Source organism: Furipterus horrens, unplaced genomic scaffold (assembly GCF_987537825.1).
Source record: "Furipterus horrens unplaced genomic scaffold, mFurHor1.1.pri manual_scaffold_1, whole genome shotgun sequence".
NCBI classification, from domain to species: Eukaryota; Metazoa; Chordata; class Mammalia; order Chiroptera; family Furipteridae; genus Furipterus; species Furipterus horrens.
The window spans coordinates 172,895,178-173,183,535 of NW_028327171.1; the positions used below are offsets into that span (position 1 = coordinate 172,895,178).

General features: G+C 37.0%; 2 protein-coding genes across 5 annotated transcripts in view; both read right to left on the bottom strand.

Annotated features, from left to right (window-relative positions):
- Positions 1 to 2,292: 2,292 nt before the first annotated feature.
- CCDC141 (coiled-coil domain containing 141) lies at positions 2,293 to 167,344 on the bottom strand. 3 transcript variants are annotated; one of them, XM_090281222.1, is made up of 24 exons: positions 167,059 to 167,344; positions 164,571 to 164,693; positions 136,901 to 137,092; positions 131,920 to 132,028; positions 121,267 to 121,520; positions 106,829 to 106,945; positions 79,803 to 79,997; positions 68,755 to 68,927; positions 55,098 to 55,239; positions 53,305 to 53,424; positions 51,198 to 51,389; positions 44,849 to 45,028; positions 40,376 to 40,555; positions 39,640 to 39,738; positions 37,644 to 37,832; positions 36,631 to 36,810; positions 34,089 to 34,238; positions 26,005 to 26,145; positions 25,516 to 25,710; positions 23,140 to 23,323; positions 19,148 to 19,260; positions 16,287 to 16,403; positions 7,592 to 8,445; positions 2,293 to 5,493 (listed from the first exon to the last, which is right to left on the bottom strand). In XM_090281222.1, exons 1-24 carry the CDS (start codon positions 167,158 to 167,160, stop codon positions 5,226 to 5,228), a joined length of 4,569 nt encoding a protein of 1,522 aa, XP_090137348.1. In that variant the 5' UTR covers positions 167,161 to 167,344; the 3' UTR covers positions 2,293 to 5,225. The 3 variants fall into 3 exon arrangements, with proteins under 3 accessions (XP_090137348.1, XP_090137339.1, XP_090137332.1); XM_090281213.1 differs by having other exon boundaries at positions 16,287 to 16,400; positions 39,640 to 39,765; XM_090281206.1 differs by having other exon boundaries at positions 39,640 to 39,765.
- Positions 167,345 to 192,550: 25,206 nt separating this feature from the next.
- Positions 192,551 to 288,358, bottom strand: part of SESTD1 (SEC14 and spectrin domain containing 1) — a 99,953-nt gene continuing 4,145 nt past the window's right edge. The window contains exons 1-18 of one of the 2 annotated variants that reach the window (XM_090268123.1): positions 287,370 to 287,639; positions 250,500 to 250,579; positions 247,390 to 247,498; positions 242,724 to 242,814; positions 238,932 to 239,045; positions 226,621 to 226,734; positions 225,414 to 225,508; positions 221,328 to 221,383; positions 218,724 to 218,935; positions 210,342 to 210,464; positions 205,202 to 205,396; positions 204,570 to 204,684; positions 203,012 to 203,171; positions 199,205 to 199,286; positions 198,367 to 198,489; positions 197,429 to 197,620; positions 195,088 to 195,209; positions 192,551 to 192,820 (exon numbers count right to left, since the gene is read on the bottom strand). In XM_090268123.1, coding sequence (XP_090124249.1) covers positions 192,691 to 192,820; positions 195,088 to 195,209; positions 197,429 to 197,620; positions 198,367 to 198,489; positions 199,205 to 199,286; positions 203,012 to 203,171; positions 204,570 to 204,684; positions 205,202 to 205,396; positions 210,342 to 210,464; positions 218,724 to 218,935; positions 221,328 to 221,383; positions 225,414 to 225,508; positions 226,621 to 226,734; positions 238,932 to 239,045; positions 242,724 to 242,814; positions 247,390 to 247,498; positions 250,500 to 250,554 — 2,088 coding nt within the window. In that variant the 5' untranslated portion in view covers positions 250,555 to 250,579; positions 287,370 to 287,639 and the 3' untranslated portion in view covers positions 192,551 to 192,690. Of the gene's footprint in view, positions 192,821 to 195,087; positions 195,210 to 197,428; positions 197,621 to 198,366; positions 198,490 to 199,204; positions 199,287 to 203,011; positions 203,172 to 204,569; positions 204,685 to 205,201; positions 205,397 to 210,341; positions 210,465 to 218,723; positions 218,936 to 221,327; positions 221,384 to 225,413; positions 225,509 to 226,620; positions 226,735 to 238,931; positions 239,046 to 242,723; positions 242,815 to 247,389; positions 247,499 to 250,499; positions 250,580 to 287,369; positions 287,640 to 288,358 lie in introns of those variants that run through there. The other variant, XM_090268127.1, reaches the window with a different exon arrangement.

Consider the following 288,358-nt stretch of genomic DNA (forward strand, 5'->3'; position numbering starts at 1 on the left):
TGAATTGTTGCTTTAAGCAGGACATTTCCATCTCGTGGATGGAAACCTTTTGGCTCTCTGATGCAGCTCAAGATTCTGCTTATTATAAATGGAAAACAGCCTGTCATGCTTTGGCATTTGCATTGACAAGCACAACATCAGAGCCTGCTAAGAGGAAATATTTTATTTTGTTTCAACAAAATAAAAGTGGATACACTTAAAATACTGTAGGTACACAGAAATGTTGAGAAGCTTCAAATAGCAATTTCTAGGAAGGAATAGTCATGAATAAAAACAAAGTGGAATAAGATGATGCATTATTCTCTTCCTTTGTTTGGAATTCAAATAATCTAAGTTCTTGGAGCTAGCCTTTTAAAAAAATAATTCCACATATGAATAAAATGCTGGTTTCAAATCAGGGGTGTTCACAACCAGAGTACTGAGCCCCAGCTACAATAAAACATTGATAGTTTGTGTAGTGTTCCAAAGAGGTACCTAAATTCTGGTTTGGACAGTTAGGACGTAGCCACTGAGAGTGGAGACACCACTTCTGTGCTGACATCTGAAGAGACTGATGCCTGATTTCATTTACTCTACACTGTTGGAACAATGACCCTGGATTTTGCCTATTCTCTCCTCAGTATTATTTTGACCACTAGAACCAGCATCTACCTTTAAGTTTAAATTTTCAATCACGGTCTAGCCCAGGGGATCTGGAGGGTTCTCACTTAAGTTTTGTAGGTTAGCTAAGTGTTTTATACATAGTTCATGGCTAGAAGCTGATTTTGACTGGCTATTCATAATAAGGAAGAATAATCAGGTAACAAACACATCTTTCTCTTTTTACATTCCCCCACCCCTCTCTTCAAAAACAAAAACAACAAACAAAAAAAGAAAATACAAGCTAAGTTATTTACCTCTGACAACAATTCAAGAAATATAATATTAAGTGTGACTATGTCTTAGGTGCTGGAAATATAATGATGAACAGGGTTGTGAAGATCCTGCTGATTAAGACTAGCTGGAGGTGACAGATGGTCTAACATGCAATTCCCATGCTGTGACATGAGATGGATAGCTGTGGTGTTGACTGTACACATTGCAGGAACATCTACACTCCCCTTAATGGGTCAGAGGGTTTCCAGGGCGAGTAGTGTCTCAGTGGAACTGGAAAAATCAGCAGGAGTTAAGCTACGTGTAGACAGGGTAGAATGTAGTAAGGGAGTTCTGGGGAGAAAGGACTAGAGAGAAGACGGAGCATGATATGGTAAAAACCTGAAGTTCAGTACAGTTCTGGAGGGGAGGTCAGAAAGGATAGAATAGAGGCTGGCAAGGGGAGGCCAGGTATGAAAGGATCTTGTATACTACTTGAAAGAATTTAAACTTAAGTGAAGCAGCAGTCAGAAAGCTCTTGCAGTAATCTGTTTTATGTCTGTGCCTTGACTCTATGTGATGGTTAACATTATTGCATGAAATAGCTAAATTTTGATCCTGTTTCTTTTCCCAAGTATTTTAGATATTATAAAATATTCAGAGATTCAAATGTAAGGATTTACACAATAAATTTCTCCTGGAATTCAGTGTGAGAAAAACTTTACCACCAACTATTTCTACATCCTTTTATTAGAAAATTGGAACTGGAAAACTCAGCGATCTTGCTTTATAAGAAGCTCAACACACATTTTGCATTGTAGTCCTTTAGGGTGTCAGGTACATACTCTTTTTCCTCTTTCCTTTCATTTTCTTGTTGAAGAAGTGTTTTGATATTAATGTCCAGAATTTTTTCTAGAAGTTAATGGGTAAAAATCATAATTATATCTTAAAATAGAATCATTTGAAGTTACTAGGCTTTCCATTTCAACCAAGAATTTAAGTTCATACTTTAATAATGAGAATTCTTTGATCAAGACAGAAATCCTAGCAAAAAGGAAAATCACAGTTAAGTCCTTAATATTTAAATGTAACCCAGAGCTAATTATTCTTTACTGCTGTGGGAATTACTAGCTAGTTAATTGATAGCCCAGAAAAATAGAGAGGGTAGGTAGATAGGTAGGTAGGTAGGCAGATAGATAAATATACACCAGAAGGTACAAAGAAAACTATCTGAAATATATCTTGAATATCTGCGTAATGCTTTTTTCCTGATACTTGAACTCTATGTGTGTGTGTGTGTGTGTGTGTGTGTGTGTATAATCATATATATATGATCTTATATTTGACATATACTTCAAATATAGTAGGGGCTTTATACGTCTTATTTGTTCATGCACCATGAATATATGAGTTTTTTCCAGAAAGTATTCAGCCATGTAATATGAAAAATAAAGACATTTATTAAAGAAGATACAAGAAACACTGTACATAGGACAATGATGCCTCAGTCCCCTTCAAAATAGTCACCTTGGGACCTCATACAGTTCTCCTAGAGCAGTGGTTCTCAGCCTGTGGGTCGCGACCCCTTTGGGGGTCGAACGGCCCTTTCAGAGGGGTCGCCTAAGACCATCAGAAAACACATATATAATTACATATTGTTTTTGTGATTAATCACTATGCCTTAATTATGTCCAATTTGTAAAAATGAAAATACATCCTGCATATCAGATATTTACATTACGATTCATAACAGTAGCAAAATTACAGTTATGAAGTAGCAACAAAAATAATTTTATGGTTGAGGGTCACCACAACATGAGGAACTGTATTAAAGGGTCGCAGCACTAGGAAGGTTGAGAACCACTGTCCTAGAGTCTCTTCCACTGTTCAAAACATTCTGCAAAATCCTTTGTTGGAATTACCAATCATGTTTTTCTGAGTCTCATCTATGGTCTGAAATCTCTTCCCTTTCAAAGGTGACTTTAGTTTTTGGAAAAGCCAGAAATTGCAGGGTGCCAAATCTGGGCTGTGGTGGGGCTGAGTCACCTGTGTGATTTGATATTCTGCTAAAAAACTCTGCACAGGATGTGATGCATGAGCAGGCACATTGTCATGATGAAGCTGCCAATCACCAGTTACCTATAGCTGCGGCCTTCTAAATCATCCAAATAGAGTCCTTGGAGGAATGTTCAAGCTTAATGCAAAATTTGATGCAGATTTGTTGCTTTACATGCCCATTTTGACCGTGATGGTCACACAGTATACACGCTCACTAAATGGCGTCTACTGCCCCAACTGTACAGTGAAGTTGTCATTGTTCACATGTGCACATTCCAGTCCACTCTCCCTGGCTGCCAGCTTAAATTGATGTTGCACAACTATTCTCATTATATTAGCAATGGCTGGACGTTTTCCGGACAGTCCTCATATATGTATATACCACTCTGCTCCCCAAAGGATTAACTGGCATGTAACAGGTGAAGCAAATGAGCAAGTCCTCATGCCCTAACAATCTGAAACCACAAATTCAACCAAGCTGACAAAAATGTAAAAGGAGATTCCACTAAATTAACAAGAAAGAGAGAGAGGGTGGGACAAGAATTTGTTACCTGGTCCCGCCTGTCCTCTTTGGACATGAATAAATTTCACTCTTTAGCTTCAACATGGGAATAGCAAATAGGTGAGATACGCAAAAGACTTGAATCTGGACCAAATGGGTAGGAGGGTTAACAGACTATGTATTCCCTGGGATGCTGTATAATTTGGAAGAAAATTAAGAGATTTAATATTTTAATTAAACTAACTATGCAGCACAAAAAATGCAACTTTTTACTCAACCACACATTTCACATCTTCAGATAACATTCAATAACTTTTTAATATCAACTTGAATATATTACAATTAAATATTTTATTATTTGTAGACAGTCTTACAGCAACATAATTAATTCCTTCCCTTCATCAAAAAACTATAATGAATTATTCTTTCAATTCAAGATTTTACCCTAGCATGACCAGACTATTTTTAAAATCTAAAAACAAATGCATGTCTTATTCATGTTTATTTTTAAAAGAAGCTAAAAAGATAATCCTCTTTCTGAATAATATATTTCAGGAAGGCATAGAACATTCTTCAAAATTGCAGTGATTATTATAATCATATCATGCCATTTTAGTATACATGTTTTCCCCCTAGATCATACTAAATGCATTCTCCTGAGTTCAATTTCAAGTCTCTGAAAAGGATGTAGCCTTAAGAATTTAGAGAGAAATTTAAGCTCCATTTCATAAAACATCATTTTCTCACATAGGAATAATTAGAGATCACATACTACATCAATCTTTTAATTCAATACGCTGAAAAAAGAACACCTGAAAGAGAAACAGTGGGCAGGAGGCAGTGTAACAACAAATTAGATTAAACAATATAATTACCCTTAGCCTTCATTGCATGCTTTTCATTTTCCAGATCTTTATAAGACATGAAATAAAAACTCTCAATTGTCCAGGAGGTAGATGATGGATCCATTTTCCAAATAGGAAACTGAGGCATTAATATGCCTCACCACAGGCTGCAAAAATGGTCAGCAGCAGAAGCAAGATTAGAAGCAGGAGGAATGGGGTTGCAATTGTATACATGGCTACCAAAGAAAACATGCCAATAGAATGACGGGAATAATGGTGGTCCATTCCCACTGTGTTCCATGTTGCTCTATGACATGCATAGCTGATGGAAGTTTGAAACTCTGTTTAAAGTTGACGGCACATCTGTTCTCCAATGTCAAACCCATGAGATCAACAAGAGGAGTGGTTATTTACAGTGTCATCCTCAGACTCAGGAATGTAGGCTACATTAAAGCCACATAGAATATATTTCAGTAAATGAGATCAAGCCAAGAAAAACAACATTACAGGATACCTAATGCATGAATGAAAATTAGAACTTTAGTTCAATATTTCTACTGTTATTCTACAAAGAGATATTTATGAGTACAATTAAAATCAATTTTCAAACATTTGGATTTGAAATTTGACTCACATGTCTATGCTGTGAGCCTTGATCTGCACGCTCCTAAAATAGGAGGGAATAAACACAGCATACTTTTACTTTGTTTTACATTGAGCACATCTCTTTGTAGAGCACAAAACATGTATCCTTATCCATGGCAAAAATTTACCAAGCTCCTCAAATATATTAAAACACTGAAGAAAACTGGATTATTTTGCCAAAAAGTGGTATTAGCCAAACAAGCGATATGATCAAAATGGAGGGACACTAGATGGGGGATGTTCTGGGGGAGACGCAGGAAAATAAACAGCTGTATTGTCCTTTAGGCTCATGAGAGTGACATCTGTGGGTGCCAAGCCTACAGTTACTGCAGGAGTAGCCAGTACATTAGCGACACACTAACATAGATGACACACAGCGTTATCCAGTTTATTCTTGTGATTGGCGGCCTGCGGTTACCTGTCACATGGAGGATGACATTGGAAGAGAGACTGCCACTAGAGTTTTGGGCCCGAGCCACATAGAGGCCTGCATCTGCCCCGCATACCTTCGGAATGAACACCGAATGTCTTGTCTCCTTGTGTAAAACCTGTAAGTGTCCATCTGCAGACAATTGCTGGCCCTTCTTGTACCTGAAGCAGAGAGTCAGTTTTTAAAGTCAGGATCACTGTTTATTCACATCATATCCAATTTCTAAAAACCATTTGCAAATAGGCCCATTACCACTGCAATATTCTCTAATATAAGCAGGAACTTCGCAGCTACCACAAATTCCAATGGGGCTGTTTATCTTTCAAGCAGAGGTTGGCAGCTGGTGGGCAGAGAAATGCCTGATGGGCTCAGACTGTGTTTTTTAAAAATCAATTTTCTAACACCATTTAACAATTGGAATGTTGCATATGAAAATTCAGATATCCAACTACTCTCACAAAACCAGACCATCTGGTCACACTGGGGCACCATTTGCTGATGACAATTATCTAGAATGGGATATGGTCCCCTCCTATTTGGCCTCCCTCACTCTTTTAGCTGCTATGGACCAGCAGCTTGTGATGTCTGGGATCTGTATTGGAGTGACATTCATCTGCCCCATTACATTCATCCCATTAGATCTACATGAGAATAGCAATGTGCTGTTTTAGAGGAGGGTACTTATACAGTATTTCCTAGAGAAATGAGCTCATTTAATGAATGAATTAATTGTATTAGAAGAAACTATTTCTACATATAAAAGGCATTTATGCATTTGGATTATTACTGTTAATAACATGTTTCTAAAAGTCTTCTAAGAACATGAGCATTCACTGCATCTTTTTGTAAAGGAAATAATTTGTTTTTTTTGTTTATTCTAGATTCTCGTTTATTTATTTATATTCATGTTCTTCTACACAAGAAGTGTGACAAACCTGAATTGTTTTCCGTTCCCATTACCTAAGCGATAATTTTGCATTTTACTGAGTGTCCTAAGAATGTCTGACATCTTGCCAGTTGTTAATGGAGCAAAATTGCAAATCTGAGGACAAGATTTTTTTTCACAATAGTTCTTCAGTATTATAGTTGCAATAGTTCCTTAATAATATATACTAACCAAGTTGTTATGTGGACAAAAACAAGAAACACTTCAGACAACATTTTTCTTTAGGGTAAGTTGATATTTAATGATGAATTAAATATCTTCTAAATTCATAAATATTAAATTCCTGATCTGTAAAAAACATGCAATTGTAAAAACAAAATAAATCAAAAGGCATATAAACGGCCTCACTGTAGCACAAGTGCAGTTACTTTTAAGCGGAGAAATCAAAGTTTCCTCATAAGTTCTTTAGATAACCAGTTCACACTTGAGGTATCATCAATGCACACACACAATTTAATATCTATTACATCATGATGATAAAGAAATGCTATTTTACTTAGTTCAGAAATATAAATGTGTGCCCACAAATTTGTAACTTTGTCCTCAAATAAATCCACTTAAGGATGAAAAATGTCTAAATGTTTAAAATTAATCCAAATATTGAGAAACTTAAACTGCCTTCATAACAACAGTATGTGAATCAAAACTTATATTATGCGGTTTACTTTTATTAAAACAAATAGGCTAAAAAATAATGTCTCCTTAGTGAAATCACATTGTTCACAGCTCAGTTATTACATCTTTCAAAAATGGGTTTATTACCTGTCACTGGGAGTAACTGTGAAAGAAATATTTTTATTCCACCTCTCACACGGAAGAAACATATAAAAAAGAAATCTTAGTGAAACAAATTTTGAAAAAGTATCATAAGTGACTATTGGGAAGAGAAAAAAAAATGAGATGGGTAAATGAAAGAAAAGGGAAAACCCAAATTCTTATGTTTTTTGATTGAATAAGAGGTGTTAAACCAAGAGAATTTCATGCTTATGTAAAAATGAACAATAGGCAAAGTTTCACCCTATCATCTTTAGAAATGTGGAATGTTAAACTGATACAAAAACAGCACAACTAAGTCGCAGTGCTTTTGGAGTTTGTTAAATTATCATTTTAATGGTTACTTTTACCCTCAGGTTATTAGCCATGCTGCTATGAAAATGCGAGTTGGGGCTTTGATGTGAGGTTGAGTCATGCAGAGTTGCAGTGTTGCAGGGTATTAATCAGCTATCTCTAAACCTTTCAGTTAGTGCACATGAATGACTTGCTCAGTGAGTCAACTTGTTTCTGTTTATGGCTTGTCATTATAGGCTACCCACCATGTCAGTGTAGGCTCTGGAAATCCTGTTACTTCAACTTCCAAAGTCACTGGAGAACCTTCCACGACAGTTACGTTAGACAGAAGCCTGGAGAAATTAGGCGCCTGGCTAGCTAGGCTGACCACGCTGTTCTTTGCTGACGTACTTTTAATCTCTTCTCGGGGAACCATTTGCCTCTCATAGGCCCGGCTGGGGCCTAATTGAAACTCCAGGCCCGAGAATGCATCCTGGGGAGCATGCAGCCTATCTCGGGTTTTAGTGACATTATTATCAGCATGCATTTTCTCCCGTGTTCCTAGTGCACTTCCCTGAGCCTGCGGGTGCTGCTGTAAAGCTCTCTCATGCACTTCACTCGGCATGCTCTCCGGAGGTTTAGCATAGATTTTGCTGATGGCGGTACTTTTTCCCAGAAGTCCTCTGGAGGTTAATGGGGGCTCAGCTTTGAACCAGGAGTGAGGCTTCTCCAAATGACTCGAAAATGTTTCTCTCATATCATCACAAGTATCAGCGAAAGCAGCAGGTGGCGGAAGGCCAGATTCCTGGGCCTCCCCTGGACCACTGACCCCCGTCTGCATCTGATAGCTGCTTATGTGAAGGCCGAGGGATGGGCTGTCATGTTCCTCTACCTCCATGTCAGATGGGGCGAGGGGGGAATTGGGGCTCCCGGGTAGTGGAGGCAAGGAGATGTCGTCAGGTGAGATGCATTCACGTTCTTCTCCTGAAAGCATGCCCGCAGGCAGGAGCAGGCCTTGGACACCCCCCTCCTTGCCAGAGGAGGGCTGCTTCAGGTCCCCAGGAATCTGACCCTCTCCTGTTCCACTGACGGCCAAATCATCTGCTACCAGCACCTGCTCCTTCAAAACAGAAAAGCCAGAGCTTTGTGTTAGTCTGAGTTGTCTTTTTCCAGACCTCAGGCTCTATGTCAGACACAACTTGAGAAAACGACAGTGAGTTAGAGCCTGGGGCCCTGGCTCAAGCATTACAGAACTTGAAACCATTTGTCTATTTAACCTTGGTACTCTTCCATCCCAGGACGAAGGAATTGATCAACTGCCCTCCAGTCTCTGAGTGAAATGTGATAGACCTTGTGAAATAGAAGCAAGAAAGGCCTAGTTATCTCTAGTGGAGAGGTTGGACTCGATAAATGGCTCTTCACATTATAATCTGAGGAGTTGCCTTTTGTCACTAAATTCTGCTTTGGTTTATTTGTCTGTACTCTGGGTGAACAGTTCCTAAACATCAGAGGCTCCCTTGTTAGGTAATTTCTTGGATTCTACTAGAATGATCCCTCTTGCTTCTTAGGAAAGCTATTTTTTTAAAAAAATTATTTTTTTTGTCCCACTTTTTCCCCCATTGCCTACCCCCCCACACCCAGACCACCCCTTCTCCCACAGTCAATCCCCACCCCATTGTCCATGTCCATGGGTCATTTATGTTAGTTCCTTTACTAAATCCTTCCCCTACTTACCCCCTTCTCTCCCTCCCCCTCCTTCCCCTGCTGTTACTCTGTTCCTTGTTTTCCTGCCTCTGGTTCAATTTTGCTCATTTGTTTGTGTTGTTCATTAGTTTCCTGTAATAGGTGATATCATATGGTATTTTCCTTTTGTTTCGCTATGCATAATTCTCTCTAGTTCCATCCATGTTATCGCAAATCACAGGAGTTCCTTTTTTCTCTCTGCTACATAGTATTCCATTGTGTAAATGTACCACAGTTTTTCAATCCACTCATCCACTGATGGGCACTTAGGCTGTTTCCAGCACTTGGATATTGTAAATAGTGCTGCTATGAACATGGGGGTGCATAGGTTCTTTTGGACTGGGGTTTCAGGATTCTTCGGGTATAATCCTAGCAGTGGAATCGCTGGTTCAAAAGGCAGTTTCATTTTTAGTTTTCTGAGGAAATTCCATACTGTTTTCCATAGTGGCTGCACCAGTCTGCATTCCCACCAGGAAAGCCATTCTTTTTATTTTTATTTTATTTTATTTTATTATGGTAAAATAGATATAACATTTACCACTTTAACTATTTTTAAGAGTACAATTAAGTGGCAATAAATACATTTCTATTATTGTACAATCATAACCACCGATCAACTCCTGAACTTTTCCATCTTTCTGAAGTGACTCTGTACCCTTTAAACTTTAATTCTCCATTCTCCCTCCCCCCAGCCCCTTCTACATCCTGTCTCTATTTGACAACTCTAGGTATTTCATATAGAGAAAGTCATTTTTCATGACTGGTTTTATTTTCTTAAAGCCCCTTAGTTTTATTCTCACACTGACAAATACCTACTGAGAGCCCACGAGATACTCAGCACTGTGCTGGGCATGCGAGAAAGAGAACAGTGAGTAAAGTTAATACAGTCTCTGCCTTCATGGAGATGCTAGTCTAGTGGGGGATGTAGATATTAATGGAGCAATCACACATTGTGAGCTTTCACAACAAAACACACCCAGATACAACAGAGGAATGCCTGCCACTTATCTTTCTGTCCCATGTGGAGTGCACGTCACGCTAAGAGAGCGTAAATAGCAGTACATCATCTACTGCTCTCACTGTTCTGTTATTTCTCCTCGCAATCCACATCCATCTCCAGTTTAAGCAGAGGCTCAAGTATACCCTCTGGCACAGATTCAAAAGCACATTGAAGCTGAAAAGGATCTAGCTCATCGATCCCAATGTGCTTGTTTTACATGTACTTCTTTCTTTTCTTTTCCTTGGCATTTTCATTGCATTTTCACTTAACTAATGATTACTGGTTTTGGTCCCATTGCTATGCTTGCACATAAGAAAGTTATGTCTTGCCTTGACATTGAGTTCTTCGTTTTAGCATATAGTCCTGCCCCTGACATACTTTATAAGTGATTTTTGAGAAATAAATGTGTTTTAAGTTTGAAGATTAGAAATAAAAATAAAACAGTGCTTTTTCTATGATCCTACAGACATGACTAGTTTTCAGAGAAATCATAAACCCAGCTTAGAGAAAGTGGGTTCTTTCAACCATTTAATAGAAGTTTAAATTCTGGGTCTAAAAGCCAGAGGTTCTTAACAGTCCCTCTCATTGAAAACAAACAAACAAACATATATCCAGTAGGGAATGCCTCTCCTTTTGATTTTTCTACTATAGCTTAGATCTGCCTCTCTTTTTATTTCTTTCTGAAAGTAGAATATTTATTTTCCTTTTCACAGGGACATTGACCCAACTTCCTATTCAGTCTAAAAACTCCTCTATGACATCTGGCAGCCTCTGTTGGAACACTTTTCTTGAAGGGTGCTTTCTTTGAAAATAACTTCATGCTTTACTTGTGTGAAGAATATCTTTCTATATTTAGCAAAGATCTGCCTTGCTGCAAAATCCACCAATGGATCTGAATTGGCCTCCTGGAGTAACAGAGATGTCTGCCTGCTCTCCTGTTAAAACAGCCCTTTGACTATTGAGAAAACTGGTCCCACAACTCCTCAGTCTCTTTCTTTGTACTAAAAATCTCCAAGTCTTCTGCCTTGGCTCCTGGAACTTCCATCACCCCGATCACCTTCTGGGCAGTTCTACTCCTACTGGGCTATACGCTGCTTCATAGGACATTTGCTGATCTAAGGATCATCCAGGGGCAGGCAACACCTTAATGACATCTTTAGGTAACCTGTGCCTCTCCAGAGAAGAATAATCCTTTTAAAATGTATGAAATTTTTCAAAAAGCTTAGAAGAAAACTTGAATAAAAGTCCAGGCTCGCCTCCCCATTCTTCACTCCCTTCCTGGAGAGGAATTGACTTACTTACTTACGTGTTTAGGAGAAGAGACTGAACAACCTCAGCTCTGTCTCTGATGTTCTCTCTTCTGGATCTGCCTTCCACCAAATCGGTACATTCACATTGTATATAAGGCATGAGAAACTGCTGTACAGGAAACCTGTGGTTGTCTAGCTATGCACCCATGTGGCTGGGTAGACAAATCTATCCAAAATCAGAAATGACGTTTTGGGAGACCCTCTTGATAAGTCCGAGTCATGTCCTCCACTCCAGCTTTTACTGGGTACTGATTGCTGACTGCTGTGTCTCACTTTCAGATGGTGCCAAACTAAAGAAGGCAACCCAAGAATATTAATTTTCACTCCCTACAATTCCTAAAGTATAAAAATACTTCTTGCAGAAAATAACACTACCAAATTATGTTTATTGACAATAATAAGAAGAAAGTTTTCTAAAATCTTTTTTAGAAGTTTCCCTACTTAACATTCCCCATAAATATGTTTACTTCCATTATTTGTTTACTTTCCAGAATGCAAAGCAATCAGTAGAATCATCATCTCCTTAATATATATATGCGTTTATTAAAGTGACAGTATTGGTTCTTTTTTATTTTTTATAAGAACCACATAGGACTATTGATTCATATTGAGTTTTTAATTAACTAAAATCTCCTGCTTTCTCTGTCAATTAAATCATTAATAAAAATGTTGAACATGGCACAAGTTAGAACAAGGCCAGATATCTCCCCAAGGTAAGACAAACTGTCTCCAGGTTGACACTGATGAACGTCTTGACACTCTTGGGTACAATTATAACCCTACCAAACTCTCATTCAGTCCACATTTTTCCATTTACCTTAAGAGAGATACCATGAGTTTAGTTATCAAATGACTTTCTGACACCATAATAAATTTTGCCTATGGCACAAACCTAGAACGGCTCAGTAAACATCTCAGGAACCAAAATAAGGTTAGTTTAATACAAGTTTTTCTGAGTTAATCATGTTGGTTTTTGGCATTTCTGCCTTTAATTTCAAATAAAAATAAGCTTTTAGTTTTAAAATCATTTTGGAATTTTCTAAAAATTCCTTTTAAATCCCACAGAATTATACTTTCCCGGGTCCCAAACATTCACAAATACCAACTAATTTTTCACTTTTCCCCACCATTAAACCATATTTGCTGTCAGTAGGAAGTGTGTACGTGTGGGGGAGTGTGTTTCTAGAAAAAGGCAGTTTAATCTAGTATCTCAGCACAGATAGATCATATTTACATCAATCTTATACATTCTGGCAAAAAGGGTGGGAAACTGATCCAATTCACCAAAACATGGCTCGCTCTCAACGTGCTTCTCTGATAGTTGTGGTGGTTTTTGTTGATTCCTTTTTCCTTTTCCCTTCTAATTATATAGTGAAGATTAAGTCCTCAAATCTCTATATACTTTCCCCTCAAAATTCTTACCCACTTTCACAATTAATGACCAGTTAACACTTAAAAATATTATTATTAATTTTGATCCTCACCTGAGGACATGCTTATTAATTTCAGAGATAAGGGAAGGGAGGGGGAGAGAAACATCGATGGGTCGTCTCTTCTATGAGCTCAATGGGGACCAAACCTGCAAGCTAGGAATGTGCCCTGACTGGGGATGAATCAAACCCACCACCTTTTGGCTTTGGGAATGAAGCTCCAACCTACTGAGGCACACCGGCCAGGGCATGGCCAGTTAAGTTTTAATTAATCCTAAATCTGTAGCCTCAGATATTATCTCTGTCAGGATTTCTGAACTTTCAGTTCCATTTATGAACATAATCACTTGGATTTATAATCAGTGCCATGTAGGCAAACAAAATGAGTATCTGGAAGACAGAATATAATGATATCCTGTAGCCATCAAACTGAGTGTATATAGCACCTGTTCTTAAAGTATATAGAGCATGAAGCCATCCACCTATGTGATAAATTTAAGAAAACACCATAAGACTTTACCTTTCCAAATATCTCAATAGGCAGTCTTATTTTGAGCTAAATAAAATTAAATGAAGCTAAGTAGGCAGTGAAAAAAGAAAGACATTGAACACAGGGCTTGGTCTATGAAAGGCATTTCTGGCATTTGGAAGGGGCTCTGAACAGCCAAGGAGTGAGTGGGCACCTTTGGGCACTTGGGGTGGGCAAGATAAAAGAGAGCAAAAAGGTGGTGAACAACGCTCTTCCTTCTCAACTTTTTTCAAAGTGTCTCAAGAACACCTTCCCCTGCCTACCAAGTGATCAGAATTAGAGGAGGAGGGTCCAAGGACTGCCCTCACCCAGTCTGGTAAGAGCACTCCACTGAATTGTTGGGTATAAAAGTAATTCTATGCTATTGCTTTATTAATCATAGGTAGTAGATGAATGCAAAGAGAAGGAAGGTCTGGCTGGGAACCTACGGCATCCTTACAAAGTAGCTTATTTACATGCTTTGTTCCTGTGGAAAGAGTCACATGGCTGAAATTCAGAGTAACTAGGCTGCCCGACCAGTTCTGACACTATTTCTCTGTGATTTGGGGAAGGCAAAATATTTAATCTTTTTTGGCCTCAGTCTCCTAAACTGTAAAATGAGATTTGATCAGATGATTCTTAAAACCCTTCCAGCACTAGAATTCTCTAACTCTTAATTGCTGGAATCACAAGCCTTCATCTTCTCCTGAACAGTTCTGTGACTTCAGGTGAGTCCCAATACTCTGTGCCTCTGTCTAACCTGAGGAGTTTTCACGTATTATTGTGGATTTAGCTTCGGTCCTCACCTTGGGGATAAAACACCATTACTAATCTGTTAGCAGCGCAAAGACCATTGCATTGACTGAAATGTTGCATTTTTAGGTCAGAAAAATAAGAGGTACATTACTATTTCCAGGAGAAAATATTGTGATTAATACATTCTTGTAAGAGTTTGGTGGAACTGATCTTTCTGAGTTATATCATTTTTCTAAGGAATATCAACACAATTTAAGGGTGCCAGAATTGAACTCAGTGATACCTCAACAAGCTTTTTACCTGTTGTTTCTTGTTACCTGCCCATATGGTATTTGGAGGAATCATTATATCTGACCTATAATATAAATGACAGAGATCGTCAGAGGTAAGTGTGATTGAGATGTTTAAAAGTGAAGATTACTGCTGCCCTTTCCTTTTGCTTTCTGTGCCAACTGTGCCAGAATGCATACGTGAAATTATGCCAGTGAGGGTACTTGACAGCTACAGTTGTGGGCCTTCACCTTTATCCTATATAACTGATGACTTAGCATACCTTTTAATTTATATTAAAATAAAATGACTTTTCAGTGAGAGTAAATCATGCATTTTTTTACTGAAAGAAATTTGTTCCTTTAACTTTTCTTCTAAGAAAAATAAATAAAAGCAAGAAAAACTATTTTGAGTAAATATGATTGTTTTCTTATATGCAATAAATTTTGTTTTTAATCTTAGTATATATGTGGTTGATAATGTAGAGAAATGTGCAGAATCTTAGAAAATATGATGTTGGATTTAATGTCTTTTAGAAACTTATTTAAGAAAATGTGATACATTTAATGTTATTCTTTATTATTTTCTAGTAGTTTTTAATCAACGATGAGTTTTGCTCCCCTGGAGACATTTGAAAATTTCTATAGACATTTTTGGTTGTCACAGTAGGTGGGGTTGGGGGGTGGTTACTATGAGAATCTAGTGAATAGAGGCCAGGATGCTGCTAAACATCCTACAATGCACGAGACAGCCCAAACAATAAATTCTCTGGGCCAAAATATAAATATATAAATAGTACTGAGGTTGAAAAACCCTGATTGAGACAATCAGAATAACCAAAGACTAAGTTATAAGACTAGGGTCCCACAAGGTTTGGCAGCTTTCCTTTGCCTCTGAGAAGAACCAGGGTTTAAATAGTTCAAGGTCACCCCACAATAAAAGGCTGTTTGCTTAATGGTTCTTGCTGTCTGGTGGTTATATAATTGAACTAGATCTTTACATACATTTAACCAGTGGAAAAGGACCTATAAACAAGCTCTAAGACTGTACTGACTTCAAGGAAAGATAACTATTTCTCCAAGAGACAGGTGCACAACAGGTGAAGAGATTTTTCTTTTTTTAAGCTTCAGGTCAAAAGAAATATACTTTATTAATTTGGGGCAGTTGAGAATGGCGTTGATTCTGCTTGTTCCTTCAGTTCCTTGGGCGAGGGAGAAACAGGGAGCAGGAAGCTTGGCAAAAAATCCAGAGGTACTGTAATTATAGTCCAGCAGCTATAAATAGGGAGTGAGCAACTTGTGCCAAAAATCCAAAATGATGTGATTTAAGTAACGTGTTTGATGTCATGATGCATATGCATTTTGTGGGTATTTGCCTCATGCTTAATTTATCTGTAATGCATGGGTTTTAAATGAATTAAACATTTCTCCAAATAGTTTAGTTCTTTTTTTTCAGCTGGATACTTTATTTTTGTGCCTGGAAATATCTTAGATGTAGATTCTATGAGAACAAAATACAATCTCATTTCATGTATTAAGCTTTTCTAAATAGTACTGTAAACAACAAAATCATAGCTTGGTGGTATAACAAAGAGGGAAAAGTAAAATCTGAAGTTGGGATTGACTAGAGAAGGACAGTAGGAATGGCAGGTGAAGATGGGACAAATAGGAGAGGTTTGAGGTGACAGTATGGTGTTTGAATGGCTGTCCCAATGTCACTGTACGATGCTGTGGTTCCTGTATTCATTCGGGGGCTCCGAAGGAAATGGCATAGAGCAAAAGGGATAGAAAGGCAGTAAGGGATGAGGACACTTACATTGTATTTACATTGGGAGATTCAATTCAGATAGATAAGAATGCTTCAATTCACTTTTTTTGCAATGCACAGTGACTTGGACCCTAAAACAGAAGTAATCAGTAGCTGAGGCTACATAGTTTTCTCTACCTTATTGAATTCTTCATTGAATATCATCTGCTTATTTCTTACTGGTTCTTTCAGTAGGTCAATGCAATCATCATGGAAGTCTTCTGAATTCAGATTCATCTTTAAAACGTCTCCCTGCTGTACAAAGCGATAGTTAGTGAGAGCCTGGGACAGAAAAGTTGGAGAAACAGTGCCACATAATCACTTTGAAGAAAACAGACCACTTGCGACCTTTTAGTGAATGTTTTCCACCAGAGACTGATGTACTTCCACCATGGGATTTATAAAATTATCCCTCCAAGTTCACAGTTCCCTTCCAGAAGACCTGAAGGTGTACAACATAAATGGAAGGGATGTTGTAGACAACAGAGAGCAAAGCATCAAAGGAAGTAGCAATTTTCAGGCTGTGTATCAGGAGTCAGGAGAAGAAACAGATCCTCAGGAGGTGGGGTGGAGATAAATGTTGAAAAGTGAAGATATACGGCACACGCATACATTACTGGTGGCATGGTAATTATAAAACATTTATGGAATGCAATATAAATATATATATATATTAGAAATGCAAACAATTGATATTGTTTCATATATATATGAAACATTAATAATTATATACCCATTTAGTCAAATCTGGAGAAATTATGCATAGGTAATAACACAAAAGAAAGAAAAGTTAAATGCGTGAAAAAGCTTATTGTAGTGATATTTAAAATGGTAAAGAAGTTAAAAAAAATCTAGATTCCTAACCAAAGTAAAAACATAATTAGGTTGAATGAAAAGGTTGGCAAACTAGTTTGAATGTAACTGGTATTCAAATTTATGAATGGAAATTCATACAGAAAAAAATGGTTGCTAGACATTCTGCTCTGAACTGTAAGAGAGCCACTTTGTCTCAATAAGAACAACAACCAGAACAGTAAGCATGGATGTCGTCACATTCAATCCTAAAACTTGGGGTTAGGTTCCTCTATTTCCTCCATTTTACAGATCAGGAAACTGAGACTCAGGAAGATTAAGTAATTTAGCCAATATCGAGAATCCAATCATCTGAAAAGCTGGTATTTCTAGGCTGCTTTGTTCTACTTTATAGCCTGTGCTCTTAATCATCTCACCATTCTCTCCATCTTAAATAACCAGTTCTTTCAGGAAAAGAAAAAAATATCTATATCTATATCTATATCTATATATATCTCTCTCTATATATATCTCCTCTCTTTTAAGTGGATTTTTCCCAGACATAGACAAATATATTTTTTCTACAGTTTTCAACACTGATTTTCTTTAAAAATTTTTTAATTGAATTTATCAGGGTGACACTGCTTAATAAAATTATATAGGTTTCAGGTGTACAGTACTATAATACATTTTCTGTACATTGTATTGTGTGTTCACCATCCCAAGTCTAGTCTCTTTTCATCACCACTTATCCTCCCTTTATCCTCTTCTACCTCCTCTCACCCACCTTTCTCTCTGGTAATCACCATACTGTTCTCTGTGCATATGAGTTTTTTTTTCTTTGCTTAATCCCTTCACTTTTACATTGGCTTCCTAACTGTGCTCTGCTCTGAAAACTGTCAGTCTACTCTATAGCTATGAGTCTGTTTCTACTGTGTTTGTTAGTTTATTTTGCTTATTAGATTCTACATATCAGTGAAATCCTGTGGTATTTTTCTTTCTCTGACTGGCTTATTTCACTTAGCATAATGTTTTTCAGGTCCATCCATGCTGTTGCAAAAGGTAAGATTTCCTTCTTTTTTATGACCGAGTAGTATTTCATTGTGAAAGTGCACCACTGCTTTTTTGTCCACTCATCTACTGATGGGCACTTGGGCTGCCTCCAAATCTTGGCTATTATATCAATAAATAACACTGCAATGAACAGAGGGATGCATATATTCTTTTGAATCAGTGTTTTGGATATATTCCCATAAGTGGAATCACTAGATCATAAGGCAGTTCCACAGGGGATGCAATAATATGCATTGTCTGTAGTATTTTTATTCACCAATAATGAATTGTCATGAAAGGAAACTATGAAAACAATCCCATTTACAATTGCATCAAAAAAACTTCCTAGGAGTAAATTTAACCCAGGATATAAGACTTGTACTAGGGAAATTATAAGACACTAAAGAAAGAAATTGAAGAAGATGCAAATAAGTAGAAGTATATAGAGTGTTCATGGATAGAAAGAATTAATATAATTAAAATGTCTATACTATCCAAAGCAGTCTATAGATTCAATGTAATTCCTATCAAGGTATCAATAGTGTATTTCACAGAACCAGAATAAATATTCCAAAAATTTATATGGAACCACAAAGACCCCAAATAGCCACAGCAATCTTGAAAAAGAAATTTGGAAGAATCACACTACCTGACATCAAACTACACTACAGACCATAGTAATCAAAACAGTATTGATTTTCTATTTCATGAATGATGCTAATGTATAGTTTAATATTTTCATAAAGTTAAATGGTTAATGAACATTGTATCTTAAGATTAGTTCTATTTTCTCTGGGGCCACATTTTGGAGGGGAGAAAAACTTACATCCATCATTTATGAGCAAAAACATAAGGCTACTTAATACAAACTTTAGTCTGATTTTAATGACACACATTTATCCTTTAGGACATGATCCATGAAAATGTAAATGAGACACCTTAATTGTGTTTAGCCCTCATTCTCTGCAATGTTTTTTCTCTGCAGTGATGGAAAAGAAACAGAACTAATTATCAGAAATACCTAGATAATTATGTCAGAAAGGTGTGAAATAAATGTGCACATTATGTCCCCTGAGAATTTCCTTTAGAACATCTTTGCACCAGAAGACATTTATTTATATCACTTGAAAACACATATTCGGAGAAGACACTACCTTCAGCTTTTCTTCGAGCTCTGTGAGAGAACCACATAATTCAGTAACAGATTCAAGAACTTCTTTGTGTTTTGCCACTATTTTTTCAGCATATTTCTGTCCTTCTTCAACACCTGGGAAGGAGAATGAACTAAATTATTTTTAAAGGTCAAACTCGTGGCAGAAAAAGAGAAAAAACACTAATTCATCTCCCTAGTGTCTGGTGTAAGGGCTGGTAGATAGTCGTCGTCGTCGTCGGCAGCCGTCCGTCTCGAGAGACGATGGTGTAGCTTCTCAAGAGTCTATCTGCACCGCCGAGGATGGCTGTGCAGTCCGACTCGGGAGTGACATGGTATCTGTCTCCTCCCGTGTTGAATCAACATCTTGCGATGACGCTGAAGCTACAGAGCCTGGGCAGGGTAATATGGAGGGTCTGCTGTTGCCCATGCAGCAGACCCCCCCTCTCTTCGCAGCTGAAGGGTCCAAGGGAAAGACGGAGTCGATACAGCTTGGGTTCAGGTGCGCCGCAGGAGTTGCCGGTGTTGACTACAACGTCAAACCGCCTTAGGGACTCCGGCTCCGGATTTTCTGTCGGGGTTTACTCCCTTAGCCTTTCCCCTGAAGAGGTATGCCGCAAGGCAGCGGAGGTTTTTTGGAGTCAGAGTTTTCCTTCTCTGATGTGCCCTGACTGGAAGATCGAACCAGCGACACTTAGCTCGCAGGCCGACGCTCAATCCACTGAGCTAAACCAGCCAGGGGTAGCTGGTAGATAGTAAGCGCTTAATAAATACATGCTGAACAGATAAATAAAGAAGGCATTTTTTGAGAATCAGGTATTCTAGAAAAATGGTTACATTTACTGTAACATGTCTCTTTTAAGTAACCTAAATAATGTTCTGTAACTGTATTAATATTCTTAAAGCTCTGGCCCTGGCTGGTTTGGCTCAGTGGATTGAGCGTCGGCCTGCGAGCTAAGTGTCCCTGGTTCGATCTTCCAGTCAGGGCACATCAGAGAAGGAAAACTCTGACTCCAAAAAACCTCCGCTGCCTTGCGGCATACCTCTTCAGGGGGAAGGCTAAGGGAGTAAACCCCGACAGAAAATCCGGAGCCGGAGTCCCTAAGGCGGTTTGATGTTGTAGTCAACACCGGCAACTCCTGCGGCGCACCTGAACCCAAGCTGTATCGACTCCGTCTTTCCCTTGGACCCTTCAGCCGCGAAGAGAGGGGTGGTCTGCTGCATGGGCAACAGCAGACCCTCCATATCACCCTGCCCAGGCTCTGTAGCTTCAGCTTCACTGGAGAGGACACTCCAGCGTCATCGCAAGATGTCGATTCAACACGGGAGGAGACAGATACCGTGTCACTCCCGAGTCGGACTGCACAGCCATTCTCGGCGGTGCAGATAGACTTTTAAGAAGCTACACCATCGTCTCTCGAGACGGACGGCTGCCAACGGAATTCTTAAAGCTCAATTCTAATCAGTTTTCTCCTGTTCAGAACATTCAGGGGTTCTCGGCTACCTAGAATAGTATACATTCAAGGCCTTCTATAATTGGTTTTCATTTGCCTCTATCAAATGGATATTACCCTAATTCTCCCACATATTTAATCTCTGGCCAGCCTCAACAAGCCACTCTTGCCTCTAAAGACTGACCACTGGGCAGTGTTTCCCATACTGGGAATGCCCTCCCTCAATTCCCTATTTTTGCTGTCAAAATCCTACTTACTTTCCAAGCTTTACCTTAAATGCCAACATCTTTGTGAAAATGTGTTTAGTCTTTTCCTACTGTGTTTTCTCTCTCCCTATTGGAATAATAGGAAAAAAGTGTCTATAATGTGCATAGACATTTTATATGCATTATCTAATGTAATCTTCCTCAAGTAGATTCTTTTGCATTTAAAAAATGAGGAATCTGAGGTTCAAAGAACCTGTTCAGGTAACCCAGACAATCACTGGAGGAACAGGGTTTTGGACCTGGGCTATTGTAATCCAAAGTTTAGGTTAAACTGTATGTATTGCACAGTGTTAAGGGCTGAATTGTGTACCTCCCAGAACTCATATGCTAAAGTCCCAATCCTCAGTATCTTAGAATGTAACCATTTTTGTAGATAAGGTTTTCAAAGTGGTAATTAAGTTAAAAAGAGGCCATTAAGGTGGAGCCCTAATCCAATATGACTGATGTCCTTATAAGAACAGGGAGAGACAACAGAGGTGTGTCCAGAGGGGTGTCCATTTGAAGAGGCAGCAGGAGGTGACCATCTGCAAGTCAAGGAGAGAAGCTTCAGGAGAAGCCAACCCTGACAGGGCCTTAATCTTGAACTTCCAGCCTCCAGATCTGGAGGAAATAAATTTCTGTTCATTAAGCCACCCAGTCTGTAGCATTTTGTTATGGCAGCTGGAGCAAACTAATATACACATTTTATACCTTTCTCGCTGCATTGACCATATCATGATTTCTAAGCCTAGACCATACATTCCTGAATGAACTAGTTTTATTTGTCTTTATATCAGTTAGAGCTCCTAGTACTTAAGAGTTACTCAAAAAAATCTTTGAGATAAATTTACTTGCGTTAAAATTCTGTGTAGCCTGCAAGAGTTGGTATAATATTTATAAACTATCTTATTTGATGCAAATTTTTAAGAACCTATAACTTCCATACTAAACAGAAAAAGACTCATGCTGTTTATTTATTCAATAACTCATTTATTCATCAAATATTTGTTAGAGACTTAGTATGTATCATGAAGCAGTGAACTAACAGGTAAAATTCCTTTTCTAATAGAGTTTACAGTTTGGTAAGGAGAGGCAGAAAACAGACAAATAACTATAATACTCTTGTTGGTACTAAGGATCAGGAATACAAAACAAAGCCGGATACAGCATCATGCATGATGGGAGGGGAGTGGGTCTTTGTGAGTACTTACCATGTACTAAAATTGAATAGGCACTGAAATATAGTGAAAAAATATACTTCCCCTGCCCTCAATGAGCTTATGGTGAGTAGGACAGACACTAATAAACAGGCAATTATGCTACAGTATGAAAAATAAAATAATAGAAGAAAATATATACAATGCTATGAGAACAGAGTGCCTCCAAAATTTTGTGGTGCGACTTATTCAGTAACAATAGTAAGAATGCAACATTGCGTTAGTTTTCATTAATTTTTCAATCTATATTTTATTATTTTATATTTCTACTCTTTTTAGGGAGAAATCATTAATAATTCATACTCAATAATTTAATATTAGTACAGTACATATTGTTATACAAATTTTTAGAGAAAACAACCATCTGGCAGCAGCTGTGGCAGCGAAAGGAAGCATTTTACCACCTGTTGCTACCTTCTTCTGGGGCTGAATTTGCCTGGTCACTGTGAGGACCCAGGGGGCTTCTTAAATGGGGGCTTCCTTTAGCTAGAAGGACTTATCAGATAATACAGCTAACAACTTACCTTTCCTAGTCATGGAAAAGAGGAAGGAGCACCATGAGATGGTACTTTCAGTTTTTCTATTTATTCCACAAGTTAGAGGAAGGCAAGAGAAAATCTTCCTGCTTTTCCTTATATCCACAAACCATAACCCTCATACAAATGAGAAGGCTGCAGACTTCAGTCTTAGCTTGATACTTACAGTATTATGGGAATTTCATGTCTTTCAAGGAATCACGCTAGTGAAAATTAGATTTATTATTATTTTTTCTCTACATAAGCTGAGTATTATCCTAGTTTTATTATCCTGGAGGTGGTCAACAAGAATGGTGGAGACATAAACACAGAGAACAAGAGTTTATATAAGATAATTAAAACTCTGCAGGCTTCATCTGCAGACATAAGTTCCTTCCTCTATTCCCTAGCGTTTGCTGGTTGTGGGCTCTTATCTTGACCCTTTTCCCTGAGTAGGTTGGTGTAGAAAGGACTCCGAGGACTTGCTATGCCCTGTTTTCTGCTGGATTAGGTTCAGAACAAATCTGTTTCTTGGGGAATCACTGCATATTTTAAGAGACCTCACCATATAATCGCTGAGCGAGGCTGCTGATCCCCTGAATCCTTTCTTCTTGCTGAGGCACTGAAGGCATGATAAACTTATTGAACTGCTGGCGGAGAACTTGCACAGCCTCTTTCGTCTGGCATTCTGTGGAATATCTTCCGACTCTTACAACTGTGGCACTGGCATCTTCACACCAAAAGTGACACTAAATTAAAATGGAACAAGGCACAGATTAAAAAAACACCATCATTCTAATGTTTTTCATTTTGGCCACTGAACTATCAAATTTAAATTTCCTCAAACTTTATATTCACATTAGTTTGAACTCTCTAAGTCTTAACATGATATCAAAACATGATCATATACTTTTCACTTGGATATCAGAGTAAGAAAGTAGAAGTATGCAAATTCATTTGATTTTTCTGCCTGCTTAGATTTGCCTGAAACATAACTTACAAGGAAGGATGTTGCATACTTGCAAGAACAGGCAGTATAAAAAAGTGTATGGGATCTCCCATTTGGGTCAGAGTTAGCCAGGTTGATGGAGTCTCAGATATGGCCCAACTTGCTGGCTCTGTGGGGGAGGGTTTGGAAAGGGATAATGGCCTCTGCTGGCCTTGATACCAGACAGTTCAGTGTCTCCCTGTACACCACTGGTGCCTTTCAAGCTGCGCCCCTGGTGCTGGAGCTCAGAGGGAGCAAGTCTGAGCACGGAGATGATAAGAAGGTAGAAAAGAAGGAGAAAGAGGAAGAAGAGGAAGTAGAGAAGAACCAACAAGTTGATGAACAAGAGGAGGAGGGCGGACAAGGAGTACAAACCTAAAAGACATCCCTCTTTTAAGGTGCCTCATCTCTAAGAAGTTAGAACAACTGAACTTCATTACAATTTCTCAAAAATGCTTCAAGCAGTGTTGCAGAAACAATGTCAACAGGAGTCTGTCCAGAGAAGCTCCTAGACCCTGCTTTTCCTTACTCAAGTTTGTCATGACAACCACAGTTTTCAGTGACCAATGATATTTGTTTTGAACAAAAGGAGGAACTGATTATGCTGAATATTACCTGAAATCTATTTCTGTAGAAATTGTTCCACCAACCTGTTTCCAAAAAAAATGGCTAATGGAAAGGATGATCCTTTGCCCATATTCCAAGACGAGTTCTACTTGCACCTTCCCAAGTTCCTAGTTTACTTGCCTCTTTAAAACTCCAGTCTCCCTTCCTTTACTTTGTGATGTTCCCCAATAATGAATGTTTTTCTTACTGTAATAGCCTGAATAAAGTCATATTTTTAATTCACCAGTAAAAAAAAAAAGTGTATGGCACTGAAAGAATCCAAATATAAGCTAAAAGGAAATAAAAAAGACCAAGTATACAAAATCCAGCCTAATTAGTTGAAATCATTAACAATAAATAGATACTGTAGTGCCTGAATAACACTCAAATGACTTCTCTTTTTAAGAATGAGATTTAGTCTAGATTGAGGAAATATCATTTAAGGATAGCATTTGACCTTTTTTAAAAATAGAAGACACTCAGTCATATTTTCAAAGCACAGTGGAGAACTGCGAGTCTCCTCACTGAAAATAAATGACCATGATGGAAGCAACATGTCTCACCAAGGCCACAAGCCCTTACACTGAGTGAGAAATGGAAACACATGACTCTGTTAGGAGCTAGCTTTAAATAAGTGCTGCAAAGCTACAACAAACCTATGTATTAGATACAGAAGAATGATCCTGATCCTTCTTAATATGGTGTTAAATCTAAAAACTCTCTGCATCAGGGGTACAGAGAGGTTTTTTTTTTTAAACTGCAGAATAATGGGCTACAAAGAACATTCCAGAACTTCAAGTGTAGTGTCTTCAATACAAAGTCTGCAACTACACTAATAACTTTAACTTGTCAAATTTCATATATTTTATAAATACTCTTCTATTTATCCTCTTGACAAAAACAAAAATAACACCAATAATGATTTTAGTACTTGAAAAATCCCACTATTACCTTTTCTTTCTAAACACTTTCATATTCTATGAAGTAGATAAGTCATTTGAGTATTTTAAACAGATATCCAGCTGTGAACATAATTCCATGATGGGTTAAACACCTTGAGTTGACAAGGTTATGGAGAAATGAGAAACTCTCATATGTTTCTAGCAAGAGAAAGTCAGTCAAATCTTTCTTAAGACCATTTGGACAATACATTCAAAACCTTGTAACATCCATCCCCTTTGGTTTAGCAATTCTACTTTAGGAAATTGTCCTAAGGAAATAATCATAAAAATGAGCACGATACATGGATTTAATGACAATAATAGCTAATGCAGCATTGCTTTAAAGAATCAGGGTTATTGTTTAAGACAACATTATAATAAGGACACCACTACAAGAAGAGGATACCTCTTCGATCATCTCTTGGAGATGCTCAGTCAGGTCCAAATTCTTCTTGTAATCTGTTACAACTTTAGCAAACTCATCCACATGCTGTTGCAAATCCTTCATGGCCTCCAAGAGGATAGTAACTTTATTATTTGGATAATTTGAGAAAGAATCAGAAGTCTTATTCTCAACTTTTTCCATTTTCCTTTTTAAAGCCTGTGCCAAAAAAAGTAAAGTTTTTAAAATAAAATTCAATTTTTATTTAAGAGACTAGCTAGTAGTTAAATATTGGAGAAAAACTTGGAAAAATTATTGTAGCCTCCTCCATTATAATATGCTAAAATCATAATCATTACAAATGTATTTTGGAAAAAACAAGTTAACAAAGTGGAGACAGACTCACAGATACAGAGAACAGACAGCTGTCAGAAGGGCATCTAGAATTGAAATGCAAAATGACTTTGCATAATTGTAGTAGTACATGCAAACACATACACACTTTTTCATTACCTGTATTTTTTCAGCATACATATCAACTTGTTGGATTTGATATTTCAGAGCCTTCAGATTCTTGGCTTTTTCATTTTTCTTAGAGTAATTAAACTTCAAATTGTTAAACTTCTTTTTGATATCTTTGAATGACTCTCTGAGCTGCAGGTCAATAAAAAAAAGATAATTTGCTTAAAATGAGAACAGTAATATCCACTTGTAATAAATGAAAATATCTAAACACATCAAAATATTCATAATTGTCAAAATGTATTCAGAGTGATTTTTCAATAGAAAACAAGTCTGCTAAATGAACATATGATGTGAATGCAAACATATCCCCAAAATATAAGAATTATGAATTTGTCTCAGTAATTTGTAATTAGCATTACATTTATAGTACATCCTTTGGCCTCTAACCAATAAAGTTTTTTAACATATGATGAACTTTCAACAACTCTAATTTTCTTATTTATACTTATTTGATATCATTTTTCCTATTCATTCCATTCTCTGTGTGCTAATATTTGTCTCAGCTCTTTCCATCTCTTAATGCTCCTTACAAAGGAGCTGTTCAGGTCACAGAGGTCAATAAAGTTTTGACATTGGGACTGTCTAGGATATTAGTAAGGTTAAAGAGGAGACCCACTATAAGATACGGTATAAAGAGGACTCATTTGCCCAAATTATTTTTCATGAACAGTTTCCAGTATAGTCTTAATTCTTAGATATAGACCATTAACTTCAGAGGTCCCTCAAAAATGAAAAAAGTAAAGTGAGAAGTGTCACCAATTGTAACAATGCTAACTTGTATATAAACAAAGTATATGGCTAAACATTGAGAGGAGGGATAGATTATGAGTTTTAAGAACAAACAGTTCAACTTGACCAGTGTACCAAAAATTTAAGCAGTCAAGTTCCACTGAATACACTACTTTCTGTGCCCCTCTCTAAATTCAAGAAGAATAAACATATTGACAGACTACTCTCTCTTTATATTATCAGCAAAGGAAAGTACAGAGAAAATGCAAACCTTCTCAGATTATATGGAAGCATTTTGACACCAAAAATGAACAATGTTATCTTTGATAAATTTGACTATGATAAGGAAAGTCAGAAAAACATTAAAATTCTCGTCAATGGCAGCAAATAAGTTATTTGGGAGGGAAAAAAGGCTGTGTACTTGCTATATTTTGAACTTTAACACAGAAAAACATATCTGCTTTATAAGAGGCTTTCTCAAAATGTTTATTTCGAGGTGTGCATGTTATAAAAACAAAACCTTGACGCCACATTTAATACTTCTTGCAGACAATTATCTATAAAACCCTAGCAAACCTTCATATGTGCAAATGAGTATACTGATGTAAGTTTGCATCTGACACACCTGTACTTAATCAGCATTGTTTATTTTATTTGGTAAATTAAAGTGTTGAACATTAGTTTTAAGGTATAAACTAAACGAAGCACAAAGATCACATTAAACATTTAAGTTGGTAAATCAGTAATCTTCTAAAGAAGCAAAAAAGAACTATTGCTTTAAAATTTGAAAATTGTTTCTCCATTAGAAAATGTTAAAAAGATCATATTCGTTGTTATATTTATAAAGTAACCAATTCATATTTGAATTCTTTGACATTTGATGTTTTAAAATGCATGTGTTTAATTTTAGTGGGAAAGGACAAATGAGGTCAATTGTACGGGACTGAGATACAAAGAGACTGTACCCTGAATTATTCACATAAACTTTGAAAGAAATTTTCTTCTGTGAAGTCAGAATCTGCAAGTACCATTATAATAACTACAACATCTAAGTAAATCAGAGACCCTTGTATCTTTAAGAAAACATGTTCTCAATTGGGAGTTAATGTTTAATGAGTACAGATTTTCCTTTTCAAGATGATGAAAAGTTCTGGAGGCGGATAATGGTGATGGTTACACAACAATGTGAATATACGCAACATCACTGATCTGTACCCTTAAAATGGTTAAGATGGTACAACTTTATATCATGTGTATTTTACCACAATCAAAAGTAAAATTTTTGTTTTTAATAAAATAAAATTAAAATTAAAAATAAAGCAAAGGCTAAAACTAGCATTTCCTATTATTATTTTCCACTAAAAGATGTAACATATTGTTTTTTCCCCCTTACTGGAACATGACATATACAGGGTAAGACAAAAGTAGGTTTATGTTCTGAGTATGAAAAAGTTTATTCTCATATTGTTACCTATTAATTATTGTATTCTTTTTCCATATGAACAACTGTAAATCTACTTTTGCTGCACCCTGTATTATACACTTCAGTACAGGAGAAGGAGAAGGGGCCCTGTCTGCAACCTGATAATCACTGGGTTACATCTGCTTGTTTAAACAGGAAAGATCATCTATTTGAAAACTACATGATAAACGCAGAAAGGCTGGCCTTAACCCTTTAATCCTAAACCATGAAATTTTAAGTCTATTTTGGATGAAGACATTTAAGACTGAGAAATGATGAGTGCAATTTTATTACTGCTTGTTTCAGAATGCATGCACTTCCACTGAACATGATTTATAAGGCCGAAGAATGTCCATGGCACTATGGGTATGTGAAATGGGATCAGCTTCTTTCTGACACATGAACTCCTCTGACAAAGTTGCCGGCACTTTTCCCTTTTGGTCCCACTGAAGTCCATCATAAACCTGTGCCTTTCCCAGCTCAATTCAGGACCACTGCAGCAGATACAAGAGGAAGGCAGCATACATGAACTGCCTTTAGCAAAAAAAAAAAAAAAAAAAAATTCTAGTCATGCTTAATTTTTTACCTGCACATTTCAATATAAAAACTTGGCTTCCCATTTAATCTCCATGTAACTTGTGATCATATTTTTAAAAGAACTGAGTGCCATGTTGCTTGACCATGGTATCGTTGTTCATGCAGCTGTTTCTAACTTTAGTTAGCTTGTCAGCCACGGGGAATGGTGGCAATGGCTAAGACAACTGGACAACCAGAGCACGTAAGCCAGAAAAAACACCCAAAGCTTAGGGCAAGATAAAGTTTACCCAATCAGAAATATTTAAATGTTGTTATAACTCATATTCATAACATTTAGGGAAGTCTTAAGAAAATCAGGAGGGAATATTTTTTTCCTAGTGAAGAGTGTGTTTTCCTATCTTCCCACTGGCTCAGCTCCTCTGTATTTGCTATGGAATGAACCGACTATAGTAATGTAGCCTTAATTAGGGGAAAAATATTAAGACTTTAAAACTGCATTTCTTTTGACCCTAGCAGAATGAGCATCTTCACCAAATGTCCCAGGGAGCAGTAAGTCTCTCTCAGGCTTAGGGATGAACAAAGCTTCTTTGAGAAGAAGCAGAAGAAAAAGAGGCTGATGACTACGAGAGTGGCTTGCTATTCTTAGTTCTGGTTGAGGCAGCTTTGGCACTAGAACGTTTTATTAGTGAGCCTATTGCTGACAAAGCCAGTTTATGTGAGGGTCATGGGACATTTTAAAACTAAGAAAATACATTTCAAACAAAAGCCTTTCATTAGAACTATGGCACATGTTTGGTCAGGAGCAAAAACACAGGACAAGTAGTCCATTTCTCTTAATGCCCATTCCATGAGCATCATTTCTTGCCCACTGTTGTGCCCATTCCAGAAGAAAGCTTTCTGACTGATGCTCATTTTTAGTAAGAGAAAGCTGCAATGTTATCATCTTCCAGGGATGTTCGCATTTGAAATAAAGGGATCCGAAGACCCATAATTTAACTGGAATGATTTGTTATACAATACTAACAGTAGACTCTTAAGCTTTAGTGCTGGAGAGATTAGAGACAAGACCTCCTTGCCTGTCCTTCCATAAATCGACTGTACCGCTTCTTGCTGTGCTTAAGGCCAGTCCTGGAAGCAGCAGAAAGTGGGGCAGCTTGGAAAGAGAAGACCTTTTAAATTGTAGGTGGCAGCATGTCTCAGTAATGCCTATTTTATCCACTCTGCAAAGTTTTGAGTGTCCATAACATATTTAAATTTTATTTTCTGGACTTGATAACTGAAATTTTACACTTTGGCTCTCCCTATTCTTTAGGAAGAAGAGTCATTTTGCAGATTTTAATGCTATGAGATGGACATTTTCAGAACAAATTATAATAGTTCCTATTCTCTTACAAATACCATCACATGGACCCATGGTGGGGCCTGATAAGGAGTCACTGGGATGAAGTCCCATGAGCTTTAATTTGCTCTGGACTCTGTTTCCTTTGCATTCTGATGACCCATTTGGCACACAGTAGCCAGGCTGATAGTTGATGAGGGACAATAATTAATTTTTTTCTTCAAATCATGAACTAGGGTTATCTCTCTGGAAAAAATAATAATTATCCGTGCTTCCCTCATCAGGTGTTTTGCCCATCTACGCACTCATTTTCTGCTTCTTTTCCTGCTAGTGAGTGACCATCCATGGTCCATTTGTCAATGTCAGATCACCACACAATGTCAGAAGGTTTAATAGTTGTGTATGTGTCTATAGCTGCACCTTTTCCCCATGCCAATTTATTGCTTCTATTCTCCCTTGGATCCCTCGAACTCAGAAGAATTATTTATCCAAATTGACAAAAGAATTTGTGTGATTAGAACATAGACATTGTAGAAAAACAGATATAGATAGATAAATGATAGATTGTCCTTTTGTATTTCCTTCCTGATGGGTTAGATGTTGCTACAGTGTAAAACATTCAAGCTAAAGTAATATAATTATATGAAAACTTCCGAATGCAAAATTAATTTGAGAAAATGGATACCAACCAAATTCTGCCATTACTATTCTTTTCAGCAAAGTAATTGTTGGTGGTCCATAATGAAACTCTAGCTACAAATTTCCATTAGCATCATGTAAATGTAAAGGTAATTTTTTTTTGGCCAGACTGCAAGAAGAAAGCATGCTCAATCCCAACTTATTACATTTCTAAATGAAGACATGTAAAGAATGAGTAATGTTCTGTCATGTAATATGGCAGAGAATGTCTATAATGTTTTGTGTATTAACAACTTATTTATATTGCCAGGCAAGAAAATGCATAATGTAATTCAACATTCATGCATACAAACATATCTTTGTGTGAAATGGGTGAGAAAAAAAATCACAAAGTATGTCAAGCTATGCTTTCTAGTAGGTAGACATGGAGAAAATGAAGTTTTACAATTTCCCACGTTATGCAGTGCATGAAATTAGAAAATAATATTTTACCCAAGGCACAAATCCATGGTTCTTTGTCTTCAAGGAATTACCACACCACATTTTTAAAAATCACATTTAGAACAGCTCACTTTATTTTGCCTGAGGTATCATGTCCTTTTCTCAGTGCCATTCGTGTAGTTAAAACCATGTAAGTTAATTATGGCAATATCAAAAAAGAGTAATTTTGGTTGAAATTACCAAATTAATTGTGTTATTATATCAGGTCATACAAACAGCTTATGGTATATATGACACAGAATAAAGAGAGAAGAGGCAAGTATAGAAAAAAGATACATTTAACATCAGATCATGCAGTGCTTGAATGGACTACAACATTAAGTGAATGGTGAACTCTGAGTTTAGCAAATGACAAGTGTGTTAGTGGCCAGTAAACAAGCTGATGGCCCAAAGCTGACTCCCTGAAACTCTGCAGTCCTGTTGCACAATGCCAAATGAAAATCATATACACTTCAGTCTTCTCATCTAAAAATGAAGATATTAAACTAGATATCCTCAAAATTCATTTCAACCCCAAGTCTGTGAACTTGCAAGAAGTCCTTTAAGCACATTAGAAGAAAAACAAGGTGTTTTCAAATCAACTTAAAAAACCAAATGCTATGCATGGCCTAGTTCCCTGGTAAGGTATCTGACTTTTACTTTTATACAGAAAAAAAAAGTAGTGGAACATACTGCTTTTAATTTTACATAATGTTTGAAGTACCTGCACCAAAATTCATGATGATAATAATAAAAATGTCTAGGTGTCAAATACTGTTACCACTTGGAATCTGGCCAGCTGTTTGCACTTTGATATTCATAATACAAACTACAACACATGGCATCTTTATTTTACTAAAGGGTACTGAAAATATCCCTTCTAATTAGTTTCCCATTTAGGCTCATGGTTAGAAAGTCCAGAGTGCAGATACTATGCTGTGACATTCCTAAGATATCTATACAAGAAAGGAAAGGGGGAAATCAGAGTAAAGATTTTCAAAGATCCTTTAAATATCAAACTATAACCTCCTTCAAAGATTAGTTGGATCTGAAGTAGAAGCAAATAGAAAGAATGGCTGTGTTAATATTTAAGATCATGTTAGAGTGATATCTGATTCCTAAATCAAACCTACACATATCTGGTTGCTCATTCCTGTGAGGGTACAGACAATCCCGGGGCATCCCTACTATGACTGGCAGAGTGATCTGCTGTCCCTGCCAGCTGGCTCCTAGCACAGGTCATCACGAGGAGCCCCTGTAAACAGAACCAACTGGGCAAGGGCCCGGACAGGGAGCCCCAGCCCCATAAATGCCACAGTGCTTCAGGGAAATGGAAACTGAGCCATAGGGAACTGGAAATAAGCCTCAGAGAGCTGAACCTCACAGCAGGGAGAGTGATTTTCAGCAAGACACCAAGTTTCCCATGAAGATGAAGAAGACAAAGAAGAACAGGAGGAGGAGGATGGTGGACAAGAAAGATGGGCAGAAGAACGAAGAAGAAGAAAGAGGATTACTTTGGGGAACGATAATAAACAAATTGTTTCCATGGCTGTAAATCTAAAATGTATAGTTTTGGGGAAAAATAACGCTCTCTTTAAGACTGCTTTCCTTACCAAGGCCTGACTGAAGTGCTATTAGCTGCAGTACAGGAACCCGAAGAAACTATTCTACTACCTAGAGCGCAGGATACGCTACAGGTTTAATCCCCAATGAATCTTGAGCCCACAATGACTGCCTCGAACGCAGACTCCGAGCAGCACCCCTACAGTCCTGCAGCACATTGCTAAAATGAACATTGCTTTTGATGTTAGTTTCTGCCTGCCTCCTGCTTAATGGGATCCAAGTGGCCTCTCCTGCTCTCTCCTCCTCTTCCCTTCCTTCCTTTCCTTCTAGCCTGGCTTGCCTCCTGCCCTTGCTTGTGGTCTATAAAAGGGTGTCCTGCAGGAAAGGGCACTTCAGAGCTAGACCACTGTCCCAGTTTAGTTACAAACTCTTTAGTCCATGCTCTAGTGTTGTTTGATAATGCTTGATAAGTGTTGGGCCTAGATTGTGTAAACTGATCACAAACAGAATGTTCAAGAAGGTTTACCACTTCCTTCTTCCCCCACCCTCTTTTCCTAATTATATTTGTGACTAATGGATTTGAAATTACGGTACCTTGTGTTCTGTCAGTTCTCCATCAAGAATCGGGACCCTTGCTATCCTGAACAAGTAAGGCTCTAAATGGAAATTTAACTAGGGGAGGATGGCCGTTGTGGTCCAGTTTGTATCCAGGGCCTGGGGTCAAGTAGAATTGAAGGAGAGGAAGTGGAATTATGTGATACGGGGTGCACTGATGCAGAAGACAATTTTTGTCTATTATTTCTTTTTCTCTAGGAGCTGTTTTGCCTGAAAACCCACTCTAACTAAATATAAACCAGCTACTTGACTTTGGTGATAATACTTTGTAGCCACTGAGTCAAAGAGCCTGCTCCCCTGGTCCTTAGCACCCGCGTCACCATGAATCACTGGCACTTAAATAGAATCTCAGCAGGCTGGGGATGGCTGCAAAGGGACAATGTCACCGTTTCTACCCTGGCAGGCTGTGTTCACTCAACCAAGTGAGTGCTATAAGGATTTGAGTCGGGGACAAAGAAAGTATACTGTAAACCGTAATACTGAATTCTAGGTTTTTCTACACATTGGCAATGTACTAATTTCAACAAGTTGGGGAGACTGAAGTTTACTCACACTTTGAGTTCCAAGGCCATCGCTCCATGGGTTAAAGGTCAAAGGTGAAAAGAAAGTCTGATTCTGTGTGTGTGTGTGTGCACAGATGCTGAAGCGCATGCTTTAGGCTCAGACACATGCTTCAGTAGGGTATCGTTTCTGACCCCTGCCACTCACCTCATTGATCTCGTCCCTTGTGGTGCAGCAGTGCAAGCTGTGGGCCAGCGTCCGCTCAGACTCCTCAGCTTTGGCACACCAGTTCACTCTCTCCCCGTCAAGGATGTCCAGCTGCTGCTGGAGGTTCTTTGCAGACACATTTGAGCAGTTCTAAAAAGTGGAAGAGAAGTGGCAGTAACAAAGGGAATAGGCAAAACAGCAATGACACAAATATGCTACTTACAAGCGTTATAAAACTCAAATGACACTTAAAAAATAGGCTCCTAATTTCTCTTCCCTTAAGCATATTTGAATATCCTGATTTGAGAAAGTAGCCAGACACCCAATATGATGGGAAAGCCCAACCGTTAGACTTTAGGTCTTGAAACTTCAGTTTTGAAGTTTGCTCATCACACTCAGCTCCTCAGAGACACCATTCATTATAAGGTATAATTTTTACCTCAAATGGCATAAAATATGCATTAGGAATATTCGGCTTCTGCACTGTAATTTTCCTGTCAACTTGAGCTCAACCTCAGGTTCATTATGCAAGCGCTCCGATCTCCTCTCAGCAAAGGACTGCTGAGGCCAGGGCCGGACATGAACTGGAGAGCAATTTACATTATTTGTGCAAAGTGAGATGTTTTACTATTTAAAAAAAAATTACTAATAAAATAAAACTCTTTAAAAAGTAAGCTCCTTCTTGGTAAAAAGAGAGTCTATTAACAGTGACAGATATTTTATATTCCTATAACTTTTAGTTAAAAAAAGACTTTAGGTTTAGTATATTCCATGTAGTTTAGTGGATATCTAAAATAAACTTTAAAATAAAATTGACCATTATTATTCTGTTAACATTATACATACTGGATAGAATAAATGTAATATTTTCTCCTTAAATTAGAAATTTGAAGAAGGATATATATATATATATGGTCTGTCTGTAGAAAGTCCAATAATTGTTAACATAATGGGAATGGTTTACGTGGCAACAATGTAACTGGCAGCCAAGGAGAGGGGACTGGATTGCATATGTGTGAACAATGATGAGTTTACTATACTGGTTAGCGGGGGTGGTAGATACTGTTGAGTGTGTACATGACTACTGTGTGGCTGTTGCATTCAAAATGACTGAGTGAGTAGAGCAATGAATCTGCATCACATTTTATGTTAAGCTTGAACATTCTTCTGTGGAAACTATTTGGATGACTCAGAAGGCCGCAGCTATGGGCAACTGGTGACTGGGAGCTTCATCACGACAATGTGCCCACTCATGTATCACATATCGATCAGAGGTTTTTAGTGAAACATCAAATCACCCAGGGGACTCAGCCCCTCTACAGCCCAGATCTGATGCCCTGTGACTTCTGGCTTTCCCCCAAACTAAAATCACCTCTGAAAGGAAAGTGATTTCAGACTGTTGACAAGATTCAGGAAAACACAACTGGAAAGCTGATGGCGATTGGGAAAACTGTGTGAGGCCCCAAGGTGCCTACTGTGAAGGGGACTGAGGCATCACTGTTTTATGTACAATGTTTCTTGTATCTTGTATCTTCTTCAAAAAATGTCTTTTTCATATTACATGGTTAGATACCTTCTGGACTGACGTCATATATATTAAATTAGAGCCCAATGTGTTATTTATAAAAATTTGGCCTGGAATTATTTCCTTGTCTTTTAGACATGTCTGTAACACCTGTCCAGTGGAGTCAAGCAGATCCAATGTCTAGTGTCCAGAGCCTTTGATCTCCACTAGGAGGCTCTTTCATTCTGGGCTTTTATGGAAAAAGTAACTTCTCTAGGCCTCAGATTCTTCATCTATAAAATGAGGGTCTGGGGCTAGATGATCTATCTCTAGGATACCTTGCAGATTTGAAGTGCTAAAGCAGCATTGTCCAAGGAACATAACATTAGCCACACAAATAATTTTAAGTTATCTCATAGTCATATTAGAGTAAAAAGAAACAGGTGATATTTATTTTCATAATACAGTTTAATCAAAATATCACCATTGTACCACATGACCAAATATAAAAATATTAGTAAGTTTTTGAAATCTGGTATGCATTTCATACTCAGAGCACATCTCAATTTTTGCTAAATTTCTATCAGAAACCCTTGATCTATATTTAAATTTCATAGAGTTTATAGTTTAAAATCTAGATTCCCACACCTGAATTGTTCTGAACATAATTAAAAGTTTTCCAATAACTCCAAGTGTCAATTTTTTAATTAAAATTAATTAAAAGTTTATTTTCCTAGATGCATTAGGCACACTTCAAATGCAAACAAAACCTGACTGCTGTATTAGACAACACATCTCTATAATTTTTTAATCAGCATGAGATTATATGTATTAAACAAGACTTTTATAATCCAATTTTTTTCCTTGAGATGTTTTTCCTTTGTTATAGGTGGTAGAAACTCAGTACAAATAACTACCCAATGTTGTAATGTATTTTTAAATTTAACATCTGCTAGGCAGTCTGCCTGGTTTCTCCCTCGTGGCAGCCCATCTCCCAGCTGCATTTAGGTATGAGTGATGGTGTTCTAAGTGGCTTACAGGCCGCTGTGCAGATGAGATGATGTCCACTCCCAGGCAAAGGGCCAGTTTGTAGAGATGGTCTACGTGTGCCCGCTTTTCCCGAGAGCGACTGAGCTGAATCTGGGCATCCTGAGCATTATCCAGGTGGTTCAGCTGTTCTAGAAACTCCAATTCTCTTGATTTGATCAGATGGTCCAGCTGGAATAAAGGGCATTAACAATTAAAATGAGTTTCAATTTAATGAAGAGAGGTTTTTAAAGCCTCTTTCTTATAACATACGTTACTAAGTGGTCAAGTGCTGCCACACCCATCTACAACTGTTAGTTGTTATAACCAGAGAAGAGTTACAAGGCTGCAAATCAATAGGGTAAAAACTGGGGAATTAATGTTGTCATTTCTATTAAAGAAGAAAACACTCTCTTTGGTCATTGCCTAAAATCGTAAGAAGATCTAGGTCTTTGATCTGAATAAATTTAGAGGCTATTTTAAAGGGATATCAACACATCTCCCCTTGCTGTTAATAGAGACTTACAATAAGAATTTTTACTGCGCATTCTATGATGTCAGATACTTGCGATAAAAAAACATTTGAATTTGTTTTCTTCCCTCAAAGAGCTTACACTTGAGTTGGGGGTAAAAATAATTAAAAACCAAGATGATAAAATGACAAATGGGAGGAATAATCAATGAGAGTTCTAGAAATTTAGAAGGGAAGAAAGTTATTCCAAGTGAAGTAGGATCACTGGCAGCAACGTAGGATCACTGGCAGCAGGGTCTGGCTAACTGAGAAGAGAGAACGGGACCTGTCAGACAACAGCAGCTTAAGGGCCAACGAGTCAGACATGTGTGTGCTACCGCTGAGGGAGAGGGCAGGGCTGTTCGGCTGGAATGTAAGGGAGCACGGAGGTGTGGTGAGAGAAAAGTTAGAGGCCAGATTGTGGAAAGCTTCTAATACCATAATGAGCAATTTGGCTTCTAGTTATTGTACAATAATTATATTTAATTTTATAGTTTAAAACTGAGGGTCTCACCTCTTCCTTGACTTGGTGGAACTGGACTGTCTTGTACAGGATGTCCTCATAGTCTCGGATTCTCTCTTGCTGTTGTTGATGAAGGTGAATGAGATCCTTCAGCTGTTGGGACTTCTCTTTCACAGGGGCTCCTCTGCCATTTAATGCTTCTGATTCTTTTATAATGTATTGAACTTCATCATTGAGTTGCTACAATGTTGACAGCAATAAAGGAAACTCAGCTTTCAGAGCCCTTGCTTTTTACTTTACAATTCACTATACTGAGATCTGAACAACCAATCCTGCTCTCCTTTGTTAACAGAAACATTGTGAGCCTCACCACAAGCCCTGCAAGCCCAGGCATTGTGTTTGATGCCAGGGGTATATTATTCCATCTCTATCTTCTCAGAAAAAAATGTTTAGGTGATGAACAATGAAAAAAAAGCATTTTAAAGTTACATGGTGAAATGGAAAGTCATATATTTCTTTAGCTCACCAAATATTCTAGTCATCTGCTAAGTAAATATATTTCAGACATTTTATAAAGCCATGATCATCTTGAATATTTAATACAGACTAGAATCAGGTGGTATGGTAAGAACACCAAAAGAAGAGAAGTACATAAATATATTAGGGAATTACTTGTCCTCTGTGATAAAAGAAAGGTCAGAATGAACCACAGCTGAGTAGCACAGCAGATACGCTACTTTAAAAGTGGTCATCCCAGAATCCACAAATAGCCACTGCACACAGGGAGGGATAAACTGCCTTCCCTTTTACCCAGCACTATTTCAGTATCCCTCATAGAAGTCCAGATCCTGGGGTAGACTGTGCAAAGAGTTGACAGGTCAAAGAGGAAGACGCTCTAATAACCTCAGGACTAGGCCTTGCAGCAAAGACAAGACTTATGGAAATGTTTAGGATAAGGAGATAATTTGCAGAAGAGTGACCTAATAAAAATCTTCAGGTTTAAATCAAGCATGTGGGTATCAAATATATATGCACATCACAGAGACAGAGCTAAAGAAGCTCTACAGTCCCTAATTTAGAGGACTTTACACACGCACACACTCCTGCCTGTGCAGGGCACTGCATGTGAGCACACATAAAATGCCAGTCAGCGTACAACCCGGCACATCAATAAGCCTAACATGAAGCCTAACTGAACTTTCTAAGCTTCACTGTGGGCTACAATGTTGTGCATTTTGTGTGTATGTGGAGGATTATACGTTATATCGGTTTGTCTGAAAGGAACATAAATTAGATATTCCCTACAGAAAGTTTCAACCTTCTCATTTCAGGATTCTTTAAAGCCGACATGTACGAAGTAGTGACAAACAGAAACACAGGTATCGTAACTTTGCAGCAAAGGACAAGAATCCAGGCAGGAGGATTACATGACTGAGGGCCATTTTTGGCAATTGTGTCACTGTGTCCCGTTCAGGAGTCGGGAGGTTGGGTATGGAATGCATTAGCAGTCAGGGCCTGGGGACATGACTCATGGTTTTATCTCTCACATCCTGAGGGCCCCGGGAGAGGGAAAAGAGGAGAGCACAGCAAAATTCCTGGGGGAGCAGGGGGAGAGACAGTGACATCACAGGGTCATTTCAGGGGCAGAGGGCAGCATCACCTCTGTGTCAGGAATTGCTCACCCTTGTTCTGAGACAACTTGATTTAAAACATGTCTATACTCCTTAGACAATAACTACAGTAAATATATATTATGAAAACATTAATAAGAAAATAATTTAATGTAAATTAAAACAATCTAAGGTAAGACTACTCTTAGGACATTTTGTAGCCAAATGTTTGTATATCATCAAACCCATAATACTGCAGAAACACAGTAAGAAAAATGTGTTTGTAAGTGGATTTTATTGGACGAGCAATGCTTTTTAAATTAAAAAAACAAAACAAAACAGTAATTCACCAGTCTATTAAAATTAATTAGGTAAACTGCAAGTGAACAGTGAAAAAAATTTTCTATTCACCCAAGTCCATCAGTTTGTTTCTTTACCTGAAACTGAGGCTTCATTACATTCCATTTTCTCCTTAGGCCTACAATGGTCTGCAGGCTCCCTCCAAGGTCAAGTGTAGACACAGGCATAAGTGCTTCCTGAAGAAGTTTTAAGTTGTGAGTAGTCTGAAATAAACATTGGATAGTTACGCATGCTTTCTCTGCCACCACCAGCAAAAACGTTATGATCGTTCCCATGATGACATGGTGTGTCATCCGCCTCTCCAGTTCCCATGAAAACACTCACCACCTGGAGTGAGTCCCTGGTTCTAAACCACATCGATGAAGAAAAGCATAGGCCCTCAGTTTTTTTTTTTTTTTTTTTTTTTTTACCTTTTGATTTCATTGTGGTAAAATATACAGAACAGATTTTGGCATTTTAAGCATTTTTTCAGTGTGCAGTTCAGTGGCATTAGTACATTCACACTGGTGTGCAACCAACACCACCATCATCCCCAGAACTTCTGCATCACCCCTAACTGTAACTTTGTACCCATGAAACATTAACTCCTATTCCTGCCCTCAGTTCAGCCCCTCATAATCTCTATTCTGCTTTCCTTCTCTGTAAATTTGACCATCCTGGGTACTTCATATAAGTGGAATTGTATAATATCTATCCTTTTGTATCTGACTTATTCCACTTAGTGTAATGTTTTCAAGGCTCCTGCATGTTGTACCATAAGCCAGAACTTCCTCCGATTTGAAGGCCGAATGGCACCCCGGCGCGTTCCCTCACCTTTCTCAGTTGCTCTTTGAATGCTCCCCATCGCTGTCTCACAGGCTTGCTCGCAGCGGCTTTAAGTTGCCATGCGGTCCGCAGGCGGCTGAGTTCTTCTCTTTCTGCCTTCTGGCTTTTTATAGTGTTCTCCAAAAGGTGCACTTTATTTTTCGCCGTTAGTATTTCATTCTCTTTTGCCTGTTAAATTAATAATTCATATAATGGCTTATCACATCTTTGCATATAAGAACTCTAGATGGCAAACACTGGATCACAACCAAAGGAGAGTGCAGCAGTTCTGATATCCAGACAAGTCAGAAATGCCTGTGCAGAGGCTCCCAGGACCCATGGTCCATGCCGGGACCCCAGGGCCCGAGTTCTCCAAGGCCTCTGAGGCGTCTGAGTCACCTGCTAGTGTCTGAGTATTCCCTGGGGCTTGAGAGGGTGCTTAAATGAGCTCCTGGACACAGGAGTACTATATTAAAGTCAAGATTATTTTAATGCTTAGTTTTAAAGTGCATTCTACCTTTCATTTTAACACAATAACAGATGCCAAAATCTCATGGAGTATGAGGGGGCAGATTTTTCTGGTCTGTTTTTTTCTTTAAACTATCTCATTGCATATATTACACGTATTTTAAGTTTCTCTTACGAGCAGTTACTCAAGTTACTCCCTTTTGTGAGAACAGAAATGTGCATCTATATATCTCTATACTTGAATCTCCATTGTGCACCAGAAGTACAATATCAAGACTTCTCTTCCCTACTTGAGGTTCTAGCTGACTGGTTAGAAATTCAGCTGGAGGCAGGAAAGTGAGAAGTAAACAGTAAGAAGACAATGTACTATTTTATGTGCCAACATCAAAAACTGCAGAAGAATATTTGTTTGGCAAAATAATGATTTTTACTTTGATGGTCAGCCTTTCTCAATAAATTCTTGAATTTCTAAGAAGTAAATGCATGTGGATTTCTATAATGACAATGACAACTAAATATATATAAGTCAATGGACCTTTTAGAATGTATTAAGAAAACAATGTCATAAAAATGTAACAGAATACTTAAAATAATAGGTTACCTTATGTTTAAATTATTTCAAACATTAATATTGCATATTTACATTATTATATTAATTTAGACATTATAAAGTGCCAATTAATTGCAAAAAATATACTTGCAGGTCCTCAATGAGATTTTTCTCATGGATTTGTAAAACTAGGAATAAAATGATATATTTTGTAATTATGGTTAACAAGATGATTTTATGAAAGATATTAAACAATTCAGCAGGATGCACCCCAAATCATAGTTTTTACCTCTGCTATAAATAAAATTGGGGTGTCTTTCATGTATTACATATTAAGAAACTAATAAGCAAAATGTAATATAATATATAAATTAATGTACACTTGGAAGTCGCAGCTTGCCAATGACAACTACAATCAGCAGGGCATGGCAGTGCAGGTGAGGTCTAGAAAAGGGAGAGCAATGGTAGGATTTGTTGATGTCTAGATGGCAGGATCCAAAAGGAGTGATTATTTGGCAGACTTAAGTATTCTGACCTCTCAGAAGATTAAATAATCTACCTCAGGTGTAGTTAGTAAACACAGTACTCATTCTGCTTCGGTGTAAGGACACTAACTTGTCTATTTTCCACTTAGTTTCAGGCACACTAAATGGTCTTCTGATAGCTGGCTTTCTAGATACCTTGGTAACAAGAAGGCATCCCAGATAGAATTCTTGGTGTTCACCACAATAAATTTGTAAATTGGCACTTTCATCAAGATGGCTGCCAGGTTTCTTCACTTAAATCGGCTTCTCTGACCTTGATGATTTTTAGATGAACTGAAAAAATTTCAGTTTCCAGCTTGGAAATATGAGTCACAGCACCCTAATCAAGAGAAGAACACTCAGCAGATAATGCCAGTTGGCATTGTCCCTTCTTAACAGCCAACCTGGTTACCACATTTCAACAGGGATGTTTGTTTAAAAGCCTAACAACCCAGAAGATATGAAGAGAAGTAAAAATGTGTTTCACTTGTTTTACCAACAATTTCCTGTCTCAGAATGTTGCTGAACTAATATAGTTAACTATTATGTAAGCCATAATTCTCATCTATAGGAAGGAATTTATCATATGACAGTAGTAAAGTATGCATTTTTAAAATATAATTCCTGACATTTGATAAATTTTTACTAGCCCTGCCAAGATAGGACCACAGAACTGGAAAGCAAGAGAAAAACAGACAATAGAAACAACTCCAGATCCAGATACAGGAATTGGCTGACACACACTTTAAAATGCCCATGACTAATATGGTTAAAAAAGTGTAGCAAAGGTGGAGAAAGAGATAACAAGAAAGAGAATTTCATCAGCAATTGATATCTGATAAAAAGACCCAATGGAAACTTCACACCCATAAAATAAAATTCCTGAAATGAAGTTAGTAATAGGTAAAAAAATGCAGTTTGCAAATATTTAAATTCTCTTATGAGTGCAAATTAGAGAAATACACAATCAAGAGATGGAAAAAGGTATACCGAACAAAGTAAAAATATGAAAGATAGATGATAGCTAGATAGGTAGATGGATAGATAATACATGTTCTAAATGTTCCAAATTAAAAATAACTTATTATTTCTTACAATAAGCACCCATATAGCATAAGAGCATGGGCAAACTGCTTAGCAAGTTTCCTGTGACACTTACAGATAGTATAAGGTTTATTAATACTGTTTAATGTATATTTTGTTTCCACATAAATTGAACATGAATGGCCTTTTAAACAACAAAGGTTGAAACAAAGAAGATAATGTCATTCTCATTATATTTATTAAATTAAGGAACTCAAGCCCTAGGTCTTGAGCTAAAAAACAAAGATAAAGAGAAAATTGCATCTGAAAGTAGAGTAGGATAGTTAGACAGAACCTAACTCTTCCAAATGAATTCAGGCTCCAGACTGAGATTAATCACATCCCAGAGTACTAAGAAAATTGTAGATGCCAGTTATCTTTGCATAGCTACAAAAAATAGATGAAGGGCCAGAAAATCAGAGAAAGAAAAATGCTTTGACTTTCAAAGACGGGAAAAGACTGGGCTACACGGTTTATTGATTGGAAAGCTTTACAATGAAAACCAATGCAATAACTTCATTGTTGATCAAGTAGTTGGTAGGCACTTTGGAAAGAATCCCTTGATCACTATGAGTCAGCCTTAAGTCAATCTGATTTCTGCCCGGTTATTTTTATATAAATCATAGGATGTTAGATAGATTGAGGTAGAATTAAACCCAGGAGAAACAGCTAATGTAATAGACAGCAGATCTAAACCTAATTTGAGGAGATGGAATCACGGGTGAAAATAAACAAAATAACATTAAATAGGCTTAAATATAAAGACCCACATTTTTATGTAGAAGATAAATAGCTGACACAAATATAAAATGTGAGAGACCTAGCATGGTGGGAATTGTAATAAAAATGCATGGGGATTTTGTTCAATTGGAAGTTTAATATGAACCAGCAATGTGAAATCATGGCTAAAAATGAATGTATAATCTTAGGTCTCATTAGTAAAGAATGATGTCCCTTTGTACTCTATGTCATAATTGTACCTCACTTTTTGGTTGCATTTTATCAATGATTTTGACAAACCATAGATATTTCTGGGAGGAAGAATCCGAATGGAGAAAGAAAAGAGGCTCCTCATAAATTATAGAAAGAATTTTCATGCATTTTGCTGCAGAAAAGACTCAGATTAGGTATAGCAATTATTTTCAATGTATAAAGGACTTTCATGTATAAAAGAAATCACATATGAACACTTTCCCTCCTGCTTTGTTTAGCTACAGCAGGTAGAACCAGATATGAAGTCAGATTTGACTTAGCATTTAAAAAAATGTTTTCCAGCAGCTGGTGTTTTCTAACATTGGCATGAGCAGTTTCATTAGGAAGATACTTGAGGTATTGAAGGAAAAGTGAATTAGCTATCTTTAAAGAATTCTGCAGAGAACTTTATATGGGTTAGAAGTCGATATAAGGATTCTAGAGTATTTTACAGATGTAAGTGGCCAACTAAAGTTTAGGGTACATTTCTAAATACAATGGAGCTTCACTATTAAAAGATGTACTATAGTAAGAAATTCTTCTAGATGAAAACTCATCCTAGACATTGACTTGAGCCACTGGGAACCTTGGAAGGACCTTGCTGCATGCTCTCAACATAACTTAGAACTTCTGGGTGAACTTCTATGTAATAATAAAAAAGATGCATTTGGATCATAGTCACGCTTTCTTATAAACTTATGAGAAGTCTCGGACTAAAAAAAAAGAAATGCTGGGCTTCAGCACTGCTTGAGGTTGAATGAAACTAAAAAAGAACTTTCTAAACCCACATTGCTGATTAAGTGATAGCTGAACTTTTTAATTTATAACTTTGATTTTGACAAGCAATCCTTGCAGATGGTGTGACTCGCAGAATATCATTCTCACCATATTCATTAAAATAAGGAACTCAAGCCCTAGGTCTTGAGCTAAAAAACTCCTCTTCAAAAAGAGCTGCCATTGCCTCTCAACTGAGTCAGACCGACGCTTGGCTTCTGCAGTATCCTCTTCCTGCCACGGGTCTTTGGCTCGGTAAAACTCCTTCAGGCGCTGACACTGCTCCTCTACCTGACAGGGGGAGAGGAGAGAGAGAGAGAAAGAGATAGAGAGAGAGGGAAAGTGAGAGAGAGACAGAGAGACAGAGAGAGACAGAGAGAGACAGAGAGAGACAGAGACAAGAAAGAGGGAGAGAATAAATGCAAGATAAGAACATTTAAAAACATCTTTAAAGAAAAATGACACTAGATTCCAATAAAAGCCTATATAAAAATGAAAAGGAAACTACATTTCAGAATGCTTTAAATCCTTATTAAATATTGCCAATTTACCGAAAAGATGTGAAAATCTATCTAGGTTGTTTATTGACAAGACTACCACTGGGTAGTAAATTGAGCAACGAGTTTATTACCTATAAGACCTACTTACTGTAACCCAAATCATGTTTATGTATTTTATATATGTGCATGTTTTACAACTGGGGACAATTTATGTCAAATACTGGCATGATTCCATTTAAAGCTGAGTTTTATAATTCAGAGGAAAATCATATACATACATATATACACATATATGTATGTAATGAAGAAAATAAGAAAAAATGTAAATCAGTAAAAAATTTTCAGTAAATCACAATTGCTTTGAATCAGTGATAAATCAGAATTTGAGTACAAATAATTACTAATTTTCTGTACAAATATTAATATTAAACAGCTTTCATGAGCTAATCTTATTAAGTTATATTGCTTTACCTCCTTAAAATTATATTTTTTCATTTGCTAACCAATGTAAGCAGTACTAGATTATTTTCAATCACCCTCTTTGTAAAGAGCTTAAATAAAATCAAATGTGCCTACAGAACTAAAGATGAATGTGTAATTGACTGATGTAGAAATAGAAGAAAACTTTGACATGGTTTTTACACATTTTGAAGAATACTTAATGGCCAATAAGACAAGACCCAAAGAGTTCATAACTACCAAAATCAATCTAACCAGGATGAGAAACCTCAGGCAATGGTTAGTGACTGTATTTTAAAGACTTTAACAACATTCTTAAATTAAGTGAAGTTAATAAGATAGCCTGCAAATGGCAATCAGAAACAGAAGTGCTCTTCTCATTTCCCATTTCCATATTTATTCATGGCCCCATTTTGCTGATATTTGTTTCCTCAGCCCAGAATGATCTTTCCTCAATTTTGTGCTCCTACTCTTCCCTCATAAGCTAGTTAAAATGCTACCTCCTCCATGGAGTCTTCTAAGATTTCCTAGTGAGAATTAATAATTTATTTCCTTGGGTCCCTTAACACAGTTCTGGAAGAAAGACAACAAAAGCAAGTTTCTACAACACAAGGACAACATACACACTGGGCACACTCACACTGAGGAGGGACCACCGATTACACTGAGTGAAGAGAGAAGGACTTCCCATAACAGGTGACATTTGATTCATGTCTTTCAGAATTGTCCAGAGTAAAAGGGAGGAGCAGAAAGGGATCCCAGGTGGAAGGAATAACATGTGTGAGGCACAAGTGTGAAAGTACTGACTGGTTCAGAGCCTGATAACTGATCTTAGTGTGGGCTAAGTTCAGGTTGCGGAAGCTGAGTGGTAAGGAGGAAGCTGGAGGGATAATCGAGTTGCGGAAAACCCCACTGCAGGTTTCAATTCATTGTCTACTGTAACCAACATGATGTGACACATTCTCATTAACTATCACAGTGACTCAGAATCAGCGTGAGAACCATCATTACTTCAACAGGACTGTGCACTACAGACTGGGGAGTCAATTTGATCGGCTGTCGGTTATGTGCAATTATCAAAACACAAATTTTAATTCATCCGCCTTTTCCAACTGTTCCAAAATCCTCCTTGAAGGCAAGTAGGAATGTTACAGAAACAAGGGTGTCCAAAAACAAACCCTGGAGTTTGCGGCTGGGGGATGGGGAAAAGGAAGCAGCTCTTAAGACACCTTTGAATGCCTGGGGCTAGTTGCTAGTGTCTTTGTTATGCAAAATGGCTTTGATACTTCCAAGGCCCAAGAAGATGGGAGGAGTCCTGAACTGTGGGATGGTATGGAAGGAGCCTACAGAGCCAGCGTAGGGTTCTGTGAATGGTCAGAACTGGTTGCAACACCCACTGCCTCAGAGGACACAGTCAGGGATATATAAGCAGCTGTGGACATTTTAGTGGGGTTTCTCGCTCTCTCGCTTGCTCTCACGCTCTTCCTCCATGTGGTTTGGAGGAGGGGGCTTTCCAGGTTGTTCTCTCTCGCGTGCTCCCTCCATACAGCTTGGTGAAGGGGCCTTCTCCATGCAGTTTTGAGAAGCTAGGTTCTCCATGCAGATTAAAGAAGCTGAGTTCTCCATGCGGTTTTGAGAGGGCTCTCCAGGCCGCTTTAAGAGGCTCTCGCCATGCAGTTTTGAGAAGGAGGGGAGATCCATGCGGTTTGCAAGAAGAAGGCAGTTTACAAGGAGGCTGAGAATCCAGGCGGTTCTGCATTGAGAGCTGGAGGGCACCACGGCGCAGAAAGGACCTCCCCAATCAGATCTGAGTGATTGGCAGCTACTGGTAAAGCTGAACTGTGCCTAGGAAGTAGGGAAACGGTGTTTCTGACCTTCCTAAGGCTGGCCTGGTTTGGTAGTGGGGAGGCAGAACTACGTGTTTGTGGGCATTTTAAAGAACATAAGACTCAACAGCAGAAATCCGTAAATAATCTAAATCTATTTAACTGTTAAATAAACAATTCTTTTTCTTTTCACTAAACTCTAGTACTGAGAGTTGTAATTCTGGCGGCGGGCAATCGGGCCCCTAACTAAAGAGCCCATGGGTTCTGTTTCACTCGGAGCAGCCCAGAGGTTCTCTTACAGGAGTGCTGTCATTATAGGAATTCCCTTGAATCTGTACTAGTTTATTTTTTGAGTGAATTAATGATAAACTTTAATACTTTATTCATTTTTGATAAATTTATTTACAGCTTGCTTCACAAATTACATTTGTCAAATTGGCTGAATTTCAGGAGGTAACATGATCAAATGTGCTTTAAAACGATCATTTTTGAAAAAAGGAATGAAAGGGGAGAATTATAGGAGGGAGAGAGAAGAGGCAGAGGTGACTTCTTTAAGCTGGGCAAGAGGCAACGAGGACCTGAGCTGAGGAAGGGATGGTGCAAATGGAAAGGAGGGGGACTTAAGAAATCTTTTAGGTCATGTCTATAGACAGGCCTGAGGTAGCATGGGTTTTGAAATAGGGAAAAACAAAAGAGAGGAGACTGGGGATTAAACTTAAGTTTTAATGTTCACTAGCTGTTTGATCTCATATACCTGACATCTCAGAGCCTCCATTTCTGTCACTTGTAAAATAGAATATTAGTAAGTAAACACAGAGGTGGTGTAAAGCTTAAATAAAATCAGGAATGAGAAACGTAGGGCCTGGTGCAAAATAAGTGTACATTGAGAGACTTTGAAGCTTCTGCAAAGGACTTCTGAAAGATGATGGGGTCGTTAACCCAATGCCAAAGTACAGAAGAAAACACGTTTGACGAACAGATAACCAGTTGTGTTTTGTTGAGTTTCAGGCACCCATAGGATATATACGTAATCAGTATGATTGGAAGTTGAAAGCATTGGTCTGGAGCTCGGAAGTATTGGAGCTGAGGAACCATTTTTCAGTCACTGGTGAACTGAAACCATAGGTGGTGGTAGTGTGTAAATTTTATAGGGAAAGTGTACAATGGGCAAAAGAGAGAGCGTAGGCAAGATCTCTGGGACCCACCACACCTCCGGAACAGAGAACTGAATTAGGAAAAAGGAGAGGCAACATATAAAGAAGGAGATGGAGTGATTCCACTTAATGATGTGAAATATCCAAATAAGGCAAATCTATAGAGACAGAAAGTAGACCAGTGCTGGCAGGAAGCTGGGAGTGGGAACCGAGATGAACTGAAAAAGTGCACTTCAAGGCACTGCAGCTATCAATACTGGAGCACAGAGATGGTCACTTACCTCAATAAACATAATAACAATCACTGTACTACAGAACAGATGAATTTTATGATATGTAAATTACACCTAAAAAATCTGTTTGTTTTTTTTAAGCCAAAGGTGGTAAGAATAAAAGGATTAAATACATGTGGCAGAGAGATTAAGCAGGATGAAGACTGAAAATAGACCATTCAATTGTCAATCAGTATGTAGCTTTAAAAGACATTTTCAGTGGAATGAAGAGGTGGCAGATGGCAGGATTAAAAAGGAAGTAAGCTACACTGCCATGGGATGAAGGCTGGAGGATGAGCTAGCAGAGACAAGAATGCTGTCTTCCTATTGCCAAAGTCCAACTGTGAAGGGAAGGAAAATATACAGTGGCTGCCTTCATGAGACCAAGACCATTTGGACATAACTGTGGAGCAAAGGGAAGGAAGCAATGGAAAAAGCAAATTGGAAACATTAGAAGAGGCTGGTAGAGCTAGATTCTGAAGGATGGGGAAGTGTTACAGAGTGGTGGTCTCCAAAAATCCCCAGAGCCTGTGGGTTGGGGGATGGGGAAAGGGGAACAGCTTTTCTTCCAAGGCCCCAAGAAGATGGGAGGGGTTTGACCATGGAATGGTACACAAAGGGCACACAGCGCCTGCTCAAGGTCCTGTGAATGGCCAAAACTGGTTACTACACCCACTGCATCAGAGGAACCATGAGCTGCTGAGGGAAGAAGGCAAACCTGAGGGGAAGGAGAGGACTGAGCAAGAGCACTGCCCAGATTAGAAGGACAGAAGGCTTGGTCAGAGAGGACAATAGATTAAGTGAAAGCTGGGAAGATGAAAGGAGCCAAGGTTCTTCTGAGAAAGTGCTGTTTGTAATGCTAAACTTTCAAGCCTAAACCCAAGACTCCAGAGGCCAGCATGGGTCATGGAAGTAGATTCTGAACCAGAAGCCAAAAAGTATATTTTTGCCAGTGAAGATGCAGAAAATGAACGCTTCTGTGTACCTTTCCCACCATTTCAAATTCTGAATAAAAATGTTCATCAACAGGATAACGCTTTCAGTTGTAATACCTCTGCTGAACCATGAAATTTGGGGCTAAATGACAGAAATGACCGGAGGTGGAGTGCAGATGTGGGAAGGAGATACTGGCAACCTGAGATTTCCAGGGACTTGGCATGCCGTCCTCCAGAGGGACAAGAATTCCGAATGTTACATACAGACTGAGAGCTGACAGAGGAAATGTGGGAAGGCCGGGTGGTGGGGGCTGGAAGTAGGGTGGGAGTGCTGGGAGGGTGGGAGTAAGAAGATGGAACTCCAGCATGCTACCTAACTTTTGTTGGCTTTATCCCTGAGTGGCCTTGCTGGCTCTACCTCCCACTAAACCAGTGCCTGCCACCTGGAAAGGAGGGTGATCTGCATGCACCTGGATGCACTGGGACCCTAGCACTTTTCCAGTAACATCATCTTCAAGGAACTGGGAACTTTGAGAGTTAGAATCCTAGTCTACTAGAAGGAATTTACAGATTGTCTAGTACCACCCTGTCAAAGCAGTGCCTCAGAAGAAGCTCTCTGATGCAACTTATTAAAAAGTATCAAACAAGACAGACCTGTCCTGGCCAGGTGGCTCAGTTGGTTGGAGCATGGTCCTGTACACCAAAAGGTCGCAGGTTCAATCCCTGGCCAGTGCACAAACCTAGGTTGCAGGTTTGATCCCTGGTTGGGGTGTGTACGGGAAGCAACTGCTTGATGTTTCTCTTTCACATCGTTTTCTCTTTCTCTCTCTCTCTCCTTTCCTCTCTATAGAATCAATAAAATCATATCCTCAGATGAGGGTTAAAAAAAACAACAAAAAACCAAGAGAGATCTAAGAATGGACCCAAAAGCATCATTTCCAACTCTGTGTATTTTAAATGAGCCATGTGACTTGCTTAGGTCTTCAAAGAGATCCATGGTTTAGAAGATGACTCATTTTAAAATAATTTTGTTCTATGTTTAGATCAGTGTTAATATTTATGAGCCATATAAAAAGTGTCCCAACACAACCACTTTGCTTATTTGCGTGTATATCTACATATATATACTTGCATTATGTGTCAGTAAAACCACTTCTATTTTAGTGTTTGTATGGTGCCTTGGTGCATCAAGGGCCTATAAGTGAGCACATGCTCTGGGGTGGAGGATATAGAACAACCCACCAGGGCTTCCATCCCCACAGAACGTAGGAAGATGGGCAGAGGCCACCTTGCTGATAAAGGCCAGTACTGTACCTCCTCCGATGACTTTAGAAATGCCACACAGGTTTGCAGGACTTGTGACCTGGAGCCGATGCTTTGGCCAAATATGTTTAATTCTTCCTCTAACCATTTAGCTTTAGAAGAAAGTGATGCCACTTCATCAGGTTCAAGTTCATTTTTCTCTGTCATAAGTTTTGCAGCTGCTTCTAATTCATGGGATGCTTCCTATGAAAGCAAAGCACAGAGGGCCAGAAGCTGACAGGGGAATCATGAACATTTACATTTCATTACCTTCTGCACATCCATCTATTAGGATTATTAATTGAACTTGTACCAAGACTCTCCTCAATAAAAGGAAGGCACAACTTTCAAAAAACATTTTTTAATGGTGTCTTAAAATGAAAACCATCTCAAATTATTCTTTCACTTTATCAGCTACACTTATTTAGAGTATTCTAAATTTTGTGTTACAAATAGAAGAAAAATTGTTTGGTATGAAACATGGTAAAACAAATGGCAGAAACATTTTAAATAATTTAAAAAATAATTATATACCAGAATTATTTTTGAAATTAACAATAGCTCTAGCAAATTCTTAAACTAATTTTTATATACAATATGGCAAATTCATATAAATTGTCTGCCCATTTTTTAATTTATAAAAATGACATTGAAAATGCAATCTTATTTGAATTGCTATCTAGAAGAATTTTTAAACAAGTGAAGGGGAAGTGTTACATATGAGGTCTAAATAGCGTAAAGGGGCAGTGAATTTGACTTGCTTAGGGTTGCTCTCCTATGTCTTATTTTGATTGCAATTTCTGGCATGTGAAATCTAATCATTGATTAAATAATTAAGTTTTGTAAGCGTTACATATACGATTGTCACAGAAAAAGTCATATGAAATTTCATGTGATATCAAGTCAGGAATTAAGCAAATATGAAAGAAAAAAAGCTTCATTCCCATTTGCTTCCCTACTTGTATTTAATATGCTTCCCCAGTATTCCGCTGAATGGCTGTAATTTTAATTTACAAGTGCTGCTTCCAGATGACACTTGGGGAAAGAGGATGAGGGGAGTTTCTCCCATGTAATTTCTTCCTTAATTCTAAAAACTTTGGAATAAAAAAAGAATGAATTCAGACATGCGTTTCATTGTAAACATTTTATGTTTTTTTTCATCTGGGTCTAACTTTATTTGATAATATTACAGTCTATAAGGTTTAGGCTATTGGTTTTATTATTTTTTAATTAAATTTTTTGGGATGACATTGGTTAATGGGATCATATAGGTTCCAGGTGTATATTTTTATGATACAAAATCGATTAAGTTATACTGTGTTCCCACCACCCAAAATCAAACCATCTTATGTCACCATATACACAAATATAATATATAATACATGTGAACATTTTAAATAATGAATTAAAAACACCCCAGTTAAAAATGGGTTTATGTGTGAGTTTTGGCTATGGGTGCTTCTGCAAAGGAGTCTTTTCTGCTGAGAACTGATGGGAACACACAGTCATTTCCTGCTGACCTTGGAGAACCAGGCAAGACACTTTACTCAAGTTTCCTAAACACCTGCTGGGTCAGGCTGGGACTCAGTGCAGGTCTGGAGCTGCTAGCAGGAATATTTGAACCCAAGTACCATGTGAAAGGGGTGAAAGGGAGTTAGAGAAGGTGCTAGGGAGAGGAGGCAATTTCTGTCCCTGAAGGTTTAGTGGAAAAACAAAATTTACCTCCTGAGATCTTGTATTAACACATGTTGCTTTTGGTAATTTTATTTTTTAACTTACTCTAGCAGAAAATCACAGTCTTATAAAAGCACTCTTCTTCCTCTGGCACCCCAAAGGGACTTGCTAACATCTTTCAGGCCAGGAAAAGGGGCCAAATTAGTGTTTAATACCAAGCTAGAATGCTGAGTTACAGTGAGCTCAACCCCCCTAGTAAGTGCACATATAAATATAAATTATTCAGACACACAGAAGAGTAGGAGTTTTTGAGTAATTATCTGCCATAATATTAATTTAGAATTTCAACCCTCAAGTAAACTAGGATTAAGTTTTAGAACTACCGAGTATAAAGAAATTATCTTTGAAAAATCATAACCACAATAATAATTCTTATTGTACTTACCTTAGCTTGGATATCTAGTTGCAAATATTTACTCAAAATCTTCTCTGACTCAGAAAGGTTGGAACCGACATCCATTGTGTTGGAAAGTACTGCACTGATTTCCTGAATTGATATTTCCACCTTTAGGAAAAAAAGAATATATTGCAGCCTTAGTAATATATATTTGCATATGTATATTTGCATATGCATAGAAAAGACTAATACTACTCTCCATATTCCCATTATACTCTAATATATCAATGTTAATCTAAAAATAGTTTTAACTATTTTAGAATTTCATATTTAAATTAATAATGCTGCTCATCATATGAGGTAATAGTACTGACCCACCAATAGAGGGTATATGTTTAAAAATATTTCTTTTATTAACAGCAATGAGATAAAAGCAATCATCCATGCCCTCTAAGAATTTATTTTCTGTATTATCCAGAAAGGATAATGCACTTGCCAACACATCAGCAGAGATAAATTTATCTGGTTAATTAACTCACAGTCATCCACTGTATGTTGAATAGGGCCCAATTTTGAGGCACATTTTGAAGTAGAGGTCTAGAGCCTGGGTATTAGATCACTTTATGGGTTTCTATTTTTAAGGCTGGGGGACCCTGGGCAGCACCAAACCCTATACATGTGATAATAAAACACAGGAACACACTTAGGTGATTTAAGTGATTAATATAAAAGGCTATATTTGATCCTCAGTATACATAAATCAATAAATAAAGTGACCTTTAAAGGTTCTATTTCATTCAAGGTACTGCCTTTGTCCTGGGGTCTAACTAGAGTCCAGACTTCCCAGAGTCAAACTGGTTCTAAGTTGGCAATGAGACAAAAGTAACAGCTGTTTGAGTTCCTACTATGTTTCCACCGCCACCAAATTAGCTTGACTCTCAAGCTCCAGGGAATGTGGCTGCACAGCTGCCACCATATTTGGAATCTCCCTGGACCCAGGCATCAGAACAAGGCTCAGATTCACAACTTTTTGGACCAATAACAGGTGGGGAGGCAATTTAAATAGAGACATGGTTATCTAATAACCTCTCCTGTGAAGTCTACTAATTCTGCTTGTTTTAAGTCAGCCATATAAATCCATTTTATCAAATGTAAATATCATTAAAAAGTTGAGACCTAACCTATGCAATAAGACTCATTAGCATTAATGTCATTGAGATATCACTAGTTTTTGCTATGTATCCCACCTACAGATAAATAAGATTTTTTATTTAGTCCACATCAAGCCATTCTATTTTCTCTGTAGAGAGGATTTCCACATGTGTGCTCAAATTCAGAATGACTGTGTCCATTGCACTGGTCTGGTTCAATGAAATATGGTAATAGTGATTTACTCTTGGAACCCCTGAAACGCATAATTTTTGGTATCTATCCAGTGTCCTCATGCTGTATGGTACCATGTTAACTAAAACCTGTGCATATTAGAACCATGCAGAGAATCATGTAAATCAAGGACACCATCAAAGTATGCACATGGTTCAGCTAACACATTGTGCACAAAGTGAGGACTGCCTTTGTCCATATGTGTTCAGGGCTCAGTGGCAAACTGTACTATATATACAGTTCGGCAACCTGGAGCAGGGATGGTTGATGAGCAACAGTAAATTGCAACTCTATTCTGTTCAATTATAGAACCTAATGTGGAACATGAGCGAAGTCCAAGGAGACACACACCCTTATTCTCCCCCTAGGCCCATATGTTGCAATTGCCACACCATCTATTATCACCAAATAAGCAGTTCATCTAAATAGTAGCTTAAGGAGACATTTTATGAAACTACCTTTCTTAGGTAGCTGTCCACTGAGGCTACCAATTGTTGTTTCTTAAGAGCAAATTCCTTGTGCGCTGAACACTGTTCAGTCAGGTGATCCACTCGTCTCTGAATACATCTCATCAGCTCATGGACGCCGGTCACCTGAGAGCTGGACAGGACAAGCCAGCTGTTAGTTCATTCCACCCCCAAAGAGAAGCCCCAGGAACAGCGAACATTTGAAAGCATATTTGCTCTTTCATGAGAGGTATGAGTTGACAAAAGTTATCAAGTTTCAGGTTGTAGGATAACAGAAGTTAAGCAGCTATCATCCTGGTAAAGCAAAGAGCAAAACCAAATTATATTCCTTTGTTTAAGCCAGTCAGTCCTGAGGGAAAAGATGAGTTATGGGTTTTACAACCAGGTCTGATCTTCTCTAAAGGTTTGCTTTTTAATAGTTCTCTAAGCTATTTTCAGACCCTTATGGCAAAAAGCACTGTTTGTTTACCAAGAGTTTTCCTGGGGGTGTTATTTAAAAGCTTCATTTATCTAAAGCAGCTCTTTGAATAGAAATGTGGATTAGCCCATTAACAAAACATTTCCTAATCCAACTGGGTAAAATATTGTTGTAACACTAAGGACCTTGTTCTTGATGATTATGAATGCTCAAGGCTGCATTCATTAGAAGAAAATCAAGTTATCATCAATAATTAGGAATCTAATGTACTTGTTCATAAAAAAGAAATGAAGCCTCAAATTGTCATTTTTCAACTGTGTTGGTCTCTTGAGAAATAGGAAAGTGACATGAGAGCTCATAAAATAAAAGTGCCTTTAAAACAACAAATGAACTTAGAGTTGGACCCCATTTTCTCTAGTCTAGAGACAGATCAGCAAGTTTCCTGGTCATTTCCAACTTAGGCCTGCAGGACAATGAAAGAACATTGCTTTTGGAATGAACCCTCTTAACTTTTTAACCTATGCTTAAGACACAGACTGACCTAGTATGTAAGAAGTTGAAGTCTTTATTTCCCATCAGCAACTTCCTTCAAATACTAATAAAGATTAACATGATAACTCTTAAATTTAATTACCCAGAGTCTAAAAAGATCTTGGAATGAGGTCCATATTTCAGTAGTTTTACCTCAAATAATTAATTTATGACTCTGTAAAAATGAATTTAATTAGTAATGAAATGAGGGCAAGGTCCCAGAGGACTGACAGGGAAAGTAACATCATGGGAATGACGTTGAGGCTGCTGAAGAGGTGAGAGGTCATCAGACAGCTTGAGAATCTAGCTGCATGAGCACAGGACTCAAGTGTATACTGTGGGTACCATTCAAGTCCCACAGAAGTTTAATTGGGGGTATCTTATTACTGACACATATTGTTCCACAGACATTACACTTAAAACAATGAGTTTTGTATATTAATAATGCAATGACAGTAAAGAATATAATCAAGAAATCAGGAGAGTTTTAGAAATAATTCTTGTAAGTCCACGAGTTCTTTAAAAGCAGTGTATTGGTAATGTTAATCATATTTTAACTAGATTTTAGATTTTGAGACATTATAGGCTAAAAAGGCATATAAAAGCTCAATTGTCCTGTATTTTATAGGTTCCAAGTTTCTTACAGTATATGCAAATCTGGAATGAGAAAAATAAATAAAAAGAAAAAGTGAATAAGTACTATAGAAAGATGGTATAAGAAAGTTTGTGAAATAAATGGATATACATTTTCTAAACACAATTATTGAGTAGAGTGGAACCTTGGTTCTCAAACTTAATTCATTCTGGGAAACTGTTCAAGAAGCAATTTAAAAGCTGAACCTCCTTTGTCACCTGAGAGATGTGTTACTGATCATACAGATATCAGCACGAAAAGGTTGTCAGATAAAGAATTGAGACCCAAAGTTTTGTTTGACAACCAAGACAGTTTTTTCTGTGAACAACTTGGTTGTAAACCAAATTGTTCAAGAACCAAGACAATCAAGAAGCAAGGTCTGACTGTACTTACTGTGACAAGTCACCATTTTTAATGTTTTAAGTAATCTCTTTTCTATTCTCATAATTGGGTATAATTGTTATCTCATTTTGCAGATGAGCAAACTGAGGAACAGAAAAGCTCGGTAATTTGCCCAGGTCCCAGTTAAGTGGCCGAGTTGGAATTTGAACCTGTTCATCTGATCTCAGAGTTCTCTCACTCTTTACTTCATAGTACTTTTTCTGGGTCTATAACACATGGTAGAGGGGTGGGGGTATCCTTCCTTTAAGATGTCACTGTTCCTGGAGTTGAGTGTTGATGGAAGCAGCGTTAGCCTGGCCGGCATGTTCTTTGGAAATTGGTTGGCTTCTCTAGGTAATGAAATCTTTGTCTGCAGTTTTCAAAGTGGCCGCTAGAGGGACATTGTACCAGCACAGAGAAAGGCAATGGAAACAAAACAAACAAATCAAGCGCATTCCTTCTGTAAAAATAATGGTCTTTAGATGAATCACCACCAACTAAGTAGGGCCTCTCTCTTTCTGTCTTTGGAAGGACCACTCATTTTTCATTTTTCAATGACCTAGGAGATTTGGTCTCATTCTGTGGTGATTTGTGCTTTATCATGTATATCAATTACGTTGTAAATTCTTTCAAGGAAAGGACATTTGTTTTATTCATATATCTCTGCAGCCCTGAGCACATAGCCTTGTAAGTAGTAGATTAATGAATGTTTCCAAGTTAAATAAAATACACTTTGACAGATATTTAAGGGAAGAGAAGACAAATTTAAGGAACAAGAAAACATGCACAGATAATTACTGTATAAAAATGTCACACTAGTAACAGTTTCCAACAATGACAGCCTTGCCCTTTGCCCACTTACAGAAGTTTTAGGCTATCAGAAGACGGCGTGGTTTCTTTCTGATGGCTTAGCATTTATAGTTAGGTGGACTGGAACTTCCCTCCTCTATTTAAAGCCTCAGAGAGGCAGACTGATTTGCCTTGATTCCCTGTGCACCGCGCGCTCTACTCTGATTCAGGGCTTACCCCCCTTCCTCAGAGTGAGAAATTCTCCATTATCTTGCTTACCTTCACCAGCTCCTATTTCCCCCTCTCTTAAGACCTCAGCTAGATCATCTCTGTCTGTTCTGGTTCTGATCTCCCTCCTGATTCCCAGCTGGAATGTATGTCACCTCCTAACCCCAGTGCCACTTCCTCTCTGTTCCTTCTTCATGAAAACCAAATCTGCAGGTTAGAACCCACCCTGAGTCCATCGTTTTTAGTTAGAAACTTTATACGCTGATTCCACACTCTTCCTTTGCACATTCCAAACGTTTTAAAACATGTAGAGCATGCACACTGGCAATTTTCTCAGAGCCTGTAAAGCAGATGGTTTGATCAAAGGAAAAATATTACCTCACTCTCTGCCAGCAATTCTTACATGAACTGAAAATAAATGAATACATTTCCATAAGTCACCCAGGAGTGAATCCCATTATTTCATGATCACAGTAAATAAATGATGGGGTAAGAACTAAGAATGAATAACAGAAACTTGTCAAAACAAGTGTCACCATTTTCTGATTCTGAAGCCAAACTGCTCATGCGCTGTCTGATCGTGTGGGAGAGAGGCTAACATGGGCTGGATGTCTAGGTCTAAGAATCTGTGGCTCTGTAATTTCATTGGAAATACTGATTGATCTTTGAGGTTTCTCTATAAGACTTGATTAGATGGCACTTGACCGTAGTGTGAGTGTGAGGTTCATCGGATTATTCCTGATATTGACTTTGACTTTTTCAAGCATCACAGATACTCAGAAATAACAGACTGTGAAGGTTTCTTCAGACATTTGTTAGAAACTCCATCGTGGGAGCATTTTCTCCCTTGTTCAGTGAGCCAGTAGAGGAAAGAGAAGGGGGAAGAAAAATGATGGATTTTTTTCCCCCCAAAGAGCAGAGACATATTGACTTCTTGCTTAAAAATAGGCTGTTCTCTTTGCTGTACGGAAACAGTTGTCCTATCTTTGCATCTGTCACAGATAGGGGCTGAGTAAGGGGAGCAAGTCCCAATGTTAATGTGTCCTAATGATTCTTTCCTGAGAACGGCAAGTTGCTTTCAAACCTTTCATAAATTACTATTGGCAGCCCATCTGGATTAGGAGCTGAACCAGATGGTAAGCACTTGACAGCTTACTCTATTTCATCAGAAGGAATCAGCTGATCATGTTTTTCTGTTCGTCCATGGACAAATTATACTTTGAAAATGGAAAAAAATATATATATTCCTTATCTTTAGCTCGCTGCTTCCTCTGACAGGGACCCAAACAGTATCCCTTCATATTTATAATCTTTATTTTTGGGGAAACAAGAGCCGTTCTCTAGTTTTCATATCTATTTTGAAAAGGTGCCATTGGTACTGTAGATGTGAAATGTATGTTTTAAATTATTTTTTCTGACTTCGGTTATACACATCAAGAACCCCTCCCTACCAAATAAATCTCTCTCACACACACCTTTAATACATATAACAATGCAGAAACAGAAAATAGTAAGTAGGGCTGAAGCTACCGAGCTCCTGGACTTTGGTATAGATGCAGGCAGAGATGGCCACAAGTTCCACTCCTGTGAGGCCAGAGAGACCTACGTGAAGGGTGTTATAACCAGGATTCTAACTGAAATAAGTAACAGGGATGGGAGTTGTAGCTAAGTACTATTGGGGCAAAGAAATTACATACAGTTGGGCAGTCAGAAAACCACCTCTCTGCCCTCACTTGATTTTCTGAAAGCATTTCTGAGAGCCATTGTATCTCATTGGGGGCTAATGTGACCCTGATCAAACATCAGGAGACTGATTCTGGACTGGAGACTCTGTGAGTTCAGGTGCAAAGCTGTTAAGGGTGAAAGAACAAAGAGAAAGAACAAAACAAGAAAAATAAAGCCAAAAAACAAACACTTCCCACTCCAGATGAGAGCAATCTAAAAAAATTTCAAAAGAAAGGAGGAAGATACACCCTAAGGAAAGACACTAAACAATCAAGAGATAAATGTACTCTACCTGAAATGAAAATAAATAGAAAAACCTGAAAATGACTTTAACCTAACTTCACCTGAGATCATACAAGAGATAAAGAAAAATTCAACACCTGAAGTAAATGAACAAGAAACTCTGAAACAAAAACAGTTAGAAATAAAAACAAAATTGGATATAAAACAAATGAGTTAGAAATGTAAAAATATAGTTATGAAAACTAAAAAAAATCAGTGAATGAAAACAGAAAAAATTAACACAAGAATGTATTAGTCTGAGGGATTCACTGAGAATTCAACATGAAGAGCTAAAGGAATAAAAAATATGAGCATTCAGAGACCTGAAAGGCAGATGGAAGGGCTCCAATATTCTACTAGGAGTTCTAGGAGAAGAGAAGAGAAGAGACCACAGCAGAAAATCTGTATTTAAAGTGATAAGTGCTAAAAATTTTCCATGCTTAATGACATAAATCTAGATAAAAAGGGCACAGGAAGAACTAAACAGGCAAATATTCTCATTTGAGATAATTTGGAAAATATAAAAAAATTTTAAATTATTTCCTTTCAAAAAGTTTTTCTCCTTGCAGTTCTCTCCTCCTTCTCCCTTCCAAAGTTAGTGTGATCCCTTTTATACAATTGGATGTGACTTTTGCTCACTTAACATTATATTGTGAGGATTCTCTCTGTGTTTAAACAGTCCTCAAAAACCACTATTTTGATATGGGCTTATAATATTTCATGATGTTCTTGCCCTTAAAATATTAAAACATTTCCTTGTTTTCTGAGAATATTTAGCTAGTTTTCAGATTCACACTATTAGAAACAGAATTGTGATAAGTATTATATTAATAAATATGTCCACTCACATCTCTCTCTTTTCTGTGTTCTTTTTTTTGTATTTAAATATCTTTATAGACAAAATCTTTATTCATGTCCTTTGAATATTTTTAATTTTTAACTTTATTTCTCATTCATTCTTTTTTAAAAATTATTTTATTTTATTGTTGTTCAATTACACTTGTCCCAATTTCTTCTCTCATTGTTCTCCCCTCCCCTTTCAAAGAGGTTGTTATTTATTTTTCAGAGAGAGGGGGAGGGAGGGAGAAAGAGAGGGAGAGAAACTCAATTGGTTGCCTCTTGCAGGCCCCCAGTTGAGGACGTGGCTTGCAATCCAGTCATGTACCCTGACTGGGAATCAAACCTACAATCTTTTGGTTTTCAGGCCAGTGCTCAATCCACTGAGCCACACCAGCCAGGGCTTTCTTTTGTGTATTCTTTCCTTCCTGAATCCTCTAGTCTGAGACAATTCCTCCTCAGCCTCCCAAGGCAGAAATTTCTGTTCTGTACCTTTAGTCAGCCTTCCTCTGTATACTCTAGAGTTCCAAACCCTCTTATTCTGGGATTCTTGCTACTTCACATCACATCATAAACAAGTAAGTTCATATTGTAATGCAGGTCTCCTAGATATTTTACAAAAGCCTAATCTAGTTACTCCTAGATGTAATGGGAAGTGTGAACTTTGAGTGCCTTTCATACTAAGAGTTTCTGAATTATAAAAGCCTCGGCAATGTTAAGAGGCCCAGAGTGCAGTTATGACATTTACTCAACCTCTGAAAAGAGCAAAGTAACATAGACATGAAAATATTTGGAAAGTGGTTGAGTTAACACTGTCATAAAAGCTCAACTTGGTAATTTCCTAAATTTCAGTATCTGACATTTACCATCTAAATGCATCATCAAATTTTTTTAAAGCAGCTATTTTAAGTTCTTAAATGCTCAGAAGAATTCCTATAAAACCCAACCATAAATGACACTCTTAGGCAAAGGAAATTTCTATTTTTGTTTTTTTGTTTTATTTTGTTAGTGGATGAGATTGTTTTTGTCTGTTTTCCACTTAAGATATTTAAAAACATTTTTACTACAATAGAGGCTTTGCCTTGATGCCATACCAAGTCCCTTGACATTTCAAATCAAGTCACCTAATATGTAAATACAAAGGTGAGGGACCTAAAACAGGTTTTCCATATGGTTTCGGTCCTACAAAGTGATTTCATGGATAAGGAAATGATACCATCACAAGTCAAACAATTAAGTAATGATCAGAAGAATGAAAAGTGAAGCCATGAGACACAGATGACCAATACAAAGGAATTCAAAAAGTATCATGTGGTACGTACTGATTCTATTCATCTTGGCTAGAGGACGTAGACCCTTCTTTGCCCATCTCAGATTGCGAAATTCAACAATAGCCCTCTCCACTCTAACTCTTTCACTTGTCCTGTTCTGATCAGGAACTTGGAAACATGTCTCCCTTTTCTGAAAAAGGTGGCCCCAGCACCTACTGTCCCCATGACTTCCTCATGCCTGAGTGTGCTCCCTCAATGTATCATTCCTTCACTGGCTGTAAGGTTGTGGAGACTGGACACCAGGCACGCGCGCGCACACACACACACACACACACACACACACACACACACACACACAACAATTACTGCCCTTGAAGCCTGGTGTGGGTATGTCATAGTAGGTGCTGATATGCACATTCAAACAAATTTTAAATAAACTGAAAGAAAGAAAAATTTTCAGGGAAGGTGGGACTTGACTTGAAACTAGAAGATGGATGGAGTACATTTTAAGCACACTAGAATAAGAATCCATGTTCACTAAGTGGTGAGGCTCCTTGTTACTGATTAAACTTGAATGAAAGGAGTAAACAGATAGAGAGCGAGCAACCTAACATAGCAGTTCAGACCCACATTCAAGTGTTCTGCCTCTTACCACAATGTGACAGGTAGTAGGGCAAGTTACTGACCTCTCTGTGCCCTAGTGTCCTCATTAGCAAAACAGGGACTATAATAACCGTAGTATTGATGCCACAGGGTGGTTTTGAGAATTAAACTTGCTAATGTCTAGAAAGTACACAAGGGTTTGCCATTCTTACCAATGACATTCTGAACAGTCTAACTTTGATGCTGCCTTATGCCCTAGTGACCTCATCACCCACTTCTCCAGCCACACTGTCCTTTCTGTTACACCTTTGCTGTTGCTCTGCCGGGTCCACTCGTTGCCCCACTAGCTGCACGGCAGGTCCTTCTCCTAAAGAATCCTTCCCTGGCTCCAACATCTGAAATGGTCACCTCCCCGCAGTCACTCTATCCCACTGCACTGTTAAATTTTTCATAGTACTCGTTGCTGTGTGACAGCGTCTTATTTATTGATTTATTGCTTAGATGATTTCTTCTTCCTACCACAACGGAAGCAGCATGAGGGCCGACACTTTGCCTATCATAACATTATGCTTTGGAGCACCTGATTTACAAAAGATGCTCAATAATATTTTTTTTGGAATAAACAAATAAAAATAAGCCATGTTGTGTCTAAGTACATAATCATCCACAATACAACCAAGGGAAAGTAGTGGTAGCCAACATAAATGAAAACCCCAATTAACTCTTGTTTTTATTTCTCTGTAAAATATGAAAGTATGAAGAATTAATATTAAAAGAGTAATAATGTGTTAGTTCAAAACAGACAACACTTAAAGTTAAACCAAAGCAAAATAGTCAATCCAGATGAGGTAATTTATAGGCTGTGTGGACAAAAATGGGATTCTATGGACAGTAACCTCACTGGTGATCTGATCATAAATTCCTAATTTGGCAGGTCATGGTGGGCAGTCATGTCTAGCCATATAACTTTTTAAGTAAAAGGTTTATCTTTACCTTAAGAAAGCCCTGTTCACTGTTTCTATGCTTCTAGGTTAACACACCTTTAAGATGCTTCTTTTCAGATCCCCTTTCTAATATGTGAACCACCCTTTCAGATCCCTTGTTCTAAGGCATAACCACCCTCAAGAGTGCACATAATCTTAACTATTCTGTAATCCAATTTCCGCCTTGCTTTCTCTGACATTCATGTGATCTTCTTCATGTTCCTTCCTTAATTCCAAGAGCACAAAAGAAACTGCAAACTGTTATTCCCCAGGGCACTTGAGATCTTGCTCCCCAGCATACAGTGTCATCAGTTTGGCTCAAATAAACTCTTACAAAAATTCTCTACAGGTTTGGACATTTCTTATGTTGACAGCTTACAGTCACCTCAACAGGTAGGATGAAAAATGATACAGTCTTCCCTGGCTGGTGTGGCTCAGGTGGTTGGCTATCATCCTGAGGACCAAAAGGTCTCAGATTAGATTCCCAATTGGGGCACATGCCTGGGTTGTTGGTTCGGTTCCCAGGCGGGGCACGTGCAAGAGGCAACTGATAGGTGTTTCTCTCACACATCGATGTTTCTTCCCCCTCTTTCTCCCTCTTCTCCACTCTCTCTAGACTCAATTAAAACAAAAGAAAATAAAAAACGATGCAATCTTTTCTGCAGGGATAGAAATTGAATCAATATTGAAGCAAATTTACTTGTAAATCTTAAATTAATTTTAATAAACAGAAAACAGCAAATGAATACTTCATAAGGTGGCCTGGTTTTACTGGGTTTTTACATATCTTTGAGCTCTGAAGTGGTAGCTACACTGATCAACAAGAAGGCCTCTCATTTTTGTCCAATTATGGAAAATTTCACTCTCACACAAGGTCTCTGAAGCAGCGCTTCCTACCACTACAGTTTCCTGTGGCTTAATAAATGTAGGATTCTGCTTGGTAGCAGGCTGCCTATGGTCTATCTTTAGATTCAATGCTCAAAGGTGCTGCCAAGAGAGGCCTAGGAAGACGTGAGGAGGGCCAGAAGCCAGGAGCTTTCCACTTCACTGTATGTCTAAGTTTGACCATTATCACATACTATTATAGGTAACTGATATCTAACTAAGTGCAAATGAATGCATAAAGATGACAGATATACTCTGCAAAGATAATAAACTATTTAATAAGGACTAGGAATTATCACTGGATTATAGGAAGGAAATAGAAGTTGCAAGGAGACATTTAAATAACCATTATTCATTTTGTGAGGCTGCTCCAACTTCAAAGGTGTTTGATTCCAGGAGAGGAAAACAGTCTGGACCTGTTCCCAATAAGGCAGTGATTACAGAACAATAATGACGAAGGTCTCAGATTTACTATGAAGCTTATTCTCAGATAAATGTGAACTTCTGAAGTCTTATTTCTTTGATTAACAGAAAAAAAAAATCAGATCTAAGGGTATCTGAAATTCCTACCTGCTCCAATACTAAATTCTGCCTTTTATTACTTTAAGATAAATGTTTATCTGTCCTATTTCACATATAACCTTCCCAGTTAGTGAAAATAAATATGGCTTTGTGTAGCTAACTCTATTGCAATCATTTGAACCAATCATTATCTCAGTATTTATTAGCTTTTAAAGCTCTTTATATAGATGGTAAAAAATATAAGTAAACCAATTGTTTATTGGACACTCTATATATCTTAGAGTGCTGTTCTCTCATCTAATTTAAAACAAACAAAAAAAAAACCTCTATGAAATGTATATCTCCATTTTACAGATGAAGAAACTGAGGTTCACAGAAGTTAAGTTTAAAAGTCATGGAATTGTTTTGGCCCTCAAAATGCATGAAATAAAACTCCTTTGACACTAAGTCTTATGTTATATTCACACTGGTTTTTAAATGTCGGGTACTAGGAACCTCTGAATTTTCTATCCTAGTACTGTGGCTGTCACTCAGAAGTCTAGGGAGCCAACATGATGCTCAGGAATGTGGACTTCGTGCTGTTGACACTGACATTTATTTCTATTGCCACCAATCTAAACTCCACTCCAGCAGTGGCTGCAACCTGAAAACTCCTCTTTAGGTTCTGCTTCTTTCCTGGGATGGTGACTCAGGTCATTGAGCAAATAAACCTTTAGGTGAGGAAGAAAATCTAGTCCCAAACAGAATGCATGGGATTGAGGTCAGTAGCTACATTTGTCTCTAGTTTGCAACTGAGATTCTAATGCATTTCAATTCAGTTTTTAATCAATTTCTATTCCACATCTACCTTCTGAATCAAAAATATTCTTTGCCAAGTAACAATTATACTTTAGTTTCAGTTCCTCCCGCACAAGTGGAAATAGTACTTATTTATAAAATACTGTGAAATCTCAGGCAACCAAACACCTTGGAACTGCTACAGAAGCTCATATATCTAGGACATTGACAGAAACCATACTATGGATTATTTTTATTAATCTAGTTATCTAACTATTAATTAAAGTTTTTTGAAATGGTCCCTATTACCTTTTTTATTAAGGCTCATTCTGAAGCCTGAATAATGAAATGATAGAGCCTCTTTGAAAACAATATAAATATATAAATTAAGACTAGACAGAGCAAAGGAGAACAGCTAAGTAAATAAATATGGTCAAAAACAGTCACTAACACCCTGAGGAGAGAATGCAATATAAAATTAAAGTACTTCTTTTACATTTAAGTACTGAAAATACAGCATTACTGATCAGAGCCAACAGGATAAAATTTAGCAGTAATGAATTATGGCCAGCTTTCCAACTCCAGGAGTTAAGCATCAAACAGAATAGGGAACTTTGGTTTCTGGCCAAGAAGTAGGGGCTGGATTTACCTCAGGCCTTAAAAGACTAGAAAATAACAAACTATGTGAAACAATGGTTCTCTGACATTGAACAACAGATAACACAGGCCAGTGATACCTGAGATAAGGGAAACAAATGAGGTGAGCTTGCAAATGTGTCAGTTTATTGCCTGGAAGGTACTTTCCAAATCAAAGCTCAGGGAGGTGGAACTCAAACAGAGCCCAGAGGTCTTGCTGAGCTGAGGGGGCATCTTCCTAGAGACCGATCTCCAGAACCCACATGTGAAAGGCCACTGCCCAAGACCAGGGAAAACACTATAAGCAAAGAGTAGTCTAAACAGAAATAACATTTGTCTGTGGGTGGAGACCCACTTGCTAAACTGACATGGAATTGTTTCCAAATTACACCTGGAGACCTCACTATGTAATTCAGTCATCACATGACTCATGACTCAGATCAGTGTCCAATATGTACCCTGAATCCTGGAACAAGTGGACACTTTACTTGATGCATATGGTGGGGAGAAACTTTACTGCAGTAAAACTATTGCAGTAGCTATGATTGTTATTGTTAGCTTCCCAAAGGGGAGAATAATTTTCCTTTCTCATAGCCTCAGCTTTCTGGCTACTGCTGTAAGTCCTTGGATCATTTCTCACCTTAGCTTTGTAGGGTCCCATGGCCACAATCACAAATCCTGGGTAAATATCTTTGTCTGGATTCACACTGTCTTATGAAAAGAAAATTCCCTGAACCCAAACTTACAGAATCAACTCTTTCATTTATTTATGTATTAAAATATTTTATTTATTTATTTTTAGAGAGAGGGGAAGGGAGGGAGAAAGAAAGGGAGAGAAACATCAACATGTGGCTGCCTTTCGCAAACCTCCAACTGAGGACCTGGCCTGCAACCCAGGCATGTGCCCTGACTGGGATTCAAACTGGTGACCCTTTGATTCACAGGCCAGCACTCAGTCCACTGAACCACACCAGCCAGGGCAGAATCAACACTTTTAAACACATCGAACAGAGCATAACAAAAACAAAAATAGAGTAATTTTATCACATTCCACCTATTTCATTTCTTCTCAAATAGAATTTTTAAATTATATTTTACTAATTATACTATTAGAGTTGTCCCAACTAAATAAAATGTTTTTGAGTTTCAGGGATATTGTCGATATGGAAGATAAAAAAAACTAGACTTAAGCTATTGGCACAAATCTTTTTGTGTCTCTGTCAAAATGTAAGCCCTGTCTTCATTTCTTACTAGCTAATATTTATATCACCATCTATTGTACCATCTCTCTTGTCTTCCAGTCCCTGTTCTTTCTCATAATTCCCATTTCATTCTCTTTGTTTCTCAAATTCTTTCTCTTTCCTCATTCTACTCAACTCTAGACTCACATTGATCCACTCACCAAATGTGCTCATAAAAACAACCAGCCCTAGCACACTGGTAAGGAGTATGGTGTCTACTGTCCACCGACTTGGATTCAAATTCTGGATCTGCCACTAACTGGCTGTGTGACCTTTTGTGAGTTACTTAACCTCTCTGTGTCTCAGTTACTTATAAAAGTGGAACATCAAAAGCATGTGCCTTGTAGAGTTGCTATGAGGATTAATGAGATAATGTTCCTAAAACTCTTGGCACAGTGCCTGGCAAATGGTGGGCTCTCAATAAATGTGAGCCATTATTATTATTACAATGCCACCTTTAATCTGGGTTTTTGCCTGGTGAATCACCAAATCATTGATGGAAGGGAATTCTGATACTTTATTTTTTTTCCAGAAATGAAAAGAGAAACAGGGTAGATTACAGGCTCATGAATAAAAAGGGAAGAAATCCCATGGAGGATATGAAAAGCACTAAGAACTAAAGCTCTGCTTCTTCTGTTGTCCTTTCCCTCTCCCCTCCTCAGAAACTCATAGAAGGAAAGCTTTAGCATCTTCAGGTCCTCAGGCTCAGAATATAGCCTCACTTCTGGCTGAGCAATGCTGTGTTCAGAATCACTGTTGACCAAAAGTCAATAGATCATTTTAAACCATGTCATAATGTAGCAAAGCATCAGAAGCAGAAAAAGAATCACGCAACTTATTTTTTAACAAGTTGTAGAAATTGTGAAAAAGCTTGTTACACTGAGGAAGAAACAGATTTTACTCACCTGCAGGAGTCTGCTTGGCTGATTAAGGCTTGTCCCTTTTGCAAAGCATCAGCTGTGCAGTCTTTAATTTCTCTGTGTAATTCCTGATGCCTCGCTGCCAAGACAGGCAGACTTAAACCCTCTGATTTAAGGAGCTTAAGGTAAGCTTCAACTCTTCCAAGTACATCAAATGCCTGCCAAAGAAAACATGCTTTCATTTTCTGCTTTTCTAGTTTAAAATCTACATCCATGTGTACATGTAATACTAGAGATTAAGCCAGCCTGTTTAATTTATTAGTTTAATCAAAACCAAAGACAACAAGTTTAGTCTTGGAAAAGAGCTGTATAGTTTTAAGGCTCTGTTTAAAGAAACTGGTCACAGCTTAGTTCAACATAGAAAAGTGTCAACACCTTAAAATTACCAAAATAGTTTACATTGAGAACCTATCTATACAACACAGATATTCCAGTATAGAATTTGGAGGGCCAGGTTTATTCTTTGCACATTCAGAACTGCATACAAATAATGGATGAGCTATTTTTAAAATATTATGCAGACGTTCATAACTTGAATGTCTCTGTAATATTTTTAAAAGGAAATTCCCCAATAAATTGCACTTTGAACCTGAAACATGGTAGGGAAATAGGGAAAAAATTACTAATATGCTTTGCCCTTCTCTTTCCAAGTAGAAGACCTTCTGCCTGCTCCATTCAAGGCATCCATCCCTCTACAGAGAAGATTAGAATTTGGATGGAAAGCAGTACAAAGATTAAGACCAAGGTAATATTTAGCTTCCAACATGAAAGTAGATTATGCAGAAAAAAACCTAGTTTTGAAAACCAAGATATTGTCTTGAGAGAAGATTTCTGAATTCTTTTATTTTTTCCCTTTATTAGCAGATTAACAACCAAGCATAGGGGATTAAGTTTATAGAATTAGCATAGGCTAATCCTTTTGGTCACCAAGGCTTAGTTGGCATTAAGCAGGAATATATGATAAAAAGCCAGTAAAAGAGGATTGTAGTAATATGAAGAAGAAAAGAGAAAGAGAGCAGAGTGCAATGGTCTGCCTAGGTCTCCTGCTGTCTCATCTCTGACCTTGAGCCTGGAGAGCAGGAGGTGAGTTAGATACATTGAAGAAAACCTGAATAGCAAGGGAGCTCTTACCATGTTGCCCTTTGGCACATTGGAAGAAGCCACCATAGAGGATGCTCTACATTGGTCTGGAGAACAGTCCTTTCCCAGTAAGCTTGACAGTGCTGCTGTCAGCGGGGGCCCTGGGGTCCACCCTCCCCGACTGCTGAGTTGGAAGCCAGTGAGTGGCAGGGGCCTGCCTACCAGGTGGAGCAATGAGAGCAGGTGGTCTTGTGAGTCTAGTACCACTGAGACCTGAGACCAGAGGAGCAAGGCTGAGTTGATGTTGAGGGAACACAGTTAAAGCCAAATGTAGCAGATACAGCTGTGGAGCTGTGTCAAGGCACCCCTGTCCCTGCCCTGGCCTCCACCTTAGGGAATGAATTTTAGTGGCAGAATTGGAACTGGGAAAAAAATTGAATTTACAAATGAAATTTATCAGGTACTGTCATGTTATATATACGTTCATATTCTGTTATTTCACCAATGGCCTCATGTCTCCTAAATCTGCTCTTTGTGTTACTTAGAACGTTTCAAACAAAATCATTCTCACTGTGGTTAGTAGCTGACAGGAAGTAATAATAATAATTACATTTTAATGTGAACTATATGCTCCTCCTATACTATTTGTTTCATGATTACTTTTCATCACTCAATAAATATTTCTGAATGTGTGCTGAGTTTCAAGAACATTGTCCTGAACAGCCCTGGCAGGGAGTGGAAAATTATTCCCATTATATGACTGGGAACACTCAGTCCAGAGAGGTTAAATAAATGGCACAAAGTGATACTTCTACTAAGTGGCAGATTGGTATTGTGCCCCATTTGTCTGGCCCTGAGGCCCTGCTCTTGAACCAGGGGCTATGGCACCACATGGCAAAGAATTCCTATGAGAGGCTAAGAAAGAAGGGCATTCCTGCAAAGCCTGTTCTTCTTAGGTGTAAAAGATGGGATTTTAAAACTTACTTCTTATAAATAAGTGCCTGCCTTTCCTTTTTACAGGTGAGAAAAGATGCAGAGAAAAGTTAAGTGATTTCTCTTATGCTACACAGGACTCTGAAAGAAAGGTAGCTTTATTAAAGAAACTTTGAACCTAAAGAATTCTTCTTTACCTAATCCATTTCCCCCTGCAGCTGGCAACAGAGCGAAGATGCTTTACTAGAAAAGATGATTTGAATTACTCTCTTGATTTTTCTATAACAAATTGAAACACCACTTGGCAATAACCACTGTTCTGGAATTTTGTGCTATATTTTAAGTTTTTATTGCTTCGTTTGAATAAAACGGAGTCTTTTGTTAATACGGGTTAGCTTTAAAGTTTGTGCCTAAAGCAAAAATCTATTGTATTCAAAAATTATCATGAACTTCCTTACATCACACTTAAAGTTTAATATATATGAACTAATGCTTAGTAATACACATTCACATTTGGGACTGAGAGCTGCTGAGCTAGACGAAAGGGAGAAATAAAGGCAAAGTCCACATGCAGACATCAGGGCATTCATTCTTTCTTCCTTTAAAATAATCCTCTAGTTCCTAGTGTAAATGGGAAAGAATAGAGAATTCCAAAGAGCTTTGTCTTGCCTGCAAGTTTAACTCCACTTGGTTTTAATATTAAGCCATTATAGCCTTAATACATATCATGTTTGTTGCTGTTTTGAGAATTAAAGAAGAAAAAAATGAAAGTAACTAGGACACGGTGGTGCATATGTAGTAAGTACTTAGCAGATATTTGCTGGCTATTCCTCTGAATCTTGAGCGCTGGTTCACATCCCTGAAAAATCCCTGAGAAGAGCAGGGCCATCCGCTGCCTGTCACTCAACCCGCATGGGTTTCTCTCGGTGGCCCCATGAACAGCTGCTCCTCTCATGTTTTTGGGTTGAACATTAGTCTCGCCGTCACAGGAGTTAGAGTCTAAGGCCATGTGTACACTAACTGCATGTGTGAAGTGACTCCACGCCATTCCTGAATGTTATCATAAAAGTATTATTTCCTAATAGCATGGAAATAATTTGAAGGTCTATACGTTCACTGGAAGGAGAAGGTACAATATCAAGGGCCAAGGAAACCCACAACTTAAAAACAAAATAGCCAAATTTTCTTCCAGGGTTTTTTTCTCAAAAAGATCAAAGTGCTAGGTAAGCGCTTACTTATGATCTGCTCTATGTATCACACAATGAAACAATGGCAGTTGGAAGGGGGTGAGTGATTTTGTTCCTTCTTTAGCTCAACAAAAATGTTTGCAAAATACCTACTATAGGTAAAGTAGGCTAGATGCTATAAAAGTGCTTACTCCTTATCCTTAATCCTAACCTAACCCTAATGGGGATGATCTATAAACACAGAAGTCAAATTTCTTAATTTTAAGAGGGGGCCTATTTTAAGAAGGTTATACTGTCTGTGACGGTCATATACAAAGCTCATTTCTCTTGCTCCCATGTAGAATTTCATGAGGAATCCGTGCGCTGCTTCCAGAAATGACCTAAGTATCATTGCTCTCACTTAATCTACCCCAAAATAGAACTAGTGATTTTCTGTTTATCATATCCATAAGGAACCTGATACACTGGGTCCAGACTGGAAAAGAATCTCTTTGTTGCACATACAGTACAGAACAGCTCATTTCTAGTAAGAACACCATGACCCCCACATAAACTCCCTTGAAATTAATATTTCCTTTTGGTTTTTCTCTTCACATTCCCCTCTTTCTTCAAACCTTATATGGCTGGTTTAGAAAAGAAAGGATATAAGCACAAGTATGATATTTTCTCCCTGTAGGGATTAGCTCTTCTTGACTATTTTATATGGTATCACTCAGCTCTTTGGTAAATAAAGAGGAGATGAACAAGCTCTTTTTGGCCCTGGTTTGAAAAAGACTAGGATTTGCTTGGTTACTGTTTTGTAAGATGCTAATAAAGGTCTTCCTTTTTTCCCTTGTTAAGTATAAGATCCAAAGCAGGCTGCACAAAACAACATAGAGATGGTATCAGGACATGGCACATTTTGTTCTTTTGAAAATATTATGAGTTTAATAAATTAAGCAAGAACCACAAGCCATTCAGCATAATTCTTATACCATACTGTTTCACAAAGATGTTTAATAAGTAATATTCTTTGCTTCTTGACTAATTTGAAGAGAAACAATATAAACACACACACACACACACACACAGACACACAAACCCAAAACACTGCAGAATCTTGAAAATTTCTTTCCATGAGTCCAAAGGCCAGAGAATGGGTTTGGTTGAAACTTTTATAATTACCAAGGATACAAACTCAACTCAGCTTTTAATTAGAGCACTGTGTTCCACTGTCTGCAGAGATTCAAATTTCCTCTGGGGTCAGGTTTTATAAAGACAAAAAGGTTCAGTGTTTTTCCTAAACATCACCTGGGGCAACTTCTGATGGCTCCCAACTTGGCAAGTGGATTCTTAATTCAGGTTTCATCCAAATCTATCCAGGCCTGTAAATGTCATGATGGTCAAGGGCAAAAGAGGGATATGACCTTCAGCTCCCCATTTTTTCTGCCCCCTACAGGTAGGCACTCATGCTCATTCCTTGCCTCTCCAAGGCTGTTACTGCTGGGCCCAAGAATTCCTTTTGTGTTATCAGTGTAAGAGGGCAGATTAGTAGTAGTAATGAGAGGTGTTTAAAATCATGAGTACCTAAAGCAAATTTTGGCCTCACAATCCGAAAAGCTGAATAAACATTGGAAGAGGGAATCTGAAGCACTTTATCAACAAGGAATGAAGGAAGTTTATGTATTGACCACCTCTTACTTTCTCTAAGTCTATCTTAGAAATGGATAAATTAGAACCATAAGTAGAACTTTAGACAGCCAATCACTATTTATAATTTCTGAATTATATAAATTGACCTAAATGGTTTTAGGACAATCTTGGGAGTATTAACATGGAAAAATGTTCATTTACAATGTGTAAGGCATTTATTTTTTTCATTTACTCAAAATATTTATTGAAATCTATGGGGTATATACTACTCTGCTATGTGCTAAGGATATGAAAATGAACAAAAGCACTTAAGTCATATTAGAGTAGCTAGTGCAGTATTAAATGCATACATAATGACAAAATAATGGCTGGCTCTTAGTGAACGCTTAGCTGTTCTATCCACTTGTCCTGTATTAACTCATTTAGACAGTGCAATGACTCTATGAGGTACATATAATTATAACTTCTATTTAACAGGGAAGTTAAGTAACTGCCCAAGGTCATAGAGCTAATAAATGTCTGAGACCAGATTCATGCCCATGCAGCCTGCCTCCAAAATCCACTATATTATTTCAGAAGAGGGTCATACTAGCAAACCTTTCTGGGTTTTCACTTAAAACTCCACAATTCCATTTATTGTTACTCCAGCTATACCCTGAAAAGATTGTCAATTTATCACCAGTTATAAGAACTTTTATTCTGAATGATATCCCCTGAAGTAGATAAGGATCGTTAGACCTATTTTAGGAAAAAGACAACTCAAGCTCAAAATGTAAATTGATTTGTCACATGGTCATGCATTCAACAAAATTTTGAACACTAGGTGGCATATAAAGATGATAAACACATAATCTCTTTGTAAAGAGCACAGAGCAATACTAAAGAGATAGTAAGAGATAGGCAATTAATGCTGCACGGAGACTTCTCAGAGGAAGTGATTTTTATGATGACAAGTCCCTTCACATAGCCCTACTCTCCTCAGACATGACACAGAGACTGAGCCTGAAATCTGCATTTCTTGCATATTAAGGCAATTAAGCTCTCCTTTTTCAAAATGATCTCATCCCAATTACCTTGGATCGATATAATCTCTTAGGATCAATGGAACGTATTTGGCCTTGAAACTCCACAGTCTCTAATATTTCATTGTCCTCAATCATTCAAATAATTATTGATCATCTACTATGTGTAAGGCACTGCTTTATGTGTTCTGGTGAAAACAAAGTGAAATGGACATGTATCTGAGCCTTGAGGAATTTTAATTTAGCAAAGGAAAATAAATCTACCTAAAATACCTATAATACAAGGAAGAATGTTGTGCATGGAAGGGAAACCAATTAATACACTCAAGACTAGAAGTGAACTGAAAGCTTTGAAAGATACCCATGAGTAAGTGATAATAAAATTGAGTGTCTTGATTATGACTATTAAATATGGATTGAGTTGTGGGCTGTCATGAGAAATGTAAGATGTTAAAGTATTCCTTGATTTTGATAGTTGTTTCTGTTACATATATTTGAATAATTTTATGCTAACACTTCACCTATATTTATCAAATATTTGATATAGTTTAAAAAACTTGTCCCTGAGTTCTAAAACCAAAGGTTTCTAAACCATTCTCTCAAAAGGAGTATAGGAGGGAGAGTAAATTAAGACATCACCTGCTTCTACATGAGATGGTTTGCCTGATCACAACTTCTTCAAAGCTTTCCTCTCTCTGTTTACTTAAGGACATGTTCAGCATAAGACAGAAACTTCTTAGCATGCTATTCAAGACCCTTCCCAACAGACTCCTGCCTGCTTCTACCACTTTGGTCTCCCGCCATTCTGGGCTTACGCCCTATGCTCTTGGCAAAATGAATTATGTACCTGAGGTTCCCCGACATGGCATGACTCGTACCATCCAACCCTCTCCCAATCCCTTCTTGCCCCAGCTTTCCAAATCTAACTCAGTGTCACCTCCTCCAGAGAAGCCTTCCTTGACCTTGCCCGGGGCCAGGTTCAGGCTCTCATCTCCGGGTTCCCTAATGCTGTGGGCTGACTCCATCATGGCTTTTCCCACAGTGCAGAGCACTTCTGCTTCCTTGCCTTTCCTCTAACCTAGACTCAGAGGGTCTTGAAGGCAAAAGATTGTATCTTTTGTTGCTTTGGCTCAAGACCCATATGAAGCATGACAACAGCAGATACACAACATATGAGCTGAATGCAAATGTGGAAGAAGGGAGAGAGTGAAAGCAAGTTGCTTTATCTTTTTCTAAGAGAGGGAAGTTGTTCTGGAAATGAGAAGTCTGAGACAAGCTGCTTAAGGATTAGAAACTGAACGGATTTATGCCTTCCTTGATGTCTAGTGACAATTAGCTTACTTTCTTGAATTCATTTATATTGCTCCAAATTCCTTCTAGATAACATTTTTTAGGTCCACTATTTGGAAGGGTTTCTTCTTTCAATCCACACAGCAACTGGAATATTTTAACTAATACTGTCTAATATATAGGCTAAAATGTATCTATTTTGAAAAAGTAAAATAGTGTATATATAAATGAAAAGACTGTCCCAAGCTTCACGTTTAATTATTTTGCTTTCATCTGTAACATTACTGTTGCTACAGGCATTACTGTTTTGCATCACTGTAACTATGGTAAAAAGGCAACATCATCTTTTAAAAAAGACATTAGCTTCTCAGCAGTGACTGCAGAAGCAGTAGAAGCCATGACAGTCATTACATTTCAAACTGTGCTCTCCTGGTTGCCACAACTTCCGTTTCACCGCTGCTTTTAGGCCGACCACCCAAGAACCAGACCATGCAGATTTGGCCTCTCCCCTCTGCTTGGTTTTCCCAGTGAAATCATGTGCCTGGCAATGGAAAGCATGGGATATACGACTTTATGACTAATCAGCCATGTTTGATAGCTGCAGGTTCGATCATCACTGTTGTATAAATATGGACTCACACTGCTCTGCTCTTGAAACATGTTATGTATATTTATCTATTTGATTCAAAACACCTTCCCTAAACAATGATAAATACATTTGGGTAATCAACACATATTACAGTAAATAGGGCTTCCTTTATGTGAACATGCTAGAAATATAATAAATAATATATAATCATGAAAGATGAAAACATGGGGGGGTCAAGATGAGTTACGACCATTGGTATTATGTCTATATTTCATGCCAGGTCCTCATAGCTCTTAGTCGTCGGCAGCCGTCCGTCTCGAGAGACGATGGTGTAGCTTCTTAAGTGTCTATCTGCACCGCTGAGAATGGCTGTGCAGTCCAACTCGGGAGTGACACGGCATCTGTCTCCTCCCGTGTTGAATTGACATCTTGCGATGACGCTGGAGTGTCCTCTCCAGTGGAGCTGAAGCTACAGAGCCTGGGCAGGGTGATATGGAGGGTCTGCTGTTGCCCATGCAGCAGACCCCCCCTCTCTTCGCAGCTGAAGGGTCCAAGGGAAAGACGGAGTCGATACAGCTTGGCTTCAGGTGCGCCGCAGGAGTTGCCGGTGTTGACTACAACGTCAAACCGCCTTAGGGACTCCGGCTCCGGATTTTCTGTCGGGGTTTACTCCCTTAGCCTTTCCCCAGAAGAGGTATGCCGCAAGGCAGCGGAGGTTTTTTGGAGTCAGAGTTTTCCTTCTCTGATGTACCCTGACTGGAAGATCGAACCAGCGACACTTAGCTCGCAGGCCGACGCTCAATCCACTGAGCTAAACCAGCCAGGGTGAGTAGCTCTTAGTAACACCTAGTAATTAGAGAAACTCCTCTCCAATGAGCTATCATCCAGTGTTGACAACCAAGCCCTGCTTTTATTTGTTACTAAGTGATTTAGCAAAGAGGTTCAGCAAACACAGTAGATAACTAAAATGGTAAGGAAGTAATCTCAGGTTCTTGAGTTATAGGGCCCAATCTCCACTTGAGTCCAGTGACTGGCTTATGAAAAACAGGAGTGGCGATACTCCCATGATCCTGTGTGCTAACATCACCACCTACTTCTCCCTCCAGGTACACCTCAAGCTGAAGGCTGCAGATTACTGGGTAAGAAACAGACTTAATTTTGAGCTTTGGGTACTTATCAACCCTAGCAGGATTAAGAAGTAGTCAAAGGCAGTGAGTGGGCACTGTTATCAATGTGGACAAGTAGTGATAATTATATTTTGTTGAATTTTATAAATTGGAACTATATTGGCTTATAGATTTTTAAAATATGAGCATTATACCAAAAATTAGATAAAGTAGGGAGACTTAGTAAAATATGGAGATTCTACAATATAAATAAAAAATAAAAATACCATTTACAAATTTTAAAAAGAATTTCCTTCTTTAATTTAAATGGATTTACCCACTACATTATTTCATCATTTATTGCTTCTTAATAAATAGTAAATAATTAATTTCAAGAATCATACTTAAACATTTCCTTTCCAAATCACAGCTTCTATTTTTGCTGAGGTATAAGTATCCATTATCTTTCACATTGAATTCTTATATTTGGATCTGGAAACTATTTCCTTGAAACTTAGGAATGGGAGAAAGAATGCTATACCTTCTTAAGTGCACTTGACTATAGAGAATGGTAACTCCCAGCTGAACTTAGTGCAATTTGAATGCCATGGCACACAAGTGATAAAACAGGGGATCTAAAATCAAATCTTTAGGGTTAAGAAACATGAGTTTTCAGGATCTGACCTGAATTACTATATGAGTTTAAGAAAATAAGCACTTTGTTCTTCATTTTAAAAAGTTACTATTGCAAAAGACACCATTCTTTGTCTCTCAAGCCTAGGAATAATATTACGGAAAAAATTCTCCCTGGCTAGGTGCCAAATAATTAAGGCAGGGAAAGCAAGATCCAGACTGTGAAAAAGAGAGAAAGAGAGAGAGATTTAAAAAACTCTGCATTCTGCAAGGTAATAGACTATAGGTGTGTGCTACAAGCACTGTTCTACTATTGCAAGAGGTTCTTGAACTATTTTCCTTAGAAATAGCATTAACTGATTGGCAGATGATCCACTCATTTTGTGGGATGAGGGTGTCATGTAAGTTAAGAAGTCTCTTCTTCAGAAACAGGACTGCTGAAAAGAAACAACTACCCCGTGCCCTCTGCTCAGCTCAGTGGTTCCAGTGATATGCTGTCTGTTTCTTCTCTTAACACAAATAAATTCCAAGCCACAAATAATTTGGCAAAAATATACCTTTAACGCTTTGATACTGTAATTCTTGTACCTCTATTTTGGAATTTTATTATTCATCCTTTTATAAATGTTTTCTATTCATAAAACAGTTCAAAATTAAGTAATTATTTTGATATATATCAGGATATTGTATTCAGAGTATTGATTTTGTAATTTAAAATCACACTATACTTAGCTTCTAGGGGCTCCCCATTCATTTTCTGCCACATTATCCAGTTTTTAAAACGTCAGTGAAATTTAAGGTATTAAAAACTTCCAATGAGGCAGTTTAAAGGGGTATAATTGATTGGGACAGGTAGAAAATTTTTCAAATAAGGTCACCAGCCTCAGATACCGAGCTCTATTCAACGATGTGAACAAGTGAACATGACCATATAGCAGGAGCCACCTATTAGAATCAATATTAAATGAATCAACCAGGAGCAGCAGAGCCCTTCTCCGACTCAAGAAGACCTGGAGACGGCCTGACGTAAGATTTCTCTTTGGCTGACATAGAGCGGCAAGTCCCAGGCAGGGGAGTCAGGTCAAGTTTCTGTTTCTAGCCTTATGGTTTGCAAGCAAAAGGCATGCAATATTCATATATTTTTACCTGACAAATAAAAGATACTTTTTTTTTTTTAAAGAAAGACTTTTTGGTAAAAATTTCAAGTTTTTTTAAAACTTGGTATATTTTATGATAATTCTCTGCCTCGATGAGAAACACCAGTGCTGACATGATGATTCCCTCCTACCCTCAAAGAGACCCATGACGGCTCTAAGATAAAGTCCTCATGGGGGGTTTTAAAGTGACTCTTAACCTATCAAAGCATTGAGTCTCTTAGTTCTGAGAACCACATAATGGCCATGATGAGAATATATTTTAAAAGCTCTGCTCTGTTGCCATCAATTTTGAAACCTCTTCATGAAATTGCAATTTCTGTGATGTGCTCCAGCCTGTTGAAGTAATGGGTCTCTTACTGGCCTACCCCATTTACCTAAAATTACCATCTTGATCTCACACTGACCTTGTTGGCGCTGTTAAAAAAATCATTTGCCTTTTTTAACCAGCTTTTCCTTTCTGTGATGAGCTGGCCAAATTCTTCTTGAAGCTGATTCAGTTTCTGGTGAGACAGCTGTAGATGTTCTTTCTCCACGTGGTCCTTGGATAGCAGGATATTAAGTGCCTCACTCTTCAGTTTCTCAACCGCAGAGTTCCACTCCTGCAAGAGATCACACTCCTCAGTTGATTTCACACACCTCCCCTTGTTACACTCTCTGCGAAGTCACAGAACATTTGGATGTGTTGAACATGTACATCTGTCATTGTATTTTCAAATCATGAAGGAGTAAATGCTATATTCGGGGAATGAGTACCAAAATGTAGATTTTAAAAAAGCGATAACCCAGAAAAGAGGCTAAAAAGGGACAGGAGATGATAGTAGGAAGGGGAAGGTAGGTTGGGATGTGATTGATGGAGTGTCTGGTTGTTCACTTCCATTCCCATCAATACTACTTGAAAACATACCAAGATAAAATCAACAGTATTTTTCAATTTCTAACTCTTTTTGACCTACTTTTACTCATTTGTGCATAAAAGAAGTCTCTCTCCCACATTCAGTTTCATTGTCAATGTGGGAAAATCTGTACAAGAGAGAACGGGAAACCTCATATTTTATGGCTGTTGTTATTGCATTTGCCTACACTTAGAACTGAAATTAATAGCTGTTGTTCTCCACAAAATTAATAGCTGTGATTATGCAGTAGTCCCTCCTTCCTGACCCATTTTGCCTTTCAATGCTTCACTCTTAATGATATATAAACATTTCGGAAAAAAAAAAAGAGGTAGCTTTTTACTTTCTATTGCATGAGGATGAAAAGCAGTAGAAAGAGAAGAAAGAAAATAAGAGTTGTAAACCAAACATATTAACATTCAAGTTATTTGAAGGGAAATTCAAGTTTCTTGCAGAAAAAAACTGAATCCAGATCCAGCCTCATTAGTGAAATGTCTGGCTTCCAACTTAGCTGAGATGGAGTGCTAAACATAGGTTGTTTATAAAGCATTGGAAATTTAGGACCAAATTTCAGAAATTACAATCTGACTCCATCATGGCTTGTTCCCCAGTGCAAAATGTCCTGTTATTAAGTTACATTTGTTATATTATATTAGTTAAAATAAGCATAATTTTACTGCAATTTACCACTGCTATTTCCATTCATTTATTTCACAGGACATACTAAATACCATGTACCTAGCACTAGGCTAGAATAGATGTCTTGGGGAATATAAACAAAAGGAAATGTAGCTCTTTCTTTTAATAATAAATACATAAACTGTTACTTTATATAATTTTCATATATATATTTACATTATTAAATATATACCGGTCCTACACACACACACAGATAATCGGGTAATATTTAAATAATAATTGATGGATGTTGAAGGTAAAAAAATATACAGATTATTTTATGGACTCCATAGAACCTGTTCTAGTATTCGTGCAAGAGAACGATATTTTGATCAGTGGATGCAAGAGGAAGGACAGTAGATTAAGAGATTGGCATTTTTAACACCCATTTTAAACCTGTGGCTTGTAAATTTAAACCTCACAAACTTAGGTTAGATATTATTATTATTATTTTAAAAATATTTTATTGCTTATGTTGTTACAATAATTCTAATTTCTTTTCCCCCTTTGCTCCCCTGCACCCAGTACTCCCCTTACCCCAGCAATCCCACCACCCTTAGTTCATGTCCATGGGTTGTGCATTCAAGTTCTTTAGCTTCACCCTTTCCTATATTCTTCTTTAAAAAGAAAGATATTTAATTAATTTTTTATTATAATAAAAAATTACAATTCCCCCCTCTCAGACTTAAGACCCTTTATAATCTTATAAAGGACAATGGTCGAAGGTCTCGTATTCCTCTAGCTGCTTCAAGCTGGACATGGTCATTGTCCTACCTACCCTTGAGTCCAGAAATTCCTAACAAAAGTGGGGGTATGGAGGGGAGGGTGGCTTTCCCACATGGGGAAGGATCTTGCAGACTCCAGGTCAGTCGGCTGTCCCTGGACCATGGCGTGCCTGGTTTAACAGGCTGGCATCCTTATTGTATTCTGGGGACAACAGATTTGGCAACAGGGTTAAGAGGCATCATTCAATCCATAACCACTTGATGACAAAAGGCAGAGATTAATTTTTCAATGTCCCATATTAGTGGGGGGGGGGCGGTCTTTGGAGGAAGGTGTAAATTCAACCTCACAACCTTAGGTTAGATATTATTATTTTTCTAATATTTACATAGGCTCAGAGGCGTATGTTATTCAAGGTTACATATACAAGCAGCAGGATCAGGACCAGTTCACAAGTGTGTATATAAATCTACATTCCAGGGAATTGAGGGTAAAGAGACTCCAAGATCTCCAAACTTCTCAGTGAGTGAAAAACAATACTCTCAGACATGAATAGGGCTGAGTTCTCAAGATCCTTCCTTATTTAAAGAGTGATTTTGTTCCCACTTAAGGACAGCTTGTATGTGGCATGACGTTCTTCCATAAAGCACTGCAAATATCCCGTCCACTTAAAAACCACTACCTTAACTTTACTGGGAAAAAGCAAATATTTTTCAAGCAGTTAGCACACTTCCGGCACACATAATAGGTGCTCATTAAATGCTAGTCTCACTTTTCTTCCCATCAATATTATCATGGTTCATTAGTACCCTAATGCTGGTTCTTTATTTGTGGGTATTCTTGTTTCCCAGTTGTAAAATAACAACAGTGGGAAGATTTGCCAAATGGCAGTGATCAGCGTTATGTATTGATCAGTATTAAGGAATAAACAAAATAAAGCAGGTTACTTTACTGCAGTGCTTCTCAAAATCTTTAATATGTTCATATGCATTGAAACTCGTGGAGGGCAACGTGGTGTGAAATATTTTGAACACGCTGTTTTGGCCAAGGAGCCATTTATTTGCTGAGCATCTCCGGCGACCAGTGCACCAGCTGAAACAATGTTGGAGACACTGCTGTTGTGGCGAAGAGCAGGCGAATCACCCACAAGTTCACCTGCTTTCACAAGTTTCTCCGTTTCTTTTGTTTTGTTCCTATTCTTCCAGCTCCTCAATCAGTCCATGTTCTCTCTTTTGTGTCCCTCCTCTCCTTTTCTGTCCAGATTTGTGGGACATTAACCTTCAGTGAACTCAGGTGAAGAAGTGCTTCATGTGTGATGATGGAATAAAGCAGGTAATACTTTAAAAATTCAACATTGACCAGAACCTTCTGTGTTCATTACGGGAATCCCCTGAAAGAAATACAGGGAACCTGGGGAAGACCTGGAAAGCTGGGGGGAGGAGAGTGGAGAAGAATTTAGGATGTGCAGAACTATGTTACAGCCACAGTGTGCTCAGTCCAGACAACACGAAGCTCTAGGGCAGCGGTTTTCAACCTTTTTCATCTCATGGCACACATAATCTAATTACTAAAATTTTGTGGCACACCAAAAAATGCTGTATTTTTTGTTGATCTGACAAAACAAAACAAAACAAAACAAAACAAAAAAACCCCAAAACAAACCATAGGTATAATTTTGATTCATTCACACTGGACAGCTATTGTCGTGTTGACTGTTGTCATTTTTTTATTCAACAGTCTAAGCGAAAAGAGGTCAGTGCCCCTGACTAAACAGTCAGGTATTGCATGTTTTAGGAAATCTTGCATTAATCCAGTTGAAAATTGCTGTTCTAGGTTGTTAACTGTCCGCAGAACAGTAGGGTTGATTTTTCTTTCTACATGCCAGCACTGTGTTAAATGTTACACATATGTATATTATCTCATTTAGTCTTCACCACACACCACTACAAGATTGGATCTATTATTATCTTCATTTTACAGATAGGGTGGGTACCTGAGGTTCAGGGGAACCTTCCCAAGGCCGCACTAAGTGAAAGAGTCACAATTCAAACTCAGGTAGTTCTACGCTCTAGAATCCGCCCTCTTAGTCTGTATCCTAATCTTAGCTCCTTATGGAGGTTACATACAGTGTTCTTTGAATCACACAAAGATTAAACATATTAGCTTAGACTTATAAAGGTGGAACTTCCATAAGGCCTGGATAAGGCCATGAAAATGATAAAAGTTTTACATGACCCTCAGATTTTCTGACTGAAATCAGAAATCTCATTGTTACTATATAAACACAACGCTAGTACAGATATAATTGAGAATTTACAGCCCAAATTCAGGCTTAATTTTGCTTAGCAACTATACCAAAATAAAAAAGCTCTTTTCTATGAATAAGAAGAGAAATACCTGTTCTCTAACAGTGTTCATAAATCTGTCTTTAGTATAAATTTTGCAAACGACATTAAAGGGAGACTTCTGGAGCAGAGCCAAGTCTTTGAAAACCACTCTAACCGTGTGCTTTCACATTGTTATATAAAAAGTAGGCTGTGACCTCCCAGGGCAACTGTAAAGGACAATTTTGTGCTTCTTATCTTTTCTTATTCTCCATCCCCAGTCTTCTTAATTACATTTTCACATGAACTCTGTGGGTATTGAATGAGGCTGGGTCTATTCCATATTTCTATTCAATCTTCTAAGAAAAATTGGTTCTGTTTTCTTTGGGCAATCTATAGGCAGTTTCTGATGCATTTCTATACCATTTTGATGATGTATTTCTCCAGTCATTTTTTTTAGGGAACGCTTTCACTATTTTATGTTTAAGATAAAACTTTCCAGAGTCATCTGAATCCGTCAAACTATTTAAACATTTTCATTGCCATTGTCGTCAAGGCTGGAGGAACCCAACAGTGATAATCTAAGCCATTGCTGCCTGCCAGCTAAGTGTTAAACTTCTGACTGAGTTTCAGTCCCTTTGCAATAAAATATTTCCAGTACTTGTCCCCACCAGCAGAAAGCCAAAGACACAGCTTGACAGGGAGATATGCATATCTCTAACCCAGCAAGGACAAGTGGCGCTGTACGTTCCTGGGCTTGGGGTGCCTCCACAGGCCACTTGATTATTTCCCTTTCTCACTCAGAGTAGTAATGCTTTTAAACTGTACATTTCAGTGTTCCATTTGCTGAGGAAATTGAGCTTCTCTTGGATCCCTTGATTGAAAGGGTACTTTTAAGAGGATTAGTGCTGATAGATAAGAAAGTGAAAATAATTACTTCTTTCCTTTTTTTTAACAGATCCAAGTTAGCTCTTCACATGAAGTTATGGATTTATGGATTGGCATAAAAATACCCAGCAAACAGATTCAAAAATAAAAATACTAGCTACACCATTAGGAAAAAAAAAAAAAAGAATCACAATATGTTTAGTAAACTTTTTTTCATGTGAGAACTTCTCTGTACCTAAGGAGATTTAATGATTCAATACCATGTGGTAAATCATTTCCATTATAAACTTGACTACAGAATGTAATTTCTAAGTGGGAGAAGAGAGACAAAAAGCAATAGCAAACATATTTGTAAACTATTAAGAAAATACCAGTTGTGGAGAACACTGGCAGAAAATCACATCTGGCAGAAGCACATGTGGAGCTCATGTGTAGTTGCTGTAACAAGGCTGTTTCCTAGGACATCCCATTAGACACCACCCATTTCTTGTTCATTCTCTAAGTCTTCAGTCCCACTTGGTTCAGCACCCAGGAGAATGAGCTCATTGACACAAAATCCTAGAGTTTTATATGAGTGCCATAACAGATGGCACAAACAAAATAAACCTGGCAATTTTCATCAGAGAACATTTAAAAGTGAGTTTTGAGTAGGATTTTTTTTAGAACAAATGTGTATGCTTTTGAAGAATGGCAGTGAGTCCTTGAAAAGCTGAAACTGATTATGTTGAGTTGGATTGCAAACTGGACCATGGTTTCCTCCCACACTCCTTTTCCTGGCTCTTTCTGTCTGGGCTTATACAAAACAAGGGCCATACAGGAGGGATGGGTCTCATTCCACTCTTGCATGAGGGCAGAGTGCAGTGCCCACAGGCCGTCTGAACTCTGCCCTCACTGTGATGCAGTTCAGCAAAGACTCAGATGGCAAACAAGAAGAACTGATGCTGTGTGTCATCTAGAGATGAAAGAAGCGTGGTATCTCACCTCCTGGCCATAAGACAAAATCATATCATAGCTACCGAATCGAGGAGAGCTTGTGGGTAAGAGGAGAGGCTGGAGCTAGAAGTACACCTATTACTGGAAACTTCGTAAGTGTTCTCCAGCAGGGCATTTTGCTTTTCTGAGCTTTTTCTGAGGCTTTTCTGGCAGCCACCAGCACTTTTCAGAGGCTTTTGCTTGTCTGGTGAATCATCAGCAAATTCAGGGATGAACTGGTTGTTCTTCAAATTCTTCGACTTTAGGCCCTACCAAACTTTGGGTTTTTAGCTGTATTTCCATAAATTAACCCTATCAGGTTTGGGACTGACAGTCTGTAATAGAAATGACAGTAATTTTTGAGTAATAGTGTAATAGTTGTTGTTTTTTTGTTTTTTTTTTTTTCTCAGTCATACAACTATTCCTAAAGTTTCAGGAAAGAAAAAAGAAAAAAAGAACCCAGCTTGGAAGTTTCTTGTTGCCCTGATTCTGTTTAGTGCTTGGCCATTTCAGCTGCACAGGGCAGGGCGCTCGCTGCTAATACTGAAGCAAATGGATGTGCGGCAGAATAAATTTTTGAAATAAAAAAATATCATAAGAAATTGCACTCAGGAGCAAATCTTCAAAATGATTGAAGCATCAATACATTTACTTCTTCCTTCCAAAGGTAGTTCAATATGGTTTTTAGATAAAAATGTACTCCATGGGAGAAATTTTCTAAAGATCTGTGTTTTCCAAGAATCCTTATTTTCTCTTTAGTGTCTTGTCCTTATTGTTTTTCTTAGATTTCTTATTTCTCTTAATCACATTTCCTTCAAGTTGATTAAGTATGAAGCAAAGCCATATTTGGGGGTTTTGTGATTCTATTTTTAATCAAAATTAATAAAAGTCTAATTGACCAAATTATTTTCATCTAACACAGTTTGTCTATAATCAGATTGTGCCACTGGCTGACTACATGGTCCCAGTTTATACTGATGCTCTCAAAGGACTTACTTTTTAATTTTCTAAGTAATCTACTGAAGTTATCTTTAAGAGCTCAATATATAATAATACAACTGTGGGGAGATTATTAAGCTTTGATGCTCTATTTCCCTAAATAAAATAGATTAAGTAGAAAAGGTGGGTAGAATCCATATATATGAGGTCTGTCCAAAAAAAGTCCAGCCATTATTAACAGAACGAGAATGGTTTGTGCAACATTAATGTAACCTCTCAGCCAAGGAGAGTGGACAGGGATGAGCATGTGTGAACAATGACGACTTCACTGTACTAGTCAGTGGGGGTGGTAGATGCTGTTGAGTGAGCATGTGTACTGTGTTGCTGTCACATTCAAAATGACTGAGTGAGTAGAGCAACAAATCTGCATTGAATTTTGTGTTAAGGTTGCCCATTCCTCTACAAAAACTATTTGGGTGATTCAGAAGGCTGCAGCTACGGGCAAATGGTGATTGGCAGCTTCATCACAACAACGCACCCACTCATGCATCATATATCATGCAGAGTTTTTTGTGAAATATCAAATCACCCAGGTGACTCAGCCCCCCTACAGCCCAGTTTTGGTGCCCTTTGACTTCTGGCTTTTCTCAAAACTAAAATCACCTTTGAAAGGGAAGAGATTACAGACCATTGATGAGATGAAGGAAAACAGGATAGGGCAGCTAATGGTGACTGGGAAAACTGTGTGAGGTCCCAAGGTGCCTACTTTGAAGGGGACTGAGGCATCATTATCCTATGTACAATGTTTCTTATATCATGAATATTCTTCAGTAAGTGCTTCTAGTTTGCATAGTACATGGCTAGATACCTTCTGGACAGACCTTGTATTTCACCCACAATGAACATCAGATACAGACTAGAACAATAATTCTTAAATCAGTATCTCCTGCGAAATTTTTAAAAACACATATTTTCACACCTACCTCATAATACACTGAATTACAATTATTATTGATAGGGTAGAGAATATGTATTTTTAAAAATATGAGGCATTTTATTTGAAATCAGGAAAAAACAATTTTATAATCAATCAAATTTTGTAACCATTGGACCAAAATATTCAGTGAATAAGTAACAATAGACCTAGAATAGTTACTGTGTGATCATATCAATAAATGGAGGGGAGTGGATTAGATGAGGGGAGACCCTCCCCCAAAAATGGAATTATCTTCTGAAGGGCGGGCCCCTGGTAGTACAGGCAAATGATAGTGGGAGGGGCACTTTATAACTCCCCTACACTGAATGTGATACAATCTAAAAAGCATTATTTAGCATCTCTTAAGAACACATAAGTAATATAATACAAAAGAGAATTGTAAATTCAAATATAAAACAAAACAAGTATTGACTGGAAAGAGAAGTCTGATATGGGGAATCTGGGAAGTCTTCTTATAGGATTTTAAGTATGGGCAAGAGTTTCTTTCTTTTTTTTATTAAGTTGGAGATAGATCTTTTTAAAAAAATTATTTATTTGTTTATTTATTTATTTTTAGAGAAAGAGAGGAAAGGAGAAAGAGAGGGAGAGAAACATCACTGTGTGGTTGCCTCTCACTCACGCCTGCAACTGGGGACCTGACGTGCGACCTAGTCATGTGCCCTGACTGGGAATCGAACCAGCGACACTTGGTTTACAGGCCGACACTAAATTCACTGAGCCACAACAGGCAGGGTTAAGTATGGCAAGAGTTTAAACTGGTGAGTGTACAGTGGGCCTGGGGAGAGGGCAAAGTAGAAATAGAGGTGAAAAAGAAACTTTTTATTATAGGGCTAATGCACTTTTAATTTTTTTAAACTATAGGAATATATAGTCAAAGTAAGTTAAACATATTAAAAAACAAAGAAATGCAATTCATCAAATAAACAAAATAAAAGAGAAAAAAAAGTATTTATTGGGCAGGCCTATTCTATGCCAAACATTCTTCTAAACAGGTAATCTAGGCCAGGAATACAGTAGCAGAGTGAGGGGGAGCTCCAAAGTTTGTGATGGTGGCATACCATGTATTTTATTTTGTTTATAACCAATAGACATGATAAAACAGTTCATAACCTGGTTTGTTAGAAGGTGATAAAGCTGTAGAATAAAGACAAGTAGAACAGGTTAGGAGACTTAAGAGTTCCAAGCAGAGCAGAATTCCAAGTGCAGTATTAAACGTGGTGGTCTGCAAGTGAGGGGATGAGCCTCGTGGGTCTCTGGAGAAGTAGTTTACCAGGCAGAGAACACATCTAGAGTGAAAGCCCCTAAGTGGGAGCTTGCTTGCCTGAGGGCTAGGAGACCAGCACTGTGGAACTGAGCAAGGCAGGAGGAAGCATGAGGAGCAGTGGTGAGAGAGGGGGCAGAGCAGGAGGGCCATGCCAGCAGAGGCTTGTAAACATTGAAGTCTTTTATTCCGAGAGAAGTGGGAAGCTGCTGGCGTGACATGATTGGGTTTAATTTCAAATATAAAAATAAAGTAAAACCACTGGCCATCATTTGAGAACACAGGGCGGGGGGTGGGGTGCAGGGATACAAGCACCGTGACTCATGAAGAACCTGTAGCAGTTAGCCAGGCAAAGATGGAGGTGGCTCATTCCCCAGGAGAGCAGTGAGGTCATGAGAATAGGATTCTGGATTTATGTAGAAGGTACAGCCCAGGTGACCTCCTGGAAGAGGAAGAGGAGCCAGGACTCTTTGACCTCAGTAATTGGGAAGACTGACTTGCCCTTAACTGAGATGATAAAAACTAGGTGCTTTTTAGTGGGAATATGTGGAATTCAGTTCATGACATTCTGTTGACCCTGTCTGTCTGGAAAAACTGTGATTAAGCTCCTGAAGTCAATATCACCGGCCTTCACACACACACACACACACACACACACACACACACACACACACACACACACACACACACAAACTCCATTAGCAAATGCTCCCATGATTCCTCCCAAACACTCCCTAAGCCTCTTCAATGAGAACAGCCTGTTCAAAAGGACTATGAAGAACAGAGGTTGCAAGTTGCCTACAAGAAAAATAAGATCGCAAATCTAAAATAGTGAAAACAAACAAAATACCCAGCAGTTTTCAGATACATTTTAAAATGTGTAGACATGTGTGTAATAAAAACAGCCAGTGGTTTGCCTTGTTCCTGGAATGGAATACAGAAATCAAATGACTGCAAAAGCCAGCTGCCACATAGGGTGAGGTGACACTGCACATGAATCTCAGATGGCAGGAATGCCTCAAGGACATGTTTTGAAGTCCTTAACATGTTTAACCCACTCAATTTTCAAAAGTACTACATATCCTTGGTAAGATGTGACAGTACTTCTCAAGATGGGAGGGTTTGGGTAGAACATACATGTATACCAGTGGTATCAGATATGGTGATCATGTTAACATCATTTTGCATTACTGTTTCTTGTGACAATTCAATCAAAGGGACACATGTTTAATTTTTTCTAATTACTCCCTAAAAGCCTCCTATGAGTAAGTTGTTCCTTTACATTTTTTGCCGTTTGCATTCCTGTATATGTAAATTAAAAACTTTAAGTGTCTTTATTACACATATGAGGAGTCTGAAAAAAAGTCGAACTCATAGAAACAGAGTATAAAAATGGATGCCAGGGACTGAGAGTGGGGGAATTAGGGAGTGGTAAAAGAGTTGGCAGACTTTCAGCTATAAGATAAATAAGGTCTAATCATCTAATGTACAACACATTGATTATAGTTGATAATACTGTATTGTTTAATTGAAATTTGCTAATAAAGTAGGATTTAAAAGTTCTCTCACATGCACACAAAGATAAATATGTGAGGTGATGGATGTGTTAATTAACTGATGGGGGAATCCTTTCACAGTGTATACAAATATCCAATCATCGAGATGTACACTTTAATCATCTTACAAATTTACCTCAATAAAGGCAAAAAAGAATAGAAAATGTGAACCTCTGGATTAACAGTGCAGTGAATCCCATACTACAAACACGAGGTTTACAAAGAATCCAAACAGCCTGTACCACCCTCCCAGTGACCCAGGCCACTTTCCTGCTCACCTGTGAGCTGCATCACTGCATCCATCTTTCATGAAGTTTTGTCCATCATCTTTCTGTTCCCTCAGAACCAAGATCTTCCCAGAGAATTTTATTTAATCTGTGGTCCTGAGAGTGACGCATGACTTTCCAGCCAAACTGAAAGTTACTTATAAACAACAGCAATTTACAAGTCCAGCAAGGGCCAAACAGGGTAGCATTCTGCTGCCAGCTTCCTTTTTAAGGGAGTCATCCATTGACTCACCAAACGCAGATACTGATAGCAAACCTGTCCTGACCACTAGAAGCAGGCAGAGGGTGGGGAACAAAAGGGGCCACTGGGGATGGGGGGAATGGTGCGCCACCTGGGGCCATGGCTAGGCAGCACCAGGACCTGCAGGTGGGACTTCATTGCCCAGGGAACTGAGCACAGGCTCCCCGCCCCAGGCAAGATGGCAGCAGGAGGACGTTCTTGCACTGAGCATGTGCAAGGTAACTGGATAAGAGGGGAAAAGCTCTCTTACCCACTTTGGGTACCAGATTGGGGGTGGGACCAGGGGAAGGCAGGCACATGCACAATAGAAGTTAAAATGGTGGCAAGGGAGGTGCTGGACCAAAGAGGCCTGTCCGTCTAGCCACAGGAAAGAAGGGATTGAGTGGGAGGAGTAACCATCCGAAGTCCATGGAAGTTTAGGAAGTTAATTGGTCATTCTGAGAAAAGCACCTGCTCCATCCCACACCTGAAACTAATTATCTACTCAGGGGAACAAAGAAATACCTCTCTTGCTCATCACTGGCTGCTCAGAACCTGCATTTGGACAGTGCACTGGCCTGTCCTCTCCATGGGCTACATGACTGTAGCAGCCACGTGGCCCAGGGCCTCCAGGAGGGATTCAGTCTCAGTCTCTCTCTCTCTCTCTCTCTCTCTCTCTCTCTCTCTCTCTCTCTCTCTCTCTCTCTCTCTCTCTCTCTCTCAGACTTGGTGGAGCATTTGTAGTGTGTTCACATGCTCTCTAGCGCAGGAGTATGGGACCTTGTGGCCCTAGAAGCCACAGTCTCTGGGGGCAGCAGGGAGGGGAACAAACCTGAAGCTGGACAGCAGCTGGGAACAGGCCAAGCTCCCCAGGTGGCAGCTTAGCAGTGCCGCAGATTCCAAAGGACAGTACTTTAAAATGGAGCAGGAATTCTGGGCACTGCCTTTGGTTTGGGTCTTGCTGAAGACAGCTAGGCTTCGTCTGGGTTTTGCAGAGGAGATAAGCTCTGAGACAAGGGGTCCCTCATTCTCCCAGATCATTCAGCATCCAAATAAAAACATTTTTCCTTTCTTACCAGTCTCTACCTCTGGAGTTTGCCTTTTGGTGATGGTGAGCGACTGAACCCCATTTTTGTTTGGTAATAATACTAGCTGTGTTAAAATTCCACTACCACAGACCCCATACTGGGTGCTACAGGAAATCCAAAAATGATTATGCCATGGCCCATTTTTGAGAAATTCACAGCTGTGGGGGAAATCAGTCATGTAGATAAATCAGACATTTGAATAACTAAAATGCCAGGAATGATGGGAAAAATTCTTTAAATGAGCAATAGCAACTCACTACAAGAAAAGGAGAAAAAGATAAGCACTAAAGGGATCAAAAGCTTCCTAGGGAAGTAATCTGCAAGGATGCTGACACTCCAGGTTGTCAACAAAGATCTGAAAACGTTCATCCTCTAGGCTAGAATGGGGACACAGAGCTTTGGACAGACGCTCTCTGCCCAATGCACTGCCGTCTTCTTAAAACAAGAAAACAGGCCCAAAGAGTTACCTATGCTAAGTCCCATGTCACCAAACTAAAACTAACTACAGTTTCAAACTTTCCTAGAAATGAAATCTTAAATCAGTCAATCAGGAAGCACTTGGTCAACACTAGTAAGGTAATCTGCCTGATAGACCCCTGCCATCCCCTAAAAGACAGTGGCCATGCCATGACCAATCTGCTTTTGCTACTCTGACTCCCTTGTCTCCACTCCCTTCTGCCTATATTAGTCTTACATTTTGAACAGATTATAGGAGCTCCTTTTTATCTGCTAGATGGGATGCTGCCTGATTCATGAATTGTTGAATAAAGCCAATAAGATCTTTAAAATATACTCAGTTGAATTTTGTTTTTTAACACTCAAAATGTTATCCAAACATCATGAATGTGGGTGCTTTGTCTTGCTTCTTAGCCAATTTGGGCCCAGTCTTGAATTACATACCAAACTCTGTTTACAACTTCTGTTTCTGCTTAGCTTTTCTGACTCAGTTGCTAATACTTTGCCACTGATTTCACCTTGATAGCATATTCTATTTTCATTCAACTTCTCCTCTTCTTTGGTGACCAAATTGTGACTTCAGGCTATACAGTAGTCCCTCTCTATATTGTGGTTCACTTATTGTGGCCTCACTGTATCGTGGGAATTTTTAAAATATTATATTTAATTATTTATTGCAGATTTTTCACTATATTGCAGGATTTTGCAGTATGGTATACATATGTTGTTAAAGTTACGTAGGTTTAAGAGTGTAGAATATGTTTAAGAACATAAGTAGTGTTTATAAATGTGAAAAAGGTTAATAAGGGACTGGGAACAGTTTATAAGTGTGTGGGAAGGGTTTATAAAGCCTTAAAATATATATAAATACTAAAATAAATGTAAGGTTCCTACTTCGTGGATTTTCACCTATCGCAGGGTGGTCTAGAATGTAATACCTGCGATAAGTGAGGGAATACTGTACCTGTCTTTGGCTTTACTATTCCCATGTAAACTCTAAAACAAAAATTTGTGATTAACTTTGAACAAGAAGGAAAAGGAAATAAGGAAAAAGAAATTTTATGCTTAGGGTTCAGACTAAATGAAGACTTAGTAGTAAGAACTATGTGGCAGGCATGGGAATGATAACAGTTCAAGCCTGGAATTGGGGTGACTTACAGGTTGGGGAGCAGGTAAAGGACAGGAGGGATTTAAATTCCATGAAAGTTTGTACTTGGAGATGCTTGAGAGAAAAATGGCCTAGTTTCAGCTTGCCCAAATGAACTTTGATGACAGCATAAAGAATGATTGCAAAATGGAAAGACTGAAAGGTCAGGTGCCAGTTAGGCATGTGGCTGAATAATTTATTGTGTTCTTTCTATATCATATTATCTGACCCTGTTTCAAGGAGACAGTCAATGTATATTTTTTTGCCTTAGTGAAGTTTATATCAAGACCAAAAGCATAAATTACCTGCATGTCATTCCCCCTCCTATCTTTTATAAAAAGACTGAGCCAGTTGAAGACACTATGATAGATTGTGATAAAGGAAAAGAGAGGGTGAGGGACACAGAAAGACAGGGCTAGCATGGAGAGCAGGCTATGTGTGAGATGGGGTGTGTAGAAATCCATGGTCTTCTCAGAGCAGTGCCATGAGGCTTCTGTGGGGCTGGCTGTGAGTTTCCTTCAGGGACTGGCACTTGAGCCAGCCTGGGACCCCAAACGGGCACAGAAGCAGTGGAGCTGCAGAAACTGCAGTCTCCACCCAGGCTGACACAATGATTGTGTCAGAGGGAACCAGAGTGGACTGATGCCTATGGTGCTGTCATGCTGTGTGGGCCCAGGAACACTAGCAGACCCTTGGGAAATGGGTACTTCAATAATGATGGATATCGACTATCCCACCAGTCGGAGGAAGGGAGGTCAGACTCAAGCTTATGTTGAATAAAAAGAAATTTTTTAAACAAACAAGCAATATTTCATGCAAATATTGTAGTTTGTAGGATCAGAATAATATTACTACACAACATAATTGTAAGAATCCCAGGTAAGGATTCGGAGAACCCAAAGTAAAGTGTTAGTCCCGGGATCAGCAGATGAGAAGAAGATCAGGAGGTAAGAATTGACTAAAACTGAGAGATGAGCAAAGTTAGGGCAAAAAGAGAATGAGCATTCTAATTTGACCCTAAAGTCTCTCTAACCTGGGTGGCTGAAGGACTGCAACATATTTAGCCATGAAAGAAAACAGGAAAAGGATTGATTTTAGTTGAGTTAGAAGCACTAGTAAGAAATTAACAGGTACATCTTCAACAGGGAATTTCTGAAAAGAAGACTAGAGTTGAGAAAAGATATTTGAGTTGGAGATTTTTTTAAATGCTTGACATCAGCAAGATAAAAGTGACATTGTCATCATGAGATTAAACAACTCCAAGTGGAGAACACAGGAAATGAGAACAGCACCGAAGATTAGGCATCATATGCAAAGCACGGATGGAGAAAGGTGGCACAGGAAGATGTTGAAGGGGCCGTCCCAAAGAGAGGAGGATGAGAGAAAGTCGGGCCTCAGAGGACAAAGGCGTAGAGAGCGTCAAGTCACCAGGTACTTGAGAAAGAACAGCTTCTCACAATGCAGTCAAGGGTGTGGGGGTGGGGGTAGCCAGAGGGAGGCCAAGGAGGCTGAAAATGACATAGCTGTAGTAGTTATGGGCTATGGTAACAAAGTACCACACACTCAGTGACCTGGACAACGGAAATTCTTCCTCTCGCTGTTCTGGAAGCTAGACTGTCCCTTCCCCACAACCCCGTTTTTTTTATTGTTGCTCTATTATAGTTGTCCCATCTTTCCCCCATTGCTGTCCCCTGTCCTGCCCACCTCCCCTCTGTCCCACAGTCATGGAAGCTAGATGTTTGAAATCAAGGTGCGTACAGGATTGGTTCCTTTTGAGGGCTGTGAGAGAAGGACCCATTCCAGGCCTCTGTCCTGGCCTTGCGGATGGCCAGCTTCTTCCTGTGTCTCCCGTTATATGTGTCTTCCTCTAGGTTCAAATTTTCCCTTTTTACAGTCATGTTTAATTAGGATCCACCCTAATGACCACATCTTAACTAATTACTCTGTAAAACTCTATTCCCAAATATAGGTCACATTCTGAGACATTGGGGGTTAGGGTTTCAACATATGGCTGTTGGGAGGGGGCGCAATTCAACTTATTACTATAATAGTCAAAAATAAAATGTGGATTAGCATCTTAAAGGGTGAGCAGCCATATTTTTGTTTTCAATTTTGGGAGAGATTAAAATATAATAGAAGGAAGAAGACAGGGTAACTGAAAAGTGAGATGTTAAAAATGAGATAAAACACAGAGATGGGAAAGATGGAATTTGGAAAAGTGGATGAAGGCTTAAATTTGGAAAAAGAGGAAATTGAAAGTAAACAGAAGAAGATGAATGGGAAAAAGAAACAGGGCAGAGGGGAGAGAAAGTCAAGCAGTTTTATTTGGTATGACTAAATGACTCTGAGGCTAAGTAAAGCCTGAGAATTTTTTAAAAGCACGAAAGTTTTGAACTGGTTGTTATGGAGAATGGAGCAAAGAATTAACATATGATAAAGAAAAGAGTTTGTAAGGCTTACAGATAATAACCCATTTACTTTTAAAATAGAGTTAATCAGACAAATTATTCTAATTGTTTCATCTGTTTTCAGATGTAGGAAGGAACAGAATACGGGTGGTTGCGTTTTCTCCCACACAGCCTTGGCCCATGCGGAACAGGACAGGGAGGGAAACCAGGAGAAGATGAAAGGAAAGGGTGTGTGACGAGAGCCTTTGGTGTGATGCATGGAACTGAGTATGGCCACATGAGTGGAAGCTGAAGTGAAGGCCTTTGGAGTCAGGAATATCAAGGAACTCTAAGGCCACAGCATTGAACACAACCAGATAGACACTGAAGCAGTGCAGGAAGGTTGAAGGGATCTTGCCCTATGACTACATTAAGCCGTAAGAAAATGCCTTCACAGGTGCCCACTTCAAGTAGATTCAATTTCACTAGCACTAGTATGACAGCAAGGTCATCTTGAGTTGTAATAACAGTAACTATAAAAAGTCAGGCTTTGTGGGAATTTTTATTTAAGGGCTCGTAAATAATAGGAGGGGGAGGAAGAGAAAGAGAAGAAAAAATATATATGAAGAATATTTGTAAAACTTACAACTGAAAGAACTAACAACAACAACAAAATCTAAGCATTTAAATTTAGCGAACTAGTGAAGATTCCCAAGCAGGCAGTTTTAAACTTAGTGATCATAAAGTACAATATTCTTTATTTGCTTTCTTAACTCTTCCCCTTCTTAGATGGGTATAAGTATTTCCAAAGGACTCTCTAAATCAAGTGAAAGCATATGGTTCACTAAGCTTTAAATTAACCCAAAAGTTAAGGCTATAGTAAGGTTACCAATGTAAAAATCCCACTATTTTGCAGATTTTCCCAATGTTTGCAGGCAAATCCAATACTAGATATACATGTTTGTCTGTTCACAATGAAACTGTTTCTAATTCATATTCTGTGGGAAAAAGTGACATCTGTTTTTAATTGGAAAGTTCATTAAAAAATCAGACAAGTAAAACAATTTAGTCACTAAAATAAAGACAGAAGAACTGAAATGCACTAATGCAGGTGTCTTTACTGTTTGGAGATTCATTAAATTTCTGCCTTGAGACATTTCAGATTCAGACCCCACTTTATTTTTTAAATTACATAAAACATAAAAGAAACAAACTGTGCTTCATTTTATGGGCCTTCTTTATGATCATCAGAGATGTGAGATGGATTTACTGAAGCAATATGTTTTAAAATGGTTTTACCATTCACATACATTCAGTGAAGAAATTTGGAGATGTAATGGAAATTAAAATAGCAGAATAGTCCACTTCTTTATACATGGTACTATGTGCCGCAATGAGAAATAAATAGCTCAGCAATGTTTGTAAAGCACTTGGAAAATATTTGGATAACCCAGAAAGTATTGTAAGAACTCTAGATTTTGCTATGCACTCCCTAAACCCCTCAAGAAATCTATAAGTAGCTCCTTTTATACTAAATAGGTCATGTAAGTGCTGTTTCTGAGGAAATATTTCTATTCTTAAAAAGGAGCAATCCCAAAATTTAAATACTTGGTTTTTGATATTCAATTACCTGAGTAATGGGTCCAGGCATCAATGTAAACAATGAAAAGAAACCGAGTACTAGGTTCAGACAATCATGTCCGTACCTTAAGAGACTCAAAGCTTTCTTTAGCCTTAAATCTTCCCAGTTCTTACAATGACCCAATATTTCTTTTACTCTGTCACTTAGCTTGTTTGCATTCATCCGCAGTCCATAGCCTGTGTCCCACAAGTGCAGGTCCACAGGTCAACAGCATCAATATGGCACCGTCGTTTGTGAGACGTGCAGACACTCAGGCCCCACCCCAGAGCTGATGAAGCAGGGCCTGCATTTTAAGATCCCCAGGGAATTCATGAGTGCACTAGAGTTTGAAAAGCACTGGTCTGGAATACATTCAAAGAATGTTTTTTACAAGTAGACAGATGAGCCAGAGACAAATGAATATGGATGGGGAAACTGCAGATGATATGATATTATATAGAGAAAATACTAAGGGATGTTATGTTTGTTTAACCGCCACTTAAAAGAAAAAACCCATATTATGTTGTGGTTGTGCTGTGCAAGGCATTGTACCAAGTACTATCATGTGAGAACATAATTAATCCTCACAACAACTGTATGAATTAGATAGTTATTACCCTCTTTCAGGAACGTGAAAGCCCAGGTTCAGATACACAAGAAACTTATGCACAGTGCATCAGAAATAAGCAGAGAGGCAGGGATTTAACTCCAGGTCCTAGGAGGGTATCATTCACTCCATTGCCATATTCTGAGATACTAGGATGCTGTCTCAAATAATGTATGATATAGCTATCTGGTTTAATATTATGCAATCGTTAAAAAAAATTTAAAATATGCATTTGAATGGAGAAATGCTTATGATATAATGATAACTAGAAAAATCACACTGCAAAACAATACGTACACAATTCTGTGTATAAATACACACATATGGTATATACATACAGATACACACACAGTTTTGGAATACTCAGTATTTTGTATGTCTTACATTTCCTTTTCATTTTCATACATACCCACACACTATAATTTTCTTCAGTTTTATGTATTTTCTTAAATTTTTAAAAAATTAATTAGAGAGAGAGAGAGAGAGAGGGACTGATTTTGTTGTTCCATCATCCATGCACCCATCAGTTGACTCCTGCATGTGTCCTGACTGGGGATCAAATTCACAATCCTGGCAAATGGGGGCACGTTCCAACCAACAGAGCTACCCGGCCAGTTCAAGAATTTTCTAATTCTTCTAAAATTGGGATATATAATGCAATCAGAAAACCAGAACAATAAACATATTTTTAAAGAGCCACTTTATTGTAGTGGTTCTATGCTGACCATTATGCATTAAAATTATTCAAATAATTTAAATGCAAGAGATTCTGTTTTACTTCTTTATCTCATAGACATAAATATTTTGTAACTTTAAACTTGACTTTTTCCTCTGGATAAAGATTCCATGGGACCTAAGCTTTGGAATTTTTTTTGAAGATCTCTAACTATTATTATTTGAAGAAACTTGAGGCCAAGATCACAAATCCAATTTATGAAATCACTCAGCAACAACTGGAAAATATTTTCAATGACTTGGAAAATCAGATTACATGGTGAATCATGGAAGATGGTTTTAATCTTGAATCTGAGTATGTGAACTCTACTATATTAAAACATTGGAGATGATGTTTCTATACGCCATTTTTAGTTTGCCTCTCTCCCAGAACTTCAAAGATTATTATTAATCAAGGACTTTATAAACAATATATATTCATCTATGAAAATTAAGGAGAATACACACATTCATGAAATATATGGGAAAAACCTCTACATCAATACCTCCTAAACTATAGAGTCAATTTAAATTCTCTGCATTCAAACACACTTTCTAACCCAAAAGGTTTGGTGGGTGGAGTCTGAGGTTCAGCATTTCTAAGACTTTCAGATGTTGCTAATGTTGTTCCTGGGGGCCACACTTTGAATAACAAGGCTCTAAGTCTCCTTAAAGTCTTAAAATGGGGATTAATTACCTCCATTTAAAAAAGACATCCTGCCCCACCTAAAGCCACTCTCCTTTAAACTATAATAGTTCTCCAAGAGACTTCCCTGACTTCAATATCACTCCCTTCCATTCTTATCATTCATATGATTTCCAAAGTAATCCTCTAAAATAAAAACCAGTTGAAGTTACTACTCCATTTGGGTGGTACCTTATTGCCCATCACATCTCAAATCCAAATGCTTATGGGGTCAGGTAAACAATGTGAATAAGTAAAGCAAAGGTAGGTAAAGAGAAACGGTGAAGCCTGTGGCAAACTGGAGTATACAAAACTTTTCTAAATGAAATAGCTATACTAGGATCCAGCCAAGGGCTGCTATATCTTTATGGAAAGGTGCACTGATATTGCCAGGTATTCCAGATTTTTTTAGAAGTGGGAAATCTGGAATTCTTTTTGACCAAAACTTCAATAGTTTAAAATTGGCAATGAATTTAAAAAACAAAAAAATTTCTAATGCCCCAAACAAACTACACAGAATCTCTGACTGTGAGATCCAGACTTTGGTATATTTTTTCAAAGCCCCCAAGTGATTCTATGTGCATCAGTTACAAAGAGCCTGATCTGAACCAAGGACTGAACCTATAGAAGTGAGGGGGCTCAGCACTCATAACAGTGGTATGAAAATTACTTTAAACTGAAAATGTCTGAACAATCAGCAGCCTCAGAAAAAATATTACTTTAATGTAAGCAGTCTCCTGAAAATACAGGCACCATAGACCCCTTCCCAGGAAGTTTCCTGATTGAAAGAAGACTCACTTTTAGTACCAAGAAGTGCAGATTCAGCTGCCATAAACTCTCACCCGGAAACTTCCAGCCATGAAGAAGACAGAATGCCTGCAGACTGCCTGCATCATTAGCATCAAAAAGCCCAATAGAACCCTCCTTACTCACCCACTGAGGCACTAAAAATCCCCCTTTCCTTAACTTTATACATATATAAACCTTTATTTTGTGCTATTACACAAGTTTTCCATTACTGGGAGCACCCATGTGCATGTATGAAAATAAATCTGTCTGTACTTCTGTTAATCTACCTATTGTCAATTCATTTGCAGGCCCTCAGTCACTGGACCCAAATTGGCAGAGGAAAAGTTTCTCTCCCAACAGAAGTACAGGTCGGTTGCTGAAGGCTGTTTTATATGAATATTATTTCTGATGTGTGGAAAAAGGAATGACTATGCTTCTTCAAAGGAGATAATAGGAAAGTATTTGTTTACATATTATTTTAATACATCCTACAACTAACTCTGAGCTCCAAAAGTTGAACTCAAGCCGTAAGGCATCAAATTGATACATGATACAATTTAAGAGTATTGAAGGTTCTTAACCAAGGGGTGATTTATAATCATCCATCTTATCTATTTCTTTATTTGTTAAACATATATAAAATGAAAATATTTTTCATATTTAGTAAAGAAAGTATAATTTAATACAATTACTCATAGTTAAGGTTGTATTAAAAATCCTTTAATTATTTCAGCACATTCTGAATAAGGTAGAGAGATGTATTAAGAGATATGAAAGTTGCCATATTTTTTATTTGAATGCATTCCAGCAAGAAATGATAGAGGAAATTTCAAAGTTTTTTTTCTTTTTTTTTTTACAAAGAACTTAAGAAGTAGACTAATAAGCAATGCACAACAGTTCCCGCTGCATTTGATTTAGCTGCGGAAAGCAGGAACACCTATTTTCCCTGTGTTACCAGATTATTTACATCAGTTCCACTAATGAATCCCCAGCTCCTTTGAAAGGAACAGTCCCCCTTCTTCTCACACTCACACCCAAATAAATGTCCAAAATATAATACGCTGTTTCCTGTCTGACACATAAAATTGGAATCCTTCTCTAAGAACAAGGAACGAGATTGTTGAAAAACCGCAGATGAAAACTATTGGAACATTTACATCATGGCTGGGCAAGAAAGTAACATTTTTGGTGCCACTACTAAAATGTGGATGTTTTCACAAATATTTTCCAATTGAGTTTTCATAGCCAAGCTCCTTACTCAGTGAGGTCAAGTGTACCCAAGCTTGAATAGTGAGTGAAATAGCAGGAATCTCAACCTGTTTTTTCCTTGGAGATGCAACCCGTTACAGCATTAGAATCTCTAGTTTTAGAAAACTTACTCGTTCAGGTGGGAAGAGGTTAGTAAAATAGCTAAGGAAAATGTTTAACCATCAAAGGTTACTAGGTCTTTCGAGAATTCTTAACACTGTAAACAGGACAGCTTCGTTGTCCAGTGACCTGCACCATCACACGGGGCCCTGCACTCAGAAGGGCCCCCTGCTTGGGTTACTGTGCTGCTGTTGCTGCATTGAAATCCCAATAATTAAAAAAAAAAAAACCTCTATATTTTCATTGTGTTGAGCCTATAAATTATGTAGCTGGTCCTTCCTGTAAAAGTTTATAGAGAAGAGAACTTCCCCTGTGGAGCCAGAAGGTGGCTGGGTCTCAGTGTCTGGGTCACTGGCCATCTGGACTAGAAGAAGGTTGGATGCCACAAACAGCAGATAAAGGCAGGTGAGCGCCTTCTGAAAAGATGCTTTCTCTCTCCGCCTGCCTCATCCCTGTTTGTCAATGTGCCTTTTCAGGATAGAAAGTAGCAGTCCATCCCAGAAATAGCCAGGATAGCACGGGAATCTGACCTATTACCTGAGAAATAAGCAACTTGACCTGTTTCTTAGTGTGACCTCTTCCACTCCACCATGTGAGCCCGATAGGACATAACCCAGGAAAATGGTCTTGGAACAAAGCAGGGCCCAAGTACATCAGTGGGAAGTCCTCCAAGGGGTCCCCTTCTCCGTGTGTGCTGGGGTAGAAGGGCAAACTGGGAATGGTTGAACCCTAACTGCAACAACAGAAACCTCTGCACTCAGGGGCGGCACGCCCCCAGCAACTCATCCAGAAAGGGACACGTTAGAGCAGCAGTTTTCTCACCTCCCAGGCTTTACTTGTCAAAGTTGCTGACGTACCAAGGGAATATGAACTCACAGGGGAAAATGATGTCTGATGAGCACAAGCAACGCTGAAATACCTCGGTCAGAGGAAACAGAACTAATGCACCAGAGAGACGCAACATTTAATACATAAATAAAATATAATTTAAGGTATAAGGAAGGGCATTAGACAGATGAAGCAGAAAAATAACAGTTACGAAAAAGAATCACTATGAGGGATTGGGCATGAAAAATATAACTGCCAAAGTGAAGAATTTAGAAGGAGGGCTGAAGGGCAGGAGTTCAGTAGAACAACCAGTGAACTAAAAGAAAAAGTATTAGGAAGGAAGGGAAAAAGAAATGGGAGGCAGTTAAAATTATGAAGGATAGAACATCTATATCTATGTAATAGAACTTTCCAAAATTATACTGCATCTAGGTATGACCACAGCGAAAACACAAGGACCTATGTGAACTAGACATGAGCAGTGCTGTGGGAAGAGACATGGTGAGATCTATGTCTTAGCATCACTTAGAAAATTGAAAACATATAACTGTACATTTATTGTAGGAACGGGTATATGTCTAAAAACACATATTGGACCCATTAGAGCGGGTGCCTGTGGAAACAGGAATGTGAAAGGCATAGATATTAGGGGGAGAAATATTTTTAAAAAGCAAGAGAATGGCCAAGCCAGAGATTTATGAGGAGTTAGAGTTTGTGTAATCCATGCTGGGGAGCCAATGTTTTTAAAGGTAAATAAATAAAGATAATGACTGAATAGACAGGTAAAAGGAGTCTAAGTAGATTATCTAAAGTCACCAAAGAATCATAGAAAGAGACTAAAGGAATGTTTTTTTCTTCTTCAACAGTTAAAATGGCTTAGTAGACATGAATCAAACATCCTTTTTATACGGCCTTCACTTTTCAGAAATGTTGCTATTTCCCCAGTCGAGTTCCGCTCCTTTTGGCCAGCTCTGAAAAGGTGTTTTTTATACTCGTGTTGCTTTAAATATAACAAGAACAACTGATATTGTCATCTGAACCCTCTCTCTACCGAATCGGAAACACTGAGATTTGTAGGTCAGTTAGGCCCACCCTCCACAGCTTCAGGAATCTCTTCCATTTCTCAGCCTATGGAAGTTTCCTTCCCTGTATTGATCAGGCATGGTTAGCATTTCTTTCCTGTGGAATCGCTGTGGATAACTATTACCTCTGAGACAACTTCCCTTATTCTCTCTTCTCTGGGTTCAACATTGTTAGGACTTGTCATAGACACACTGGCTTAATCATTATTTTGCCTTATTCTGAAACAAACACCCTCTCCTAACCAACTGCTCATCTCCCATCCATCCACTCAAATCCCATTCTTCCAGAAAGCCACCCTGGATCACCCCAAAACACAGGGCCACGCCATCCTCTGCATTTACCTTGACAGGGTCCCTCTCAACTCATATGATTCAGGGTCCCCTGCTGCCTTGAATGACCAGATATTTTGCCATCGGATTACCTAGTGTCCCAAATGATGGCAAGTGTCTTAAAACATTTTTTAATCAATAAGTTGTGTTTGGGTATTCCTCTCTATTGGGTTGATCTAGTTTAAATAACTATTCAACATTTTGGTAATTTTTAAAGATGGTATTGAGATTGGGGGCTCCATTGGCTAGAACCACAGTTTGGATGGAAAATCTTATCTTATCCCTTCAAGGTAAGTAATAAAACAGGAACTTCCAGTAAAACAAATTAATAGGTTTTTTTTTTTTTTTTTTTTTTTTAGAAAATACATTTGAATAGACCTTAACAGTTAACTTCCCCATAAGTTTTGTAACTGTATATTTATTGTAGGTTTCTGAGTGGTTTGGGACCCTGAAATAAGCAGTTGATTTGTCTGGAACATAATGGTGTTTATCAGGAATTTGTACCTTCTTGAAAAATAATATTTGCTTGGATATTCATATGGTTTAGCTTCTACACATAATCAAAATGTGTAACCCTGCAATATGAATACATCTATATAATGAAGTATTTTGCAGCTAATGGTTATTTGTTTACACAAAAATAATATGATAAAGTTATAAATAAAAACAGCATAACTCTGATGCTATGTGTTTCTAGGTTTGTATATGAAAAGACTGAAAGGGAATGCACAAAAATATTAAGAATGGTTATCTTAAGAATAATTATCTTTGGTCTGAATGATTCACTTTTATTTTCCTTATAGGTTAGAAATTTCCTATGGGGCCCTTTCTATAATAAAATATTTATGTGTAAAAGCAAACTTCTTAAACCCCTTATGTTTGCAACATTGGGATAATGGTGGAAAGAATATCTATGTTTTTCTATTTATGGCTATCAGGGCTACAAATGTGGACTGTAAACTATGATAAAAATTGTGTCCTACTAGAATTGAAGTTATATATAAACAAATATTCTACTCTGACTGTCCTCAGGGCTGTGAAAAACCATAAATCCACAGTATGTATAAATTATGTGAACATTCCATTTTTGTCTGTTTGTTTTAAAGGAAGCAACTACCCTGTGCAATTCAGGTTGTTTCTTGTGCTTACTACTTAGGGATTTTGATAGAATTTTCAATGATAAAACTTGTTTAACACACAGAATAAATTGTTACATAGTTTTTAAAAATTCATAAGTAGATAAACCAATTGCTAAAATTTTTTAAAGAACTTAAAAAAACTATCAGTCATAATGGTCTTTGTAACTGCATTTTTTATCAGTCTGGCAGATATTCAAACCAAACACTTTGAATACTTATGTACACTCCAGTGTTCAAAGAGAAGCAAAAACAAAGGCATCATGATCCTTATGAGAAGATTTCAGTCTAGATAAATGCCACCTACTGCCTTTCCTGTCCTCACCCAAACCTCATCTTCCCAAACACACAATATTTATTTGGTTTATCTTCCTTATTCTCATCCAATGTCTAGTAGTGTTGGCCCATTGTTTTCCAGAGCTTCTTGATGTAGCTGTGCCTACAACTATCAGTTATCCAAGTTATTAGCAATAGAAAGTCCCCCAAGCCTTGATATTGATTATTCACTGTTTCCACTCAATCTACTGTAAATAGACTTTTGCTTTCTTGCAGACCAAAGTGGAGGGTGTGTAAAGAACTTTGGGAAGTATTTACAAACCCCACATGTACAACTGAGTCCGTTTCCAAACAACCAGATGTGATGCAGAGGGTAACACTATCGGCCGCTCTCTGCCCCTGTTGCTTTCAGCACTTCACGGTTCCATTTTGCACATTCAAACACCCACAAATGGTTGCCCAGCGGGCAGCCATTAATTTGTGCAAAACTAAAAAATGTGAAGCAAATTAAGGAACTAGGGAAATATAAATGATAATAGCAAGTAAGCTATACTGGGAAATCATAAAAGTGATAGTATAATGAGACCTCAGTGCAGAAAAACATTTTTTTTGGTCTTGGAGGAAGGTAAAACTTGTAATCAAATTTCAGCTCTGACACTAAAAAGATATATTACGTGGTAAAGTTAGCATGTTTCTCCAAGCCTCTGTTTTTAGTTTATGTGTTTTGACTTGTAAAATGAGGAAAACAATACCTACTCCTCAGGGGTTTTGCGATAAATATCTCTTATACTAAATGCTGTGTCTGGCAGATAGTAACTATTTTAAAAAGGTAGTTATTGTTGTAGAAGCTGTTGTTTTGTTCATTATTCCAGAAGAACAGTCAGTGGGCAGTGGTATTAGCTAATGCTTTCAGAATCTTTTCAGTGTAAATAATGGGTTATTCAAAGAGAGTTTTTAATACTCCTCTACCTTAAGAGGAGTATTAAATTAGAAAGAGAGAAGGGAGAGAAAGAGAGAGAGAAACATCAATTTGTTGTTCCAATTACTTAGACATTCATTGGTTGTTTTTTGTATTTGTCCTGACCAGGGATTGAACCCTCAACCTTGGCAAATCAGAACAATGTTGTAACCAACTGAGCGACCTGGCCAGGGCTCAATTATTTTTTTAATGTGTCTCTTACCTTTGCTTTTATTTTCAGTTTCTCATGCTTACGGATTAGCTCCTCATTGTCTGAAAGTGATGAACCTAGACTTTGTTCCTGTAAATCTCTTATAGTTTTCTGAAACCAACAAGTAACCTAAGAAGCAACAGAGATCAAATGTCAAATGATTAGAATACTGAGTAAAAATTCAGAACTATTTTCTTAACTTTTCAAAACTTAAGCTACTTCAGTTTCTCTTCATATAAACTCATCTTATGTATTTACTAATTATGATGGGGTTTTTATTTTTTCTTCAACCTCTATATGCTTAAAAGAAAAAACAAAATAGTCTATGTAAAGCATGAATACAATATATCAGTTCAGATTACATGGCATAAAGGAAATAATTCAAAAATCTCCTAACAAAGAAGAACCAAAATAAGTTCTCACACAGTCTATAAATCATGCATGCTTTTATAAACAAATCCCCTTTCTTGGATGAGAATATGAGGCTGAATAACGTTACATAGACTCACATAAAGATATTAAACAGCATATGTAGAATTATATTTCTACTATAAAATGACAATGCAAAAATATTGTTTGCTGCAATTGCTGGAAATTTGTATTCAGAAAATAAATGAAGAAGTTATTAAAATTCTGTTGACAATGTAAATGGGGCTTGGCTTACACTCATTTAGACTTGATTTACAATACACATTTTACAGTGTTAAAACAACAAACAGCAAAGGATTTGAAAGAAATAGTACATTTTTAAATGATGATTTAAGTTGACATTGAACTGATGACATGAGGTTTCTGGCTGCAGATTCCTTATCCAAATTAAAGAAGACTTTGATTTTTACTCTCAATTCCTATACCGTGGTATTGCATGATCATATCGTTGCTAGTGATCCCTAAGAGTCCACTACATGCTAAACCATTTGCTAGTTCCTTTGGGGCATCATCTCTATTTCTCTCAACAACTCCATAACAAGTATAATATCATCATTGTAGAGATGAGGAGAGGTTAAGCAGCTTATCCAGGGCCACATAGTAAGTGACAGAACCAGGATTTATCCCCAAAACTACATTATTCCAAAGTCCATGCTCTTTCCACTGTGCCCTGCTGCCATCCTTGGGTAACCTAAAGTCTTACAGCTCTGGGCATGAAGGGGAATTACTTCAAACCTGAAAAATTAATCCTGACAGTCCATTCCAAATGATGGACATTATACTATGTTTCTCTCCAGCCTAGGTTGTCTCGTCTACAACAGCCTAAGGATTTCTCTGAACTCCTATGTGGTTAAGGAAAAAACTAGGCTAGTGCTGAAGCTCCACACAATAAATGTACACCCCACCCCCAACAGAAGTTGAGTTAGGGGTTTCCTAGAATAGTATACCCATTACCATTACAGGGCTGATATCGCAAAGCTGGCTATGACACCAAATGGTCTACACTGATGTTTACCATTTTCCAGCATGGAATTAGCATTTTCCAGCATGGGATAGGCAGTAAAATATGGGTAAGAGGGTTTCTCTGGATTTCTACTAATTGGAAATCTTTGTTAATCATCATTTTAGGCTACCAACATTACGAAAAACAGAATAAAGGTGACCCTGCAGCAGTTTTCATGTAAAGTATACCTCATTTTTCTTCAAAACATTTAGTAATCTGCAGTATAATACAAACATTAGCCAGTCACTATATCTAACTATAAAGTATAATGTTTATGTATTTACAATTATTCGAAGATAGTCTGTCTTTCTGGCATCCCAATTTGCATTAGACAACATGTATAATGTGCATATTAGAACACAGAATTTTATCAAGAGCTATAAAATGTACTCACTTATTTACTTTTATACAAATAATTTCTCACAAAAAATGTAGTGAACCCATATAAAAACACAACTAGAGAAATGATTTAAAGGTTTCATAAAAAAAAAAAAAAGAAATCATGAATATAACTAACTTTCAGAGATCATTAGTTCATTAAGTATTGGGAGTAACTTTTATTTATTCTTAGCTAAAGTGGGAGACACTCAGAAATCTCAAGAATGCTTAATAGGGAAAGTTAATATAGAATCTGAGTGTATAAAAAATGGGTCCAAACAGGTGTTTCTTAATCTCTAAAAACAGGTGAGAAGCCTGAACCCTCAGATAATCCTATTTAATTTTGTGAGTCAAAGACTTGTCATCTAGCACATGCCAGTGGTGAGGAAAGCAGAAAAGGAATGAGTTGTTTGATTTTTAAAAGGTATCTACTGACCTCATCCCTACATTTGGCAAATACTATTTCAACCCCCAAAGAATACTATTCCTGTATGGCAATACTGTTCACTGTAAGAGAACAAAGTTAAAGATCTATGGTGATATTCCGTATATCCTGATCCCATACCTGCCTGATGAAGTAAGCTGACTCTCTAGATCTAGACATTTTTTCTACCGAATGCACTCTGGGAAAAAACATAAAAACAAGTCGGCATAAACTGAGCAGTAAGTGGTTCGTCGTGTGGGTGTTACACCTCATCATGAGGCATTCACACACATGAGCAGCCTCTTAGATCAGATTTACTGCGTGTGCTGTGGCATGCATGCAGAATAGGCTCTCGGAGGCCTTCCGATATAAACACATGACAACACCCGAAATAACTGAGAGCATGTCAACCACAATATTCTGCCACTCAGTAAATCAGTCATTGCGTCCTGTGTGTACCTACTGCAGACAGCTGCATAGATATTCCAAGAGCACTTCTTATAAGCACTGAAATTATATCAGCTGCTGTCTGAAAGCCTGAGTGTGAGTACAGTAAATGATGCATCAGGACATTCTATAGAACATGGTCCCTGCAAAGGATGGAAACATGAGCCAAGGGTTGGAGGCATGTGGGAAGAAAGGAAGAACAAAAAGCATTCAGAGTATGCACTGGAAATCAGCTCTAGGGAATGATGGTTTAAGAGAGAAATGAGAATGTTTTTCTGCTCCTTCCAGTTCCCACCTTTCAGTTTGATGTAAGTGCTGTGTTCATGGTCATTCCACTGGTTTGGCATGACATGCTAGCTACTCAGTGCCCAGAGGAGGTGGAACTAAGGTGGAGAAGGAGCGGGACAGATCTTTTTTTTTTTTTTTTCCTGCAGGGGAAGGGGAACACCTCTCTAAGGATGAAGACAGAGAGAAAGGAAAGGAACACCAGCAAAGATGCAAAGAAGAAGCAATCAGGGATGTTCAATGAAAACCAAGAGCTGCTTGGATGTTAAAGAGTGGTGCCAGGAAAAGTCAGTCAAATGGTATAGACCTGCACTGTCCTGTATGGTAGCCACTAACCATATAGAGCTATTGAGTGCTTGGAATGTCACAGGTCCAAACTGAGATGGACTCTCAGTATAAAATACACAGGGCTTAATGAACATACTGCATCATCAGAGGAAGAGGCCAGCTGTGCGCAGCGGTGAAAACAAGCACAAACTGAGATTTCCAGTTCCCAAATGATATGTATCAAAGACAGAACTAGAACATGGGGAACACATGAAACACAAAGAATGTCCTCTGATGATCATGGATGAATGACTCAGGTGGCAAGACGGTGACCTCTGCTGTAACCCCAAGTGCTGCATTGGACTGCAGAAACCTCCAGAGCCCTTTTTTCTGCACTGTCTTACATGGTCTGAGATCAGATCTTATTTTTGATGATCAAAATTATGCTTCAGGAGGCGAGCTAGCAATAAACAATTCAAACCACCTTAATAGAAATGCTTAAGGAAAGGTGAAAATCTCTTCAAATTAGTTTCCTTTTCATTCCCATGTACAGAACAGTTCCTGCTGGATAACCAGTTAGTACTGAGACCCCCCCCCCCAAAAAAAAAAGATAATGGGGGAAATGGGGATCAGTTATTTATCCTCTTTAACGTAAGACCTTTTGATAGTCTCTCTTCCAATGACCAACAATGCACACATAGACAGAGGTGTTTTCAACTATAGTTGAACGCTGCAAGTGACGGTTCTAGTGTCTACTTTGATTTTGAAGGCCTGTTAGTATTAAAACAACCATTTTAGCTCCCATAAGGTCTTTTGTTTTTCTTTTTTACTGTAGGGAAACCAATTGCCACTATTTTGCATCAGGCAACCCAGTCACATGTGCTCTGTATTTAACTAAGCAATAACCAGACTTCAAACATTCATTTACTGCATTAGGTGATAATGTGTATCAGGAGAAGAGGTATTAAGGCATGTCACTGAGTTTGTACCTGAGGACTTGCACGCAGGGGAGAAAATGTGGTCCGGGTTTTTTGAGATGCATTTGGGGACTGATCTAATTGTTAGCTTGTTATGTTTTGAACCCTATCTCAGAGATTCCAGGAGGATAATGTTCATAATTTTCTTTTGTGGCATTCGGAAGCTTTCCATTAATTATTGAAGTCAGCTAAAAGATATTTGTAATCCTCAACAAATTATTGAATCCCAGGATTCTCTGTTGATGGGTATCAGGAATGTTGATATACAGGGTGGGGCAAAAGTAAGTTTATAGTTGTGAGTACCTGAAACACAGTTTATTCTCGTATTATTTATTAATTATTGTATTGTTTTCCATATGAACAACTGTAAACCTGCTTTGCTTCATTCTGTATGTTGTTTGTCATAAGGCAAAATTTGTTACTTTATAAAGTACTTTACAGATAATCTATCTCCCTGTCTGGAATCATAATTTTATGTTTCTAATTATTCTGACTAGTGTTAACATATAATTTCTCACTCAAAATTTATTCCAAAAAAAATGGCACTGAGGACTTCTTCTTTCCCAAGATTGCTTTCAACTCTTCTTTGTGTTTAGGTAGGCTTCCAACTACTTAATAGCGAAAGCTGTTTAGTCCAGTGAATAAAACCAGTGTAATGAATGTCTCTGGACCTAAATTTTATATCTAACATTACCTTTGATTCATTGGGGGAAATACTTCTAGCAGTGGAAGTCTTTCCTTTTCCCCAAGAAAGAAACAGACATCTGTCTAGTGGCAATGTACATCTCTGCCAATGGTATCTAAGGCATGGTTCTCCTAGTATAACTTAGAGATCTTCCCTAAGTGATCTGGAGGCAATTATAATTACTGAGTGTGTGTGTGTGCATGTGTGTGGGGCAGGGGAGAGAGAGAGAACATAAGAGAGAGAGAGAATTTGAGAGAGACTTACAGGGTTACTTAGGAGTAGGACCAAAGCTTGCCATTTTCACATTACCATCCAAATTCCTAGGTTATGTAGCTCAATGGATTTCATACTGAAGCTTTGGCCTAAATCCTGCTTGTTGGAAATAGTCTGAAACTATTATATTGACAGGATAAATAACTGCTAAGTTATAAAGAATATTTTAATCCTTTTAAAAGTGTGCCATTTATTGTGTTTGCTTATGGGTCTTCCCTACAGGAAGCATTGAAATTAGTAGGGCCCCTTTACTTGTCTTTGGGTACTGAAGAATGGGGCTAGAGGAAGGAATGTGTTGCTATCCCTGGCCAGTTTGAGGTGGCAGCAGTATTGAAAAGGAAAGAAAAGCCAACCATCAGCAGGGGCAGGGAAGGGAAAGAACTCAGGGGGTGGAAGAAGATACACAGGCAGCCCCAGGGCTGTGCAGGAAGTTCAAGGTGCAGCAGTGGATTTTGTCACACGATGGAAGGATGTGAGGTCAGAGTAATGCAGAGCCTTCCCCAGAGAGCACACCTATCCAGCAGCTTTGCAGTCAGTCCCCTCACTGCTGAGGATATAATTTAGTTAAGGTGTGTATCTCCCAATCCTCTCACCAACTGATATGGGGGCTTAAATGATTGTGTCTAATTAAGGTGCTGTTAAGTTCAGTTGAACAGTACTGTATATAGAAGTGACAAACTAAGCTTAAGAAAAATATAATCAACTATCATAAGTATAAATAGGGTAAAGAAATAGCTAAAGGGTAAAGTTAGAAAGAGGAAAATTGACTTTTAACTCTGCCTTACAGATAAAGTTGAACTTTTTTGAATGAACTCAGCTGGACACCAAGTCATGAAATGGCATTTATTTACCCTCCACCTCATAACATTTCAGAAAGCTCAGATAATCTAGTGATTTAGATAATTGGTGTAAGATCTGGCAAATATGTAGGATTTTATTTATGTGCTGGTGATTATCTGGTGAAGTTCAGAGAGTGACCACCAACATATGGAGTGAAATGATGAACATTTGAACATTTACTGAACACTTACCATATGCTAACCTGTGTGCTAAACAGTTTTACATATATGTTGTTTGTATTCACAAAGAATCTATAGATATCTATTATTATTCCCAATTTACAGAAAAGAAACAGAAGGAAAACTCTGTCTCCAAAAAACCTCCGCTGCCTTGCGGCATATCTCTTCAGGGGAAAGGCTAAGGGAGTAAACCCCGACAGAAAATCCGGAGCCGGAGTCCCTGAGGCGGTTTGACGTTGTAGTCAACACAGGCAACTCCTGCGGCGCACCTGAAGCCAAGCTGTATCGACTCCGTCTTTCCCTTGGACCCTTCAGCTGCGAAGAGAGGGGGGGTCTGCTGCATGGGCAACAGCAGACCCTCCATATCACCCTGCCCAGGCTCTGTAGCTTCAGCTTCACTGGAGAGGACACTCCAGCGCCATCGCAAGATGTCGATTCAACACGGGAGGAGACAGATACCGTGTCACTCCCGAGTCGGACTGCACAGCCATTCTCAGCGGTGAAGATAGACTCTTAAGAAGCTACACCACCGTCTCTCGAGACGAACGGCTGCCGACGACGACGACGACGACAGAAAAGAAAACTGGGGCACAGAGGCCAACTAACCTGCTCAGAATCTCCTAACTAGTAAATGTAAATGCTGGAATTGATATCTATGTCATCTTCCCCAGACTACTTCTTTTATGACCTTTGATATGTACTGTCATTGAAAGAAATTGTGGTTAGCATACATTTGAATTAGGAGGGGCTTCTATTGTTTTCAAAATCACCTGTTGCTCCTACAAACACCTTAAGATATTTTGCATTTACTCTAACATTTCTTAGAGTAAATTCTAGAGATAGCCTGTGTGCTAAAATAACATTTTGTGATAACTTCTAATCTACGAGTCGTTGAAAAGTCATGTATGTCTGTTATGGGCTGGACTATTGAATACCAGTATCACCAGGACTATTCAACCCTTACTTTGATCTTATACCAGCCTACATTAGAAAGCTACATTCAAATAAAGATATTTTTAAGTTTATGTGTTAGTCACTAAGTTAGGCACTTTTATATTATTTTTATATTAATTTTAGCTGGTCAACCATTCAAGCTCTAACTCTTAGTCAGAGGGTAGTATTATATAAAGTGTGTGTGTACATGCACATGTGCATGTATGAGGTCTGTCTGCCATTGTTAATATAACAAGAACCTTTGCACGACGTGGATGTAACCTGGCAGCCAAGGAGAATGGACTAGAATGTGCATGTGTGAACAATGACAAATTCACTGTACTAGTCAGTGGGGGCGGTAGATGCCACTGAGTGAGCATGTGTATTGTGTGGCCATCACATTCAAAATGACTGAGTGAGTAGAGCAATGAATCTGCATCAGGTTTTGTGTTAAGTTTGAACATTCCTCCACAGAAACTATTTGGGTGATTCAGAAGGCCGCAGCTATGGGCAACTGGTGATTGGCAGCTTCATCAAGACAATGTGCCCGCTCATGTATCACATCTCATGCAGGGATTTTTGGCAAAACATCAAATCACCCAGGTGATTCAGCCCCCCTACATCCCAGATTTGGTGCTCTGCAAATTCTGGCTTTTCCCAAAACTAAAATCACCTCTGAAAGGGAAGAGATTTCAGACCATTAATGAGATTCAGGAAAACACGATGGGGCAGCTGATGGTGATTGGGAGAACTGTGTGAGGTCCCAAGGTGTCTACTTTGAAGGACACTGAGGGATCATTGTCCTGTGTACAATGGTTCCTGTGCCTTCTATCTTCTTCATTAAATGTCTGTATTTTTCATATTTCATGGCTGGATACCTTCTGGACAGACCTCGTACACATACACACACATGCATGTGTATATGTGCAAAGTTTTATAGCTGCCCACCAGGTACAAGATTGGTGCCCCGAGCCTGTGTTTATATGTGTTATCTCTGGTATCATTTTAATTACCTATTAACAAAAAATATGATTACATATGGTTACATAATTATTGTATACATGATATAAACCCTTCCAAATGTGAATTCTATTACTTCTCTTTCCCCCACAAAGATGTATATCTTATAAGTATATGTGATCTGGGTGGTAAAAAGAGAGATTATCTGCCGTCATGTCTTACTTACTACTCCTCAATGTCCTTGACATCGTCATGTACAAAGAGACCATGAATAACTTAGTTTTAATTTATCTGTTTGTCTCACTTATGCCTGATTGGAGCAATTGAGAAAAATCACATTCATAAATCTTCTTGCCAAGATAATTAATTATGCACAAAATACTCCAAGCTGCTTCTGATTTTCATTAACGAAGCAGCAGATTATCTGCAAAATACGATGCTGCTGGAGTTGAAAAAAATGATCAGCGGCTCCATTTTAAATGTAAAACAAGTGCACATTTTACATCTGAAAAACTAATACAGAAAGAATATTCTATGGTTATGTTTATCAGACTGTTATATCTCAATTAAGATTAAAAAGTATGTGGTTTTCATTTTTTTTTTTTTTCCTCTGATTGTTGTAATTCTTAAGTTGTCATTATCTGGTCATTCCATTTTTTTCAAAGTAGAATTAGCTAAACTATTATAGTTCAAAAGCATTAGGCCATAATAACTCAGACACAGATAAACACTAAATGCATGTTTTAAATGGCCGTTATTAGGGAAGATGCATCAGCTATTCAGACAACCACATTATTATTCATCAGTAATCTTTGTTCTAATTTTCCACTTAGTTTTCCTTTTTCTTAAGTGTTTAAAATGGTTGACAAAACCAGTATTTCATTAATGTAAAGTTTGACAGCTCCTATGTTCCCTTAAAATAAGTACAGAACTGACAAAAAATACTTGCCCTCCAATGAAGTATGTGACTCTGTATCAGCTCACGGTTCCACAATGTTCTAGGATGATCAAGTAGGTCATATAGGAATGTGATAATCATAGAACCCGAATTATGAAGAGAGTCACTCCTAATTTGATGTCCCTGCTGCTATTCTTCACCATTGCATCATCAAAAAAGCTTTAGATCATTCAGCAAAACTAAAAACTTAGGTAAGATAATTATGCTTGTATTTACCTGGATTTTTAAATATTTCTTTGTTCACATAATTATAGAGGGAGGTACAAGTAGGGGAATATGTAATGTGTTAGACCTTCACTACCTTTTCAGACACGATGACAAAAACTGCTAATGATAATAGAGCAGTTACTATGTGCCAAGTAGCATTTGAAGCACTTGATGTAGAATAACTCACCAGATAAGCTAAACAACACTTTGAGGTAAATACCATTATATCTACATTTTACAAAAAACTGAGCCTCAGGGAGCTTAAATAATTGCTGTTACTCTGCTGGTAAGTGGTGGAACCAGAATTTGAACCCAGTCAACAATCTGACCCCAGGATCTTTGTTCTTACAAGCTCACAGGGACAACAGTTACCTTTATTATTGACTCCAGCTGCTGTCACTGGTGTTCGCAAGAGAAAATGTAACATGGGGTATTTTAAGATTAAGAGCTTACATTTTATATTTAAAGAAATTTTTAACCTATTTATTGAGCAATTTTATTAAAATTAATATTTATTGTTATCAGTATTATTAAATTATTTTAGTTCAAGATTGTTAGAAATGGAGTTTAAATGAAAACCTAATTCTTTTAACGACAAGTGCAGCCTCTGACAACTAGACAGTAAGAAGAAGCCTCAGCATGTATAACAGTAATGCTAAACCCATGGTAAAGAATATAGGTAATGAGAAAAAATATATATAAGTTGTAAGGCTTAACCAAAGAGAGGGAGGACAATGAAACTATTTATTAAGCACCTCTTAAAATGATAGGTATTGTGCTACATGTTTTACACATTATTTTATTTAATCCTTACAAACTCAGTGAGTTGTGTTATTATTCTCAACTTAAAAGTGAGATCCATTAAAATAATAATAAGATACCGCTACACATCTATCAGACTGGCCAAAGTCCAACACAGATAACAACAAATGCTGGTGAGGATGTGGAGCAATAGGAACTCTCATTCATTGCTGGCGGGAATGCAAAATGATACAGCCACTTTGGAAGATGATCTGACAGTTTCTTATAAACATACTTTGACCATATATGATTCAGTAATTGTGTTCCTTGGTATTTTCCCAAATGACTTAAAAACATATCCAGATAAAAACCTGCACATCGATGCCTGTGGCAGTTGTATCCATAATTGCCAAAGTCTGGAAAAAACCAAGATGTCCTTCAGTAAGTGAAGGGATAAGTAAACTGTGGAATATCCAGATAGTGGAATTATATTTAGGGCTAAAAAGAAATGAGCAATCAAGCCATGAAAAAGCATGGAGGAATCTTAAATGCATATTTCTTAGCAAAATACCCAAACTGAAAATGTTATATATTAGATTATTTCAATTACAAGACATTTTGGAAAACACAAAGCTATAGAGACAGTAAAGAAATGAGTGGTTGCCAAGGATTAGGGAGAGAGAGGGATGACTAGGCAGAGTACAGAGGATTCTTAGGGCAGTGCAATTATTCTGTGTAACAACGATGGTGGATATATGTCATTAGACATTTTTTCCAACCCAGAAAATACAGTATAACACCGAAAGCAAACCCTAACATACAGTACAGGCATTGGGTAATAAAGATGTGTCAGTGTAGGTTCATGGATGGTGACAAACACACCACTCTCATGCAGAATGTTGATAGTGGGGGAGATTGTGCATGTGCGGGGACGCAGGGTACGCTATACTTTCTGTTCAATTTTGCTGTGAATCTAAAACTATTCTGAAAAATAAAGTCTAGGTTAAAAAAAAAAGAAAAGCACCTCCCTCCAAACAGCACACATACCTCCCCAAAAAAATGAAGCCTCATCATGTCAGAAACCTTACTGTAGTTATTATAAAGACATTTGTCTGTTTCTGGGGTTGGCAAGGCCTCTAGATTTCACTTAGGCATGTGACTGGGTTACAATGTTCATTTTGAATCTTCACGTGACTTCCTTCCTTCCTTCACTACAGAGAACTCAGGTGGATGATTATTGCCATAGTCAAGGAGCAAAAAAGCAAAACTGCTATCTTATAAAGAAAATGATAAAACTTAACCATAGCTACCCCTTCCCTCTTGGGAAAATTGTTATGTGTTTGGGCAACCTCTTAGATGAGCATTTTCTCTGCAGAAAGGTGTCTGTGTTAATCTTGATAAGAAAAAGAGGCTGGGATTTAAAAGGGATACAGCAATCCCTCCTTCTCTGAGGGGGAGATGTTCTAAGACCCTCAGAGGATGCCTGAAACCATGGAGATATAGTGTTTTTTTTTCCTATACATACATACCTATGAAAAGCTTAATTCATAAATAAGGCACAGTAAGAGATTAACAACAGTAACAAAATAGAACAATTATAACAATATCCTGTAATAAAAGTTACATAGATATGGTCTCTCTCTCTCTCTCAAAATATTGTACTATACTCAACCTTCTTCTTGTGATGATATGAGGTGACAAAGGCCTTACTAAGTGGATAGCTTCCACCTCTTCACTGAGAGGAAGCATTCTATGGCATATCTGAATTGTCAGCATTACTGCTCTTGACAGAGAAGGAAAACTCTGATTCCAAAAAACCTCCGCTGCCTTGCGGCATACCTCTTCAGGGGAAAGGCTAAGGGAGTAAACCCCGACAGAAAATCCGGAGCCGGAGTCCCTAAGGCGGTTTGACGTTGTAGTCAACACCGGCAACTCCTGCGGCGCACCTGAAGCCAAGCTGTATTGACTCCGTCTTTCCCTTGGACCCTTCAGCTGCGAAGAGAGGGGGGGTCTGCTGCATGGGCAACAGCAGACCCTCCATATCACCCTGCCCAGGCTCTGTAGCTTCAGTTCCACTGGAGAGGACACTCCAGCGTCATCGCAAGATGTCGGTTCAACACGGGAGGAGACAGATACCGTGTCACTCCCGAGTTGGACTGCACAGCCATTCTCGGCGGTGCAGATAGACTCTTAAGAAGCTACACCATCGTCTCTCGAGACGGACGGCTGCCGACGACGACTGCTCTTGAGCTCTAGGGCCATCATTAAGTAAAATAAGGGTTATCTGAGCATAAGCACTGTGCTATTGTGAGTAGAGCTGATGACTCAGGCAACGACTAACTGAGTAACATCCAAGTAGTGTAGAAAGCATGGATATGCTGGACAAAGAGATGATTCACATCCAGGGTTGGATGGTATGGGTTCATCACGCTATACAGAATGGCATACAACTGACACTAGTGAATTTTTTATTTTTGGAATTTTCGATACAGTATTTTCAGACTGCAGTTGACCACGGGTAACAACTGAAACCGCAGAAAGTGAAACTGCAGGTAAGGGAGAGCTACCGTAAACTACTTGTACAATAAAGTAAGAGGGAGGAGTTTTCAGTGTTTTGGAATCACTAGAGGCCGGTGTTTGGGGTTATGAACTAAATGAAAAGAGATAAAATAAAGGCTTCTTTAAAGGGCACCAGATCAGAATTAGGAAAGAGAGAGAAACAGAATGCAACAAAGAGAGGCAGACCCATTTATGACAGGGAGGGTAAGTAACTTTGGAAGCAGCTGATGGATCAAGAGTTTTATAGATTGGCTCTTGTCCTAATTCCCTTTGTTATGCCAGAATCACAATAAGTGACTATTGCATTAGATAATAGTACTCTGGGTAATAAGCATGTGAAGGTGGGGTGGGGGGAAAGCTAAATTAGGGACGGGAGTTGGCAGCACAGTACAAAGGAAACAGGACAGTGGCTGGCAGTGGTCAACATGAAAGGGCTGAAAGCCGAGATGGCTTCAAAGTGTAGTGACTTGGAGAAGAAGGTGACAACTGGAGGTGTCTGCATTTAGGTCTCTGTTCCATGCTACCTCCACAGAGAGGCCTTCCCTGATTCCTTCTCTAATTAAGGGAGACCAACACAGATCAGAATTCATTGCCCCATCTGACTTTTATTATAGCACTTATTATTGCTCATTTGTTCACTATGTGTCCTTCTTATCACACTAGAACAGTGGTCCTCATCTAGGGTAATTTTGCCCCCAAGGGGGCACTTGCCAATGTCTGGAGACATTTTTGGTTATCATAGATGGAATACACTCTACTAGCATCTAGTGGGTAGATATCAGGGATGGTGCTCAACACCTGAAAATACACAGGAGAGCCTCCCAAAAGGAATTTCTGGCACCAAATGGCAACAGTGCCGTAACTGGGAAACTGTACTAGAAGGAAAATTCCTAGAGGAAAGAAAAGGACTGTGCCTTGTGTGCTATGCATCCCCACTATTACAACAGAACCTGTACATAGCAGGTACTCAGCATTAGTTGAAAGTTGGATCATTATTTAAGTCCTCATCTTTTCCAGCTTAAAATAAGAACCAGTTTCTCCTGGACTCATATTTGCTCCCAGCTGTATGTATGTCTCTCTGACTTGGATCAGAGCAATAATATAAAACATGTGAAGAGACCCATTTCCTACGCATCCAAACCAGGAGACCTCCTTCCACATAATTTCTCTCTGAAAATTTCTTCTACTTAATCTATATACAGATTTAAGCACGAGATTGATGCAGTTAGGTACATTGCAATAAACATCCCATCTATTAGAGTTGGGGGTTTGCAAAGTGAGTTCTGCCCACTCTTACCTTCAAGTGACAGGGACAAGGAATAAACGCTAGCATACTAACAACTGATTGGAGCTGTGCCTGCAGTCTGAGTCATGAGCTCTAATAAGCTTTCAAACACATCAGTCCTCCATCCCAAGCCCTCTAACCACTGAGCCCCCACTCATAGACCAAGGTTGTATTTCTTCATTGGTACCAGAGCATTTTTCTAAGAACATTATCTCGATTTTGCACTGATAAACTTTTTTGCTGACATTAGCAACAATCTAGTACAATTCAGCACCATCACACCCCTCCAACTTTCAAGAAAATCGAAGTCACCATTTCAGAATTTCAAAGAAAAATACCATAAAGCAGTGACCTGGAAGGAAGTGAGAAAGAGAATCCAACAACAGTTAATTCAAAACTGCTTGTGGGTATGCCCCATTTATGAAATCAATGTTTTAATGAGAGGAAATAAAAGTATTTGTTCTTATATTACTTGCTTGGGAAAACAATGTGGTAGTTTGGATCCAAGAACAAAGAATTTGACCATGACAACTGAGAAACTCACTCAGGAAATAGCTATTCCACATAATAACAAAACTTCATTAGTTGAGGTCAGGACATATCAACGCCGTTTGGATTACCTGATTTTCTTGTTGGTCCCACTGACATATCTGCAGAACCTGACTCAGTTCTTGCCGCTGTTGCTTCAGGTACTTGTCTAGTTGCCGCCTCCTGTCTTGTAGAAGTTCAAGAAGACTGTCAATCTTCAGGCAGCTATTACGAGCTCCCTGCATCAACCCAGGATTTACATTAGGTCCATCACACTTGAATTTTTCTATGAAGTCAGTGAGTTGCTGACTTTTGTTTAAAAGGGCTAGAGATCGTTCTAAGAGTTCTAGAAGAAAATTAGAAAGAAAACAGAATAATGATATGAGCAAACTTTTATATAGTAATATTTGGATTCTTCATATTATTTAAAAAATATATAATCTTCATACTGAAATAAGGAAGTCAAATGTGTAAACATAAATGCCTAGAAGTAGTCAAATACCATAGAGTAACCATTACTATAGCACTACCTGCCTAATGATAGGATGCTGTGTTTAATGATAGCATAATTCAGTACAGGGAGTAAAAAGACTATGGGATTTTAACACTGGTTCAGGTGGCTTTTAGTGGTCTGATGCTGATTAAGGTACCTCCTCTCCTTGGAGTGTTCCATATTCTGGGGTGATTGACTAAAGCTGAGGTTTAAAGGTTAATACCTGTAGTGGACAAACAAACAAAAAAATATCAGTGAATGGTAGCCAAGGGCCCAGATGCCAAGGCCTGCGGTAAGGTGGGAAATGTGTAATCAGTCTAACAGTCAGCTGTCACCAGTTCTGACCAACTGTTGACATGAGAATACGTTATTGTTGACAGAGCTTCAATTTTTAAAAGAATTATAAATATAGATTTTTATGTGAAAACTTCTCATTTTAAATGTTTGTAATTTGTATTTTTTAATTAAAAATACTAAAGGATAAATAAAATATGCTTCTCTGCCAAATAGGCCACCAGTTTGTGCCCTCTGGAGTGAAGAGGATTATGGTTTGTGTAACATCTTGCAGAAATGGGAGTTTAAGCATAAAAGGAAAGGATCAACATGGGAGAAAGTATAAAAGGGGGAGTTGAAAACAGCACTTCGAGAAGCACTCACTCTTGGGGATTAACTGGAGGAGCAGCTAGACAGCTGTACACTCTCCACAAGCCAGAAAGAAGTCATCCATGACATGTCTTCTTTCCTAACCTCACCATTATTGAAACCTATCAATTTCACCCTGTTAACTCCTGCATCTGCCTACTTTTATCCATCCCCACCAAAAAAATCATCATCTGTTGCCTAAACTTGTACAGTACCTTTAAAAAAAAAATGCTTTATTGTTTATGCTATTACAGTTGTCCCAATTTCTTTTCCTTTTTCCCCTCCACCCAGTGACCACCCTCCCTCCAGTTGTCCATCCCACTTAGTCCATGCCCATTGGTTGTGCATATAGTTCTTCTCAACATCTTCCTGTCTACTGCACTCCCTCCTACTATGCTTCTCAATTCCTGTATCATCTCCCTCCCCTTCCCTTCTTCCAGTTCCCCACTGACTTTCCCCCAAAATGTTCCCCATAATTCTTTTCCCACTCTCGTTGCCTACTTAGTTTGCCTTTGTTTCAATTCCCTAGCTTCTGTTGTTGGTTGCTGTGATAGTTTTTATTTTAATGTTCATAGTTTTGATCCTCTTTTCCTAAACAAGTCCCTTTAACATTTCATATAACAGTGGTTTGGATCTGATGACTCCTTCAGTTTTATTTTGTCCTGGAAGCACTTTCTCTGCCCTTCTATTCTGAATGACAGCTTTGCTGGGTAGAGTAATCGTGGTTGAAGGTTTTTGCTTTTCATTACTTCAAATATTTCTTGCCAGTCCCTTCTTGCCTGCAGGGTTTCTTTTGAGAAATCAGCTGATAGTCTTATTGGGACCCCTTTGTACATAATTCTCTTCTTCTCTCTTGCTGCTTTTAAGAATCTCTCTTTATCCTTAATATTTGACATTTCGATTATAATGTGTCTTGTGGTTCTGCCTGGGTCCAGTTTTTTTGGAACTCTCTGTGCTTCCTGGACCTGTAAGTCTATTCCTTCCCCAAGTTAAGGAAGTGCTGCTTCATTATTTTTTCACATAATTTTTCAATTTCTAGTTCTTCTTTTTCACCTTCTGGCAGCCCTATGATTCAGCTGTTGGCTCACTTATAGCTGTCCGATAAGTTTCTGAGCCTCTCCGGATATTCCTCACTTCTCACTTCCTCTTTCTGCACTGGTTAACTGTTCCTTCCCTATGTTCCGATTTGTTGATTTGATCCCTGGTTTTCTTGCCCTCACCACTTGTTTTGTATGTGTTTTTTTTTTTGTTCATTTCAGCAGGACTAGCCTTCATTCCTTCCCTGTCTTGTTTAAGATCTGCTGTTAGGACTGTAAGCATTTTTATAACCAAAGCTCTGAACTGTGCCTCAGAAAGATTTCCTATCTGCTGAGCTGTTAGATTAGATATTTGCTGTCTGGTCAGCTGCATCACAGGGATCTCTATCATGATCTGTGCCATCCTGACCATTTTGTGTTTACCTTTGCTTCCTGGGCAGGGCTGTCACACCTCCTACACTATAGGGGGTGGAGTCCCATGCACTCATCACAACGAGCAACCCGTCTTACCACGCTGTGGTGTTTCCTGCCAGGGTGAGGGTCCAAGACGGATTCCTGCTGTTCACTCTCCGCTGAGAGACCGGGAGCCTCCTCTTCCATCCCCAACCCCTCCAGGCCTCACAGTCCAAGGCAATGGAGGTCTGCCTCCCCCGGCTTGGGAATCGCAAGGTGATGGGTCTGGTCTGCAGCTGGGGGTGCTCCCCAGGCGCGTCTCGCCTCCCCTTAAATATGGGTGTCTGTGCTTACCGCTGTCCTGCCTACATCACCGCTGCAGCCGCCACCAGTGCAATTTGACTTCTCTGCCCCGGCTTTGCCCCTCCTACCTCTCCTGACGAGCACCACTTCTTCATAACTCCATATGTTGGACTTCCATTTATTTTCTGGAACTTCTGGTTATTTCTGGTTTTGCGGTAGTTGTATTCCTTCTTAGTTATGGAGGGAGACAGAGTGTGTCAATCTAGGCCTCCATCTTGGCTGGAAGTCTCCTGTGTTTTTTTGCTTCTCTGTCCCAGGGAGAGCTATCGCTCCTACTATATTGTAAGGGGCAGAGCCTTAGGCATTTGTCAGTAACTGGCAACCCATTTCACCACGTAGTGGCGCTGTATGCGGGGGAGGGGTCTGAGAAGGAACAATGCCGCTTGCCCAGCACTTGCCCCTTTTCCAGGCACTTCTCCCACTTTCACACCAGACTGGCGCCCCTCTAGATGCTGTCCCGGCTGTTGTTCCCAGAGTGGGTGGGTCTGCAGATGTTCTAGGTCCATGGGGGCCCCCCAAACAAGCGGACTGTGCTGAGAGACTGGCAGTTTCTGCCTCCGTCCCAACCCCCACTGGTCTGCACAGTCAAAAGCAACGAGGCTTGATTTTCCCCAGTGCTGGGACAGTGAGTTGCGAGGTCTGGTGAGGAGCTGGGAATGCTTCCCAGGTGTCCCTCCTGACTTTTTAGAATGTGTAACTGTGCTTTCTGCCAGTCTGCCAGCCTGCCACTGCCGCCACCACCGCCGCCGCCACCACCACACTGTGTCCTCTCTGTCCCGGCTCCACCCCTCCTACCAGTCTGGATGAGTATTTCTTCTTTATATCGTTGCTTGCTGGACTTCCATGCACTTTGATTTTCTGGAACTTATGGTTGTTTCTAGTTTTGAGGTAGTTGTATTCCTTCTTAGTTGTGGAGGGAAACACAGCATGTCTGTCTGTGCCTCTGTCTTGGCCAGGAGTTCGTACCGTGCCTCTTAATTATATCCCCTCTCCAACACATTCATCCATTCTCAATATATTAGCCAGAGAGATTGTTTCTAAATACACTGTCACACACACACAATGGTTTCCCATTGCGTTAGATTTTACATGTCTTGCATGGTCTGGTCTCTCTCGTACCTTTCAGATTGTTTCAATCTCTCTACCCTTTATCTCTATCTTCTTTCGCTGCCTCACACATGCTATTCTTTTCCTGCCCCTGGACATTTCACTGTGTCCTGTGGCAGGGACACCATTCTCCTCAACCCCTGTCTTCTCCACCTTCATACCATTCATATCTGAAATCTTGGTCAATTGTCAGTTCTTCAAAGGACAAATAAGACAATTAAATACTCCTATTCCGATTCTCAGAGAACAATGTTCCTGTCATTCACAGCTCTTCTCATGGCTACAGTTTTACATTTATGGGTTGGGTTAGTTCACTAATCTCTGTCTTTGCGACTAGGCTCCAATGTAATACAAGACAGGGACCACGACTGTATCCCCAGCACTTAGCATAGTGACTGGCACAGGAAAGATGTCCAACTTTTGTAGAATGCTTGAATGAGACCAAATGTATTAAAAGAGGGGGAGAATTAGGAGAACTGTAGATGATGGAGATCAACAGTCCTCCAGAGATGTAAAAAAGACATTGAAAAGATTCAGAGTTTTATGATGGTAAGTGATAGAAACAGAAGCCAAGATATCAGGTGATGAAGTAAACAAGACAGGAAATTTTTGAGACTTTTGCTCTTAGAAAAAAAAGATAGAAAATCAGCTTTTCCTTTTCAGGATGAAAACTGTGAAGAACAGGAAGAGGGTAAGTGCGTTGCCAAACATTACACCACAAAAAATGCACTAAACCACATCCACTATACTGTGACATTTTGCTTTAGCATCCTGAAAGTTGGCAGTAAACTGCGCAGCAATGATTAGGCTGCAGTAGCTGCACGAGCTGTCTCTTTTGACTGGCAGCTGGAGAGCTGGAAGAGAGAACGAGATAAGTGAAGACACTGTAAAGAGACACCTTGAGATGAAAAGGAAAGAAATTGAAGTGTTTATGCCAGATGACCTAAATCTGTCTAATAAGGTAATATATGGTGTTATCTGCTCAGAATGAGAAAGGTGTGATTATGTGCACTGGGCAATTCGATTGACAGTCAGCAATGCAAGAAACAAATGATAAAAACTACCACAGACTTGAATGAGGACAGAGGATGGGATTATTCAAATAGAATAGGGAAAGTCAGAGAAAACATTAAAATTAGGGTGAATCACTTATACAAGGAAATGGAATTGCATGTAAACAACACAAGAGGGAAAGGGCGGAAAAAGCCTATCTGCCTAGAACAACTCCTTATGCGGAAGTAAAAGAAATAACTGCAGAAACAAGGCGAAGGCAGGTTACAGAGTCCTTGCCTATCAAACCAAAGAGTTTTAATTTGTATAATCTTAATATAATAATCAGCATGACTATGTATATAACATACCACACATGTGCACAGAAAGCATGGGCAGGTGGCAGGGTTTCCATATAGTATTTCCTCTCTTGCTTCCCATAACTAGCTCTTACACACTAGACTTCAAATGAGAAAAGGAAGCACAACTTTAAGTGCTTGAGAAGTGACAGTGGAATAAGCCAAAAATACATAGAATTAGCCAAAATTTCCATTTGTAATCTTTTTCTGGTTTCTCTTTCAGCTTGGCCAAAACAGTGTAACCACTACCACAGTTGTAAAATGTACTCAGGCTAAAATCAGTCTCTTACTGATATCGGGATGGTCACTAAAGTGGCTAAATTGTTCCCTTGGTTCCCTTTGTCAGTTTCTTACATTTTACTTTTATAGTGTTTATGTCTTTCTGGCTATTTATTCCTTCAGTTGATCATACAAAGTGCTGTATTTTTTTGCAAAGCTAACTATCACAACTTTCAAGAAGCACAAAATCTCTACAGTGCATTTATTTTAAAGATTGTATTTTTTGTTTTCTAACATGAATAAATTTTATTTTGTAAGTATTAATAGAAATATGATGCTGAAGAAATACACGGGTCTTATTATTTATGCAGTATATTTAATCTAGGATCAGAATTCTTAAGAGCCACAAACTGAAGAAGACAACAAATGATGAACATCCATATTAGTTATTGGAACAGAGCTGCAATTAGATCCCTGAGTAACATTACATGTTCTAAAATTACTTGAAGACTACATCATTCAAACACAATTTCAGGCCATTTTTAAAAAGTAGAATAGAGAAAGTTTTTTTCCAGTTTATTTAAAGCCAGTGTATTTCATCAAATCCAGTTCCTTATTTATAAAACTGCTTTTGAAGAGTTGGGCTAACCCTCCTGAAAAAATCATTTTTAAAGACTTTTATGAAAAGCTATTCTTAAATTTCTTTATTGTATTTTTTCCATGACCACTTATCCCCCTTATACCTCCTCTCTCCCCACCCCCTACAATCACCACACTGATGTCCATGTCCATGAGTCCTTTTTCCTTTTAGCTCGATCCCTCCACCCCTTAATGTGCCCCCCCATATCTGTCAACCTGCTCTCTATGAGTCTTGTTAGTTCAGTTTGTTCATTAGATTCCACATATGAATGCAATTATGTGGTATTTGTCTTTCTCTAACTGGCTTACTTCACTTAGCATTATGTTCTCCAAGTCAATCCATGCTGTGGAAAAGGGTAAAAATATCTTCTTCCTTCGTCCTTCCTTCCTTCTTCCTTCTTCTCCTTCTCTTTTCTCTTCTCCTTCTTTTTACTACTTGGCCATAAAGATTCCTTTTTTTGCATTTACAAAACCCTACTTACTGACATAAGACCTTGTAATATGAGGCTAGTAGATATTTAATAAATAAATTTTAATTGTTTTGATTGTCATATCTAAAAAAGTAGTAAAGTATATTTTAAACTAATATCTATACAGTTTGCCATAATTATTAAGCATAAATAGAAAATTCAAGATGGATAAATGAGCAATGTACCCAAGTTAAATGAATTTAGAGCTTGCTAAATGATTTTTCCAAATGAGTATTTTCAAAAAAGTACCCAGGTCACAGACTTAGCATTAAGATCATGGATGATGTTTCTTCCTAATACATTTAAAAATATTTCCAATGCTCCTCCGTGGAATAGTGTTTCTTAATCTCACTCAATGAGCATTTTCAAATATACACGAAAGGAAAGAGAATAGTATAATAGGTCCCAAATGAACCCATATCTCAGCTACATTTAAGATGTATATATAACATCTAAAAGTAAGGAAGTAATAATGTGATTGTTCCTGTGAGGAAGCTTCTTATATATTATGTTTATTTCAAGAAGGCAGTTGAAAATCTGGAGGGTGCAACTGTGATCCTTCAGCATTCAGAATCAATTTTTTTCGCCTTGATGTCTCCATAGTACCATGTTTATTACTCAAGTTTCCAGCATTCTGTCTTATCTTACATTGTAATTAAATACAAATAACACTCAATAGCATACTTTGGAATGGGTACTATTCTAGGTCCTGGGGATGCAGAGATGCACTAATCCCTGCCCTCCAGACTCTCACAATTTGGTAATAGAGACAAATTAAGAAATAAATGGTTACTGAGCAGTGTGCTGGGTGACAATAGTGTGGAGAGCGCAAAAGCACGGAAGGCACTCAAAGGTACATGTGTACATGCCCCACCAAATTGCAGGCTTCCTGACACACGACTCTGGGTTTCTCTCTTGGCATGGGTTCAAAATATATTGTTTAGTTATGTGCTGTGGAAATGGGGGCAACAAGGCTGGTAAGTGGTCTTGAAACTATGCTTACTGGAAAACACTTGAACTAACGAGGCACGTTTCATTCACAGAAGAGAAGGCTGGAGATGGCAGATTAGTCTTCTACTATTTGAAGGATTGTCATGTGAAAGAGAAAACAAACTTACTCTGGAACATTCCAAAGGGCAGAAACATCAATCTATGCATTCTGGTTCTGACTGCCACAATGTTAAGAATAGGTTTCTAACATAAAAAACAGCCTTAGCATTCGTGAATAAGGAAAAAGCATAGGTAATGCTAATTGAAATAAAATGAATATGAGAGATAAGTTTGATTATGGATTTTACAGTTACATTATTAACCTTTGTCATCCTAACATTCTCATTTTGTGCTACTCACTGATTAACATTTCAGAACCTTAATAGGATTGCTAGTTGCATTAATAGGTATATTTTTATTGAAATATAATTGGTTATAATAAGTTTCAGTTACACATCATAGGGATTCAATATTTATATAATCATAAAATTATCATCACATTAAGTCTAGTTACCATTTGTTAACCATTATTATAATATGATCGGCTATATTCCCTAAGCTGTACATTTATCTAAGCCCAGCTATGGAAGCAACCCAAGTGTCTATCAATATATGAACAGATAAAAAAGCTGTGGTATGTATATATAATAGAGTACTATCCGTCCATAAAAAAGAATGAAATTTTGCCATTTGCTAGAAGGGGCATGGGCTGGGGTGGGAGAACTAGGTAAAGGGGATTAAGAGGTATAACTTTCCAGTTATAAAATAAATAAGTTATAGGTGTATTTTATTTCCTTAAATTTAAAAATGATAAATATTGCTATGGTCAAAATGTTTGTGTTCCCTTAAAATTCACATGTTGGAATCTTAATGCCCCAGGTGATGGTATTAGGAGGTGGGGTCTTTGGAAGGTGATGAGGCTTTGGGAGAGTGGAGGCTTCACGAATAGGATCCATTCTCTTATTAAAAAGAGGCCTCATAGAGCTTCCAATCCCTTTCCCCCAGTAATGATATGATAAATCTGCATCCTGGAAGAGGGCCCTCATCCGACCAGGCTGTCACCCTCACCTCAGACTCCTAGCCTCCAGAACTGTGAGAAATAAATATCTATCATTTATAAGTCACCAAGTCTCTGGTATTTTGTTATAACACTCTGAACAGACTAAGTCAGATATGAAATCCTTAACTGAAAATCAGAATTCTGTCCTTGAATATGCATTTTAAACCAGCTAATCTTAATCATATCCCACTGAATTACTTGTTAAACAAATTTCATCTACTCCATTTCATGAAAACAAAGCCCTTGAAGTCACCATTGGGCATACGAATTGGGAGCCAGATAGCCTGCCTGGAGTCCCCTGTAATCCCTGTGCTCCAAGTATCACTTAGAGGAACACAAAATGTCACAATGAACATGCCATCAGGATAGAAAAAGGGAAGACTATTTTGTCATCACAAAAATAAAATATGTTTCCTGCCTTCAGCAAGCATTTTTATCCATCTTCCCATGATAAGAGGAGGCCTGGTGGACTCTTGCAGATGGTACTGTGAAAGGCAGGACACTGGTCCCACTGGGAGCTGGAGGCCAGGGCCCTGCGGTCTAAGGCTGCCAAACAAAGCAGCATGTGACCCATCTGCCACAGACCCCAGTAACACTGAAGGAGCCAAAACAACAGCAGCAGCAGCAGCAGCAACAACAACGAAACAGCATTAAGACTACTTTTCTCTTTTAGCTCCAACCCAAAATATGTATGGAAAAGTCTTTACTTCCACCCCCCCCCCCAAATGCTTGCATTTGATTGCCTCAGTACTGAACCTCTTCAACAAAAGCATCAATCACTGTCAGGTTTCTGGAGGTAATATTGCTATTGGTTGGATGAAGACTGAATTGAGACCACTGAACCTACCTCCGTGACCTGGACTTGGATTCACTTTTTACTGTCCACAGAGGAATTTTTTGTCGTTCTGTTCACCCTCTTTGGACCCAGCTAGATTGCTGTTGCTATACAAAAATGAGCTGGCTGCTATGTTAAGGCTGCTACTTCTGATGCTGTTGATAATCCCTGTTAGTGGTAGAATCTCAAAATTTACATAAGAAAGAATAACCCTTTAATCTTTGACTTTTAGAAAAGTAATGGTCTATTATCTGGGGTCCCTTTGGAGGGTGATAGAAACACAAAATCTATTTTTGGCTTTAAAAACACCTTTTGCCCCTGTCCAGCATAATCAGGTTGGCCAAGCTTGAAGCTGAGTTAGAGCTATGACAAATGACTTCAGGAAACCATCCACTCATGCCCAGGTTTTGGGCAGTAATAATTAGAAAATGCATTAGAAATAAAAGAAGTGTTGTCCCTATCTCACCTGCTTCCACAGAAGAAAATTGCAGTAAGCAGTTACTCTTTCACAAACATCTTCCCTACTGCAATTCTGCCTGGCCCAAATTCTCTCAGAAAAGGGCTAGCATACAAATTAATGGTTAACAATTAGACTACCTTTATAGTTGTTCAGAAGGAGTTGAAAGTCTTTTTATTAGATTTTTTAATCTGGAATATATTCACTATTCCTTTTTCAAAACTATAATAGTGAAAGAGGGATTTTCCTTATCCAGAACTGTTATTTAAAGGCTGACTTCCATTCACTTTCACTGAGGACAAATAGTCACTGAATTCAACCATCTATATGACCAACAGATATTTCTTGAGGATCCACCAAATGCCACTGCCTTGCTAGGTGCTGATAACTCACAGAGGCTCAGGGTGAAAATGGCCCCTGTGCTCAGGAACTAAAATCTAGCAGACTGAGTGACTTTCAGAGTTATCATGATCTTGCAGAGGCTGTTCCTCTACCATCTCCTTTTAGAATCACTTACAACTCCTTCTTTCTTGCAGAAGATGACCAAGAAAAGAGCCTTCTTTAACCTTTCTTGGAATGAGGTGAGGAACATGTAAACAGGTAAATTAAAAATAGTCATACACAAGCATTTTCCCATTAACATCTTTTAAAAGATTTAAAAGCTTAAGTGAGGAAAAAACATATGTCTTGCCTCTGCTATGACGTTCATGAAGCTGAAGAAGTGATTTTAAGGACTCGACGCTCTCAAACTCCTGAGTGTTCTGGAGAAAATCTTCAGCTTGGTCTATTTTAATAGCAAACTACAAGAGAAATACAGGGACAAGATAGTTGGAAAAAAAATATCAGTGTGCCACTTCTAGTTATATATATGTGTTTTTATAAATTATTAGCCTATTAATTCATATGTATGTTTGTGTGAGGATGTGTGTGTTTGTGTGAGCGTGAGTTTGCTTATGGTGTTTGTGTGACAGTGTGTGTTCACATGTAGTCAACTTACAAAATACAAACGCAAGAACTTTTTTCTCATTCTTTTGCGTTCTTGTCCTACCTAGAAATACACCATGTATGATGAAATAAACCACGTGTTTACCATTCAAATGTCTATTAAAATTTTCAACTAAAATGTTTGTGTCCATTGTAATGAATACAGCCACTTTTAACATTATAACGCAGTTTGTCAAAGAATTACCAGAAACTTGCTGGGAGAAACCAACAGAAGTTTGGCTAACCAGAAATGACATAATTATAAATAAATTTAACTTTAGAACCCATTTAGTAGGTAGATTGAAATACAGTTTTTTTCCTCTATACTTAGACCTAGACCTGAAAAATGCATGTATCAAAATAATACATAGTCAAATCCCATTTCTAAACTTGATCTTAGCCAAAAGGCCAGGAAGCAATGCCTAATCCCATTTCTTATACAAAGCATACATATATTTACAAATATGCTTTGTGTATATATATACACATATATTAAGTTATATTTTGAGAAGGAACGTGCTTAGGTATGGGTTAAGGAAGGTAAAACTTAGTTTTTAATCTATAGATTTTTTTGCATTTTTATAAATATTTATATGAATTACTTATATAAATGAGATTTGATGCAGCAAGAATGAAAAATGGAACATTTCTCCTCTGTTCAAGAAAAAAAGAATAGCGATTTGAATTTGACATCCTAAATGGTGGGGAATATGACCAATCTCTTATGTGTTTCTCCGTGAAGGAAGTATAAAGGGGATATGTTTGAGGTGATGCTAAAATTCTCAAGGGACTAGTCTTAGAAACCAATTTTAGAAGACAGCAAAGCATACTTGGTTATACTACTATTGTATATTCATGATAGTAGGCAGATGGTTTATTTTGATATTAAGATTCAAAGTTAATTTATAGAGTTTATACGAGCATTTTAATCAACATGTTCACCTTTGGATCAAGTGTAGAATAAACTTATAAAGGCAACGTATCAGTGAGAAAGACAAAAGCCTATCACTGTGCTTGCCTTCTTTTTCAAGATTTTTTCAAAATACCATTTTATATTTAGTGATTTTTAATATTTTATACAACTATTTGATTAACAAAATCTGCATTATTATTGTTACAATAGCCATATCCAGCTATAAAAGGCATGAAATGATGAGAGACTAATGAACGTGTCTTCTTTAGAAATGCAGAGAAGGCTTCCACCATGATGCTAGAACAATCTGATGGACACCTGCCATTGTCACTTAGGGACAATGTTTCCAAATTGAAGCATTATGTTTGAGAAGAGAAAAACCTTTCTGATGTTTAAGTCCATGAGCCACAAACTGTCCTCTAATCAATATTAACCATGCAATAAGAAATCTTTTGCATTTCTAAAGAACTCTTGAATGTACATAGTTCAATAAGGAATCCTACCCACACATCATTTACATGTCTAACTCATTCCAATTCTAATGACTGATTTTAAAGGTATTCTTTGAGCAGAACTTTCAAACAAAAACAAAAAATAAAAAACATGTAGGTAATTTATTTTTCCCTGTAAAATATTACAAAAAGTTTTGGAGTCACTATTTTCCAGCTTGTTATTTTAAATTTTTTAAATAAACAAAAAATTTTAGTCAGGAAAGGTTCCCTAAAATATTGTTAACTTTTATCTTGTGGATATTATCTTTTCCCCTCTTTAGTGCTTTCTGTAGCTTGTATAGAATAAAAATGGTGATGAGAGACCTTTTTAAAAAACCCTATTCTTCCTTTTAAAATTTAATTGTATTGTTTTTCTATTACAGTTGTCCCATTTCCCCGCTATTTCTCCCCCCCCCCCCAGCCCACCCATTCTCCCACAGTCATTCCCCATCTCGTTGTCCATGTCCTTGGGTTATTTATATTAGTTCCTTTACTAGACCCTTTCACTATTTACCCCTTCTCCCCCCCACCCCACCGACTTGGATAACTGTTTTTTTGTTCCTTGTTCAATTTTGTTCATTTGTTTGTGTTGTTCATTAGTCTCCTGTATTGGGTGATAGCATAAGGTATTTTTCTTTTGTTGCCTGGCTTATTTCCCTAAGCATAATTCTCTCTAGTTCCATCTGAGTTGTTGCCAATGGTAGGAGTTCCTTCTTTCTTTCCCTGCATAGTATTCCATTGTGTAAATGTACCACAGTTTTTTAATCCACTCATCTACAGATGGGCACTTAGGCTGTTTCCAGCACTGGCTATGGTAAACAGCACTTCTTAATGTCACTCTCTTTTTTAAAATTCATCTGAAAATTGCTTTGGCATACACAAAGGGCAGGGAAGATCATGTAAGAGTTTGCTTTAAGCTAAGTATAAAGTGGTCAAAAAACTGGAAGCAGAATAATACAAGAAAGAGTCATTTCAATATAAAGAACTCATACAACTCAGCACCAGGAAGACAAACAATCCAATTAAAAAATGGGAAAATGACTGTAATAGACACTCCTCTAGGACATAACAAATTGCCCATAGACATATGAAAAGATGCTCAACATCATTAGCAATCAGAGAAATGCAAATTAAAACCACAATAAGACACCGCCTCACACCTGTCAGAATGGCTGTCATTAATAAATCAACAAATGACAAGAGCTGGCGAGGATGTGGAGAAAAGGGAACCCTAGTGCACTGTTCATGGGAATGCAGACTGGTGCAGCCACTGTGGAAAACAGTAGGGAATTTCCTCAAAAAATTAAAAATGGAACTGCCTTTTGACCCAGTGATTCCACTACTGGTAATAAACACTAAGAAGCCCAAAACGCCAATTCAAAAGAACTTATGCACCCCTATGCTCATAGGAGTGCTATATACAATAGCCAGGTGCTGGAAACAGCCTAAGTGCCCATCTGTAAATGAGTGAATCAAAAACTGTGGTACATTTACACAATGGAATACTACACAGCAGAGAGAAAGAAGTAATTCCTGCCTTTTGCGACAGCATGAATGGAACTGGAGAATATTATGCTAAGTGAAATAAGCCAGTCAGTGAAGGACAAATACCATATGATATCACTTATAAGAGTAATCTAATGAACAAAATAAACTAACAAGCAAATGGAACCAGAGACATGGAAACAAGGAACGGACTGATAACTGAAGGAGGGGAGGTGGTAGGGGGTGAAGATGGAAAGAAGGGGAAGGGCCTAGTTAAAGAAAATGTATAAATGACCCATGGACATAAACAATGGAGTAGGGACTGACTGTGGGAACAGGGGGTGGGCTGGGCAGAGGAGGACAAAGGGGGAAGAACTGGGACAACTGTAATAGAATAACAATAAAATAATACTAATAATGTGATTTTTAAAAATAAATAAAATTAATATATAATGTAAAAAAAAGAAACAGTCATTTCACTAGGAATCAGAGTTCCATGTTGAACTATAGGTTTACTTAGTACTTCCTTTTATTTTATGTATTATCTGGAAGTAATTTCTCAAGGAGAAAATCAGCTAGCATTAATGCTGCTACACAGTGAGAAACAAATATTGAGTCTAATGTTTGAAAAAAGATCATTTCCTGTGCTCAAATGAACAGAACGTCAAGGGCAGTTGACACCTATACCTCACATACTAAGATGGAATAAATCAGATCTATCTATAGACCTCTGTAGGTATATTTTACCTGTTTTTTTTTTTTTTTTTTTCAGGAAAGAAAACTGTGCATAGAACTTTTCCCAAGATGAGCTGTAAAGTTAATTTTGAGTTGGACTTCTGTGTTCAAATTGTGGAAAACAAACCTTGAAAGTTACAATAAGGTTTTTGCTCCTCCTTTTTACTTTTAACCAAGTTTGTGATGCATGAGATTGTCTACCTCAATTATTATGTTCTATTACTAATCTTCTTTCCTTCATTATTTTGAATTTAAGTCCTGAATCTTCAGTTTGGAAATGTCATATTTTTCAAAGTGTGGACTTCATCATATTGAAGCAGTGCTCTCACATCAAAATGAATATACTGCCACTTGACAAGAAGTTAAAAGTGGAATTTTCAATAACTGTCTTATACCAAACATAACACCTCTTTAGATGATGTTCTTTGAGTATTACATTTTGAAATTTGGAACCTCAAAACATTGCAGAATTTAAGAAAAATCAGAGGGGGAAATGACCTTTTTAAGGCCCAGGACTTTTTCCTTTCCTTACATATTAATGAGTTCAAATGATAGTAACTCAACTATATGCCTTAGAAAAGTACTTTATAAAATGCTATGCTTCTAAGTCAAATATTCTACAGAATATTCCGCAATTCCCTTTGCATAGCAGCAGAACTTCTAGTCAACAACCTTTAGTAGGTAAGAGCACTCACTCTACACCATCAAATCCTAGTAATCCTATCATCAGAGGTACTTGTTTGATTTAGTAATTATAATACTATTCTACAGAGGGACATACATCATAATGATTTATTAGTAGAGCTCCCACTTTTACTTAATACTTTACTTAATTTTAATGAACTGTACTTATTTTTTGTTTGAAGACCTATGTTTAAAATATTAAAATTTTATCTTCTGACAATCAAAATTTAAATGTAGTATATATAATCTTGATTATACTGTCATTTTTTTGAACCAGTTGCAATATCTGTTTGTAGAAATAAAACATTTTCATGAGTGCTATTCATTTGTTCCAATACAGTGAAGGGAAAAGTTTTTTGTTTTGTTTTTTCAATACAAACCTCCAAGGCACTTTCAAAAAATTCAGAGGACAGCCTGAGGAGCTCTCTTCTTCTTTCAAGCATAGAGACCAGGGCTGCCCAGGCTTCGCCCAGGGTACTGGCCATGGCATCATACACTTGGCTCTGACCCTTGTTCTCTTCGGCTGTCTTGTCTGCTTCCTGCAAGAGTTCCCACACCTGATCTTCCAAAGCCTAATCCAAGGAAAAAATGAAAAAAAGGAACAAAACGGTATAAGACAGAGTGCCACTCAATGTAAGAATAGAGGACCACATTTTAAACACTTGATTATATGAAATCACATGTGGTCTAGGAAGGTCTAGAAGAGAATTTATAAACTCAAACAGCTATGCAGGCAGGCAGATCTAGCAGGCAGGATGGAGCAGTAGAATCTGTGGTAAACCAGGCTAAAGGCATTCACATTGTTCAGATCTAGAGATATATCACAGGTACACATCTACATGCCCAGGGGTACAGAATGTTGTGTTAACCTCACATTTAAAAAAATAAAAATAAAAAATAAAAATAAAAAATAAAAAAAGCTAATTTGAACACATCCAGAAGAGAGTGCTGAAAAAAAATTGTGAGAAATGAACCCAGTAAAACTTACTTTTTATTCTAAATAATTGTTAGTTAATAGGTTTGTGAAGCTTAATGTAAATATTAAGACTAGGTTTTTAGAAAAGAGTATTAATAATGTAAAAATGAGAATATCTGTAACCAACATTGCAGATTAAACAAAATATGGACAATTAAGGAGAACATGTGCTTACATAATTGTCTGATTGGGGATAGGAGGAGGATCCCATAGATTCTTTTTCATTCTTGAAGTTGGCACAAAAATAAAGGCATAATTTTAAAAATATAGTAAACTAAAAATAATATGAAAAAGTTCCAAAATGTCAGATACATTCACAAATGTAAAATCATTTGTTGTGCATTATATATTCAAGGTTCTCTGGTCCTTAATAAAGAAGGAAAATAAAATTCATAATGCAACAAAACAAAAATATCTAAACCAGAGCCTCATCATTTCATAGTTTACTCAGAAAAAGTCTCCAGCAGGTTGTGTTGGACATGCCGATGAATTCTTCAGAGACATCCACGGAATATGTGCCAGCTCTGTTCTCTTTGGTCTTTAGGCCAAACCAAACAAATGACTGTCTAAATTGCCAGAAGAGTTAGACCAAACATGTATACATTCTTACATAGCTATGTGAGAGCATAATATCTAGGCATTTCTTTCCATGTGACAAACTTTAGATTATCTAAAGGGCTGATTAATCTGGTATTGTGCATGTGTTTCATTTTATACTTTTTGTCATTTAAATGGAATAACTTGGCCTCAGTTTCTACTTATAATGGGTGTTAGTATGTAAAGGAGAAGAAAAGGTTATATTAGGAGTTTTTAAAAACTTAAAAAAAAAAGATTTTATTTTTAGAGAGATAGGAAGAGAGGGAGAAAGAGAGGGAAAGAAACATCAATGTGTGGTTGCCTCCCAGCTGAGGACCTAGCCTACAACCCAGGCATTTGCCCTGACTGGGAATCAAACCGGTGCCCTTTTGTTTGCAGGCTGGCACTCAATCCACTGAGCCACACCAGCCAGGGCTATATTAGAAGTTTTTAATTTAAAACATCTCATTTGTTTCACAAAGGCTATAATAAGAACTGAAACTAGGAGAACTTGATAATTCCATGCTGGAGATGCAGAAGAGAATAAGAAATAACAGACAATGACTTCAACTAGAGCAAAGCAGGTGAACACTTAGCCTTTAGTGATATTTCTTAGATTTGACACAAAGGTGGTAAGATGAATCTAGAGTTGGTTATTTCCATGGTTAATAGGGTTGTTTTTGGAAGTATTTTTTTTACACAGAATTGTTTTAGCCTTGTTAAACACATGTAACTTAGTTACTCTTAATATTCTTCCTTCCCCACTTAAGCAACACTTTACAAATCAGTGATACAAAGTATTTGGAGGCAAGCGGCTTGGAGGACTACAATTCTGGTTTTCAATATTTCCTTGGGATTCTCCCATGACCTTCAATGTGAACTGCAAAATGTTCTATTCACTGGAATTCCAAGGCCAGAACATTATTGCAGAACTCTCGGGGTTTAATTTGTTACAATTTGCACTTTCTTGGAGATTTTCTTCAAGAAAGCCAGTAGACGTTCTGCTTTAAGGATTGGAAGAAAACTATCTGCTCCAAATTCTCTTGGAATTTTAATTACTCTTGGGGCACTAGGATCAGAGGCCAAGTACAGTTCAATGCTCCCCAGGGCCTATCAAACACCATCTGAAATACTGGAGGAGAGAGGGACTCAAACAGAGTGAACTAGGCAGGATTCATAGAGCAGGAAAATCTTTCAGCCAATCCAAAAACCCAAGATCGTGACCAATTGAAGTATATTTCTGTGAGATTCCAGAAACGGAACATGATCTGAACCAAAGCTAAAATCCACCATGTGGGTGTTCGGCATGTAATACGTGGGACTCTGTGATGTCTTCAGATTTGGTAAAGGTGTTAGGAAGGCTTTTAGTTCTTTTACTTTTCTCCAACTTTCTGTGGTTGCCCGTGTATCGTGGCACCCCGCTGGCCAAGCCTTCCCTTCTGAATCAGGTGCTCATACAAACGCTGCCAGCAAGGAGGATGCCCATTGCTAAGTCTCCAACGAGATTTTCTCTTTCTTTTCCCCTCTCCCACTCAAGGAATAGCACGGTATCATTTAGATGCCTGAAACACAAATGCAAGTAATGTACTAATAGAGATGACTAGAGGGCATAATACCCTATGCACACTAATAACAACGATTTCAAGTCTGCAAAGAACACACAAAAACGTAAGTTCTGTTTTTCTCATGTTGATGGCTCCAGCACCTATCAGTGGTTTTCGACCAGAAGTGCCCTGAAAGGAGTGTTTGAAAACATGTTGAGCATTTTTAGTCACCACAATGTGTTGGTGTGCTCTGTGGTGGAGTGGTTTGATGACGGATTGTCCCAATAAATAGCAGCCCTACTGAGAGACACTTCTGGGAGAAACCCATGACATGTGACTTTGGGAAGGGCCAACCCTGCTTCCTCATCCATTGACAAAGAGAGGCAACGACATAGGGTTAGCCTATAAGAGTTACCCATTCCAGTTATGGATTGGTGATAGACTCGAGGATGAAAATATGATTGATTTGGGGATGAAAGGTGACTCAAACCTATAAAATACCATTCCTCCAGAGTCTTTTCTGCTGGAGCTACCTGGAAAGATTTTTCATGAGTTACAAGCTGGTGGATTTGAGCCTGATGTAACTGATTGGCCTTCCTACCAGTCACATATAGAACTTGTCCAAGAGATGCAGAGACAGCACTTTGACAACATTACTGTGTTCCCGCATTCAGCCACGCATGATTGTCCTAATTACACAAATAAACGCATTCAGAGTTTTTGCCCACATTTTTCATGGCTTCTCCAAACTAAACATACTTAATGAATATATGAAACAAATTTAAATCTTTAAATCACCTGTTTTTTTAGTTAAGGGTTAGCCAAAAAGCTGTCTCTGAAAAACATTATTAGCTACTTTAAAATGCATATTACTCTGGAATATGGTTTTCGAATAGAGTGAAGTATCCATCTCTGAATACCAACTCTTTCCCCCAACATCTACTTTCTAACTGCCCCTATTCACAATGTCTAAATAAGACTGTTTTACTTTAGATAGTTGAGGTTCAGAAATAAAAGACTTAAGAAAAATTCTAATGTCTAACAAGAATCTTGGCTTTGACATTTATAATGAAATGTCAACTAATGATTATAAGTAATACCATCTCTCCTTTTACCAAGATGATAGTGTTTCATACCATTTATTTCAAACCATTTTGAAATAAACATCATGAATGACTGTCAAGTTTAGTTTTGAATGATTTTTCCTATCTCCGTTATTTAATATATGTCTGAATTAACTCCCATTATTATTTCCATGTGTCATTACATGGATTATCTGTCACAATCACAAAATGAAGACGATTGATTCAGGAGTACCAGGAAATGCATTTGCTTAGATTAGTCCAGAAAGTCTCAGTGTGGCAGTGCTCACAGGTGACTGATGTCATCTTCTATATTCTGTTATCTTCTTTAAAGCAGATATTTTATCAAAATGGCTGAGTCTTGATTTTAAAAATCATTAACAGGATTGCTGAAAAGTCTGAGTTAATACTTGGGTTTTAGGCTATCTATATTGCTTATTTTAATAAATTGGTATTTTTAGAGTGTTTTGGCCAAAGATACACAACCACAGTGCTAGTCATCTCCTCCGCTAACACTGGTGGTAAGCAATGCTCATTCAATTTCCAGATATTTGCGGGGCTCCTACCTTGTGCCTGACTTTGTGATACTTTCTAAAGACACAAAGACATATGATGTGGCAGCTTGAACAATGCAGGCTGATGTGATCAATGTATTCTCATAGTAACCGTTAGGGTTGTCCAGGGCACTGATCAGTTCTGAGACCTTTTGCAAAGGCTTCTGCAGTTGAATTCTCCCTATCTTCTCTCTACAACTCAGTGCTCTCAACACTCCCACAGGAAACTGGCTGCTCCAATGCCATGCGGGGAAGAGTTTGGAAAATGAAGATTCCTGGGTCCCACTTCAGAGGATTCTGACTCAATAGATGTGAAGTAAAACAACTGGAAGTCTCTGTTTCTTAAAAACTCCTCACTTGATTCTGATGTATAACCATGTTTTAGAAGCACCTTTCCACACATCCATTCTTCTGGGGATGGAAAATAGGACATCTCTTCATGGGTTGAGTATTAGGACTTTTAAAAGCCAATACATTTCCAAAGTATTTCTATATCCAGGGTTATCAGAGTATCTGAAGATTTCTCCTTTACAGTGGTTGTTTTTAACTTTTTTTCTCTATAAAGTTCTGATAATAGTGCACAAATCGGGTTACTTCCTGCCTAACACTTGTCAGTGACTATTCATCAAACATTAGAAGAAGAAGAAACCTCCTTCCTGTGGCATACCTGGCCCTCCATGATGTGGTCACTGCCTACTTGCTCATGCCATGTTTCCCATGAGCCTCTTCCCATTTCCCCCTCCCTAGCCCATGGTCCAACCATACAAAACTACTCACTGCTTTCAATGCTCCACCTGAACTCAGTCCTGGGGCCGTAGTGTGCGCTTTTCCTATTGCTCAGGCTGCCCACCCGCCCTTACAGACCTGGCAAATTATCTTAGAAAAACTTATCTGATTCCCTCCTGTACTGTCCTTTTCCTTATATTTTATATGCTTTTCTGTGGAAGCCCCTCCAAATATATTGGGATTACTTGTTTAATTACCTATCTGTTGATATGAGATACATATAAATATTTTAATATGGGAAAAATCAAAATATAGAACATTATTTACAAATTAGTAAATCTAGGTAAAAGATTTATATAGGTTTGAAATTTTTGAAAATGCAAAGTAACCAAAAAATGGCCCACCTTCATATCAGCTCCTTGAGTAAGGAACCATGTCATATGGATCTCTGTATGGCCCACACCTATGCCGGTGCCTGCTTTCATTAACTACTGAATGAATCAGGGGCTGGGAAGAATGGCACATCAGCATCTGGATACCTTTGGATGTATGAGTTAACTAGTGGAAAACAGGTTGAATTCCAGCTGAGGTTGGAAGGTGGGAGCTGGCACCATGGTGAAGGGTAAGGACTGGAATAGTCTGGATTTTATAAAATGCCAAGACTCTGTGTTTCTAAACTGTATAAGGTGCTAGAAATGGTGAGTTTGGGTGAACTGGCTCCAAGGCAAACCCTGAATATAAAATATATTCCCTATGCCAGCACCCACACGTCAAAAAAAATTTTTTTTTTTAATTGGGGAGTTCAGCTGGCTTAGCACATGCATAAAAATATATCAGTTTATTCATCTGCAATTTCAATTTTCACACAGCAGAAATACCTGTAAGTTGTAATGATCAAACTTTCAATGTTATCCAGATATTTTTAATTTTTAAATAATTACAACAAAACTAAGTGCCTACAAGGGCCCTGGCTGGTTTAGCTCAGTGGATTGAGCGTCGGCCTGCGAGCTAAGTGTCGCTGGTTCGATCTTCCAGTCAGGGTACATCAGAGAAGGAAAACTCTGACTCCAAAAAACCTCCGCTGCCTTGCGGCATACCTCTTCAGGGGAAAGGCTAAGGGAGTAAACCCCGACAGAAAATCCGGAGCCGGAGTCCCTAAGGTGGTTTGACGTTGTAGTCAACACCGGCAACTCCTGCGGCGCACCTGAAGCCAAGCTGTATTGACTCCGTCTTTCCCTTGAACCCTTCAGCTGCGAAGAGAGGGGGGGTCTGCTGCATGGGCAACAGCAGACCCTCCATATTACCCTGCCCAGGCTCTGTAGCTTCAGCGTCATCACAAGATGTCGATTCAACACGGGAGGAGACAGATACCATGTCACTCCCGAGTCGAACTGCACAGCCATTCTCAGCGGTGCAGATAGACTCTTAAGAAGCTACACCATCGTCTCTCGAGATGGACGGCTGCCGACGACGACGACGACGACGACGACGACGAAGTGCCTACAAGTGGCCTATTAGTCCAATTCTCCCCACATCTTACCTCCTTGATTTGTATCTAAATAACAGTTGATCTCTGCAAAAACAAAACAAAACAAAAACTTCTCACCCTAACTTTTGACAGTGTTAGCTATGTTAAGGAGCCACATCATTCCACTGTAAACTGGGGAAACCTGTCTTACAAATGAGCTTCCACTTCCCGCTAATGTCTTAATTTGGGAGAAAGATGTTTTCAGAGGGAGGTGGGTGGTTATCTCCTTTTCCCTCCCTGAAGAGTTAAACACTGGGTTCCCAGCTCTCCATTCTTCTCTAAACCTTCAATCTCTGTCCCCTCCTTCAGAGCATAATAAGCCCTCCCTTCACCTTGGTGCCATTTTTAAATCTGAAGAAATGGCAGCTGGTTTACACAAAATATCACAGAGAAAAATTAGACACTGTCTGAGGTGAAAAAAAAATTCAATATATTTTCAATGTCTAAAGAAAAAAATCTATTTCTTGTTCTTTGGAGAAAAAAGACATTTTCAGAATAAAAAAAATTATTCTCAGGTTGAAGAAGCCTCAGGACAGTGACCAAATAAAACACTTAGATTAATCGACAGTAGCAGTAATAAGATGCTTTTTTAAAGCTAGTTGTTAAACAGAACAAAATGGAATGCCCAGTTACAGTACAAGCAGACTTTATGTTGACAAGGAGATATAGAGCTCGTAAGATGAGCAATCCATAAAAAATAGCTTGTCTTAAGACTTGGTCAAGGCCAGATTAATTTAAGTTTTCCTCTCCCACTTGGTCAGTCATTAAACTCAGGAAAGTATTTTGAAATTGGATCTGAGAAAAAGACACTCTGGCAAACATCATAAAGCTGGTTGTTTAAAGAGATGCTAAAAGGCACTACTTTCCCTTCAGGTTCCAAAAGAATAGGAAGCGAAGAATATTCTGTGATACTTGAAAAATGCACTCTGTCTTTTTAAGTGTAGCTTTGAAATTGCTGCTTTTAAGTATAAGCATATTTTATGGACATTACACCGCTTCAACTGCCATGCAGAGCACAAAAAGGATTATGGATTTTCTCTTCAGTAGAGCATTAAACGGTCCCCTGAATGGCAATTTTCTAAAAGAGCAAATATATGTGGAATAGCCTATATATGTTTCCCTGATACTGCAGAGTCCATCTGTAACTTAGACTGGGAAATACAGGTAGACATTTTAGTTCATAGAAATAATCTTTGTGTTACCACTAAACTGAACACAATTTACACTTGACAGCAACAAATGAAAATTTTGGAAACCACTGAAAACAGTAGTTAAGTTCTATTATTTTTGTTAGTCTTTTCCATATAATAATATCACATTTTTGTTTTGTTTTTTTGCTGCTCTTTTTGGCTAGAATACTTTACATTTTCTTTTCTGCCTATCCAAAACTTGTTAGCCTTCAAGTTCAATTCTGATGCCGCCTCCTCCATGAAATACTTCTATTCACCCTGGCCAAAAATCAACTCCTCCTTCTTCTGGACTCCTTTCTTACTTTATTTCCACCTTTATAATTTGGATGTTACATTTCACTGTATAATACAATTGTGAATGAGCAAGTTAGGTGGATTATAAGCTAGGTGAGAGAAATAATTCTTAACCAGTTTTGTATTTCCTTTAGGCAGTATATCTGTTTTTTAAATTTATTTGAGATGAAGTTATTGAAAAAAGTATATAGCCCAAAAAAGTAGAAGTAGTGCTTCAAAATTAATATTTGAAAAAAACATTTTTTTCTGGATAGTAATTTCTTAAGAGAAAATTTTTAATTTTTTAAATTTAATCTTTATTGTATTTTCTTCCATTACCATTTAGTCCCCTTATACCTCCTTCCTCAAGCAATTACCACACTGTTGCCCACATCCATGAGTCCTTTTTCCTTTTTGTTCACTCCCTCCGCCACTTAACACCTCACCGCCACTAGCTGTCAGCCTGTCTCCATCTATGAGTCTCTCTCTGTTTTGTTTGTTAGTTCAGTTGTTCATTAGATTCCACACATGAGTGAGATCATATGGTATTTGTCTTTCTCTGACTGGCTTCTTTCTCTAAGCATAATGTTCTCCACGTCCATCCATACTGTTGCAAAGGGTGAAATTTTCTTTCTTTTTTATACAGCCGAGTAGAATTCCATTGTGTAAATGTCCCATAGTTGTTTTAGAAAAGCTTTCAACAGTGTTCATAAACTCTTATATGTTTTCTTTTCCTTTCTATTCTTTTTTAGTTCATATCAAAAGCAAAATGATTATTCTTTAGTAGGAGACTACACTGTAATATATTGGCAGCACACACCCGAAAGAAGAGTAAAAAAAAAAATAATAATAATGACACTACAAAATGCTGGTAAAGACGCAGAAAAACTGATCTTTCAACATGGTTGGTTAGACTGTAGAATGGTGCAGCGCCTTTGGAAAACAGTCTGGCACTTTCTTATAAAATAAATACACAACTACCATAAGACTCACAATTGTATTTATCCCAGAGAACTGAAAATTATGTCCACAAAAAAGTCTGTACATTCATGCTCATAGAAGCTTCATTTTTAATAGCCAAAATGTGGAAACAAGTAAAATGTGCCTCAGTGGGTGAATGGTTAAATAAACCGGTACATTCATACTGTTGAAAGCCACTTAGCAATAAAAAAAGGAATGCATTATTGATACAACAACTTGGGTGGATATCAAAGGCATTCTGCTGAGTGAAGAAAAGTCAATTTCAAAACATCAAAACTATATGCTTCCATTTATATAACATTCTTGGATGGTGCAATTATAGCAATGGAAAATAGATTTGTGGTTGCCAGGGTTTAGGAGTTGTGTGGGGAGAGGATTACTTATTAATATAAAGGGGCAGCAGAAGAAGACCTCATTGGTGAAGGAATCCTCTGTATGTTGACTGCAGAGGTAGTTACATTAATCTACACATGTTATAAAATGACATAGAATTATGCACATACGTTGTACCAATATCAAATTCCTGGTTTTAAAACATAATGGTATATGTTTTAACTATTAGAAGAAACTGAGTGAAAGGTACACAGGTCCTTTGTGAACAGATTTTGCAATCCCCTGTGAATCTAGAATTATTTCTAAAAATATTATAAAAATTAAAAATATATAAAAGTAAAAGAAATAAAGTCTTGTAACTATGTTAAACTGGATGGAACACAATGACAATAAGCATATACTACAACTCTCCTGGGCATCTGGGTCTATATTGTTGCCCCGTATTTACTTTTTATGTTACTTGTATGTTATCTGTCTTCCTCTACTAGATTGTAAGTTTCAAAAGGGCAATAACTTTGGTCTGTTTTGTTCCCTGTTGAATCCCATGAGCTTAGATCGGTGCTTGTATACATAATATAGTCAATAAAAATCTGGTGAATGAGACAACTAAGGCAGCAGAATCCTTCTTTACCATGTATAGGCAATAATGTATAGTAATACATGAAATTATATTCATAGTCTAGGATTCTGATCATGAAAATTATGGAAATCATACCAAAATACCTTTTCATCCCCTACATTTCCATTTTATCTTGAACTTTTATTTACCCAAGTAATTGGAGGCACACAGTTACTCTAATCATTGCTTTTATAAGTTCTAATTTAAAAAAAAGTCTTGTTAGTCTTGAAGTATACAACTTGACACTGTGAAACACAAAAGTAATTTTTAAATTATAAAGTTCTATTGTATTTAAAAAATAATAATATACTTTAAAAAATGGAAACATCCAGTCAAGATGGAGGCATAGGTTGACACACTTCACCTCCTCGCACAACCATAGAAAGAATTACAACTACATCTCAAAACAAGTAACACCCAGAACCATCAGAAAATTGAGCTGTTATGGAAGTCTGACCACCAAGGATTTAAAAAAGCCACATCCATTCCGATGGGTAGGAGGGGAGGAGTCTTGGAGACTGGTAGAGAGGTGCAGAGCTGTGATGTGGGGCAGACAGGTGGCAGTGGCAACAGAATGAACAATCGCACATTCACAGATGGTGGATAAAAATTGGGAGGGATACTTTGGAGTGAGTGATCCCAGCCCCAGGCCAGACCGCACAGACAAGGGTTCTATTGTTGAGAAGATAAATCCCCATAACTTCTGCCTGTAAAAACTGGTGGGGGCAGTGGGAGAAATTGTCAGATTTTCAGGAGACTTGTCTTAAAGGACCTACACAGACTTAGAACAAACGCAAACCCACCCAGTCTGGGATTCACCACTAGGGCAATAGCTGGAAGAGTGCCAATGGCATATGGGAAGTGTGTGAGGTGACTGGAAATGGGGCAAGTGCCAGGCAAATCTCCAGAAGCCAGACAGCAGCACTGTCCCCTCTCTGCTGAGCCCTCCCCTCACAAAGAGCCACAAAGCAGTGAAGCAGGTTGCTCCACCCTGGCCATTACCTAAGGCTCTGCCCCACATAATTTACAGGTGCCTTTTCTACAATAGGCCACACTACTAAGACAGAGAGTCAAAGCAGCTCTACTTAATACACAGGAACAAACACAGGGAGGCTGCCAAATTGAGGAGACAAAGAAATATGGCCCAAATGAAAGAACAGAACAAAATCCCAGAAAAAGAACTAAGCAAAACAGAAATAGTCAACCTATCAGATGCAGAGTTCAAAACACTAGTGATCAGAATGCTCAAAGAACTCACTGGGTACAGCAACAACATAAAGGAAAAAATGAAGGTTACACTAAGTGAAATCAAGAAAACTTTATAGGGAGCCATCAGTGGAGAGGAGAAAGGTGGAATTCAAATCAATGATTTGGAACATAAGGAAGAAATAAGCATTTAACCAGAACAGGAAGAAGAAAAAAGAATCCAAAAAAACAAGGATAGTATAAGGAGCCTCTGAGACATCCCCAAAAGTACCAACATCCGAATCACAGGGATGGCAGAAGGAGAAGAGGAAGAACAATAAATTGAAAAGTTATTTGAAAAAAAGTAATGAAAGAAAACTTCCCTAATTTGGTGAAGGAAATAGACATATAAGCCAGGAAGCACAGAGAGTCCCAAAAAAGTTGGAACTAAAGAGGACCACACCAAGAGATCATAATTAAAATGCCAACTGGGTAAAGATAAAGAGAGACTCTTAAAATCAGCAAGAGAAAAGCAGAGAGTTACCTACAGGGAAGTTCCCTAAGACTATCAGTGGATTTGTCAAAAGAAACTTTGCAGACAAGAAGGGACTGGCAGGAAGTATTCAAAGTGATGAAAAGCAAGAACCTACAACCAAGATTACTCTACCCAGCAAAGTTATCATTTAGAATGGAAGGGCAGATAAAGTGCTTACCTGACAAGATAAAGCTAAAAGAATTCATCATCACCAAGCCATTATTGCATGATATGTTAAAGGGACTTATTTAAGAAAAAGAAAAAGATCCAAACTATGAACATTAAAATTGCTACAAATTCATAACTTTTAACAATTAAATCTGAAAAAACAAACTAAGCATACAACCAGAACAGGAACAGACTCATAGGTATAGAGCTCATTTGGAGGGTTATCAGCCAGGAGGGAGAAGGGAGAGAATGGGGGAAATGGTGCAGGGATTAAGAAGCATAATCGGTAGGTACAAAATAGAGGGGGGGGGGGGATAATAAAAATAGTATAGAAAATGGAGAAGCCAAGGAACTTATAGACATGACCCATGGACATGAACAAAGGAGGAGATTGCTGGAGGGAAGGGGGGGTAGCGGGCTGAGCAGTTTGAAGGGGGAAATATTGGGACAACCGTAATAGCATAATCAAGAAGTGTATACTTTTTAAAAAGTTGAAGCAATATAGTTCAAATATATTAGTATCACCCTTAGTCTATTTCACAGTAACAGGAAGATTATTTAAAAAGACAAGACAAGTCCTGGCTGGTGTGGCTCAGTGGATTGAGTGCCTGCCTATGGACCAAAGGGTTGCCAGTTCAATTCCCAGTCAGGGCACATGCCTGAGTTGTGGACCAGGTCCCCAGTTGGGGGCATGAGAGAGGCAACCACACATTAATGTTTTTCTCCTTCTCTTTCTCCCTCCCTTCCCCTCTCTCTAAAGAAAAATAATAAAAATAAATTAAAAAAAAATAGAACAAGAGAAAATAATTTTGTGTTCATTAGCAATAAAGACTTTCTTATTATCGCTATTACTTAGAATCCAAAGAGTTCCCTTGAAAACATTTGTGTGTTTCAATACAAGGATGTATTTTGTTTTCCTACTCAACCATATAGGGAACTTCTGAGCTAAAATCCAAAAGTACAGTTTTACCTAATTTTGTCCTTAGCACTGTGTGTGAGTTATGTGACACCCCGCACTGGATGCCACAGTACTCCTGTGGGTCATGCCCACCACCATCAGCAGAGGACCTAAGCATCTCCACAACAGAATCCTCCATGCTGGCACAAACTAGATTTAGGTCACTCATCCCCACTGGGGCCCAAAGCATCCCCATTGCTGTCCGTGCTATGACAGCACTTTTTGTGGAAGCAGGTGTATACTTCTGAATAGGGTGAGGCTTGAGTGCTCAGCTGACCCCAGAGGGCCATAGGATACAGCACAGTGGAAAGATCATGACAAACTAAATTTTTATCAGCCTAGCCAGTTACCAGCTCTGAGAAAGCCATCAAACCTCTCTGAGGACCAATTAGTGGTTTCCAGAGGTGGGGGTCGGGGGAATGGGTCAAAAGGTACGAAGTTCCAATTATAAAATAATAAGACATGGGAATGTAAAAACAAAAACAAACAAAAAGACCTCATAAGACTCAGGTTCTTCACCTATAAAGAGGAGTCCATACCACGCTGGTCCTTATGTAAGTAAAAAATGAGACAGTGTATATGGAAGCAGTCTATAAAGTAAATAGGTATGAAACATAATTATTTTAATCTAGTTGTTGTTTTGGTATTTTATTGAAATATTCCAGTAATACAGCCCAGTTAGATGCAACGCTTGTTATATTTCTACAGGCTACAATGCTTCCTGATGGCAACTGGAGTTAGTGGTAAATGTTGATGGAATGAATGAACTAATATGTGGTGTGATTTTAGGAATGTGAGGAAAATCCGGATATTCAGGATAAATCCTTTTCCACATGTTAGCTAATACTGACTCTGTTAGCAGAGAATATTTGCTTTAACTTAAGGCTTTATTTTTATAAAAACATTCATATTATTAACTCCCTATTCTATACTTCTAAATTTTTATTTATTGATTTTTTAGAGAGAGGGAGGGAGGGAAAGAGAGGCATCAGTTTGTCGTTGCACTTATTTATGCATTCACTGGTTGATTCTTGTATGTGCCCTGACCAGCGATCAGACCTGCAAACTTGGTGTATTGGCATGATGCTCTAACCAATGTCCCTATTCTACACTTTTAAAAAGCAGCCAGTTTAGGTGTCAATCAAGGATGAGAAAGCTTTTAAGACCAAAGGAATCCCAAGCAGGTCCTATCAGTAAAATGTAGCAGGCTGGAAAGATGCTTGCTCCACTATTTGTATTTGAATAAAGAACAATTTATTGATAATTTGAAAGAATGCTTCTCTGATGGCACAATTTTTGGCATAAAAACTACCTGAATGGGAAGGTCATAGATGTGTGAGGGCAAGAGTACCCTCCCAGTGTCATCCAAGTCACATCAGCAGCAGGCCCTACCGCTTACTAACTGTGTGAACTTAAGGAACTACTCCAAGTCTCATGTTTACATCTAGAAAATGGGCATATGAAGAGTGCTTTCCTCCTAATATTTCTCTAAGGTCGAAGTGAGATCATGCAACGTAAAGTGCAGAACACACTGCCTGGCCGCTATTCAGTCTTCCACAGAAGTTAGCACCATAATAATAACCAAAATGTAAGATAATGAATACTTAGGAAATCACACATTTTTTTTTTTCAGGCAGTTTACGCCTTTATTTCACTATCAACATAGGTTATAGTCTCTGTAAACCATATGTATTTAAATTTTAGTTTAGTCATACAGTATGGAAGCAAAATGGTTCTCTGGCTTAACAACATTTTCTGATGCAAGAGAAACAGTCTACCACCTAATTCTGGCTGTGAAAATCTAACTGCACGGGCCTGTTTGATGGTGTTACTACCCTGTCCTGTTTGTGGGCTTCCCCTAATCCAAACTGGCATACAAGTAACACCTAGACTTCTGGTTGGCTTCCAGAACACAAGCTGCACCTAATGAGCTGCTGAAACCTGAGGGCCACAGCTGTCCTGAGTGGGAACTGCTTTTTACTGAAAGCTAGACCACAGCCCTCACTGAATTAAGAATTCTTGTGTCAACACTTTAACTTTCAAGGGTTCTTGTGCTAAAACCAAGTTAGTATAACATCAGATGGTTTTGTTGCTGCTAGGGAATGTCGGTAACATAAGCAGTGATAAAAGACTAAATTAAGAAAGCCAGCTTGGAAACTTCTGGCATTGTATTGAATTAGTCAATTTGGACTTAAAAACATAAGCATTTTTTTTTTAAATCACTTTTAAAACCAGAGCCATTTACAAATAGGCCAGAAAATCCATTCATAGTGAAAACACCAGAACAACCTTTATCTTTCAAAGGTACAACTTAGTCCCTTTATAATTAAATGTAAACAGAATCAGATATTTTCTTTCCTTTTCCTCAATTTACTACAAAACAACAGTTGTTTAAAACAAGATTTCTTGAGGGAGTGGGCAGAGTAGTGGGGAGCAACAGGGAAAAAGTGGGACAACTGTAATAAAAAAAAAAAAAGAAATTTAAAAAACAAACAAAAAAACCCATTTCTTTTGTACAGATCCAACAAATGATGGTATTTTAACAGATTTTAAATGCACCCCAGAAGCTCTAAGACATTATATTTTTATAAATTTATCTGCTTAATTTTTACTTCTTGGGTATTTGCATATAAATGACTTCCATGTCTGCTCTGTGAAATGAAGTAAATAATATAATTAGAAATAATCTACAGGTGCATGGATTAGATTATTCATGATGCTTTCTCTGAGAGAGTTGTTTAGACTTCACTTACCTTTCCCTCAATGTTCTGTAACCTTTTATGTTACTGAAAAAACAGAGTCCTGGATGCTTATCAAGAATGCCATTGTGTTTCAGTGGAGAACTTGAACTCTACTATGCTTGAATAATAATAATAATTATGATAATAATAATAATAAAATGCAACAACAAAGAAAATGACACATTCCCTAATACTTGATGAAAGCAAGAACATTGGGAAGTTTTTGTACCAAACAGAAGGATAAATAAACACAAGTATTAAACTAACATTTGCTCACAGGTTGAAGCCAAAGTAAAAAGATAGCTACTTCTGACTTGAAGAGTTTGCACTCTTTCTTGCCTCAGAAACTTCTTACACCACTTAATTCCACAGCCCACAAACAAGGTTGACCTTAAATTTTACCTTCTCCATGAAACAACTCCAGCTAAATTAATTTATCTTCCCCCCTGAACTTGCCTATAGTACTTTCTCTATCAATGTCTTTCATCTGGGGACTTGCTCCTCTAGGGCTTAATGTTGTGATTTCACTGTTATTTAATTGCTTCATGGGTCTACCAGGGTCATTTTCCCCTATGTTGTTAGACATTAGAGATTTCTGGAGGCCAAGGATGTCTCACATTTCTTTTGTGTCTCCCTACTCTCCAATGCCAAGCACAGAGCCAGAAACACAGCAGACAGGGAATCTAGCCTCATAGAGCAGAGCCATTCTGATACTAATGCAACATGGTTCCTGCAAGTCCTGTAAGACCCACAGCTTTAAGTTGATAAGAAACTATTGAGTGGTTCTTTTCAGTCAGATAGAAAATGACTTTTACCATTCTTGTAACTCTCCTGAAAAAGTGGGATTTTGTAGTTCAGCTAATGGTCCAAGGGCATGCGGCATGCCGAGTACAGGTACACAGAGATGACTGCTGGAGGCGGGGTCCCAGCCCCGCTGCTTTCCAGTTGTGTGGCAAATTACCTGTGTGTGCATTGGTTTCTTCATTGTTAAAATGAGGATTAAAAATATTAGTAGCTAATAATCATTCAACACTGTGAGAAGCCCTGTTTCTAAATTCCTTAAGTATTAACTCACTGAATCCCCACACCCAGCTTAGAAGCAGGCACTATTATTACCCCATTTTACAACTGAAGAAGCTGAGACAGAGGGAGGAGTACTTTTCCCAGAATTACACACCTAAGCAGCAACACTGGGATTCATATCCAGGCAGGCAGAACTTACCAGCTCAACTTCTAAGGCGTGTTGCCTCACATAAAATTTATCTACGCTTTTTTAAAAGGATTAAACAAACTGATACATTTAAATCATTTAAATATATTTAGTATTTGATTTAACTTTTAAATTTTAAAAAGTGATTGGCACATAGTAATCACGCAATAAAAGCCCATTGTATCATGTTTTATACGTATGTCATGATTTAGGCTCCAAAACTCTTACAATTTAGACAAAAATTATTCAGAAAGCCCTAACCAGGGTGGCTCAGTGGGTTGGGCATTGTCCCACAAAGTGAAAGAAAGGTTAGGGGGTCAGGGCACATGCCTGGGTTGCAGGCCAGATCCCTGGTTGAGGGCGTGTATGAAAAAAACAGATCAATGTTTCTCTCCCTCTCTTTCTCCCTCCCTCCCCTTCTCTCTAAAAATAAATACAATCTTTAAAAATACTTATTTAAAAAATATTATTCAGATAATAAAATATGCCAACAAAATCTCTGTTCAGAGGGAAGCTTACACTCTTAGGAGAACTATGTACATATATAAAAATATTAAGCAAACCAATGTTAGAAGCAACACTAACTGATGAGTAAGAGCCCATTAGAGCTACAGGAGGCAAGTGCTGATGGTCTCTGCCCCACCCACAGAGTCTTATCTCGTAGGGCTTTAGGTACCCGAGATGATTCTGATGTAAATACTCATAAACCACACTCTAAACACATTATATAGACTGCACTTGAATAACTACCATATTAGAGGGTGAGGCTGTACTCATAACCTAATGAGGTTCTGATTTTAAAGCCCAGGGAAAACAAATAGAGAGAGATGGAACCGAGCTCAGGGAATGCTTCCCAGAGGAGGGGGACTAAGCATTCCAAAACAAGCATATCAATAATTCACTCGGAAACTTATCCTCTGGCTCAGTTAAAAGAAGAATAATGACACATATCAGAAAAACTAATAGTATGAATAATTTATCAATTCCACCATGTTCTCTTAGGAGCCTGAATATTCTGTACATTAATAATTGAGTCTTCTTAAAACAGAACTGTTGTGAACAAGAAGAGCGAAGTATGTTAATACTATTAAATCATTGCTATTTCATTTTTTCCCAACACTCCCTTTTGCATGTTTCTTTTATTACTACACAGAGATGATAAGATTCCTGAAATTATGTAATGGATATATGTACTAATTTATTTATTCATTCATTTATTCATTCATTCTACAAGCATTGATTGAACATATAATCCAAGCACAGTGTTAGGCCCTAGGGATAGAAATATGATTCTAAAGCCAGCTAGGATGAGAACTACCTTCACAATCACAAGACGGCGACAAAAATGAAACATATGTGGGTTTTCCATAAGACATATACTATAGTAGATACAATAGGCTACAAGTTACAGAGGGGACTCAGGGAAAGACTGGTTGATAGCATATATGGGGAGCATTCTAAAAAGATTTGAGAGAGCAATAATAAATTCTTCACTGTCAAATCTAAAGGCAAATTCCTCAAACACATTGCTGTGTCCAACACTACTCAATACTCTGTCTTGAAATTTCCTTTTCTGTAAACTTCTGTGATGAAACCCTTAATATTTTTGCCAATAACTTTCCATGGTCTGTTTTCCATTTCCATGATGGCACTTCTGTTCAAGTCTCTTAATGTGGTTCTTTAACAGTAATTGTTTCTCCTGGTTTGGGCCAGATTCTTATTCCTTATTGTACATCAAAATTACTGCAAAATCGACTTCTGGCCAAGATGGAGGCATAGACAGACATGCTGTGTCTCCCTCCACAACTAAGAAGGAATACAACTACCTCAAAACTAGAAACAACCAGAAGTTCCAGGAAATCAAAGTGCATGAAAGTCCAGCAAACAAAGATATAAAGAAGAAATACTCATCCAGACAGGTAGGAGGGGCGGAGCCGGGGAGGAGAGGACTCGTTGTGGTGGCGGCAGCAGCAGGCTGGCAGAAAGTGCAGTCGCACATTTTAAAAAGTCAGGAGGGACACCTGGGGAGCGTTCCCAGCTCCTCACCAGACCTCGTAGCTCCTGGCCCCAGCACTGAGGAAAATCAAGCCTCATCGCTTCTGACTGTGCAGACCAGTGGGGTTGGGGTGGAGGCAGAAACTGCCAGATTCTCAGCAGAGTCTGCTTGTTTAAATTGCCCCCACAGTCCTAGAATATCCGCAGACCCACCCACTCTGGAAATGACGGCCAGAGCAGCAGCTAGAGGGGCGCCAGTCCGGTGCGGAAGTGGGAGAGGTGCCTGGAAAAGGGGCGAGTGCTGGTTAGGCAGCATTGTTCCCTCTCAGACCTCTCCCCCATGTACAGCATCACAACGTGGTGAAACAGGTCACCCTGTACTGACCAATCCCTAAGGCTCTGCCTCTTAAAATGTAACAGGAGCAACAGCTCTGCCTAAGACACAGAGGCAAACAAACACAGGAGCCTGTCAGAATGAGAAGACAGAGAAGTATGGCCCAAAGGGGGAAATGAATCAAGGTTCCAGTGGGAGAACTAAGCGACAAGGAGATAGCCAACCTAACAGATGAGGAGATAGACAACCTAACAGACACAGAATTCAAAACACTGGTGCTAAAGATGTTCACAGGCTTGACAGATATGCTTGAGTATGGCAAATGCATAAGAGAAGAAGTGAAGACTATGCTAAGTGAAACGAAGGAAAATCCACACAAAACCAATGGTGAAGGGTAGGAAACCGGGGTTCAAATCAATGATCTGGAACATAAGGAAGAAAAAAACAGTCAATCAGTGCAAAATGAGGAATCAAGAATTGAAAAAAATGAGGAGAACTTCCCAAATTTTGCGAAGGAGATAGACATACAGGTCCGGGAAGCACAGAGGGTCCTGGGTGAGCTGGACCCAGAGGAGACCACACCAGGTTGCATCATGATTGAGATGCCAAAGGTGAAAGATAAAGAGAGAGTCCTGGGGGAAGCAAGAGAGAGATGGAGAGTTGTCTACAGAGGGGTGCCTATAGGACTATCAGCTGATTTCTCAGAGGGCACTTTGCAGGCAGGAAGGGACTGGCAAGCAGTATTCAATGTGATGAATGGCAACCTGCAATCAGGATTGCTCTATACAGCAAGGCTATCATTTGGAATGGAAGGGAGATGAAGTGCTTCCCAGAAGAAGCTAAAGGAGTTCATCATCACCAAGCCACTATTATATGAAATGTCAAAGAGACTTACTTAAGAAAAAGAAGATCAATACAATGAACACTAAAATGACAACAAACTCACAAGTATCAACAACTGAATAAAAAATAAAAACAAAATCCTACTGAGCAAACCAGCATTGGAACAGAATCATATGTATGGGGATCATTTGGAGGGTTATCAGCTGGGAGGGGGAAGGGGAAGAAATGGGGAAATGGAGCAGGGACTAAGAAGCATAACTGGTCGGTAAAAAATAGACAGAGGGAAATTAAGAATAATATAGGAAAGGGTGAAGCCAAAGAACTTATATGCACAACCCATGGACATGAACTAAGGGGGGTGGGACTGCTGGAGGGAAGGGGGGTACTGGGCAGAGGGGAGCAAAGGGGAAAAAAATTGAAAGTACTGTAACATAATCAATAAAATATACTTAAAAAAAACTTTTAGAAAAATTACTGCAAAATCCTTTTTAAAATGTACAGGTGCCCCAGCCTTCCCTTGACTCTTTGGGTTCAGCGGCAGGATATATGAATCATGTGCTTTCTTTTCAAGCTCCCAGGTGATTCTTATGCCAGCCAGGATGAGAACTATCTTCTTAGGCCTTCTTTAAGTGTTCGAAGTGGAGATCATTCATTTTTATATTATTCCTTTTCATTGGTTTTTGGAACTGGCTACAGTCCTGGGCCTGGAAATAGCCATCCGCCTGAGAACTCTAGAGCAAGAAGTCAGCATTCCAGACTTCTCTATCCTTAATAACATGAGATCAATTCTACTGCAGCCACCTGGGACACTCCTCTTGTCCTTGGTCACTTGTGTAAAACCCTCAGGTCTTCTATCCTCTTTAAAATCTCACTGTTCCTCTTTCTTCAACACTTCACAACTGATTCTTATGAAAATACAGATTCATAGTAAACAAACTGTTTACTAATTCTCATACTCTACTACTTAAATGAAGGTTGCTCACTTTCCCTAACCCTGGTTTCTTTTATGCTAGCAAAAGCTTCTTTCTCAATCAGCATCACCCTTTTGCACCAGTCAAACTTATTACAGGAATGAATGAACAGTGAGCAACAAATTAACTATGTATAAGATTATTGAGATGATACTTTCAGAATTTACATCCAGAGAATTCACCATTTAATTACTGCCTGCTAACTGTCAGTCTTCCAATAATATTAGTATAAAGTTTTCTTTTCATTTATTTCATATGCTTATGTTAATTCACTTGTTTAAAAAATTACTTAAGTGATATCAATTGCAATATTGCCAAACACATGCACAAATACATTTACACACATACAAATTTTTACAAACATTACACTGGAAAAAATATTTCTACTCCTGTGTATCTAAAAACATCACATTATTAATTGCCTTCAAAATTTCTATTAGAAATATTTTGGTCTAGTTGCTTTCATTTCTTGTTCCTGAAAAAAATCTCATCTCATAATTATCCTTTTCAGGTCCTACATACATTTGCTTGATTATAGGGAGACTTTTCCTGAGCTAAAAATAAATAAATAAATAAACAATTCTCATTCCCAGAAGACTGTCTTCTTTATTCTTTACATCTGCACTGTTCAATACGGTAGCCACTCATCATTTAGATTGTGGCTTGTTCAAATTGTGATCTGCTACATATTGCACTTGGAAGAGTTAATACAAAAAATTTAAAGTATGTCAATAGCTTTTATAATAATTGCATGTTAAATGATAATATTTTAGATATATTGGGGGTAAATTAAGCATCTTTTAATTAATTTAATTTAATTTTTAAGGTTTTCCTGTTGGGTGAGTTTTGGTAATCTGTGGCTTTCAAAGAATTGGCTCGTTTTATCTAAATTGTTGAATTTATGTGCATAGAGTTGTTCCCAGTATCCCCATAGTGATGTCCCATCTTTCATGTCTAATACTGCCAATTTTTGTCTTCTCTCATTTTTCTTTTTTTAGTCTGGCAAGAGGCTTATCAATTTTATTGACCTTTTCATTGTTCTACTGTTTTTCATTGATTTCTAATCTCCTCTTCATTTTTTCCTTCGTTCTGCTTGTTTTGGTTTTAATTTGTTCTTATTTTCTAGTTTCTTAGGGCGAAAACTTAGATTGTTGACTTGATATATTTATGCTTTTCTAATATAAGTATTTAATGCTTTAAAATTTATATGTAGCTATTAGAAAATTTAAAATTACATGTATGACTTACATTTCTAGTTTGCATTATATATTTCTATTTATTGCTGCTCTGAGAAGTATAATGCATTAGCAAGGATTTTTTCAACACATTAATAAATGTTTAATAGGCAATGAGATCGATGAATCAAAGAATGTTAGGCTCTCAGAAAGCTGTCAGCAATAGCCTTGGCTGATTTAAGTTTCTCTAGTTCCAATTATGTAAAAACTTCAGATATGTTTTGAGCTGAAACTTTTTTTTGATGTGGCAGGGCCACATAGGGACAGTTTACTGCAGTTAACTACATATCTTTCTCTATACTTTTTGTCTATTTTTTCATAAAGAAAATTAAAACATACATACAAACCCAAAAGGGAGCATTGAGCTGAAATTTAAATTTAAAAAAAAAGTGTCCTATGAAACTAAATTTGATAGCTTGTGGGTTCTTGAGTTCGCTGAATACTAACAGAGTAGTTAGGATTTCTTTTAAGAAAATTAGATCACCATCTACATAATCTAAGTTAAGGAGCTGAAAGGTGAGACTGCTTTCTCATTTTCTCTGTCTTTTCATTTCACTGTCTTGACTTAATATCTCAGATTTGTACCATGGAAGCCTCCTGAAAGGCCCTCTGACCTGAAACCTGGGGCTTTGGTTTCCTCACTCTGCTGTGCACTTCCTGCCACTGTGTCTGTGGTACCAAGCAGCTTGGAGAACAGTGGGAAGTAAACAGCAATGTGAATTTATCACGAGCTCTGATGCTGTTATTCCTCCAGAGAGAGGGTTCCCCTCTTTCAGGCTTAGGCACCTGCTGGCTGCCTCCACCTTCCCCATCACTGCTGTCTTTAGGGGATTGCCTGGGCTGGGGCAGAGAGAATAGAAAAACAAAAAGCAAAAAACAAAGGCAGGGAACTTATTTCCTTTCTGATCCCTGGAATTCCTTTCTACTGCTCAGACCTGAAAAAGAAGACTTGTGGAGCTTTTGCTGTCCACATCTGGTACATTCCTCAGGTGTCAACCTGCCATTGAATCCAAGCTGGGCAACATTGGAGAGAGAACAAACAACACCACTGCTGGGGTGGTATTTAGAATTCTGATGTCTTTCCTTAGTCTCCCTGCTAGGCTTTACTTTCAGCATCCTCAGCAAACATACATTCTGTCTGAGTTTATATTTGCATTTAATGGAGACTGTGTAGAAGGTGTTTAATCCATTTTGCCTGGAACTGAAACTGGTATTCAATTTTAAAACAATTTTTTAAATAATATTTTATTGATTATGCTATTACAGTTGTCCCATCCCACCCCCCCTTTGCTCCCTCTCCACCCAGCACCCCTCACTCCCTCAGGCCATCCCCACACCATTGTTCATGTCCAGGGGGCATGCATATAAATTTAAGAAGTACAAATAGGTAGTTACAGAATGGCCATGGGGATATAAAGTACAGTATAAGAAATGGAGTAGACAGTTTTTTAAAGAAAAAAAAATCTAATCTCACTCAAGTCCTTGAACTCAAGTATGTGGTAGGAGGGAGGTGAAATATTTGGGAAATTTATAGAGGACAGAGCTAACCATAAAACCGTAAGAAGTTTGCTTTATTCTCCTGAGGGATAATAACTAGATGAATTTGTCATGAGAAGGAGACAGTCATATCACTTGAAAATCTCTTGAGGTTGACATATTAATCCATTATAACATATCTAAGACAAAGTCTATAGTTTAGAAAAGATGCATTCTGCTAAGGCTAATCATAGTGGACTTTAAACACACAAAACAATCCCCTCATTCTCATTTAAGTGTAATACACACATCTTTTCTTGAATAGAAAGACCTATTGTCTTTTGGACAGAATGCAAAAAGTATCTTTTTACCCTAGCGACTGATTTAACTCAGCAGTGTTATAGACTGGGAGTGAAGGTAGAGTGGGCCCTGTTACTGCCTTACCTTAGCTGCCCCTCACTTATATTTCCTGAACTGTCAGTCAAATCTCAGACCAATACTTCTGTCATAACAAATAAAACCTATGGGTTCTACTTTCCACAAGAAATGTTTGTAGATTTATATTATAAAGAAGAACTGCTTTCCAAATAAACAATTAATAGCTTGGAAACTACAGGCCTATGATCTCAAAAATGCTAACTGTGATCCCGGCTTTTGACCCAGGTTTCAAATAGGAATGTGTTTGGCGACAAATACTATAAAGCCCAACCAACACTGGCTTAAACACCCAAGAGTTTGTTTATGTCACAACAAGAAGCCTGGGACTCGGCATAATCATCCACAGTATGAAAGACACATAAACAATCAATTTATAAATGTATTCCTCTATTGTTGGACATTGTTTTGTTTCCAGTTAGGCTATTCTATTTAAAAACATGTGAAAAGATGCTCGTTATCACAGCAAAGCATCTTCATATCTATATCCTCACAGGATTGTTTCATACTTTGGAAGACTATGCCAAGCCCCAGGCTTCTTGTTGTGACATAAACAAACTCTTGGGTGTTTAAGCCAGTGTTGCTTGGGCTTTATGGTATTTTTCACCAAATAAACACCAAGTAAACAGTCATCATAGCCATTGCCTTCTGTTCTAATTATCTATTGCTGTGTAACAAGTGGCTGCAAATTCTAATGATCTAACAACAATTAGTAATTTTGCTCACGATTTTCAATGTGGGCAGAGCTCAGTGGGGAATATTTGTTTCTGCTCCACACACATCATCTGGGAAGTCCACTAGGCCTGGACAATCTACTTCCGAGATGGGCTCAGAGGCTCACTCACACGACTGTCAGCAGGGATCTCAGCCAGAGATGTTGTTGGGAGCCTCAGTTCCTCTCCACACAGACCTCAGTACAGTGCTGCTTGACTTCCTCACTAGTTGGTTAGGTTTCAAGAGTGACTATTTGAAATTACAAAAATTAAAAGCAGCCAGTCTCTTAAGATTGGGCCCAGAAACTGCCACAGCATCATCTATACTGTATTCTTTTGGTCAAAGCACTCCCAGAGTCTATCCAGTTTTAAGGGAATGGACATAGACTCCACTTCTCAATGGGAGGAGCACCAAAGGGATTCATGACCATTTTCATCTACCACAGTCTTCCTTTGTACTGAGTCCTCCTAGAGTTGTGTTTGCTCTAACCATGCCATGCCTCTGTTCCCTGCAGAAATGTGGAAGATGCCTCTCTTCCTGAGTCTGTGTCACTTGGTGTCCCATCCATTAACACTGGAAAATGATGCTACTATTTAAAATTTCTTGAGGATGGGTGGCTGTGTTGATAGTGATGGGTGTGGTGGGTGATGGTATTGGAGATGGATATTAAGAGGTCATAGGCTAAAGGCCTATGCGAAGTCAAAAGCCCTTTTCACTTGAGACCTCATGTTCTTAGACCCACAGGCAAAGGGGAAGTATAGTTCCACATCCCATGACACAGATATACAATTATATGAAGCTTCCCTCATCTTACAGATAAAAAGCCTTTAGTCCAGAAGGCTAGTCCATAGTCAGAATACTGGTTTAAAAAGACAACAAGACTCTAGAATATAGAACAAGCACCTTTTGAAGATGCATCCTGTCAAATGAAAAACCCTTTTCCAACCAAGCTCCTGAGTTAATTTCAATATACAAATTTGAGCAGAGTTGTTAGGGAGAGCTGAATTGCTCCATCTAAGAAAGCATTCTCCCTGGAGCTGTGGGCCTGCACAGGAATAGGGGTCTGGGAGAAAAGAGGTGGCCTGAGAGACCCAGACTGCTGTGAGCTTCCACCACCCACAGTTCCTCAGTGGATCTGAAAATGATGGCTAGGCACCAACTGTTAGTGGGACCTGGAAAAGGGATATAGTTTCAAGTCCAGATTAACTCCAGGAACAGGTGCCTATGAAGGAGCTGAAGACAGCGGAGACCAAGGGATGGGCAAGAATTGCGAGGAAGCTGTTGGGTTTCCAGAATTCATGGAAAACTCATAATCTTGAGTTGTTAGCCGAATTACACAAGTGGCATAATTAGTGCTAAAACATAGGTCTTTTGATTCCTGGTTCAAGGCTCTTTCTCATCATAATATGGTTTCGTAGATAAATAAAGGACTTCCTGGTGGGCAGGGACTGAAGACAGCCCAGAGCCCAGAGCACAGAGCAAGGAGCTGTCTAAACAGGAATATAAATTCTGGATTCTAGTGGACTCTGATTCCACACTAATTCTTTCTTCAACTTCTCAGTCTCATTTACCTGATTACTTTTACTACTGTCCAATCAGAAAACCACTATTAGTATAAATCAAATGTAGATCAGAGCTGCCTCTAAATCTAGGAAGTGAAATTTTCAAAGAAGCCACATTAAAGTACTAAAAACACAGGCTATCTAGTCCTTGCAGGCCTCTGAATCAAACCTCTTTGTTCTTAGTGATATCATTCATTTGCCAGGGAAGGTTATGACTCACAGGACTGGCTGCATCACAGGTCTCCATCCTTAGAAGGAGAAACCACTTGGGGTTTAATGGTTTACCTGTCACTGTCTTAACCCTCTTAATCATTTTATCTTTGAATGCATGTTTTATAAGCCAAGTCCAACGGGGCAGCAAAGGAAGTACTGGAGGACTGGCGCCTCACTGCACATGTTGTCCTTCCTCTTGGGAATAGCCTCTTTGCTATCCTGTCTGCTTCCCTGCCCCTGCTCAGTGCCCTCTGTCATCTGCCCAGGCAGGGGTCAGGACAGCTCAGTGCCCACTCTGCACTGAGCCATGGTCTAGCCCAGTGCCTGAGGCTCCACACATATCCTCCTGCCTGAAGGAGCCACACATTAAATAGCAGATTAAACAAACAAACAAACAAAAATAAAAAACAAAAAAGCAAAGGCCATGACTGGTCAAGAAAAAGCTTTATCTTGCTTTTTGAACAGGGAGCCGCAATGTTCATTCTGCACTGGGCCCCACAAATGACATAGCTGGCTCTGATTAGATACCTTATCTGGTCATCACAAGCCAATATTATTTTTATATTCTTAACTAAATAACCATAACACATATGGAATGATAACTCTGACTTTACTAAAAGAAGTTTTTGTTTGTTTATTTTCAAGAACTCTTAATATTAAACATAAAATCAGGTATTTTTAATAGTTTAACAGAAGGGAAAAAAACCTCCATATTATTCTTGCCAGTAGGTATCGTTAACAATAGAAAATCTGGATCTGTTGTTGTGACTTGACAGTATGATGCATGAAATGGAAAAATGATGGCATATTTTTTCACTGAGGCAGCCAGGAAAAAAAAAATTACTTATTTCTCCACAGTAAAAATAATTACTCCATATTTTCTATCCCAGTATGGAAAGTTTTAAAAACTCTGTTACTCATCTCCAATGTTGGTATTTGCTTATAAATAACTGTAGTGTTTTTCCATTCTCTGTCTAGCACAATGTTAAAAGAGCCATAGGCCAGTGACAACAGAGGAATCAAGAGAAAATATCAGAAATGACTTTTTATTTGTTTTTAGTTTTATATCTGCGTTATATCTTATCTTTCTTACCTTAAGCTTGACCAAAAGAAATTCATGATCATGAAGAAGTTTTTGGGTTTCATCTTGACTGCTGCCAATTTCTAAAATATTGGGCTGTGAGTCAGCCAGCTGCAGTTGTACCCATTTGCCACACTAAAAATAAAAATGAAATGAAAAGCACTTTTAGTTCCTCTTGTTCCTTCCCATTCACCTTTCTCCTTTTTTTTTCTTTTCTTTTTTTAAGTTTCCAGTAGCACTGTGAACATTTCATTCTATTCTTTCCATAGAGATGAGCCTTAATACATTGAAATACAACAGGTCTAATATAAATCCATGCCCTGACTTTTTCTTTTTTATCCTCAGGATAAATTCTTTTCTACTGGCATGTTGGATGTGAATTTAAACTTCCCAAATGAGGAACATACACGATACATTATAAATTATTGAATATTACAAAATTACAAAATAATTCACGTAATTGTACATTCTCTCACTCACAAAAATTATTTTTCATAAAAATAGTAAAATTCCACTTGGGCAAGTAGGATGCAAACTTCACCATCGGAGAAGGTTTTGTGAATACCTTATAGGCTGATCAGTGTCTTTACACTGACCTTGATAGTTCAACCAGAAAAAATAAACAACAGGTGAAACAACTGATTTGTATCTTATTTCAAAGTTAAAACATAACATTTTCTAACTTTTGCTGTTGTGTATTCAATAAAGTATGCAGGAAAATGTCAATAAAATTAGGCACATGTGACAACTGCCATTTGAAAGCAACCAATTTGTTTTCCACACTCGGGACTCATTCACTGCTCTAAGACATAACTGATCGCTGTGTTTCCTGAGGAACTGCTTTTCTAAGAAGGAAAGACTGATTAAGCAAGAGGTCCTACTAACAGGCACATGCCTGCGGGTAGAACTGCTGAAATGAGAAAAATGTATGTCTGTTCTAGATAATTAGTGCCCTGAGACTGGAAATAAGAAGCCCATGTATATCAGACATAGGCACTTCTTTTCCTTTAAGATGGACATTGCACTTTGGGATTTATGTATTTGATGTGGATGGCAGTGAGTTAAGGGAGCTGGGGAGGGGTTCTTAGGAACACAGTTCAGTTAAAATAGGAATTTCCAGTGTAATTTTAGAGGGTTTTTTTCATACTGTCACTCTACCGCTGATTCTCTTATAATCTATTCCATATGCATAATTCTTTATCCTGCTCTACAAAAAATGTCATATTTGAGGGAAAGAAAGTTAACTTTTTTTAAACAGTGAGTTTGCTTCTTTACCTTCATTGCTAAAATCTACAGATTCTCAAAGCATCATAAAATCATATGGAAATTATCAACTTTTGCTACTTTTGCTTCAGGCTTTTTCCCATGTCCACTCACTGCCTTTGAAGAGTCAAGAGGGCAAGGGACTCCGCAGAGGTCCTGTTTATGTGGGGCCAAGTCTCAACAGCACTGGGAAATGCCCTGGCTAGGAACATACAGTGTTCAGTGCTACAAGAATAAATTATATTGGTCAATGTCAAGTGCTGCTTTTCTGTTATAATTTTCACATTAAGATAAAATTCACAGAATTAAGTGAAATTAAGCAGACCGTTATCATCCATGCTCTAATCAAAGGCCAGAAAAGTCCTTCATTTAAGCCTAGTGGGATCCTGAAAGGAACTGGCTGGTAACTACCAGCCTGTTTGCTAAATTCCCTTCATTAAACATTGAATTCCTTAGGTAGTGAACTGTCTAAATCCAAGCATAATTTCATGGGGTTTTGCAAGGCATCTGCATGGGAAATAAAATCATGGTTGTCTTCTTCAACCTAAACATGTGTTACCATCTTTGGACATGGGCATATAACTTGACATAAAGTGTGTCATAAAACATAAGTCACCAGTGGCTTCAACTTCCTGCTGTTAAGAGCAAATCTGACACATGCCCTTTGCACTTCCCCTGGCAGGGTCTTCATTCTCCCAACAATGTGACAAGGATGTACCAGTGCTTTTGCCATGTCACACCCAGAGCAAAGGAAGGCATAAGTCAGAGCCTCTCACTAAGTGTCCTCTGAGTTCCATCCTGCTCGAAACGATGCCACCCCCTGTCTGCTAGGACTCTCCTCTTCCCTCCTTCTCACACCCACTCTCAAAATTCACAAACATTTTACAGGTCCACTTGACTCTTTAGCCTGGCAATCACGAGTTTGTAATCATGAATTCCTTGCCTTTAAAAATCAAATTGAAAATAGATGGTTTAGTTTTTTTTTATTTATATATTTATTTATTTTTAACCAAGCTGCTGTAAATCTTTTCTCACTAACTGAAAGAGAAACTGCAGTAACCGGCTGAAACTTAGTAGAGGTTTCTCTTAGCTGCTGCTTTAAGAAAATACTAAGATGTACTTGCTCTGTAATCTTCTATATGCTTTGTACTGCTGATTGTGTGGAATGTTCTTTAGGTTTATCCACACACATCAAGACGCCCAGAGCCACACAGAAAAAAGAAAGCTGTTAGCTTACCTTTATGACAGCTATAACGATTTTAGAGTCTCCCGCCTGCACAGCTACTGAACTGACTGTTGTCGTAGAAAACTCCACTCCAGGATTTCCTTGACTGGACATGGTACTTTAGAACCAGAGTTTATACTTTGGGCAGCCTTTGTACAGATGTGTGTCTGCTGGTCATTTCAGAAGGCAACCACAGAAGTTACTTGGATTCATTCAGGGGAAGAGCTCAGCTCCCACTGATTACTCTGCCAGAAGGAAAGAACAGGAGGTTAAAAATAGACAACCCCATTGAGTTTATCATGAGGGAGAGAGAGAGAACGGGAGAGAATCGCCACACCCCTAGTATGGTAACACTAAGCGCCTGTTATTTTTGCCATTATCTTAAATGTAGAGGGCAGCTTCTAGCTCTCTTCCTATCAGCTGATGTTTGATAGCAAATAGGAAAAAAAAATTACATTCTGACAACCTAAATTAATTTTGCCATTGAATCTATACAGTTATAGTGGACTTTGAAACCAGTCACTGACCTGGATATCAACTTTTCAAGACATTTGAAGTCTCCTTTACACAAAGAAAAGCTTCCAACATGTATTTTAAAAGTAAGTTCTGGTATTTGGTTTGGGGATTAGGCGGCTACAAAAATGCTTGAAATGCATTTTTAGATTAACCTGCTTTTCTAAAATTTACTGCCTTTTGTAAAAGAAAGTTTATATGGCATAATCACATTTTCTCAGAGCCTCAGATACTTAAAAAGTATTTCAACAAGCATTTATCAGCAGATACCTACCATTTCAGAAGTTCTTTGTAACTACTGCACTCCACTGAACAGCATTTTTAAACTCAGTTCTCACAAATACTAAGAAGTAATACACTTTGCTGTTACCTTTTAATTGCAGTGAGAAATTTTTGTTTAATTAAAGTTTAACACTATGTATATTTTTCTACAATGAAATAAAAGATAGCACTGGACTTCGGATTTGGTTTTTATTCTTCTCCTATTGCCTACACAGGAAAATTGTAGACAGCATTGAATCAGAGCCCAAGATGGGCAGATTAATCCTATTGCTAGAAACTCAGTGTGTCACAAGTTGTCCGTGGTATTAAACAGCAGCTGTTGGATCCCTGTCAAAGAACAGCTGAAAATAACACTGATGTGTGGGTTAGAGGTCAGATACAAACACATCAGAGATACTGACTCCAATGCTGCTGGAGCCATCAGAAATCTCTGGGACAAAGCCAGAACGGAGGAGATAGCTATAAACAGTTAAATCAGTCTACTTACTGTTAAACCCTTAGTTCAATTTAAAAGCACATTCAGGTTCGGGGCCAATGTTCAGAAGACTGAGTCAGCACCATTGCTTTGTTTAGCTAAGGTTCATGATAACATTCTTGAGTCAAGCGGGGGGAAGTGCATTTACATATATTTTGGTGTTCAGTGATTAATTTTGTTTTCCAGAGCATGTCATGGCAGCTCCACAATTGCATAGCCATGACGAGGGTCTGCTCTCAGCACCTGCCTGCTGCTCCAGTAAGAGGAAAAGAGTTCTTGGGCCCCACAAACCTCACCTGAAGGGAGCACTTGAAACAAGCTCAGGAGACCAGATGCCAAGACACCATGATGTAGAAAATATTGTAGACAGTATCATTTTATGGGAAGGATAGAGAACTTGCAGAGAACGAACCTGACCTCTTTGTTGAGGTTGCCTCAAGGTTGCAGGCAGACTGCTTCTGCTTGAGCAAATGTTGGGCCAAACAAACCAAAACCAACAGAACGAAACTAGTTTTCAGCTAATTGCCCTCAAAAAAAGAGAGTTGACAACTGTGTCACACCCTAAACTAAAATGCTCAAAGGAACATTGCGCAAGTCACTGTGTACATTGCCAATCAGAACAGCAAACATCAACCCACACCCAAAATACACAGTGCACTTGCACCCAAAGTTAATCCTATTGTTCGAAACTCCGTATGTATCATAAGTTGCATAAAGGCCCTCAGGAAGCAAAGGGAAATGTTGGCAGTGAGATGCAAAGACTATGTATGGTTAGGAATAGAGTGATTATGTCCACAAAGCCCCACTTAAGGTGGATGATTGTGTAAAGGGTGTGGAGGGCCGCGTGGAATGTGTGGAATTGCAGGCCCACACCAAAGAAAAAGGAGAAATGAAAAGGAGACAGAACATGGTGCAAAGTCTGATTAGTCCAAGGTTTAAGAGCAAAGGAAATTAAAAACATTTAAGACTTTGTCAAAAAATGAATCCAGTTATTCAGTAGGAAAGATGGTGCATTTTTATGCATAGATGACCTTTCTTTCTGTTAATTAGAGAAAGCATAAATCTAAGTGACCAATTTTTTTTTTAAATTCAAATTCTTGGCTTTAAAATCTTCAAAACACTTGACTGACTTCTCTTCCTCCCTCCCCTTTCCTTGCTATTTTTCTCCTCTTCATCTATTTTGTCCTTCCCCCTACAGGAGCTGTGCTGATCAGGCCGCTCTATCCACATCTACCTCATTTAGAACCCTGGCCCATGATCTTCATCTGGCATAATATTTAATTATAAATTGCATAATTAACTCTGGTAAGCAGTTTAGAGAATAGTTAGTATAAAATATATTATACTATAGAAATCAAGGGAGTACTTTCAGCCAAGATGGCGGCCTAGACTGACAATCTCTGTCTCCCTACACAACTAAGAAGGAATACAACTACCACAAAACCAGAAATAAGCAGAAGTTCCAGAAAAAAAAGCTACATGGAAGTCCAACGTACGAAGTTATAAAGAAGTGGTGCTTGTCCGGACTGGTAGCCAGGGCGAAGCCAGGGTCAAGCTGTGCTGGTGGCGGCAGCTGTGGTGACAGCGGTGGTATAGTGGTAAACACAGACGCCCGAATTCAAGAGGAGGTGAGAAGCGCCTGGGGAGCATCCCCAGCCGCAGACCAAACCTGTCAGCTCGCGATTCCAACGCTGGGGAAGGCAGACCCGGATTGCCTCGGACTGTGAGGCCCAGGGGGTATGGGGACAGAGGAGGAGGCTCCTGGTCTCTCAGCAGAGTGAACAGCAGGAATCCGTCTTGGACCCCCGCCCCCACACAAAGTGCCACAGTGTGGTGAGGAAGGTCGCCCGGTAGTGACGAGTGCACGGGGCTCCACCTCCTATAGCGTAGGAGGTGTGACAGCCCCGCTCAGGAAGCAAAGTGCAGTAGTCCCTCTCTATATTGTGGTTCACTTATCACGGCCTCACTGCATTGTGGGATTTTTAAAAATATTATACTTAATTATTTATCGGGGATTTTTCGCGATATCGTGGAATTTTACGGTACTGTATATGTATGTTGTTAGTTACATAGGTTTAAGGGTGTAGAATATGTTTAAGAACATAAGTAGTGTTTATAAAAGTGTGGAAAAGGTTAATAAGGGAGTGGGAAAGGTTAATAGGGGACTGGGAATAGCTTATAAGTGTGTGGGAAGGGTTTATAAAGCCTTAAAAATATATAAATACTAAAATAAATGTAAGGTTCCTACCTCGCGGATTTTCATCTGTCGCGGGGTGGGTCTAGAACATAATATGCATTATAAGTGAGGGAATACTGTAAACAGAAAACTGTCAGGATGGCACAGATCATGATAGAGATCCCAGTGACACAGCTGACCAGACAGCAAATATCTAATCTAACGGCTCAGCAGACAGGAAATCTTTCTGAGGCAGAGTTCAGAGCTTTGGTTATACAAATGCTTACAGAACCAACAGCAGATCTTAAACAAGACGGGGAAGAAATGAAGGCTAGTCCTGCTGAAATGAATGAAAACACATACGAAACTAGTGGTAAGGGAAAAAAAAAACAGGGATCAAATCAACAAATCAGAACATAGGGAAGGAACAGTCAACCAGTGCAGAAAGAGGAAATGGAAAGTGAGGAAAATAAGGAGAGGCTCAGAAACCTATGGGACCGTTATAAGCAGGCCAACATCCGGATCATAGGGTTGCCAGAAGGTGAAGAAGAAGAACTAGAAATTAAAAAATTATGTGAAAAAATAATGAAGCAGAACTTCCCTAACATGGGGAAGGAAATAGACTTACAGGTCCAAGAAGCACAGAGTTCCAAAAAAACTGGCCCCGAGGAGAGCCACACCAACACACATTATAATCAAAATGTCAAAAATTAAGGATAAAGAGAGAATCTTTAAAGCAGCAAGAGAGAATAAGAGAATTACGTACAAAGGGGTCCCAATAAAACTATCAGCTGATTTCCCAAAAGAAACCCTGCAGGTTAGAAGGGACTGGCAAGAAATATTCAAAGTAATGAAAAGCAAAAACCTACAACCATGATTACTCTACCCAGCAAAGCTGTCATTCAGAATAGAAGGGCAGAGAAAGTGCTTCCAGGACAAAGTAAAACTGAAGGAATTCATCAGAGCCAAACCATTGTTACATGAAATGTTAAAGGGACTTGTCTAGGACAAAGAGGATCAAAACTAAGAACATTAAAGTGAAAACTGTATCACAACAACCAACAACAGAAGCTAGGGAACAGAAACAAAGGCAAACTAAGTAGGCAATGAGAGTGTGAACAGAATTATAGGAATGGGGAAAATTACGGGGGGAGGTCAGTAGGGAGGAGGAAGCGGGGAAAGGGAGGCAGATGGTACAAAAATTAGGAAGCATAGTAGGAGGGAATGGAGTAGACAGGAGGATGTTGAGAAGACGTATATGCATAACCAATGGGCACGAACTAAGGAGGGGGGGGACAATGAAAAGGGGGGTCACTGGGTTGAGGGGAGTAAAGGGAAAAGAAATTGGGACAACTGTAACAACATAATCAATAAAGCATATTAAAAAAACCAATACACTATAATTAAATGGCTTTTTAAGAAACTTTTTAAGCTACAGTTTGTTTATACTCTGCCTCCCCCATCATTAAAAAAAAAAAAAAAAAAAAAGCCCAGAAACAAAACATAACCAAATACCTTGTAGGCATTCTCATATCCTTTGAAGTTTATAGAGGATCTTGCAGAGGATATTATGCCTTCTATGTTTATACCTCTGGGAAATGCCTGTTTTCATAACAGCTGAATTTTAGTGAAATATCCTCCATGGGGAATAAAAAGCTATAAATGGATTCTTTTGAGCTACAAAATTTTTTCCTCTTTTTTTTTTTTATTGTGGTAAAATACACATACAAAAAAATTTGCCATCTTAACTATTTCTAAGTGTATGGTTCACTGATGTTAATTTAAATACATTCATAATGTTGTGCCATCACCACCACCATTTATGTCCGCAACTCTGTTAATCTTGTAAAACTGAAACTCTACCTGTTAAACAATATTCTCTATTCCGTCTTCTCCCAAAGCCCTGCCAACCATCATTCAATTTTCCGTCTCTATAATTTTGACTACTCAAAGCATTTCACGTAAGTGGAATCATGCAGTATGTCTTTTTGCAAGTGGCTTATTTCACTTACTACAATGTCCTCAAGGTTCATCCATCTTGTAGCATATGAGGGGGGACCCCAAAAAACCAAGAATTATCTTGTACTACAGGCTTCCCCTGCTAAGCGAGTGTTCTAGGAACCCATCTGTATCAGTGTAACATTTGGCGTTGTTGTTAAGAGTGTGCATTTAGCTTCAGCAAATTTTTTTTAAGACTCTTTCAGTAGGATTGCCCATTTCATGATGGGTGATTTATGAGTGCACCTGCCCACACCATGCTGAGTAGTTTTTGACAAAAAAACGGCAAAACTCCCCTTCTCCACCCTCCTGATTCACCAGGTAGCGCCCAGAGCAACATTTTTGTTTGTTTCCCAGTTTCCCAGGATGAAAATAGTCCTGAAAGGGAAACATTTTGCACATGTGGAAGAGTTGAAACAAAAAAATGGCAAAAGCACTAAAAGGCATCAAAATCGATGAGTTCAAACACTGTTTTGAGCAATCGAAAAAAGTGTCTCAACAGGTGCATTGCATCAAATGGAGAGTACTTTGAAGGTGCCTGAAGTTTAAACATGTAAGAATAAATACACAATATTTAATAAATAAATCCTGAGTATTTTTGTGTCCTCCCTCATCTCCAAGTTTCCTTCCTTTTTAAAACTGAATAACATTTCACTATATATATGTGTATGTATATATGTATATACCCCTGGCTGGTTTGGCTCAGTGGATTGAGCGTCGGCCTGCGAGCTAAGTGTCGCTGGTTCGATCTTCCAGTCAGGGCACATCAGAGAAGGAAAACTCTGACTCCAAAAAACCTCCGCTGCCTTGCGGCATACCTCTTCAGGGGAAAGGCTAAGGGAGTAAACCCCGACAGAAAATCCGGAGCCGGAGTCCCTAAGGCGGTTTGACGTTGTAGTCAACACCGGCAACTCCTGCGGCGCACCTGAAGCCAAGCTGTATTGACTCCGTCTTTCCCTTGGACCCTTCAGCAGCGAAGAGAGGGGGGGTCTGCTGCATGGGCAACAGCAGACCCTCCATATCACCCTGCCCAGGCTCTGTAGCTTCAGCTTCACTGGAGAGGACACTCCAGCGTCATTGCAAGATGTCGATTCAACACGGGAGGAGACAGATACCGTGTCACTCCCGAGTCGGACTGCACAGCCATTCTCGGCGGTGCAGATAGACTCTTAAGAAGCTACACCATCGTCTCTCGAGACGGACGGCTGCCGACGACGATATATGTATATATACACATATATGTATATACTCTTTTTTACCTTTGCAGACAATCTCATAGAGTTATTGTAGAAATTAAGAGTTGCTTCACATAAAGTGCTTAGAAGAGGACCTGGTATTTAGCAAGTGGTATATTTGGAGTACAGAACTAGGTGCAAAATTGGTGCTTATAAATATTGGCTGACTGATTGAATCACATTAGTCATATGGCAAAAAAGATAGTTTTAATACAACTCATTCAGTATTTACTAATGCAATCAATATTTATTGCACATTTGCTACATACCAGGCACTTACACATTAGAAGTATGTAGTGGGGGAAACAGAAGTTCCTACTCTTGAAAAGGTGAAAATTCCAGTGAGAAAAGACACACTATAAACAATGAAATAAATACCAAGACAAAAATCCACTGTGATAAAAGCAAAGGAGAAAAGCAACTTGTAGTGATTTAAGCAGACAGAATTGCAAATGGTTACATTTAGAATTTGCCAGAGGAATCAGTGGGTATTTTCAGAGTATTTCTGTTGAAATACAGAGACTAACAGCAATAATAAACTGACAGTGATTATAAAACAACAACAAATAAATCCCATAATATGGCAAAGGCAATGGGTTAGTGACTCTGAAGCCAGACTGCCTTAACCTCTTTGCGCCTCAGTTTCCTCATTTAAATTGTAGATAATGGGAATACCAATATCATATAGGGTTGCTGGGAAGAGTAAGATAATATTTGTAAAATACTTAAAATGATGCCTGACATATAGGTGGTGTTCTGATAGTTAAATATTATTATTTCTAAGACAACAACATCTTCTAAGGGATTTCCTAAATTAATAACTGCCACAAAATTTGAAATAAATTTAAAAAATTAAGTTGAATTAAAACATGGTAGGCTACCTGAATGAATTAAATATATTAGAAAGATGTAAAATATGCATTATGAGAGGGGAAATAATCTCACTATAATCATATGGTAAAAACATTTCAGTGAGTCATCATTTATTTCTAGAATATCATCTTTTCCATTCACTTTAGCCAAAATCTTCCCTAACTCATTCTTTATACCATGTAATACTCCTCCTGGCACCTCTCTGACCTTAGTGAAGACATTCATTTGCTTGAGCATTATTACCCTTGTAGATTACAAACATTCTCACTTAATTGCCATCCACACGTAAACTGAAGTTGCTCTTTCCTCCTAAAACAGCCCACTCTTAGCCAACAACTAATTTCCACTGCATGTATTCATTTGTTCATACATTATGATTAAATATCTACTAAGTGCCAGGCACTGCTCTAGATGCCAGGCACACATCAATAAACCAAACAAAGTTTATCTACTGATGGATCTTGCTTTCTGGTAGGGGCAACAGAATTGATTAGGAAATAAACAGAAAATTCATGTATAATTATGTCAGGAAGGAAGAGTGTTATGAAGAAGAACGAGGCAGGGCAAGAGAGCACAACAAAGGGAAGACTCAGAGCAGATCTTCAGAATAGATGAGTTGAGCAAAGACCAGGATTAAGGTGAAAAGGGCAAGATACACAGATATCACAGGGAAGAACATTCCAAGCAGCTAGGCATGCTGTTATATTTTCGAAGCATTCAGGAAGTCAGTGGGGCTGCAGCTAAGTGAACATTGAGGGAAGAGGACACTGATAGGACACGACTCTCTGAGGTGGTGGTGGCTAGTTCATGCAGGGCCTTCTAGGTGTCTGATGTCCTGATTTGCTGGGACAACCATGGTTTACACCTGTTGTCCTGGCATAATGACTCTTAAGGCCCCTTTCACTCTGAAAATAGTCCCATTTGAATGATAAATTAGGTTCCAACTCTGCTCTTAAGTCAAGGTAAGAACTTTGGATTTTGAGTGAGAGAGGTCATTACTGCAGGGTTATCATCCAAAGAATGACATCATTTGACTTAACATTAAGAAACTCTGTGAAAAATACCATATGCTATCACCCAATACAGGAGACTAATGAATAACACAAATAAATGAACAAAATTGAACAAGAAACAGAGTAACAGTTATCGGGGGGGGGGGGAGGGAAGAGGCTAAGTAGGGGAAGGGTTTAGCAAAGGAACTAATATAAATAACCCATGAACATGGACAACGGGGTCAGGATGGACCGTGGGAGAAGGGGTGGGCTGGGAGAAGGGGTAGCAATGAGGGAAAAAGTGGGACAATTGTAACAGAAAAACAAACAAAAAATAAAAATAAAATTAAAAAAAAGAAAAAGAAACTCTGTGGAGAGAGACTGTAGGAGTCAAAAGTGAAAGCAGGAGGTTGAATTCCATAGCACGCAAGCCATAAATGCCAACATAATGTTCCATTGGGCTGTTTCTTTATGGACACTTAAATTTTATTTAAGAAGAAAACATATCCAAAATATCATGACTCCTTTTAACAGTTAATCTCAGAGATTTTCTTGCAGTTAAACATGTTTAATGACATATAAATCCTTAGCCTCTCTATAAGACTTGGGATAATAATTATAAAACAACTTTCATATCCAGCAAATTTCCCTTCTATAACTGGTAAGGAAAACAAAACAAAATTTGGGCAAGTTAAAAGAATGCTTAGTTTGGTCAAAGATCAAAGGTGGCAGTGTTTATTATAATTTTAAGCAATGATTTACCAAAAATGATGTGTGAAATGATATCAATATTAGTTTAATTATCTTTTCTTGAAAATTCTGTTCTTAGGGCAATGTATGATCTGGAACACTGTCAAATATATCTATAGACTTAAGTTAAAATAAACAGCAAACATGTGGCAATTACTGATTTGGAAAGTGTCCTTTCTGAATGGGAGACACATATGTACAAAGTTTATTTTTAAAAATTAACTCACAAGACTTCCTACCTGTGTTCAGCTGTGCACTTAGGCTCCAACGTAGCAAGCTTCTCTTGCTGACAGAATTCCTCTTGACATAATGAAGTGTCTTGAGAGTTACCCTCAAGAAGGTAGGGCCATTATATGAGAAGACAGGAACCTTAAGTCAACTTGACTTTGGAAAATTAATTTTCTTTGTCTTTCCCTAGTGTTGCTAAACTCCATCTGAGGCTGAGAGCTTCCACCCCAGAGTAATCCCAGGGAGGCCTCAGAGATGCAGTAACTCCACTGTTCTGGAAGCCAGCAGTGACACTAAGGCTGAGGTTTCACTTCTCCAAGCAGCTATAATTTTTGTTGAGAAGAAAAGTAATATAAAACTCAGGACATAAAAATCAGATACCCTAAACAGGATCGTATAATCTATGGATTCTAAGTTTTAAAAAATAAAGGTTTCTTTCTTTTTTATTTCTTAATGATGTTTTATTAGGAAACACAAAGACATAAAGAAATTACTTGGGACTTCCGGCAAGATGGAGGTGTAGGTAGACAAGCTGCTTCTCCCTCCACAACTAAGAAGGAATACAACTATCTCAAAACTAGAGACAACCAGAAGTTCCAGAAAATATAGCTGCATGGAAGTCCAACAAACAAAGATATAAAAAAGAAATACTCATCCAGACAGCCCCATAAAGTGGTGAAACAGGTTACCTAAGGCTCTGCCCCTTATAGCATAAGAGGTGCGACAGCTCTACCTAAGACACAGAGGCAAACACAAGAGGGTGTCAAGTTGAGGAGACAGAGAAGTATGACCCAAATAGGGGAAAGGATCAAGGTTCCAGTGGGAGAACTAAGCGACAAGGAGATAGCCAGCCTAACAGATGAGGAGATAGCCAGCCTAACAGATGCAGAGTTCAAAACACTGGTGATAAAGATGCTCAGAAACCTGACTGATATGCTTGAGTATGGCAAACTCAGAAGGGAAGAAGTGAAGGCTAAGCTAAGAGAAATAAAGGAAAATCCACACAAAACCAATGATGAAGGGAAGGACACTGGGGTTCAAATCAATAATTTGGAACATAAGGAAGAAATAGACAGTCAACCAGTACAGAATGAGGAAGCAAGAATTGAAAAAAACAAAGAGAGGCTTAGAAACCTCTGGGACAACTTTAAACATGCCAACATCCAAATCATAGGAGTGAAGGAGGAGAGGAAGAGAAAGAAATTGAAAGCTTATGTGAAAAAATAACAAAGGAAAATTTCCCAAATTTGGTGAAGGAAATAGACATATAAATCCAGGAAGCACAGAAAGTCCCAAAAAAACTAGGCCCAAGGAGGACCACACCACGACACATCATAATTAAAATGTCGAAGGTTAAAGATAAAGAATATTAAAAGCAGCAAGAGAAAAGAAGAGATTTACCTACGAAGGGGTCCCATAAGACTATCAGCTGATTTGTCAAAACAAACTTTGCAGGGAAGAAGGGACTGACAAGACGTATTCCAAGCGATGAAAAACAAGGACCTACGACTAAGATTACTCTATCCAGCAAAGCTATCATTTAGAATGGGAGAGCAGATAAAGTGTTTCCCAGACAAGGGAATGCTAAGGGAGTTCATCATCACCAAGCCATTATTATATGAAATGTCAAAGGGACTTATTTAAGGAAAAGAAGATCAAAACTCTGAACATTAAAATGACAACAAGCTCACAACTATCAACAACAGAATCTAAAAAATAAAAACAAAAACTAAGCAAACCACCAGAATAGGAACAGAATCATATGTATGGAGATTGTTCGGAGAGTTATCAGCTGGGAGTGGGGAGGGGGAGAAGCAGGGATTAAGAAACATAATTGATAGGTACAAAATAGGCAGGGGGGCGTTAAGAATATAAGAAAGGGTGAAGCCAAAGAACTTACATGCATGACCCATGGAAACGAACTAAGTAGGGGGGATGGGATTGCTAGAGGAAAAGGGGGTACTGGGCAGAGGGGAGCTAAGGGAATAGAAATTCAGAGAACTGTAATAGCATAATCAATAAAATATACATAAAAAAGAATTACTCATGTGCATATATATTTGTATAACAGCATACAAATGTGTGTGGATATATGTTATATATAATAAAACTTTTAAGTAGTGTTATAATGGGTTTTCTCAGTTGTTTGAGGGGTAATATTTCCTGATTTACTCATACTTTATTGGTATCAGTTCAATGACAAAGCCATGTTTTAACAGAATTCTACTGTATATTATATATTTTAAAACTTAACTGAGTTCCCCATGATTTACTGTATAGATTTTGATGTTCACACTGCCATTTCAAGTAAGAACTCCTTACACCAGTGTTCACACAGAAACCCCTTGCTTTGGGAATCTTCATTTTTGTTAGTATTGTACAGTGCTCACCCAAGTCATAGAACTCACATGAAAGACAATGACTGCTGAGAATGTCCGGAAGGATAAAAGAAGTTACTAACACCTGCAGGAAAAAAGATATTCATATGCTCAGGCTTTCAGGAAAAACAGGAAACTAGATGAGAAAAACTCATAGAAACCTGGAAATCAAAGGTGGAAACAAAAGTAGCAGGTCATTTGCGCCCCACCCTACATAACTCGCACCACCATAAGCAAACTGGTTTCCTAACACAAATCCACCCTCATAAAGGAAAAACTTCAAAAGCAAAGTCAATTTATTTTATGTTTAGATTCTGCTCTGGCATGTGCCTGCAATAACCTAATGTTATCAGGGTGAACTGATAGCCTTACCCCAATGTTTGCTGAACACCCACTCTTCATAGGCCCTTATTATCTTTATCAGTGCCATCCTCATCAAATCCCTTTAGAGGTATAAAATTTGTAACTACTGTGTCTGGGTGGATTCTCAACAACTTTGTTCCCTAGTCAGGGTAGGACTATTATTTCTGTCATATGGGTTGAACAATTGAGGCAAGAGAAATTAAGTGGCTTATTCACATTCATGAAGCAAGTCAAGAACCCAGCCACTTCCCTGTTGATCTTTTGCTCCAATATCACAGGGAGTTAAGTTCTAACCTAATGTTAGATCAAAATTTATACAGATGTCTCTATAATCTTTCACTCAGTTAGTCCATGGCATTGAACAGAGCTCTCTGAATCAGAACACTACACCAAGCACCCTTAAAAGGCAACAGTAGAATACAAAACTCAATCGCTGTTCTCAGTTTTCCCCATTAGAAAACTAAGGATAAAATACACATGAAGCACTTCGGCAAGGATTGTAACATAGGAAATATATCAAGCTAAAATGTCCTGGAAATGAGAAGAACTGTCAGCCAGGTAATGAAAGAAAAAATATCATATGATATCACCTAATACAGGAGACTAATGAACAACACAAATGAATGAAACTGAACAAGGAACAGAAAAAGTTATCAGAAGGAAAGTGGGGAGGGAGAGAAGGGGGGTAAATAGGGGAAGGGTCTAGTAAAGAAACTAGTATAAATAACCCATGGACATGGACAACAGGGTGGGGAATGACTGTGGGAGAAGGGGTGGGCTGGGGGGGCAATGGGGGGAAAATGGGACAACTGTAATAGAAAAACAATACAAATAAAATAAAATAAAATATAAATTCATTTCATGAAGAGGAAAAAGAAAAAAAACCCCAAAAACTTCCAAATCCATGTGAGCAATCATAATACATAAGTTTTATATACATGGATATAAATTAACATTATAATAAAACTGCCCTGGGTTTGTGTCATTAATTCTATTTCTTGTTATGCTTAAAACAAAATCACATTAATAAGAATTTATCACATAAAAGAATGGAATTCAATTCTTCTAGTAACATTCACTATAGGATTGTTTAATGATTTGTATAGCCCTTTGTATGAATTATGCATTGATATTTTTCCTATACTTTATACATGAAATGAAAGCATCTACCATTCCAATAACTTTAAAATCTATTTTATGTACTTTTAACTTCTCAGGTTTCTAATTCTATTTTCCCAATTTCTCTATCTTTTACACAGGTAAATTTAAAAATAATTAAAATAAAATACATGATTCCCTTGGATTTTCTTTTTCCACATACCTTACTAGTATTTTTTTTTAAATCTATGGGAAAAAGAAATAGCAATATTTAGCATTCATTTTGAAATTTAACAGTGTGTTGAATATTGAATCCATCTTTACTTTCCATTTTATTGGATTGCCAATGACGTATCATGGACTGACTCGTGTTGCACTATCATATTAAACAAGTTTTTAAAGGTATTTTGGAAAAATATTTAAATTTCTATAAAGATGTTTCAGGATACTTTGAGGTATCAAACTTTAGATTTAAAATATTAATATTCTCATCTTTTTCAGCCTTATTGAGATATATAATTGACACTGACATGCTGTGTAAGTTTAAGGTGTATGTGTTGATTTGATACACTCATGTTGTAAAATGATTATCACTGTAGCATTAGCTAGCCCCTCCATCACATCATAAAATTATTTTTTCAGTAAGAATATATGAAATTTACTCTTAAAAACTTTCAAATACAGTATTGTTAACTATATTACCATGTTGTGTATTAGATCTGTAGAACTTATCTTCTATTGGGACATTTGTACTCTCTTAGCAACATGATACACTCATGTTGTAAAAAGATTACCAGTGTAAGCATTAGCTAGCACCTCTATCACATCACACAATTATCATTTTTCTAAGAATATTTAAGATTTACTCTTAGAAACTTTCAAATACAGTATTGTTAACTGTGTTACCATGTTGTGCATTAGATCTGCAGAACTTATCTTGTAATGGAACATTTGTACTCCCCATTGCCTCAAGTCTCCCAACCCTTGGTGACCACCATTCTATTCTCTGTTTCTGTAAGTTTGGCTCTTTTTAGATTCCACACATAAATGATATCATATACTTGTCTTTCTCTGACTTATTCCACTTAGCAATAAACATATGAGTGCAGATATGTTTTCGAGATCCTGTTTTCCTTATATACCTAGAATGTGAATGATGGATCATTTGATAGTTCTATTTTGAAATTTTTTGAGTAAACTCCATAGTTTCCATAGTGGCTATATCAATTTACATTCTCACCAACAGTGCACAAGTACAGTATTCCCTCACTTATTGCGGGTATTACATTCTAGACCCCCCCGGGAAGTAGGAGCCTTACATTTATTCTACACTCTTAAACGTACGTAACCTTAACAACACATGATACAGTACCCCAAAGTCCCGCGATATAGCAAAAAAATCCGCGATTACTGAACGGCGATAGAGAGGGACTACTGTATTCTCTTTTCTCCATATCCTCGCCAACACTTACCTTTTGTCTTTCTGATGATAGTGAATCCAGCAGGTGTGAGGTGATACCTCATTGTGGTTTTGATTTGCATTGCCCTCACGATTAGTGATGTTGAGCATCTTTTCATGTCCCTGTTAGCTATCTGTATGTTTTCTTGGAAAAATGTCTATTCAGTTCCTCTGCCTATCTTAATTGGATTTTTTAAAATTATTTTTGTCAGATATAAGCTTTGAAAATATTTTGTCATTCCATAGGTTGCCTTTTCATTTTGTTCCTTATACTATATAGAAGCATTTTAGTTTGATGTAGTCCTTCTTACTGGTTTTTGCTTTTGTTTCTCATTCTTTTGGTCAAGACCAATGTCAAGTAGCTTTTCCCCTAAATTTCTTCTAGTGTTACAGTTTTATGTCTTCAGCTTGTCTATAGTTCATGACAAGTTAATTTTTTGTGAGTGGTGTAAAACAGGGACCCAATTCCATTTTTCTGCCTGTGGTTATCCACTTTTCCTAAAACCATTTATTAAAAGAGACTACCCTTTCCCCACTGAATCTTCTTAACTCCCCTGCCATGTTCTGGTTGACCATATATTTAGCTACTGATCTGTGCTCTCAATTATGTTCCATTGGTCTGTGTCTATGTTTGACAGTACCATCCTGCTTTGCTTACCATAGCTTTGTAGTACAGTTTGATATCAGGAAATGTTATGCCTCTGGCTTTGTCCTTTCTCAGGATTGTTTTGGCTATTTAGGGTCTTTTGGTGTTATACAAATTTTAGAATTTTAAAAATATTTTTGAAAAAATATCATTGGAACTTTAATAAGGATTACACTGAATCTATAGATGGCTTTGGGTTATATGAACATTCTTACGGTATTCATTCTTCTAATCTATGAACATATGATATCTTTCCATTTGTTTGTGTCTTCAATTTCTTTCATCAAAGTCTTAGTATTTAGTGAACTGGTCTTTCACCTCCTTGGTTAAACTTATTGCTAAATGTTTTTATTGTTTTTAATAGTGTGAAATTGTTTTATTTCCTTTTCAGATATTTTGTTGGTGTATAAAAACACGACTGGTTTTATACCCTTCAACTTTACTGAATTTGATTTGTTCTAAAGGTTTTCTTGAGATCCTTAGGGTTTTCTACATAGATCATATAATCTATGTAGAACAAACAACAATTTTACTTCTGATTTGGATACCTTTCCGTTATCTTGAAAGGATAGCAATTGCTCTGGCTAGGACTTCCAGTATGATGTTGAGTAAGGGTGGTAAGAGTAGGCACCCTTGTCTTGTTCCTGATCTTTCACGACTGAGTATGTGTGTTGAGGTGTGTTCCTTCTACACCAAATTTGTTGAGTTTTTATGATTAAAAGATGTATTTTTGCCAAACAACTTTTCTGCATGTTTAGATGGTCATACAATTTTACCTATTATTCTATTAATATGGTATATCCCATTCACCGATTTGCATATGTTCAACTGTCCTTGCATCCAAGAGGTAAAGCCTGTTTGATTATGATGTTATGGTCCTTTTACTGCACAGTTGAATTTGGTTTGCTAACATTTTGTTGATTCATTCTCGGATGGTTCTGTGTCTCTAGGAGTTTATCTATTTCTTCTAGATTATCCAGTTTGGTGGCATATAATTGTTCAGTCATCTCTATAATCTTTTCACTTCTGTGGTATCATTTGTAATATATCCTCTTTCATTTCTGATTCTGAGTCTTTTTTTCTTAGTTCAGGTAAAGGTTTGTCTGTTTTATCTTTCAAAAAGAAAAGGTTAGTTTTGTTGACTTTTCTATTATTTTTCTAGTCCCTATTTCACTTATTTCTGCTCTGATCTTTGCTATCTCCTTTCTTAACTTTGGGCTTGGTTTATTTTCCTTTTTATAGTTTCTTGAGGTGTAAAATTAGGTAGTTTGAGATTTTTTTTCTTAATAGAGGCATTTATCACTATAAACATCCCTCTTAAAACTGCTTTTGCAGCATCCCATAGATTTTGGTATGCTGTGTTTCCATTTTCATTAGTTTTACGGTTTTTTTTTTAATTCTCCTTAATTTCTTTTTTATTATTCAGGACATTCTTCCTACTTTTAGAATCACTTTCTGCCTACCTCAGGTTGGTAGGTACATAGACAAAATGGGAGGGTAATTTGGCTATATCATCCATCACCCATAGATCAGATAGATTTGGCTAAGTGGGGTCAAACAGGCAGGTCAAACAGGTGGTAGAACATGTAAACAAATAACATGGTTAAACAAGAAGTTTGAGTTATTACTGCAACGTGTTGCTCTCCTTGTCATTGGCATCCACAGACTGATTAGGCTTAAGTAACATGGCTGAAGCAAAGGGACATTTCGATCAAACCCAAGGATGGAATCAAAATAACTTTTTTAAAAACAAAGCCTTGGGATCAAGGTAAGGGAAGGAAGCTCTTTGATTCAGAATGTACACTTAGGAGGCGAATAGTATTTTATTTGAAACTACTCCTCAGAATCCCATCTCCTGACTGCTTTTGGATTTGCAAATTTTGTAGATTAAAACAGACCAGCTCATGGAGAATTTCAAGGTAGAAGTCTTTCCTTGTGCCCTCACACTCTGTTCCCTACGGTCTTCTCTGCCAGAATATATACCACCTGTCATGAGCCCCCTGCCTCAGTACCATCCACTCCTTCGCTTACCTGGTTGTTAAGCAGTCCCCACTAGGGGACTGTGTCTTCATCTGTGTTAACTGATACTGAGTAATGCCCCTCCTAGATGAAGCTGCATTTAGAGGGGACTCTTGACAAGAGATGGGAGATTTTACATTTAAGAGTGTGGGCCCTCAAAAAGAAAACTTGTGGTTTTGACTACTCTCTCCTTTCTTATCATCATGCTTGTATCAGTTAAGGAAAAGCCTCCCAAAAGGGTTAAAGGTAAATGGCTTGCCAATTTCCAAATTCTAGAAATTCTAAGTTCTTGGTAGCCATTCTGAAGCTGCTATTATTTATAGCATAATATAATTACTTCTGTTATTTCAAATATAGCTAACTTGGTTCTAATATGCTTCCCCAAGCCCCAGCTACACTATCACTTTCTAGGTTTTAAAAATACACTTCTTGGTAAAAACAAAAGAAATTCAACCACTGCTTATTAATAGAGAACCTAAAAATTTCTGATAATGCAGGACTTAGTGAAAGCTCTGAATTTGTATGCCAAACCTGTGAGAAAGAGGGATGGAGGCTGTTGGAGAGGGAAGGAGAAGCCCAAATGATAGGTTATTTAACCTCTGTTTTCTAGACTCCAGATTATTTCAGGATAAAGAAGTTACATTTTAGTTAATCAAGAATTTTAGAAAAATTTGTTGACACAAATTTAAAGTTTCACAAAATGTAATGTGAATAGATGCAGAATTCATCAGATTGTTATAGAGACTAGCATGATTTAATTCTCCCTAGACTTTATGAACAATCTTTATTAACAGAAACCAAACTTAGTATACAAAGTGATAACATATCAAATAAGTACATACCAAAATCTGCTGCCATTAATTATAGTTTTTAACATTTTATTGCGTTTACAATGTATAGAACATTATAAGGATTTACAGTAGAAGCCAAATATCCCAGCCCTTATAAGTTGAATAGGAAAGACTGGATGAACCGTACATAAATATCTTTGAACATGAGCATTGGAAACATAAATATTATTACAATTTTACAGGTTTATATAGGTAACAGTTATGTATAAAAGAACAGGACAGAATGATAAAACACAGTGGATAAGAAAGTCACTAGGGTGTAAGATAACTATAGGTGGGTGGTACTGAATAAAAAGACAACATTGAAAATATGATTTTAAGTCTTAAAATGCCCTACAAAAACACAGCTATCCTCTATGCATAACTGTGAGGTAGAATTCTTCCCAGCCAGTTTTCTGGTTCCTTAACTACCTTTTGGGGGAATCCCCTACCCAGATGTTTCTCTCACATTGCTGTTCCTGGGACAGACTAGTAGTACATGTTTTTATTACTCCTTTTGTACACATTAAACAGACATAATCTTTTCTGTTCAATTATCCAACTTAACTACTGAAAATGGTAGCAAAAGTTAGTTGCAGAAACAAATCAATGTTGTTCCTTCTAGCTAACATATCATCATGCTTGAGTAAGTGCTCTCATTTCTCTGAAAGTGAAACTAATGCTAAAATTTAAGATACAGGAACCCCCTGGGGATTGTTTCAGGCAGACAGGTATTTGCTTCCCTCAAATAACACCAAATACCAACTGTGAACAATGTCGATTCTATCCCAAATCCATTTCTAGTATTTTTAATATGAACCATAAAAAAAGTTTATATCTTTCTACACATCCAAAAATATAGTGAAAATCCAACACACATTACAACCACATTGGAAAACGTTACGGCAGTTATTTTTAAAACTACCCTATGACACAGAAATTCTAATTCTAGGTATTCATCCAAGAGAAATGAAGGCCTATGTCCATATCAGACTTAGGTTAACAATAATCATAGCAGCTTTACTTATAATTGCCAAATGGAAACAGCCCAGGTATTCATAAATAAGAAAATGAATAAACGGCACTATAGTCACACAATGGAATACTACACAGCAATAAAAAGAAATGAACTACCAATACACCCAACAACCTGAAAAATCTCCAAAACATGGTACTTCTGGAAAGAGTGCATGCCGTGTGACTCTATTTACAGTACACAAAGACCTAGAACAAATAAGTCTGATTCATGTTAGAAAAAAGTACAGTGGATGCCTCTAGGGGGTGGAGTGGAGACAGGGTTGACTGCAAAGGGTCATGTGTGAATTTTCTGGTAACATTTTACATTTTGATAGCACTGTATGCTAACTTTATATAAAAAAGCATAAGCAAATATTGAACTCTAGTTAATGATGTGGTATGATGAATTATTTAGTATGTAGTGTATGATGTCCACAATTTAAAATACATCAGAAAGTGGTCTGAATTGACAAGCTGGATGAACAGATACATGGCAATGTAAGTGTAGTTAATGCTAACTAGTATCTGGATGGTGAGTACACTATAAAATTTTAACTTTTTTATGTTTGAAAAATTTTTATAATAAATAAATAAATAGTTGAGGGGAAAAATCTAGGGTGAAAGCTTACCAAATAATGCTGCTGAGCATTTCATTATTGATCCCATGACAATATAATCAAATATTTCCCATGTGTATCAATGAAAAAAACTTAAGAGCTTGTGAAAGGACATTCCTGAGTATGAGGTGAGCAATCAGTTTTCAAATCTATGCTGGTTCAAAATTGTCAGTGATATTTCGATCCCCTCACACCTTTAAAAATTACAATACCTATATTGATCAAGTATTTTAAATCAATTTGTTGGCTGTGTAGACTGACATAGAGCTAAGTTGAAGATACAGTCTCAAGAGAAAAATCAAGCTTAGGAATTGTTTTTACCATGATTTCTAAACTAAAAAAGAACAAGGGTAATTATTAGAAAAGATGTGTAGGCCCAAAACATGATATGAAGTGTGATCTTCATGAACAGGCCCTATGTTCTAAGTGAAAGGACGGCTGAATCATCCTCCTTTCTCTGAGGGACACATTTGGGGACACCCTATGTAAATAACATTTTACTTATAAATACTCCTAAGGTGACTCTGAGATTCACTAGGAATGGATTCAGATTTCAATAGCCTTTTGTCAGAAACAGTTTTCCACAGGCCTGGCTAAAAATCCATTAACAACATGGCTCTTATCTTGCAGTTCATAACTATTTTTAGTTATCTGCTAAGAATTTCTATATCATTATATATAGCCATTATTATGTACTGTCCCAGAAGGGTTCTCTAAAAAAACTAATCTCGATTATTTAAAAAACTTACTGCTCTCAAAATATTTAGTCATAGTTCTGTCTTTGCTTTGATCTCTTAATCCTTCATGTCTTAGTACAGGCTCCTATGCCTTTTCTTGAAGCGCACAGACTAGGCTTGTCAGATTTCCAGGTTTGTTTAAAAATATCAGTCATGTTATTCAGCATCATAGCTGTGAACCCTTTTTATTCTTAAACATGCCTGTACATTTATGCTATCTAATGGAGTAATCCTAGTTCTATCAATCTCTATTAGAGGTTCAGTCTTTTTTCTGTTACTATCACTGCCAAAGTTTATCAAGATTTCTCTAACATTTCTCTTCATAACAACACGAAGGGTGGTTTCAAGTCATGTTTTTACCTCACTATCCAAATACTTTATAAAAATATTTTAACAGTTTTGTGCTCTTGTTGTTTCTACAAATTGGTGCTGAATTACTAAGAACCACACTAAGTATTACTTTTATTTACTTTCTTACTTATTAATGGAATTGTGCCATGTCCTGACAACCTCAAAGTAGGTGATACTCCTCACTTATCTTCCATCTTGCTGCTCTATCATCCTGCCATAAAAGAGTTAATCTGTCAGATTTAAAAGTCTTGTTATTTACTGATGAGTTCACCAACTACACCCTTAGTATTTTCAGGAGGCAATTCTGAACGTAGGGAAAATGGAGCTTAGGGAGGTAGGGAAGTGAGCATAAACATTGTGCCATTTCCCCCATCACCCCATGATTGTCACCTGAGACAAGACCAAAATGAAATATCCTATTTTCTATTCTGAAGAGACAATTATAGTAACAATACCTTCCATCTTGGATAACATCTTAGTTTTCAATACATTTTAAAACATGATTGCATTTCATTCATGCTTGATATTATTTGATATGATGTCTCTAACTCACAGAACCAGAGTAGTTTAGCGGTTTTTACCAAGGTCAGTAACTGGCAAAGCCAGACACTGAAGTCAAGTAGTCTAACTCTAAACTCTTCCCATTACATTCACTATAACTATTGTTTTAGCTTTTATGATCTTTCCTCTACTGTTCTTGCTATCATTTATGCTCCTTAGCAAAACCTAGACTTTTCAGTAGCACATACTAAAGTCAAATAATATCAGATGTTAAATCTGTACTTCATTTTGCCTTATCAGGGTACTGGTTACCCTACAGAAGAGTATTTTCCACTCTCAACTGAAACTTTTTATTTTTAGAACTGAAAGTTAATACTGGTTAGTTAAGTTTGCTAATTAGGTTAACTGTGCTCAGCTATGTTCCAGCCCATCTTTTTAATACTAAAGACATTTTCCTTGAGGGTTTAAGCAAAGATACCTCAATCATGGAAATATTATCATTGATGATATTTACTGATGTTCATTTCCTGTACCATTTTAATAGGCTCAAGGTGTGGAGGACTTCAGCAACCATAGTATGTTTAGTTTTTATTAGTTTTTCTTTTACTGTGGTCTTCTGATGGGGAAAATACATAGTAATACCCAATCTCTCTGGCAAGGGACTTAGAATGTAGTAGAGAACTCTGTATTCTTTCTCCAAAAGCACACCGTACAGTGAGACAGGTTCAGCTAATCTCACAATCACGCCACTGGTTACAATGGGCTTACATCAGAGTATGGTTTGCTCAGCACTATAAGAGAATTAATTGTCATGTTCATATTAAGCAGCACACCACTAACTATAATAATAATAAACTAAATAGCACACCATTTGTCGACTGAAGGGTTAACGAAACAAACAACAAACACACTGATGCTAGGTAACACTTGGAAGTACTGGCCAATTTAAATGCCTATAAACTGAGAGAAGTATCCAATCTTCTCCATAGTAAGGAATCCTCCACCTGAAATCAACATCCTAGCTGGCAGGCTGAGCAGTTTCATCCACATCACAAGCATCACCCTAGCAGAGTAAGGTCATTAACAATGAAGATTGGGAATAAAGCCAATTTTATCTGGTATGAAGTTACCACCTTTGCATTTTAATGCTGCTGTGTTAGACATGTGTCAATAAATTCCAAAACTACAGATACTGAATTTACACAAAAGCAAATACATACATGACAAGGAAAAAAATCCCCCAAACCAAATAAACAAACAAACCAACCACAACAAAACTAGCCCAATTAACACTTCAATAATTCCCTGAGATGGGCTAAAGTAATGTGGAAAGTTGTGGCATATGCCAATTAGAAATGATGGTTCTTTCTCCATTTTCCAGCCAATGTTTTTATTATGTACAAAAAAAACCTTGTATTTCAAACAGATTGCAGTTACTTCCTTCACATATACTCTAACTGAACTATGAAAAAAAAATATTAGGGCATTGTTGGGTTTTCATTCATAACTATATGTATATATACAGATTTACATATAGAAAGTAGCAGCAAATTTACAAATGAAGAACAATATTTCTGTTAAAAACATATTCAGCTTCATCTGAAATACTCAAATTAAAAATAACAGTTCTAGATGCTGCCTTATTTTCTTTTGCTGTAGGCAGGATAGCTTAAGGCATATAAAATTAACTCATTTGTAAGCAGGTGAGTTGATGGTAGAACTGAGTCTCATTACTAACAATCAATCCTTTCCTAGTAAAGTCTTAATAAAAACATTCTAACTACTGTGACATTTAGTAGAAGTAATAGTTACTGAGTATAACTGAGCATCTAAATTAGCTAATACTGAAGTATCTAAAAATACTAAATGACTTCTTTATGAGTAGATTCACTCATAACTCAGTCCTAACTTTAGAAAATGTGTTTAAAACACACCTCAGACTACAATATGAGAGATTTTATTAATGCCTATAAATACTATTCACATACATACAGAGGAACTGAGCAACTATTATGCATGAGCAAAGGTCTGGAAACAGAAGTTCCACAGGATTCCTTCCCTTAAAAGAGCTTATGATGTAGCAGGTGAACACAAACAATTGTAGCATGTGGTTAGCACCATCATGAAGACTGAAGTGAAGAATCACAGAAGTTTATATGTACTCATAGAAGTTAGGCCCCAAAAGGCTCAGAGGATTATCAAATATAGAAAGAACTTCCTGGCTGTTCTCAGAAGCAGTGGTAGCACAAGGTAAGAAGGAGCATTTGAATGTTGCCCCCAGATTTTCTGGCATGTCTGACTAGAAAAAAGGCTGCACATTTAACCAAAATTGCTCCAAGAGGAGAAAGGTAAGAATATTATAAATAACTTCATCTAGGTTGAAATGTCAAGCAGGCAGTTGAAAGATCTAGAATTTTGGACCAGATATATAACATAGGACATTGAGATAAAAGAGAAACCCTAAAAATGGGAGTATGAAGCATTCTGAAGACAGAATCTGAGAGAGCACATTTGTAGATCTATTTGAAATAATAGTGACGTGACTATACTTACAGTATGGCAGAGCATAATATCCTCAAGGGAGGAGACACTGTCCAGGAGAGGTGGCGCAATGGTGTGTAAATGTGGCAGAGACAGAGGAGGATAAGAATGCAGACTATGCAAAAAGTCATTCAATTCACCAACTAGGAGCCCATTTAGAGCAGCTTCAGTACAGTGCTGTGTAAAACCAGACTGCAAGTCGTTGAGCAGTGAGCAATGAGGATGCAGAGGCAATGGATATGGATTTCTCCAAGATGTCTGGCAGTGTGAAGAAGGCTAGAGAAACCAGCAGGTTCAGACAGAGTATTTTTCATTGGAGGATATATGAGCATTCTTGAAGAAGAAAAGGAACTAGCATAGAACTCTTTGCATTGTTTTATATTGACCACAGACTAAAAAAATTATTTTAATCTTTTTCAAAAATATTTTCTGAAAATTTACACATAATTAAATTATATGCATTTAAAACCATTTAAACATAAACTTAAAAGCACTAGCATTTTATAAATTTTATTTCTAAAACTGTTGCAGTTTTTGTATTAGACTACTTTAGAATTTTGTTTCTAGTCTATCATGAGAAATTAACCTTAACAATTGCTACTTTAGTTCCAAATAGATAACTCTTACAGGATTATACGTAAGTAATTATGTATGCGTTCTTCCCCAGCCCTCCTCCTTCAAAAACAAAGTATCTTGAGGGTGGTTAATAATTTGGATAACATTTTTCAAGTTGAAGTAGAGGAAAATGTGAAATAGTATTCCATTATTTGTAAGTTTCTAAAGATCTAAATTGTTTTTCACAATTACTTTTTCATGAAAAAACATGATTATATACACATGCTTACATATGAATTTCCTGGCTAAAACACATGCAACCAACTTGAAAAAACAAGTATTAAACCATCCTCACAATCCTAAGAATGCCCTTTTTAATAAACTCATGTTTGGAAATAGGATATAACCACCAAATTAAATAAGATGTTTAAAAGAAGCCTTTTATTAAGCACAAACAACTTTTAATACATTATCAGTACAAATAGAAAAGTGTTTTAATGAATATCATGTATCAAAGATCTGAAGGTTTTCTTCATACTGACATGATAAAAATAATCAATTTTAAAGAAAAATTACAAAGTAAAATTTTGAGGACACCACTCTTTACTGATTACCACTTAACTACAGCCTAAATTTACTCTAACACCTGGGGAGGAAGGGCAACCACTGTTATATAGAGAATTCCTAAACTCTTATTAGCACCATTCAAAGCTTATTATCAGTTGTTCATCTACAAACTGACAGGTCAGGTAAAGCTTTAAAGCAAGTTTTCAGTGCAATGTTTACAGTTCCTTCTTTTAAGATACTTGGAGTCTATGGTCTCAAAGAATGTTAAGTAATTATACCTTGGTAGTTGTAAGATGTTAACATGTAGAGAAAAATGTGTAATGAAAAGAAAAGAGGCTTCTCTTGGATGTGAAATGTATCTTAATGTATTGTGTCTAATGCTGTAGTATTCTGACAACATGCGGAATTATTATAAACACAGATCTCTGGAAAGCTGGTAGACATTAGCTCTCTGTGGTCATCATTTCAGGATGTCTCAGCTGCTGCCTTTTGAGACTAACAAGTTTCATCCTGTCTCTGATGTGTTCTGCAGTAGAAGCCATGTCACTTGGACTCCCAAAATATTGTTCGGTTCTAAAAAATTAAAACAGACAGAAAAACCCCATTCAAATTAATACAAATCCACTGACCACATCAAATGCAAAAAAGCAGCAAAATTACCAGAAAAATTATATCTGTGATATAGCATTAATTCATTTGTAGGCCATACTATTTATCTTTGAGTAGTAAGTAATTCAGTAGGAGAAACATTTTTAAAATAGCATAAATTATTGTAAGACATGTTGAGAAAAATATTTTAGTGATATAGAGTCATATCATGTATACTCAGTATAATCTCAATAAACCAACAATGTAACCAAGCTATGCAACAATAAACAAAACAATGCAACACTGGAGATACTCTGTTTTTCCATCTTGGGTCCATAGCATACACAAATATAAAGTTTGTATGTGAACTTCAGTGCTAAGGGCCAAGTACACTCATCATCTAATATAGTTTGCAAGTGAAATATCCATTTAATGTTAAGGCATCATTTGGGACATTAACAGATAAAATCATTTAATTTTATCCTACCTACAAAGACACTGTATTCAGAGTCACAGAATCTTTTAGAGTTAGAAGAGTTCTTGAAAATGATTTGGTTGTTGTCTTCATTTTTTAGATCAGAAAACTAAGGTCTAGAAAATTAAGTGGCTTAACTAAGTCACACAGTAGAAAAAATAAGATTTGAATCTTGGTCTTCCAGTAGTGAATCCAAGAAAGACCATCCATTTAAAAAATATTTTTCCAGGAGAATGTTACAAAAAATAAATCTGAATAATTTTACTATCAAACAAACTGTATATGACACAGATTATTATATAAAATGGGGTAACAATTCCAAATATTAAAGGTGGTTGTTGTAAAATTTTAATATCAGTATTAACTTATTCTTTTACATTAAAAGGATGAGGAAATGACACACAAACTATTTGTGGAACACAAGCTCAAGCAAAACCACCAGGAAAAGAGATTCCCAGGCTGACCTGAATGGAAAGGGAGACTGACAATTGGTTGTGAAGCATAGAAATAGGCATTTTGGGGGTGGGGTGGGGGGTGGAATTGAACAACCAGAAGTAGCACAGTAATACTGTTACCAGCTAAATTCATAAATTTCAAGCTTTATTCTTTTGTATACACTGCTGATGTATAACATGACTTCAGGCTATTTCTGACCGTTCCATTTTAGGTATGACTAGAGATTATCTACATATTAGACTATGAATAATATTCTTTCAAGAGAATAATAGTATATCTTCTCAATATCAATTCCAAATCATTTGATGTTCATGACACAGCAGAAGTTGCACTATGTGTCAGATTTTATTAAGTAGTTTATATACATTTACCACATACAATTACTCTGCCCCTATTACCTGAGGTGGTATTAATCCTATTTTTAGATGAGAAAATTGAGGCACAGAAAAGGCTAAGTGGCTTCACAGCTACTAGATGGCGGAGCTGGGATTTTAACCCAAGATATCCAGATTCAAACCATTACACTACATTAAAATGTAAGGATAGATGTATTCTGTGGTTCGGGTTCCCACTGGTTACCTCTGAATCATTTTCACTGAGAAGGTCTAGATCCTCAGGATTAAAGCTCCTTCTGATTCATTTACTGGCCCATTTATTATTTTCATGAGTTTCATATTTTTATCATTGACTATTTGAAATAAAAAGCAACATAGGAATCAGAAGCCCATCATTTTACAAATGAAGGAACTGGGACTCCACATAGCATAGTGAAAAGAGATGGGTTTAGACCAGGAAGACCTGACATTGTATCCTAATTCCACTTAGAGGCTATGAAATCCTGGGCACCTTATTTATCATTCTGAGCCTCAGTTTCCACATCTGTAAATCAGAAATAATCATATTGGCCTGGCACTGTTTGGTCAAAAGTAATAAAGGTGAAGTATTTAGCTAGGTGCCTGGAATACATTGAGCTCACTGAACATTATTCCCCATACCTCCCCTAAATGACGCCCGAAGTTACTCTACTCCCTACCATCATAGCCAAGGCTAGAACCCAGGATGTCCACCTAGTCAGTGATCTCTCTTCTACAACAGGCTGTCAAGAAGCAACACCTTTGATGACAGCAAGTGTGAAGTACTACTGTTGCTAAGAGCTGAGTTTGGAAATTTTTTTTATTTTAAACCAGTTTATTATGGGAATTGAAAATGTGGACCAAAGCTAAACTGCCTTGGCTTTTTAAACAAACAGATCTTCCTCTTTTGATGATGTCATTGATAAAAATACCTCACTGATAAAAAGACATAATAAAAGACACCGTACCCATCAGGATAAACTACAGGAACAGTTAATCTATCCAAAAGTGATTTTCCAACTGCTTCAATTTCATCAAATTGCTCCTCATCATTAATAGCTTCAGGCTCTTCTGGACAGTCTTGCAAAATCTGCAACAAAAAAGCAACATCAAGAGACAGAGAAAGGAAATAAAGCTCATGCAAATTTAGTAAATGGAAGGTGTTTATATTTTGTTTTATTTTAGCATTTTCGAGTACACCATTGTACAAGATTGATGTATTTCTGGCAAAACTGGCTCAAGAAATTCAAACAAAATGAAATATATAATCCCTACTAATATTATATAATTGGAGTATGAAAGGTCTATAGTGATTCCCAAGAAAAAAAAATAATACTAGGCAACTATTTGAACAGAAAGCTCACACTGTACTTAAGAAGTATTCTTTCATTAACTAAGTAACTATTTATTGAACACTTATTATATGTTTATTTAGTGCTTGGGATATAAATGAGATATAGATTTTGACCTCCAGGTATTTATATAAATATGAAACAACATATACTCCAAGTACAAGCACACAGCTGATGTGATGACTTAGTTTTACACACTGTTGTTTTAAAAATTGATCTGCTGGCTTAATTGATGTAAACTGATATGGTTAAAGTCAAATATAGGGAAATTCTACAGCCATTGATATTATTTTTTTCCCTTAACTATTACCATTTAAATTAAACTACAAAAACACCCTGCAAAATTTGGGGGAGGGAGAAGAAAAAAATACTTATTTTTGCAACTTTTTCTTTTTGTGTGATATACTTTACTTAATCTAATCATGTTTATTTCAGCATTACTGATAGAGAACATTTTTATGTTCTAAAATTCTAGATTCAATTTAAATATTGTCCCAGTCATACTGTACCATTTGCTTATAGTTGTTACATTCACACGTACCGGTATAAAACAGAAAACCATGAAAAGGAAAATAAAATATGTTAACAGAAGGTTTTACCAGAGGTTTGCAGAGCAAAATAACCTTAAATCAAGTTTACTGTCAGCATGATAAAGGCCATGGAGTAGAAAGTATAGAAATGTTAATTTTCTATGAAAAAAACTACCAACCATATATATTCTTATATGACCTCTTAAAGTGGTCTAGGTTTTAAAAAGTCCTTGCTGACACCTTTAAAAAGCAATATCCTAAAAAGTTTCCAGTGCTAATAGAAAGAGGTCTAGTGGTCACTATTGGACAGAAGGGAGGGCAGCAGGAGCAGGGTGGAGAAACAGCCTGGGGGAGCTGCTAATGTTCTGTTGTTTGGATAGTGCACTGATTACAAAGGTGTGTTCACTTTGTTAAACTTAATTGAGCAAAACATTTATGATCCCTACACTATGTTAGTATTATACATCAATAAAAAGTGGTCATTAAAATAATCAGTAAACAAGTTAAGCCATTTTGCATACTTTGTTATCATTATGCCAATTTTAAACTAAACTCCACTGCCTGTAGAGTTTAGTGATCAGCTCAGAAAGTTTACTATGAACATTGCCCAACAAATGTAGTTCACAACACAGACATAAACTGCTTAATTCCTGAGGTTCCTGGTAACATCCTTTCTGTTCTACAGATGAGACTATCACATTTACAACCTACGTTTCTCATATCTTAAATTGTACTAAATATCTCTCATATATAAACTTTCATTTTAAGAGAGCAAAACAAAGTTAACTACATAAAAATCTCCTCTTTTGAATAGAAAGGTAAAGCTCAGGTGCTATAAATTTTCACCGTGCTGAGTTAAAAAAAAAATTGCCCAGGAACACTGCACATTCATTTCTGGTTTCTGGAACTAAATAATTCATTAAATAATATATTTCAGAATTACCTTTTAAAAGATAACACATGAAAAAAGGTTTTAATTTTTATCCTACCCTCATTTAAGTTGGACAGACTCTACTTTAAACATTAAAAAATTTAAAGTGTCCTTTTAAATAATTTATGACAATTTATAGCAATTATCAAAGCAAAGTTTCCTTTCCTGGCATAATGAATGCTATGGGAGCCATGACATCCTAAAGAATGAACAGCACATTCTGACATCAGATCTGGTGAGAGGAGAAGCACTACAGACAGAGGACTACTGAATGGTTGTGAATTTCTCCAACCATGGTACGCCACACCACTGGTATCAATTACTAAGAGGATTTGATTTGAACTCTCTCTGACAATATATCTAAACACACTTTAAACAATGGAATTAATATAATTTTTTTAAAGAAACAGACTAATTACATAACTATATTATTAAAATTAACACATTTTAAACACACAATAAATGGTGTTGTGAGCACATTTTTTATAAAGCAAACCTTTTCGGCAGTTGAGTGAAAAGCAACAGCCATTTCCAGCCTATGTACTCTCTCTTCAGATGCTATTGTAAATTGTTTCCATACTCTGTTCAGTCGAGGAAGTGTGTCCCCAGATGATCGAGAAGTGCAGCGGAGAGATTGGCACAACACAACTGTGGCCTGTAGCAACTGTCTTCCATAGTCATAAGTGCTCTAAAAAAAAAAAAGTAAATAAGAAATTATAACAAAAGAATTCTGAAAAGAGGGATGGGAGAGTGTGCTAGAGGACTCTGGTTGTAATGAAGTGACACTCCTGGAAATCAATACTGAATGACTCCACTGGCACTTACTACTGCAATTTTTCACCATGCACAAATAATAAAGGGGAAGCAATACTTTTAGTTAGTTTCCAGTAAGTTTCTTATCCTGTTTTCCCCATCCCAGACTGCTCAATTCCATGAGCCAAACAGAATGTTTGCTCAGTCATTAATTGAGACAAGTGAGTGAAAACAGGCACTTTATATTCTATATAGGAAACCACAACTGTTACACTGCAAACTCAATTATTAGGGAAATTAATTAAGATACTTGCCATTACAACAACAACAACAAAATCTGTGTTGTTATGCTAAGGCTGATCAGATGCAGAAACTGGGATTTCTGATTTACTGATATTAACATATATTTTATGTTAACTTTCATGAACGGTTAGACTGCCTAAAAAAAAAAAAAAGCATAAACTACAGGGAGCATACAGAACCTGTATTCAGGGAAAATAAACGCTCTCAAGTTTATGCAGGCTAGTTTTGATGCACCAGCTGACAGTTTCATAGTTCTGTGATATTTCTGGAATGACATAACTAACCTTCTTGGACTTGGAGGGTTAAGTTACATTATAATCATACAGAAAGCTATTCAAACACTGAGCTTGTAGAAAAGGAAGAGAATCAGTTCTGCACCTGTGCAACATCAACAAATTTTCTATGCTTTTCCAGTAAAACTTTTGTTTCCTGAGCGTCATCACCCAATCTGATGTGGGTCTTAAGCAGAGCATCCAGAAGTTCACTTAGCCATTCTACTGCCTAAATGAAAAGAAACAACAGTAAAGCTGGATTCGTAAGTCTTCACTTATTATATAAAAATATTTATTTATAAAAAGAGTATATCATGTGATTAATCTATTAGTTGGAACTTAAGTTCCTAATAGCTTATCTCAGTCTGACAAGCTATATGAATTAAAGACCTTGCCTCCTAATCAACATTTTAAAAAATCTAAAGGTAAGACCTATTAAAGAGAAGCACTTCTAAAATTATCATCATGATTCACATTAACAGATCATGTGCTTATATAATATAGATCTTATTGGAATCTCATTACAGATTTATGTTACCATTTGAAGTCATAAATTTCCAGTATGTCAAGCTGAAATGATGTTCTCTGATGCTAACTACAAAAAGACAGTGAATTGTTTACCTAGTTGAAAGCACCCTTGAGGGTTAAAAAGCAATGTGCTATCTAGCCCTTATCCTGGGATATAACTGATAGCAAGTCAACAAAAATAAACAGTAAATAACCCCAATATCTAGCTCAAGAGAGGATTTCATGACAAAAATAAATCAAATGAGACCACTAAGATAACTGGGAATACAAAACTTTAGTATAATTTCAACAGTATAAAGTAGAATGTGACTTAATGCTACTTTCTTAGGACCATGAAAAGTATACTTTGTTTATAGTTAAGTGAAATCAATCTTCTAAGAAAAATCAACTACATTATGTGCCAGACTGATCCTTACCTGGGCAGCATCTTCTTCACATTTAAACAACTGCACCATCTGAAGCATCTTTAACCTTCGTACATCTACCATGTCTTCACATCTGTTAAAACCCAAACATAAATTTAGAACAGCATTTCAGTTTTGTAGATAACTACTATAATTTCATTACCTGGCACACCCATTTTATAATATACCAAAATACTTAGTCCAACCCTATACAAACTGTAACTTTTGTATTGATTTATAAGAATTTTAAGGATATCTATATCTGTGTCACATCAAAACTTCAAAATACCCGATGATACTGAATCACAAACTCTCTTGAAAATAACACGGATTCTGCAAAGTACTGAAGCAAAGTGTAAACATTAAGTAGTACACTTAAACTCAAAGATCTCTATGGCCAATTATCATTAAACCAGCTTCAAAGATAAAAATGCAAAGTTTCTCAAATACTAATTTAAAAGATGATGTTCAAGGAAATTAAAAAATGTAACACTTCATTAATTACATTACTCAGAGTAATATCTAATTTTGAATAAAAGAAACACAAAAACTCCACCTATGTCCTTAAGAAGAAAAAAACTCTCTGGGTGTATAGAAATACAATACAGACTATTTTTAAATTTACTATGGTCTCCCTGGAAAATATACAGACTAAACTTTTAAGGTGACTTAACTTAGCTCTGATCCATTCCCTTCATTCCCATGCAATTCTATTACGAGCGTTAGGTGGGAAGTAGAAATCTCACTGCAATCCCAAATACCAATAACAACCAGGAGGCACTGGGCTCCACTATAATTGATGTTCTTAAAGAAGGCTTATTAACAGTACAGATGCCATTGTCACAAGGCTATTTTTTATAAGGATGTCCTCAATAAAATCCCCGAGCATACTGTTAAAATGCAACTTGATTAAAGTAATTCTACAAGGGACTGAAGGGAGGTGATGATAATAATTATAAAATATGAAGGAAAAAACAATGTAAGACACTTTAACGATAAAGATGAGATCATCCATGTATTAAACACATCGTCATGTATTGAGCAATGTGCTTGGAAAAAATAAGACATGGTCTTATGATGGTCCCATTTTGGGAGATGGATGTTTAAATAAACAATGTGATAAATATTAATGTAGAGCTGTGTAAAGGATTTATGGGGTAGGGAGGAACAAGTGACTAACTTGTCTTAGAAATCTAAAAAGGCTCCCAAGGATAAGTATCCCGAAGTCTTGAAGAAAAGAAACCCAATATGCAGAAAGTGAGGAAGAAAACAGTCTGTCATGGATGCATCAAACAGCATGATGCATTCAGGAAAATTTAAAAAATTGTATGGTTTTGGGGAAAGTCAGAGGAAATGAGACTGCAGGATTGGATTATGGTCTCCTATACTATTCAAAGGAGATAGAACTTCATCTGAGAAAATAGGAAGTCACTGACAGAGGTTCTATGCAAAGAAATTGTGTAATTAGATGTGCTCTTGTGTACAACAGGTTAGTGAGGAGTAAGACCAGTGGTAGATAAATAAATATTGAACAAAGAAATGTTCAGGATAACGAAAGAGCAGAACTTTGACTAGTTGTAGGGATGAGGGAGATGAGGATTTTAAGATAAATCTCAAGTTGGGTAGCTGCTGGTAACTTTAACCTAGACAGGAAATTAGAGGACAGCAAGCTTTGGAGGAGAATGATTCAAATCTGGATATTGGCTTGATGAATGTATGGGGCATCCAGGTGGATATACTCAGTAGGCAAGTGGAATTATGGGCCTAAACACAGAAGATGGGTTTGCGTCAGAGCCATAACTACTCAATTATGATCATATTAAAGAAAAGTCTTAAAGAAGTTACTGTCCAGGAAAAACACATAAACTGAGAAGAAAATCTGGTTTCAGAACAAACCCTAGAAGCAGTGACATCAGCTAGAGGATAAAGAAACAGTGAAAACCGAGAAAAAACATAGCGCCAGGAGGAGTGCCATGAGTGTTTCAAAGAAGACATAGTTGTCAGGGAGTTTCAGGAAGAAAAATTCAAGTGTGTCTAAGGTGATTCAGAGTGGTCAAGCAAGGTCAGGTCTAAAAGTACTCCTGGATTTTGAGCAATCAAGCGTTTATTACATGTGGCAATTACAAAGTCAATGGAGACATCAGCAAGAGCAAATTCAGTGAAATATTAAGTAGAAGTCAGACTGAAGAGGGCTGAAAAGTAAATCAAAGGGAGGAAGTAGCATGAGTGTAGATAAGACCTTCAAATGACTTAACCATCAAGAATGAGAGCTCTAGGGCTAGAAAAAAGAAAAAATTGAAGGGGAACATATATACATGTGTGCAACTGTTTAATTAAAAAAAATGATTTAAGCATTTAAATGAGAGACAAGAATCAGACTAGACAATAGGAATTAATAGAGTGAGGAGACATGAGCGTATACAGAAGGACTGACTCAGAGCAGAGCTATATCACCTTTTGTGATGAGAATCAATAATGAAATAGGTACATTTACAGATATGAGGGTAGAAGGAATTTTTGCCTTTTTTCTCTGTGATGTAGGGGGAAAGTTTCTGTAGTTTTGTAAATGACTTAACATTTTCCAAGTGTACAGAAATTTCATACAAGTATACCAGACTGTATATACGTGCATAAATTAATTTAATCCATTACTTCGCAATACACTAGGCCCTCTGTATCTGTGGGTTCCACATCCATGTATTCAAGCAACCGTGGGTTGGAAAAAAGTTATGTAGTTCCTGATGTGTACTTGTAGTAAATATTATAGTGATTCATTAGGAATGAAGAAACTCTTTCATTGCCCTCACTCAGTGGTTTTCATGGAGTGCTCTTAAGTGGAAAAGCATTTATCATTTTTTGACATATTCAGAAAAAAAAGAGAACAAGTGTAAGATGCATAGAGTTTAACAATGAAAATATTCACCAAAAATACTTTATGTTGTTGCTGGTGTGTACTATGTAGTTAGGCCAATGATAGTTGCATCTGTACTAAACATGTACAGACATTTTTTCCTATTATTATTCCCTAAAAATAGAGTATAACAACTATTTACATAGCATTTACATTGTATTAGGTATTGTATTATAATCTGGAGATATTTCAAGTATACAGGAGGATGTGTGTAGGTTATATGCAAATACAATATACCATTTTATATATGGTCTTGAGCGTCTATGAATTTTCCTATGTTCAAGGTCCTAGAATCAATCCCCACTGGATGCAGAGGGACAACCATAGTTTGCAGTTGTCACTGCAGATTGAGTTTTCAAAGAATCCTTTAAATTCCTAGTTATTTATCAAATGAAACTAAACATCATTTTATCCTTACCTATCTTGCCCATAATCTTATTGTAATAAACATTAGGGTCTCTAGCCTAATCCTTCTATAGTGAATATAAGAACAATTGATGTTTGATAATTTGTTAGTAAGAAGTTTAGATGAAGAAACAGATCAATGTGGATGACATATAACAACTAAACCAAACGAAAACTGAAAAGCAAAATTCTCCAGAAAAGGCTTTCTTAAAGGACAGAAGAATCACAGGCTACACCAGAGATAGTAATGCAAAATACTTGAGTGTAATTGAAATTTTTACTATTGAGTAAAAGGGAAGAGGTACCCATTCATTAACTGAGCAAATTGTCAGTGTTTGTTAGTACAATTATACACAGTAATTATTACATTCATCAAAAACTTTACTACATGCTTACTATTAACAGGTAAAAACTTTTAAATAAAAAACAGAAATTATATCACTTTTAATTTTAATTAACATTATGTTGTCTTAGCAAAAATATAATTAACAGTCAAACTTTGCCTTTGTTTCCTAAGTTGCATATCTTCCATCACTCCTTGAATGTGGTCCACATTTTCTTTATTTTCAATGGTTACATCCTTTCCATACGCCCAGGATGCCTGATTAGAGATCTGATCCAGAAGACCTTGGCCTTTTTCACGCAAACCTTGTAATCCTACATCTAAAACAAAAGTTATTAGATTTAATCTCTTAAATAACAGAAGTGTTTTCCCTCCAAGTAAGCCCTCTCAGCAGACACTGTACTTGGATTCCAAGTATAACAGGTTTGTACATTAAACTATCTTGGAATAGAGTCCTCTGAACATTTTGAGCAATAAAACCCCTTTAAATGTGGCTCAAATTGGTGCTCCGCCCCCAACGCCAAATTTTTCTTTAAGAGAATTTCGAAGGGGTAAATTTCCATAGGTAATAATTAGTTGTTAAAACTGGAGAGCAGGAAAAAAAGTGTGAGAATTTCTATTTTAACCTGTGAGAGTTTTCCATTTTTTTCTTTTCTGCTTTTATGCAGTCCACTTTTTAAAAGAACAAGGCAAATATTTGGGTCCAAAAAAGGTATGAGTTGCAAGACTTCAAATCACTCAAGCAACATTAAAGGATGCTGAATATTTTGAGTATAGGCACTAGTTTATATCCAGCGAGAAGCTATGCTTAGAACATGTTAGCACTACTGCAAATTAGAGAGATATACAGGAATTTCTTTTCTTTTTTAAAGGAAAAGCGAGGCTCAAGAAAACTTCTGACTTTTTCAAATAAATTTCATTTGGCATATGAAATACTAAATATGTACAGCATGCATATCACCTGCTAAAATAAAAAAGACTCCAAGCATGTAAAATACTAATACAAACATGATTTTTAAAAACCTTATCAATAATTAATTAATCTAGTCCAATCATGTGTTACCACTTTCTATTAAATCTCTGCCTTAGGTTTCTGCTTCATCTCCTATATTCATTTGCCTTGGCCCTCCTGTCCCACTCAATCCACCATTACTTCCCATTTTTACATCCACTGTCTACCTTTCCAGAGATGACCTAGGCAAAGTCACTGCATTTACCATGCTACTAAATGCTAAAGGCCTTGATGTCAAATGAGAGAACTTAATGAACCTGGACCCTTCTCCCCTTAGAGAGTATGTAATCTTGGCAATATTTCCAATTTGGAGAAACAAATGCACAGAACCAAGCCAACTATTTTTTCACAGGGTTAGGATAGAGCAACAACAAAACCACTGCATAAAACACAGTTTTGGGCATACAATGTTTACCACAGAACACTTCACAGCTAATTACAGTTTATGCATGCACTACAAATAACTGTACATAGTATATGCAAGACATAGCACCTGTAGATATAGCTGGGTAAATAAGAAAGGCTAAAGGTCCAATGGAGGGAGAGTGACTGACCAATTATGCCCTTCAAAAAAACCTTTTTTATACTAATTTTTCCTGTGTTTCCTATAAATAATTATGAGTTAAATGTACATGACTTATCTAACTATGGTTAATATATTTTTTAAAAGAACCCTCATGTTTCAGCATTTTTAAAATCTGCTTACCAACACTTTTCAGCTTCTCTTCAAGCAGTTTTAAAGTTTGCTGAATCGATGCTCCATCAGCTGGTGCTACATCTACGCACAACATCCCTAATAAGCCATCCAACTGCTGAGACAACTAAAGCAGAGGGACACCAAAGAGAACCCTGATGTAATCAGCATCTAAAACATTTAATGATTAATGAGGTTTATAGCTAATGAGGTTATCATAATTATACTTGAAAAAGACTATGCTGTTAAAAGACAAGAACGAATAATTTGAATACATGTTATCTGAAAGACAGAACACACAGATGCATGCACCAGGAGAGCAAGAAATATATTCAGGTCAGCAGAATGTACAAAGGTACTGAAACTTCCATTTCATTCTATGTTATAAAGCATAAACACTGAAAAAAAAATCAAAATAAAAATACTCTTTGGGATACTCTATGTAGACAAAAAAGGTTTAGGTACATGCAGATTGACTTAAAAATTAAAAAACAACAACAAAAAAACTGAATCATTTCCCCTCCAGTACATTATTTTACTGTTCCAGAAAAATAATTAGGAGACATGCAAACCTGCAAAAATTATGTGCAGATAAGTGTTCAGATACTTTCAAGAAAAGAGAAGCAAACAGAGAAGACACTTACATCTTGGGCAACCCCATGAAATTCAAGGGCTGCTTGTAAGAGATTCTGCCTAAATTCTAGCTGACTGGCCTGCCGATAACAAACATCACTAAGTTGCTGCTGCAGGGACTTCAGTTCCACAAGATCTTCCTCATCCCCAGCGTTTAACAGTGCTGCAATTTGCTGATTAAGCTCCACATATACTGCAAACCATTCCTATAATAGAGACAATATAAAGTAAATTAAAGATAAAATTAGTTCCTGAGAACTACATTTCATAATCTCTCCAGATACATTAAGTAACACACAAAAGAATTTTCTTGTGCAAAATTATTTAAATTGAGATGAAAAGTCCCTAACCCCCAAATCCTTCCACTGCAATCTCTGGAACTCACTCCTTCCAAGAACAAAATCTCCTACAGCCTCATCCTGGCCTCTAAACGCTCCCTTGTCTTTCTTGCTTTACGCTGAGCCCGTGCACCCTTAGACAGCAGCTAGCCCTGTGCTGTCTTCGTCTTCACAGCAGGCATGCCCCAAGCCTTCAGAGGAGGGGATGGCTGCCTCAGTCCTTGTAACTATTTTCAGATCATTTCTTCTCCCTCTTCTCTCACTAAACAGCTCATTTGAAGTGCGTTGTCAGGGTCCATGTGCCCAATCTTTCCTGTTGCATGTCCTCATCCAGGGAGGCTAGAAAAGGTCACTGCCCTCCTCTCAGCGTCAGCCTTCTCACCGACTTCCACCATGCAGACATCTACCCACACTGAACTTTCAGTTCCTTGACTCCTTCCCTCATTTCCAGTTACCCTGTCCTCATCTGACCTCAGCTATCCACTCCCATGGACATAAAATCCTGTTGTTATGTAACAGCTCCCCAAATCGCAAAGTTAAGAATCCCCTTCTCTGACCACCAGCTACTGGCTCTCCATTTCACATCCTTTAGTACGCTCACTCTCACAATCTCAAGGGGACTCCCAATCCATTCATCACAGCATCTTTTACAGTCCAGCACTCGGGAGCCCTTTGTCCTCACTTCTATCTTTGCCAGGGGGCTCTCCTTCCTTCCATCAAATTCACCTGTCACATCTCAGAAGCCCTTTCTTTGCCTACTGTCCCTACATGAATAGCTGAATATGGCTACATAACAGTTGTCTTTTAAAAGTTACTACTAGCTCTGACGAGCATGGCTCAGTTAGTTGAACATCATTCTGCAAAGCAAAAGGTCTCTGCCTCGATTCCCAGCTAGGGCTCATGCCTGGGCTATGGACCCAGTCCCAGCTTTAGGCGCATAACTGACTGATGTTTCTCACATTAATGTTTCTTTCCCTTTCTTTCTCCCTCCTTTCCCCCGTCTCTACAAATAAATAAATAAAATCATTTAAAAAAAATTACAACAAAATAGGCCTTTAGTAATCCTATTACAGTTCTTCAATTTACTTTCCCAATTTCATGATTTTTTTTTAACTCCTTGAATCTCCAACTTCCTTTTCACCTCTTTACTCTCAACCAGAAATATAACTTCTTAATTCACTACGAAGCAATCAGATGAAAACTCTCATCTCACCAACAAATCTATGACCTTCCCTGCTTCTGTATCCTTATGCTTTGGGCTTTGGTCTTGCTATTAATTCTCTTCTCTCTCTTTCCTATCAACAAGTTTTCTTTTTCAATTGCATTATTTCCATGAGCATACAAGTAATAAAAGTACCTTATATTAAAAAACAAAATACATACTACTTAAGATATGTGCATTTTACTATATATAAACTAAACCTCCATAAAAAAACAAAACAAAACCCTACAAATGGCCCTTTAAGGAATTCTCTATATTCATTTTATCATTTCCTTATTAGCCTCCTGTCTTCCTATTTTGTTAGTTCCTACTCCTTATTCTCTATATGATAGCCAGTGATCTTTTAAAAAACATTAATCAATTCTCACCTAATAAATTTATTTTTAGCTTCATTTCTTAAATATGTTTTTAGGAAGAATCCAAAACTTACTACTTGACTAAGTGTTTTTAATACAAAGTGGTATGTTAAAAGTTTCTCTAAGTTCTGCTCCTATTAACCAATCAGTACACAAGAAATTTGTCATAATTTCATAAAGCCTGAACAATTCCAATATGTGTTTTAAAGTGTTGACTTTCATTTACAAAGAGGAAAGAAAGCTTTTAATAAAATATTAGAGTATCTTAAACATCATAAGCTAATACACTCATACTGCCTCAATCTATTCTCAAGGTGACAGTGTAGTGCCATCTATTGGTTAAAATGATGCAATTTTCTTTTTTCCAAACCTTTTAGAACGAAAAATTTCAAATCTATTCAAAAATGTAAAGTACAGTTGACCCTTCAACAACACAGGTTTGAACTGAATGGGTCCACTTATACATGGATTTTTTTTTCACTAAATATTGTAAATGTATTTTATTATTTTCTTACTAACTTTTTCTCTAGCTTATTTTACTGTAATTTAGGATTTAATACATATACAAAATGTATTAATTGACTGTTTGTGCATATGTCCTCAAGTATTAAGGGTAGAAGAATGAAAAAATGCTCTATCTTAAGGCAAGTCCATGAAATATAGGTTTTTCTGGTAGGGAAAGAAGGAGGGCGGGAGGGATAGAGATGAGGAGGGGAGAGGGAGAAAGGATTTCATCTGACTGCCAAGAGAGTGATGTTTTAACTTTATAGTCTAGCTGTCCACTGATCAAAAAAAGTGAAATCTCCCAGTTTCTTCATTTATAAAATAAGGTGATTGGTATTTGAATAATTTATAAGATCCTTTTCAATACAAAAGCTCTGAAATTTGTTGATTTACATTAGACGTAAATTTAAGCATTCGGAAAGAGTCATCTATAAGTAATTTGTTTTCTTAAATTGATTTAAAAACCTTATAAATATAATAAAAATATAAAAGCAAGCATACAAAAACAAGCAACAGAGGAATCTATGTATACTACCATTTGTACTTTCATCCTTACTATATGCAATGTAAAAATGTACTTTTCAATACATATTTTTGTGTATAAACTTATACTTCTTTTGTGAACTTCTTTATAATATGTATATGATCCAATTTTGTTAACTTCTTTATAATATAATCTAACTTGTAATTACATTTATTCCTCTTGGCAGCTTTTAAAAATATAAAATATAGATAAATCCTGTCTTTAGGATCCTGATGTGACATGTATTCTTATTTAAAGAACTTCTGGATACTTTCATAACTTCATCCTCTAAATGCAGTTTAGAATGTTCTACAACAAATAATATTTTCAAGAACTAAAAAGGCGGACAAACTACAGAATATAGTTATTCTGTAGTAATATGTTCCAGAACAATCCATAAGGTTCAAATAAATCTCAATCTATGTAAAAAATATCAACAGTATTATTTAAAATGTACCAAGAGAACTAAAATACTATAATCTCAGGAACAGAAATTATAAGTTAAATACAAAGTAGTCAATATTTTTTAAGCATAAAAGAAAAAAAACCACTATTTTGGACCCTGTGAAATGTGGGAAACATGTAGATTTTTCAATTATAGAATTTCATTTTTTAAATCTCTTAAAAGAACTAATTAGGAAAAGTGCAAACACAATATATTTACTATCTTCAACATATAGTAAAGACTAATAAATATATAGCAAATATATAGTAAATATTTAGTAAATACTATCCAAATCTGTGATATCACTTGCTTATGTATTATTCTCTCAACCAGATTATAATTCCTGTAGGGTACAGTATGTATTTTACCTGCCAATACAGCTAATCATTAAAACTGATTTGGGAAATGTTATACAGAAAATAATATAAGGAAATTAAACAGGGTGCTATATATTTAAAAGGAAAATAATTATGTCAGATATTGTTAAAATGCATCTTTAATAAAGAACAAATGATTCTTGGTCAACAATTCAAATTTATTCTCGAAAAATGCATAGTCAATATCCTTTAATTTCATTTAGTTAATATACAATTACTAATACTATCCACATTTTTAATTACCACTTCAACTAGGCAAGTTGAAGGGGAAAGAATTAGAGAAATGTAATGTTCAGATGACTCTTAAATCTTATCTGGGCCCAGAGTTTAACTTTATTGCTGATACATTTTTTAATACTGTTCTCCATTGTTGTGCATTTAGATCCTAAAGGTCAAGATGCCTATTATATTCACCCTTAAACATGCCCCCTCCAATTAATACATAAATCCAATCACAGGGTATTCTGATCAGTTGGAGTTGCATTTGAAGGTAGGCTGACTTCTTTTATTACCTATTTATGAGAAAATGTTTTATTCCTCATATTATGTGTAAGGCTGAATACTAAGTGTGTGTGTGTAAATTATCATTTTTTAAGACAAGTAATCTAAGAGACAGAAATGAATGGATTTGAATTTTATTTTCCCAATTTTCTAGTCAATCTATTTAAAATTACCATAAAAATATGACTTGAGGAGCAATGGAGGTAGGATAATCATTTTCTCAATAATAAAGAGTTAACTATAACACAGCATAAGCTTAGCATGTATCAGTTTCCTCCATGTAACAAAATGTTAAATTATAAACCCTCTTGAACAATTATTATCTATAATCTGCCTACAGAGTAATTAACTTCCCAATTTCATAACTGTAATTTCATATCTCCTTCACAGTTACAAATGCAAACTCTCAAATGCACAAAGTATGAACACATATTTTGCACTCTATGCACTTACTCTCCATCAGTTATGATTAATGCAACAATTCTGGAATTACCTCTCAGGCATTCAATTGTACTATACACTTCCAAAAAGCAGGGACAGGTTCCCTCTGACGACTTAAGAATCACAGTTTTTGTCTCAGGGATTAGAGATGAAAGTTCTATTTTTGTACTATCACTTTTTCTTCTGTCACTATAGTTTTTAAAAATTTACATGAATTTTGTACCTATAAAAATATGTCCTTTAACTGTACTGGAGATAAAATCAAAACCAAACTCCTAATGAATATGGACCTAGGGGTCAAAATGTACTTTATGACCTCTAAACATTAAACATACTGTATGTTTATGTTCTTATGCCAAAGTTTATGGCAAATTAGCAACACACATGCTATTAATTATGCACATTAAGAAGAGCACTGTAACTTGCAGAGGAAGAAAGCCTCACACTGTGCTGGCTCTCAATCTCCTCGTGCTTCTGCTGCAGGGCCTGGGAAGCCCGAATGGAGTCTCCAATCCCCCACTGGGCTCTTAGTTGTTCTGATCCAGGTCCTTCAAGCCAGTTCACAACCTGTAAGTGGAAGTTGAGATGAAATTTTAAAATAAGCAACAGTTTTTCAAGTTTTCATTCTAACTGGTTTTCCCTCCCAAAGGTCTTGGAGTATTTTTCACTTAAATTCTTTCGATTCTATTGCATAGACAGTAAATATTTATTTTAGAACTATGCAGGTATAACATGACAACTTATCCAAAACCTAAATTTGAAAGAATGTATGCTACAGAACCTTAAGCTTTCAGCTATCTGATCATCTGCACCCCCCCAAAAAAGATTAAAAAATGAACTTATGATAAGAAAATAAAATATATATATATAGGATCTGAGTTGGAAGGTACATCAGAAATGACATCAGACAAATTTCTTATCTAACCCTTAAGAAAACTGAGTTTTAGAGAGATTAAGTGACTTGCCTAAGGTAACATAATCCCTTATTGAAAAACCAGGCCTAAAAGCCATGTGTCTAGACTGTCTAATGTTCTTCCCAAGGCACTGATAAAAGTGAATGAATTAACTAATATAAAGTTAGAATACTATTTTTCTTACTTTGAAAATAAAATTTAAAAATAACTGTAGAATTATACTACTGCAATACCCTCTAGGTATCTTCTTAGGATAAACAACACTCAGACCCACAAGATCATTTGAAGTCCCAACAACACCAATCTCCTCAAAAGGATGCAGGGTGGGGACTGTTTGCAGGGCAGCCGCAGTGGGCATTTCTCTTCTGCGAGCCCCTCCCAGAAGCAGTCCACAGTTCAGGCGTAAGGAGAGAAGATCCATATGGAACAGATATGGGATCAAAACCTCATCCCCCACAGCAGTCATGCCTGTTATAAAAGTCAGTGAACTCAAACCTGCCCAAAGTTAAGCCTTCCATCAAGTATTAATAGTTTTCCCAATCCAGATCCAAAATATTTTTTACTATAAACAATGTTGTCTAGTAACAAAATTGACATTCTAATTTTTTATCGTGTTTTCAGGAGAACTGAGCTTGATAATTAAGCAAAGATCAAATTTCCATTAAGAAAAAAGGGTTTTATCAACTCTTTACCCACAAACATAATATTCTCTGAATCCACACAGATACAATGAAGTAATTTTAACAGAAAAAATAATTTTACTAAGATTCACCTGTTACTAAATTAGAATAAGGAATTCAACAATTGATGTATGGTTATGCTCCCAAGAAGTGATTAAGGGTATCTCTGAAGCATTGTATTTTATAACCAGGTATAAATAGGCTTACCTTAGAACTCTGTAACAGGATATCACAGATCCCTGGTGCATTTCTGTTACTACCAGGTTAAAGTACATTCATTTTAAAATCTAACAGCTCGTGTAATTTTTTAATAATTATATAAAAGTGACAACTATAGAAAAAAACATATATATTTCCTTTCATCAACTTTTTAAATGCATACTGTTTTCATATGTTGCTCCAGATTTAAATGCCACAGCCAATTCTCACAGAGAGTACAAGTAATTTCTAGCCTGTGTTTTTCACTTAACATTAAACTATACTGATTTTCCATGTGGCTACAGTTATAATTTTCAATGCTTACAAATCTTTCTTAAGAAGGCTGAATTTGCCTGCTTCTCTGCCTGTTTTTCTCCCTCCCTCCCTCCTTTCTCCTTCCCATCTGTCCAACCAAGCAACCCATTCACCTTTATTAAGAGCTAAGTAATATAATTCCTCAAATAACTACTATACCTGATTTCAAGACTCTAATTCTCAATTGTTGAGTTAGTAGAATGTTCTCAATTTCCGCCAATTCTAAGTAATTTCATGGAATTATATATGTATATATGTAATATATATGTATATTACATATATGTATATATGTAATATATAATGTATACATTACATATATACATAACATTTTTATATTTAGCATTATATATAGCACTTTAGTTATATATAGCATTTTTTCTAATTCTGCACTGTTCTCATTTATTACTATGTAATATAAATGTGAATACACAATTAGATATAAATGGCTTTAATTACTTTCAACAATTAATATAATCATTTCACTAGAAATATGTCTAAAGTTTAAAAATAAGGGTAGAATGAGAGCAACTCAAAAATATTTAGCAATGTATTATTTTTTTAAATTGAAGACATTAGTTAAACATTTAAACTTTGTTTTTTGAATATGCTAGAAACAAAAGCAGGTTACCATGAATCATGATAACTGGGGAAAGAAAATTCACTGACATATAATTTTCAAAGAGCCATAAATAAAGCAAAGGCATCTCCATATAAAAAACCCAGTTACATAGTCAAGTGCACATATAGTCTTAATGTATGCTAAAAGTAGCTTCCCTTAGGGTACAGCATCAGTAAATGTACGACTATTTCTAATAATAATTATGCAAATTGAAGTTGATGCCCCAGTAAACACAATTATTTAAAAGTATTAATAAAATAGTTTACCAAACCAGGTTATAAAATTTAATTTCAATCAGGACATCTTGCTTCAGTCAATATTAATATTAATTTACTGCCAAAGCAGTTCCATGCCCAATCTGTATAAGTGTGACCTCTCAAATGGTTAGAGTTATATGCGAAGTATAACCTTGAAGATGTGTTCTTAAAATCTACCATGACAAATATCTGCAGGGGCCAAAAATGTATGTGATTATTCACCATTCTTTCATGACCAGGTAGTTTCTAAAGAATGCATGAGAGAGTATTTGGAAATATAGAGGTCACATCAGGCAGAAGGGCATGTCAAAGAAATGTCAAACATCCTACCTGGAGAAGGAATATGAGGAAATGGGCACATAGCCTCCAGCTGTATACTTATGCAACTCAGAGTGTATCCTATTTTGCCTGTATTTCCTTTCTACAAACAAGAAAAAGCCCATGACTGATTCCAGAAATAACATTTGCAATGACAGTGGTTAATTACTGCCACAATAAATAACAAGAATCATGAGAGAGTCTTTCAGTGAAGTGGCATTATCTCCCATCCAGAGGTATGTGAAGTCTAATTTTTAAATGTAGCAGCAGCAGCAGTCCTGGCCATGTAGCTCAGCTGGTTGGAGGGATGTTCCAACATGCCAAGGTTGTGGGTTCGATCCCCAGTCAGGGCACATTCAAGAATTAACCAATGAATGCATAAATAAGTGAAACAACAAATCAATATTTCTCTCCTGCCCCCTTCCTCTCTCTGTCTCTAAAATCAATAAATTAAATGAATGAATGAATGAATGAATAAATGTAGCAGCAGCAGCATGGAGAACATCTGCATACCACATGAAGTCTGATGCTACCAATTTGAAGTGTGGGAAATAAATGACTGATAACTACAATGGATATTACTTATCATATAGTTTACTTATTAGAGCTACTGATTTCTCTTTCATGTTTTCAAGGATAAGTCATTAAAAAAAAGAAATTTGGAGAAATTAAATTTTCACTAATTTAACATAAGCAGAAACAGTCAACTTTATGATTATCTTTATATAACCAAAATTTTTGTTCCATTTTCCTCAGATCTGCAAGACTGAAAGACATTAGCGTTTATGCTCTGCATGTGCTAATATGATCAATATATGTTACTACAGAGCTAAATTTAGATAATCATTTTGGCAAGGGAAACAGTTCTTTCCCTAAAACGTGACCTGTGAAAAACGAGTGCAGACCATCAGAGGATAAATATTAATGTTCCAATCAACTCACATGCAATCCTCATAAAGAAAACTGAATTGTAATGAAGTTTGTTTTTAATGATAATCTTGTTACCATCATCACCACCATTATAACTATTATCATCATCTCCCTCCTCTAGTTTATTTCTTCTTTATCCACTTGAACTGGTCTATTATTTCAATAACACATTTGGCAATACGTTAACTCCTTTGCCCCTCTGTCTTTTTATCATACCCGCTGATCCCAGGTAGCAAAGCACAAATGCGGGATGAATTTCATCTCTCTGCTGCGCCTCCACAGCCAGCCACAAATTGGGAGGGTCATACAACAGGCCAGAAAGGGTCCACCAAAAATTCAATATCATCCTATCTAAAACTACAACTATATTTCTGTGGTAATTTCACTCTTCCAACCCCCACAAAGAAAATTCTGAATCATCTCCACCCCATTTAAACCTCTACTCCTCTTCAACGCCACCGTACTACCTTGCCTCTAAACCTACACCACCAAGGAGATGACTTTTGTTTTTTATTTTACAAAAAGAAAAAAGAACACATCACATAGGAACTCCGTCTTCCTAATGCCTGATTTATGCATGGAAGCACCTCTGGATTCACCCAACCCACCCTTCCTTCTGTTACAAAAGGGGAGTTCTCTCTTTCATTCTGAAGCTAATTTCTTCAACTGTGCTTCGGAGTCTATTCACTTCCACCTTGTCAGAAATTTGATAGTATGAATTATTCCTTCTCTTTTGTAATATTGAACCCCTCCCTCCAAAGAGATTCATCTCACTAAGCTTTAAAGCTCTTACAGTTTTCCTTATTATTATTATTTTTAAAAATACTACACTTGACATCTATTGTGGGCTGAATTGTGCTCCCCCAACCCTAAATCTATATGTTGAAGTTCTAATTCAGTACTTCCGAATGTAACCATATTTATTTAAAGGCAGGGTCTTTAAAGAGGCAATTCAATTAAAATGAGGTTATTAGGGTGACCTTATTCTAATGACCAGTGTCCTTAAAAGGAAAGTCAATTTGAATACAGGTAGGGAGGGAAAATGATGGGAAGACACAGGAAGAAGATGAGCACACACAAGACAAAATCCTTCCCTCACTGTCTTCAGAGGGAATCAACCCTGCCAACACCTGGATCTTAGATGTTTAGCTTCCAGACTGTGAGAAAATATTTCTGTTGTCTAAGCCCCTAGTCTGCAGCACTTCATTACAGCAGCCCTAGCAAACTAATACAACCCTCTCCTACCACTTCTAGGCACTGGTCAATCAGCTCTTCTTTCCTTCAAAAACAAAATTTTCAGAGTCACATGTACTCAGTGTCTCCTTCATCACACCTTGCTCATTCCTGAATTCACACCAATGTGTTTCTGGCCCTGCCACTCATGTTCTGGGTTCACCAATGACCTCAATCTTGTATATTCTAATGGGCATGTTGAGTCTTGCTCTGATTCAGTCTTTCAGCAGCATTTGAGACAAAGTTCTCAACTCCTTCCTTGAAATGCTTTCTTCCTTTGGCTTCTTGGACACAGAACTCTGCACTTTTATCCTTCACCTTTGGACAGTCCTTCATTGCCTTCTTTTCAGGAACACGCTCTTCTACTTTACCATTACATACTGGCATTTCTCAAAGCTCAGTTAACAGGCCCACTTCTCACCTATTCTCAGCTCTTTCCTTGGGCAATTCTCATCCATATCATTCAAATATAGATGACAAATGTCACCAGCCCATACATCTCTGATTTCTGGACTACCTATCTCTACCTTCACTTAGATGTCTCAAAGTCAGCTCAGAATCAACATATCTAAACCCAAATTCATGCTTCTCCACACCCTTTTCCACCCATACTTAAACCCAAACACCATCTAGTGTTCTATAATTGGACAATACCACCATCCATTAAGGCTTGCAAGCCATAAAAATGACTCATCTCTGATATCATCTTTCTCACCCTTACTTTCAGTGCTCTCCTTCTTGGGACTTGACATAGTTGCAATTTTTCAACTGTTTGTGTTATTATGTAATCATGCAACACAAAGGTGGGAACTTTGTCTTTTATTTACCATTATATTCCACCTACCACAATGTCACAGCTAACATATACATTGATAACTGAATGAGTGAGCAAATCATAGATATTAATAGAAAACTCACTATGGGCTAACACTAAACATCTTTAAAAAAGTATCTTCTTTAATCCTTGTGGAAGTCCTATTAAGTAGGTGTTATGATTGCTATTATTGTTATTCTGGTTTTACTAAGGAGGAAGCTACAGCACTGAGAGGCTACAGTTCCTTCCCCAGGTCAAATAAGTTGAAAGTGGTAGAAAAGGGTGAACCCTGATTACCTGGATGACTTGATACCACTATGCTATTCCATCATTATAGTTTTCAAAGATACCCCCTTATCTGCTGTTTTAGTTATTCATGGTCAACGGTGGTCCAATAATTTAAGTGAAAAATTTCAGAGATAAACAATTCGATAAGTTTAAATTGCATGCTGTTGAGTAGTGTGATAAAATCCTGCGCTGTCCCACCCAGGATGTGAATCGTTCCTCTGTCCAACATATCCACACTATATTTACTATCTGCCCATTAGTCACTTAGCCTTCTCAGTTAACAGACTGTCATGTTATTGCAGTGCTGTGTCCAAGTATAGTAATACTTATTTTACTTAATAGTGGACACAAAGTGCAAGAGAAGTCATGCTGGCTATTCAGATAGGCTAAAAAGAAGCCACAAAGTGTTTCCTTTAAGTAAAAACATATGTAAATACATGAAAAAACATAGTATGTATAGGTTTTGGTACTATTCATGATTTCAGGCATTTGGAGGGTCTTGGAACATATCTCTCACAGAAAAGGGGGGGACTACTGGACTCCCCTAAACAACTTGGCTAAGGTTACCTGGATTTAATACAAGCTATTTTTAACTTGTGAATATATTACACATTTGTAAAATTACATATAATTAATGCTCAGAAATTTTTAGTTTGGTTATCATGAGATGAAACCTAAATCCTTTTGCATGGAATTCAAGATCTTCCATGATCTAGCTCCTCCCTTCATTTCAAGCCTTTGTCCTATGACATTCTGATGATCTGGTCAGGGATCAGCAAACTACAGGCCAATTATGGCCTACCATTGTTTTTGTAAATAAAATTTTATTGGAGCAGAGCACCAAACACTCATTTACTTAATGTCTATGCATTATAATGACAGATTAAATAGCCATAAACGCAAGAAAAACTGTATGATACACAAAGCCTAAACATTTACTATTTGGTCTTTTACAGAAAAAGTATGCCAACAACTGAAGTAGACTTGCCAACTAGATCTAGTTCAACTAAAGTAAATATTATAGCTATCATTAATCAAGTGTTGGGTTCTTTCAACACACTTTTCAAAAGTGCTCTTATTGTCTCTGTTTTAGTAATAATAAAAGGGAGGGAGGGAAAGAAGAGGAAGAAAGAAAAGGAAGTTAGATGGAGGTCCAAGTGGCTAAATAATGTAACCATTATCACACAGCAAATATATGGAAGAATTGGGATTCAGAACATGCTCTTTCTCTATGATGCTCTATGACTCAAAGGCCAAAAATTTCCCATGGTGCCTTACTGCTTCCTTTTTCTTCAATAGAGCTTAGGATTTCATGCTGCTATTATTTATTCATGCTGTTCTTTATCCTCCACAAAATGTTAATTTTTTTAAATCCAAAAAATGTACCTGGTGAAATCATACACATTTTTGGAGGACAAACTCAAGTGCTACCTCCTCAACTAAATTTTCTTAGATTACCCGCAATCAGAGGAATAATCCCTCCTATAAATGCCCATAGAACTTCAGTCATGACCTTAACATTCTCTTTCCTTAAATTTAAATATAGCAAAGCCAAGTCTACCTTTATATTCTCTGTAATAACTAGCACCATGTCTTCTATATAATAAGCACTTAATAAGTAATTATATAATGAATAAATAAATCTAATAAAAACATTTCTAATAAGGATTTTTAAGTAAAATATTTTAAGATTTAGCTCTTAATAATTCAGCATGAAAATTCAGAATGTAGTCTAAATAACAAAAATGTCTTTCTTAGCACTAATTTTTAGTATAAAAGAAACTAAAAATTTATAAATATTAAATACATTGAAAGCTTTTATCAGTTTCATATAATAAAATTTAATATTATAATTACTTATCTTACATTTTATCACTTTGCTAGGATAGAAAAACTCAATGCCCAAATTAACAAAAAACTAATAAATCATTAAAAAGAAAATTATCAATAAATAAAATGTTATTTATTGTAAGACTACAGAGACCACAGATGTTTCCAACAACTTTTTTTAAAGTTCATTCTAACAGTGTGAGCTGAATGCTCAATGTCATCACTCTAGAAAAAATATAATTTTAATGCAAATACTATTTGTAAAAGTATATAGAATTAAAAATAGTTTAGAGTCTGGTTTGATATATCTAAGGTTCTTTATATAGTATAAATAAGGCTTAGCATAAAATCAATCACAGAGTAAAAGTTATTTTTTAAAAATCCAACATTTATAATTAAAGACTTAAATATATTCAGATCAGATACCCACCTGCATCACCTTCTGTTGAATCTCCTCTAACTGTGTACGCTTACTACGTTGCCTACAAACTTCCTGGTAACGGGTATATTGTTCTCGCAGTGAATCTAATAATTTCATAACCTGTGGCTGTGCAAGCAGTTCATCATCCATAGGAGACCATGATACCCCTCCATCTGAGCCATTAAATCGACGCTGCTGTAATTCGGATAACAATTCATGCCCTTTACAGATAAAAGATACTTAAAATTAATACCCATAAAGAAATACAATTCTTCTCAGTCTCTCAATTCCAGTCCCTTATTTTTAGAACATATCTACCTGGTACGTCTAACTACCAAGTACTGAAATGTAATTTTAAAATTTATATAGAAACAAATAGGAAACTGCATATATGCATATATAATATGGTATACTTATATGCTATTTCATGTATCATAAATATATATACTAAATATGCCACACTATATCGTAAATATATATGGTGTATATATGTTTTATCTATATCTATCACATTCTTCTTATTGGTGAATTCATTGCTCAGATATTGTGCCAACCAAACCTCTTCCCTGTAGAGCACAATCACACTCTGGAATTTGTCTGATGGTAAAAGTCAATACTAAGCAATATGTTGTACAATTTCAGCATTAATCCATATTTTTAATTATAGTCCTTAAAAAAAAGAAAAAGAGGACAGTGTAGCAAACGTATGATTAAACGTAGAAAATTATTTATCACTGGTACAAAATATTTAAATAATCTCTGTATGACTCTCTACAACATATTACTTTGAATCATGAGAGGCCGAAGAACTGCATCCAATGTTATTCAATTACAGCAAACTAATGTAGAATATCCATTCATTCCTGAGAAATGAGAATTGTAGAATGTGTTATATCTAAAGCTGTAAGTATATTAACAATTTTAGAAGTAAATAAACTAACAAATTGTTTTCCAATTATCATTTATGGGTAAAAAAATTCTTTTGTCTTCACCTTTATTCAGGAAAATATCCTAACTTTAAATGGCTTTTAATACAGGGCAGAGCAAAGGTAGGTTTAGTTGTTCATATAGAAAATAATACAATAAGTAATAATACAAGAATAAACCTTGTGTTTCATGGACTCACAACTGTAAACCTACTTTTGCCACACTCTGTATTTTTACTGACAGTCTACTGTACCTTTTCAGCACTCAAGAGATTACAATTACTTCTTTGTCTCTAAAAGAATTAAGACATATCATAATAAAAAAGCTTAAGACAACTGAACCAATAAAACAAAGATATTCAGATTTATTTCTTTAATCTTCATTACATTTTATAATTAGAACAACTATTTTAAAGACGTATGCAAAGCCTAGTCTATTTATATATGTAAACATATATTTATATACATATATTTCACCCCAAATATCTCTAGTAGTAGTTTCACAGATTCTAGCAGAACACACTGGAATTCTTTTAAATAATAATACCTTAATTTAATTTCTAATGTATTGTCTTCTAATTCTGCTGGTATCAGTCACTATTCTAAATGTTTTACATTTGTTAACTCATTTATCTTTAGCACAACCCAGTGAAGTATAGGTACTGTTATCATCCCAATTTTAAGATGAGAATCAGAAAAATTCAGTGACTTATTATGCAAGTTATACAACTAGTACAATAGCACTGAAGTTGGGACTTGAGTGGTCTGGTTTCAAAGTACAGTCTCTGAAATCACTATGTGGTGCTGCTTCTCTAATGGAAATGGTGTCCACATGGAAGACATTAAGGGTAAGTTGTCAAAACAGAAAAATAAATGTATCCTGATCTTAATTGCTTTTATGAATTTAGATATATACTACACACCATGCAGCACTGAAAACACACCATGTGCAAGACCATTGCAAAGTGCTAAGTATGTTTATAAAGGTGACTGTGAAAGAGCACAGGCGGTGGCTTTGGATTTAGACCTATTTTTAGTGCTTTAACTATAAAGCTTAATAGTTACTTGATTTTGACCAAGTTTTTTAATATCTCTAAGCCTTGGCTTCCTCAAGTACAAAATAGAGAAAATAATCCTAATAATCTCAAAGGTTTGTTAGGAGAATAAAATACAAAAACACAAAAAAACCCAAAAACCCAATTTTGGAATATAATAAGTATTCAATAATCCTCTCAGCAACCCAATAAAATTTTTTTTTTTATCTCCACGTTACACATAAGAAAATAAATCCAAATATTTCAAGGGAGAGCTAATTTAGCAATTTATCATTAATATTTTTAATACTACAGAGTAAATTAACATTTTAGTTAAACCAAAAAGCAGTTTAACTTTTTTTTCTTTGAGTTTCTACCACATAATACAGGGTAATTCATCACTTAACATTGTCAATAGGCTCTTCAACATTAAGCAAAACAATACAACAAAACAAATTTTACCAGAGGCTAATTGATATAAACAAGATTTAAATACTTATAGAATCTCATAATGTAACAAAACAACTTTGAACAAAAGGTTATTCAAGGACTTGCTGTACATGCTCAACCAATGTTTATTTCATGAACCAATCAACGTAGGATTGGTTTATTGGATTATGATTATTATTGATCAGTATGTTTTTTCATCTTACCTGTCTGAAGAACTGTTTCAGGATCAACTGATGGAAGAAAGTTTAAATCCACAGACCTGGCAAGCACCAAGGGTAATTTTTAAAAGCTATTATTTCTCTCCATATAACTTAAGAAAATCTTTTATAAGTACATATTAAAACAAGTACACAGTATGAAAATCTGAGGTATACTGCTCCACTATGCTAATTTCTCTAAAACATTAGGAAGCCCATTACAGATAATTATCTACTTCTACCCAAAGAAATATCTATGCGATAACTCACAAACTATACTACTTGGAAAAATACAGTCTATTATTATTAATTATGATATTTCAAATATATAAAAAATCCATCTTAGTATTTCCACTGGATATCTGCCTCAAAATAAATTTGTAACTATATAATAACCCAGAAATGTTAACATTAAAAATGCACGCAGCCACCTGCCAATCAAAAGTTTACTTATCTACAGCAGCCTTGGAGAGATGCAAATAGTCATAAGTGTGTGTTGTGTGTGTGTCTCCCAAGCCATTGTACTCTGTTCCTTATACTAATTAGGCTTCATGTGAGCTGGACTATGGCCTTTATTAAACAGATTTGGAAAGCAGAGAAGAAGAAAAGATAAGGGTACAGGGCAAATCAAAGCCTCAGACCTTACTGCTGTAACTGAGAAGTTGTGCTCTAAATCTTTCACTTTCGCCTACTGATCTAGGCCTTCAGTTCTTACATAGCCTAAATGCTTCCTGAGGGCTGATATAAAGATGATGAAGAAAATTTGCAAGAAGAGGGACTACCATCTGGGGTTTTAACGATTAAGCAGTAACAACTGAGTTCCTTTAGGAGAGACTGGCAAATATAAGATTTTATTTAATACTCCATATAGTCACATGAACGAGCATATCCCAAAATAATTTCCAAAACACTGAAAAAGAGTTCCTAAGAAAGCAATTAAACAGGTTTCTTTTTTTTAAAGTATATTTTAAGTATATTTTATTGATTATGTTGTTACAGTAGTTCCAATTTGTTTCCCCTTTGCTCCCCTCTTCCCAGTACCCCACTTCCCTCCAGCAATCCCAGCCCCCTTAGTTCACGTCCATGGGTTGTGCATGTAAGTTCTTCTGCTTCACCCTTTCCTATATTATTCTTAACTTGCCCGTCTATTTTTTACCAACCAATTATGCTCCTTAGTCCCTGAACCATTTCCCCATTTCCCCCCCTTCCTCCTCCCAGCTAATAACCCTCCAAATGATCCCCATACCTATGATTCTGTTCCTATTCTGGTTTGCTTAGTTGGATTTTGTTTTTATTTTTTAGATTCAGTTGTTGATAGCTGTGAGTTTGTTGTCATTTTAGTGTTCATAATTTTGATCTTTTTCTTAAGTAAGTCCCTTTGACATTTCATATAATAATGGCTTGGTGATGATAGCTCCTTTAGCTTTACCTTGTCTGAGAAGCACTTCATCTACCCTTCCATAGTAAATGATAGCTTTGCTGGATAGAGGAATCTGGTTGTAGGTTGCTTTTCATCACATTGAATACTGCTTGCCAGCCTCTTCTTGTCTGCAAAGTGTCTTTTGAGAAGTCAACTGATAGTCTTACAGGCAACTGTAGGCAACTCTCTGCCTCTCTCTTGCTGCCCGCAGGACTCTGTCTTTATCTTTCACCTTTGGCATCTCAATCATGATTCGTTCTGGTGTGGTCCCCTCTGGGTCCAGCTCGCCCAGGACCTGCCGTTCTTCCCGGACCTGTATGTCCATCTCCTCCACAAAATTTCGGAAGTTTTCCTCATTTTTTTCAATTCTTGCTTCCTCATTCCGCACTGGTTGACTGTTTTTGTCTTCTTTATGTTCCAAATCATTGACTTGAACTCCAGTTTCCTTCTTTTCATCATTGGTTTCGTGTGGATTTTCCTTCGTTTCACTTAGCATAGCCTTCACTTCTCTTGTGTGTTTGCCATACTCAAACATATCTGTCAAGTCTGTGAGCATCTTTATTACCAGTGTTTCGAATTCTGCCTCTGTTAAATTGTCTATCTCCTCATCTGTTAGGTTGGCTATCTCGTCACTTGATTCTCCCACTGGAACCTTGATCCATTCCCTCTTTTGGACCATACTTCTCTGTCTCCTCATCTTGAAAGGCTTCTGTGTTTTGACTGCCTCTGTGTCTTAGGTAGAGCTGTCGCTCCTGTTGCATTTTAAGAGGCGGAGCCTTAGGCATTCGTCAGTATAGGGTGACCCGTTTCACCACGTTGTGGCGCTGTATGTGGGGGAGGGACCTGAGAAGGAACAATGCCACTTGCCCAACACTCGCCCCTTTTCCAGGCACCTCTCCCACTTTCGAATGGTACTGACACCCCTCTAGCTGTTGCCCTGGCTGTCATTTCCAGAATGGGTGGGTCTGCAGACGTTCTAGGACCATGGGGTCCTTTAAACAAGCGGACTCTGCCGAGACCGGCAGTTTCTTCCTCCACCCCAACCCCCACTGGTCTGCACAGTCAGAAGCAATGAGGCTTGATTTTCCCTGGTGCTGGGATGGTGAGCTTCGAGGTCTGGTGAAGAGCTGGGAATGCTCCCCACGGGTCCCTCCTGACTTTTTAAAATGTGTAACTGTGCTTTCCTCCGGTCTGCCGCTGCCACCGCTGCCGCCACCACCACATTGCGTCCTCTCCGCCCCGGCTCCACCTCTCCTACCTGTCTGAATGAATATTTCTTCTTTATACCTTTGTTTGTTGGACTTCCATGAAGCTCAATTTTCTAGAACTTCTGGTTCTCTCTAGTTTTAAAGTAGTTGCATTCCTTCTTAGTTGTGGAGGATGTCGCAGTGTGTCTGTCTAGGCCTCCATCTTGTCTGGAAGTCCTCTAAAAAGGTTTCTTTACTGCAATGCTTTCTCAGCATTAAACCCTATGACCATAAACTCATTTTCTATAGGCACCCCTTTCCTGAGGAACAGGACTTTAGGAAACATTGAACTTACTCTGCTGGACTATCCAGAAAGCAAGTTCAATTATATTTTATCAAGTAACTTGTGTGAGATTTTCAATTCCTAAGTCACAGCATATAAGCGTGTGTGATCTCAACACACACACGCTCATATATTTAAATATATGTAGAATTTTTACATTTTTATAATGCATCTATAGGATACTAATGTTCCTAAATGTTTAACATAAATGAGATTTACATTCCAAACCATTTGTTTTCACATTTTTACTTTGTTTTAATCAAGATTTCACATTATACAATGACCTTCTTATAACTCTGTTATCTCAGTTGACTGGTATGTGACTATATTTGGATGAATGGAATAACAAGATGAATTTCATCAAAGTTCTATTTTATTTGTAAGGCCAGATTCAAAAAAGATAGACATACTGATAGAATACTGATTCTTTCAAATTCCCTAATAAAAAATTAATGTTCTAGTGACCACTTTGTTATTGAGAGACCAGAAAGGGTTAATTTGCGTCCTAAAGCTTTTTACCTGAGGAGAGGGACTTGGCCTCCCAACAGGAAAATAAAAACCATTAAAGTTATAAACTTCAATGGAAACCTGTTAAAATGATTTACCTAAGTAGTTACATTTAGATAACACAATTAAACAATAACCTCATCTAGTGTCATAAAACACTAAATTCCCCAAGCTGAACCCATAAATATCACATATTTTACAAGAACACGGGAGTTCTACAAGCCAGGCATTTAAGTGTTAAGGTATTTAAATAAGGTTATATTAATTTTATTTCAAGCTGCAACCTTTCCCACATTCTTTACAAGCAAGGCAGAACTCTAAAAAAGTAGAAAATTGTTTCATTTTGAAACCATGTCCTTGCCAATGAATATTTTACACAGTGTCAGAAAAAAACTAGTTATTACTAATCATCAAATAAAGTGTCTTGTAAAACAGCTTTGCTTCAAATCCGTAAATTTACATGTAAAGCAAATTCTCAAAAATTAAAGAATTTAATTCAACTTTTGCATGTCAATTTTTATTGAATGGAGACTTGCTTACCTTAGTTCTTTTAACTTGCATTAACAACAGAGGTATCTTTTATCAGATTAGTCATAACTTTGCAAGGGTATAACTGCATGACTCTAGCCACCTACCTTTCTTTCTCTTGATTTCCTTTATCACTTCCATTGTTAATCAAAGCAAGTTCATCTAATAATGATGTAGATTCCTTTGTAAACTTCTCAAAAACCTACAATATAAAATTTTACTAACTTATTAAGAATAATCTTAAAAGTTAATATGTACAAAGGATTTTCAGTAAAGAGCAATAGAATTAGGCAGGATTCCTTTCTCCTCTCTGGATGTCACTTGATACAATTCAGCCATCAGAGCACAACAGTGTATAGGAGAGACTAAACCACTTTCTAAAACAATAGTTTTAATGGATAAAAAATTTTTAGAATTTAAATACGTTAAGAAATTACTTTTATTCCTCAATCAAGTTTATTTTTACTCCTGTTTCCTCGACAAACATCTGTACCAAAAATAGTTTTAACTACAGTACATAAATGTTAGTTAGAGAAGTTTTAACCCTCTACCTTCTTTATGTTATTTATGTTATTCTACTACCAATCCATACTGATTACATGTAATGGTTAATAATTTATACAAGTATATAGCATAAAAATAAATTAGTTATAATTTTAACATGTTCTTAAATATTTCTAAAGAGAGATTTGGGCAAGTCCAGTTAAAATAAAGTAGACATTTCATTTGTCTGATACATTGTTCAAATATGGTGAAGACAGAATTATTTTCCATTCTGCAATATCCAAAAGTTCATTATTCTTCAATAAAATTAGCATATAATCCAATTTGAGTTAATATGAAATTTGTTTTCATTTAGTCCCCAGCAGTTTGGTTAAATAATGCTGTATTATACAGAATAGCAGATTTCAGAAGTCTGACAAAGAAGAATACATTTTTCAGAAATGTAAACCATAATCTGCCAAACTGTTCTTCAAATTAATGTTTAAATATTTTCTCTGAGAATGGTATATCATCTAGATTACCTTCCAGGAAATTATGCTACTCTCTTATTCTACTTAAAAGATTTGCAACTTTGACTAGTAATACTGCTACTGATGACAACGGTAATAGCCAACACTTGTGAATCTGACTCCAGAGTATTTGCCTTCAAGCATTATAGTATAATGCGATATACACCGTATTTCTTCATTTTTGTGAAAAGGAAAACAATCTATGTTTTAGTTAAATACATTTTAGTTATTTAAAGTGATAGTTACCAAAATATATCTTATTTACATGTAATAACATTTTATCTCAGTGTAATATACCAACCAGCCTCTTGTTTAACCAGTCAATGTGATCATAGGTAAGGCTTCCACCAAAATCTTCTGTTAACTGACATGGTTCTATGTAACGAGTCAGTTTATTGGCAGACACTAAAATAACCTATAAGAGTAAAAAAAGTAAAAGAAAAAGAAGAAAAAGAAACATTTAGTAAGCTACTTTTTATGTCCATGAAAGCAATGAGGAAGTAAATGAGGTTAAATTATGTATATTATTTCCAACATGATCATATATCATTTATTAAATACATTTTAAATCAACTCAATAAAGTGTGGCTATTGCTAATAAATATGCTACCATTAACTATTTATAATAAATACCACATTTTAAAAAACAAGAGACACTAAGTAGCAGGTCGGTTGAAATATTGCCTTTTTTATCAATATTAATAATTTATTGGTAATAAAAATTCCTTTAATACAATGATATATTCAGCAAAGAATTTTTATACGGCTTAAAAATTAGCTAAGTACACTAAAATGATAAACACAAATGAATAATAAATCTGGCAGTTGAAGAAAAGTATGCACGTTATTGTGCTCTTGCATTACACCCTGCAATAAGGAAGAAAAAGTCTATCATTTTATTGTAATTTGTCAAAAGCTCCTAAAAAGTCAAACTTGATGAATATTAAAAAATTATATGAAGTTTCCCTAACATTCATTTGATTATATATTAACAAAACATGTCCTGTAATACTAGAGTAAAACTTGGGATATACTAATAATTTAATTTGAAAATCAGAACTAAAAAGTGGGTAGAAGGTCAGAGAATTTATAAACTTGAAACTTACTTATTAAAATGATAATCTTTTAACTCTAAACTTTAAAGGATTTCAAATACAAATTATAGAATCACCTAAGAGACTACTGTATAGCTAAATAAACTTTCAATGAAGATATACATGAAAATAAAATGTGTGGGGAAAAATATTCAAATGGTAATATTGATGCAAAAATAACACATGAATTTGAATTTACAGAAAAAAAGACGGTAAAAAAAACATGTCAAGCTGGAAAGAGTACCATTCCCACCCAAAACAACAAAGGCCAGATAATCTATAAGATTATAATAACGTTTTTGGAACTCTTCACAGGGTAGAAGTCACAGAGAAACCAAATAGTCTGGAAAAACAAAAAGAAAAAGAGAGGCACCAGCCACCATAGATCCCTGATGTTAGGTGACAAAATGGAATTCTTGGGAAAGAAGATGTGAGAGGGAACAAGTTACCCTTCTGGTCTTCAATTTGAATTGGAAGTATCAGTTTAAATTCATGACAAATTCCATCTTAAATAAAAACACACACTATATACATAGATTTCCTAGTTCTCTCCACTGACAAGTTTAGAAATAATGACCAATTCTATAAACATACACAATACTAGCATCCAGACTGTTGTCTCCAAATACCATTTCCCATTTAAAGAAATCAGGGCTCCCTGGAGAATCCAAGGTCTGGGATTGGAAATAACACATGATAAGCTTGGAACATTTCATCCAGATATCAAGAAAGGTTACCAAAGACTACTAGGGCTGTGCTGAAAGGTCCTGAAAAGGTTTCCACGGGCCAAAGATGTAATAATTTGCATATCATAAAAATAATGTCATTATTTTGAAACATTATGTATATTTAATTCAATGAGCTCATATTCATAAAAAAGAAATAATCACCATTAGAACAGCTTGGGAACAAAGTTCTTTATTGAAAATCAGGAAGTAAAGGGACAAACATTTACCTAACCTTTCATATACAAACTATACCACTGGGTAAACAAACAATAAATAAGGTTAAGTTTCTCATTATAGAAGCATTCTAGCTAGTAAATGAAGAAAGAATAATAGGACTAGAATATCATCATTTAAAATTTTTGACAAAGGCACTGAACATCAATGACTGCTAACATCACAAAAAAGAAAACAACAATTATGACCCTCATGATCAAGGAACATAGCGCTACCAATGAATAGCCTTGGAAAAAGTATGAATTCTGAACCTAATCAACTATCAACTTACAGAAATACAGAAATTTGTGAAGGCAGAAGAATACATTAAACTACACCACAGAGATACCCCCACAATGAAAATGTCCATAGGACAACCTGTTCTCTTCAAGGAAAAAAAAAAAAAAGTAAGAAGAGAGAAAGAGAAATTGAGCTTAAAAAGCTTTAAATACAGAATTTCACAACCAATAATAAGAGAATTACATATTCTTTTCAAGTAATAGTGAAATATTTAAAAACCTGACTGTGTATCAGGCCATAAAGAAAGCCTTGGTACATTTCAAAAGAAAATTGATAACATTCTATCACCACATGACATTAAGCTAGGAGTCAATAATCAATTAAATTAAAAATCATTAATAAAATTTTGAAATCCTAGCCACTTGGAAAGGCATCTCAATTGATCACAATGTATGTACTTTATTTAAATCCTGATACAAGTAAGTAAACCAATGCATGCCTTAATATATACGTGAATATATATAATTTTCAAATCTATTATCCATATATATTTTTATATAACCAAATCCTTTTTATAACATTTACCAAATAATTATAAGTTAAAAATAAACTGGCTCTTAGATATTAAATAATTATTTCATTTAAAGCATGATATTGATATCAGGTTATCGTTTTTAGTCTTTGTTTTAGAGACAAACAATAAAATATTTATTTATAGATAAATTGAAATATCTTCAGTTTCTTTAACTATAATATCTGCAATCTTCCTTGTGGAAAAGGCATAAAGGTCAGGATGAGGCATGACAGATCACTGGTTGATGGCTTTTCGAACTAGGTATAGAGATACAGGGAGCTAATTTATAATATTGTTTACTTTTTGTGTTTGTAATTTTTTATAATAAAAAATATTTAAAAACTAAAATAAATAACTATAAATCTCATTAAAAATAATCTTCCCAGAAAGAAAATACCAGGCCCAAGCAGTTTGTGAGTTTTAAAAATCAAAGAAGTTTCAGAATCCGAAGTCTTTTATTAACTAATCATGTTGTGAGTTTGTGTGTAATGGTGCACAAACCAGTGTCAATTCTGGCTCTGCTCCTTACTAGCCTTCTGAGATCTCTAGCAAGTCCTATAAAGCCTCGGAGTCTCAGTGACCTCCTTTTGTAAAATCAGCACATTTGTCCTGATCTATAAGCTCCTTTGCTTAGCTGCATGGTCTAAGACGGTTCATTAAAAAAAAAAAAAAAAAAAAAAAAAAAATCAAGGAATACATCATTTAAATCTTAAATACATACATATTTTCAGATACAAAGGGAACACCCTCAACTCACTTTAAGACTAAAATAATATAGATACCCAAGGACAATTTGAGAAAAGATCATGATTTACAGATATTTTTGTTAGCCAATATCAAGTGTTAGCAAGGCTGTAGAGTAGCAGAAATTCTCTTTTTTTTTTTCATCCTCACACAAGGATAGTTTTATTTATTTTAGAGAGGAAAGGGGGAGAACAGAAGAGACAGAGAGTAAGACAGACAGACAGACAGACAGACAGACACATTGATTGGTTGCCTCTTGTGTGCATCCCAACTGGAGAACAAACCTGCAGCCTATGACCTGACTGGGGATTGAACTCGCAACCTTTGATGTATTCTCCAGCCAACTGAGTGACCTGGCCAGGGACTAGCAGAAATTCCTATACACTGACAGTGGATATATAAATTAAAATGCCTTTAAAAGAACAATTTGGCATTATCTTGAAATTTTAAACATTTCTGTAACCTATGCCAGGACATTCTGCAAACGAAGAAAATCTTATACACGTTTATCAGGAGACATATACAGAAATGTTTATTAAGCATCATTTATAATGGTGAAAGAATAGAAACAATCCAAATATCCATCAACAGGATAAGTTTATTGTTTTTATTTGCACAATGGAATAATAGTCAGCAGTGAGAATTACTCAACTATATCTGCTGCAAGAATATGCATGAATCTTAGATGATAAGTGAGAAAAAGCAAATCAGTGAAGACTAAAATTATCACACCATTTTTATAAAATCCAAAAAGTAAAACTAAATATATTATTTTAGAATATTATCCCTGAATGATAACTATAGATCTAGATATAAAAGAATAAAAGATAAACACTATTTCCTTCTAAAGTTTTTGTCTAACATTTAAGTTTCTAATACACACACAGAATGAGTACATAACCAGAGGATGGATAAACACAAATAATTTAGGTGGCAAGGGCTAGGGGATGTCAGGGACACAGATTATTTCAAGTTATAGATATTTGGGTTCTTAGGTTTTATTATTAGCTTCATGTATACATATACATTTTTTAAAAAATATGTAGCAAATACCATATTAAAACACTAAAAATAAAAGAATCACGAGGAGAAGGGAACAACTTAGAGGAGAAACAACCGGAGGTGCCAACCTCAGCATGAGGAAAGGGCACCCCTGCTGAGGCAGCAGGCAAGGAGGTGGTGGGGAGAGCAAGAGAAATCTAGAGAGCTGGTAATGACAGGGAGCCTGAGAGTTCATGTGATTCTTTTTTATATCTAAAAAATAAAAGAAATAAGATACAGAACACCAGATTACATTTTTGGTTAGTTTAGTAACAGCAAACTGTATAAAGCCTGTCTATGTTAAATGGCAATTTACATGCTATCTCTAGTATGAGGAGTTTAGAATATTTCACTGTTTTCCTGTTTAAGTAATAATGGGAGCTAATTTAAAATAAACATTGAAGTAAAAGAACAAAATGGTTTTCTTAGTGAAAAACTTTTCACAGAGGGCTTTATTTTATCCCCTAGCTCCAATGCAGCTTCTTTAGATTTAGTTCTTAGAGAGAGACACGAGTTAAACATTAAACAATAAGTGACGTTAAGCCATAGAAACCATTTAATCTGCCACCAACCCCTTTTGGGATCAAGGTAGATACTTCCACACTAAAAGATTAAACACAATCAGATTCCAGGGAGGAGCTTTTCCTTTCTCTAGGACTGTCCAGCAATCTACTGACTAGATACATACTATCAATGAAAGTAAGAGATATGTATTTATTATATGAGGAAATAAACCACTTGCTAAATTGACCATCAATTCATACCTGAAAAGATAACATTTTCAAAGCACTCTCTCCTGAAAAAAAGGACTGAACAAAAAACACAATGAATGTAAAACATAGTAAGTGGTCTTTCTGCTCTTCAATTGTGCTTTATTTGGCACAATATTCTATTTAAAATGCTATAATAATATCTTCAGAAAAATCCCTCTATCATGTCCCTCATAACTTAACTTTTAATGATGTGCTACTGGTTTGTTCAACAATCATACTTTATTGAAAGTTATGTGTTCTAATGCTAGGAATATAAAAATAAATAAAGTTCTACAAAGGAAATCAGCTTTCTGTTTCTGAAATAGTCCAGAGAAAGTTGTGCAACACTTTCATAAAAAGTAGATTGTAAAGTTTTCTGGTTTCTGAAGTCTTTGTTGAAAATACGCTAAATAAATCTACATGTTGTTGCCCCTTGGGTCATAAGAGCTCAGAGGGCAAAGACTTTACTAGAATACAGTAGTCCCTCTCTATATCGCAGTTCACTTATCACGACCTCACTGTATTGCGGGATTTTAAAAAATATATTTATCTATCATGGATTTTTCACTATATCGTTGGGATTTTGCGGTACTGTATATGTATGTTGTTAAAGTTATGTAGGTTTAAAAGTACAGAATATGTTTCAGAACATAAGTAGTGTTTATAAAAGTGTGGGAAAGGTTAATAAGGGACTGGGAACAGTTTATAAGTGTATGGGAAGGGTTTATAAAGCCTTAAAATATATATAAATACTAAAATAAATGTAAGGTTCCTACTTCGCGGTTCACCTATCATGGGGGGGGTCTAGAATGTAATACCCAGATAAGTGAGGGAATACTGTACCCCCAAATGTTTCCACAATTCTTTTCTAGATTAAACAGCATTATATTAGAATTGAAAGGATTCCAGGTTTATGCCCTACATCTGCCACAAATTCACTGATCTTAACAGAAGTCAGCCTAAAGGAATTCACTCCTGGCTTATTTCCCCAATCTGCCAAAGAAGGTAGATACATTAAATTAACAATGATATTTCTTAAAGCTCTGAGAGGACATAATTCTGATGAGTTGTCATTTCATACGTTTAGTTTGTGCCCTTCTCTCTAATATATGAGCTGTCTTGCCCAGTGAAGAATACTTGTCATTTTTCACCCACTTTGGTTAATCTCACTCAACATACACACCCCTTTCTACATTTTGTAGTTCCTGAATACATAAAATCATTGGTAACAGACTTCAAGTTTAATAAGCCAAAGGGAAAATCTGCACTTACTCAGTAAAATGTGAAAAAAAGTTTCTTTACATCTATTTCTCTTAAAAGCTTTTCTTCCTAAAATTAACTTAAATGTAAATAGTACAGATTCACTTTCTTTTATGACATAAAATATATTTGAGTACTACAAAAGAAAGAACAAAAGATCACTTTGCCAAGTCCTTTCAAAGGAAACAAACACCATGAAATTGTTTTAATAGTAAGTACTACATAAATTTTATTTTTCCTTTATTTTCTTTATGTTAGAGAGGTTAAGACAAACGACTAAACCATGATATTTTATTAAATAGCACAAACCACTGTTCAACAAGTTTGAAAAGATACTTACCACATTGTATTTAATCAAAATATTTGTTAAGGTTTTCTTTAATCTGGAATCAAACTTATAGAAAAGACTTAAAACTTGTTTCTCCTATACTCCCACTCTTCCATCTGTCACTAGAGCACATATCCGTTTCTAATAAAATACAGTATTCCTAAAGAACTGAACCTCTTACTGTCCAGGCACTCAGATGTTTTACTTTTAATTTTTCTTATGCTAAAAATGTGTTTGCAAAATTTGGAATTAAAATATGTCTTTACATGCTTAGTACATATTTATGTGTGTTTATGTGTTTGCTTGTATCTGTTTGTTGGAAATATTTTTCTAAGGGAAAATAACTTTCTGCAAAAATTGGAAAGAAGAATAGATAGAGGAACATGAAGGTAGTCTGGTCCTGGATCTAACATTACTATGGCCTCAGAAAAAAGAACAGGATCAGATGCAGTAATTAAAAGAGATACGAGAACAAAACATTGTAGAATGGTGGCTCGTTATCATTACCAGTAAATAACACTTTTACATTCATGAATGACAATAAAGAATGAGAAGATGGAGATCCTTTTGACTATGAGTCTCCCAATCTAAAGAAAAGACTCCTGCCAGGACTACTTCAAATTTATCATCTCCTCAGATAGACTAGAGACCTATTCAGCAAAATCTATCAAAACCACAAGGTAAAGTGCTACTCTATAACAGAAAGCACCTGAATATCTCAATTGCTGAAAAGGAAACTGAACAGGTAGGCAGCTCTTCTGGTGACAGGAAGGATACCTGAAGAAACATTTAGGTGAGCAATGAGAGAAGAATATTCAATGGCGAATGAAAAACATTAAGAGAAATTGACAGAAGAACTTCATTGAGAAGAAAAAAAGTTAGGAAGGATGATGGACAAGAAAATGTGAAATCATGTAGGAACAGGGCATTAAAGTAATGATGGGGTGTTTGATGAATATGTGGACAGCTGGTAATAAACCTCTATTATTGATTAATTCTATAAGGTAAAACACACTATTGCTTACATGAACACCAGTACTCATAACAAAGTTATACTTTCAACAGATCCCAAATAACACGAAGGAAAATAATTTTTAATTAAACAAGCATCTATGTTAAATTTAACTTTATATATAGTTCTAAGTATCATTTAATGGCTGGTGCTAAACTGCCCCTTAAAGTTGGATACATTTGGTGGTATATCAGCAAGCATTTGAAATTACTCTCATCTCATTAAGACCTTAGACTTTTAATAAGTGCCTAGTGCTTATTTACTTAGGAAAATATTCTGGCTGGATCTCTTCAATGCCTAACAGAAAATATGTTGACATATGAAGCTTTAATGCTTGAGTTTTAAAATATCAATCTATGATATCAAATCAAGACAGGTAGGCATTCTCTTCTATTTTATCTTCCAAGACCGAAGGACTTACATCCCAATTAATTCATAAACCATGAGATCCAACTGGGCATAGCAATTCTGAGCAGATGCCTATGGTTAAGCAGGACCCAACAGGCTCCTCACAATAGGGATCTTCTCCCTTATTCAGTGTTCTGAACCACTGGCTCCTTCCTGTTCACTCTGCACTCACTATGCATTCTCCTGGAGCAGTGTTTCCTGCCTGCCCCTGGAGGGAACAGCTGTCCTCCCTGACTGTCTGAAGTATTCACTCACCAGGGCAACACTCAGGCCTCCTGTCTTCAGCTTTTACTTTCTTTCCTGGGATGCATTTCCCATTCAATTACCAGGGTAACACCTTTCTTAATGTGACACAGCAGCCCTGGCTGCCTTCCCTTACATGCCAGCATATACCCTTTTACTATGTCCACATCACAGTCAAGTCAGCAATGACAAAAGCTGCAACATCAAAGTGAAAAACAAAACATCTGGCTTGTGCTTAGCACATAAAAAGGTGGAAAAAGCATTGCTCCAACCTTTACAAGACCAATAAAATAGTGCAAGTAATCTGAAATATCACACGTTTTCTTGAATTCATCCAAGTTAAATTCACAGGAAAATCAATTAACCTGAAATCTAAGGAAAGACCTGTGCCTTCAAGGACAGATGGAGCTGGAGCACTTGTTTACCTGGGAAAAATGCCAGACACGATACAAGTCAGGAAAGAATTCAGCTAACATTTTTAATGAATTGCTGAAGGCCAAATGTGGGCTAGTGTCAAAGTTACAGATGCCCTGGGAGATTCAGACACAACAAAAACTCAAACTCACTTGCAGGCTCTTCTCCACAGACTTCCCAGGGACTCCAGAGAAAGAGTATAGGCCTGAGGGAAGGAGGAAGCAGCTACTACAGGAAAGGCATGAAGCTAGTGCACAGCCTAGATGCTGCAACTCCATGGCTCCAAGAGCACAAAAACCTTTAGGAACTGAGGTAAAGATGGCAAACTGTGATGACCTTAACGCACAAGTAAAGCCCCAGTGAAGCTGTAGGAACGGAAAAGAAGACCCCTCTATCCCAGTGTGGGCAGGAATACAGGTATATTATGAGCCAAATTACCGAAGGCCTCCTGACGCTGGGGAAAGGGCAGCATCACTAGGAGGGCCCAACCCCTGGACTCAGCATCACAGAACCTGCTAAGGTTGAGGCTTAATCAGAACAGCAGAGAATAGCCCTCCAGTAACAGCAGTCTGCTGCTGAGCGCGAGTCAGCAGTGCAATGAGAGACCTCTGAGGTGCACAGATGCAAAGGAAAAACCAAGAGCTGAGAGTGGAACACTAACAAGGTGGGGCAAGTGTAGTTTTGCAGTTGTTCCTATGGAAAATAATTAATAAATAATAATATAAGAATAAACTCTGTGTTTCACGGACTCACAACTATAAACCTATGTTTGCCCCTCCCTATTTTATAAAAACAAACCCCTCGAAAACCAGCCCACATCTTCAACACAAGTAACTAGAGGAATTTGAAGCCTCTGGTGCGCTGAGGAAAACAAGAGCAACAAAAAAAGCCAAAGCCAAGTCAACTCCTGACTAGAGTAGCCAACCACCAACCCTTCCCCTGCCCCACTAAAGGCCTTGCAGAAGACAAGACCGGCCCCTGTGCAGGCACAAATATGATTGACTTCATCTCTACTGTCCTAAACACAACAAAAAAATAACAAGATACACAAAAAGCAAGAAAGGAAACAACCCACTATTAAGAAACAAAGCAAACAACATAACCAGAATAAGACAGACCCAGATATCAGAAATATCAGGTAAGGAGTTTAAGATTATCAAAATATATGCTAAAGGTTCTCATAGAAAAGCTGCACGACAGATGAGGAATTTCAGCAGAGACAGAAACTACAAGAAAGAATCGAATAGGAATTTTAGAAAACAAACACATGGGAACAGAGATGGCGTGAATTTATGTTTCAACAAACTCAACACAGCCAAGGAAAGAGTGAACTTGAAAATGGATTAATAGATAATACCCAAAATAAACACGCGCACACAGAAAAAATGAAACGCAATGCCAATCTGAATATTATGGACCTTCTTGACAGTTACAGGTCACTCCACCCACAACAGCAAAACACACATTCTTGTCACATGCACAAAGAAATCAAGTAGACCATATACTGAGTCAAAAAACAAACTTTAGAAAATGAACAATAACCAAAGTCATGAAATATATATTATCAGATAATAACTTGATACAACTATTAACTCAAATGTATTATAGATCTAAATGTAAAATCTAAAAATGTAAGAGAAATCTTTGTGACCTTAGGTTAGGCAAAATATTCTGTTATGACACAAAAAGCCTTATTCATAAGAAATTTTTTATGGCTAGACTTCATCAAAGTTAAAAACGTTTTGAAAAATGCTGTTAAGATATTGAAAGGCAAACAGACTGAGATACAATATTTCCAAATTACATATCTTATCAAAGACTTTATCTAAATACATAAAGAACTCTCAAATTTTAATAGCAAGGAAGCAAAGACCTTATTTTTTTTTAATGGGCAAAAAGTTGAAGAGACACCACCAACGAAGTTACACGGATGGCAATAAACACTTGAAAATGTACTCACATCATTAGTCATTAAAGAATGCAAGTTAAAACCAAAATGATACACCTCTGCACACTCACTAGAATAACTGTAATTTCAACAACAAAAGAAACCTGACAATATCAACAAGAATAGGAATTTCATACTTCGCTTATGGGAATGCAAAATTATATAGCCACTTTGAAATTCCACTTTGGAAGTGTTTTATCAAGTTAAACATATACTTACCACACGGCCCAGCAATCCCATTCCTAGGTATTTTACCCCTCAAAGTAAAAACTTCACAGAAAAGCTTATACACAAATGTTTACAGTGACTTTATTTGTAATCACTAAAAACTGAACACAACTCAAAATGTCCCTCACCTAGGGAATGGATAAAGAAACTGTGGTACTCGCACACAATGGAATACTTAACTCAGTAATAAGAGTGAACTACCAATACATGCAACAACATGGATGAATCTCAAATGCAAATGCATGTTTTTAAAAAAAAGCCAGATTAAACACGCTATATACTGAATCATTCCACTTACGTGACATCCTAGAAAAGGCAAAACTATAGGAACAGAAGACAGATCATGGTTGTCAGGGGCTAGAAATGGGAGAAGAAATTAACTACCAAGGAGCATGATGGAATTTCTGGCATATTTCCTGACTTCGTGATTGCGATGGTGATTATACAGCTCTTTGTGTTTGTCAGAACTCTCAGAAGTGTACAATAAAATGGATGAACTTTATTGCACGTAAAGTATAGCTTAACTTTTTTAAAGAAAAAATCATTCATTTTTAAGACATTTCATGCTATCTCATTTAATAATTAAGCAGGCTTTCTTGAATCTTTCTAAGACCTTAGTGACCTTTCCTCCAGATCAAAAATACATTGACATCGACTTTATTGAAAATAAAAATGACATAGTATAGCAAGGTCCAAAACGAGTCTTAACTGTCTGAGTCTTATATGCATCCCTAGGCTCTATATTCTATGGGCTAAGGATTGGACTTTGTATCCTGCAATGCTGACACATTTTATTTAACCAATGTGAAGTGAATACCTATAAACTCCTACTGGGAAGTTGGGATTAACAGTTCACAGGTTGTGGAAGGGAAAATATGAAGATTTGTTTAAATTTGTATTCCACCTTAGGACTTCCTTCTGATCTACAATACGATGCAAGGAAAGTGAGAGAGAGAAACGTCAGTAGGAAAGAATAGATAATGGTGTTCATGTATCAAAACCAAACCAGATACTGAAAAATAATTGACATATCACATGAAGTATGCTCTTCAATCACAAAATGTCTAGGATTTCCCAGTATTACTTAAATGTCCTCGTGACAATGCAATAGAATTTTTTTGACTAAAAAGTTTCTACTTATTCAAAGGTGTTAACAAAGAGTGATATAAATGAAAACAAGAAAGCAACTGTGGTCTTTGACAAAGAACCGTAATTTATTCAAGTATCTGAATGCTGACTATATACTTACTATTCATTGCTTAGGCACTGATTAAGCATTACTGAAGCACTGCTTAGTATACAACTCTGACCAAACAAAACAATGCTAGCAAAATGCTATTTTTAAAGATATAGCACACTTCTGTTTTTTTAAAGAGTATATTTACCTCAAAGCCAAGTCTATCCTTTTCTTTCCAAAAACAAAAATGTGTTACTTTCTTATCCCAGAATTCATCTGGCTTCACCACACAAACAAGGGACACCTCAGCTGGAACAACATTCTATAAAATACAGAAAAATAATTACAAGTTATACATGTAAAAGGAATAGTTTAATAAAGTTACAAATTACTAGATATTCATGACTAGGTTATTTAAGAGACCTGTGAAAAAGAACTAAAATAATAAAGAGGAAGAAATACTCCAAATTTCAAAACATATATGGCAATAAAGAAATACCTGAAAGACAGGCTGATTCAGAAAAATTTACAAGTAAATAGCAATATACACAGTACCTGTGATTACTTTTGTGTTTTACTGACTCTCTCAAACAGGAATATGTATAGATTAAACTGAAAGGCAACTTTTAGTTGAAAAATTATTAAATCTATAATATGAAAATTTTTTCTAACCCAATTATCTTTGAAAAATTCTTCAAGTAAATGTAAAATCAATTTTCTCACAAAATAAGTTTCTTATCAGCCATTATACAAGGAAGCCAAAATTCTGCATGATTATTAACTTGAAGAAGAGGACAAAGCTAATCTTTGACAAATACAATTTCATATTTACTAGATATGGCTATTCATATTACCTAAAAATGGGAGGTAACATTTAGCAAGTTAATAAATATTCCATGTATATTTTATCAGCAAGCACCTCTAAAAAATATCTGAAATCTGCCCATTTCTACCACCTACATTGCTAATATCCCAAACTAGTCAGCCTTTGAAATATCCTGTTAACAGGCCGCCCTGCTTCATGTTTTCTCGTGCCCAGAATGAAATTCAAGCCTCTTACCCAGGCCTAGAAGGCCCTGCAAGCTCAAGGCCACAATGACTTTCAGACCTCACCCCACCCCATCCCATCTGAGCTCACCTCTCTTCCACAGCTACACTGACCTTGCTGCTCTCTGAATGCAACAAGGCTGTTTGCACCTCAGGACTCTTCCCTTAATGTTTCCCCTGTCTGGAAGGTTCTTTGCCCGATAGCAGGAATGCTCCTTCAGTTCACTTAGACTTCTACTCAAATATTCCCTCTTTAGAAACCTTCCCTGATCACTCTATCTAAAGTAGCACCATCTGACTCAGGCTCCTTTTATCACTGCATTTTTCTTCCTAGTATTTGCCACCATCCGATGTTTCATGATCTAGTAATTTGCCTAACTGCTTACTGTCCAACTCTTCCAGTAGAACATAAGCTTCTTAATGGCAGGTACTGTATTTATGTCACTCCTATGCGCCTGGCATATAGGAGACAACATATATTTGTTAATAAATGAATTCACATTAACAAGTAGATATCATCCTCCCAATTTTATGGAAGAAAAATTGAGCTGTAGAGAATTAAAGTAACTTGACCAAAATGAGAGTTAAGTGATGACACTTAGAATAACCAGACCTGTTTGACTCTGAAGTTCTACCACACCGTTTCAAATGTTCTAGACCAGGGGTCAGTAAATTCTTTCTGAAGGTCTAAATGTTTTAGGCTTTGCAGGCTTTACAATCTCTGTTGCATCTATTTCTCTTCTGCCCTTACAGTGTGAAAGAAGCCATAAGCAATATGTAAGCAGATGAGTGTGGTGGAGTTCCAATAAAACTTTATTTGCAAACTCTAGGGACTAACCACTCTTCTAGACAATAAATGGTATAACTGAATAACAATACCTAATTATATAATTATAATATTTTTATTAATTAGGGAAAATCATTAGACCTTCCTATTTAAACATGTCATTGGGCACATCATAAATCTCATGTATTCTGCAATGACTGGGCTATGATTAAATAAAAGAAATTCAAAATAATATCAAAACTTTTATCAGAGGGACTGGAAAGTTTAAGGTAGATTAAGGTTCATTCATATACTGAGTTGTGAAAGATTATTATTTCAAAATCATTATATATTAAATCTGTAAGAAACAAGAGAAACCAAGCCACCCATCTGAGAGAATATTAGTTACAGGCAGAGCCAGCATGAAGTTCTGGGCTCCCAAATCACTGGTACCAGTACTCTGTGAAATAAAAGCACTGTATAACTTTGTACGTAGAAACTGTTTAACAGTAAACAACAGACCACTCTAATTCCTAAAAATGTTAACTATTAAAAAATCCAAAAGTTGCTAAAATACCTATCAGAAAAGAAATCACAAGAGGGGATTAAATCATCCATTGACTGTTCTTCAAAACTGCCACTGATCAAAGTTCAGTTCAAACAGCAAGTCCCAGCTTGTCTGTGACACAGCTGAATGACAGGATGAAAGGAAGAACACAGGTCATCATTAATTGATCTCACCTAATAGTTATTTTAACAATTTTTACAGAAAAGAGTTAATCTTCAGGGTCTGGAATATAAAAATGCTGGGATCATATTTGACAGAATAAGTTATTATGGGACACTAATCTGTACTCTGATAAAAACTGATCCTCGCTCTGGAGGCTATGTCTTTTTCAGCCAAAGGAGTGATTCTAAAGATGAAGGTTAGGCCAAACAGTTAAGAATGAGGTAATGGGTGGATAATATGGGGACCATCTCAGATACATCACCTGGTAAATATAAACGTAGCAAAGGATAAAGCTAAGAGGAAGCTAATTCTTGGCTCTTTCCCATATTCACTACAAGAACCTCACTAAGTTATTTAAAATCCTTGAGACTCAGTTCATTTTTGAAGATAATACAACTTGCTTCCCAAGGCTGTAAAGATAAGATTAAATGAGATCATTTATATAGCAAGCTTAGTACAGTACTTGAACCCTATTAAGCACAAAATTAAAAAATAAATTACCAGGTCCCATTCCTTGAGTCTCTCTTCCTAATTATCCCAAATAAAACATACAATATTCAGTCATTCTCCTTAATTAAAAATTTTAATTACATTCCTTCCCACAAAATCCTGAAGTAGCTACCAATTATTTCCCAATTCATTTTAAATTCCTGATCCTTCTTTCAGAGTCAGTGTTGTTTACCGAACTGGATGTTCACTATCCCATGTAACTGCCAACTTTTATTTCCCCGAGACTGGTCTGCCATCAACTCCCTTCAGTGTATTTGCTTCATTTTTGAGCTATCACTAAGTCAGTATCCCTGCCAGGAATGGTCTTTCCACTTTATTTCATCTAAATTAAACAATCTCTTTTGTTTCACTCACTTAATTTTTACCTTAATTGCAGCTGTTTATTAAATGCTCATTTGTGAGCTGCTAGGGTCCCTGAAGACACAGCTGTTAAGTAAAGTTCTTCTGGATTAGAAATAAATAAGACCATCCTGAATCCTGGTGCTTTGTGGAGGAAAGGGAACAGAAGGAAGACTTATCAAAACCACCTGAGAAACTTTTTCAGCCCTGACTTATCCAGCCCTACTCCCTTCCTCTAGTATAAGAATGGGGAACAGTGGGGATAATGCAGATATTACAGTCTGAAAAAGATCCCAGGTAAGTCTGATAACGTCTGCCCTCATTTTTAGCCTCACTGGGCTACTTGCTTAAATTACTTAAACATGATGTTATTTCTAATCATTTACAAACTTTTAGAATAGGGTTGAAATTTTTTTTACTACTCAAAGTCAAACCTACAGGAATTGAATTTAATATATCAACCCAATAATGAGCTGTGCATTTCAGAGCTCAGTCACTGCTGAGAAAGAATCTTGGGCACAGTCCTATAAATGAAATGCATTTGCCATTATCACCTTATTTATTGTTCTAAAATAAAACCATTTCCTGATAATCAAAAATAAAATTACCTGTAGCATTAAGACTACTGTTTTCACCACATTCCACTGTGATTTTCTGCCATCCACAATCACGGTAAATCCTCTAGCCTTACACTTTTCACTGAAATGAAACAAAACTACAAAACATTAAAATAAGCTTCATATTTTATTCTTCATAATCTTAAATAAAGTTCACATCTTAATTGTATATGGAGCAGCATTAATCTCACTTGGTTTGGTTTACATTGGCAATACAGAGTATCCTTTCTGTTTTCTCAAGCAAGTTATTCTTCTCATTTCAGGATATATTGAGAATTTATAAGCTAATCTGGCAAGAAAATTAGTTTAAAAGCAAAGAAAGTTAACTTTCTTAAAAAGAGAAGATATTAATGCAACATTCAAATAGTCTCACTGGTCTCTCCACTTCTTGATCTAAAAAATGGAATTATAGGGAGGTAGGTAACTAACGAATGCCAAGCACTCATGTACTTCTTGTCTCTTCTTCCTGTCAGAAGTAAAAGGTTTGTAAAGTGATGGTGTGAAACAGGTAAGAAATAAACTAATCTGTTACCAGACCATTGGAAATGGACTTCTTTGTGTTCTTTTGGAGAAATGTAATGAGATGAGGTAACATTTGGTGTTCATAATAATTCAAAGCTTGAATACAACATCTTTTACCCACTTCTGCTCTCACTTTAGTACTCTCAGTCACTTAACCAGCAAAATATTATCTTGTGTGTGGGAAAATGTGTTATTGCTATATTATATTCAATTATTCAAGCACTTACTAACAATTCCCAGAGGCCTAACCTAATAAAATCTAATTATATGAAAAAACCCCATACTAAAGACCAAAACCACATAGCTTTATTATTATTATCATTGTTTTACTTATAAAATCAACTTGATGCAGGGATCTCAATTGTTCTCCTTCCAATACAGTGGAAGAAAACTACAGTTTTGCTTAGCAGAGCTAGGATTTGGTAGTGAAACCTCTCCCCACTCAAAGTTCGCCCAGTTGTGTACATTATACACAAGGTAAACTGCAGACCCTTTCCTAAGATTTAAATCCTACAGCCTAGGGGATTTTACTAATCCTCCCTTAGTTCCTCTAAGAATTCACATTAGCCTCAAGAGGGTTCTAAACAGCAAGATCACAAGTATGAGGATACTGCTAAAGATTTATAAGAACAGGTGCCCCTATAGGCAAGGACAGAAACAGAGGTTTAAAAAAGAAAGAAGTACTCAAGAGGTGAGACAAATTGAATCATATGTCTATATAATAAACCTGCACACTAATGTTCATAGCAGCTTAATTCAAAATAGCTAAAAATAGAAACAACCCAAATATCCAACTGATAAAATAGAAAACAAAATGTGGTAATCCATACAATGAAATATTATTCAACCATCAAAAGGAATTAAATATTGATACATACTATAGCATAGATAAACTATGAAACTATTATGATAAGTGAAAAGCCAGACACAAAAGCCCACATAGGATGTGGTTCCATTTAAATAAAGTGTCCAGAAGGGGCAGATCCATATGGACAGAAAGCAGATAAGTGGCTTCCAAAGGCTAGAAGGAGGGAAATAAGGGGAAGTGACTGCTAAAGGGTATAGAGTTTCTTTTTGGGCTGATGAAAATGTTCTGGAATTAAACAGCGATGGTCATACAGCCTTGTGAATATACTGGGAACTGCTGAATTGTACTGTTAAAGGGTATGTGAATTTTATGGTATCTGAATTATAGTTCAATCATTATGTATCTCAGATATTGATGGGTTCTATTTTTGGATTTTGCATTACAAAATATAGGACCCATTAAGCATTGCTTGGGGGGGGGTGGCAATTGAGGCAATCTAATGATCATTTCTGGATTAGCAACAATACATAAAGACTTGCCGGGGGAAGCAAATCTGACATCTAATGGCTGATTGTGGGACTGGGTAAGGAGACAATTCCTGGAGTTCCCCATCAAAAAGACATCTAGGAAGCCCACTATGACTTAGGGAGGACAAAAGCTCAAGACAGATCAGCTAGATAGGGTAGCTGGCTGTTGAATGGTCTTCAGAGAAGTTGCGCCAAGTCAGGGACTTCCAATGCACTGTGGGAATTCGCAAGAGGGAGAGCTAAGGCACAGAGCTCCCTGGTAGAGGGCATTTCCTGGTTGGGACTAGGGCCAGGAGAAGCATGCCACTCCCATAATTTAGTATTTTGTCACTGGCATCTGCATCTCAGATACAGGTTACACAACCATTTTGTTAAAGAAGTTTTACACAATGCATTTATATTTCAAAGCACACTCTAAATTAATCTGTATATTAAGACAAAGAAAGTAATGAAGCTTGCAAATACCATCTGCAGTGACCTTAAGGGCACGAAATTCTCCAAATTTATCTTTTAGGGTACTTAAGAAAACCCTTAATCGTAATTTTCTCACATTTTACTAAAATAGATAATTAAAATTCGCACAAAGAGTATTAGAAAATTCCAAGACCAAGTGATATCTCAACTACTTGAAAGGGATAGTTGGTTTTGTGTTTATTTTTACTTCATTTCTACAAGTGGAGTATTTTTAACAATGCAATTTAGAAACATGTTATGTCCTTTATAAAGAGCATGTAAGAAGAGCTGAAGTGCTATATTAATAAATTCCTATACTACCATTAACATGTTTATAATTATATTTTAAGAACAATAACCAAAAGAGTCTATTAAAACCCTGCCTCCCTGTTCCTACTCTATTAAGAGCCTTTCAAAGGTAAGACGACTGAACTGAACAGAGAGACTCCTTAACAAGCTCACTAACTGACTAGTTGCCAATGTATTTCCTGGGTTCAGTATTTCGTAGTTCACTAATTTCTCTGATTAAAACGAAGGGTTCCTTTCTCTTCCATTCATAGAGCTCTGCTTATACTTACATAATGGCACTAATTTCACTTATGCTGTTATTATAATTTTTGTTTACAATTTATCTTCATTAGTTAACATGCTCCCCAAAAGCAAGAATATTATCTTACTGATATCTTGGCAGCCTCTACCACAGTGCTTTAAATACAGAGGGCCTTTAAAAATGTTACATGATTCAAACGAATCACTCCTCATTTAGAAAGCAACAACAGCTTTCCTTTTCATCCTAAATGAAGCTCTTAGCATGGCCTACAAGGTCCTCTATGATTCCGACTCCAGCCTCCATCTAATTGCTTTCCCAGAACTCCGTCCCTCTCTCAAACTGCTCCAGCCACACTAGCCTCCTACTGATCGCACAACATGCTGAGCATACTCCTGCCTCCGGGCCTTTGCACCTAGCTGTTCCCTGTGTCTTAAATGCTCTTTCTTAATGCTCTTTTTCATTTTTTTTAAAAAGATTTTATTTATTTATTTTTTAGAGAGAGGAAAAGGGAGGGAGAAGAAAAGAGAAACACTGATGGGCCCTTACACACGTCCCAACAGGGAAGGGCCCGTGACCCAGGCATGTGCCCTGACTGGGAATCAAAACGGCAATCCTTTGCTTTGGGAAACAACACCCAACCTAGCCACACTAGTCAAGGCTGTTTATGCTCTTTCATCAGATACTGTAGGGTCTTTTCCTCACTTCAATCACATCTGGCAGTATTATCATTTGTAAAACAGTGATTCACACACCCTTCCCAACCCATACCCTCTCTTAACTCTTGTTTTCATAGTACTCATGAACATCCAAAATAATGTGTATTTATTTGTAATATTTATTTGACCATTAAGAAATAAGACTAGATCTGCTTTGTTCACCCATTTCCTCAGCACCTAGAACAATGAGGATCTCACTGTCGGATCTCAGGTATTTACTGAGTGACTGAAAACTTATGACCTTAATGTCTGTGTAATTTTGGCAAGTCATTACACCTCTGTGTTCTGATGTTTCTTCTGTAACATAAATGAGTTTTTCTATAACTAGGAAGAACCTATTTAAAATCCAAAAAATGGGTAGGTAACATCTGTACATATCGGATCTCTACAGAATCAAGAAATAATCTGGAGACATTTTTCAAAATTCTTATGCCTGGAAGTCTACCCCAGAGATTCTGATCCAATTGCTTTTGGGGAGGCCTCATCAGACTTCAGCCCAAAAATATTATAATATGGGAGAGGAAGTTGGGGAGGAAACTTTTTGTTTTTGTTGTTATAGTGAGAGATAGGCTAAAGCAAATAGAAAAGTTTAAGTTTCGTCTTCACCCAATAAATATAAAAATTAAAAATCTAAGGACCTTTGGATTAAAATAGAAACATTTTTGCATTTTTTAAAATAAATGTTTTAAATTCCTAATAGCCTTTACTCAATATATTAAAACCTACAGATGTATTTATATCTGTATAGTGAAATAGCTAACTAAATGAAAGATACTTTCTACTCAACACATTTCTCAAAGTTTTCTCAATGCACGAGAAATAAATACTCAATCCTCATATTCCTTATAAATTGACAGTACATACATGTTGGAAATTTGGATATTATTCAGTGCATAAAGAACATAAAATGAGTAGTTTATCTGCTGTAGTATCATAAATTATTGATTCTAGTGTTTTTAATTATAATTTCACTGTTAATAAAAGCAGATAAGATAGGAAAGTATGCTTTAGCAATAGCAGGAATCATTAGTAGGTAAATGGAGGCATACTGAGATTTAAGAAAAGACACCTTTAGAGTCACCTTGGAATGCTGAGTAGGTAGTCTAAGGTGACACTCAGCTCATCCATATTTGTTTGTTCCAAGCATAATGGAATTGTCAGAATGAGGCCACTTCGCCTGTCCTTTCCTCCTATTAAAGAAAAAAATATAAATTGAACACGTAATAGATATTAAAGCCCTAAACAAATAATATATATTGGGATCCAATGTTACTAAAACAATTACAAGTTTAGACATCAGTAAAAAAAACTATCTCAACTTTTTCTTTTATATACTGTAAATGTTTATAGTATTTTAGCAAAATTATATAAAATTTAGAAAAAATAAGAGGATAAAATTCACCCATGAAATCTTCCTTTTAAACATAGCAATTATCATTTTGTTTAATTTTCTTCTATGTAGTCTGCTTCTTAATATAACCAATGTATAACACCTACTGTGTGCCTAGCACAACAAGCATCCATAAGTAAAATTAAATAAATTTCCAATCAACCTAAGAAAACCTTTAAGCCATAAAAAATAGTATGATATACGATAGTTTATTTGCTAGGCTGTGTTATATAAAATATATGAAGTATCCCCTCACTTACCGCAGGTATTACATTCTAGACACCCCTCGCGAAGTAGGAATCTTACATTTATTCTACACTCTTAAACCCATGTAACTTTAACAACATACGTATACAGTACGGCAAAATCCCGTGATATAGCGAAAAATACGTGATAAATAATAATATTTTTAAAAATCCCGTGATACAGTGAGGTCATGATAAGTGAACCGTGATATAGAGAGGGACTACTGTATACAATATTATAAAAAGGGATTAAGAAAATTATAAGAGCTGTGATAAATGTGGAATGTTTCCAACAAAATTTAAGACTTAGAAAATGATTAGAATTTATAAACCAAGTCCAAAGAGCTTTCTGTAACAAGGAATGACAAAGAAAGGTCAGCTAGGCATTCTTTGTTCAAGAAGCAATAAAGAGAAAGCCCTGGCCAGTTGAGAAGGGTATATGGGACCTGGGTATAGAAGCCTGAAAGCCAAGCAGTGGAACATATATTTCATGTATGTTCAACTCCTCTTCAATTTTCCAGAAGCATTAAAATGTAACTAATACTTTTATAAACACATAGCTTGCTTGAAAGTACCCGACATGACTGACTTTTCCCACTGAAGCCCATCTTCTGCCCCAGATTACACTTGTGGCAATTTTAGAAGCCTAAAAACCAGCAGATACTAAAGGAAACAATTCTATATGATCTAAAAGGTGTGAAGTAAAAAAAAAAAAAAAAAAAGACTATGACTCCTATAAGGAACATGAATGCAATTCACAATGTACCAACCACATAAGATCTTCTTATATCAGGTTAACCATATAACTACTGGTGTCCAAACACTTTATTTAACCTCAATAAATGACAATTTCAAACGGTGCAACTTAACAGATAATCAATAGTGACTTTCAATTGCATGTATTTTCTGTTTTGAATATGTTTTGTTTCTTAAAAACTTCATTGCTCCCATAGTTTTCAAACTCTATCCCCTGAATGATTTTGTTGGTTTGAAAAGTTTTTCTCTATTATTAAAAAAGTTTGAAAATTAAGTATTAATTTAATGGATAAAATAATTAATGGTCAGTAAAGAAAGTCAAGAGGGGGTGAGCTAAGAGATGTTTCATTTGTTTCTCTAAAAGTGCTAAGCTTTATCCCTGCATTAAACCAAATCCAAAAAAAAAGTTATATCTGGAATGTAGCGTTCTGCCCCACTGTGGAATTGTCTTCAGAGGACAGGTCTAACATTCAGAATTATGTTTAACCTCATGTCCTCAACTTTCACTAACAGACAATAAAATAATCATTGGTATAAACATAAAAGATGGTAGAAGACAAGAGGAAAAAGACTTTCAAAACAGGTAAGGTCAACAGAGTCGAATGCTGCACAGAGACAAGTGTCATAAGGAAGCAAAAATGTCAGTGATAAAGATTATGAAAGAATAATAATATCCACTCTTGGCAACAGTGCGGGCAAACAGGCATTTTGAAACAACAGGGTTAGAGGGCACTCTGACAAAACCTAATACAAATTTAAATGTAAATTTTCTTTAACACACCCACTTATAGAAATGCATACTACTGAACTTGTACAAAGTGCACAAACTATGAATAGAAATGTTTCCTGCAACACCATTCATATCAGAAAAGAATGGAGAAAATATAAGCATCAACTGGTAAAGGAAGAAGTTTCTTTATAAAAAGGAAATACATGTTAAATAAGGAAACAATAATACTAGTGGACAATATCTTATTTGTCCTTTATACTACATTAGAAAAACATGCCAATTTACAGAAAGATACAACATGCTTTGAAAAAATAAAACATTAGCAGCCTAAATATCAACAAAATTCTGATAGGATCTGAAGAGAGTAAGAACGAAAAATCGAGATAATATCCAAATACCCCCAAACAGGTGCGCCACAGTTCCTATTTTACTCTAAAGCATGTGTTAATTTTCTCAGTGCTCCAAAATTCCAGAAAATCACCACACCCCACCTACCACGCCACTGCTCTCATACTGATAAAGTATCTTGTGACTTCTGATTCTTCTCAGCTGATACAGACTTTGGGGTAATAAATGAAGGTAAAATCAAGCCTGTATAACCAAGTTCAAACAGTAAAAAGTGAAAACCGTGTAACTGATCTTTCATAACTCTTCCAGCACACTGAAACTTTCTCATAGAAAGATGGAAAACAAAAGGTAGGATGCAGAGTATCATAAAAACTAATTACTTTATATTTCAGAAACAATTATTTAGATGTTCTTTAGTCAATTATTCTTAAACTGTGTCAATTATTTCATCTTCATATAAGAAATGAAACATCATGACACCTCCCCTGTAGAAGTCATTTTAACCAAATTACGGAACAGAGTAAAAACTGGCCAGCCAAGAAACCACCGTGACAAGTTGGCTCCCACAGCTCCATTCTGATTGAAAGATGCCTCCGAAAGACCTCTGAAACAAAACCTTCAAAGAAAAATGAAGTGCATTTATGTTCAACATATCCAAAGAAAGAAGAGGATTTAAACAAGTTTAAACCTCAAACACTTTCAATTTTCAGAACAAAACATACCTGAAAGGAAGGCTAGTTTTTTCTTCAGAATGGGCAGTATTACCGAGGCCTCCATTTTACTCCAGTGAACTTCCACACTTCTGAAAACACAGAAAAAAATCCCACATATTAAGGGAAAAAAATGTAGTCAATATTTGTCAGATAATGACTAAATAAACAAGACTACTTAAACAAATATATTATTTTACAGCTTTTGTGTAAACAATTTTTAAAAAATGACCACTATTTGCACCTGTATACAAAGAACACACTGTCAAACTAAATATAATATAGTCTTATCAAATTTTATCCTTGAATACTTGTTTGCAATTTATTCATTCATTTTCATCTACAGCAGCCCGGGCTAACATAAAATTAGTAGGAAGTACAGGAGAAAAGCTCATATTTTATATTAATCTAAAACCAGTAACACTTCATGTTTCCAGATCAGTATCTTGACAATGAAGAGTTTGAAATCCATCTCTACAAGAACCAGACAGCTCTGACTCACAGCTACGGTCCCTTCTCCTGTGATATGAAAGGTTTATAATGATGATGATAATAATAATGACTGTGAAATTTAACATTTTTTATGTGTTTACTACAAGGCATGCATTATCCTAAGTGATTTATTTGTATTAACTTATTAAACCTCACATTTCTATAAGGTAAGTACTATTATTATCCCCATTTTACAGAAGAGTTAATTGGAACTTAGAGAGGCTAAATGGGGAAGTTGGGATTCACATCCAAGCAATCTTGGTTCTAGTAACAACATTCTCACATCACACTATCAGCTTACCAATAAAACAGCTCAGAAAATATCCAGTGACACTTTGACTAACTGAACAAGATGGAGCTCTAGACTATATGCAAAATTAAAATACGTAGAGAATACATATATGCATGTGCCTCTGCCTTGATTCATTCTAAGGCACCAGCACTTCTGCCCACCATTTCTTTTGTATCATCAAGGCAAATGTCAACACAGTACAAAGGGCAAACAAAGCCTAAAAATTACTATGAAAGTAGTTTTACTTCACAGACCCAAGAAAACTATAAACAAGAGAACTGCTGATCTAGGCTGACAATGGAATTTCAACTTTGAGGCAGTAATGCAGACATAGGAACAAGTTAGTCATAGAAACAGAATTAACTGGCTTCCTTAACCAGACTTTTCCTATGGCATGAGCACAGACAGATTTTCAACTGCCTTTGATTCCTTATTTTCTGAGCCTATTTTTCCATCTTTCTCATCAATCCTGTGAGTTATACAACATCCTTTCAATAAGTTCCCTTTTCTTCTTAAGTTAGCAAGAGTTGGGTTCTCTTTTAGTCAATAGAGAGATTTGATTAGTATAGGAAACAAAACTGCAATTTAGAGTTTAGTAGATCATGTCTGCAGTTATTTTAATATTTCTTTAAAAAAAATCTGTTGCCATTTATTCTGGATGAAAATCTGCATCAATAAATACACTGAGGTTTTAAGCCTTGCCACATAAAATCCAATTAACCAGCACCTAGGAAAAAAGAACACATGGAATTCCTGAGCCCACAAAGCATAAGAAATGACACCGTGCCCTGACCAGTGTGGCTAAGTTGGCTGGGTATTGCCCTACAAGGCTGACGGTCACACACGAGTTAGACTCCCCATCAGGGCACATGCCTGGGTTGTTGGTTGAAGCACGTATGGGGGGCAATCAATCAATGCTTCTCTCTCACATTGATGCTTCTTTCCCTCTTTCTCCCTCCCTGGCCCTCTCTAAAAATAAACAAAATCTTAAAAATAAAAATAAAAAATAAATAACAGCTGCAGGCGACCCTTGGAGTCTGTTAATTAAGCTTTGCAAATCAGGTTATTGATTTTTATGCCAGCAAGTGCCAAAATTTTTGCCATTGTGTTCTCCATATACTTAGAGCAAAAAGGAGGTGTTTTCAGTCTTCAGTCTAGCTTTACTGTGGCAAATTACAATATTCAAAAAAATCCTGGAAAATTATGATATCCAGAAAATATTTTACATTTTATTTCTGCTTCCTGAGAGACAGACACCTTATGCAAACTTTTCGTTACTTTACAGAACCACTTCAGGATGGCAAAATAATATAGTTTTTTTTAATCCAACAGCTTGTTAAAAGACATCCTGAAGGTGATGAAAAAGTGATTTCAAATAATGAGAAACAATAGGTTTTGGGGTGTGTAAGCCAAGATCAAATGAACTGATAAAATGTGAAAGAGTCAAGACATGAAAGCTATAATGTTTACTCTTCATATCTCCCTTCCCTTCTACAGTCTCCTTTCTAACAATCTCTTTCACTGTTGTTATAAAAGAGATGGTAATGAAAAATAATGATTACTGCACCACTAGTTCCAATTACCTTTAGTTTTTCAAATGTTTAGCATAGTCATAAAGAAATAAAAATAAAAATAAATTTGCCTGTCTCTGGTCATCTTATATATCTCATAGTAATTAAAATAAGGTACAAAACACATAACACACACACAAAAAAAGAATTAAGAATTCTTACAAAATATAACCTTCCACTACCATCACCACCATAAAAGGTTAACATGTTCTTCTCCAATGGGACAGATACAGGTCATTATTTTTTACAAGAAGTCTGTTAAACCTTAAATATATTTCAGAGGCCTGTAGTCCCAAACAAGAAATAAAGCCAATGGCAGACATTTATCTGATATGAATTAATGAACAGTGACAAGGAAAATATATTTTTAAAAAACTTGCCAAATAAAGCAGACTAAGAAATAGAAAAATTAAAAATTTCACAACATGCTTAACAAAAACATGTCATAATTCATATATGGTCATTTAAAATGACTTATTTTAAATCACAATTTATTGACTATAAAAGGCAGTAAGCCAGAATTTATAGCAGATGAGGTGCCTTAGAGACTGGTGAATATAAAGAAAACTGCAATCATACTACCTGTTACCTTCAACCAAAAACAAGATACATCAAAGTAAATATCTTTTCTAGTATAAAGTGAAACCTTCCTAAAACAGAGCCCTTTTATAGTTAGAGAAAATGAATTCTCAGAACCAGAACTATAAGGAGACTAAGTTTTAGCTGGTATTTGTATCCATTTTCTTTGAACACCTTCCCAAGATCTTGCAAAATTAAAAAGAGGAAAACTGGGCAACCAAGTAGTTAAATTGGTATCTGTCTTGCCAAGAGCAGAGACCAAGTCTTATTTATCTTTGTATTCATTCACTTATTCATTCACTCATTTAACAAATCTATAATAAGCACCTACTAGATCAAGGGAAGGTTAGGTACAGACATATCCGGCATTGAAAAATCTGATAAATGGATAAATGAATGAGCAAATGAACAAACACATGAAACAAAAAGCAAAACACTTACCCTAGGAATCCTAACATTATCTCAACTATCTGGATGTCATCACCTTGTGGTGTAATCATAGGATCACATATGCATGATTTTCCTTAAGAGTAGCTCCTCCCAGCTTCTTTCTACTGGGCCAGCCTCCCACAGATCCAGCAGCTACATAAACTGTTGGATGCTGGAGAAAAGTGGGTCCAAAGGTTGGTGATAAGATGGACATCAGTGGGTGCTATCAATGGGCAGTCAGTAGAGGGCAGCAGAGGATATGCTGAACAGCAGAGGATGTATTGAAGAGCTACAGGAAACAAGGAACTGTAGGCCTTTTAATCAAGATTGGACAAATTACAATTCATAAGAGACTGTAATTGATGATATGAGTGGGTACACTGGAACTCCTCTTTCAGCAAGTATAAATCAACCAGTTTATTTGGAAAATTTAGTTAGATTCTTCAAACAGCATTTTAACAACCAATGAAAACCCATTAGGATAGCCTAAGGCTAACTAAATCATCTCTAATAAGTGTATATCATGTAACACAAAATGGCAATGAACAAAATCAGAATGTGAGCTCCTTAGCCTTGTATTTCCAGAAAAATACTGTCCTTAAATTCATATAAGAAATACTTTCAACTGTTGTTATTAACAGCAATCTTAGAGATTAAAACAAACAAATGGACATATACTCAATACCTAAGTGGGTTCATCACTCTACATATCCATACACATAAAATTATTCAGAAAATAAAACACTCCTCGATTTCAGGATAATACATCTGTAAAGCAAATCAACAGTTAAAAATATATGTGAGCTGTTTGTTATTGCAGGTGCCTGTGTATGATTATTAATCTGGTTTTACAATATTGACAGTTCTAAACGAAAGATCAACAATTCTTTTGGATAGATGTTAAATGAATGATGAAACAATGGTTAACTTTCACCACAATACAGGCCTATCCAAAACTAATTCCTCCAAATAAAATTCAAAGCTAAAGGATCACTGCATAATACAATTTTTATGAATGGATCAGGACCTAGTTTATTCAGTGAGAGAGAAAAAAAGAAAGGGAAGAAGGACATGGAGAGACTTTGAGCTTTCTATGAAACTATCAATAATCTACCTTGGAAAGAAAAGAAAATTCTACATTAATAAGTCCAGTAGAACATTAAGCCTTATACTGTATTTAAACTTCAAGATTTCAAAAGTCTAATGGTAATGACAAACCACCACTTAAACATCTTTCCCAAAAACTACAAAATAAGCATCTACCACCCCACTGGCCCTGTCCCTTACCAACAGGAGCCACTGACACTGCTGGTCACAAAGTCAGAAGCTGAGGGAAGTCAATTTCTTTTAAGAACTTCCTCATTCCTCTGGCTATTCTACTAGGCATTCCGGGGACGCAAATCTCCATTTTTAAAGATCCAGCTTCAAAAATTCCTTCATTGTATAAATATTTCAAATCTTTGGCTCTTCTTACCTGTGTTAATTTATTGATAAATCCTCAGGAGTTTGGCTGCTTCTTTACCAAAATTGTGGCAGCAAAAGGAAGAAGGAACCTTGCTATGGAGAAGTCAATCAGGCTTGTAGAATTCCAGGAAGATAAAGATATTTGTGGTGTCCTCACTGTAGAGTGGTGTCCTCACTGTAGAGGACAGCTAGAACTTCTTTATTTGCTGCTACAGCTCTCTGCAATGAGCTTTCTATCAGCATGGCTTCTACATCTGAGTCTTACACTGAGCTCCAAGAAGTTGGACCACTTCCTTCTCTAGGGCAATGGATGTGTCCACTGAATTCAACTGGCTGGATAAGTCTCCTTTTATTAACAGAGCAGGGAGCAGATCCAGCCACAGTAACTTTATAAACCCATGCTCTAATTTCTAAATCTCAACCCCTTTTATCCTGCTGTAGATGTCTCCTGTCCTCCTCTTCAACTCAGAATTTCTCTGGGTCATCACCAAACTCTCCTCTCCTGACCTTTATCCTGGGGGGGGCGGGGGGGGGGGCGGATGTGTTCTTCCTCTATCCTTAGCAAAGACATATATGCCTTTCATTGAGTTGACCTCAGACTAAGTCCAATATTCCAGACATAATATAGTCTAATGGATCTGAACATATGTTCAGATATATTATGGAGTTCCTAATACCAGGTTGGCCAAAAAGTTAAGATTTTTCCACACAATGGCTCTAGTAGAGCTTAGCTGTCTTTAACTTCATTCAAAACAATTTTGTTAGATTGTATCATGACAATTGTCATATAAGCGGGCATTTAAAAAAGAAAACATCAAAATTGGTGAATTTTTGTACAGCCATTTTAATATTGAAGATGGAAGAAAATAAGCAACATTTTCAGTGTATTATGCTTTATTATTTCAAGAAAAATAAAAACACAACTGAAATGCAAAAAAAAATTTGTGCAATGTGTGAAGGTGCTGTGACTAAGTGAACTCTTCAAAAATGGTTTGTGAAGTTTCTCGGTACTATTGATATTTTGACCAAAAAATTCTTTGCTATGGGGCTGTCTTATGCATTGGAAGATGTTTAGCAGCATCCCTGGCCTCTACCCACTAGAAGCCAATAGTGGGAGATAGCCAGCATACTCAAAATATCCAAATCCATCAAGTTATTGGTGAAAATGAAAAAATGTGTCTTTTATTTTATGAAAAAACTAAATAAACTTTTTGGCCAACTCAATACAAATAATTGGCACACAAATTAAATTTTGGTATCCAATTGTTTATATGTTGGATACCACACATAAACAAAAGAGTTCTTTTATTCAAATGAAATAAAATACATGTAATGTGAATTGAAATTTTGGCACAAGTTTTTTGTATATATAATGTAAATATTTGGGGGAAAAAAGTAAAAACCAGTACAAAAATGTTTAATATCTCAGTTAACTAAAAAGATGAACAACTATTCAAGAAGTAGAAATTATATTATTTCCCAGTCATAAAGAAGCCAGTGGAACATATTGAGTTATTTTCCATCATATTAAAAGTCCCATTTAAAAAAATGTATATTGTAACTTTTTTTTAGGTAAAACTACAAAAACAATACTGAACATACTGCAAATCTTTTAATTTATTTAATAACTGAAATGTCACTTCACTATCACATGGAATAAAGTAATATGAAATTCATATTGAAAACTATTCATAGAAGGATTGGCCCTTCTCTGTTGTTTTTTTAGAAGGGGGGAAAGCAGGGAGAAAGAGAGGGATCAAAACGACTGGTTGCCTTTTATATGCTCCCCAACCAGGGACCCTGACAGAACCAGGGACCCAATCAGCGACCTTTCACTTTGCAGGACAAAGCCCACCCAACTGAGCCACAATGGTCAAGGTATGATAGCTTCTTTTATCCCTCATAAAAACTGTTAACAAGACTAGCTATCTTTCCCAAGCAGAGATCTCCCCCACTGAAAACTCCTATAGCATTCTGCTCTGAAGAGTTTTTCTCTCTGAAAGGCAGTTGAGTGCAGAGGGAAACCTTGGAGCCAAGGTGTGACCCCAAAGCAGGCACTTACTAGCTAGGTGGTTTGGGCAATTCATTTCATTTTTTATGGGAATGATCACTGGGCCTAACTCACAGGACTGAGGATTAGGTGAGGTAATATATAGTGTTTAATATATTCCATGATGGTAAGCACTCAATAAATGGCATCTATTATTAGCAGCTAAATGTTTCTTCTTATACTAATTACTGGTTTTAATACCATTATTCTCCACAGAGACCACAGCCAAAGCATTCCCCCTAAGGCCCTCTTGGTCTGAAATACTAAAATGGTTAACAACCTTATTATTAGCAATTTAGCATAACCTGGCATTTTTTAATGTTCCAAGAATATTATTTCATCCCCAGAACATACAATACTATTAATATTTTTTTTCCTGATGATAAAACTGAGGTACAGAGAAGTTAATTAAGTAATTTGTCCAAGGCAATACACAAATTAACAGATTGATAATATAACAGATTTATTTAGAACTTAGCATCTAGTCAAACTTTTTCATTTTATTGATAAGGAAACTGTCTTAGTCCGTTTGGGCTGCTATATTAAAAATACCATAGAAAGAGGTGGTTCATAAATAAAAGAAATCTACTTCACACATTTTTGAAGGCTGGAAAGTCCAAGATCAGGGGACAGGGAGATTCAATGTCTGGTGAGAGCTGGTTCCTGATCCACAGAGGACCATCTTTTACATGTGTCCTCACATGTATAAGGGGCAAAGGGGCATTCTGGGGTCTCTTATAATAGTACTATTCATCTCCCAAGGCCCCACCTGCAAATATCATCACACTGGGGATTAGTTTTCAACACATGTACTGGGGGGAGGGGGGACACAAACATTCAATCTAAAACAGAAACTGAGATCTAGAAACATAGATTTACCCTCCTAAGGCTGCAGAGCAAGTGGGTGACAACATGAACCCCAGGTTCCTAAGCCTCTGCACAGTGCTTCCCTTCATTATATTATGTCATCACATAATAAAATCATTATTAAAAACTCATGAATAGCAAGAGAACCATTATTTCATAGATGTTAATAATTTTTTAAATAAAAATTCCCCATAAAAACTGATCACAAATGTTCACAGCAGTATTATTCACAACATTAACTTAAGACATGGAAACAATCCAAATGTCTGCCAATTCTGAATGGACAAACAAAATATGGTACATCCATATAATGGCATACTATTTGGCAATTAAAAAAAAAAAAAGTACCTATACATGGTACAACATGGATGAAACTTAAAACACTGGGCTAAGTGAAACAAGCCAGACACCAAAGGTCACATATTATATTATTCCATTTATATGAAATATCCAAATAGGCAAATCTGTAGAGATACAAAGTAAATTAGTGCTTGCTTAGGGCTGAGGCTTGGTATGGGAACGACCAGCAATGGACACAGAATTATTGGGGGGTGCAGGGGGGTGATGGAAATATAAAATGAAATTGTGATGGTTCTGTAAATATACTAAAAAAATCACTGAATTGTATACTTAATATGGGTAAATCTTATCCCATATTAATCTTATGTGATAAATCTTATCGCATTTAAATTTTACCTCAGTAAAGCTGTCAGAAATAATTTACAAAATAAAACAAAACTGCTCATTTTGTAAATCAAGAAAATTTGGATAAAAATGGTGTGTACTTTAAGTATTAAAAACTAAAAAAACAAAAGCGACATGTTCCAGAAAGTCTGTAAAATGAATTGCATATGCTAAGCAATTTATCCCTATGACTTCCACTATAATTAAAGCATGTTGCTATGAAAGAACTTCAGGGCAAATGCAAATTTCTTTCATTCTGGATGGAGTAAGATAATAAAAAAATAAGTTAAACTGATTAAATATGGGAAAGAAAGGAGAATATAAGCAATAGCACTGATACATTTTTATGTTCACAGATGCCCAAACTCTATTACTCTAAATAAACTGGTAGCACAAAGGTAACTTAGATTTGCTTTTTGTTTTTAACCTATAGAGAGGTTTATATATAAATCTCTTAGAGTATCTCAAAGTTTTCATACCAACACATAAAGGCATCCAAAATTTTATTAAAGGTTAAATATTTTTTCTTTTCAACAGTATTATGTTTTAAAACAAATCATGTTTGCTTTTGAGGAAAGTATAAAATGTGCCTTTGAATTAAAAAAAAATACTAAGACTGTTCTGCATTCCCTAAAAATCAGAGCTTAGAGAATCACTGTATGTAAATCATTTTGGAAACATCACCTAGACTACAGTAAAGGTGGAATCTCAACTTAGTTACTTGTTATTTCTTTAAACCTCCAAATAAAAAAGAACAACAATGACTAACATGACTGAGAATGTTCTGTGCACAAAGCAGAATCCTAATCACTTTGTGTATATTGTTACATTTATAACTCACAACAATCCATGAGGTTAAAATTATTGTTGTCAGCATTTAAAAGCTGAGGAAACAGGCTCAGTGAGATGAAGCCAGGTAACCCTGCCCAAAGTCGGGCAGCTCCTAAGTAGCAAAGCTGGCATAGAAACCTAAGGCCGGGTCTAAGACTTAAATGATATTACTTCTCATGCTACCATTTAATAGAGTAATCTTTTTTTATAAAATGAATAATAAAGGTCTTTGAGATCTCTCAAATAGAACTGCTAATTTTTTAGAGATAACAACATTAGGTTATGTTTGTTAAAAAGAGTATGTTATCTTTTAGTGACATATATTTTAGTATTTACAAATGAAATACGTCCAGTATTTACGTCACTAAGGAGGATGGGGGATATACATGTAATAGGACTGGCTACGTGTTGCTAACTGCTGAAAGTTTACAACAGGGAAACAGTGCTTCATTTTACTGTTCTCTCTGCTTTTGTATGTTCAGTAACATCCATGATAAAATTAACACTATTAGACCTTTAAACATAACAGTGCTGTAAAAGAAGAAGCTATAATCCTTTTGTATTTAGCAAGATTTTATTTATTTCAAAATCAAGAAGAGAATAGCCCACACATAATTTTAAAATACTCATATACTTACTATCATATTCTAAAGTTCTTTATGAAGAGAGATTTGAGTATTTAGTTCCCATGTGAGACTGCAGAGGAGGGGGAGGACAATTCTGACAAACGCAATAACCAGAAGCTAAAAAGAGGTAGGAACATAGGCAGTATCCTGCCCTTGCTGTTGGCAATGGAAATTTTTGTTCTCTCTTCAGGACTTTTTCACTTTGTGAATGGAGTCATTTTCTAAGCAGTCACCCTCTCACTCTGTATTGCTATCACTATATTCTACTCTTTAAGTGATTAAATAACTAAGGAAAGCAAAAGTTTATGTCCACGTTATGCATTCACTGGGATGTGTGGCTGATAAGAAAACCAGATTGATCTTTTAGGTGAAGATTCAATTCAGTATCATATTGTTTAACCCAGAAAAGAAAGAAGGCCGAAAGGTTTTGTGTGTGACACATTAACACTTAAGAGCATGTTCCAAATTTAAAAACAACTTATTTTACCTATATACCTAATAGAACCAAAAAAAGTTATCTCTGAAATTAATGTAGGTGGTGTTGGCTCAGTCCTTTCAATGTGTCTATTTGTTTCACTAGAACAACAGCTGGCACATGACCAATGCACAATAAATAAACCGCTGAGTAAACTCCCTTCTTATGGTCCTGCCAGCTTCTTCATTTAGGTACCACTCACTGGGCAGAATAATTAGGAGGCAGAAGAAAAAGGGAAAAACAAACTTAGATAATTTTAAACTTAACAAAGCACTATGAATAGAGCATGCATTACTCTGAACAGAATATTAAATTACATAGTTCAAGGACCTTTACTGTAACATCTTGGGACCTAGCCCATCAGGATCATGAATGAAAGAGAGGCACTTTATAAAGCCTTCTTTATAGTGAGCCAACTCCAACTTTCAGCTTTTAGAATGATTTATTTAACTTTACTACATTTATAGTCTAAATGAGTTTTCATTATCTATATATCAACACGAAAAAAGTCACTATTTAGCGTGATCATTTTTCCATTTTCTGAAACTACAACTTCACTATTACAATGTTCACCATCATACTCTCCTCCAACCTCACTTTTTCACTTTAATATCTATAAACTGCTCTACTTGTTTTTTTCAGTATTTATATAGCTCCTGACTCCAGCACCCACATCTCACTTGACAGATTATCCTATCTGTAGAACCCACAAAAGAACCACAGAAGAAATGCTGGGATTCCTCTGGACAGTCAAAAATAAGTTATTGCTAGCAATTATTTCTAATGATGGAGGCAATATCATTTATGTCATCAACTAATACTATATTCTAGAAGACATGGCAACAGAAATTAGAAAAAAATATTTTTTGTAGTAATACGCAACATACAAAGTCCACTTTTTTAAAATGAAAACCTATGGTGATTGTTTACATCAAAATAATTTAAGTTTAAAATGGCTTTCTCTAAGTGGTGCTGCCTCTAGAACAAAGCATACCAGTTAGGTAGGAAGCACCAAAGCAACACTACCTGTTTTTAATAACTTCTGTTCTGTTTGCGGAGCTCCTGAAAATTTTATGCAAGCTGCTCTACCTCTCACTCTAATTTCAGTGCCTTAAGGGGGCCCAGGTGCCATTCTGTATAAGGAGAATGCCAGAATTCTTACATTAAATCACCCTTTTAATTAAACCCATTACACTGGCCTCAATGCTTAAAATTAAAGGGACCAGACCTAAGACAATCATCCTTCCTGAATCCCTTCCTTATTATGATCCCTTCACTTCCCAGGAATCTATCTTGATTATCAATCAAGCACTGAAGCAAACTGAAGGCACACAATACTTTCTCCCCGACAAGAGGAAATAAAGACATCCAACAAACCACTACAGGGGCAGAGGAAGGGATTCTTAAATTAGTATTCTCTTAAGACCTCCTAAAACACCAGCCCTGCTCACAGAAATGCAGACGCATGAGCAATCTGCATCTATGTAGAACTATAAAAAATGAAATCGGAACAAAAAACAACAAAGCGAAAAACGTCAATATAACATTCCAAAATGAATTTTTCTCTCTTTAAATAAGCATTTGGGATATGGAAAAAAACAAAACAAAACAAAATACTCTGGATCAGAAACTTAAAACCTAAGAACAGAATGGACAAAAGCAAAGAGTATTGAAAGAAGAGGTAACTGAACTCAGGTAAGAAATGGGAGAGAAAAACAAAATTGTATCAGAATTGAAACTAAATTACAAGCTGCTGAAGAATAAATTCATTAAAGGAAACAGTAAAAGAACCAAGAAAAAATGAGATAAGTAAAAATAGAAAGTTTTTTTAAAACAAAGATAAATGAAGATATAATTATGTGTAACTGGAATTCTTGAAAAAGAAAAACAAAACATTGTAATAAAATAGCATTTAAAACAATAAGCATCAGTGGATTGAGCGCTGGCCTGCGAACCAAGTGTCGCTGGTTCGATTTCCAGTCAGGGCACATTACTACGTTGCACCTCAGGTCCCCAGATGGGGGCGTGTGACAGGCAACCACACAGTGATGTTTCTCTCCCTCTCTTTCTCCTTTCACCTCTCTCTAAAAATAAGTAAATAAATAAGTAAATAAATAAATACAATTGTTAAAAAAAAGTTAAAACAATAGGCAAAAAAAAAAAAAAATTCCAATTCTATATATTAAAAGGATCCACTAGGTAGCAGGGGAAATTGAACTGCTACAATAAACACTAAGTAAAACAATTAGACTTTAGAAATAAAAGGGAAAATAAAAAATTCCCAGCAAAAGGATCAAATAACTTATAAGAGCAAGAAAATTAGCACTGGCATCAGACTTCTCAAAAACAGCATCTAAAGCAAGGCCACATTGCAATCAAGGGAAAAAATGTGCGAACCAAGGATTTCACTTCTGGCCAAGCTGTCCTTCCAGTAACAAGGCTATGGAAAAACAACTTTCAATATGTAAAAGCTCAGGGAGAGTTGTGGCCATGAGCTCTTCTTAAGAAATATAATAAAAATTGACCTACAGCTAACTAGTAGGTGCCTGGGAAACTTCAGCAAAGGGCTGATCATAAGGATTTAATATATTTGGTTGTAGAACTAAAAGCAAGACAAAGTTGCAGTTAAAGTTTGAACACAACACAGACATAATGCAACTAAGAATGAAAGAAGAGAGAAGAAAAGCACAGAATAAACTCACTGACAACTGAAACAGCAATAGGTAAAAATCGAGCACACCATTAAAAACTAATATAAAGGATAGTAGAAAATGAAATAAGAAAACAAAGAAATGAGGCCATTTTGAAAAGGCTTAACTATACAAGTACACATCATAATGTGTACTTTATGATGAAAACACATAAAGAAACAAAGAAAAATACAGCTTAATTAAGATAGTATTTATAACAGAATAGCATGACAGAAGAGATCGAACTCAACAGTCATTAAACAAAAATGATTTTTAATATGACTCATACACAAGAAAAATCTAAATGTTTTATGGAAGGGATAACCTAAAACAAAGTAAATCAGAAAAGCTAAAAAAGAAAAGGACAAGCAAAGGCATATCAAGCAAATAGAAACAATGAGAAAGCATCCTGATCCTGTCAAAAAGCTCTGAGCCCTGGCTGGTGTGGCTCAGTGGATAGAGGACCAGCCTGTGAACCAAAGGGTCACTGATTCGATTCCCACCTGGAGCTGGTCTGCAGTTTGGGGCGTGCAAGAGGCAACCACACATTAATGTCTCTCTCCCTCTCTTTCTCCTTCCCTTTCCCTCTCTCTAAAAATAAATAAAATCTTAAAAAACAAACAAACAAAAAAAAAACACTGAATGTGGCAAAGAGAAACAATGTTTAATGTTAAAAGCTATAATACACAGTGAAGATATAACAGGAATACCAATTTATCAAATAACACAACTACTTTTAAAAAGCAAAAACTATTAATGCAAGGGATGCAAAAAGACACAAAAACACAACTTTTATAATATATTAGACTAACACACATGAACTGAGCTGAATATAAAAGAATTGAGAACATAAACAATTTACGTAACATAAATAAGGTAGATCTTATAGATATACATCAAACTTTATACCCTGATAATAAAAACCATATACCTCCTTAAGTAGACTTGAACATTGATGGAAAAAAGTGACCATATGTAGTTCTTACAGAAAGCAACAGTAAATTTCATGAAGTAGAAATAATACAAATACTGAGATAATTATAATAAATGTAGACATTACAAACAAAATAAAAAAGAGTATTCTACCTCAGAATTTTAAAACTTCTATTAAACAACTCAAGTAAAACAAGAAAAAACAAAATTATATTTTCTAAACAAAGATATTAAATACATTTAATGAACTGAAAAGAGAAAAACCTGTAACCTTTAACATTTATATAATTAATAAAAGTTCTTATTTCAAAAAGGACAAAGTAAATCAAAAGAAAACACAAGGATAGAAAAACCGATTTTTAAAAAAAGCAATTAATGAAGTAGAGAATTAAAAAAAAGAAGTATACCTAATTCATAAGCCAAAATCTGTTGTTTTTTTAATTAAGAAAATGAAGAAGGTTAATGAAGATAAAACAAAAGCAGGAAGCACATATATACAGAATAAGGGGGAAGATACACTTTCCAGCAATATAAAAATACATGTTACGCAAAATTATTTATTGCAGTATAACTGGAACTGGGAAATACAATTGGAAATAACCTGCAAGTCCACAGGTAAGAGTAGCAGAATAAAGAATTGGTATACCCACCCAATGGATATATCTCTATGAAATTAAATGACGATCTCTATGAAATAATATGATTTGTTAAGTGGAAAAAGCAAACTGCAAAAGAAATGTTAGCATGTGCTACTTTCTGTATTGTAAAGAGGAAAAAATATATATATACTTTTGTCTCTGCATTTTATGTAAAGAGAACCAAAAGATAAATGAGAAATTAAACTAACTGCCTTCAGGAAGCAGGAGAGCATGGGTGGAAAGCAGAGGGGATTGGAAAAGAAGAAGAGGTGGAAGGGATGACTAAAACTTCTCCAAGTACAGCTTTCTGGGTAGTTTTGACTTGTAAAACTATGATGTTTCACATACTCAAAGACTTATAATAAGATCAACAAGGATGAGAAGGGAAAAAAACTCTAAAATAGAAATTAAACAGAAAGAAATGTCTCTAATGGCATTTCAAATGACAATCATAACTACACTAAAAAGGTGTGTGTGTGTGGGAGACAAACCCAAGTGACTTTTAAACATAGTATTTTTATTATATACTCTCAGGCTGTAAGAGAAAGGAAGGAAGGAAGGAAGGAAGGAAGGAAGGAAGGAAGGAAGGAAGGAAGGAAGGAAGGAAGGAAGGCTGGATTCCAATAAATGGGTTTGTTTTTTTATAGTGTTAAGAATTAGCACTTCTGAATTACAATACTTTCTGTGTATTCCAAGATTCAACAAATAAATAAGTAAACTGAATAATGGGATCCAGACTTCTCACTGTCAAAGAAGGGGAGTTACAAATACAGGGTGGGGCACAAGTAGGTTTATAGTTGTTTGTATGGAAAAGAATACAGTAATTAATAAATAATAATACAATAAACTGTGTTTTGCATGCACACAACTGCAAACCTACTTGTGCCCCACCCTGTACAGAAAGCGGGGAGCGAGGCTAGAATAAATCTGTAATAATGGTTGGAATAGGAAAAGTCAGTATGTACTCATAGTTTTCAGAACATATAGATGTGTGTGTGTGTGTGTGTGTGTGTGTGTGTGTGTGTGTGTGTGTGTGTGTGTGTCCCCTAGCTGTGTCCACTACTACAAAGGTGCTGATGGTTAATTTTTATATGTCAACTTCACTAGGCTAGAATATCCAGATACTTAATTAAACATTATTCTGAATGTTTCTTCAAGGGTGTTTTTGAATGAGATTATCATTTTAATCAGTAAAGCAAACTGCTCTCCATAATGTAGGTGAGCCTCATCTAATCAGTTGAAGGTCTAAAGACTGACCATCCCTTGATAAGACTTTGGAGTTCTCCAGTAGACTGCCCTCAGATTCAGTCTGCAACTTCAGCTCTTCCAGTTATTCAAACTGGAATATTGATCACCCTTGGTTCTCCTGCCTCCAGCCCACCTACATATTGAACTTACCAGCCTCCATAACCACATGAGCCAATTTCTTAGGATAAATCTACCTATCTTATCTATCTATCTATCTATCTATCTATCTATCTATCTATCTATCTATCTATCTATCTGTCTGTCTGTCTGTCTGTCTATCTGTCTGTCTCATACTAGTTCTACTTCTCTAGAGAGTCCTGACTAATAAAAGGGCCTAAGTTCAATGACCTCTCAGTAGCGATGAACATTTGTGCCTAATCTAGATTTCTAAATACTATTCCCACTAAAAAGAATCAGGGTTGCTTGAAAAAAATGGTATTACAAGTTGGGTAGGGAAAGTACAAGATGACTCTTAATCATCTTCTGCCAGAATATAAGGAAGTTGCCGAAGATTTATAAGTATATGTCAAAAAACACAGAATGATGTAAGAATTATCATACGTACAAACTAGTGGATAAAAGTTTTTATGAAAAATAGGATATTAAGAGTGTCTCAAAATATCTCCTGCCCAAATACTTATTAATTACAAAGGGGAAAAGATGGTAATTTTACAGTAGGGAAACCTGGAGGGAACAACCATAACCAAGTGATATGAATTTATATCACTAGTATTACAATAGCATGAATCTACATATACTGATACACTGCTGCAGTATTCCAGCCAAAAATGCATGACCTGAATCTAATCAGGAGGAAACATCAGACAAACCCAAATGGCACAATACCTCTACAAAATAACTGACCTGTGTTTTTCAAATATGTTGTATCATGTAACACAAAGACAAAGGATGTGATCCAGATTAAAGAAGAATAAAGTATGACAAATGAAAGTAACACATGATCCTAGACTGAATACTATACCAGGAGGAAAAGTTTCTCATTTACTCAAAAGAACATTAGGAAATTTAGTAAAATTTGAATACAGGCAATGCAGTATTGTATCAATGTTAATTTCCTAAATTCGATTATTGTACTGTGGCTATATAAGAAAATATGCTTGTTTTTTAAGACCTGCACACCAAAGTACTTAGGGACAGAGGGACATAATGTCTACAAATTACTCTCAAATGGTTCAGAAATAAAATAATATTTATTACTTTATGAAAAGCAAATGTTAACACTTGGGTAATCTGGAGTGAGAATACATGAGAATTCTTTAAATTATTTTTAATAGTGTCTCTAAGAATAAAATTTTTTCAAAATTTTAAAATTTGCTAAACTTATAGTAGTATTTGATAAGCTTTCCTACATTATTCCCCAATATGTGCATGAACCCACACACACATTATAAAAACCAAGCCAGAAACTTAAGACTTTTAAGTTATTCCTTTCCAATACCCTTCATATATTGTACAATAAATGCCACAGAATCTGACTCTATTCTATTTATTCTCTTCCACAGCACTACTGCCTCCATTATTGTATAATCTCTGAAAGATTTCCCAATTCCAGACTCTCCTTTTTCACATACTTGCAAAATTAACCACCTCACTACTCTACTTTAAAACTTGAATGCTTCTCCATGGCCAACTCCTCTGCAAGACTTTTAAGTCTTTTCCAGATCATGCCTGTGCCTCTCTCTCTACTTCATGTCCTTCTCATTAGCAAAACACCAAGTACCGTTCTCTGAACATACAATGCTGGTACTGTGCTCTGGCACATGTGATCTCTGCTTATCTATCTAGTCAAAGAAATTCCTTATTCCCTGAACTTGAGCTTAGCTTCACCTTTTCTGTGAAATCTTTCCTGACACAGCACTCTTATGTGAGGACGAGTAACTATGCTCTCTCTCCCTCCTCAGTGCTCTGTTTATCTTACACTATCTCTATTACACTTATCACACAGTATAAGTAAATTTTTCAATTATAGTTCACTATTAATATTAATTTGTATTGGTTTCAGGTGTACAGCACAGTGGTTAGACAATCATATACTTTACCATGGGCTCCCCCTGATATCTCTAGTACCCATCTGGCACCATACAGTTATCACAATATTATTGACTATATTCCCTATGCTGTACTTTATATGCCCATGACTCTCTGGTAACAACCAATCTGTACTTTTTAATCCCTTCACCTCTTTACCCAGTCCCCCAAAACCCCTCTCCTCTGGCCACCACCAGTCATTCTGCTCTCTATGAGTCTATTTCAGTTTTGTTTGGTCATTTGTTCTTTAACATCCCACATATAAGTGAAATCATACAGTATTTGTCTTTCTCTGCCTGACATATTCTACCTACCATAATACCCTCTAGACCCATCCATGTTATCACAAATTAAGATTTCATTCTTTTTCATGGCCGAGTAATACTCCATAATATATATATCTGCTCGTCTATTGATGAACACTTTGGTTGCTTCTATATCCTGGCTGTTGTAAATAAAGCTGCAATAAACACAGAGGACCAGGTATTCTTTCAAATTAGTGGCTTGGGTTTCTTCAGATAAATACCCAGAAGCAGACTCGTTGGATCATAAGGCAATTAACTCCATCTTTAATTTTTTGAGAAACGCCCATACTGTTTTCCATAGTGACTGCACCAACTTGCATCCCCACCAAGAGTACACAAGGGTTGCATTTTCTCCACAGTCTTACTAACTCTTGTTTGTTTTTGTGTGGATATGGTTATGACAGCCATTCTAACAAGTGGGAGATGACATCTTATTGTGGTTTTAATTTGCATTTCTCTGGCAATTAGTTGTGCTTCTTTTCATGTCTATTGGCTCTCTGTATGTCTCTTTGGAGAAATGTCTATTCAGGTCCTCTGCCCAATTTTTAGCTGGATTGTTTGTTTTGTTTTGTTTTGTGTTAAATAGTATGAGTTTTCTCCAAAGTTTGGATATAAACCCATTATCAGATGTGTCATTTGCAAATATCATCTCCCATTCAGTAGATTGTCTCTTCGTTCTGTTGGTTTCCTTTGTTGTGTAAAAACTGTTTAGTTTAATGTACTCCCGTTTGTTTATTTTGTCTTTTGTTCCTCTTGCTCAAGAAGATATACAGTATCAGAAAAAAATATTGCTAAGAGAAATGTCAAAGATGTTACTGTCTATATTTTCTTCTAGGAGGTTCATGGTTTTAAGTCACATTTAACTCTTTTAATCCACTTTGAGCGTATTCTTGTACAGGGTGTAAGAAAGTGGCCTAGTTTCGGGTTTTTTTGTTTTGTTTGTTTTTACATATCTGTCTCAGCACCTTTTATTAAATAGATTATCTCTAACCCCACTGTTAAGTTCTTGCCTCCTTTGTCAAATATTAGTTGACTACGAAGGGGTGGGTTTATTTCTGGGATTTCTATTCCATTCCATTGATCTGTATCTGTTTTTATGCCAGTACAATGCTGGTTTGATTATTATGGCCTTTCAGTATACTGTAGTTTGATATCAGGGAGCATTATAACTCCAACTTTATTCTTCTTTTTCAAGATTGCTGAGGCTATTCAGGGTCTTTTTTGGTTCCGTGTAAATTTTTGGATTATTTGTTTTAGTTCTGTGAAATACGTTGTATTTTGATAGGGATTGCACTGACTCTATAGACTATATATACTATGGACATTTTATTAATGTTAATTCTTCCATCCATAAACATGGTGTACATGCTTCCATTTATTTGTGTCTTCTTCAATTTCTTTCTTCAGTATCTTATCATTTTCTTAGTACAGGTCTTTTACCTCCTTGGTTAAATTTATTCCTAGGTTTTTGTTTTGTTTTGTTTTGATGCAATTGTACATGGGATTGTTCTCTTAGTTTCCCATTCTGATCGGTGTATAAAAATGCAACCGATTTCTGAATATTAATTTTGTATTCATTTACAGTTTCAGTAGTTTTTGGTAGAATCTTTATCATCTGCAAGTAATGACAGTTTTACTTCTTCTTTTCCAGTTTGGATACCTTTTATTTCCTCTTGTCTGAATGCATATTTATTTGTTGAATTACTTAGAATAGGTTCTTAAATGTTGCTTATTAACATAAATAGTTACACATACTCGAGTATATAGGAGACGGTAGGAAAATGTTTATAAAGCCTCAATCTATGTGCTGAAAAGTAAAACCTAAAAAATTTAAAAAATAATTTTAAGACCAATAAGCATTTCACAGAGGCGATGACATGTGCTTTTGCTTGTTATTTAATGTAAGTTAGAACAAGCTCTGGACTTTTTTTTCCTACTTATCTTTGGAAAACAAATAATCCGATATAGTTTTCAATTTTTATTTTCTACTATTTGATGAATATGGACACTTTGTTGTTCACAGGCTTTATAAATCATGAGCTGGGACTAAAATTTATGTAAATGAAATAACACCAAAAGTAGTTTTACTTTATAATACATAAATACAAGAATCATTGTTTTGGTTAAAGCACTTTAAAAGCAGTAATTCCTGATTTAAACTCAATTCTGTATAACCTAATCATTGCTTAATCTTACTTTCTTGATCTAAAACTAGGCCAATTATATAATCTTCTATCAGAAAGAATATTACAAGTGTTAGACTTGTCCTCCTTTCCAATATATATAATACAAGGATAAATGAAATTACTTTCTGATCATAAGAAAAAGATCCTTAAATTAGTAATGACATAACAGTCCATGTGAAGGCTTCGATGAAGGAAATGTGATCACATACAAAACATGTAAAATCATTACTAGAAATAAGCACTGTTGCTGATGTCTTTATACCTCACCCTCCTAGTTTTTCTGATGGCTTTCTGATGATCACTTGGTCTTAAAAGACTTTTGGGGAGATGCACCATGATCTGACCCTTGCTTACCTGGCCTGTCACACATGTTTCGATCATAGCCTATATTTCCAAGCATAAAGTTTAGCATCTATTAAAAGTACATTCTCCTGAAGGTCAGGAACTGAGTCAATTTTACTTTCTATTGTATGTCAGTCCCTTTCCTATAACTGCCAAGTACAATTGAGTTAGTTTGGAGATATTTTAAGTGGTAAATTTTACTTTCTTTAGGAATGAAGAAAGTGATTATTTTCCAGAATAAGCACTGATAATCACACATGTGTGAAAAATATGATTTCAAAATATGATTTCAAAATCTGCCCTCAATATCTAGAGGTACAGAAGTGACCCCTACCCCTGCTCACCAGAGACAAGAATCCATGGGAGCTGACACCTTTAATCTCCTGCCAGAAGGACAGAGTTACAAGCATGACATGACAAATATTTAAATGATTCCATTAGTAAGATGATACTAATAAGTCCCTAGAAAGCTATAATAAAAACAAATGCCTTCTCTTGATCTTCCTTTAAAAATTCTATAATTCCTTCAAATTCTTAGATGCCAGAAAACTATATATTAAAGCATTATACTCAGAGCATGCACTACATTTAGAAAAAAGAAAAACTGACAAGTGATTTGACAATAATCCAGTAACTCTCACCATCATTCATTAAAGTTAACTTAATATAAAGTATCAGCTCCTTTGAAGTAGTTCCCCCAATCATGTCAGTTTCTATAGGAAACTATATAAACTTATCACTTAGTAAATGACTGACGGTGGGAAAAAAGAGTGTCATTTTATAATTCTCTGTGTATTTTGTGTATGGAGGTCACATATAACAAATCAAACTGAATAAGTGTCTCTAAAATAAAAAAGGAACTAGAGCACCTTATTTCTTCTGCCTCAGAGGAAAGACTCTGTTCTCACAAAAGTTAATTGAATTCTTGTCTTTGATTCTTTTTTATGTTCTTCATTAATTGACCTCTTTTTTCTTTCTTCTTCCTCTAACTTGCCTTTCTTTCCTTAGCCCTTGCAACTTTCATTATCGAAACCAAGAGTCCTATCAAGCTCTTAAGTTAAATACACTACTGAGATGCCAAATGTCTACCAATTTTATCATAAAACATTCAAGAGCACCATATTTACTAATCACTACTACTGTCTGACTTCTCTGCTCTAGTAGCAAAGTCCTTTTCTTACAAGTAGTTAATATACTGTAACCTTACTACGTATCTCAGTGCTTGACAAAATATAAATGTTCAAGTCAGATTAATATTATTAATTTAATAAAACTCTACTTTCAATGAACTGTTTAATAAAATGCCATATTATCTGCACTGTTCCTGCAACCATCTTGTAAAAAACAATAGAGAATTTAAAAAAATGTTTGGAAGAATACTTTTGGACATAGTAATCTTAAGTTGCTTAAAGAAATAGTATTTTCATAAAATGCTGTGTTTTCTTTGCAAACCAGACTCAATTTTTAAATGTTACCCAAAGTTAACCACAGGGTCCATCATGATCCTGCACAAAAGATGTAAATTATAAAATTACCTCTCCTCTTCTATCAACATTCTAATTGCCTTAGTATCTGATCTCAGCCAAGTATTAAGGGAAAAAGCAATAATTATCTGCTTAAATGATTCACAGTACAGTATTAGTAACTGATAGGCTTAAACATTTTCACAATGTACAAAAGCAGATTAATGCAAATGGCATTTTAACAGAAATTATATGTTTAATATAGAATTATACTGTGTCCAAGTGTTGTTTCCTGTTTAATTTGGATGCCCTAATACACCCACTCCCCATTTATGATCTTGGAGTCCTTTGGTATTTTGGAAGTTGGACACAAATCCTAAATTACAGGTAGTAGTAGTAGCTTCTGTCTCACCTGAACTCAAGATGTCTGTCTGATTAGCTGCCTATCCTGTAAGGGAAGAAATATTTGGAATACAGCTTTTATCTGTCTGTGAGTAAAGACAATTCAGGATCTGGTAAAAATTGTAGAAGTCCATTTTGTATTTTCAGCTGCCTGCAAGCTTCCCTCTCTCTCGCCCTCTGACTTCTCTACCACCCAAAGGGGATCACAGCTCCCACCCCCACGAGGCCACTGTCTTCCAGCTTCCCTATCAAGAAGAAAAGGACTTAAACAAGAACTGCACTCAGTAGTTTAAGGCAGCTAGAAGTGTTTACCTTTTGTGCTGATTTGGTTTGAAGGTGTAGGAGCTTTGTTTTTTATTTTGCTGAGTCCACTAGGAAAATGCTTTAGTCCTGATAACAAGCCCGAGGGAGCTGGGTAAACAGTTAATAGGTACATTACTTAAGTTCTCCTTTGTCTTTTCCACTCTTTTGCTTTACTATTTGGAAGCTAATATTCTCAAATTCCAAGGATCCAGATTCCATTTTCATGCTGTCCACTTCTTTCTCCTGGTTGGATATCCCTTTGCTTGTTTCAGAATGGTGGTCATCCCCTCCAACCTCCCTCAATCTGTTCTCATGCCCCAGAGTTCTTGTAGCCTCTGGTATGTGAATAAAAGAACCATAAATGTCTAGGAGAAAGGGTGCATATAATTCATGAATGGCTAGGTTACACTCATGGATGCCCCAAACATGAAATACAAACAAAAGACCAGCACCCCCACTACCACCCCCACCCACTTTGTGTAAAAGTAAGAGTCAGCATTTGTTTTTTACTGTATGGTTGGGAAAGGGGGTTGGAAGGGGGTAGTTTAATGATAACAGCCAATAAACAGTACACAACACATGGTATCAAGAAAAAACTGCTGACTGGAAATAATTATACATACTAGAGAAAGCAATGGGAATGACAAACTTAGAACTACATATTAAAATTAATTTCAATTATATATGTGAATTCGTTTAATTTCTGCCTAATTTATTATACAACAGAATAAACATGCATATCATAAAGCATAGGTCAGATTAACTTTCAGTTTTCATTTCTTTTTTTTTTTAATCCCCCCGAGGATAATTTTTTTATTGATATTTTTTAAAGAGGAAGTGGTGGAAGGGAGAGAGGAAGAGAGGGAGCGGGCTGGGGGGAGAAAGGGGGGAGAAAAGGGGGAGAAATCATTGTGAGGAACATCTGTCAGTTACCTTCCCTACTGGGGACTGAACACACAACCTAGGTATGTGCCCTGACTAGGATTCGAACCCACCACTTTTTTGTTGTATGGAACAATGGCCCAACCAACTGACCACCCTGCTAGGGCTCAGTTTTATTTTAATGCAACTGCAACCTTTCCTTCCGATGTCCACCCTTGCAGCTTCAATCATTGTTGGCTGCAAGCACAAGCTGGTGATCCTCTTAAAACTAAAAACCAATTACCAAGGCACCATGCTGTTATACCAGAAGAGAGCCCAGCAACTTAGTGCCACTTGTCAGACTATGCATCTTGTAACCACAATAGTACTTTTAGTCTTTCCTTGGTCCAACTTTTCCTTTTCTTGTTACTATAATTATTTCCCCAAAACATTTCTTAGTATTTCCCAGCTGATAAAGCATAAGTTGCTTTATAGTAAGCAGTATCAAAATCTAAACTCTTAAATGGTTCAATGAAAACATGCTCAAATTAATTCATAACAAAAGATATGCACTAACTGACTGGAAAAGATAAAATAATTTTGTAACACGGATTTAGGAACACAGATGTTATCACATACCCCTGGTGGATATATAAAATGGTACAACATCTATGGAAGGGAATTGGCGGTATCTATCAAAATTACAAATGCAAGTACCCATTTCTAGTACCCATGTGCCCCACCATTGTGTGAAATAATATATACTGTTATTCACTGAAGTATTATTGTAAGGACATAATAATAAATAATAGCAAAGACCTACTTAGCACTTAGTATAGTGACAGACACTGTTCTAAGCACTTTATACATTTTCTCGTTTAATCCTCCCAACAAACAATCCTATAAGGCAGGTATTATCAACATCACCACTGTACATATGGAGTAACTAAGAGGTCAAGTAAGCTTAGCTCAAGATCAAATAACTAGTGTGGAGCCACAATTTGAACCTAGGTACCGTTGTTTGTTTATATATTTATGTATTTGTTTATTTGAGAAAGGAGAAAGGAAAGAGAGAGAAACATCAACCTGTTGCTCCACTAACAATTAGGATATACTAAACCATTTAAATATATTAATGTGGGAACAGCTGTATAAAATATATGGTACACCCATCTAAAAGAATATTACATTTTTAAAAAGAAAGCACCTTTAATTCCCTCTCCCACTTTGAGGTAGGTTGAACTTAGTGAATCAATTCCAAAAATAAAATATGGAAAAGGAAAAATAGAAACCTTATAGTGGAAAAACCTGGAAAACATCTTAACCAAGTGAATTAAGTTAACATCACCAATAACGTCATGAAAATATCAGACACTCCCTCACATGACATGATGAGTAGGGCAACTCAACTTTGCATATTATTTCCAACAATCCAGAGCCCCATTCTAATCATGAGGAAAACATCAGATAAACCCAATTTGAGAGACGGTCTATAGAATATCTGACCAAGACTCCTCAAAATTAATCAGAAAAGACTGAGAAACTATCAGAGGAGACTAAGGAGACATGACAACTATATGTAATGTGGTATTTTGGACGGGATCATGGAAGAATAATTCCCATACCCTCTTCTTCACTTTTTCCATCAACTTCATTTCTGCTAAATGCACTGCAGACATTTCATTCTAGCTGAACCAATATGACTGCCAACCCCCCCAAATAAGTAGCCTGTTTCCCAAATTCACTATCTCACCTGGCAAAACCTAATGCTAAACTTAAAAAGCCACTCACCCACTGGTACTCTGCAGCATCCTGTATATCTTATCTATAACAGGGATGGCAAATATAGGAGGCCATCAATACTCATACACTCATGACAACAACACTGCTCAGTGATCACAGTAGCCCTTTCCACTAAATCCACATGATGCCTCCAAATACTTCTTAATGCAGTGTTTCATGCAGCCACCATTATCAGTCAAAGCTGGGCCATGAAATAAACCCACATGCCATATATGGTCTGTTATTTATTTATTTCACTATATTTGTCTGTTTGCCTTGATATGTTCCTCCATGGATTTCAAGTATATTTATTTATACACACTCCGATTTTGTTCTGAAAAGGACTTATGAGACTTATGAAAATTCATGAACCATGAAAAGTTAATAATTTAAACAATAAAAGCAAAAGAATGAAGAAAACACGAAATATGGTGCCCCCCAAAAAGGCTAAAAAAATTTACAGCGTAAGACGTATATGCCCATTTGGGTGTGCCACAAATCTGGCTCTGGCTTTCTAGTAGTCATCACAAAAAGAAAAACCCAGTCCATAGTCCAGGAGATAAGCAGCAAACTACTAAAAAGAGGAACTATTTTTGGTACTTAAACCAAACAGTAATTTTTGTAAAGCAAAAATAACACTAGAATGAACAAAATATACATGACACACAACTGCCAGTTTTCAAAGGGCTGAACCGTTTCTAACACTATCCATCAGGAGAGACCTATGGTATCTTATCAAAGCCCAATGTAGCTCAAGGGATGTTACGAAGAGCAAACACAAGCTTTAAAAACCCACTGTGTTCTTTTACTTGGTTTCCTCCTTCATTGTCTCCCTAACTAAAAATAAACTCTTTGAAGACAAGAACCATGTTTTCTACCTCTCACATATAGCCCACCACACTATGTATTCCGCAAAAGTAGCCTTCAATACCAGTGAGAATTCCCATAGTGCAATTCAAGCTACTCTGATAAAACCTAAACATAGGAATCTGCGCTCCTACTCAACAGATTAAAAATGGTAACTTAAGTCTCAATAGAGAATTTCTAAACCTTCTATTCTATTACTGAATCATAATTTAATTTGCAATGCCCCAACAGCATTTGTTTTGTTTTGCATAACCCTAGTACAAGGCTTGCAAAAATGCCAAATCAGTATCACCAAATTTGATCAAATAAAAGGAAACCCACAGCAAAAGCTTTGGCAATCCCTATCAAAGGAAACACAATATCACTATCTTTCAAGAATATAATCAATACCTCTTTATAAACCAGCTGACAAAAGGCAGGTTCATTTTTAAATGACTCTGCAAGTCTGCTAGCAGATAATGAATTACATATAATGCAGATTTTCCCTACTTCTTTCCAAGAGCCTGTAGTTTGAGTACCTGCTAAACTACGTGAGAGAAGTGTTCTTCTCACCACACATACACACACACACACACACACCATCAAACAAGCCTGTAGTTCCTTTTATAACAACTACCTACCCTCTCTCCTTTACCTGGTCAAATCAGAAATGCAATGAAGACAAATAAATTATTTAAGTAAAGTGGTTATAAGCAACATAAGTATTTACAAACTTAAATTACTACTCTCAAGCAGAGGCATTAGGATACATTAACAATCCACTATTGGTATTTTATTAATGGAAATCATTAATAAATAAGTAGTCTAATCCTACATTGGTTTAGGTTTTGTTTTAACACACTTAGTATGTCAGTTTGCAGTATTCTCCCCATTTGGTATTCCCTGTATGTAGAGACACACCCTATCATCCCCAGGAGGGGATAGTTGTAATGAATAAAAGAACATGGACAGAACTGGGGAGCAGGGGAGGGGGTGGACACCAAATGGACTTCAGGAAACCCAATTCCTGTACCTTTGTTCCTTCATCTACGAAAATGGGAAATGACAATAATCTCTACCTGATGGAATTATTGGGAGGATTAAATGAGGTAAGACTTGTAAATTGCCTAGTGAATGCACATAAAATAGATCCTCAATAACTATTAGTTCTCTCGTTCTTTTTTTATAGGTAAGGAAATGGAAGAAGCTGGGCAGGTGACCAGTCCAAAGCCAATGGCTAGTAAGTGTACTACACAGGCTAAAACTAGGGCCTAATGTTCTTTCCATTATACTATGCAGCCTTAAAATAGCAGAACCCAACACCTCATGCTCATAGGTGTTAGGCACTCATTACGTGCAAAGGAAAAAAATTAACAATTTGAATGCCTATTAAATGGCCAGACATTATACTAACATCTTTCGTCATAACTACCCTATAAAGAAAGTGTATTTATCCTATCTGACAAAGATAAGGCTAATAAGATTAATCCAAGTCTGTTTATTCAAGTACTTTCCCCTACTATCCTATCTCAAAAGCATGTAGGTATTTAGAAATCATTGTCTACCAAAATTAAATTTTAAATGGCTTGGCAATGCTTACAGATTTTTCCAGTTTATAAACAGAAATCATCCCTATAGCTCTATCATCATTTCTCCTTAAATTTGTTCTTGATAGCCCAAAATAATTTATAATAATTTATGGTGACAAATTTACATTTACACGGCATGTCACAGTTTAGTATTACACATTTCTTCAATTTTATTGGCTGGAACTACTAAGGTTTTTCATATATTGTCTCACATCTCATTTAATATTTTCAAGATTCCTGTGATGTAGGGATCATTACCATTTACAGGTAAGAAAACAGAAGTTTGAAGAGGGTAATTTGCCTAATACACAACTAATAAGTGTAGGACTTTACCAGGGATCTCTCTAAGAGAAAAGCACATATACTCCTGCATCCACTGATTCATTTAATCATTTGCTTTTGTCAACTTATCAGAGCTGAGAGAAGACAGGTATGTGTGGAAGGGTTCCTTCACCAAAAATGTAATACAAAATAAGCTCAAAAACTTGACAGAACAATAAAAATAGGAAAAATGAGAAAGGTTGTCTTGGATCTCTTTCTTTCCCCAAGACTGTCAGGTGATTTCTAAAAGATGTTTATAGAATAAACATTTTAAACTATTCCAGAGCACAGGGAAAATAAAGAGAGTTACCCAATTCATTCTTAACAGTTGGCTTAATCTTGACACCAAAACCAGGCAAAAATGTCAAACTAAAAAGGAAACAAATATTATGTTTAATTTTCTGACTATTAGATACAAAAGCCTTAATATATCCAAGCGAAAAACAAAGGATATGTGTAGACTGATCCCATCTGTAAAAGAATAACCATTGTGAATACACATTGTGTGTGTGAGTATAGTTGGATATATAAATGTATATTTGTATACATGTACACAAAAATACAAAGGTATAGGTTTGCAAATATAAACCTTGAGCTGTTAACAATGATTACCTGGGAGAAGAGTGGTCTTGGAGTAAAAGAAGGAAAGAGGACAAGAAGTAAACAGGAGATTTTCAACTTTACCTCTACATATCCATATATTATTTGAATTTTATAATTAACATATGAGGTCTGTCTGGAAAAAGCCCAGCCATTAACATAAGAACTGTTTGTGCGACATTGATGTAACCTGGCAGCCAAGGAGAGTGGACTGGAATGCGCATGCGTGAACAATGATGACTTCATTGTACTAGTCAGTGGGGGCGGTAGATGCCACTGAATGAGCATGTGTACTGTGTGGTTGTCATATTCAAAATGACTGAGCAAGTAGAGCAACAAATAGGCATCAAATTTTGCATTAGGCTTGAACAGTTTTCTGCAAAAAGTATCTGGATGATTCAGAAGGCCACAGCTAGGCAAATCAAAACTCTAAGGAAGATATCAAAGATAGCGGAGGTAGAGTAGAAGCTACACTAACCTCCTCCCAGGACCAGTCTGGATTTACAACTTAATTTTGGAGAAATCATCTGGAATAACCAACCGAACACTAGCTGGAGAGTAGTCTTATAACCATGGAGAGACAGAAAAGGCCGCTATATCACAATGTGGCCGGAATTCCAGAAGGAGAAGAGGAGCAAGGGATAGAAAACCTCTTTGAAAAATTAATGACAGAAAACTTCCCTAACATGAGGAGAGAAAGAGTCACGCAAGTCCAGGAAGCACAGAGGGTCCCAAAGAAGATGAACCCCAACAGGCCCACTTCAAGATACATCATAATTAAAATGCCAACATTCAAAGACAAAGAGAGAATCCTAAAAGCAGCAAGAGAGATACAACTAATAACATACAAGGGAGCTCCAATAAGGCTATCACCAGATTTCTCAGCAGAAACACTACAAGCCAGAAGGGAATGGCAAAAAATATTTCAAACAATGAAAAACAAAGGCCTACAACCAAGAATACTCTACCCAGCAAGGCTCTCATTCAAAACGGAAGGTCAAATAAAGAGTTTCCAAGACAAAAGAAGGCTAAAAGAATGCATCTCCAACAAACCAGCATTGCAAGAGATGCTAAAGGGTCTATTTTAAGAAGATGAAGAAACAGAGAGAGACAGAGAGGACAGCACTATTTACAATAGCCAAATGCTGGAAACAACCTAAGTGCCCATCTGTAGATGAGTGGATTAAAAAAATTGTGGTACATTTACATAATGGAGTACTATGTAGCAGAAAGAAAGAAGGAACTTCTCCCATTTGCAACAACATGGATGGAACTAGAGAGGATTATGTTTAGCGAAATAAGCCAGGCAAGAAAAGAAAAATATCTTATGCTGTCACCTATTACAGGAAACTAATGAACAACACAAACAAATGAGCAAAGTTGAACCAGAGGTATGTAAACAAGAAGTAGACTAACAGTAACAAGGGGGGAGGGGGGAGGGAGAGAAGGGGGTAAGAAGGGGAAGGTTCTAGTAAAAGAACACGTATAAATGACCCACGGACATGGACAACTGAGTAGGGACTGAATGTGGGAGAAGTGGGGGCAGGGTGCAGGGAAGTAAGAAGGGGAAAAAAGTGGGACAACTGTGATGGAAAAACAACAACAAAAATTTTTAGTGGGGAAAAAATGAAAATATAAAGAATTAAAATGCCAGTTCAGTGAATATTAGAAGGACAAGAATTTTCCTTCACACTGTATATTTTTCTCCCTATCTGATCCTTCCAGAGTTTGGCATTCTAAAGAAGTAAGTAATGACATAAGGCTCTTTACATAAAACTAATAAGACCAGTTGTTAATAGAGGTTTTTTTTGACCAAGACGTTGACTGGAATGTCATGCCTAAAGGAGACATGCTTGGGCTCTGGTTGTTACCAAAAAGCACTGAGCAACTGGGAATGACTTTCGAAGGTAATAAAAGCCCACGAGATAAAAGGCCTGGTACCGTGGTTGGTTGTGCAGTCCACAGCAATCTTTCCAGGGAAGGAATGAAGGTTGTTTTCCTGAAAGATGGCTAGAAGGAACCTTAAGGCACAATGGAAAACCTGAAGGACTTGGAAAGGACAGGTGTGTACAGGCAAGGCTGAATGCCAGGTATGTGGTTCTGCTTCTGTGCCCTGAAGGGCAGACTGAAGGTCACCCTAAATGTTCCTTACGTAAGTTCCAGCAAAGCAGAACTAAATATCATAAGTGATCATTTTCTGCTCTTGTTGTGTTTATGCAAATGAACAGGATAAATTAAAAATGGACTTAATGCAGTCCCTTTAATGACAAGGAGGGTAATCTTAGGGAGAAAAATCGTTATTCAAGGAAAATCACAATGATCAGTGGTAGACTATAAAGCAGTGCAGCTAACCGTCTTTAAAATTTCTTTTCATTTAAAATATGTTTTCATTTGAAAGTTAAACTATGTCTGTGGTATCATCAAAGATGTTTAATTTACAGGCAAGAAGAATGTCAAATGCCTTGCAACTGGATGTCTTTCCAATAAGACAGTCTTACAGATTTAGAGACTTGTTTGTGGGTTATGTTACATAAATTAACATGTGTTTTCTGTTTTCAAAGGGCATAAGCCTATGATCTCATTACCTGAGTGATTGTCTGTACATATAGGCCTCACTTAATCCTGTCTGCAGCGCTGCCTCCTGAGACTCAACGGTTTGGCTGAACTAAGTGGCTGGGTTGGTGAAGTATGGGGTGGTCTGTGGGCTTCACTTTAAAACTGGTTTTTCTTTTCTATCCTAATGGCTTGGCCAGAAAGAGCCCAGACGTCTGAGAGGGGGGAAACCTAAAATATTTCCCTCAGCCCAAACTAAATATAACGGGCAAAAGGGTTTTGGACAGGTCGGATGTGCCTGGCACACCTTCCTCCAAAGAAGCCCTTTTTTTCCCTAATGTGGGACATTGAAAGATTGATCCCTGCCTTTTGTCATCTAGTGGTTATAGATTGAATGATGTCTTTTAACTCTGTTGCCAAATGTGTTGCCCCTAGAATACAAGGATGCCAGCCTGTTAAACCAACATGCTGTTGTCCGGGGACAGCCAACTGACCTGGAGTCTGCATGATCCTTCCTCATGTGGGAAGGCCACCCTCCCCTCCACAACCTCACTCTTATTAGCGATTTCTGGACCCAAGGGTAGGTAGGACGACGACCATGTCCAGCTTGAAGCAGCTAGAGGAGCTTGAGACCTTCGCCCATTGTCCTTTATAAGATTATAAAGGGTCTTAAGTCTGAGAGGGAGGGATTATTTTTTATTATTAAAATAATTAATTAATCATTTATTTAAAAAAAAAGAAGAAGAAGAATATATGAAAGGGTGAAGTGGGAGAACTTGTATGTATGACCCATGGGCATGGACTTGGGGGGGGTGCTAGGTGGAGGGGACCAAAGGGGAAAAAATGGAACTATTGTAACAATATAATCAATAAAATATACTTAAAAAAATAAAAAAGAAGGCCACAGCTATGGGCAAGTGGTGATTGACAGCTTCATAATGACATTGTACCCGCTCATGCATCACATCTCCTGCAGAGTTTTCTGGAGAAACATCAACTCAACCAGGTGACTCAGCCCCCCTATGGCCCAGATTTGGTGCCCTGTAATTTCTGGTTTTTCCCAACACTAAAATCTCCTTTGAAAGGGAAGAGGTTTCAGACTATTGATGAGATTCAGGAAAAAACGACGGGGCAGCTGATAGCAATTCCAACAAAGGATTTTGCAAGCATTTTGAATAGTGGAAGAGACGCTGGGAGAACTGTGAGGTCCCAAGGTGCCTATTTTTGAAGGGGACTGAGGCACCATTTTCTTATGTACAATGTTCTTGTATCTTGTATCTCTAATGTCTCTATTTTTCATAAGGCATGGTTGGATACTTTCTAGACAGACCTCAGTATAGCATGTTTGACAATTAAAATGTATAAATAACATGGCCTAAATATCAATTTGCTGTTATCATCTCTACTTGTTATAGTAAAACCAACTTTTTTATTCACTCATTGGGTATTCATTTATTTAACAAACACTCAAGGTACAACGCCTATGTTTGGGCACTGAGTGTAAGCACTTGTGCCACTAGGTACTAAGAACCTAATTTTTAAAAGCCAAAATGGAACAACAGTCACTTCCTTCTGTAAGATATAGTGTTGAATTTTTAGTTGTTCTATTTTTTATGATTTACTAGTTTTTAGGTTATTTTCCAGGGGTAAAAAAAACACTTCCTTTTTCTGGAACTTGTACTACCATGATTCTACAAAAGAGTAACAGAGAATTTGTATTTTTCTTTTTGCAATTAAAAAAAATCTATTTGTATTCATTCATTAAACAAAGGTTAGAGTCCCTGCTATTTGCTAGGCTCTATGCTGGACAATGGGCATACAAATATTAATATATAATATATGAACTCTACCTACTCTCTAGGAGTTCTAAGGAGTTGAAAATTTGCATATATATGGTATAGACTAGTACATAAAAACTGAAATATATACCTCAGTAATCTTGCACTTCAAAGTGAAACTGGCAAACTACCTAGTTAAAAAATAAGTTAATTTCAGCTTAATCCAGAAAATCTTAATGTTTATGAAAAACGTGAAACTGTTCAATTACTTTAAAATTAAAAGGAATAAATTAGTGAGAAAATAAAGAATATGGAAGCTGCAGGGGAAGAGAAAGCACAATGTCTCAGTGAACAGTGGGTTCTAGGATTAGCTAGGCCACTAAGGAGCTGCTGCTAGGTTTAATTGCTATTTCCCCACAGGATACATGGAAATCACATCTACCTTATCAGGGTAAGAAAAAAAAAATTATTTGAGAAAGCATAACAAAATCTCATACATATGAGGCAGTGTGGCCACACACCTGTTTTTTGTTGAGTTTTTATTTATTATGCCCCCACTTCGGCAATGATTAGTCAAGCAAATCTGCAAACACAATTTAACTTCTGTATGCCTCATGAAGTGAAAAGAATGTAGGAAGCAATCAGAAGACCTAAGTTTACTTTCAGACCCTTACTTTTACTAACTCCGTAAGCTTAAAAACAAGCAAATTAATTAACCTCTTTGCACCTCACTTTCCTAGCAGTAAAATAGAAATAAACCTACCCTACAGTATTCTTTCAAAGACTAAATAAGAAAATACATGTGAAAACAAAAACTTAGAAATGATTATAAATCAAATAGACATTATTCCAAAGAAGATATACAAATGTCCAATAAGAAAGTTAAAAGATGTTCAACATCATTAGCCATTAGAGAATTAGGGCAAAGCAAATGAAAACTACAGTGAGATACCACTTCACACCGACTAGAATGGCTATCATCAATAGAGACAACATTTCAACAAGTGTTGGAGAAATGGAACCCTCATAATTTTTTGGTGGGAATATAAAATGGTGTAGCAGCTATGGAAGTTTGGTAGTTCCTCAAGAAGTTAAAAAGTTATCGTATGACCAGGTAATACCACATCCAAGTACACACGGAAGAGAACTGAAAACATAATGCCCATACAAAAACTTGTAAATGAGTGTTCAGAGCAGCATTAGTCATTAAGAGTCACCAAGTGGAAATGTGGCATATCTGTACAATGGAATATTATTCAACATAAAAAGGAATAAAGTATCGATACATGTACAATACGGAGGAACCCTGAAAATATTTTGCTAAGTGAAAGACAGAAAGGGACACATATTCTATGATTCCGTTTACATGAAATGTCCAGAAAAGGCAAATCTATAGAGACAGAAAATAGCTTAGTGATTGCCAAATGCAGGAGAAGGGGAATGGGAATGCAGCTAAAGGGTTTGGGGGTCTCTTTTCAGCATGATGAAAATGTTCTTGAATTAGAGAGATGTTTGCCCGACTTTGAATATGGTAACACCACTGAATTGTACACTGTAAAAGAGTGGAATCTACAGTATGAATTATATTACAATAAGAGAAAATGATTACATAAAGTTTCTGGTTTTTGTTAGTAAATATCCTCTTTTCTCCAGAGGTTGTTCCTGTTGCTTGTAATTGCTATGAAAGCTCTTTGAAATTAGGTGTTAACACACATAAATGGTATTTTTATTGAAGTCAAATTATTAACTATGCCACAGAAACTTTCTACAGATCATACTAATTTGGTATAATTTTATTTCTTCAAAAGAAAAATTTTATTAAGATTAAGTGTGTTTTTAGGAAGTAAAAAGAGCTTCAAGGAGCCTTTATTAAGCACATGAAAAAATAGGTCAAAATGTAGTATTTACTGCTTTTTAAATTAGTAGACATTCAGTTTTCAGATATGCCTGTCAAACAAAAACACAAGTAGATGAATTTTACATCCTCTTCTCTCCTACTTCACATGTTCTAGGTTCTGCTGTCAGACTTCTAGGTCCATCTGTCATCAGCTCCTAATCTAACCCACCAATTAGTCCTTCCAATTATTATTCACAGAGGTTAAAACACTTGATAAACTCTTCAAATGTAATCATTTCATTCCCTAATGTGGAGGAAATTACAGAGTAGGCCCAATTTTTAAGGTTAAATTTAATCTAGATTGTTTGAATAAATATACAGAAAAAATATTCCTTGAATTCTGGATGCACAAACAATCTATAGAGTTGTGTAATGCTTTTTAAGTCCTTAGGAAATGTTTACATGTCATGGGGTAAAAAGAAAGTCACCAACTTCTGTTCACACAAAGTATTATGTATAAAAGCTTCCTGGTTCTAGAACAAAGAAGTCTTTTACTGCTCAAAGCAAAGGGAAGATATTTTCCTTCTTTTTAGTATTGTTAGACTAAAATAGCACACCAATGAAACCAGCTAGGTAAGCGCATGACCCAAGGTGTGTAAGAGAAGATAAACTTTTCTTTATTCTGTATTCTGCTTTGGGGAGAGAAAAGTTTCTCAGACCTAAGGAAATAAATAGGGTTTGTGTTAAGCCAAAGAAAACCATGTGGATTAATATTTTCCAACAGGTGTATTTTGGGTGGCAATGTTAATCTGAAGGTTTCCCACCTTACGCTAGGCTGCATGGTGGGTATACTTGGCACAGACAAAATGTGAAGAAAGAGGTGGCCTGTCAAACAGCTGCTATCAAGTTACTCCCTCAACAGCACCTGCAACTTCTTGGGGAGGTCTGTGTAGGAGAGGAAGATGTCAAAGTACCATGAGAGCCACCACGGGGGCTGTCACAGCAGCACCAAAGCCAAACCGTGCGTCCCAGGGCGAAGTCCCACCCCGTACCCTCAAAAGCCGACCAGACTGCGGCTCTTTTTTAACGAGTCCACCTAACGCACAAAAAAATAAATACATAACCAGAGATGCTTGCCAACACGCTCCCCCCTCCCTTTGTGCCTTTTCCAAAGGCTTAAGGGATCTTAACATCCTGCAGGCCCGCGGAAGGCAAGCCCCACTCGGCGGGAGAAGCGTCCAGGAGCCTGAGAGAAGCCCGGGGGCCTCTGGCCGGCGTCCCACACCCACCGGGCTGGCTGGTGACCGGCCACACAAAGGAGCCGCCGCGGGCGCTGGACGCGGGGACTCGCCCGGGAGGCAGACGCCACATCAGGTCCCCGCACGCCGGAAAATACAGATTAAAGCCTAAACCTGTTGCACGATTCGGGTCCCTTTCACCCGTTAATGAAGAAGGGCGCTCAGGAGGGGAGACGCGAGTGGCCCCGGCTTTGCGGGCCGCAGCCGCACCCGGCAGGCGGCGCGGAGGCAGGGACCGCCCGTCTGGTTTCCCACCTCAGGCGCTTTGTCTGCGGCGGCGGCAGCAGCAGCAGGGGCTGCGGCAGGGGCGGCGGGGCGGCAGGGGCGGCGGGGCGGCGGGGCGGCGGGGCGGGGGCACCCCTCCCGCAGCCGCGCGGCCCGCTCGCGGCAAAAAAAGCCGGGCCCGCCACCGCCGCCTCCACGCGCCCGCCGCCCGGCAGCAGGGCCTGCGCGCTCCTCCCGCCCGGGCCGCCCGGGCCACACAGCGGCTACACTCACCTAGCTAGCGCTGACGCTGGCGACCGGTTGCTCCCCGGCGGTAGGGAGGACACGGGCAAGCGAACGAGATGGGGGCAAAGGGCGAGGCGAGAGAAGGCGCGCTGGGAGGGGAGCAGGCCCACGCAGCGGAGGTGGAGGCGGCGGCGGCACGGCTCCAGTCACTCGCGGCAAATCGCGTCCGGCCCCTGTGTGCGTCAAACGAGGGGCGGCGGGGCGAGCGACCGGGAAACCTCTGAGTATCCGCGGCCTGAGCCGCGTCCGCAAGACCCCGCACGCGCCGGGGGTGCGGCTGCGCAGAGACCCCGCCCAGCTTGGGAAAGGGGCGGGGCCGGGAGTCCCAGATGAGCCGGAGATTGGGGAGGGGCGAGGAAGGGGCCTCTGACGCACCGCAGCGGACTCCGGGGTCCTCGCCGAGCGCTCTGGTGGGACCGTCTCCCCTCCCCCAACCGGCACGCAGTGTGGGGTAGTGGAGGGAACACTGGATCTAGAGTCAGAAAACCTGGGCTTAAGGAGGCATCCGTCAGCATGACACCTTGGCATTTGTTTTCTCTCCTCATCCTGAAATCTGTGTGTAGGTTCCAAATTGTGGTTGGGCCATTTTTCAAAATTCTAACATTGTCATCTTCAGTTTGTTGGGATTCCTTTGCCTCCTAGTAAATGCCCAGAGATGATGGGTCTCCCCCTGTCCCCGCCCCCGCCCCATCCCCGTCTGTGATGTGGCTGAAGGATGAAGGCAGTTGGGGAAATTTGGCGGGGAACTTGTAGTGTGGAAGGGTTGGATTCAGGGCATTTGTATTTCCTTGAAGATCTTTCCACTGCATAATCCAAAATGGCCCTCTGACAATGGCTACTTCCCCATCTCCACCAAACTTGGTTATTTTTCTCCAAACATACTGACTTAAGAGTCTTTATTCTTCTAATTGTATTGCGCAAATCATTTTTGTCATTTCCTGAATTCGCTTCAGAAGAGTCATCAATACACGGAGACT

Coding starts and splice junctions, on each gene's coding strand:
- CCDC141 (XM_090281206.1), bottom strand. CDS start 167,160: ATGTCCAGTCAAGGAAATCCTGGAGTGGAGTTTTCTACGACAACAGTC. Junction 45,029..51,197: donor TTCTAAAGTCATCGGAGGAG/GTACAGTACTGG, acceptor TCCCCCTGTCAG/GTAGAGGAGCAGTGTCAGCG. Junction 26,146..34,088: donor CAAGGGACGAGATCAATGAG/GTGAGTGGCAGG, acceptor ATTGACCTGCAG/CTCAGAGAGTCATTCAAAGA.